Here is a 288,358-nt window from a genome sequence, read left to right as displayed (position 1 = left end):
ATTAAGACCCACGGAGCAAACCTTTATTCTTCCCCTTTTCTTCCACAGAGATGGACTCTCCTGAGACCCAGTTGATCATCTTCTTAGAGACTGGTCTCATGAGATCAAACAATCTGAGGCACCTGAAGGAGGCTAGCTGGTCAACTTACCCTTGTCTCGCTCTTCCCCTTCCTACGCTACTGCCCCCAGGCCTGGTGCCTCCTCCCTGAAATTAAGTGATACCAGCAAGCCTTGGCCTCAACCTCTGCCTTCCAGGGAGCCCAGGCTCAGACAATAGGGTTGACTTCTTATGAATTTCAAGCCTCTGTCTCAGCACCCACTTTGCAGAGATGAGCTTTTACTAGGGTGGCGAGAAGAACAATGTGTGCCATGAAGTCAGGGTGCGCCTATTAGCAAGGCAAGCCTTACCGAGTCACCCAGAAGAAAATGCAAGACGCCAGAGCTTGGTACCCCAGCAAGGAGGGAGTCTCCAGGCAACACAAATGGTTAAGCACTCAACCACTAACCCAAAGAGGGGCAGTTTAATGCCACCCAGAGGCACCTGGGAAGAAAGTCCTGGCAATCTGCTTCCGAAGGGTCACAGCCATGAAAACTCTACGGAGCACGGTTCCCCTCTGACACTCTTAGGGTTGCCATGAGTCGGAAACTAATTGACGGCAATTGGTTAGCAAGGAAGATGCAGCTCCTCAAGAGAAGGTCTGCAAAGGTGAGACCACTGCTTCCCCCAGAGCAGAGAAAGTGGGAGTGGGGCAGGAGCTGGGGAGAAAGCAGGGGACTGCCTTTAAGCTCTTCCTGGAGTGGGGCTAGAAGCAGTGCCTCCACAGCTTCCCATTCCGTTTTGTCCACAACCACCCACTCCACCCCTGGCCCTGGCCAGATACTGCAATTAACTTCAAGTGTTTCGGGGCTCATTTCAGTTTTTGATATTTTAAACATGCTTCGAAGGGGAAACTAAGCCCCTTCATCCTGTAAAATGCACATCTGGTGAAGGAAATAATGCCAGGACACAAAACTGTCCTGTGTCTGTGGCACCGAGGCGTGAGTCCCTGCCTTTCTTCCAGCTCACCACCCCTGGGGAAGTAGCGCCCTCAGTCCCAGGCAGCCTCCAACCCAGCTGGGATGTCCCTGCTGCTTTCATCCTGGGAAACATTGTGGAAAATGAGTAACACATCACTGTGTTTTCGTGAGCCTGCTTGTCACTCTTTCACCTGCCAAACTGCAGGTGAATATTCGACAGGGATCACCCTTGGCCACCTGCTCCCTATGAGCAGGCATGATCAGTGGTGACCCATGTGAAGACATTTCAGAGTGCTCCTCCTGCCCAGGACTCACCCACGGAGCAGAACCCGGAAACTGCCGAAGAGAAAGTCACCACTATTGAGCAGCTATGCACCAGAGCAGGACACCCTGCTGACATAGTGGTTAAGTGCTACAGCTGCTAACCAGAAGGTCAGCAGTTCGAATCTACCAGGAGCTCCTTGGAAACTCTACGGGGCAGTTCTACTCTGTCCTACAGGGCCGCTGTTAGTCGGAATCGACTCAATGGCAACGGGGTGGGTGGGGGAATGCACCAGAGCCCTGGTGGCACAGTGGTTAACAGCTTAGCTGCTAACCAAGATGTTGGCAGTTCCACTCCACCAGCCGCTTCTTGGAAGCCCTATGCGGGCAGGTCTACTTTGTCCTAAAGGGTCACTATGAGTCGGAATCTCTTCAGTGGCAACAGGTTTGGTTTGGGTTTGGGTATGCACCGGATTCTGCACTCAAGATGCCACATATGTTAACTCAGGGGTCAGCAAAGTTTTTTGTAAGGGCCAGATAGTAAATATTTTAGGCTCATACGTTCTCTGTTGTAACTATTTTGTCATTGTAGCACCAAAGCAGCCATGGATAGTAAATACACAAATTGGCGTGGCTGTGTTCTCATAAAACTTTATTTACAAAAGCAGAATTTGGCCAGCTGGCCATAGTGTGCTAACCATCATCAAGCACACATGAATGGTAAGCAGTGTCCTCTCCATGGAATTTCCTTCAAATATAATCATTCTTGAGAAAAATCACTCAGCAAATCCCAAACATCTTAGTATGAATTAATTCACCATTTACTCTTTTAAAAAGAGATGAGAATTCGGAAAGAAGGAGAAGCAAGTACTCAGCAGAGTATCAGGAGATGGAAGGAGAAAGCCAGAGAGAGAAGAAGGGACAAGGCGACAGAGATTTCGAGTGAGAATCAGGGGTCCGATGGGTAGAGACTAGGTTGGGAAGGTGGGGGGAGTGCTTCGAGGACACAATTCCACAAGGTCACGGTATCCCACCTTTGAAGGCCAGCTTTAGGCACTGTCGCGCTGTGGTTTGAAGCTTGGTCTCGTGAGTCAAAGTGCCTGCATACAACACGTAACTGGCCTTGCTTCAGATATTAGGCCTCAGTTTTCTCTTCTGTCAAGTGGGGATTAATAAAATTGAAGCAAGGATTAAGTGAGATAATTCATGGAAAGGGTTTGGCAAAGTGCCTGCATGATATAAGCACTCAGTCAAGGTCGACCGTTACTATTGTTGTGGTATTATCGTTATCTAGAATGAGCCCAAGCAAGAATTATATAGAGAAGTGCTCAGAATGAAAATGCTAACTAAATACATGTTCACAAATGGCTCACTTGTTGTTGTTTGCTGTTGAGTTGATTCCAACCCGAGGGACAGAGTAGAACTCCCCCATGGTGTTTCCTAGGCTGTAATCTTTACGGAGGGGGGAGAGGGCTGGTGCCAAAAGGTTGGCAGTTCAAATCTACCAGCCGATCCTTGGAAACCGCATGGGGCAGCTGTTTTCTGTCCTATAAGGTCACTACAAGTCATAATTGACTAGACAGATTTGGGGTTTTTTTGCTTTTTAATCTTTATGGGAGCAGATGGCCATCCTTACAAACTTTGTTATGCTTAAGCCCATTGTTGCAACCAATGCGTCAGTCCATCTCATTGAGTCTTCCTCTTTTTCGCTGACCCTCTACTTTACCAAGCATGATGTCCCTCTCCAGGGACTGATCTCTCCTGATAACATGTCCAAAGTATGTGAGACATAGTCCCACCATCCTTGCTTCTAAGGAGCATTCTGGCTGTACTTATTCCAAGACAGATTTGTTTGTTCTTTTGGCAGTCCATGGTATATTTAATATTCTTCTCTAACACCACAATTCAAAGGCATCAATTCTTCTTCAGTCTTCCGTATTCATCGTTCAGCTTTCACATGCATAGGAGGCGATTGAAAACACCATGGCTTGGGTCAAGTAAAACTTAGTCTTCAAGATGATTATGTCTTTGCTTTTCAACACTTAAAGGAAGTCTTTTGCAGCAGATTTGCCCATTGCACTGTGTCTTTTGATTTCTTGACTGCTGCTCCATGGGTGTAGATCGTGGATCCAAGTAAAACGAAATCCTCGATATCTTCAGTTTTTTCTCCATTTATCGTGATGTGGCTTACTGGTCCAATTGTGAGGATTTTATTATGCCAATTGGCCTAGATGTCCCCTGAAACCATAGTCCCCAAACCTCTGCCCTTGCTACACTGGCCATTGACGCGATCTGTTTATTCAGGAAACTACTTTTGGTTTAGTCCAGTTGTGCTGATCTCTCCTGTATCATTCAAACACACTTTCTTGAGGGCTTCCTGAGGCGTGGGTAGAAGTACAAGAAATAGTGCTAATGAGATAAAACACAGTGTTCAGGGTACATGAGACTGACCGCTTTTTTGTTCTCTCCATTTGCAGAAGTCTGGTGAGGCCCTGCTCACAGCTCATGACCCTAAAGGGCCAACACTGACAACATTATTTAAGGTGGGGAATCAAGTTTCCAAGCGAAAATGCAGCCAACACCAAAAAAAGAAAAAGAAACTCGTTGCCGTGGAGTTGATTCTGAGTCACAGCAACCCTATAGGACAGAGTAGATCTGCCTCACAGGTTTCCAAGGTGAATTCCAACTGCTGACGTTTTGGTGAGCAGTGGAACACTTAACCACTGCTCCACCAGGGCTCCACCATCAGGAAATAAAAATGAGAATTGGAAATCGAATATCTCCTGGGTTTGAAGTGTTCATTTATTGTGGCACCCTGCTCAGCTCATCCATCACTCCCAGGCTTTAAGGCCACATGCATGCCACACCTCCTCTTGAAGCCGGAACCCACAGCTCCAGCCTACACTGGTGTCTGGCTTCTTGTATTGCCTGCAGGACAAACAGCAGTGGCTCTTGATCCTAGATGCATACGAGAATAATCTTCAGAGCCTGCAAGAAATGCTAATGCTCAAGACCTCCCCAAGAAATTCTGATTTAGTTAGTCTGGGTAGGACCGAACATCTGAATAGTTTTTAACTTTTTATTGAAATAAAATATACACACAGAAAACAACTCCCCCCCCGCCCCCCCCCCCAAAAAAAAACTGTTGCTGTCAAGTTGATCTTCACTCCTGGTAACCCCGTGTGTTACAGAGTACAATTGCGCTTTAGGGTTTTCTTGGCCGTAACCTTTACTGAACCAGATAGCCAGGCCTTCCTTCTGCGGCACTGTTGGCTGGGTTTGCACCACCCAGGGGTCTAATGCATACATAAAAGTTTACGTAATTGTCCAGCTCGATGAATTTTCACAGAAGAAGGAATGCACCCACGCAACCAGCACCCAGGTTGTCATGGATTGAATTATGTCCCCCCCAAAAATATATGCATCAATTGGGCTGGGCCATGATTCCTGGTATTGTGTGTGATTTTCCTGTGTGTTGTAAATCCTGCCTCTATGATGTTAATGAGGGAGGATGGGCAGCAGCTGTGTTAGAGAGGCAGGACTCAATCTACAAGATTGGATTGTGTCTTGAGGTAATCTCTTGAGATATAAAAGAAAGAAGTGAGCAGAGAGATAGGAGACCTCATACCACCATGAAAGCAGTGCCAGGAGCACAGCGCATCCCTTGGACCTGGGGTCCCTGTGCAGAGAAGCTCCTAGTCCAGGGGAAGATTGATGAGAAGACCAGTGGAGAGAGAAAGCCTTCCCCTGGAGCTGACACCCCAATTTTGGACTTTTAGCCTACTTTACTGGGAAGAACTAAATTTCTCTTTGTTAAAGCCATCCACTTGTGGTATTTCTGTTATAGCAGCACTAGATGACTAAGACACAGATCAAGAAATAGAGCATGACCAACAGCCTAGAAACTCCCTCATGCATGCTTCTGGCCACTACCCCAAAGGGTAAATACTATCCTGGCTTCTAATGGCAGGGATGGCTTCTTTTCTGTCTTTATATTTGATATATGAATTGGTATTTGAGTATGACTTTTTTGTATCTAAACAACCTTTTTAAATTTTAGGGTATTTTAGGCTTGCAGAAAAGCTGCAGCTAGTAGAGAGAGCTGGCGTGCATCCTGTGCCTCGTCTCCTTGCTCTTCTGAGATGCGCTGCACGTGACTTCCTTTCATAGAGCTCCTTTCGCTCTGCGTTACAGATGAGGGATTTACCTACATTGGTGTGTGTAGTTGTGGCCTTTCATCCTCTTTGCCGTGTGGTTCTCCATTACGTGAATAATCCGTGATTGTTTATCCACACCACTGTCTACGAGCATCCGGAGGGCTTCCTGTCTGGAGCACATACAGATGGTGCTCCTACGAACATCCTAGTAGGCATCTTTAGTTTTAAAAAGCTCCCCAGGGATTCCAATGTACAGCCAGAACTGGAAACCACGGATGTCATCTAGGCCGGCTAATTCATTCCACCTTGGATAGTTGTTTTATTACTTCCTCTATCTCAATCTTTTCTCCTCCATGGGGGACATGTCATGCTCGTGCCTCCACAACACGTGGAACTGCTGCAGGCGAAGGACGTCCTCAGCAAGAGCCTGTGTCTCCATCAGTCAATCAATTGTGTTTTAATATTTCACATCCCCCTGGGTCCAGGCTTAGGGGAACCATTTCTGTGCGGCAGCATCTCCCACTGACGGAGCAGGCCATGCAGCCCCAACTTTTACCTCAGCTGGCCCAAGGTGGGCCTTCTCCTGGTCCTCATTGCCACCTCATTGCCACTCCTCAATGGTTCACCGACTGCCGTGGAGTCGATTCCAACTCATAGTTACCCTGTAGGACAGAGAAGAACTGCCCCAGAGAGTTTCCAAGGCTGTAACCTTTGCGGAAGCAGATCACCAGCTCTTTTCCCTTGCAGAGCTGCGGGTGGGTTTGAACTCCCAAAATTTTGGTTAGCAGCTGATTGCTTAACCACTATGCCACCAGGGCTCCCCAGTCCTCACGGGCTGGATCCTCAGGATGCACTGGAAATAGCAGATCCTGAGTGCAAGTCTGAGGGGCACAGGATGAAGAGTGATCACAGGTCATCTGGGTGAATATTTATTGGCCATTTGTAGTTCTTCATTTGTATATGGATTTGTATATTGACTTTACTTTTACAATAGGCTTTTTATCTTTGCCTAATTGATTTTTTGTAGGAGCTCTTTACTTGCAAGGCAATGAACCCATTTTCCTGCCATATATGTGGCGTTTATTTCCAGTGTATTTTTGCCATTGAATTTTGTGTGTGTGGCCCCTGAAGAGTCCACACCTAAGGCTTCCTTTCCTTCCCTGGTCCTTCCTAGTGCCCCCACCAAGGTCTCTCTTTTGCTTGGCATTGTGAACATCCCAACTGCATTAGTTTCCTAGGACTGCCGTAGCAAAATACCATAAACTGGGCAGTTTATAAGACCAGAAGCTTATAGTCTCACAGTCCTGTAGGCTGGGAGTCTGAGGTCAGGGTGTTGGCTGTGGGGGTTCCTGCTGATGCCATGAGGGAGAATCTGTTTCCTGCCTCTCTACCAATCTTTAACAGCTCCAAGTGTCCTTGGGCTCACACCTGCGGGTCACATGGTACCCATCCTCTCTGTCTCCTTTTTGAAGGACACCACTCAGGTTGGGTTAGGACCCACCCTACCTGAGCATGATCGCCTATAAACTTGATTGATAACACCTGCATAAGACCCTATTTCCACTAGGTCACATTCACAGGTACCAGGTGTTAGGACTTCAATATATCTTTGGTGGGTACACAAATCAGTCTATAACACCGACCCAAGCCCCGTGGGGCATCAGACCTTGATTTCTGCTGGGAAATGTGGCTCTGCCACTATCAGATTTGTTCGCATTTGCTCGGTGTTGTTGATAATGGATGTAGCCCCAGGATCTTAGTGGCCCACTAGTCTATCTCCCTTTTCTTACCCGGTTTGCAGTTTTGATGGCCTCAGAGAACAGAACCTGCACAACTTAGAGTTCGGGCACTGTCTCTGGTCCTCCTTATTTGGCCATTTCAGATTGAACATGTAAGTCTCAGGTATAATTTTTACATTCGATGTTAGACTCTTCTTGACTACGGTGCCTAAATCCAGGATGGTTCTAGTTATTCAAGTGCTTACAGATTCAGCAAACATTTACCAGGCTGAGCACTGAGTTCTCAAGGGTAAGAGCATTGTTTCTGGAGCCAGATGCTCTAGGTACGAATTCTGGTTCTACCCTTTGTAACCATGTGGTTGTGGGCTAGTTCTTTTGCTTCTCCCCACTGTAAAGGTTTGTTATGAATGTTAGACAAGAAAAATATCCTAGAACAGTGCCTAAAAGTAAATGCAATTCACCTTAGTTATTTTCACCATTATCAAGAAAACAAATGAGACATGGACCCCTTCACTGGCCCTCCTTGCTCCCACTCTTTGACTTCCTGGTTTGCATACCCGTTGCTTTTTCTTTTTCAGGAGACTTGGTGGTTCAGTGGTTAAACTGCTTGGCTGCTAACCAAGAGGCCAGAGGTTTGAACCCACAAGCTGTTCCATGGGAGAAAGATGTGGCAGTCCACTCCCATAAAGATTTACAACCTTGGAAACCACAGGGGACAGCTCTCCTCTGTCCTATAGGGTCATTATGAGTTGGAATCAACTCAATGGCAGTGGGTTTGGGTTTTTGCTTTTTTTCACAGTTTGGATCACAACTCTCTCTTCCTCAAGATCCTGCAATGGCTCCCTGCTGCAGTGAATCAGAGCTAGGAAGCCATTGCAGATTATTTCATTCTATGGTAAGAAAAACCCACAATGAAAGTATTTTGAAAACATTCATACTATGCAGGCATAGAAGTCTGGGAGCTCATCCTATAATAGCCTCCGGACTTTTTTTAGTTCTAACCCACCAGCCACTCCATAGTAGAAAGATGTGGCGGTCGGCTTCCATAAATGTTACAGCCTTAGAAGCTCTGTGGGACAGTTCTACTCCTTGCTACAGCGTCGTTATGACTCAAAATTGACTCGATGGCAAGGGGAAAAAATGGCTGCCGAGGCAGCTTGCCCAGACCAAGGGCCTTCTGCTCCAAGGTGGTGGGCCTGGGCCTTTTCCTCTCGCTCTGTGGAGTGGAACCATAGAGTTCTGGAAGAAGGGAAACAAGAGAGTGTCTGATTGATGAGGAAAATGAGACTCAGATGGTGACTTGATTGAACCATAATTTAAAAGAGTAGAACATGTCAGCAGAGTATCGGGATACAAGATAAACATACAGAAATCAGTTGGATTCCTCTACACCACCAAAAAGAACATAGAAGAAGAAATCACCAAATCAATGCCATTTACATTAGCCCCCAAGAAGATAAAATACTTAGGAATAAATCTTACCAGAGATGTAAAAGACTTATACAAAGAAAACTACAGTACACTTCTACAAGAAACCAAAAGAGACTCACGTAAGTGGAAGAACATACCTTGCTCGTGGATAGGAAGACTTAACATTATAAAAATATCTATTCTACCAAAAGCGATCTATACATTTAATGCAATTCTGATCGAAATCCCAAGGGCATTCTTTAATGAGATGGAGAAACAAATCACCAACTTCATATGGAAGGAAAAGAGGCCCTGGATAAATAAAGCATTACTGAAAAAGAAGAACAAAGTGGGAGGCCTTACTTTACCTGATTTTAGAACCTATTATATCGCCACAGTAGTCAAAACAGCCTGGTACTGGTACAACAACAGATACATAGGCCAATGGAACAGAATTGAGAATCCAGACATAAATCCACCCACATATGAGCAGCTGATATTTGACAAAGGCCCCAAAACAGTTAAATGGGGAAAAGATAGTCTTTTTAACAAATGACGCTGGCATAACTGGATATCCATCTGCAAAAATATGAAACAAGACCCATACTTCACTCCATGCACAAAAACTAACTCCAAATGGATCAAAGACCTAAATATAAAATCTAAAGCGATAAAGATCATGGAAGAAAAAATAGGGACAACATTAGGAGCCCTACTATATGGCATAAACAGTATACAAAACATTATAAAGAATGTAGAAGAAAAACTAGATAACTGGGAGCTCCTAAAAATCAGACACTTATGCTCATCCAAAGACTTCACGAAAAGAGTAAAAAGACTACCTACAGACTGGGAAAAAGTTTTTAGCTATGACATTTCTGATCAGCGCCTGATCTCTAAAATCTACATGATACTGCAAAAACTCAAATGCAAAAAGACAAATAACCCAATTCAAAAACGGGCAAAAGATATGAATAGACACTTCACTAAAGAAGACATTCAGGTAGCTAATAGATATATGAGGAAATGTTCACAATCATTAGCCATTAGAGAAATGCAGATCGAAACTACAATGAGATTTCATCTCACTCCAACAATGCTGGCATTAATCCAAAAAACACAAAATAATAAATGTTGGAGAGGCTGTGGAAAGATTGGAACACTTCTACACTGCTGGTGGGAATGTCAAATGGTACAACTTTGGAAATCGATTTGGTGCTTCCTTAAAAAGCTAGAAATAGAACTACCATACAATCCAGCAATCCCACTCCTCAGAATATATCCTAGAGAAATAAAAGCATCTACACGTACAGATATATGCACACCCATGTTTATTGCAGCACTGTTTACAATAGCAAAAACATGGAGGCAACGAAGGTGCCTATCAACAGATGAATGGATAAATAAATTATGGTATATTCACACAATGGAATACTACACATCGATAAAGAACAGTGATAAATCCGTGAAACATTTCATAACGTGGAGGAAACTGGAAGGCATTATGCTGAGTGAAATTAGTCAGTTGCAAAAGGACAAATATTGTATAAGACCACTATTATAAGAACTTGAGAAATAGTTTAAACTGAGAAGAAAACATTCTCTTGTGGTTACGAGAGGGGCATTCACTAATTAGATAAATAAGAACTACTTTAGGTGCAGCGAAAGACCGCACACAATACAGGGGAGGTCAGCACAACTGGACTAAACCAAAAGCAAAGAAGTTTCCTGAATAAACTGAATGCTTCGAAGGCCAGCGTAGCAGGGGCAGGGTTGTGGTGACCATGGTTTCAGGGGACATCTAAGTCAATTGGCATAATAAAATCTATTAAGAAAACATTCTGCATCCCACTTTGAGAGTGACGTCTGGGGTCTTAAACGCTAGCAAGCAGCCATCTAAGATGCGTCAATTGGTCTCAACCCACCTGGATCAAAGGAGAATGAAGAACACCAAGGACACAAGGCAATTACAAGCTGAAGAGGCAGAAAGGGCCATATGAACCAGAGACTACATCATCCTGAGACCAGAAGAACTAGATGGTACCTGGCTACAACCAATGACTGCCCTGACAGGGAACACAACAGAGAACCCCTGAGGGAGCAGAAGAGCAGTGGGATGCAGACCCCAAATTGTCATAAGACCAGGCTTAATGGTCTAACTGAGACTAGACGGACCCCAGTGGTCATGGCCCCCAGACCTTCTGTTGGCCCAGGACAGGAACCATTCCTGAAGCCAACTCTTCCGACATGGATTGGACTGGACAATGGGTTGGAGAGGGATGCTGGTAAGGAGTGAGCTTCTTGGATCAGGTGGACACTTGAGACTATCTTGGCATCTCCCGCCTGGAGGGAAGATGAGAGGGTAGAGGGGGCTAGAAGCTGGCGAAATTGACACCGAAAGAGAGAGTGGAGGGAGAAAGCGGGCTGTCTCATTAATTAGGGGGGGAGTAATTGGGAGTGTGTAGTAAGGTGTATATGGGATTTTGTGTGAGAGACTGACTTGATTTGTAAACTTTCGCTTAAAGCACAATAAGAATTATTAAAAAAAAAAAAAAGAGTAGAATACGATTTAAGAGTTATTGCCGAATGAGAATTTCCTGAGAGTTGTTATTTGTTTTTCTATTGGTTGATTGATTGGTAAAAAGCCTGTATTTATTACTTATCAGTGTAAGCATTTTGTTTCATAAGTTTGCCTGTCTGCAGGATGACGGGCAACGTAAGGGCTTCAGAGTCTTACCAGCCATAAACAGAAGGGTCATAAGGGTTCATCACTGCATTTACTGCTCTGTGTAAAGACAGATGCTTGGGCACTCACCTCCACCAGGCAGGTGGGACTATAAATTGGAACAGCTCTTCTGAAGGCAGCTTGGCTATGTACATCAAAACAACCCATGAAATAGGAACAGCTCTGACCTCAAATTCCTTCTAAGGAATTGTCTTGAGGGAATGGCCAGAAATGTATTTAGAACATATTGCTTATCCCCCCTCCCTGTGTCTGTCAGCTTGTCAAACTGTGGGGGCTTGCATGTTGCTGTGATGCTGGAATCTATGCCACCAGTATTCAGATACCAGCAGGGTCACCCATGGAGGACAGGTTTCAGCTGAGCTTCCAGACGAAGACAGACTTGGAAGAAGGACCCCACAGTCTATTTCTGAAAAGAATTAGTCGGTGAAAATCTTATGAATAGCAGCGGAACATTGTCTGATATAGTGCCAGAAGATGATTCCCCCAGTAGAGTCGACCTTAATGACGTGGATGGAGTCAAGTTTTAAGGACCTTCATTTGCTGATGTGGTGTGACTCATAATGAAAAGAAACAGCTGTAAACATCCATTGATAATCAAAACCTGGACTGTATAAAGTATGAATCTAGGAAATTTGGAAATCGTCAAAAATGAAATGGAATGCATGAACATTGATATCCTAGATGTTAGTGAGCTCAAATGGACTGGTACTGGCCATTTTGAATCAGACAATCATATAGTCTACTATGCCAGGGATGACAACTTGAAGAGAAATGTTGTTGCGTTCTTTGTCAAAAAGGACACTTCAAGATCTATCCTGAAGTACAACGCTGTCAGTGATAATATCCGTATGCCTACAAGGAACACCACTTAATACGAGTATTATTCAAATTAATGCACCAACCACTAAGGCCAGAGAAAAAGAAATCGAAAATTTTTATCATCTTCTTCCGTTTGAAATTGATCAAACATGCAATCAGAATACATTGATATTTACTGGTGATTGGAATGCAAAAGTTGGAAACAAAGAAGAAGGATCGGTAGTTGGAAAATATGGCCTTAGTTATAGAAATAATGCCAGAGAACAAATGATAGGATTTTTCACAACCAAGGACTTCTTCAATGCAGATACCTTTTTTCACCAACAAAAATGACAACTATACACATGGGCCTTACCAGACAGAATACACAGAAATCAAATCAACTACATGTGCAGAAAGAGATGATGGAAAAGCTCAATATCATCAGTCAGAACAAGGTCAACTATGGAGCAGACCATCAATTGCTCGTATGCAAGTTCAAGTTGAAACGGAAGAAAATCAGAGCAAGTCCGCAAGACCCAAAATATGACCTTGAGTATATCCCACCTGAATTTAGAGACCATCTCAAGAATATATTTGACACATTGAACATTAATGACTGAAGACCAGACGAGTTGTGGAATGACATCAAGGTCATGATACATGAAGAAAGCAAGAGGTCATTGAAAAGACAGGAAAGAAAGAAAAGACCAAAATGGATGTCAAAGGAGACTCTGAAACTTGATCTTGAACTTCGAGCAGCTAAAGCAAGTGGAAGAAATAATGAAGTAAAAGAACCGAACTGAAGATTTCAAAGGGCCGCTCAAGAAGATAAAGCCAAGTACTATAATGACGTGCAAAGAGCTGGAGATAGAAAACCAAAAGGGAAGAACACGCTCAGCATTTCTCAAGCTGAAAGAGCTGAAGGAAAAATTCAAGCCTCGAGTTGCAACCGTGAAGGATTCTATGGGGAAAATATTAAACAACACAGGAAGCATCAAAAGAAGATGGAAGGAACGCAGAGTCATTATACCAAAAAGAATTAATCGACGTTCAACCATTTCAGGAGGTAGCATATGATCAGGAACCTTCGATACTGAAAGAAGAAGTCCAAAGAAGAAGGCTCCAGGAATTGACAGAATATCAGTCGAGATGTTTCAACAAACAGATGCAGCTCTGGAAGTGCTCACTAGTCTATGCCAAGAAATTTGGAAGACAGCTACCTAGCCAACTGACTGGAACAGGTCCACCTTTATGCCTGTTCCCAAGAAAGATGATCCAACAAAATGTGGAAATTGTTGAACAATATTACTAATATCACACACATGCAAAATTTTGTTGAGGATCTTTCAAAAGTGGCTGCAGCAGTATAACGACAGAGAACTGACAGAAATTCAAGCAGGATTCAGAAGAGGACGTGGAACCAGTAATATCGTTGCTGATGTCAGATGGATCCTGGCTGAAAGCAGAGAATACCAGAAAGATGTTTCCCTGTGTTTTATTGACTACGAAAAGGCATTCAACTGTGTGGATCACAGCAAATTATGGATAACATTGAGAAGAATAGGAATTACTGAACAGTTAATTGTGTTCATGAGGAACCTGTACATAGATCAAGAGGCAGTTGTTCAGACAGAACAAGGGTATACTGAGTGGTTTAAAGTCAGGAAAAGTGTTCATCAGGGTTGTATCATTTCTCCTACATATTTAATCTGTATGCTGAGCAAATAATCTGAGAAGCTGGACTAATGAAGAAGAATTGGGCATCAGGATTGGAGGAAGACTCATTAACGACCCCGCATTATGCAGAAAACACAACCTTGCTTGCTGAAAATGAAGAGGACTTGTTGCACTTACTGATGAGGATCAAAGACCACAGTCTTCAGTATGGATTACACCTCAACATAAAGAAAACAAAAATCCTCACAACTGGACCAAAAGGCCACCTCACGATAAATGGAGAAAAGATTGAAGTTGTCAAGGATTTCATTTTATTTGGATCCACAATCAACACCCATGGAAGCAGCAGTCAAGAACTCAAAAGACACATTGCAGTGGGTAAATCTGCTACAAAGGACCTCTTTAAAGTGTTGAAAAGCAAAGATGTCACCATGAAGACTAAGGTGTGCCTGACCCAGGCCATGGTATTTACAATCGCAACATATGCATGTGATATCTGGACAATGAATAAGGAAGACTGAAGGAGAATTGATGCCTTTGAATTGTGGTGTTGGTGAAGAATATTGACTATACCATGGACTGCCAAAAGAATGAACAAATCTGTCTTGGAAGAAGTATAACCAGAATGCTCCTGAGAAGCAAGGATGATGAGACTGCGTCTTACATACTTTGGACACGTTGTCAGGAGGGATCAGTCTCTGGAGAAGGACATCATGCTTGGAAAAGTACAGAGTCAGTGGAAAAGAGGAAGACCCTCAATGAGATGGATTGACACGGTGGCTGCAACAATGGGCTCAAGCGTAACAATCGTGAGCATGGCGCAGGACCGGGCAATGTTTCGTTTTGTGGTACACAGGACTATTACAAGTTGGAACCTACCGACAACAACAGTATTGTTTATTTTTGTTGTTGTTAGGTGTCATCCAGTCAGTTCCAACTCGTAGCAACCCTACGTACCACAGAACAAAACACTGCAGGGTCCTGCACCATCCTCACAATCATTGCTATGCTTGAGCCCACTGTTGCAGCCACTGTGTCAATCCATCTCATTGAGGGTCTTCCTGTTTTCGCTGACCCTCTACTTTACCAAGCATAATGTCCTTCTCCAGGAATAATCCCTCCTGATAACACGTCCAAAGTATGTAAAATGAAGTCTCCTCCCTTCTAAGGAACACTCTTATATTACTTTAGGCAACCAAATGTCCTCATTCAGATTCCAAGCCAGTCTGAGGGCTGTTACTAAAGCTTTGTTTACATAAAACGGGACATTATGAGGCAGCCAATTTGAGTTAAAAAAAAAAAAATTTTTTTTTTTGGTTTTTAATTAAAACCAGATCCCTTGATGGCGCAAATGGCTTGCATTTGATTATTAACCTAAAGTTTGGCGATTTGAACCCACCCAGTGGTGCTGCGGCTTATGGGTCTCCCATCCTCAGCCCTTCCCTGACTTCCTACCCATCTTCAGTCACATCCCTGAGGCTCACAACATCCCTTACTCCCCTCTTCTCCCTTAGCTCACCCTCAGTGGGGTGAGAATTTGGTAAAGAAAGAACTGGTTATAAGAGATGAGGTGAGGGGTGCAATTGTGTTTATACATGGATTTTTTTTATAACTTCCTTAAAATTGAAACGTAATAGTTTGCATATAGGTCATGTCAAAATATTCTCCTGTCAGATCACCTGACTCAAGATGTCATGTGACACAGAAAAGGAATACACTCCTTGCTGTGGCTGAGGGATTGGCAGGGAGGCTGACTGCACTGTATAGGATTTATACCTTTTCATTTCTCTAGTGTTCGTGAATACCATTTCATCAGAACATAACTGAGAGTTCTTTAAGATCCTGTGTGCCCTAACAGGCCCCTTGTATTGAAAGCATCTGGGGTCCTAAAAAATACTGCACATCAATTATAGGAAGGCACAAGGTTAAAATCCCCATTAATTCCCATGTTCATGGGCCACAGCTTTACGAGAGATGGAAATTTGAAGGCTCTCTTAGAAGTGCTCTCTCTTTCAGCCTTGAAGGTGGAGTCTACAATTGGCTGTGAGCTGGTAAAGAACGATCAAACACGAGGTTGTGTATTCAACATCACTCCTCCACAGGAGGCTGGGGGATTGTCCCATAAGTATCAGAGAAGCAAGTCACATTTAGAAATGCAAGCTCATATTTCCTGATTCAGCATAAATATTACAGTCCTGGTAACTCAAGACACGCGGCCAGCAATTTGCAATAGTAGAGTTTATTGGCTTATTTATTTATTTTTCAGAAACTCAACTAGCAAAATACAACATGCTGCAAATTTGTTTCATTTGCTGTCTGCAGTCAGTTGCAGATGAGCCATGAGAGTGTTACTCTTTTATAGACTATCAATAGTTTTTCTATGAAAAAAGCTATTTTAATTCATCATTGATGCTTTTTTTTAAGCCCCATCGTCTAGCCACCACCCTATTGATGGCAGAGGAAAAAAGGAAAAACATCTGGGGAAATGTGAGACATGAATTCTGTGAGTACAACCACAGCTTTTGTTTTAATATGGTTCATTAAATGATCTTTCCTGATGCAAGTCAACTAATCAATGTCTCCATGACCCACCCGGGCCCTGAGAGCACCGACAGAGAAACTCCATGTGTACACCTCTGCTTTTGTCCTGAAGCCAGACAGTAGGTCTATTTGCCATAAGAATTAAGTTTTCAGGATCTGGAGTCAGACTTCAATGCTCCACTCACTACTAGTTAATACCTTGGCCAATTTTCTTAACTCTTCTGCCTAGGTGTTCTCATCTGTATAATAAGGATAACAGTTACACCTCTCTCATGAGGTAGTTTTGTGGAGTAGAAAAGATAATGCATGTAGAGACCTTAGCAATGGGTGGGCGCTCAATAAATACTATTGTGATTGCATCATAATAAGAGCAGCTTGGCTTGTTGCAGTCTGGGACTGTCTTTGTTATCTAGTGCTGCTATAACAGAAATACCACAAGCGGATGCCTTTAACAAAGAGAAATTTTTTCTCTCACAGTCTAGTAGGCTATAGGCCCAAATTCAGGGCATCAGCTCCAGGGGAAGGCTTTCTCTGTCAGCTCTGGAGGAAGGTCCATGTCATCAATCTTCCCTCGATCTAGGAGCTATTCTGCGTAGGAACCTCAGGTTCAAAGGACACACTCTGCTCCCAGCACTGCTTTCTCAGTGGTATGAGGTCCCTTTCTCTGCTCGCTCCTCTCTTGTATATCTCAAAAGAGATTGGCTTAAGACACTATCTAATCATGTAGATCTCATCAATAAAACTGCTGCCAATCCGTCTCATTAACATCATAGTGATAGGAATTGACAACGTATAGGAAAATCACATAAAATGGTGGACAATCACACGGTACTGGAACTCATGGCCCCGCTAAGTTTACAGATATTTTGGGGGGACGTAATTCAATCCATGACAGGGACATTTTCTACCCAAATACCTTCTGTGTTTCTCCATTGCCTCATTAATGATCCATGCGTGGAGAGCAATCTTCTGTTGATCTCCACATCCCCCACATTTCTTTGCCTCATTCTGCCTCGGGGCTTCACCATGTTGGTGTCTGTCAATTGATGTATGAACAACCTAGAGACATTGGTTCTTTGTACTCCCTCCTTTTCTGCTCTACTTCTATGACACTGCTCTTACGCACAGGCGGAATAGTGAGTGCCAGTGTGGTATCTTCTCAAGGAGTAAGGAAGGCCCTGAGATCCCTGGTGATTTTTTTAAGAACATATCTGATGAACTTAGGTCCAGTGGCATCAAAGCCAGAGGCATAGTTTTCTTTTCTTCAATTTAAATCTACCTCAAAACTCATATTATTCAGGCTGAAGAGATACGATCTCTCAGATTTTATACCAGGTCCTAGTATCTGGAAGGTTCACAAGGAACCCTGAAAAAGGGCAAGCCCTCAGGTCTCTACTAGCTACTTCTGTTATCATCATGGTTTAAGTTTGTATGGTCCCTTGAAGACTGACTGCCCCAAAGCAGAAAGTCTACCCCATCCTTTCCAGGTTCTCCAGTCATCTTTTTACTCTTGAAAGTCTTGTTCCTCCAAGGGCACTGCTAGGGAGCAGGGCATGGGTCCCTGCTGTTCTCTCAACTGGCCAGCTTTCAGATCCTTCTTAATGTCTGGTAACCCCTGCTCTGTCACTCTCTGCTTGTCCTTAAAGGTGTTCCCTCTTCACCACTCTTCTCCATAACATCCAGCTCCATCTCTTAGAAGAGTTCAAGGCTTTATAAAACACTAGAGGAACTTTCACTATCAAGCAGCTTCTTTCTCTGACCTACAAAAGTTCCCAAGTGTATTCACTAATTAGATGGTAGATAGGGACTACTTTAGGTGAAGTGAAAGACAACACACAATAAATACAAACGAGGTCAGTACAACTGGACTAAACCAAAAGCAAAGAAGTTTTCTGAATAAACTGAATGCTTCAAAGGCCAGTGTAGTAGGGGCAGGAGTTTGGGGACCATGGTTTCAGGGGATATGTAAGTCAATTGGCATAATAAAGTCTATTAAGAAAACATTCTGCATCCCACTTTGAAGAGTGGCATCTGGGGTGTTAAACGCTAGCAAGCAGCCATCTAAGATGCTTCAATTGGTCTCAACCCACCTAGATCAAAGGAGAATGAAGAACACCAAGGATGTAAGGTAATTATGAGCCCAAGAGACAGAAAGGGCAACATAAACCAGAGACTACATCATCCTGAGACCAGAAGAACTAGATGGTGCCTGGCACAACCGATGACTGCCCTGACAGGGAACACAGCAGAGAACCCCTGAGAGATTAGGAGAGCAGTGGGATGCAGACCCCAAATTCTCGTAAAAAACACCATACTTAATGGTCTGACTGAGACTGGAAGGACCCCGGTGGTCATGGCCCCCAGACCTTCTGTTGCCCCAGGACAGGAACCATTCCCGAAGCCAATTCCTCAGACATGGATTGGACTGGACAATGGGTTGCAGAGGGATGCTGGTGAGGCGTGAGCTTCTTGGATCAGGTGGGTACTTGAAACTATGTTGGCATCTCCTGCCTGGAGGGTAGATGAGAGGGTAGAGGGGGTTAGAAGCTGGTGAAAGGGACACCAAAAGAGAAAATGGAGGGAGAGGGCGGGCTGCCTCACTAAGGGGAGAGTAATTGGGAGTACGTAGCAAGGTGTATATAAGTTTTCGTGTGAGAGACTGACTTGATTTGTCAACTTTCACTTAAAACACGACAAAAATTAAAAAAAAAAAAATGTTCCCAAGGTAAGGGAATACAAACAGCCTTGGTCCTCATCAGAAACAAGGGAAAATTCACAACAGTCAATATCTCAACCCTTTATTCTACGGGAAACAAAAACTCTGTAATAAAGGCATAAGCAAGATACATTTATCTCAGGGCAAATGGAACCTTGTCTGATAATAGCACTCAGAAAAGACATCAGTTTCCATCAGAACTAGTCTAGAAAAGACCTCTCTCCAAACTCCTTGGTGAGGAGGAGAAAGAGAAGATGGCAGAACCCATCGCATGCCCTTCTTTTCTGGCTGCAGTTCTACTCAGAGAAGGGTAACTGCTGCTCTGGTTCAGTCTCCCCAGTATTTACACCGTCTTTATAAAACCCAAGCTACAGACACTTTCAAAAAGTGTTAGAAATAGGTGCCAGGTTTGGGTGGGCCTACTTGAACAACAGAGTCAAAATAATGGGCAAAACCAGGTAAGTCTCTCCACCTCAAAGGACCAGTTTACCCAACCCAAATTACTGCCATCCAGATGTGCAGAATATGATAATCACATGGCTTTCGGAAAGGGAACCCAGGTGTCCCAGTGAGACTTTTACACAGCATAGATGATTTAAATTTGAAAATTAACAGACACTTTTATTTATTTGTTATACTGCTCTGTTACTGAGAAAAGGAAAATTCTGGAAGTTGGCCAGCCACATTTAATCTAAAGACTTGTGCTTCACAAAAAGGACTGAAGGTAAACCTAGCTCATCTTTCCCATCACAGACATGGCCCAGCGATGCAGGAGTTTTCCAAACATAATATGTGGTTCCCAATGTTTTTCTTTTTTCGCTACTTGTTTGCTAAACAGTCCTGAATGGGACAACAGAAGAATCTTAAATAGGTGTGGTAAACAGGGAGCCAGCCAGTCTGTAGACATGTGGTGAAATAATATATAATAATATGCCGAAGTAAACAAGTAATACATGTTTATTATTTAAAAAAAAACTAGAAATTTCGTAGATAAGGCGATAGTAGAAATTAAGAATTGCCCATAACCCTATTATCCTATAATAACCACTATTAACATTTTGGTATATATTTTTTCAGACTTTTTTAATATACACACATAAGTAGAATCTATATCTAGCTAGCAGAAGAATGAGGTCATTGTACATGTTATTTTGTAGCCTATTTTTTCACTTAGGAATATATTTCCATTAAACAAATAACAGCCCTCCATTGTACTATAATTATTTTATTAATCAGTGTATGTTATCTTCAGTTTTGAGACATTGTAAAGAATACTACCCACCACTTGTCTGTCACTTTACAGAACTGTGGTGGCTTGCATGTTGCTGTGATTCTGCAAGCTAAGTCACCAATATTTCAAATACCAACAAGGTTACTCACGGTGGACAGGTTTCAGCAGTGCCTCCAGACTAACACAGACTAAGAAGAAGGGCCTCACAAACTACTTCTAAAAAAAATTGGCGAATGAAAACCTTACGAATAGTAGAGGAACATTGTCAAATACTGTGTTGAAAGATGAGTCCCTCAGGTTGAAAGGTACTCAAAATATGACTGGGAAAGAGCTACCTCCTCAAAGTGGAGTCAACCTTAATGAGACCTTCATTCATTGATATGGCAGAACTAAAAATGAGAAGAAACAGCTGCAAACACCAATTAATAATTGGAACACGGAATGTATAAAGTATGAATCTAGGAAAATTGGAAGTCATCAAAAACGAAATGGAACACATACAGTTCAATATCCCACGCATTAGTGAGCTGAGATGGATTAGTATTGGCCGTTTTGAATCAGACAATCACATGGTCTACTATGTTGGAAATGACAAATTGCTAAGAGGAATGGTGTCACGTTCATGATCAAAAGAAACATTTCAAGATCTATCCTGAAGTACAAAGCTGTCAGTGATATGCCTACAAGGAATTCCAGTAATTACGACTATTATTCAAACTTATACACCAACCACTAATGCCAAAGATAAGGAAATTAAAGATTTTTACCAACTTCTGCAGTCTGAAATTGATCAAACGTGCAATCAAAATGGATTGATAATTACTGGTAATTAGAATGTGAAAGCTGGAAACAAGGAAGAATAGGTACTTGGAAAATATAGCCTTGGTGATAAAAATTATGCCAGACATCACATGACAGAATTTTGCAAGACCAATGAACTATTCATTACAAATACCTTTTTCAACAACATAAATGGTGACTGTACACCTGAACCTCACTGGATGGAAAACATAGGAATCAAATCAACTACATCTGTGGAAAGAGATGCTGGAGAAGCTCAATATCATCAGTTAGAACAAGGCCAGGGGCTGACTGTGTAATAGGCCATCAATTGCTAATATGCAAGTTCAAGTTGATGTTGAAGAAAATAAAAACAAGTCCACGACAGCAAAAGTACAACCTTGAGTATATCCGACCTGAATTTACAGACTATATCAAGAATTGATTTGATACGACTCAACACTAATGACCAAAGACCAGACGAATTGTCAGATGACATCAAGGACATCATACATGAAGAAAGCAAAAGGTCATTGAAAAGATAGGAGAGAAAAGACCAAAATGGATGTCAGAAGAGACTTGAAAACTTGCTCCTGAACAGAGTAGCTAAAGAGAAAGGAAGAAGTGATGAAGTAAAAGAACTCAACAGAAGATGTCAAAGGGCGGCTCAAGAAGACAAACTAAAGTATCATAATGAAATGAGCAAAGGCCTGGATTTAGAAAACCAAAAGGAAAGCTCATGCTTGGCATTTCTCAAGCTGAAATACTTAAAGAAAAATTTAAGCCTAGACTTGCAATACTGAAGGATTCTATGGACAAAATATTGAACAATGAAAGAAGCATCCAAAGATGGAAGGGAGGCGGGGCCAAGATGGTGGAGTAGTCAGAAGCTTCCAGTGATCCCTTTTACAACAAAGGCTGGAAAAAACAAGTGAAATGATTATATCTATGAGAAGCTAGGAGCCCTGAGCATCAAAGGCAAAGTTAGAAAACAGACTGTTAGGCAGGGGGAAGGAGAGACATTTCAGAAGCAGGGAGGAGTTGCAGACCAGTTCACTTCAGGCAGGATTCCCTGTAGTGACTGCGGCAGAGCTGGGGGTAGTGTCCGGGACGTGGTTTCCTCAGGGAGAAACAGCGAGCCACACAGTCTGCTCATGCCCCTCCAGAACCAGAGAAGAATGGCACTCTCAGAAAAAGCTAAGTACTTGCATTTATTTTACCATGCCCCTAGCCCCCAAGTGGGCTTCAGTGACTGTTGGTTTCCCTGGGCCTGAAATAGGTCCTGCTGTGCACTCTAAGCCATTCTCCCAGCTTGGAGAAGGAATAAATTCACAATTGGCAGAAAAGATATTCTGCTAGCTCCACTAACCTGGGAAGCTCAGGAGAGAAGCGGCTCCCGTCCAGGCACAAATGGGCCGCAGGCTTTGAATATCTTTCACTCCTGCATGAGCCTGTGTGGGCCCATTTAGGGAGAATAGGCCCTTGTTGGCAGACTGCAACTGTTTCAGCTGTGCAGTGCAAAGGTGGATTTTTGATGTTTGACATTGCTTTGCCTATTAAACAGGGTCTTCACCTACCCACATCAGAGGCCTAAGGACTGGTGGCTCCATCCATATCACCTAGACACTCACAACAGGGGCCCAAGAATACATGATACCTCCCAGTCCTTACAACCAAAAGCACTGGGTGCCTGTAATCCAGCTGCAGAACCCCCCCACCTGTGTGCTCTAGGGAACAGTGACGTGCTTTCCTCAGAGACACTCGAGGGGGTGGTTGTCAGCCCCCTGCCTTGTTCAGAGCATGACCCCCTGCTGCAACCAGATACCTGTGCTTACTCCAATCACCCCTGCCCCTCGAAGGCTGTAGGACAGAGCCTGTAGTACACACTTGATGACCAGCTATCAGGACACCTGAGCTGAATCCATAAAAGAAAGATAAATGGACTCCTAGGCTCATATACCTGGTAAGAACTCTAGGCATCTGGTGACAGGACATTAGAGCTTCAAAGGTGAAAATAATCGGGCTAGCTCACTTAAGCAACCTATTTGGGCATATTAAAACAAAACAAAGCAAGAAGCTAGGATACAGGAAGAAAACATAAAATAAATTAATACAATAAATTGTAGATGGCTTGGAGAAAACACCCAATATCAAATCACATAAAGAAGCAGACCATGATCACCTCAAAAAGCTCACAGAACAAAGACTCAAGGAATCTTCCAGATGAAGGTGTCTTCCTGGAATTACCAGATCCAGAATACAAAAGGTCAATATACAGAATTCTTCAAGGCATCAGGAACGAGATTAGGAAGGAGATTAGGCAATATGCAGAACAAGTCAAGGAACACACAAATAAAGCAGTTGAAGAAGTTGAAAAGGTCATTCAAGAGCATAATGAGAAATTTAATAGGCTGCAAGAATCCATAGAGAGAAAGCCTTCAGAAATTCAGAAGATTAACATTAAATTGCAGAATTAGTCAACTCAATAGAGAGGAGTAGAATTGAGAAAGTGGAAGCCAGAGATAGTGAGATTGAAGATAAAACACTTGGCACCAATATATCTGAAGAAAAATCAGATAAAAGAATTTTAAAAAATGAAGAAACATTAAGAATCATGTGGGACTCTATCAAGAGAAATAACCTACAAGTGATTGGAGTACCAGAATAGGGAGGGATGAACAGAAAATACAGAGAGAATTGTTGAAGATTTTTTGGTAGAAAACTTCCCTGATATTGTGAAACATGAGAAGATATCGATCCAAGATGCTCATCAAACTCCACATAAGTTAGATCTCAAAAGAAAGTCACCAAGACATATTGTAGTCAAACTAGCCAAAACTAAAGATAAAGAGAGAATTTTAAGAGTGGCTAGGGATAAACAAAAAGTCACCTAAAAAGGAGAGTCGATAGGAATAAGCTCGGACTACTCGGCAGAAACCTTCCAGGCAAGAAGGCATGGGATGATTTATATAAAGCACTGAAGTGAAAAAAATTGCTAGCCAAGAATGATATATCCAGCAAAACTGTCTCTCAAATATGAAGGTGAAATTAGGACATTTCCAGATAAACAGAAGTTTAGGGAATTTGTAAAAACCGAATCAAAACTACAAGAAATACTAAAGGGAGTTCCCTGATTAGAAAATCAGTAATATCAGATATCATCCCAAGATTAGAACACAGGACACAGCAACCAGATGTCAACCCCAACAGACAAAACACAAAAATAAATCAAGACAAAAAAAAAAAAAAAAAAGCTCAAAACACGGAAACAGCAATGTCATTAGGTAAAACAAGACAATATTAAAACAATAAAGAAGGACTAAAAAATGTAGTCATAGATCTTTCATATGGAGAGGAAGTCAAGGTGATAGAAAGAAATAAAAATTAGGTTGAAACTTAGAAAAATGAGTAAATATTGAGGTCACCACAAATGAGCCTAACAATCCTACTCATCAAAATAAAATACAAGAAAAAAAAAACTCAGCGAAAACAAAATCAACAACGAATAAGACAAAAAGACAATATATAAAGATAAGCTACTCAGCACAAAAAAAATTGAGAAAAAGAAATTGTCAACAACACACAAAAAAAGACATCTAAACGACAGCAATAAATTCATACCTATCTATAATTACACTGGATATAAATGGACAAAATGCACCAATAAAAAGACAGAGAGTGGCAGAATGGATTAAAAAAAAAAATCCTACAAGAGACACACATTAGACTTGAAGACACAAACAAACTAAAACTGAAAGGATGAAAAAAAAAAATATCAAGCAAACAACCATCAAAAAAGAGCAGGAGGGGTAATATTAATTTCTGACAAAATAAACTTTAAAGTCAAATCCACCACAAAGGATAAGGAAGTACACTATATGATGATTAAAGGGACAATATACCAGGAGGATATAACCATATTAAATATTTATGCACCCAATGACAGGGCTGCAAGATACATAAAACAAACTCTAACAGCAATGAAAAGTGAGATAGACAGCTCCACAATTATAGTAGGAGACTTCAACACGCCACTTTTGGTGAAGGACAGAACATCCAGAAAGAAGCTCAATAAAGACACCGAAGATCCAAATGCCACAATCAACCAACTTGACCTCATAGACATATAGAGCACTCCATCCAACAGTAGCCAATTATTTCTTTTCCAGTACACATGGAACATTCTCTAGAATAGACCATGTATTAGGTTATAAAGCAAGACTTAACAGAATTCAAAACATCAAAATATCGCAAGCATCTTTTCTGGCCAGAAGGCCATAAAAGTAGAAATCAATAGCAGAAAAAGCAGGAAAAAGAAGTCAAACACTTGGAAGCTGAACAATACCCTGCTCAAAAACAACTGGGTTATAGAAGACATTAAGGATATCTTCTATAGCACTTCTAAAGCAGTGCTCAGAGGTCAATTTGTATCAATAAATGCACACATACAAAAAGAAGAAAGGGCCAAAATCAAAGAATTATCCCTACAACTTGAACAAATAAAAGAGCAACAGAAGAAACCCTTAGGCACCAGAAGAAAGCAAATAATAAAAATTAGAGCAGAATTAAATGAAATAGAGAATAGAAAAACAATTTAAAGAGTTAACAAGACCAAAAGCTGGTTCTTTGAAAAGATTAACAAAATCAATAAACCATTGGCCAGACTGACTAAACAAAAACTGGAGACAAAGCAAATAACCTGAATAAGAAATGAGATGGGTTGTGTCACAACAAACCCAATTGAAATTAAAAGAATCATAACAGAATACTACGAAAAATTGTACTCTAACAAATTTGAAAACCTACAGGAAATGGACAAGTTTCTAGAAACACACTACCTACCTAAACTAACACAGAGGCAGAAAAACCAAATAAACCTGTAACAAAAGAAGAGATGGAAAAGGTAATTTAAAAACTCACAACAACAACCAAAAAAGTTCCTAGCCCAGACAGCTTCACTGGAGAGTTCTACACCAATACTACTAACATTATTTCAGAGAATAGAAAAGGATGGAATACTCCCAAACTCATTCTATGAAGCCAGCATATCCCTTATACCAAAACCAGGTAAATATACCACAAAAAAAGAAAATTACAGACCTATACCCCTCATGAACTTAGATGCAAAAATCTTTAACAAAATTCTAGCCAACAGAATTCAACAACATATTAAAAAATAATCACCATGACCAAGTGGGATTCATACCAGGAATGCAGAGAGGGTTCAACATTAGAAAAACAATTAATGTAATCCATCATATAAATAAAACAAAATACAAGGACCACATGATCTAATCAATTGATGCAGAAAAGGCATTTGACAAAGTCCAACACACATGCATGATAAAAACTCTCAGCAAAATAGGAATAGAAAGAAAATTCCTTAACACAATGAAGGGCATTTATACAAAGCCAACAGCTAACATCATCCTAAATGGAGAGAATCTAAAAGCATTCCCCTTGAGAATGGCAACCAGACAAGGATGCCCTTTATCACCACTCTTATTCAACATTGTGCTGGAGGTCCTAGCCAGAGCAATTAGGCTAGACAAAGAAATAAAGGGCATCCAAATTGGTAAGGAAGAAGTAAAAGTATCCCTATTTGCAGAAGACATGATCTTATACACAGAATACCCTAAAGAAAACTACTGAAACTAATAAAGAGTTCAGCAGAGTACCAGGATACAAGACACCTTACCTTACCTTACCCACTGCCGTCGAGTCAATTCCGACTCATAGCGACCCTATAGAACAGAGTAGAACTGTCCCATAGAGTTTCCAAGGAGCACCTGGTGGATTCGAACTGCTGACCTCTCGGTTAGCAGCCGTAGCACTTAACCACTATGCCACCAGGGTTTCTGATACAAGACAAACATACGAAAATCAGTTGAATTCCTCTACAACAAAAAGAACAGAAGAGGGAATCACCAAATCAATACCATTTACAGTAGCCCCCAAGAAGATAAAATAGGAATAAATCTTACCAGAGATGTAAAAGACCTATACAAAGAAAACTACAAGACACTACTGCAAGAAACCAAAAGAGACCTATATAAGTGGAAAAACCTACCTTGCTCATGGATAGGAAGACTCAACATTGTAAAAATGTCTATTCTACCGAAAGTGATCTATAGGTGCAATACAATTCTGATCCAAATTCCAACAACATTCTTTAATGAGGTGGAGAAACAAATCACCAACTTCATATGGAAAGGAAAGAGGCCCTGAATAAGTAAAGCATTACTGAAAAACAAGAACAAAGTGGGAGATGTCACAGTACCTGATTTTAGAACATATTATACTGCTACAATAGTCAAAACAGCCTGGTACTGGTACAACAACAGATACATAGACCAGTGGAACAGAACTGAGAATCCAGACATAAAACCATCCACATATGAGCAGCTGATATTTGACAAAGGCCCAGAGTCAGTTAAATGGGGAAAAGACAGCCTCTTTATCAAATGGTGCTAACATAACTGGATAACCCTCAACCAAAAAAAATGAAACAGACCTATACCTCACACCAAGCACAAAAACTAACTCAAAATGGATCAAAGACCTAAATATAAAATTGGCAACGATAAAGATCATGGAAGAAAAAATAGGGACAATGCTAGAAGCCCTAATACAAACAGTATACAAAACGTTACTAACAATGCAGAGACACCAGAAGAGAAACCAGATAACTGGGAGCTCCTAAAAATCAAACACCTGTGCTCATCCAAGGGCTTCACCAAAAAAGTACAAAGATTACCTACAGACTGGGAAAAAGTTAGCTATGACATTTCCGATCAGCATCTGATCTCTAAAATCTACATGATACTGCAAAAACTCAACTACAAAAAGACAAATAACCCAATTAAAAAATGGGCAAAGGATATGAACCGAGACTTCACTAAAGAAGACATGCAGGCAGCTAACAGATACATGAGGAAATGCTCTCGATCATTTAGCCATTAGAGAAATACTAAACCAAACTACAAAGAGATTCCATCTCACTCCAACAAGGCTGGCATTAATCCAAGAAGCACCGTATAATAAATGTCGGAGAGGTTGTGGAGAGACTGAACACTCATACAGTGCTGGTGGGAATGAAAAATGGTACAACCACTTTGGAAATCAATTTGGTGCTTCCTTAAAAAGCTAGAAATAGAACTACCATATGATCCAGCAATCCCACTCCTTGGGATATATCCTAGTGAAATAAGAACCTTTATACAAACAAATATATACACACCTATGTGCATTGCAGCACTGTTTACAATAGTAGAAAGATGGAAGCAACCAAGGTGCCCATCAATGGATGAATGGATAAATAAATTATGGTATATTCACACAATGGAATACTAAGCATCGATAAAGAACAATGATGAATCTGTGAAATATTTCACAACATGGAGGAATCTGGAAGGCGTTATGCTGAGTGAAATTAGTCAGTTGCGAAAGGATAAATATTGTGTGAGACCACTGTTATAAGAACTCAAGAAATAGTTGAAACAGAGAAGAAAATATTGTTTGATTGTTAGGAGGGTGGGGAGGGAAGGAGAAAGAGGGGTATGCACTAAAGAACTAGTTTAGGTGAAGGGAAAGACAACACACAATACAGGAAAGGTCAGCATAACTGGACTAAACCAAAAGCAAAGAAGTTTCCTGAATAACCCAAATGCTTCAAAGGCTAGAGTAGCAGGGGTGGGAGTTGGGGGACCATGGTTTCAGGGAACATTTAGATCAATTGGCATAATAAAATCTATGAAGAAAACATTCTGCATCCCACTTTGGTGAGTGACACACTAGCAAGCAGCCATCTAAGATGCATCATTGGTCTCAACCCACGTGGAGCAAAGGAGAATGAAGAACACCAAAGATGCGAGATAATTATGAGCCCAAGAGGCAGAAAGGGCCACATATATCAGAGACTACATCAGCCTGAGACCAGAAGAACTAGATGGTGCCAGGCTACAACGGTTGACTGCCCTGACAGGAAACACAACAGAAAATCCCTAATGGAGCAGGAGAGCAGTGGGATGCAGGCCTCAAATTCTCCTAAAAAGACTGTACTTAATGGTCTGACTGAGACTAGAAGGACCCTGAAGGTCATGGTCCCCAGACCTTCTATTAGCCCAAGACAGGAACCATTCCCAAAGCCAACTCTTCAGACAGGGATTGGACTGGACTATAAGAAAGAAAATGATACTGGTGAGGAATGAACTTCTTGGCTCAAGCAGACACATGAGACTGTGTGGGCAGCTCCTGTCTAGAGGGGAGATGAGAAAGCAGAGGTGGGCAGAAGCTGACTGAATGGACAGGGGAATACAGGGGGAAGAGGAGTGTGATGTCTCAGGAGGAGAGCAACTAGGAGTATATAGCAAGGTGTATATAAATTTTTGTATGAGAGACTGACTTGATTTGTAAACTCTCACTTAAAGCACAATAAGAAATAGAAAGAAAATTAAAAAAAGAAGATGGAAGGAATACACAGAGTCACTGTACCAAAAAGGATTAGTCGATATTCAACCATTTCAGGAGGTAGCATATGACCGAGAATCAATAGTTTTGAAGGAAGGAGTCCAAGGTGCACTGAAGGCATTGGCAAAAAACAAGCCTCCAGGAATTGAAAGAATACCAAGTGAAATGTTGCAACAAACTCAGGCAGCACTGGAAGTGCTCACTCATCTATGCCAAGAATTTGGAAGACAGCTACCTGGCCAACTGACTGGAAGATATCCATATTTGTGCCCATTCCAAAGAAACGTGATCCAATAAGAATGTGGAAATTATTGAACAATATCATCAATATTATACACAAGTAAAATTTTGCTGAAGATAACTCAAAAACAATTCCAGCAGTATATTGATGGGGAGTTGTCCAAAATTCAAGCCAGATTCAGAAGAGGACATGGGACCAGGGGTATCACTGCTGATGTCAGATAGATCTTGGCTGAAATCAGAGAAACCAGAAAGATGTTCACCGGTGTTTTACTGACTATGTAAAGGCATTGGACTGTGTGGATCATAACAAGTTATGGATAACACTGCACAGAACAGGAATTCTAGAACACTTGATTGTGCTCATGCAGAACCTGTAAGTAGACCAAGAGGCAGTCGTTCAGACAGGGGTACTGTGTGGTTTAGAAACAGGAAAGGTGTGTGTTGTATCATTTCACCATACTTATTCAATTTGTATAGTAAGTAAATAATCTAAGAACCTGGGGCTGTATGAAAAAGAACAAGGCATCAGGATTAAAGGAAGGCTCATTAACAACCTTCTGTATGCAGATGACACAACTTTGCTTGATGGAAGCAAAAAGGACTTGAAGCACTTGCTGATGAAGACCTAAGTCTACAGCCTTTAGTATGAATTACACCTCAACATAAAGAAAACAAAAATCCTCACAACTGGACCAATTAGCCACATCATGATAAACGGAGAAAAGACTGAAATTGTCAAAGATTTCATTTTACTTGGATCCACAATGAACACCCATAGAAGCAGCAGTCAAGAAATCAATAGCCACGTTGCATTGGGCAAATCTTCTGCAAAAGACCTCTTTAAAGGGTTAAAAACCAAAGATGTCATTTTGAGGACTAAGGTGAGCCTGACCCAAGCCTTGGTGTTTTCAATCACTTCATACGCATCTGAAAGCTGGACAACGAATAAGGAAGACCAAGGAAGAATTGATGCCTTTGAATTATGGTGTTGGCTAAGAATATTGAATAGACCACGAACTGCCAAAAGAACAAACAAATCTGTCTTGGAAGAAGTACAGCCAGAATGTTCCTTAGAAGTATGAATGGCGAGACTTCTTCTCACATACTTTGGCTGTGTTATCAGGAGGGATCAGTCCCTGGAGAAGGACATCATGCTTGGTAAAGTTGAGGGTCAGTGAAAAAGAGGAAGACCCTCAATGAGACAGACTGACACAGTGGCTGCAACAATGGGCTCAATCATAGGGAAAGAGTGTGAGAATGGCACAGGCTTGAGCAGTGTTTCATTGTGTTGTACATGGGGTCGCTGTGAGTCAGAACCAAGTGGATGGCACCTAGAAACAACAACAAATAACACTATAATGATGTGATATGTTCTAAATGCATTTCTGGCCATTCCTTCAGAACAAATTTCTTAGAAGGAATTTGAGGTCAGAGCTGTTCCTAGTTCATGGGTTCTTTTGATGTACATAGCCAAGCTGCCTTCAGAAAAGCTGTTTCAATTTACAGTCCCACCTGCCTGGTGGAGGTGAGTGTCCAAGCATCCATCTTTACACAGGGCAGTAAATGCAGTGACTGACCCTTATGACCTTTCTGTTTATGGCTGCTAAGATTCTGAAGCCCTTACATTGTCTGTCATCCTGCGGACAAGCAAACGTATGAAACAAAATGCTTACAATGATAAATAATAAACCCAGGGTTCCACCCATCAATCAATCAACCAGTCAATCAATAGACAAGCAAATAAATAAATAACAACACTCAGGAAATTCTCATTTGGCAATAACTCTTAAATCATGTTCTACTTTTTTAAAAAATATGGTTCAATCAAATTGTCATCTGAGTGTCAGTTTCTTCATCAATTAGAGGCTCTCTTGTGTCCCTTCTTCCAGAACCCTATGGTTCCACTCCACAGAGAGAGAGGAAAAGGCCCAGGCCCACCAGCTTTGGAGCCCCTTGGTCTAGGCAAGCCTCCTCGGTAGCCATTTTTTTTCCCTTGCCATCAAGTCAATTTTGAGTCATAGCGATGCTGTAGCATGAAATAGAACTGTCCCATAGGGCTTCTAAGGCTGTAACATTTATGGAAGCCAACTGCCACATCTTTCTTCGGCAGAGTGGCTGGTGGGTTAGAATCACCAACCGTTCGGTTAGCAACTAAGCGCTTAACTGCTAAGCCACCAGAGCTCCTTCTCGCCAGCCATACTTCCCCAGTTACCGTCAGGGGCATATTCACGTCAGCTGTACTTTTTCACGAGCCAGGGCATTTCTGAATTCTATGCCAATGGGTGGTGGGTTATGCCTTTGAATATACAATCCCTTCTTGGGATAATATTCTTTTCTTTCTCCCTTGGAAAGTAGCACCTTCTCTGGGAAGACTTTTTGACTACCCCAAGAGTCACTCTCTGTTTCTGCCACATCACCATGGTTATGCCTCTTTCACAACACTTACAGCACTGAGTGCAATGATCTCCTTCGTATCTATCTCTCCCTTGACACTTTGTGCTCTCTGAATTTCCTAGTTAGAACTGTGCCATGTATATTGAAGGTGCTTAATAAGTACTTGATAAATTTATAAGTGAGTAGATAAATGAACAGGCTGCAATTCTTTTGAGTCCCTCTGGGACTTCCCCAAAAGCTGCAGCGACTCGCTCACATATACCTCAACTCACATCCTTGGCTAGTTGCTTAAGTTTTCTTGAATTTCTGTTATGTCTTTTATAAAATGTCTCTCCTTCTCACTGTATACAAGTTTCTTCCGAAATGTCACCTCCTTGTGGAGGCACGCCTAGACCACCCTGTCTAAAATGGCACTTCCTGCCACTCCCCATCCCCTCGCCTGGCTTTACTTTTCCTCCCAGCTTTCATCACTGCCGATATTCTATTATGTTGTTTGTTTATCGTCCCCGTTAATAGGTAAGTGCCAAGAAAGCGAGGTCTTTGTCTCACCCACTCCTGTATCCCCGGCCCTTAAGAGAGCAGCCAGCACGTATTAGGAATTCAATAAATATTTGTTAAATGAGTGAATGGCAATATCATCAGATAGCTAAAAGACTTAAATGAATGATACACAAAAAATGTTTAGTATGTTTCTTAGCATGTTAGAAGCACACAGTAGCTAGTGGTTCCAGTAATACCAGTAATAAACATTCCCATTACCAGAGTCATTTTGAAACCCAATAGTGAAAATATGACTCCGTGTAGTCTTGTTTTATGTTCTTTAATGAATAACCCAGCTTTCCCCAAGAAAGTATTTGAGGTGGCTTATAAAAATATGTAAAACTAGCTGCATCAACGTAACTTAAACCATTCTAGAAGAGTTTTACAGCTGTTGACAAAATTTTAATGTGTGTTTTATTTATTATTGATGTATTTCATGGCAAACACGATTTACAATCTCAGTCCCTTCACATATAAAGCACTCAGTGAGTCCAGTGATCACAGTGTGGTGACAGAGGCGGAGAGTGCCCCTGAGCACACTGCAGAGGTGTGTGCTGGTGCTGAGCTGTACTCACCTACAGCTCCCCTCCTGTGCGCTGCCCGTTTCCGTCTGCTGAAAACAGTCCTCAGAAAATACAGTAGTCATCTCAACTAGTGGTTTGAAATAAACTTTTCTGTCAGGAGACTGTTTCATATATTTATTCAGCATATTTAATGACTCTCCAAAGTCACCTGTTACAGAGCTCACAGTTGTAACACATTTCCTCTGTTTTTTCCTTTTTTTTTTTTTTTTATGTTTTTTTAGCGTGTAGATGTTTGTGTCTGGTATTCCTATATGGTTGTTGTTGTTGGTTGCTGTCAAGTCAATTCCAACTCATGGAGACCCCATGTACTGCAGAGTAGAACTTCTCCATAGGGTTTTCAAGGCTGTGACCTTTCGGAAGCAGATTGCCAGGCCTATTTTCCGAGATGCTTCTGGGTGTGTTCGAACCACCAATCTTTCAGCTAGTAGTCAAAGGCTTAACCGTTTGTGCCACCCAGGAACCAGAATTCCCCTTGCAGTCTCGTTTCCAGCCATTCTCCTTTTTCTGCCGTGGCCTCTGGCCATATATGTCATCCCAATCTCTACTTTGTTAGGATTTGTATTTCTTATAATGTTCCCATAGTTCTCACTCTTGATTCCTTGTTTTTATACTTCTTAAATCATTTGATTAAGCAAATAAATACACAAAAACTCATTAATTTTTTTATTAAATTAATAAAGGCTCAGATAAGGGTCTTTGATTAAATTAACAAATGCTCAGAAAAGTTTTTACTTCTAAGCACTTCTGGGCTCAATATTAATTATGTTGAACATTATACGTTGTTGAAATTCTAAGCTTAATTCAAAAAAGTAGCTGAATTAACTCTCAGAAATGCATGATGCTTACAAACAGTCACAATCTGAATCTTCACTACCGTAGTTTGTAAAACAAAGGCTTGCTCCTCAGATAATCACCAGCCAGTTGAACCAACGGAAACAATCAAGAGAAAATTCAATCCAGCTGAACCTTAAGGAAACATTTTACCATTAAAAATCAAGGGTAAGATTCAAGAAGAAAATAGGAAACAGAAGAAGAAATCGCTAAGAGGAGAAAATCAGGATAAGGAAGTCAAATAAAGTCAAGGGTGAAATTATTCCTGAGAAATAGGAAGCACATTTTCCTGCATAATTGCTCAAGTTGTGTCAGAGCTACAAATCTGACTCTCACGGCAAAACAAAGAGGAAAATACGTTTGCTTACGAGGCTCACAGAAATGTCTCAGTTCACTTAGGAGGCTCTCCGTGGGCACTAATGACAGGAGAACTGTGTGAGAGTGGACTACTTCTTCAGCAAGTGCCTGTGTTAAATGGCACAGAGAGTTAGCCAGGAGGCTACTTACAGCGTCCTGCAGGAGCAGGGAATGTCATTACTCACGAGGCAGTTCACAAAGGTGGCCCATCAGAGTCCGGACAGCAGGGGCCTAGGGTGCAGCTCTCAACTCAGGAGTAACTTTTAGAATTCTGGAAGAATGGATTTATTTTTTCCGTCAGTAAATATTTATTGAGTGTCCGTGTGAGTCAGGCTCTGTGCAGGGCATTGGAGACCCTTCTTTCCCAGGCTAGCAGACTCATTGAAAATACAGACCAACAGCTACAAAACATTGAGATGTGCACAATGGGGGGACACCTAAACCCGGGATTTTCAGCTCCTTGGCCTTCTCATTCCCACGGGAATTTTCCTCCACTTCATTCCAACCATCCATTCTTATTATCAGAAACTGCCTTGTTATTTGGAGACCCTAGGTAGTGCAAAAAGGTGAAAAGCTTGGCTGCTGACCAAAAGGTTGGAAGCTCAAGTCCAGCTAGAGGTGCCTCAGAAGAAAGGCCCAATGATCTACTTCTGAAAAATCAGCTGTTGAAAACGCTATGGAGCACAATTCTATTCTGACACACATGGGTCGCCATGAGTTGGAGTCGACTCAACAACTGGTTTGTGCGTGTGTGTGTTTACCAAGTTATTACTGGAATTGGCACCAACCCAAAAAATTGTTTCAGACAAACCAACCTCTGACCAACACCTCCTCTCCTAGTTCCAGCTCTGCAACACAATATTTTAGCCTCACAGATGTCTCCAAACTATCAACCATTTTCTCATTATCCACCAGGCCCTTCTTATCTTTGATTTTCCTCCTTTGCTTTGATTATATGGCCTATGTTATAATCATCTCCTTGAATATTTCCTCTCCTGCTTTAACCTCTCTCTTCTGTCATACTTGCCTAAAAGAAAGCCAAGCCTGGCTGAGTCCAGCTTATCCATACTTGTATTTGAAAAACTGAGTATTACTGGGAAACACACACACTTACACACATGGCTGACCAGCTTCACTTTCAAAGCACCATCAAAAACCTGAACAAAACACTCAACACTTCTCCCGTGTTGCCCTTGTAAGTGATTAAAACTTTTACAGTCTCCTCAAACGAGCCCTGGTGGTGCACAGGCTAAATGCTCAGTAGCTAACCAAAAGGTTGGGAGTTCAAACCCACCAGTGGCCCCACAGGAGAAAAGACCTGTGATCTGTTCCAAAAAAGGTTACAGCCTAGGAAACCCTATGGGGCAATGCTGCTCTGTCACATGGGGTTGACACGAGTTGGAATCAACTCGACAACACACAACAGTAACAATAACAATGGTCTCATCAAACCTCCTTCAAACCTGATTAAATAAACAGAAACCATCAGACCAGAATGTGTTCATCTCTGTGCCCACAAAATCCGTTGATCTCCTAGATCTATATCCATCTTTTCTGTTTCCCCTGTTTCAATGGAGGAAGCCGAGCTCCTCCAACAAAGACCATTTCCCTTCTGGAGCTCTGGAGCCCTGGTTCCCCAGCACCACCTAAAGGGCTGCCCTCTGTTTGCTGCATTATCAATTTTTTTCTCATATTGGCTCATTCTCATCAATGCACAAACATGCTACAGAATTTTCCATGGTAAAAACAAATCCCTCCTCCGATATCCCCCTCCAGCTACTATCCAATTTCTCTCCCACACGCAGTAAAAATTTTCTACTTCTTTCTTTTCAATAGTGCCAGGGGACAGCCCCAGCAAGGAAAGTGCCTCCTGGCAGATAATCCGAAGAACTGACACATAGCCCTTCCAGATGCATATGTTCAGGGAAACTTACTGACACTGGCAAGCAGCTGCTCTCCAGTGGTAGCCGGCTGGAGTATTTTCCGCAACCACCTAGCAAGGGAACCAAGCTTATGTACCATTGCAGCTGGGACCAAGGCTCATCGTTTTCTCCCACGTCCTTGGGCAGTCAGTGTTCCCAGGGACTTCATGTCCAGGCCCAGATGTTTTCCTTGTTGCTAAGGCATTCTTCTAAGGCATTCTTCTAAGGCATTCTTTGGCCTTGGCTGCTGGCCCAGTCATGCCACTCCTGGCCTCATATCTTAGCCTGAGTCCCTCCCAAATTCATCCTCAGCATGCTTCGGGGAAAAGCAAAGCTGATTCCATTAGGGAGGGGATGCATATAGCTGAATAGCATTACCCTACAAATAGTTTACTCCAATCTTACTTCTACCCACAGGCCTCCATTGAGACTGCTCCTATTAAGTCTCCCATGCTCTGTACTGCCAAATATAATGGACTGTTTTTGTACTTCATCTTAACCTCCATATACCCTTCTGACCACTCCCTCCTTGAGAACCTCCCACCTTTCTACTCTGGTAATAGCGCATTTCTCTAATTTTTCTCCTACTTCAGTAACCCTATTTGAGATTCATTTGCTGGCCCCTCATCTACCAGGCTGTACTTGTGAGCTCCATACTCTTATATTCAACTGCTCACTTGTCATACAGGTTGTTGGGTGGACAGCATGTTGCAGAGTGGCAGGAGAGATGTCAAGGGACAAGTTAGAGGCTATGGCAGACCTCTGGGCAAGAGATGGTGGTGGCAATGAGTATGGAGAAGAGTGAGTTCATTCAAGAGATGTTTAGAAAGTAGAGTTATCAGATTTAGTGATTGACAGATGTGTTAGGGGCAGGGAGAAGGAGGATTCATGGACAGCAACTACGGTGTACCGATCACTGGGATTGGGACCTGGAAGGAGAATGGGCTGCATATAATACATTCTTTAGAAGTTTCCCACAAACCTGGTTTCTTCCAACTGAGCCCTTATAAAGAACTAGGAAGGAGAGAGCTTCCCCAGTAAGAAACCTGATACGAAGGTATTGCCCATCAAGAACCATGTTCTCGGACCATCTTTCATTTCCAACGGTGCAGGGACCATGTCTGTCTTGCACGTGGCCTACAACAGATGCTTAATGAATAATTACTGAGTAACTGAAAAGAAGCTTAACTAGCAACTTCTCATGAACAATTAGGGACTGATTCAGAACCAGTGGGAATAGTAGGGACTTTCTCTTAGGCTTATTGTGAGAATTAAATACAATAATAGACATAAAAGTTTGGAAAAATGCAAGGCTGATAGTAGATATTCAAAAAAGTTATTTTTATTTATTTCTGGGAGGGGGCCACCTCTATTCTTCCATGTGGAAGGGTCAAATGACTTTTATGATATTCTTATTTAAAAGGAATACCGGGGCTCTTAAGAGAGTAAGGCTCCTGAGACTTGGCTAGAACTTCTGAGCTCCACTTCAGCATCCCAGGCACATGAAGACCTGGACTGGATGAAGCACAGTCAGCCGAGAGACTCTACCCACTTGGCAGCCCCATTTCTGTTTCTCTTCACTACCATTCCTCAGAGGAAGCCAAGTCGGCTAAGACGGTCCTGGGTAAATGTTAATGTTGCAGTTCAGCCATATTCTTTCAGAAGGGAATCCAAGGCTGCTGGTCATTTGGTAGCTCTCCAGAGGCCACAGCTTGCGGTGACATGAATGTTGGTCCTATACATGAGAAAGTAATGACTGCACAGTAACAGTCAAGAGGTAAGCACAGGAGACACAAAAAGAGAGGCTGCTCTTTGAAACTGAAGCTCTTATTCCCTGTGTTTCTAGTTGCTAAATCAGAAAATCTCAAATTAGAGGGATTCTCCAGAGCCTTGAAAATAAGTACATGAGTAAAATGAGGGAAGAAATCACAATATACAATAGAGAAAAGGGCTGAAATTAAAATATGATAACTAGATTAAAGCCCACTGCCCATCTGTCAGTTTGTTGTACTGAGGTGGCTTGTGTGTTGCTGTGATGCTGGAAGCTACACCACCAGTATTTCAAATACCAGCAGAATCACTCATGATGAACAGATTTCAGTGGACTTTCCAGACTAAGACAGACTAGGAAGAAGGGCCTGGCAGTCTACTTCTGGAAAAAATTGGCCAATGAAAACCTTATGAATAGCAGTGGAACATTTTCTGAAATAGTGCCGGAAGATAAGTCCCTCAGATTGGAAAGCACTTAAAACACGACTGTGGAAGAGCTACCTCCTCAAAGTAGAGTTGACCTTAATGACATGGATAGAGTAAAGCTTTCGGGACCTTCATTTGCTGATGTTGCAAGACTCAAAATGATAAGAAATACCTGCAAATATCCATTAATAATCGGAATGTGGAATGTAGGAAATATGAATCTAGAAAAATTGGGAGTCATCATAAATGAAAGGGAACACATATAGATCCATATCCTAAGCATTAGTGAGCTGAATTGGCTGCTTTCAATCAATCGTGTGGTCCTCTATGCCAGAAATGACAAATTGAAGAAGAATGTATTCATCTCAAAAAGAACATTTCAAGATCTATCCTGAAGTACAATGTTATCAGTGATAGGACAACATCTATATGCCTACAAGGAAGACCAGTTAATACAACTATTATTCATATTTATGCACAAAACACTAATACCAAAGATGAGGAATTTGAAGACTTTTACCAACTTCTGCAGTCTGATATTGAACAAACATGCAATCAAGACTGATTGATAATTACTGGTGATTGGAATGCAAAAGTTGGAAAGAAAGAAGAAAAATTGGTAGTTGAAAAATATGGCCTTGGTCATAGAAACAACAACAGAGATCTCATGATAGGATTTTGCAAGAGCAACGACCTATTCATTACAAATACCTTTTTTCAACAACATAAGCTGTAACTAAACACATAGACCTAGCCAGATGGAAAACACAGGGATCGAATTGACTGCATCTGTGGAAAGAGATAATGAAGAACCTCGATATCATCAGTCAAAACAAGGCCAGGGATAGACTGCAGAACAGACCATCAATTGCTCATACGCAAGTTCAAGTTGAAGCTGAAGAAAAGTAAAATAAATCCATGAGAACCAAAGTGCCAAACTGAGTATATCCCACCTGAATTTAGAGACCATATCAAGAATAGATTTGATGCATTTAACACTAATGTCCGAAGACCAGACCAGTTGTCAAGTGACATCAGGGACATCATACATCAGGAAACCAAAAGGTCATTTAAAATACAGAAAAGAAACAAAAGACCAAAATAGATGTTAGAAGAGAGTCAGAAACTTGCTCTTGAACACAGAGTAGCTAAAACAAATGGAAGAAATGATGAAGTAAAAGAGCTGAACAGAAGATTTCAAAGGGCAGCTCAAGGAGACGAAGTATTATAATGAGATGTGCAAAGACCTGGAGTTAGAAAACCAAAAGGTAAGAACATGCCCAGAATTTCTCAAGCTGAAAGAACTGAAGAAAAAATTCAAGCCTCGAGTTACAATATTAAAGAATTCTATGGGCAAAATATTGAACAACGCAAGGAGCATCAAAAGAAGATGGAGGGAATATAGAGTCATTGTACCAAAAAGAATCAATGGTACTGAAAAAAAGAAGTCCAGCTTCACTGAAGGCATTGGCAAAAAACAAGGCTACAGGAATTGATGGAATACCTATTGAGATATTTCAATAAGCATATGCAGCACTGGAGGTGCTCATTCATCTATGCCAAGAAATTTGGAAGACAGCCACTCTGCCAACCAAATGGAAGATATCCATATTTGTGCCCATTCCAAAGAAAGGTGATCCAACAGAATGCAGAATTATCAAACAATATCACGCAAGTAAGATTGTGCTGAAGATAACTCAAAAATGGTTGCAGCTCTCATAACATGGATGAATGTTGAGTAAAATAAGTCAATCACAAAAACACAAACATTGTATGAGGTCACTACTGTAAAAACTTATGAAAAGGTTTACACACAAAAAGAAACAAACTTTGATGGTGATGAGAGAGAGCAGGGGTGGGATGGGGTTGGAAAAACACTAAATAGACAACAGATAAGTGGTAACTTTGGTGAAGGGTCAGACAGTCACAATACTGGGGAAGCCAGCACAACTTGTAGAAGGCAAGGTCATGCAAGCTCCATAGATACACCCAAACTCCCTGAGGGGTGGAATTGCTGGGCTGAGGGCTGTGGGGACCATGGTCTCAGGGAACATCTAGCTTAATTGGCATAACATAGTTTATAAAGAAAATGTTCTACATTCTACTGTTGTGAGTAGTGTCTGGGGTCTTAAAAGCCTGTGAGTGGCCATCTAGGATACTCCATTGGTCTCACCCCTTTGGGAGCAAGGAAGAATGAAGAAAACTAAAGATACAAGGGAAAGATTTTTCCAAAGGACTAATGTACCACATCTACCACAGCCTCCACCAGACTGAGTCCAGTACAGCTAGATGGTGCCTGGCTACCACCACTGAATGCCCTGACAGGAATCACAATGGAAGGTCCCAGACAGAACTAGAGAAAAATGTAGAACAAAATTCTAACTCAAAAAGAAATGGCCTGACAGAGACTGGAGAAACCCTGAGAGTATGGCCCCCAGGCACTTTATCAGCTCAGTAATGAATTCACTCCCGAGGTTCACACTTGAGCCAAAGATTGGACAGGCCCATAAAACAAAACGAGACTAAAGGGGTACGCCAGCTCTGGCACAAGGACTAGAAGGCAGGAGGGGACAAGAAAGCTGGTAATAGGGAACCTAAGGTTGAAAAGGGAGAGTGTTGACATGTCATGAGGTTGTTAACCAATGTCATAAAACAATATGTTTACTAACTGTTTAATGAGAAACTAGTTCTGTAAACCTTCATCTAAAGCACAAAAAAATTAATTAAAATAAAAAGGAAAAAAATCGTTGCAGCAGTACATCGACAGGGAACTACCAGACATTCAAGGCAGATTCAGAAGAGGACATGGATCGAGGCATATCGTTGCTGATGTCAGATGGATCTTGGCTGAAAGCACAGAAACCAGAAAGCTATTTACCTGTGTTTTATTAACTCTGCAAAGGCATTCGACTGTGTGGATCATAACAAATTATGGATAGCATTGGGAAGAATGGGAATCCCAGAACACTTAATTGTGCTCATGTGGAACCTATACATAAATCAAGAGGCAGTTGTTGAAACAGAACAAGGGGATATTGTGTGGCTTAAAATCAGGAAAAGTGTGTGTCAGGGCTGTATCCTTTTACTATACTTATTCAATCTGTATGCTAAGAAAATAATCTGAGAAGATGGACTATGTGAAGAAGAACACAGAATCAGGTTTGGAGACTCATTTACAACCTGCGATATGCAGATGACACAACCTTGCTTGTTGAAAGCGAAGAGGACTTGAAGCACTTACTGTTGAAGATCAAAGTCTACAGCTTTCAGTGTGGCTTACATCTTAATATAAAGAGAACAAATATCCTCATAACTGGACAAATAAACAATGTCATAATAAACAGAGAAAAATTGAAGTTATCGAGGGTTTCATTTTACTTGGATCCACAATCAATGTCATTGAAAGCAGCAGTCAAGAAAATCTGCTGCAAAAGACCTCTTTAAAGTGTTGAAAACCGAAGATGTCACATTGAGGACTAAGATGCGCCTGACCCAAGCATGATATTTTCAACCACCTCATATGCATGTGAAAGCTGGGCAATGAATAAGGAAGACCGAAGAATTGATGGATTTGAATTATGGCATTGACAAAGAATACTGACTATGCCATGGATTGCTAGAAGAATGAACAAGTCTGTCTTGGAAGAATTAAAGCCACAGTGCTCCTTGGCAGGGAGGATGGTGAGACTTGGTCTCACGTACTTTCTTTGGACATGTTACCAGGAGGGGCCAGTATCTGGAGAAGAGAAGGACCTCATGCTTGGTAAGATAGAGGGTCGACGAAAAGAGTAAGACCCTCTGCAAGATGGATTGAAACAGTGGCTGGAACAATGGGCTCAAACATAGCATTATGATTATGAGGATGGCATAGTACTAGGTAGTGTTTCGTTCTGTTGCAGATAGGGTCACTATGAGTCAGGACCTACTTGATGGCACCTAACAATAACAACAACAGATTAAAGCCAAACTTGCCATGGCTTCTATTTTATCCCTTCTGTTTTATGATGCACACAGTCACCCAAATTTCCTGATCAGTAGAGTCTACTGAGGAAGAGACTTAGGCCAGGCCAGCCCTCAGGGGACTGCAACATGACCAAAGAGAAAGTGCCTTTCCATCAAAAGAATAACAACCAGTGTTTGCATGGAGCACTAAAGTTTGCAAAGCCCTTTAATATAGATATATAATGGGGATAGTGTTCTTGAATTATTTTCCAAGTTTTTTTTCCATTTCCTCTGGCCCTGTAGCTACCCACCCATTGAATCAATGGTGCTCATTTGCTTCATGTAAAGGGCAGACTCAGCCTAGAACAAAAGAGTCATTCCACAACTTTGAGTTTCGAATTCAATTTTCTTTTTCTATGCACAAAGGACAACAGCTCTGAAAGTCAAGATTTGTTGAGGCAGAAAAGTTTCTTCTAAAATCCAAAATTCAATGTTTACATATCAAGAGTAAATTTTGGAGGTCTGAGCATAGGAGCCTATCAAGCTCCCAGGAAGGCCAGAGCCTGCCAGAGGTAAGGTTCTTCAGCAGCTAACACTAAGATGGAGTTTGGGGTACTTGATATTTATCAGTGTTCAGCATCTGTGAAGGGAAGGGAGAAGAAGCAGGATTGGGAAGTAAGAAAAGTTGAACTGCACTGCAGGTCCAACAAAACCTTGGTCATACCATTGGAGAGCTCTGAAAACAGTAATACACACCAGAGTTGTCTGCGTTAGTTGAAATGGCTGGACTTTTGTGTCCCTGCCTTACTTATTGTCATGGATTGAACTGTGTCCCCCAGAGATATTTGTCAACTTGGCTAGGTCATGATTCCCTTTTATGATTGTCTACCATTTTATCTTCTGATGTTATTTCCCTATATGTTGTAAATCCTATCACTATAATGTAATAGGATGGATTAGAGCCAATTATACTGATAAGGTGTACAAGATTAGGTAGTGTCTTAAGCCAATCTCTTTTGAGATATAAAAGAAAGAAGCAAACAGAGAGACATGGGAACCTCATACCACCAAGGAAGAAGTGCCAGGAGCAGAGTGTGTCCTTTGGACCTAAGGTTCTTGCGCTGAGATACTCCCAGACCAAGGGAAGGTTGATGACAAGGACCTTCCTCCAGAGCCAACAGAGAAAGAAAACCTTTCCCTGGAGCTGGTGCCCTGAATTCGGACTCCTAGCCTACTGGACTATGAAAGAATAAACTTCTCTTTGCTTAAGCTATCCACTTGTATTTCTGTTATAACAGCACTAGATGACTAAGACACTTAGTAACCAGGTGCAGTCCTGGAGCACCTAGTCATGGTGTATTAAGTTAGTCATCTTCCAATAGTCAATCCTTTTGTCAATTCTCTTACTTCTCCTCCAGCTCCACACCCCACACAACAACAGAGATACGGCCTGATTGATGAGGAAGGACTTCAAGGCATATTGTATTATTTGTATACCCACTTCTCACTTATCAACATGGGTCCAAAGACCAGGTCGTTATGTAAAAATCAGCATTATGCGAAAAAGAAGGATGACCACATCAGATCACAAAACAGAGAATGACTACATCATTACATAACTGCCAGGTTACTTCATTACATAAGTGCTAAACCCCTAAGTATCAAGGCCCAGCCAAGTTGGCACAGAAACTTAACCATCACAGCCAGCATTTACTCACACCTGGCACCTTGGCATTCGTTACTGCCTGACATTGGTCGCTAATGTGCAAAATAGTCCAGAATAGTAGATTTTTTACTATTGTCATAAATGTGAAATGTTGGATAATGAATAGTCAATAAGTGAGGAGTGGGTACCTACCCCAGCATGGAGAAGAATTACAAGGCACTTGCTGACTTTCTGTAAGGCCACATTCTCATATGCTCTATCCTTATGAGCTAATGGTTCTTGAGTTCCAACTCAGGGGAGAACTTTTAAGCACAGCAAATTTTGAAGAATCCCTGATGAGTGTTTTCATCCCTATTATTTAGAGTAATGGAGGCATCAATCTCCTCACATAGGGATATCAGCCCTCACACAGCAGAGTAAGGAAAGATGATGATGCTAAAGCAGAGCATGGGCGGAGTTATTATAGTAAGTCATGAAAATACATCTGCATACTCTAGAGTGTTGGAGTCCGGGCCCTTCCGCTCCTTGTTCTCACTTGCCAGCCCCTCTCAGCACACAGCGAGGTAGAGCTGGAACAAAGCCCGGCTGGAGGCAGGGCCCCTCTCAGCACACAGCGAGGTAGAGCTGGAACAAAGCCCGGCTGGAGGCGGGGCTTTTTCTAGCCCACTCATTACACCACCCAGTAAAAGCGTGATGATCTACTTCCAAAAAATCAGCCACCGAAAACCCTATAAAACACAGTTCTACTCTGACACACATGGAGTCACCATGGGTCAAAATTGACTCAACGGCAACTGGTTTTGGGTTGCCTGGGTGGTATGAATGCACTTGGCTGCTAACCAAAAGGTTGGAGGTTCAAGTCCACCCAGAGGCACCTCAGAGGAAATGCTTGTCAATCTACTTCCAAAAAAATGAGCCCAAGAAATCCTCATGGAGCACAGTTCTACTCTGACACGTATGGGATCGCCATTAGTGAGAGTCGACTCCCCAGCAACTGACAACTGGTACTGAAACGCTCAGGGACGACATCTATTTAAACTCTGAGAATGAGGACTGAGTAAGGCCGGCACAATGAAGACAGTAACAAGCATCAAAAAGCAGGAAAAAGTCAAATTCCATCTTTCATAAATACAGTTAACGAAAAACCCCTTCTCTATGAAATTTTCTCCAGCTGACGGCTTTGCCCAATGCATTCAATTTCATTGAGAGCTAAGCACTCTCCACGTTCTGGTAATACGAGACTCACTTTCAGAGCTACAGTACAGAGGAAAGGGGGACTGAGATTTATGGTCTGGGCCTTTAACGAGACAGTTTTTTAGTATGTGGTGGTATTCCCATTCACTGAGTTTCACAGAGAATGGTGGAAGGGTATATTTAACCCAGAATTGGCTAATTCTAAAATTATTTCCACTTTGAAAATGTTACTAATTTTAAATAATATTTGGTCTGGGAAACTTGCATACTACCAAATAATTTGAACTTCCCTTTAGCATTCAGAGAAATGGAATACGCCCTCCAGTAAAAGGAAAAAAAAAAAAAAAAAAGCACAAACTTTGAGAAGACGTGAAGGCCTTCCAAGAACTGAAAAGATTTTAAATCATTTTCACCAAGTCGGACCCACATAGTGGAAGGAGGCCAGTCTGAACTAGGGTGAAAATTGGGAATGATCACCCATGCTCTAAGCCGGTGCTCGACCCTGATTTTTGCTGATAAACTCAGGCAGGACGAGTTTGTAGGAAGCGTGGATGTGTTAAATGCTATTGAGCCCTGGCTGTGGTTCAAGCTAGCAGCCCATCCGATGGCCAGAGACAAAAAATGAAGAAGCTAGTAGACTGAGCTGGAAGTTCCTTGTCATGGTGATTCTCAGACTGCTCTCTTACTCCAGCAAACTGAAGGAGGGCCACTGGTGGGACAGTAGCAACTGAGACACTGAAGGCTCTATAACACTCACTGTACCCCAGCCCTCTCATGTTGTTCTTACCTTGAGGCAATTAAACACTCACCTTATCAAGGGTTACCCACATGGCTTGGCTCTGCATGTTTAAATTGCAAAAGACAACGGCAAAATACGTGCACTTTTCCATATGTATATTATATTTCAATACAAAGTTAAAAATTAACAGCAACAGGAACAGCACTAGGCTACACCAATTGCTGTGAAGACTGAGAAAGGGAGAAGTCCCTCCCTCAATCTTCACAGCACCCAAGGCAGCTACAAAAACCTTGATTTCAGGCTTGCGTATACAGACAACAAAGGGCTTTGGATGGCCAACATTCCTAGCTCTCGTTCCATGGAGGAAGACCAAAGTATCTCTGCAAGTGGCAGATTTCACAGGGCTCCTAATAATAGCATTTCCTGTGTTTGCTCCAACAGGAGTTTGGGGAAGCCAAAGATGCCTTTAAGGCATCAGCAGGGGGACTGGGAAGCAAAATGAGCCTCTGGGTTGGAGGACACCTTAGACAAGCCCTTGGAGAATCAGGCAGATGATATTTTGGATGACAAAAGATCCTGTGTATTTTTACGGGGCCCTAATGGACATTGCCAAGGGAAATTCATTGTGGAATTCCTTATCTATTTCATTCATTCATTTGTATATTCATTCAATATTTATTAGACACCCACCACATCCCTGGCACTGTGTCGAACGCTGGAAGTGCAGTGAAAAATTAGACATGGTTTTTGTCCTCGTGGAACTTAGCTAGTCTAAGGAATCAACTTAGCAGTTAAGGATGTGCACTGTGACATTAGACAGAACTTGTCCACATCCTGACCCTGCCACTAAGGGGCTACGTAATCTTAGATTTTAGGCAATTAACTCAATCTAGCTCTTGAAAAGCAGGAATTGCAAACTCCAGTCCAGAAGTCCTCAACCCTCTTAAGATCAGACGGGAACTTCTTTAGACTACCCATTCCTGAACTGCCCCCACATATTTTGATTCAATTGGTCTAGGGAGGGGCCAAATCATCAGTAATTTTAAAAGCCCCTAGCTACTTTTCTTGAGCAGCCAGGTGAGATGTACGCCCCTATCCCTTAGGGTTGGTGGAGAATTGTACTGCATAATATACACAGACCGTCAGCTTCCGTTTCCAAGCACAATGGGGTCTATCTAATCAGCACCGCCACAAGTGTGTGAGAGAAGCCTGTTAACCTGGTGTTGGTCAGTGAACTTTCGAAGAAATGGCTGATTTCATGTGTAAGATGGGCTTAGGACATCGTTTTTACCAGGGAGAGAGAAAGCTATCAAAAGATTTTTAAAGTCATGTCAAAGAGTGTCAGAAGCCAACCTGAAGAGGTTTCACTGGTGATACATCAGAAAACCTGACCTTCAAAAAGGATAATGATTGCAATTGATTGGAACCCACTATATATATTTAAATCCATCTGCTCTTAATAATTTTTTAAAAATATAATTAGTTATGTTTGAAGGATGATAGGGAACCAGTTTGTTGTCTTGAGAGCTTGTAAATACAAGGAAAAGTTCAAGCATGTATCTTGTCTTTTCTATATAAATTGTACTACTAGGAAACCAAAGAGTAGCTGAGAAATAATTTCTTTATGAACTAATTATAATCATTTCAACTAATAAAGAAAAAAAATGAGAGAATTAAAATATCACTTTTTTGCAATCCCCGGTGAATTAATAATGGATCTAGGCAATGAGGATAAATAGCAGCTAACGTCACAAAGTGAGAGACAAGCAGCCTTCCTGATGAAGGATCACACTACCACCTATAGTCTTGCCCAAGGGACAGAACGTGAATGTGATCAAGCCTCTGCATCCAGCTGCTGGTCTGCAAAACTATAGAAAACGAGGTGCTTGTTTTTTTTGTTTTTGTTTTTTTTGCTGAATTACACTGCAAGGACACGACAAAGTAAGGGAAAAACTCTACCGACCCAAATGCAGTGGGGTCTTCAAACAGATAAATTATAAGGAAAGGAAAGGGAAGGAGGGACAACCTGTGGATGAAAAGAACCGAAAAGACGTTATTTTTAAGGTAAGACTAAACTGTAGTGTCTAGGGATGCACTCGATTAGGAATGGTGCATAAATTATTAGAGGCACACAAGTGATTACTGTGGAAGTCTGAAAAGCGACTACTTTCAGGGGGAAGGGAAGCATTGGCACTGAGCCACATGAAGGGGCTCATAGACTGGCTGACAACATTCTAATTCTTGACTTGGGGATGGCTACGAGGTTTTCAGCCTCTAAAAATAATAACATTAATAGGCAGTGCAATATAATAACAAATAAGTTATACATTTATTTTGTGTGGCTTTCTGTATCTGTGTTTTATTTTATAACAAAACAATTTTTATTTAAATTCTCTTGTAAGATGAAGAATAAATGTATAAAGCAAATCTAATTAGTCTTCTAAATTCTTTTTTCCCAATAAATCTGAATTTTATTCAATAGTTTAGACCAAGCACGTGCATGTTTTGGGGATGTAATCAAGCAGCAAATGTTGATTGAGTAGCCTACCATGCGAGGCTCTCCGGATCCGTTGGAACTGGCTTCTATCTTCAGATACTTGCTCAATTTCTTGAATTAGTGAATATCATGGATTGGAATTATTCACTGTGGGTTTGTGTTTTTATGCTATTGTTGGTATCTTCTTTGTTTATGATTTTTAGCTTTCTGGTTGACTGAACTACTACATTTTGAGGAGGACAGACTCATGAGACACTTTCATTCTGCACAAAACTGAGTGGCCTCTTGCCCTAGTCTCAGCCACCGGTGGCGCCGAAGCCACAGCCCAGAGGTTCAGGTTGCCTCCTACTGTGGGTGCCGGCAGCTGGAAGTCTGCCTGTTGAGAATCTAGTCAGCTACTGGGCAACACTGTGCTGATTCATCATCCCAACCTCACAACCACAACCACACCACACATCTGGATATCCAGTTCCTAGAAATGACAACTTCAGAGAGGTTTATAATGGGCAGCAATTCCCAGCAAAACAAGAGTGTTTGAGAATTTTTACCAACCCAAGATCACAAACATCCGGAAGCAACTTACTCCTTCCCACCAGAGAAAGCCTAATTTCTAAACCTAAAATTTAGGAAGCACATCAATTTCCATGCTCTTTCCTCAAAGCAAAGAAAGCATAAGAGTTGCGGGAGAACCATACAATTGCTTTGTGACCAAGAAGCTTCTATCTCAATCAAGGTGGACTTGTCCAGGTACTTGTACTTGGCCGAGACAATAACAATAATCATAGATATCTAACATCGAGCATGTGGCACATGCTGTTCTAAGCAAATTACATGCAGTCATTTAAGTAATTCTCGTTGTTGCATCTTTCTCTCTCCAGCCCTTGCTCCTATGTACAACCCTATGTACAACAGAACAAAACTCTGCCCAGGCCTGCCCACCCTCCCAACTGTTCCTATGTTCGAGCCCATTGTTGCAGCCACTATGTCAGTCCATCTCATTGAGGGTCTCCCTCCTTTTCACTGACGCTGTACTTTACCAAGTATTATGTCCTTCTCCAGGGACTGATCCCTCCTGGTAACACGTTCAAAGTATATGAGACGAAGTTTCACCAACCTTGCTTCTAAGGAGCATTCTGGTTGTAATTCTCATTACAACCCTATATACAGATGGCACCCTAATATCCCCACTTTACAGCTAGTGGAGAGGAGACACAGAGAGATTAAATAACCGGCCCAAGGTCAAGTAGCTAGTAAGTAGTTTGAGTCCTCTAGGATTCAAAGCAGGCGGTCTAGCTCCAGGAGCTGTGCGGTTAGCCACCACGCTCTGCCGCCGTAAGTCTTAACATCCGGGCAAGTCCAGTAAACGCTGCAGTGGGGCAAACAACCGTCTATATTCCAACACTCCTTGGCTTGTCAAATTGTGTTTTAGACAGCTCACTGTGGCGGAGCACAGAGCCAATCACCCACCAAACAGCACCTACTCTACCTACTTAGCTCACTGTGGCGGAGCACAGAGCCAACCACCCTCCGAACAGCACCTACTCTACCTACCTAACAGTTCCTGAAGCTGTAGGCTTCTCCATGCCGTTGCCACTGCGTGGCTCCAGCCACCATCACCTCTCCTCTAGGTTACTGACGTAGCCCCCTGACCGATCTTCCTGCCCTTCATCGTACCTGGCGGTGGAGGCGAAAGGCAAAAAGAGAAATACAGAAAGGTGCCAAGCTAGCGAAAGAATGTGCACACACACACACACACACACACGCACAACAGCCCAATCAGTTGCTGTTAGTAGACCCTGTCTCACGGCAGCCCCACGCGTTGCAAGGTAGAACTGCGCTCCACATGGTTTTCTAGACTGTGACCTTCTAGAAACAGATCACCAGGTCTTTCTTCTGCGGTGCTTCTGGCTGGATTCGAACTGTCATCCTTTCCGTTAGTGGTTGAGCCCTTAACTCTCCAGCAAGGGCTGGAGAGAGAAAGATGCAAGCAGCTGCAAACCCGGGTTCTCACAGATCTACAGAAAGTCAAAGCAGACATGACATGACGGCCCTCACTTTACTAACGTGCAACCTGTGTGAGCCTGCCCTCAGAGACCGTGGGCCACGGGAACTGTGTGAGCCTGCCCTCAGAGACCGTGGGCCACGGGAACTGTGTGAGCCTGCCCTCAGAGACCGTGGGCCACGGGAACTGTGTGAGCCTGCCCTCAGAGACCGTGGGCCACGGGAACTGTGTGAGCCTGCCCTCAGAGACCGTGGGCCACGGGAACTGTGTGAGCCTGCCCTCAGAGACTGTGGACCACGGGAACAGCAGATGATGAGGGCACCCTGCTCTCCACCCTGCCCCTTCCAGCCTCCTGGTGCTTGGTCTCCTGATCAGAGAAGCTTGGCTGGCTCCCGTCACCCTCCTTCCCTGCTGGCCTTGCTGAGATGTGCCCTGGGCAGGGAACTGGGAGGGAAGGAGCCTTCTCACATGATCCAGCTTAATCCTCCTTCTCCTTTCCCGAAGCGCGAGCTGCAGCACGAGCACAGCCGAAATGCGGACGCGCGGGGGTCTGAGGTGCGCAAGAAGGGCTTTGCTGCTCACCGCCCTCTGGGCCACCGCACTGCTGTCTGCCCCAGGTGCCTCCCTGCCCCGGCGACCCCCACGGGCCACAGGTAGGTGGGCACTGGGTGCTGCCTGTGCTGAAGAACAAAGAGGGAAATTCTCGCCTGACTCTTTGCTTTGCTTCCTGCTGCATCTGCTCTGCTCTGGTTTCTAGCTTTGGAAGGCTATCAGACACTTTTGATACCTCAAATAGGTTCTCCAAGATAGCTCCAAAGTAATTCACAGAGATCATGAAGCCAGCGAGTGTCCTGTTCTTATTGCTGGAGATTTCACCAGGGGAAAAAAAATCTTTATCCTAGGAATTCCTTGTACAATAGTGACTGCTTCTTGCAGGCTTGTGGACACCTTGGGCTCTGAAATGGGAAAATGAAATTGTATAGGCATTAGAAAGCTTTACTCATCAGAGACATAGTTTCTACTTGGGGAGAGGAGGGGGCTTCGAATAACCATTGAGAAGGAAAGCGCACACAAACAAAAACAGAACCTAGCTGCCATCCAGCCCATTCCGACTCAGGGCAATCCCCTGTGTTGCAGAGCAGAACTGGGCCCCGTGGTGTTTTCAAGGCTGGGACCTATTGGAAGCAGATCATTGGGCATTTCTCCCAAGATTTCTCTGGGTGGGTTCAAAATGCCAACCGTTGCGCTATCCAGGGACCCCAAAGCAGGCAAGAAGTCGTGATTTCATGATTTCTTCATTTTAGTTTTGTCTCCATCATCAGCTTGTTTCATTAAAGCACCTCTTTCCTGTTCCAAAGACGTTTTTTAAGACTATAACTACATCATATTCGGACATGCTCTGTAAATTTCCCTGGGGTTCTTAAACTTCCAGCCCACCCTTCCAGATTTCTAAGGAATCTTTCTTCGTGGGCTTGGAATGTGTGAACCGGCATCCTTCAAACTTCACCTACTTTTCCTTCCCAGGAAATACTACCCAATGTGTTATTTCTCCATCCTCGGAGTTCCCTGAAGGTTTTTTCACAAAGCAGGAACAAGCAGAGGGCGGCCTTGTCATCTACTTTCTAATTATCCTCTACATGTTCATGGCTGTGTCTATTGTCTGTGACGACTACTTCCTACCTTCCCTGGAAATCATCAGTGAAAGTAAGTGACCGGAAATCTTCCCCACGCCCTCTGCCATAGTTGCAGCACACACCGTGGTTTCTTTGAAAGAGCTCAGCAACAGTTCTGCCAGTCTCAAGTGGTCACAGAGCACTGCCTTCTGTGCTGTGTGCACTGGCCTGAGTGCAGTGTCTCTTGGTAGTTAACATGGAGCAGAGCATTTTTACATGAGCACCGCGAGGTCAATCACAAGAAACTCCCCATTTCTCTACTCTACTCCTGACAGCTTGTTGTAAGAGCTTTCCAAAGCTTCACATGTATGTACCTGGCGGAATCCCTAGTACTGGCCATTTTATACTTTAAAACAATTATTTCATTTTTGCTCTAAAGTCACTATAATTTTTTCGAGGTAATAAACAAAGGTGATTAAGGGCCACCCTCCTACTATCCCTTTCCCAGTGCCTTCCCATTAAATGAGACTAATTCATGTTTATGAACCAAACATCAAAAATAAACAAGTCCTGCATCCTACATAAATGACCTCAGGCATCAAATAACTGCAAACTCAGTTATTAAAAATTAAGCTTAGTCTCTGATTTATGAAAATACGATCAATTGTCCAATCCCCCCGGTTCAACCCCTTCAGCCATGTACACTGCCCAGGACCCTGAGCATAGACCTTTCATTGGTGCACTGGTCCCCCAAATCAGATAATAAACCAAAAAACCAAACCCATTGTCGTCAAGTCTGTTCCAACTCATAGCGACCCTGTAGAAAAGAGTAGAACTGCTCCATAGGATTTCCAAGGAGTGCCGGGTGGATTCAAACTGCCAACCTTTTGATTAGCAGCCATAGCTCTTAACCACTATGCCACCGGGGGTTTCCATTCAGATAACGGTGATGCTTTATGACAGGGAAGCAAAGGTGCCAGCATTCCTGGTCCTTGTCTCCTGCTTGGTTAATTAGTTGAGCATGCTCATTTCAGAGCCAATAATTACGGCTAGGTTTCCTATGGCATGCTCAGGGGACTTCCCAGAAACAGCACCCGCTGCCCCAACACACACACACACGCACGCGCACACGCACACACACGCACACGCACACACTAGCACTTCTTCACAGAGAAACAGCACGAGTGTAACGTTCCCTTTTCCCACTGGCCAGCCCCCACCCTCACTGAAACACCAGGCATTCTGCTCCCATTGCCTGCTGCGGAGCAGTGCCCTCAGGCTCTCAAACAGCCCCGCAGAGAGGAGGGGGCACTCAGCACATACGTGATTAATCAAAAAGTTAAAATCAGCGTAAGCTTATTACAGTCACTATTATTTCCCTTAAGTAAAGGCAAATATTTACTTTTTTAAATTGCACTTAACATTTTACTCTGATATTGGCATTTTTCTTGGAGTAAATTAACATATTTTTACTTAGATTAGAAAAATATGTTATTGAAACAAATTGCATCTTTTTCTGATTAAACTAGTAATATGCTATTTCTAAAAATAAATCAAAAATGCAAAAGAAGAAAAATGAAGATATTCTCTATATTTCCATTGTCCAGAGAACCCCCAGTTACCATTCTGATGTATTTCCTTTTGGTCTTTTAGATCTTGCTACACACACACACACACACACACACACACACACACACATTTTGAGGGTCTTTCCTTTTATTCATGTAATGTTTTATTGTGCACTTTTTTCCATGTTATTAAATACACTTCAAAAGCCTGATTTTTAAAGGTAGCGTGACAACTCATGATTCTACATATGATTCCAGCACCCGACACACAGTAAAGAACAAAAATCATGCCAGTTGCCATCAAGTCAATTGACTCCTGGTGACCCCGTGTGTCAGAGTAGAGCTCTGCTCCACAGGGTTTTCAGTGGCTGAGTTTTCCAGAAGTAGACTGCCAGGCCTTTCCTCCGAGGCACCTCTGGGTGGACTGGAACCTCCAACTTTTTGTTTAGCAGCTGAGCACTCTAACTATTTTCACCACCCAGGGATTTCTAACACATACTAGGCAGCCAATAAAAACTGACCAGGATTTTAAAAAAACTATTCATCTTATTGGACATTCTATGTTTCTTTTTTATTTGTAGTTTTTGGTTACAAATAATGTTATGACCATATTTGAAGAAATCCTTGAGCACTTCTCTGATCATTTTCTGGTAAAGATGCAGAAGTGTGCATCTTTGGAGGGTTATGACCTATGTTGGCAAAGAGCAAATTTCCACAGAGTACGGCACACCCGTTGCAGAAGACCACAGATAATATCACTTCAAATATCTTTGTTGTTTTAAAATGCTACTTCATTTTTTTAAATTCGTATTTATTTTGTTACTAGTAAAGTTGAACATTTTATATGTTCATTGGCATTTGTGGTTTTTCTTCTGTGTACTATCTATTTGTGCTTTTGTCCATATTCTATTTGGGATATTTGTCTTTTTCTTGGTGATTTTCAAGATTTATTTAAAATATAAGGATATTAACTTTTTTCTGATATAATTTCTATATCATATGTTTTTTCATGGTGGCTTGTTTGCTTTTGTATTGTGTGTGCATGTTTATCTCATCGAAGCTTACTTTTTTAAAGTAAAGTTATAAATCTTTTCCCATATGAATTGTCATATAGGAAATTGTCATATTTTCTTCCATTTATATTACACTTTCTTTTTTTTGCTTGTTTTATATTTAACTATTTCTTCCACCTAGAATTTGTTTGTTATAAGACAGAATTTTATCTTTTCCAAAATTATATATATATATACACACACACACATATGGACCCCTGGTGGCACAATGGCTAAGAGCTTGGCTACTAACCAAAAGCTTGCAGTTCAAATTCACCAGCCGCTCCTTGGAAACCCAGTGGAGTAGTTCTGCTCTGTCCGAGAGGAATGCTATGAGTCGGAATCGACTTGACAGCAATGCCTTTTTTTTTTAATATGCATATACATATGCGTGTATGTATACGCATTTACTCTCAACTCTGTTCTAATCATCTATTTGTTCATTCTTGTGTCAATATCACACTTTTAGTCAGGAAAATTAAAGCTACATAAATTATGCTTATCATATAAAACTAAGAAATTTAAAATTTAAGGTATTATATCCCCCCAGCATCTTTCTCTTCCTATAAAATACAAATATCACTTAGTTTTTGCTTTCACATTTCTAAACAATGAGTCAACAGAACAATGACTAGACTGAAAGAATAAATCCATCAAGGATTTGTTTACTAAAAAAAAAATGTGTTTGGGGGAGGTTAAAAAAAAAAAAACTTGTTGCCCTACAGAAGAAAATACTGCCTTAAAATTTAGATTACAATTTTGTAATAATCTTCATTACATCACTTTATATGTCTATGACAATGACTGCCTCCATCCCACTTGTGGAATTACTTGGAAACATAATCAGCAAACGTGCGTTTTTTAAATGTATCCCTCTTTGCCATGAACAGTAGCTATTACAGGTGTGTGACCACGCCACTGCCAAATCTTCCTCAGCCATTAAGAGCTGACCCTGACCTTGAATATTGAAAATACTGGCAAAAAAAGTGAGATAGAATTCGTGCTAGCTCAATTCATTTTTAAATGCCTATACATTAACTCTGTAATTTCCCTTATCAAAGTCTAGCGTGGTCTCATCCGAACTAAGATATCAGCAGTAAAAGACAATCCCCCTGCAATTTGTTTACATCCACAGCAACTGGGCTTCAGAAGAGTCTGTCGGTGCTTTGCATTTCCCCACGGTTCTTTGATGAACACTGAGCTGTAATAGTTTGCCCATCTTGTCAATTAATTATTAATGCAACCCTCAAAACAGTTTATTTGAGCATTCAATGGTATGATGGAGTGTTATATGGATGCATCAGTTATTTTATTATCAATCAGGACACCAGGCATAGTGGTTAATGTTATTTATAAATAGCGGTCCATTTAGCCTTCACAAAAACCCTACCAAAGGGGACTACTAGATTTTTTTTTTTTTTAATTGTGCTTTGGATGGTTTACAGAGCAAATTAACCAAACCAAAAAAAAAAAAAAAAGCAAACAAATAAACCCGTTGCCTTTTGGTTAGCAGCCGTACCTCTTAACCACTGCGCTACCAGGGTTTCCAAATTAGTTTCTCATTAAATAATATGCATACAGTTTTGTAACATTGGTTGCCAACCCCAAGACATGTCAACACTCTCCGCTTCTTGAACTTATGTTCCCCATTTCCTGTCCCCTCCTGCCTTCTAGTCCTTGCCCCAGGGCCGGTGTGCCCATTTAGTCCAGTTTTGTTTTAGGGGCCTGTCTAATCTTTAGCTGCAGGGTGAACCTCGGGAGTGACTTCAGTACTGAGTTAAAAGGGTGTCCGGGGCCATACTCTCGGGGTTTCTCCAGTCTGTGTCAGGCCAGTAAGTCCGGTCTTTTTTTGTGAGTTAGAATTTTGTTCTACATTTTTCTCCAGCTCTGTCCAGGACCCTCTATTGTGATCCCCGTCAGAGCAGTTGGTGGTGATAGCCCAGCACCATCTAGCTGTACAGGACTCAGTCTAGTGGAGGCTGTGGTAGTTGTGGTCCATTAGTCCTCTGGACTAATCTTTCCCATACGTCTTTTGTTTTTCCATTCTCCCTTGCACCAGACTGGGTAGGACCAGTGGAGTAAGGGACTACTAGAGTTGCTATATTGATAAGGAAACTGAGGCTGAGAGGGTAGGTAATTTCCCAGGACCACACAGCCAATACATGGCAGAGCCCAGGCTCTCTAATGCCAGCACCGAAGCATATTCTTAACTGCTATATAATTTTACACATTCTTGTTTGAGATTAGTGGCATTAGTATGGTTGTTTCAGAAAAACTGCCCTATTTATACAATCTTAGAAGGTATTTTCTCCCCAAAGACCCTAAAAATTTTGACCAGAAAAATACATCACACCCATTGTAACTATGGAGTATATATACTACAAAATAAAGAGAATCTACCAAGTTACTTAGAAAAAATCAGTTTAGACTGTTGGCAACCTGTAAGGGGTTTCAAATTCATGTTATAAATATTCACCCTCAATGATCAGAGTCTGACATCTAAACATAATGTCTGAGATGTACATGAGATTATAGTGCAGTACTGTGGAACTCAATCAAAACGTATGGACACAACGACGTTCTGTGGGGCACATGTCCTAGGATATCGTGGTACAACTGGCAGGCCTATGTCCTATCCTGGAAACCCTGGTGGCATGGTGGCTAAGAGCTCAGTTACTGACCAAAAGGTCAGCAGTTTGAATCTACGAGGCCCTCCTTGGAAACCTACGGGGCAGTTTTACTCTGTCCTGTAGAGTCAGTATGAGTTGGAATCAACTCGATGGCAACAGGTTTAGTTTTTTGGTTATGTCCTATCCAAAGAAATTCTGGTGGCACAATGATTAGCCACTCAGCTGCTAACCAAAAGGTTAGTGGTTCAAACCCACTAGTGGCTCCATGGGAGAAAAGACCTGGTGATCTGCCCCCACAAATATTACAGACTAGAAAGCACTATGGGGCAGTTCTGCTTTGTCCTACAGGGTTTCTCTGAGTCAGAATCAACAACGTGCCCTGTCCACTCTACACCTTCGCCCCCTCCTCAAATCACCAGCAATGGTTTATGTGATCAGCAGTAAGGTTTTTGGCAAGATGAAGACCAGAGGAAATTCACTGGAGGTGGTGGAGGGTCAGGCCTCTTGCTGGGCCCTAGCTGGGCCCCAGATCAGCTCTCAGTCAAACCAGTGCCTTTTCTCTTTCTTTCTGCAGGTATATAGATCAGTCCCCTAGAGCTGCCACCACCTGAGGTTTCCAGAAAGGGTTTTTCCCTTCTCTGTGCCCTACTAATTACTGTACAGTCACACAGCCCCTCCTCCACCTTTCCAGATGGCAGCAGAAAGCACATACCTCTATTACGCTCCCCAAGGGAACTATCATCTTAGCTATGTAAAATCAGAAGGAGAAGATGCTGCTGCTCTACCCTCTTCCTCCAGTCCTACCTTCTTTTTCTACCATTTAGGTTCTGTAGGAAAAGAGGCCAATGATGGTTCTTTGAAAACAGAACTGGAGTGAAATTAATCCATATTGTGGAGAAAAAAATCATACTGTAGCCGTCTATTTTTCCTTGAGATATGACACATGGCTTCCTGGAGAGAAACAGTATGGGAATTCTGGGGAAGGGTTAAAAGATGTGATCAGGGTGGGAGCACTGTCTGAGATCAAGATGCAGCTGAGGAAGTTAGAGGTAACAGGTAAAGATAAATCTAAGGGGTCTTCCTACTCTAGAGCCTTACTTGGATGAATCCTCTGAGGGGTGCGTGGGTGGGTGGGAGAGAGAGAAAATGGCGGAGGAGAGAGAGGGGATTCCCAATGACAAGGAAGAATGTGGAGCCTCTGTGGTCTCAGGTCATTCACGCCAGCCTGACTTATGAATATTTGTCTAAAATTCCCACACTTGGTTTATGAAGTGTCACGTTAACTTGTACTCTTATTTGGCAATGTTTCTTGGGGCTTTTTTCACCTTGTTCTGTCTCTCTGTGTTGCTACACTTGCTGAATAGTCTACAAAGAGCTGAGAAGCCTTGGTGGGTTGAGGGCTGGGGAACACTGCTGTCCTATGCTATAGGGCCACACTTCTCTAGGGAGATGGCAGGAGTGCCAGCCTGGAGCCAGACATAGCCTAGGTTCCAATCTGGGCTCTGCCATTTAGCAGCTCTGTGACCTTGGTAAATTGCTTGACTTCTCTATGACTCAGTTACCTCAGCTGTGAAACAAGGATAACAACAACAGATTTTAGTTCATAGAGCTGCTGCGCCAATTACCTGAGGAAAGACAAATGAACAGCTTACACAAGTACCTAGCACATAATAAACATTTACTAAATATTTGTTATCATATTAAAACAAACAACGTTGCCGTCGAGTTGCATCTGACTCATAGCCACCCTACAGGACAGAGTAGAACTCCCCCATAGGGTTTCCAAGGAGCAGCTGGTGGATTAGAACTGCCTACCTTTTGGTTTGCAGTTGAAAGCTTAACCACTGCACCACCGGGGCTCTGTTATCACATAAAGACACATTAAAAAGATGAGAGCCCTTTACTCTGGAAAGATGAAAGTAAAGGAGGCGAATGAGTAAAGTCAATAGAAGTAAGTTTGGGGCAAATACCAAATCTAGGGCGTATCTGCTAGAGCTTGAAAACCAAGTTCAAGACAAATAAAAGCAAGTACTACTTCACAAATAAGCTTAGAAGTCCATCCTTTCATTTGATCAAATAATCCATGAGGCAGTTTTAAACAATACCTTAAATATCTCTGGAATATTCTGTTTAAAGTTTATTTTATTTCTTTTACACTAATATCCAGACTTTTTATTCTATCTTCATCAATATTTTATTAGTTTAAAAGATGATGCTTTTAAAGACAGGAGCTTAACTCTTTACATGTTATAGTTCAAATAGGACTTCTTTTTTTTTTTAAATCTCAATAAGAAGTTCATTTTTAGAAACCCAAAAGGTCAGTAAAAAACCAAAACAAGGTACCCTTTTGATACACAATGAGGTTCTCTGAGAGTTAGTGAGCCACTGTATAGAGAAGCTTACTTTAAATTTTTCCAAGCTGTCTATACAGAAACCCCAAGAAACGCTTAAGATTTGCTGCTTGATGCAGCCCCCAAAGCCCACAAAGGCCTGCCAGGAACCTGTTTTTAATGTTCCACTTGCACACTGTTCCACTGGAAATTGGAATCCCTCCGCAACGCTGAGACCTTGCAGTTATAACGTGTCCTAAGTGAAAACGGTCTTAATAAGGTTGGTAAAACACATTTAAATAAAATATTGACTTTTTTATTTAAAAAATTATCTTCACTCACTCTGTGTTGAACTACTTTGCGTTTCAGAAATAGACAATAAAAAAGAAATGCAAGTTTTAATTCCAGGTATCTCTGCTTCTAAATTGATAAAATTGGAAGGGAACCCGATAATTCTGTACGACATGTGGGGAGCCGAAACTTTCGGGGGATTGTTTGATTGTTAATCCTCCTGAAATTGACGGAGGCCAAAGCCTTTCCAAAGAAGAACCTGAGAAGAGTGCTTCTCCCCGGCCACAGGGCCCTCCGGCTCTCCTGAAAGCATTCTTTTTCTTTCTTTTACTTTTATCTCTGACTGAAGCTGTGGCCTCTGTACTGCACGAAGTCCACAGCAGGCACATGGGTGGGAATACGGGCTAAACAGTCTGGATATTACTAACATGCTTTTGCACAAAGAAGCAAAAAAAAAAAAAACAGTAATAATAAAAAAGCTATGCTATCTTTTCACTTCATATTACCCACATGGATAACTGAAAGAACAGTTTTGGTGCCAAAAATATATAGGTTGCAATCACACCTGGGCAATACCTTTGTAGCCTTGGGCAAGTTATGGAGAAAACCCAGGTATAGCGAGGTTTGAAGATAAAGTACCTTACATGTATTTCATAGGGCAGGCGGAGGGCAAGTGGATGTCCGTTGTAATATTGTAGCTGTTACATTGAGGGTGATACTTATTTTTCAGTGGACTCAGGGCTTTAAACGCATTATGCAGGGTTTCAGAATTCACTTCTTCACGTTGTTGTTGTTAGGTGCCGTCGAGTCTATTCCGACTCATAGCGACCCTATGCACAACAGAACGAAACACTGCCCGGTCCTGCGCCATCCTTACAATCGTTGTTATGCTTGAGCTCATTGTTCCAGCCACTGTGTCAGTGCACCTCGTTGAGGGTCTTCCTCTTTTCCACCCACCCTGTACTCTGCCAAGCATGATGTCCTTCTCCAGGGACTGATCCCTCCCTGACAACCTGTCCAAAGTATGTAAGGTGCAGTCTCGTTATCTTTGCTTCTAAGGAGCATTCTGGTTGTACTTCTTCCAAGACAGATTTGTTCATTCTTTCGGCAGTCCATGGTATATTCAATGTTCTTCGCCAACACCACAATTCAAAGGCGTCAGTTCTTCTTCCATCTTCCTTATTCATTGTCCAGCTTTCACATGCATATGATGCGATTGAAAATACCATGGCTTAGGGCAGGCACACCTTAGTCCTCAAGGTGACATCTTCACTTTTCAACACTTTAAAGAGGTCTTTTGCAGCAGATTTACCCAATGCAATGCGTTTGATTTCTTGCCTGCTGCTTCCATGGCTGTTGATTGTGGATCCAAATAAAATGAAATCCTTGACAACTTCGGTCTTTTCTGCATTTATCGTGGTGTTGCTCGTTGGTCCAGTTGTGAGGATTTTTGTTTTCTTTATGTTGAGGTGTAATCCATACTGAAGGCTGTGGTCTTTGATCTTCATTAGTAAGTGCTTCAAGTCCTCTTCACTTTCAGGAAGCAAGGTTGTGTCATCTGCATAACGCAGGTTGTTAATGAGTCTTCCTCCAATCCTGATGCCCCGTTCTTCTTCATATAGTCCAGCTTCTCGGATTATTTGCTCAGACAAAACATGAGGTGTCAACTATAAGGTAATCAAACTGTTTTTATTTACTGTTTTAAACGCCCTAGAGTCTACACAGAGTCTATGCACGTAGCTGTGTGTTGCTGGGAGCCTATGCATTCCAGTGATGCTGACTTTACTCAAAATAGTTCTAGAAACACATTTAAAATTAATTTCAGAGCCAGTTTTGCAAATCATAGGAAACAGAAGGTCACATATCACGCTTTTTTTTTAGTATGACTACACACCCCAGTCACTAGAGTTGAGTCTGAGTGACTTTTTTGATTCTTTCCAAAATTCTAATCCATTCACAAGGCATGAAAAATTTGCCACTGTTGAGGGTTTTTTAAAACTGTGTCAGAGGACATCAAAGTGTGGTTGTAACTATATTAAATGTGCATTGGAAAAAGGGCTAGAACTACATTACAATGAGAGCAGTGGTTAAAATTCAGTGGTACAAGTTTGAGCGGCCTTCCCTCTCTATTTTCCCCCTCCATTTTCTAAATTTTCAATAAGGTATGTTTTTTTTAATTATAAATGGAATATATTTATTGTTAACAATTTATGGCGTTGAGTGTTAAGGCATAGAATTCAAATTCTACGTTTTGAGTACCCAGTGCCGTCAAGTAGGATTGATAAAATTACAATGTACCTTAGAGATAGTACTGTCCAACCCTTCACTTTGCAGAGGGCAAAATACGAGGCTTAAGGGCATGACTCACTTAAAATCTCCTATCAAGTTACTGGTGAGGACAGAATCCAGGCTTCAGTCTTAGTTTAATATTCTTCCTACTATATTGTATCTCCAGAAGGGGGGCTTTCACAAACTGTTATAAACTTCCCAACATGGCATTGCAGAAGAGCACAAGTTTAAGAAACAGTCAGATGAATTTTAATAATCGGCTCATTACCATGAAGTGGCACTTCATATAAACAATGTGATCACATTTAAACCTATAAAGAAAACACCTTGAACGTTTCTACCATATGCTGAAAAACACGATTATTCGTTTAGAGCAATAGTGGAGGCAGAAAGAGTAATAGAGTAATAGCTAGGGGAAAACCCAGAACAATTTATCTTTAATAATAAACTGCAACAGAAAGAAATGCGACTCAAGGGTCAAGGGAAGGCAAAGCCAATCTAATCTAAAGTTCAAAGGTATAAACCATTTTACAAAATATGCTCAGAACTTTAAGATATAACTCGTTAAACTCTCTCTGAAGCTTTACACATCCACCTGTACGGAGTCTCTGCTTTCACACTCAGTTAGAGCCCAGTAAGCAGCAACAAGTTTTATTCTTACTGCCTTTAGAGGGTGAAAGTGTTGCACAGGAAGACCCATTTTCGTGCCTTGCAACAGCCCAATACATCAACTTAGCTCCCTCTTGAAACTGGATTTTTCTAATGAAGAAAAGTCTAATGAAGACTGGTCATTCAGTCTTCAGCTGCACTAAGTTTGGACAGTGACTTCCATTTCCTCCCCGTGTTATCTAGCCCTGATTTGATTTGGGAAGAGAATTCATTATAACATCCAGTATCATTACATTTATGAATTCTTTGGAATATGTTGGAAGACTTCCAAAATACTCCTGACTCCCAGTGACTACTTCTACCCTAGGAAGGACTAGAATCTGGGTGGTATGCGTCAGTGCCCAGGCAGGGAGGAAAATAACCCCACCAGGGTCATAACTGGCCTGCCTAAGCGCCATTCTTACTTTGAGTTTCTGTGGTGAAATAGAAATAGCATTGGACTTAGAATCAATAGACTCGGGACTTAACCCCTAAATCCTGACATTTAACATTCTTCCTATCCAGGTAAGTAGCCCTGGTGGCACAATGGTTAAGCACTCAGCTGCTGACTGAAAGGTCGGCAGTTCAAACCCACCGGCCACTCCACAGGAGAAAAAACCTAGCAATCTGCTTCCGTAAAGATTACAGCCCAGGAAACCCTCTGGGGCATTTCTACTCTGTCACCCGAGGTCCCTGTGAGTCGGAATCGACCTGATGGCACTCAACTATCCATGTGACTCTGAGTTACTTAACCTCCTGAACTTGTTTCTTCATCTGTAATATGGGAATATTATCACTCTTATCTGTTTGAGATTATTAAACTGTGTATATGGAAGTGAATCATATACCACGAATGTAGGATATTTACTTCATGCCTAAAATGAAAAAAAAGCAAAATTAATCACAGTCTGCCTTATCTTGTTCTATTTTCACATTTCATGGTCAGTTGGTCTCACTACTCATCACAGAGTGGTAGTAACATAAGAAGTATAAATAGCTCTAAATGGTAGAGATGCTCGGCAATGCGAGCTACCAAGTCCTCACTTCTCTCCCTTCCTTAGTCACTGAGGTGGATGTCCATCAAGGGGCATGACCAAAGGTGGACGCTGAGGAATAGACATCCCAACTAGCCTGAGAGAGTTCTTCACAACGGAGACAGCAGGTGGCAAAACTGCTCAGACCAGAGCTGGCTGGGCCTCTGAGAATCAATGGTTCCAGAGATAAAACAGATGTCTGGGGCCATATCATCAGCGAGCACTACTGTTGATCACTTTCCTGGTGGCTCCTACATCTTCAGAAGGAGAGTCGAGGTCCTTCCTAGGGTGCACAAGTTTGACATGAGCTGGCTGCCTGTTCTGTTTGATCTCTTGGCCTCCAGCTCTCTCTCGGCACACCTTATTCCAGACCTGCTGTCCACCTCATTTCTAGAACACAGGCTAGCTTCTCACTCACTGCACCTGCAACACTCCTGCCCTTCCCTCACTTCAAGGCCTTTAGTCAAGGTGCTTTCTTAGAGAAGTCATTTCTGGTCACTCAATCTAAAATTTCAATCCTTCCTCCATGATTTTTTAACTCTCTCCTCTCTGCTTTTCCTCCTTGCTACATATCTCCAGTACTTACTTTGTTTATCTTCTTTGTCTGTTTCCCCTAACCCCACACCGTATTCCCAGCAAAAGTGTCTAGCATGGAAGGTATACGTACCCAGTTAATGTAATAAAAGGCCAGTTCAAGTCTGTTGCTGCTTCACAAATCACCCCCGAATGTAGTGAGTGGCTTAAAGCAACAATCACTTTGTTGTCTTCACAGCCTTAGTTGCCCGGGCTCACTCAGCTCAGAGGGTTCTGCTCAGAGCCTCGTGCAGTTAGTCAGGACTGCACTGGAGCCATCTGAAGGCTCAGTCACTCACATGTCTGGCACCTGGGCTGGGGAGACTCAAAATTTGGGGTCTGAAACAACAAAGGGGGATTCTCAGACATCTTTCTTTATCATCTCTTCATGAGGTCTCTCCAAGTATGGGGGTTTTAGGGTAGTTGGACTTTTTATGCAGTGGCCTTAGGGGTCTAAAGCAAATGTTCCAAGAGAAGCATGCAGGCAAGTTTTCTCTCTTTTATGTCTCAGCCTCAGAAATCAGCGTCACTTCTGCCATACTTATTATGGCAGTCACAAAGGCTCACCCAGGCTTATGAACAGGAGATAGACTCCACTTCCTTTTTAAATTGGGAGCAGTTAGGTTCTGCAATAGCATGCGGGGTAGAAATACTGTTGTAGCCATTTTTATAAAATACAATCTGCCACACCAAGACATAGGATAAGGTCGAAGGCAGATGTCCCAGCAAATAAGTAGAGAATGAGGTAAACCTGAGAGCAGACAAGAGGTTTTGGTTCCCACAAGCAAGAAGTAAAAATAAGGAAATAAGGACAAGTTACAGGGACTCAGCCAAGTGCACCGGAGCTCGAGGTCTGGGAAGACCAATTGTCAGGAATCAATAGGGTAGAAGAGATAGCAAAAAACATCAACAAAGGATTGGCATCAAGAGATTGAAAATCTGAATTCTAGTTGACTTTGACACTTTGTGACCTGTGGTAGAAAAAGCTAATCTCTATCTAGTATGCTACCTGTATCAGCTAGTTTTTAGTCTACCAATAAACCCTGGATGGAGAGTTCTGACGCCACCTAGACTCAGCCTTCCCAGAACTGACTCTATTGAAATGTCCTTCTCTTTGCATTCCCATAGTAGGCCCCCAGCTCTAAAACTGAAAGAGCCAAAAATGTTAAGGCTGTCATCAAGGCCATCACCAACGTATTAACGGATTTACATGCTCCTAATTCCAGGGGCTGTATGCTACTCTCACAGTGGTACAGTGGTTCTTACATTTCCTGCTCTAATGTTTTAAGGGCTCCACGTTTTAAATCAATGCCCTCTACTTACACAATATGAAATCTTATTTGGTTTTTAACTAGGTAATTTATTAATTTGTATTGACAAGGTTGGAATTTCAAATGCTTCGTGAACAAGCTGCTTAATTCAGCTTCATTTATTATTAAAAGACTACTATTATTCATTTCTTTTCCTCTTTTCACTTGGGTTGATTCCCAAATTACCTTTACCTTCTCAGATCCTATTGGAATGCTTCAGCAGTGCAGTTCAGAAGAAATCATACGACTGATACTCACCTACAAGCCCTACGACTAGAAAGAAACCATTTCTGGGTGCCATATAATCTATCATTCCACTAAGGTTACAACACAAGGGAGTAGCCTAACTTCTCCCAGGTTTCCTGGCTTTTTTGCCTTTTTTATGGAAGCATCAAGTAATGAATTCAGACACACTGGATTCCTTCATAATTTTAACCTGCACTTTTTTTTTTTCAGCTTAATCAGTATGAGTACGTTTTTATGTTGCATTTAGTTATAAAGACATACTCTTTACCACTTTACCAGGCATAACAATGATTGCATTTTTCTCCAGCCCTTGGATTGTCTCAGGATGTTGCAGGAGCAACCTTTATGGCAGCAGGCAGTTCAGCTCCTGAATTAGTTACTGCTTTCCTAGGTAAATATTGCTCCTTGTATTTTTTTGCTTACTTGATGTAATTTCATCTTCCTCAAGTCAACACTAATAGCTACTATACTACCCACAGGTGTATTTGTCACCAAGGGAGATATTGGCATTAGCACCATTCTCGGATCTGCAATTTATAATCTCCTTGGCATCTGTGCAGCCTGTGGCTTGCTATCTAACATGGTATGTGAGAAAACTTTATTCAGCAGAATTTACCGTCATGACAGATTATTTATAGTCTGGAAGAAAAAAACTAGGCACCAATAATGTGTTCAATCAAATTTATTAATCAGTAGGAAAATGACAATGTATTCAATTTAAAGTTAACCCACAAACAGCTCTTGGTCAAATTTATGAAAGTCAATGTAGGTTTAGAAACACAACTTTTCTTCAAAATTCCTTTACTTTTCTCTAAGCAATATGCAAAAGATAACAATATTTAGCTACAAATATACAAATAATTTTGGTATTAAACTAAGCAGTGTACTTGAAAAAAGGTGCCCTGGAGACAGTAAATTACCCACGGTTTTACAGGTCTCCACGCTGTCTTGCTGGCCCCTGTTCAGAGACTGTGCGGCATATACGGTTAGCACAGCAGCAGTCCTTGGCGTGATATTTGACAATCAAGTTTACTGGTAAGCTTCAAGTGATTGTTACTATTATGTAAAACGCAGTTACAGAGGGTCTTATGAGAATTCTGATGGTTCATTAGCTTCTGTTTTTCGCAAATGGCACTTCAGTCACTTTCTCGGTTATCTGCCACTTCTGCCCCATTTTCCAGTGGGTCTCTGAGTTAACATCCTCATCACAATTCCTGGTTGTTTTTCTTCCTACTTTACCTTTTCTTTGCAGTCTCCGTTTCCCCCTTACTAATCCCTGGAGACCACCACTCTTCCCTCTCCTAGTGGCTGCTGGCTGAGAAAGTTTCCCAATTTTTGTGGCCAGTTAAAGCCCCAGCAGCAGCTTTTCCTTCTATTGGTTACTGCTTCCTCTTTTCAGTGAGAAATGGCAATGGCCACAGACGACTGGAGAGAGAAGATGGTGGAGGAAGTACAGAACTCCCTTAGGCTTCTCCGAAGTTCCTCTGGTTCATTTACAGGGGGAACTAGAGCTCTTCCTCTAAGAAGTAACAAGGTTAGGGTTTCAATATTAAAAACCATTCACTGCCTGCAATTTCCCTGTGTCTAACTGGTACAAGAAAATGAATAAAAGGGCGAGTCAGTGGGCAGATATTCACGTTTTCAACTACTAAGCACCAGGCTTTCACTAGGTATGCATCCCTGTGCCAGGCATCATAAGGGAGAAAACACAGATCACAGAGCCACGTAAGCTGTACACTGCACAACTCCAGACAGCATCAAACAGAACACAATGTAAATAACGTGACTCTGGAGGACAACGCTGCAAAACTACATAACACCTGTCTTCAAGAAACTTAAAAGTGAATCATCCTGAAATCCAGTCTGTCCACCGCACCAAAAAAAAAAAAAAATTGGCTTGAAATAGTAGGGCTCCTCCTGGGATGCAATAATTGTCCACAAGGAACAGCGGCTGTCATAGTACCCAAGCTACGCTCCCCCCATCAGGAAAACGGAGAGCTGCGTTCTTTCCACAGTGTAAAAGCAGAGGGGGATGTAAGGTCCCACGGTGATGGTGTAAGCCTATCACAGTTCTTTAAGCAGGAAAGCAGAGTATAAGCCAGCAAGTTTTGGTATCTAACATCTAATTTTATTTGTGAGAAAATCCTTTTCTTATAAACAGAAGCCAATTTTATAGTAAATTAAAAAAAACTCTAGAGCAAACTGAAAAGCCCCAGCCAAAGCCTAACCCTTCTGGGTTTTGTTTTTTTGTTGTTGTTTTTTACAAAATTCCTGTACCAGAGAATTCCAACAGGACCATGTGCATATATAGACAGTTAAAAGGAATTAACAGGTAGGAGCCCTGGCGGCACAGAATTAGGGCTCAGCTGCTAACCAAAACGTCGGCAATTTGAATCCAACTTCCTTGGAAACTCAATGGGGGCAGTTCTACCCCGTCCTACAGGGTCACTACCAGTTGGAATCAACTTGATGGCCAGGTTTTTTTTTTTAGTTCTGTTATTACATACTTTTGGCAGTGTAGTCTGCCAGTGAACTGACGTGGACAATGCCCATCACTGCTCATTAGTCTGGACACAGGACCCAGGCAATGTTTCCGCCTGTTATATATAAGGTCCCCAGAAGTCAGAGCCAATTCCATGGCAACTAACAAGTCATTAGTTTACGGTGTTGAAAATCCTCATCTATATTATTTTCAAGGCATTCTTCTATGTTTCTCCCAATTTGGAAGGAATCTACAGATGATGACAGTAAGTTTATAATCCCAAGTCTTTCTTTGCAATATAGAAGAATAGGGTTAAGCTTTTATCAATAAATACGTTTTAAACAAGTATGGGCAAACCTGCAAAATGAAACATATCTAGAAATCTTTAACATTCATGATGCCTTTGTTAAAAAATTATTAACGTCCAAAAGCTATAACTCTAAAATGATTTTTGTTTTAAATTAAAAACACAAATCTCTCTTCTTTAATTTATAGGTATGAAGGAACTTTACTGCTTCTGCTATATGGGTTATATGTTTTGGTGCTGTGTTTTGACATTAAAATCAACCGATATATCATAAAGAAATGCAGTCCTTGCTGCACCTGTCTTGCCAAAGCTATGGAGGAAGGAGCCGAACAACAGCCACTGATGGGATGGGAGGATGAGGGCCAACCATTCATTCGTCCGCAGTCAAGAACTGACAGTGGAATATTTCAGGAAGATTCTGGCTACTCCCAGCTTTCTTTAAGTTTACATGGTCTTAGTGAGGTTTCTGAAGGTAATAACTACATCCTGCCTACTATTCACTGGCAGAATGATTAATCACCAGAAAAACTTAATCTTGTTTCAATTCTCCAAGTATTAATCGCATACTTACTTAGTAAAAGGCACCGTGAAGAGATGAAGAGGCAGCCTTTACCCTTAACGAGCTCACAATATAGAACAGGAAATATAGCTAAAAGTGTTACCTGTGATTCATAAACGGAGAAGACTGTACACACAACTTGGTAAGGATGGTTAGAACAGAAGATTATCATGGGAAAGGGAACATTCAAACTGAACCTGTGAATAGGTAATATTCTAATGGATGATGTGATGTTATGACTAGGTAAGTTAACAGCTACTGAAGTCTTTACTGTGTAAATGACAGAGACAAGGGTAAAGAATAGTCTATGGATTGAGGCCAAGGGAACAGGAGCAAAAGGTGTGTTCAGATGCCAGCGTAGCTGGAGCACAGCATGTGCACAGGAAAGAAGTACAGGAGGGTGGGCAGAAAGGGATAGGATAGAAAGAGGCGCCAATGCTGCTGGAAGAGCTGAAGGCTTGTGAGCAGGGAAATGATTAGAACCGAACTTTAGGACTATTACCGTGAAACGATGCTTAGAGAAGAGCTGAAATAAGAGCCATGGAAGCCTGCAAAAGGCTATTACAACAGCTGATGTGTTAGTAGATGCCTAGAGAGTGACTTGGCAACTGAGGGACTAGCTGGGAACAGAAGAGGGAGCAGTGACAGGTAACTCAGTCATGACTGACTGAGAAAATGGTGATACCACATGTAAAAACGTGGAATTCTGGAAAAGAGGCTGGTTTGGAGAAGAAGAAACAGTTTGGTTTTTGAACATGTTGCTCGAAGCAGCAGCATTTAGTTTACAATGTTCAGTACAAAGTCAATTTCAGCTATAGATGGAAACAAACTTCAAGATTACTTTTCATAAAGTGGTTGAACAAAACAGCTCCTAATTTTAATTAAGTGTATTAAAAAGGGACCTTCATCTACTATTTTTAAGAAATTTAACATGACTTTTCTCCCTCTTCACACAAAAAAATGATAGTTTATAACAGTCTTTGGGTATAAGAGGTATGCTTCTCTGAGTTAAATTTTATAACAAGAAACTCAAAAGAGCCAGTCCAAATGCTTATATTACAATAAAGTTATATCTAATATTACTTAATGGGCCATTGGGTGAGGCTTGGAAAACTTTTACATGAGTTATCTTACCAACCCTAGTTGTAAAATGGAAATCCTGGGGGCGTAGTGGTTAAGTGCTACGACTGCTAACCGAAGGGTCGGCAGTTTGAACCGGCCAGGCGCTCCTTGGGAACTCTATGGGGCAGTTCGACTCTGTCCTATAGGGTCGCTATGAGGCAGAATCGACTCAACAGCACTGGGTTTGGTTGTTAGTTGTATAATGTGATTATCATCACATGGATACATTATTTTATAAATGCTAAACAATTTTAAAGTGAATTCCCATTTTTATCCAATATATTATCATCATCACTATCTTCTAACTTTATAAAGCAAGTTGAATATAGGAACATACTTAATTTTTATAAGTTACAGTGCAGATTATCTACTAGTTCCTATTTTCTTAAGTGTCTAAGAATTACGTGAATTCTGAATTAAGTGAATTAATGAAATAATGAAACAGCCCCCCCCCCCCAAAAAACACTTAGAATGAAATTAGAATGGAATATGGGATATGTAACTTCATAAAAAGATCATGCTGTAATGCTTTTACATTCCCTAAGCATGCACTTGAAGCCCTGGTGGTACAGTGGTTAAAGAGACTGACTGCTAACCAAAAGGCTGGCAGTTCAAATCCACCAGTCTCGCTCCTTGGAAGCCCTATGGGGCAGCTGTACTCTCTGTTCTTTTTTTTTTTTTTTTTTTTTGAAGCATGTATCAGCTCAGGGCAGCTCAGAGGTATCATCATTCCTGGGTAGTGGAGGCAACTGGAGTAGCTGGAGATCTGGTGGTACAGTGGTTAAGAACCTAACTGCAAGGTCAGCAGTTCAAATCCACCAGCTGCTCCTTGAAAACCCTATGGGGCATTTCTACGCTGTTCTATAAGGTCACCATGAGTAGGAATCAACTCGACGGCAATGGGGGTGGAAGCCAGGTCATTCACATAAGCAAAAAGGTACTGTAGACATTCCACACTGTAGAAAACCAAGAGACGTTCAACTGGCACTTCATAAACATTATCTCTAACATGTTTAGTGAATGGCCCAAAACATTCTGATGGATTTAAGGCCCCAAACTAAGAAACACTGAGTATCACATTTTACATTTTCTGCTCTAAAATCTCTATTAGCGTCTTTCTGCCAGCAGTATCAGTAATGAAGTATTCAAATGTTTTAAACAGCTTTTTAAAAACCGATACAGCTAATTTATTTCAATATAGCTTTCTAAATGGACATTTCCAACTTAACTGGAAATTAAGGAAACTCAAAATTGTTTAATTTTTCAACAGATCCACCAAGTGTTTTCAACATGCCTGAAGCAGACTTAAAAAGAATTTTTTGGGTATTATCCCTTCCCATTATTACATTACTTTTTCTAACCACACCAGACTGTAGAAGAAAGGTTTGGAAAAACTATTTTGTGATAACGTTTTTCATGTCTGCGTTATGGATATCTGCATTTACATACATTCTGGTTTGGATGGTCACAATAACTGGTACGTATCGTAAATACAACTGCACAATTTAAAGAGAAAACGGTCTCATGTAAGAACAAGTCGCATATGTTCACTACAAGTAATCTAGAGAGGGAGCAAGTTTCTTTTTCTGCCAGACTGAATTTAAGTACCGTTTACACAAAGACTGATCAGTAATGTTAAGTTCTGTAACAGCAACCTCCTTCAGGTTTTGTGAGTTGTGTATCACAGGTCAACTACAGTCACACTATCATATGGTCCAGGGGTACAAGCCATCTTATAAACGAACCCTAACTCGCAGGGTGTCTCCCCATCACGCTAATGACTGAGTCACGTTAGCCGAGGTCCACGATAAACTCTAATACACTGGGTTACGCTCCGTAATGAAAATCACAGCAAAGAGCCAGTGTTTTTGGAAAATGAGAGGTGCTCGCTGTTTAACTGGATTATGTATTTTTTTGCTTTTTAAAATGGCAATATAAGCATACTGTGAAATAATGAAAAGGTATAAAAATACAGTTTCCTTTAGTTTTCTACTATCTTCATGATTAAGATTTAATTATCAGCTCTAGTCTCAAGAACTCCTAGTCCCAGGAGGAAAAACTGGATATGAATATAGAACAAAAAAACAAAGAATTTCTACCAAAAAGCTTAACCTGAATTAACTGACTTACATCAGGGGTCAGCAAACTGCCAAGGGCGTGCCAAAATCACCCACCTCCTGTTTGTGCTAAGACAACTTTACTGAATACACTCACACCCGTTCATTCACATAGTACCTAGGGCTGCTTTTATGCTACATTTCCGGAGCTAGAGCTGAGTACTTGCAACGGAGACTACATGGCCTGCAAAGCCTAAAATAATTACTATTTGGCCCTTTACAAAAAAATCTGCTGACCCTTTATATAAAGCTTTCCCCAGATTAATATAAGACTTAGAACAGTCTGGTAGCAGAAAATGGAATGTTCTTTTTTCTTTTTTTAATGAGGAAGATTAAAGAAAAGTCCAATTAGCTTACATATTAAACCTCTAAGACTTTCTCAGCCATAAACACATTTGATATTAGGAAAACAGGGAGAGAACAAAATCAAGTCATAGGTGATGGAACAGCCCCCTCCCACTCCCCGAGATGATAAATAGATGAGTGTTATTTATGTGCATGTGCACTCGGGCAATGCCAGTAACAAAAACCAACAACCATTATACTTCTAATATCAACACAGAAGCACGAAATAAATAGGCTACTTTCTTAATCAGGTCTTTTAAATTGTCATTTTAAGCAAAAAAAAAAAAAAAAAAGATTAAAAGTTTCTAAAGCAAGTTTCTAATTTAATATTAAAAGAGTGGTTACATGTACTCTTTTAACTTCCTCAGTCTGTTTCCCAGAATGAATGCATTTCTGAAGAATGCTGAACTGACACCAACTTTAACACAAGTATTAATAAATTGGGACTATATGTTAGAAAGACTCAAGGAGAACCCTCAGAGACAATGCTTTTCCGAACAACACTGAGACACCACCTAAGACCTTAAAAAAATGTTAGCATGGTATACCACGCTTACACATTTATAGCTTAAAGACAGCTGTAAATAATTTATCTCTGATCACCTTAAGGAAAATTTTTTAAAAAGAGAACAACGGTCAATTTCATTAGAACATAAGAAACAACAGTTGTGATGAGGCCACAGTGGACATCACAACTCCTGTAAGTGTGTATGCCTCTGAGTCAACTCCAGCCGTATCAGACAGGGGAGTTACTCACTGACAGCATTCCAGCTGTTTCATAGCCTGAGACATCTGTCACTAAAAACCTCTGCCAGCTGGGCTACACCACTGACCACCCTTCCTCAGAAATTTCGCTAGCTAAAAACTAAGCACAGCCGGTTCTGTGATCTCAATGTGCCTGGGGAGGAACACCTGAACTGTCTCCAGAGGATGGCTAGTGAATGTACAGTACTGGTAACTGGGAACATCTGTGTTTATTGCAGGGGAAGCACTAGAAATTCCAGACACGGTAATGGGCCTCACTTTATTAGCAGCAGGGACAAGCATACCAGACACCATTGCAAGTGTGTTAGTTGCAAGAAAAGGTAAGACGTTAGGTCCCTCAAGCCACAGTGGAGATTCGTAAAGCCTGGCTAGAATGCAATGAGCAAGGGTAACTTTAAAACTACTTCCTCAGTAACATACTTTGAAGAAAAAAAAACTCGAGAGGAAGGGTTTACTATTTAACAGAAGATTAATTTCACTAAATCTGATCCCCAAGTAATACTCACCTGAAACGTGCAATAAATCTAAATTAATCACGTTGAATTAAAATGAAAAGCAATAATCTACATACCTTATTGAAAAAAGGTTTAATAAATAAAAATAATTCTCAGATAAATAAATGTTAAGACTTTAAATACTAACCAAAAAAAAAATTTAAAAAATACAAATTCAGTAAGACTTTTGCACTAATACAACGATTTTCCAAAACCAACAAACAAAAACCGTATCCAGTGTATCTTCCTATGACGATTCTGAATAAAACACAGCATTAGGATGCCTATTTTTCACAGCGTGCTTTCCTTCTGCAGGTAAAGGCGATATGGCAATGGCTAACATCGTGGGATCCAACGTGTTTGATATGTTATGCCTAGGTGTCCCATGGTTTATTAACACCGCGTTTGTAAATGCATCAGCTCCTGTCGAAGTGAACAGCAGAGGACTCACTTACATAACCATCTCTCTGAACATTTCAATCATCTTTCTTTTTTTAGCAGTTCACTTCAATGGCTGGAAACTAGACAGAAAGCTGGGAGTAGTCTGCCTATTATTATACTTGGGGCTGGCTACATTATCAGTTTTGTATGAACTTGGAATTATTGGAAATAAGAAAATAAGGGGCTGCGGAGGTTGATATGATTAATAGTATGTGGAAAATGTGAATAACTGGTGGTGGGGGGGGAATCCATTTCTTCATTTAAGTCCAATAAAAAAATCCTGAACTTCAGGATCTAAAACTTACAGTAATTTTTTTCTTTTATATCACCAAAGAAATGCAACTTAAGACCAACCAAAACCACAACCTAACCTGCCTGAGCCCTTTCTTTTTAAGGACACCTACATATATATAAAACAGAAATTTTGAAAAAACCATCTATGTTTTACCTTACAGTAAGTTGATGAAAGCAGGGGAAACTTGAACAAATAAATTCCACTAAGCAGTACTGACAATAACAACAAGGAAATGGCTTATTTGATTAAAAACAGTATAACCATTCATTTAAACTGAATGACCAGACTCTCTGTCTTTAAAAACCCAAACTCGAGATTAACAAAAATCACAGTATATTTTCAACATTATACTGTTAAAAGCTGGTGGGAATTTTAAAAGTTCATTTTTACAGCTTTTGTAAGCATACAGTATACTAAAAAATGACTTTTACTAGGAGATTCAGCAAAACAGATGTAGGAATGTTCTAAGCGTGGTCCGAAATTATGCATTGCGATCTAAGCGGACATCGATCTCTCTGCCACTGATTTTTATGCCATTCATTATTCTGCAGGCTTTTTCCGCTGATTCCGGGGAGTCAAATCTGACTGTCCCACAGCCTTTTGACTTCCCATTCTCCATTTTTATTTCTGCAAACATGACATGGCCTGAAAAGAAAAATTACAGAATTACTCTTGATTTAAACAGGTTCAGTTTCACTATACGGATCTGAAATTTCTCATAGCCAACTGAAGTGTTAAGTAATACGGTAAATGACCTTAACATTAATGATTTAAGAATAACACATCATATAAGCATTATCCTCATCATTTTATATTCTGAACATAATGTAATTCATACCAAGTAAAGAATGTTAGAATGTTAAAATATGTTAGAATATGCAAAATTCAAATCAGTGTGCATTTGCTTAGAATTTAATATACATTAGTTTTTATGTTAAATTCTTAATTTTTGAAGTAAATTTTATTGCCAATTACGACAAACTAGCACAAAATGCCACCAAGTCACCATGCCAGAAAATCAACTTACAAATATAAACAATATTAAAGTATTTTTAGAATAAGCTGTTGCTGTCTGCCTCCCCAATCTCTTTCTTCCCCCACTTCACTCCTTCATGCCTGCAAACAGCAGCAACTTCGCAAAAATCAAATTTCTACCAGGCCCCAAAAGGCCCTACTATTTCTGCGTGTCAATCACAGTGCCAAAGCCATTTAGTCAATATCACAATTTTAACTCAAAGTCTTACAGTGATACCAAATATGCTATGGAAAAAAGTCATGGAAGCAAAATTATCAATTTAAATCAACCAAGGTAAAAACAGTGATGGTAGTAACATAAAAGAGAACTTCAGAGAATCTTACAGAAGGAGGAGGAAAATCAGACAATTTTTCTTTATACAGTTAAACTCATTACTGACTCTAGAGGCTGGTATCTGAAGTAAGTCACCGTCATTTATCAAAGTGCATGGTGGCCACACACCTATCATCCAAACCACAACACCTCTGAGAGTAAAAGGGGAGCTTTAAATCCCAGGCAAACTGGGATGTATGATCACCCAATCCAAGCCGGTCACAGCTTTAGGTTACAGCTTTAGGTTACGTGGCTACCACCATAATCGTTCTCTCCCAGCTAGATATACATATCAAAACAAACCAAGCTAGAGAATTTCAAACACTACACTTGCCAGGTCACTATGGACTAATTTTAGTCTGGCAAACAAATCAGAGAACCACATATATTTAGCTCTATGGAGGGAGAGAAATAAAGAGGGGGAGGGGAAACAGTAAGGGCCTGTCAAAAAATAGTGTAAGCCTTTTCTGGAAAACAGGGTCACTTTGAATCTCAATGTATAAGATTTTTTTTCTGGTTAAGCCTTTAGAATGACCTCTTGTCTACAACATCCTGAAATACTTTTCTACTTTTGTTTTTTCATCCAACCCCTAATGCTGCATTTTTTAAAAACCAACTGGTAGTCAGTGCCTCACCTACTCAATACTATCAAATGATCTAAGATAAGAAATGTAACACTGAGCAAAACCATCACCTTGTAACCCAGGCCAGGCAGTCTTCAATCGTGGTCTAGGAGTTATAAACAGACTAATTCCCAGAGAAATCATATGATAATGGTTAAAGTAGATCCAAACAAAACAATGTTTAATCCACAGCTAGGAAAAAAAAAAAAAAAAAAAAAACACCCCACAGGAATCATATTTTCTAATGAACACGCTAAAATGGAACTGGAAATTTAAAACAAAAACTTTAAAGACAGATGTACCTAATTTCCTTATCTTGAATGCTGGTATCTGGAAAAAAAGTTTCATTAAAAAAGCATACCTTGGTAAAGGGCTACTCTACAGAGATTCTGAAGGGGACTAGGGAGAATTCTCTAACCTTAAAAGGGGTTAAAGATTTCTCCTTACTCAAATTTTACCTAAACACAGTTTTTCTGAGCATAAGTATCCCATCATAGGCTTATTAGCAATAGTAAGGTTCACTCAAGCCAAGAAAATGTCTTCAAACCTTGAAAGCGAAATGTATCATCTCTTGCATAATCTATCTCCCCTAGTCTTTCAGGACAAGTTTTTCTTCAGTCTTCCTCCGTGTAGGACTCAGCACTCAGATCCCCAGATAGATTCCTGACCTCACAATGATCCTGAGGCTTTTCCAGCTCACAAGGCCCTGAGCTATGATAACCGGGCCTTTTTATAATCGTTTGGACACTCAGACTAGAGTGAAGCCATGGATACGCGTTTCATGGTTAGACTGCCCAAAAAGTGACCCGGTGGGATGGAAGCAAGAGGAGCTGTCAGACTGTGTTTCTTCCAAATCCAGTGAAAATAACAAATGAGATAATTTCTTTTCTAACAATAAATAATTTAAGGGGAAATGTGAATTTCAAATAATTTATTAAAATGAGACCTACCTTTTTGCATGCTGAGGATTTCCTCAAATGACTTAAGTATCTGTTTACCTCATATGATGCCAAGAAAATCAAAAATAAGACTGCTATTTTAGCAACAGTACAGAATAAAATTATATGCCATGAGAAAGTATCACAGAAAAATCAATGTACTGATGTTACATGTACTAGTAATAAAAATGACTTGTCCTGCAGTAAAAGTCACTTTTCCACTTTATTTAACCCAGCCTTTATTAAAGCCTTGTGGGGTATACTTTGGGAAATGCTGATGTAAATGTATAACAAAGCATTTATAAATGAATAGTTGGCTAAATTCTATTGCCTAAGTGAAACTGTAACACACCCCGAGGAGAGGAAGTAAAAGCAGGCATTTACCAGGAGAAAGCAGGATTCCGATACGAGGGACAAAGAAAGTGACATTACGAATAAATGCTTCTCATGTATTTCCTATTACATTATTCTTACTGTTAAGTTATTCTCGAGTTAAACTCCACTAGTGACGCTTGAAGCAGCGAGTGCTTTAATAAAATCTACCACAAGTCTCTGTTTTCTACACACTTAACAAGGATACTGATACAGAAATATCACAAAATAGAAATCGGTGGAACAAAATTATATTTGTTTACATGGCTTATAGCAGGAATAGCTGAGACTGGGATTTCTCTGCACATCATCATACTGAACGAGGGGCCAGAATACAGCTAAAGCACATAGACAATATGGGAGCAAGTTTGCAAGACTATGCCTAGTTGGCCTCGTGACCACGAGCTGAACTAACGTAGAGCCCAAATGAATGGGTCAGTTAATTTATTTATAATCTGGCTACTTTAGCCAAATCACCAGCTTTCTTGAAAATGCATGTCCCTGAAGAATTACATAAGGCAGGATACAAAAGACAGATCCATTTGGCTATCGGAAAGATATGAACCTTACCAGCCTGGGGTCAAAACTATTACCTTTCAGACTTATTAGAATTAGAAGACAAATTAGAAAATGGCAGTTATACTCACTTATTTCTTTTCTTGTTACATTTGGGGAAATCTGAAAACATTTTTCCCTGCATAATATAATTCTCAGTACAACATTTTCTCAGCTTTTGTAATTGCCCCTTGTAAGGACGGTCAACCACTAGAGACATTTTATAAGCAGGGAGCTTGCTGGTAGAACCATTTACTGGCAGATACCACTTGGGAGAGATGAATGGAGTACCACTAAATGGTTACTAAGATGCAAGAAAGAGAATATAGTTTGGGCTCAGAAAAATGAAAAAAAATACTGCCTTTTACTGGCAAAAGGTCTAATACTGGTTTGGGCAGGCTAAAAAGGAACTTCAATACTAACAAAAACTCTAAGATTTAAAACAAATACATAGATAAATAAAGTGCTGTGGTGAAAACCAAATAATTTCCATGGTCGCTAACAGCTGAACACTTAATTCTATACTACCCGTTGCCCTCGAGTCTGACTCATCTTTCTCCCATGGAGCTGCCTGTGGGTTTCAACTGCTGACCTTTTGGTTAGCAGCCAAGCACTTTAACCACTGTGCCACCAGGGCTCCTCAAATACATAGATACATATATTCAGTTCAAGGATAAAAATTGGGGGGAGGGGCATGACAGGGAATCACAAAAGTGCGGTATTAATACAAATCTAAAAGTGCAAAGGTTTAAGAGAATTTTAAAAAATTATCATCAAGATTTAACTACAGACTGATCAAAAAGGGTATGAGAATACAGCTAAAATAATGATAATATAACCAATTTTTTTTATATGTCTAAAATACTGCACAAATTTTTAAAATGTAGATTTGGATACTGTTCTTTTTCCTTTCAGAAAATGTCTCTCAACTTCTGAGGTGTGTCTATCAAAGCAATGCCACTCCAACCAAAGGCCCACTGAAAGGCCTCTAACCCTCAACTTTGCTACAAGCCTGATCGCAAAAGAAAATCAGTAGACATAGGTTAAGTAACAGTCAACTCAACATGGTTCTTATTTTCATTAATGTCACTTACTGGCCCCGCTTTGCTCTTTATCTTTTCTTAAAGTTTCATTTCGACTTTTTGACATCTTTTTTAAGATTTATTTTTCACTGAAATTACAATAAAGATTATCATACCTCTAGCCACTGCTGCTCGTCTGATGTGTTTCACTAAGGCCCTAGTATGTTCATTCCTCTATAGTCTATGGGACTCGTGGTCAGATGCTGGCTACTCATTCCGTTATCTTCTTACTCCTTCGAAGACTACCAATGCCCCAAAAAACTGTTCTCTTACCGAACCTGTTGCTGTTTAGTTGGTTCCGACTAATAGCAACCCTACAGGACAGAGTACAAGTGCCCCAAACAGTCTTCTAAGGAGTGGTGGCTGGTGAACGTGAACTGCCAACCTTCTTGGTTAGCAGCTGAACTCTTAACCACTTACTTTCTCCTAGTAGTGACTATTTACTAGTTGACTAGCTCTCAACAACGTTTTAATCTGAAAAAAAATTACGTTTTAGATTACTGCAAAATAAAAGGGTGTTCAACAAAAGGAGCCAGTAGAACATTCTAGATGGAGTCACAGTCTTAAGTTCTTTGAGGGCAGGGACAATATGGACTTTGCTCATCTTCGTAATTATAGTGCTTAGGAGACTGCCAAATACATAGTATTTGTAGATGTAATGAAGGAATATCTATAACTGAATAAATGAATGAAGTGTCAGAATGCCAAACACACTCATACACACTCTCAGAACATGTACAGAGACAATGAAAGGTGCCCGCATAAAAAGATGACAGTTCTTGTCCTCAAGTATCTCAGTCTAGGAATTAAGAAATCATGAGCAAATAATTACAATATAATAAAAGCTACAAGAATTAGCAAACAGTACTAAGAGAACACAGCAACTGTACTAATAATATCTCTGAGCATAGCCACAAAGGCTATTTTTGTAGGAGAACACTAAACTCATCTCCTGAACTCAAAAAATTAAAGACATATTTCAAAACCTCTTTCCATTAACTTTTTCATTATTACTGTACGCTACCCATATAGCTTACTATTGTGATGATAGTCTCTGGGATCCAATGCAATAGCAGAAAAACCCCAGCAGGAAATCTATTATTTTTTTTGTGTGTCACCCACATTCACTGTTTCTCCCATTATCACAAAAACGAAAAAAAAAAAAAAAAAAAGGTGAGAACTTTACCAATTAAGATTTTTATAGCATTTTATAGTAAAAATAATCCGAGTACATAAAAGGCTCTTTTAAAAGTAATAAACCACCCAGTCATTTGCAGATCTAATGAACATATTAAGGTTGCACAGGCTGTATCATTAGCCAGGAAAAGTAGGTACGAGTTAGAAGGTCTAGCAGAATGAAGCTGTCTAAGGTATTCCTGCAGTGGGTTCTGTGCCACCAGCTGGGTTTCCCGTGGTGTGCAGGCAATACAGGGGGTACAGGATGGGTCTGCCTATTAACCTGTGCATCACGTGGATGTCTGCATCTCAGTGGATCATGCTGACACTGCACTGCACTACACTATAAACAAGAAAATAAATATGCCATTCACTAATATTAACCATGAGAAAAACCCTTTTTAAATGCAAAGATGGCATATTAACTTTTTAAAAATCAGGTAATAAAATAAGCCCCTTCTTTATCCACAGGGGACAACCACAGGCTCTCCTCTAGGCCTTGTTATTTGGTAGAAGTGTACACAGCTCTAAGTCAGATGATAGCAAAATATTCAATGATCTCAAGTGAAATTCGACCTGGCACACTATCCAAAAATGACCATCTGGACCAGTGAAGGTCTAAACAGTGTTTAAAAATCTTAAAGCCAGTTTCTCCTCCATAATCAATATCAACGTATCTATAGTCACGGGTATACTTACCACACTGACTGAACTTCTCTTTTAGTTTCTGCCAAGTCAAGTCGAAAGGCAGCTAGAATGAAAAGAGGTATCAGTAACAGATAGACAAGGTAAAAAAATAATTTTAAGTATCCTTTACATATCTTTGCTTACATTTCTGACAAATATCTGGTTGCCTTTGGAGCCTATCCTGTCTCTCATTCCGCTTCCCACTGGGCCTGATAAAAATCCTCGCTCCATGTCGATGCTCCTTTCCAGGACGGCTCCTATTCCGGGCCCCACTCTGTCAAAGCTGGAGCTCATCCGGTCCAGGCCCATCCCTATTCCTCCAGTCACACTGTTCATGCCACCCATTCCACCACCTGCCATTTTCAGAGACGGGAGGGAGAGTTTGGGAATTTGGCATTTCGTTTCAAAAACAAAAGGAGAGGAGGGATAGAATCATTTTTGAGAAAGAAGGCAAAAAAATTCTTCATTCATGTCATAGAAAATACATAAACATAAAATTATTTTCATTCAGACAACTCAATAATTTTCCAAGGAACAGAATTTAACCTGATATATATCTGACTAGTTGAGAAATCTTAATTCTAGTCACTAGTGTATGCACTTTATAAATATAGGCCTCTATAAAATTATATTTTGATTAATAAACACATCATGTAAATTATATAAATCCTCTACCAATCACTTTTTTATCCTTATTTTTTAATCTTTATTTTTATTTCTCCATAATACCAAACTTAATACTTGCTAGAAAAAAGAAATATGGGGACAAATTCAATTGATGACAACTCCAACACATCAAATGCTGATCTCATACTCTCCAACACAGTATTCCCTTCCTAGCTTACCTTTCACCTTAGTATCTTCACTTGTTTCGCATACAATTTCTCTTCTCACATTAATATTCAAGAACCATATAAAAACATAACTTTTAAGCTCAATATTATATAGAACTTATAGAACAAATGTCATCACCCCCCTTTAACCACAGAGCTCCTAGCTCATATCTTTCATTCTTATGATTTGACTCTATTTCCTGTCCCCTTTAACTACACCAATCCTATTTAGTCTCAAAACTTAAATCTCATATATAAAACTTCTAAAAATTAACATCACCCTTCAAATGGCTTTCTATGAGTAATATAAAATGAGGGAACAGAAGTATAAACACTAAGGTGAAAGATGAAGGTAGAAAAGGTAGGCTTAACAGGAAAATGGTCAAGGCTGAGATGATGATGGGTGGAGGAATAAAATGAGGAGTCAAGGTACAACAGACGTAGAGGTCTTCAGCCAACAGGATTTTAGAATTCACTCTTAGCTCAAGCAGGCTGTTATTTCCTCTATGTGAGGTTTCATCAATTAAAAAAAGTCAATAAAACAGTGAGAACTCACAGCAACGTGGTTCAGTAAACAACAGCAGTCAAAAACAAAACCATGTAAAAAAAAAACTAAACTATGTGTTAAGGTTCGGGGGATATAAGTCCTAAAATGTGGTAGTGGAAAACTGGGGAGAAACTGGCATTCGCCAGTGTTGCAACTACTCTCGATTCTTTTATGAGAAAGGTTTAAGAGGAAATAAGCACCTCTTCCAACCTTAGCCCTCCAACTTAGGAGGTCTCTAAAAGTGTGGTATCTGGAGCAATTCACTGTGTCTACCGACAGACACAAATGTTCAGAGATAAAAAAAATAAATAAATAAGCCAGTTACAAATAGCAGTAGGAAACAAAAATGGTGCTAGAGCAAAAGCTGTTCCTGACACACGATCAGAGAAATCCTCAAACTGCTTAGTTCGAAAGGAGGCTCTTGGATTGGTCGATGGTTAATACATACTCAGGTGTTAGCTTATAAATGTCAAAGAAGAAAAAGTCCAACAATTAGTTTAGAAAACTCAGTGATCAAACACAAAGGCTTAGTTCAAGAATTATCACAGCATGTCTAAATTGTGATAAGACATTAACATATGAGAACAAAGTATTGCTACACTACAGTAACTACCCTTGCAAAGTCTTTTTGCAAACACTCAAATTATTACTGAATAAACTCTAGTAAAATTTAAACCTACTTATTCCAGATCCTACTGGACTCATGTTAGAAGATCCTATTCTTCCTGCAAACCCTCCAATCATTGCACTGCCTAAACAAGGATGGAAAGATAATATACTAATTAATTTAAACAATCGTTCTTTAAAATCCCCAAGATACTATGCTTTCAGAAGATGTAGAGTAACTGGAAAGTATAAAGTCTTCTGGAAATAGGGTTCAAATATGTAAGCTACTGAAAAAGAGAGCGCGTACATTAAAATCCCAAAATGTGTTCTTTAAGTAACTGTGTGAAACATTATAAATTTCCAATTTTTTACAAAAAAAAGAGAAAAGCAAATTTTGAATAATTTGAATAAACAGAATCTGCAAAAAGAAAAGAGGCACGCAGCCCTACCAAGTCTACCAAAGGAATCTCCAAAGCCCCGACTGATTCCAATATCACCACGTCCAAAATCTCTCTCCATGCTGCTGGTCACTGCACCACGGTATAGCTCTGAAAAGATTATAAAACAAATCAAACCTTTTCCAGTACGTCGATACACAGTAATCCATTTACGGATATATCTAAACTGAACTGAAAAACAGCAAAAGTCACACCTATAAAAAAGGTAAACTTAACCTCACACACCATATATATTACCCCGTTCCTGCCATGCCAGTCCCTAACTCTCAAGTGCTCATATGCCCTCTGAAGATATCTACAGTGCCCACTCCTAAATGGGGTTGAGGGGATCTTAATAATAGGGAAAACTAAACGAAGCAGACACATGCCACTGCATACATTTACTTACCTCCCATCCGGCCAACTCCTCCAAATCCTCCCATGCTATTCATTGCTTCCAGGCCACCAAACCCAATTCCTATGGAGTAAAGACCAGCTTTGAGATCCGACTGTCAGGTGTACAGCAGAAAGGTACATGTTCTGAGTGCTGTCTCACCAGTAAGCTTTCCATCCACCCTACCTTGCACAGTTACTTCTTGTCATCTTCCATATTCCCTTAAGTGTATACCAGGCTCAATTTCTGCCAGCAGTCTTTAGGAAGTGAACCAACAATAAACCATGACTTTTTTTTCCCCCTTGCAATTCTCCATACGATTTCTAGTTTACTAAAAAACTGCAATGGGTACACACAAAAAACAAATGCTTACACATACCTCCTCCAATTCTATTTATTCCTCCAAAACCTGGACCACCCATCCCCATACCTCAAATAAAATACATAGGATGTACTTTCAGTAAATTCTATTTTTGTAACTAAATAATGACATAATGCAGTATAGCAAAGTAGATATCAATAGATACCGTAAGTCTAGCCATAATGGCATACTAGACAAGAAGTGAGGTGCGGGAGGGATGGTTTAAAGTGCTATGCCATGGTAGCAGTCTAGTCATGAGTCTTCAAAAAGGCCTCCTTGAACTCTTATTAGTCAAGAAAGCAAAATTCGCTGGTCACTCCTACGGCATTCAGTTAAAGAATATCTAGGCCTCGGTAATTACTGTTTTTTTTTCAAGTACAGACACAGAAATGTCACTTCAGCAGAAGAAAGTAAGGACTCCTCTGAAAAGGGAAGCTAAAAAACCCAAACCAAACCCACTGCCACTGAGTCAATCCCTACTCACAGCGACCCTGTAGGATGGAAGAGAACTGGCCCCCAGCTCAGGCTTCCAAGGCTGTTACCTTTACGGAAGCAGGCTGCCACATCTTTCTCCCGTAAAGCGGCTGGTGGGTTCAAACTGATGACCTCTCGGTTAGCAGCTGAGCACTTTAGCCACTGTCCCACCAGGCCTCCTGTGGAAGCCAAGGGAGCAGTAAAAAAGTAAAGAACACAAATAGCATGTATTTAGGATGGAGGGCATCACAGCCTAAGGGTAAAAGAAAAACCGTCCATCTGTTTTGGATCCGAATGATTACTGCATTTACCCTCATAATTTAAAGTGTCACTAGAGCATCTCAACAAAAGTAGGAATCTGACAGTGTTTATTAGTTCATTAATTTACACAGGGGTTCTCAAAGTATGGTCTCAGGACTCTGAAGGGTTCAGTAGGTCAAAGCCATTTTCACAGTACTACAAAGACACTGACTGTTCACTCTCCTTCTCCAGGCATACGGGGGATTTTTCAGATTATGTGATGTGTGATACTACAACCTGAACACAGAAGCAGCTATGATACACACCTGCCTTGCATTAAGCCAAACATTTAAGGAGATGTACAAAATGGTAAAACAATGCCACTCTTTTCACTAATTTTTTTTTCTTAAAAATGATTATTTACATAAACATGTAATGCACTTCTTATTCTTTTTAATAGTTATAAATAACGCATTTTTAATTTTCAGTAAATACTGATAAATATTCCCACATAAACAAAAGCACTTCAGGACCCTCAACAATTTTTAGAAGCATAAAAGTGTACTGAGAGCAAAAAGTTTGAAAACCAAAGACAAATACTAAGCTAATCCAGATGAGCAGCCCAACGGCTACCTTAAACCTAGCTTCCTAACTAGAAACACAAATTCCAATTGCTTATGACAGGGGAGCATTTTATTCACTTCCTAATAGTGTTCACCCATGATGGATAAGGCACTATGCGGGGCACTCTCCCTTTGCTGTAAAGGACATTTCAAAACCCACGGTGCTAACGCTAAGAAAGCCACTTACGACATGGCATGACCTTCACTCACACTCTTTCCCATCAGCTACTCATTCTTTTTTCAGATTCAAGCGGCATCCTAAATATCTAACTATAAAATACAGTCTTTTAAAAAGTATTAGGGAGCCCTGGTGGTGCAGTAGTTAAATGCTACAACTGCTAACCATAAGGTCAGCAGTTCAAATTCACCAGTCAATGCTTGGAAACCCTATGGGGCACTTCTACTATGTCCTTCCTACAGGGTCGCTACGGTCATCAACTCAACAGCAACGAGTTTTTGGCTGCGCAGTGGGTAAGAGCTTGGCTGCTAACCAAAAGGTCACCAGTTTGAACCCACCAGCAGCTCTGCAGGACAAAGATGTGACAGTTTGTTTCTGTAAACATCAGAGCCTTGGAAATTCTACGGAGCAGATCTACTCTGTTCTATAGGGTCGCAAGTTGGAATCAACTCAATGGCAATGGGTGGGTTTTTAAAAAAGTATTACAGACCAGTAAATGTAAGCTTTATTATCTAGCAAATGTACCATTTAAAAAGAAACAAGAAAGCCAGAGTACTCACCACTTGGACCTAAATTTCCCATGACACCACCTAAGTTCAACTGGCTGGCACTAATAGGCTGTCCGCCTGGACCAAGTCCCATTCCAATGCCTCCAAGACCACCTAAAACAAAAGTAACAACAATATTATCAAGACCCATATGTAACTAACTACCTGGAGCTAAAATAAAAAAAGCTATATATGTTGCAGGCAGTATCTTCAAAATTTGGCAAATTTACAAGTAAGAGCACTGATTCTCATTTTCATTGAGACATCAGCACAGTAAAGCCTCACTGTAATACCACTTATTAATGAGAAGTGTTTTATAAAGCAAGTCCACCTCATATCCCACTTAAAGGCATAATGAACAGGGCTAATACCAAAAGGGATGTTAACAATATTGTATCACCTTATAGATGGCACAGGAGTCCCTGGGTGGAGCAAACAGCACTCGACTACTGGCCGAAAGGTTGATTTGAACCCATAAAACTATAAAAAACTACTCCAACAAGTGTGAAAACCTAGATGAAACAGACAAATTTCTAGAAACACACAACTTAACTAAACTAACACAAACCGAGGTCAAAATACTAAACAGATCCGTAACAAAAGAAATTGAAGAGGTAATTAAAAAAAACTCTCAAGAACAAAAAAAAAGCCCTGGGAGGGACCAAGATGACTGACTAGGTAGAGGCTTCCGCTGATCCCCCTTGCAACAAAGACTCGAAAAAAACAAGTGAGTCGATTGCAGACATGACAATCTACGAACCCTGACCATCAAACACAGAACTAAGGAGGTGACCTGAGTGACAGGGGAGCGAACAGCCGTGCACTGAAGCAGCAGCCACTTCCGGAGCCGATGTGCGGCGCCACAGCCCTGAGCCCTCAGGTTCCCTGGAGCCAGAGTGGTGGGGCTGAGCGCAGCTCACGGAGATGCAGCGAGCACGGGGCGCAGCCCTAACACACTGGAATAACCTCGGCGGGACCCAGCCAGCGCACGCAGCCTGCACACCAACGTGGCTGGCAGGAGAACGAGAAACCAGGGGAAGCAGCAACTGGTTTCAGAGCCTGGAGCACAGCGCCCCAGCCAGGAGACCTTGGCGCTAGGCTTTGGACTCAGCACGGAGGGGCTGATCACGGCTTCCTGAGACGGCGCAAGCACTGGGGTGATCTCAACCTAGCCGGCGCACACAGGCTACACCTCACTCTGGAATCTCAGATAGAAGAGTCCTCACCAAACAAGATAAGTAACTTTGTCTACCTTGCCTCGCTACTCTCTCCCATCTATCTGATCACTCCCCTCCCGGCCCAAGCGGGCTTCAGGCTTCATTAACATTGGAATTCCGTGGGCCAGGGAGTGAAGTGGTCTGCTTGGGTGGGGGGGTTCTTTTCTAACCCATTCTCCTGGCCCCAGAAAAGCAGCAATTAACCATCAGGGGGAGAAATCCTTCCCTAACTTCCCTAAACTGGAATAATAATACAGAACCAGCTGGAGCCAGGCATAAGAGATCCACAGTCTTTGGCTTTCATCCCTACAGGGAACCAGGTGGCTATTATAATGCAGAGGCAATTCTGATAGAGAGCTGACTATAACTATTTTACCTGAGCAGTGGAAAGGCAAGTTTCGGGGGTCTGATACCTCTCTACCTATTAAACATAGCCCTCACTGATCCACAGCAGGGAACTGAGGACTGAAGCTCCGCCCACACCACCTAGCCACCTGCTAAAGGGGTCTGAGGATAGTGACACCTGCCAGTCTTTAGAGGGACAAGCACTGGATGCCTAAGGTGCAGCTGCAGAGCCCACCCACCAGAGTGCTCTAGAAAATAGAGACACTCCTACCTCACTGGAATGTGGGGGAAGGCTGTCAGGATCCTGCCCTCCTCAGAGTGTGACCCCCTGCCGCTACTAGAATCTGGTGCACACAACCATCACCACTACTCTAAGTTAACAGGTGACAGCCTACACCACACACTGGGTGACCCACTATCAGGACACCTAAGCTGATTCTATTAAAAAATAGTGAAGGGACTCATAGGCTCGTATATCTGGTAACAGCACGTAAGTGACTCAAAGGCTACAACAATCGAGACAGCGCAATTTAGTAGCCCATCTAGGTGTACTGAAACAAAACAAGACTCAGTGAGAAAATAAAAAATAAATCATTATAAATCTTATAGATGGCTCGGAGACAGCAGTCAATATCAAATCACATAAAGAAGACCATGATTGCTTCTACAAAGCCCCAAAACAAAGAATTCAAAATGTTTCCCAGATGAAGATACATTCCTGGAATTGCCAAATGTAGAATATAAAAAACTAATATAAAGAATGCTTCACGACATCAGGGATAACCTCAGAAATGAAATAAGGCAATCTACAGAAAAAGCCAAGGAACACACTGACAAAGCAGTTGAAGAAATCAAAAGATGATATTCAAGAACATAGTGGAAAAATTAATAAGCTGCAAGAATCCACAGAGAGAGAGCGTTCAGAAATCCAAAAGATTAACAATAAAATCACACAATTAGACAACTCAATAGGAAGTCAGAGGAGCAGATTCGAGGAACTGGAATGCAGAGTTGGGAAGATGGAGGGTAAGGCAATTGACACCAACACAGTTGAGGCAAAATCAGATAAAAGAATTTAAAAAAGTGAAGAAACCCTTAGAATCATGTGGGACTCTATCAAGAAGAATAAATTGCATGCGATTGGAGTTCCAGAACAGGGAGGGAAAACAGAAAATACAGAGAGAATAGTTGAAGATCTGTTGGCAGAAAACTTCCCTAGCATCGTGAAAGATGAAAGGATATCTATCCAAGATGCTCATCGAACCCCATACAAGATCGATCCCAAAAGAAAATCACCAAGACATATTATCATCAAACTTGCCAAAACCAAAGATAAAGAGAAAATTTTAAAAGCAACCAGGGATAAACAAAAAGTCACCTACAAAGGTAAATCAATAAAAATAAGCCCAGACTACTCAACAGAAACCATGCAGGCGAGAAGGCAATGGGATGACATATATAGAGCACTGAAGGAGAAAAACTGCCAGCCAAAAATCATATATCCAGCAAAACTCTCAAATATGAAGGTGAAATTAACACATTTACAGATAAACACAAGCTTAGAGAATTTGGAAAAACCAAGCCAAAGCTATAAGAATTACTAAAGAAAATTCTTTGGTCAGAAAATCAGTATCAGATACCAAAACACAAGGTCAAAGAACAGAACACCCTGATATCAACTCAGATAGGGAAATCACAAAAACAAAATAAGATTAATTAAAAAAAAAAAAAATGCACAAAACGGGATCATTAATGTCATTATGTAAAAGATTACAATAATCAAAAAAGAGGGACTAAATACAGGAGGCACAGACCTTCCATATGGAGAGGAAACCACGGCAATATGGGCCATACAAGTTAGGTTTTTACTTAGAAAAGTAGGGGTAAATGTTAAGGTAGCCACAAAGAGGTCAAACAAATCCATACTTCAAAATAAAAACAAAGATAAACATAACGACTCAGCAAAAATGAATTCAACTACTATGAAAATGAGGAACACACAACTTACGAAAACTCATCACAAAAAATGTAAGTGGAAAAATGAAACTGTCAACAACACACAAAAAAAGCCACCAAAATGACAGCACTAAACTTGTATCTATATGCTGAATGTACATGGACTAAATGCACCAATAAAGAGACAGAGAGTAGCAGACTGGATAAAAAAGCATGATCCAGCTATATGCTGCCTACAGGAGACACACCTTAGACTTAGAGACACAAATAAACTAAAACTCAAAGGATGGAAAAAAATATATCAAGCAAACAACAATCAAAAAAGAGCAGGAGTGGCAATATTAATTTCTGACAAAATAGAATTTAAAGTTAAATCCACCACAAAGGATAAAGAAAAACACTACATAATGATTAAAGGGACAATTGATCAGGAAGATATAACCACATTAAATATTGATGCACCCAATGACAGGGCTGCAAGATACATAAAACAAACTTTAACAGACCTGCAAAGTGAGACAGACACCTCCACAATTATAGCAGGAGACTTCAACACACCACTTTCAGTGAAGGACAGGACTTCCAGAAAGAAGCTCAATAGAGACACCAAAGACCTAACTGCTACAATCAACCAACTCGACCTCACAGACTTATACAGAACACTCCACCCAACAGCTGCAAGGTATACTTTTTTTTCTAGTGCACATGGAACATTCTCCAGAATAGATCACATATTAGGTCATAAAACAAACCTTTGCAGAATCCAAAACATTGAAATATTACAAAGCATCTTCACAGACCATACAGCCATAAAAGTAGAAATCAACAACAGAAAAACCACGGAAAAGAAATCAAATACTTGGAAACTAAAGAACACCCTGCTCAAAAAAGGCTGTGTTATAGAAGACATTAAGGAGTGAATAAAGAAATTCATAGAATGCAACATGACTGAAAACACTTCCTATCAAAACCTTTGGGACACTGCGAAAGCAGTGCTCAGAGGCCAATTTATCTGAATAAATTCACACATACATAAAGAAGAAAGCCAAAATCAGAGAACTGTCCCTACAACTTGAACAAATAGAGAGCAACAAAAGAATCCGTTAGGCACCAGAAAAAAACAAATAATAAAAATTAGAGCAGAATTAAATGAATTAGAGAACAGAAAAACAACTGAAAGAATTAACAAAGCCAAAAGCTGGTTCTTTGAAAAAATTAACAAAATTGATAAACCACTGGCCAGACTGACTAAAGAAATACAGGCAACAAAATAACTCGAATAAGAAATGAGATGGGCCACATCACAACAGACCCAACTGAAATTAAAAGAATCATCAGATTACTATGAAAAATGTAACAAATCTGAAAACCCAGAAGAAATGAATGAATTCCTAGAAACACACTACCTACCTAAACTAACACAAACAGAAGTAGAACAATTAAATAGACCCATAACAAAAAAAAGAGATTGAGAAGGTAATCAAAAAACACCCAACAACAAAAAAAAAAGCCCTAGCACAGACGGCTTCACTGCAAAGATCTACCAAACTTTCAGAGAAGAGTTAACACCACTACTACCAGAGGTATTTCAAAGCATAGAAAAGGATGGAATACTCCCAAACGCATTCTATGAAGCCAGCATATCCCTGATACCAATACCAGCTAAAGACAGCACAAACAAAGGAAATTACAGACCTATATCCCTCATGAACATAGATGCAAAAATCCTCAACAAAATTCTAATCAATAGAATTCAACAACACATCAAAAAAATAATCCACCATGACCAAGTGGGATTTATACCAGGTATGCAAGAATACCTGAAGACTCATTAACAACCTCCATTATGCAGATGACACAACCTTGCTTGCTGAAAGTGAAGAGGACTTGATCAAAGACCACAGCCTTCAGTATGGATTGCACCTCAACATAAAGAAAACAAAAATCCTCACAACTGGACCAATGAGCACCATCATGATAAATGGAGAAAGGATTGAACTTGTCAGGATTTCATTTTACTTGGATCCACAGTCAATAGCCATGTAAGCAGCAGTCAAGAAATCAAAAGATGCACTGCACAGGGGAAATCTGCTACAAAGGACCTCTTTAAAGTGTTGAAGAGCAAAGATGTCACCTTGAAGACTAAGGTGCGCCTGACCCAAGCCGTGCTATTTTCAATCGCATCCTATGCAAGTGAAAGCTGGACAAGGAATAAGAAGACCGAAGAAGAGCTGAGGCCTTTGAATTGTGGTGCTGGCGAGGAATACTGAATATACCATGGACTGCCCGAAGAGCGAACAATCCATCTGAGAAGAAGTACAGCCAGGATGCTCCATCCTTAGTGGCAAGGATGGTGAGACTACGTCTTACATACTTTGGACATGCTGTAAGGAGGGATCCGTCCCTGGAGAAGGAAATAATGCTTGGCCGAGTACAGGGTCTGCGGAAAAGACGAACACCCTCAACAAGGTGGACTGACACAGTGGCTGCAACAATGAGCTCAGGAGTAACAACGACTGTAAGAATGGCTCAGGAACTGGCAGTGTTTCGTTCTGTTGTGCATAGGGTCGCTATTAGCCGGAACCGACTCAATGGCACCTAACAACAACAACAATATGCAAGGATAGTTCAATATTAGAAGAACAATTAATGTAATCTACCACATAAATAAAACAAAAGACAAAAACCACACGATCTTATCAATTAATGCAGAAAAGGCATTTGACAAAGTCCAACACGCATTCATGATAAAAACTCTCAGCAAAATAGGAATAGAAAGAAAATTCCTCAACATAATAAAGGGCACTTATACAAAGCCAACAGCCAACATCATCCTAAACAGAGAGAGCCTGAAAGCATTTCCCTTGAGAACGGGAACCAGACAAGGATGCCCTTTATCATCACAACAAAAAGAACATCGAAGAGGAAATCGCCAAATCAATACCATTCACAGTAGCCCCCAAGAAGATAAAATACTTAGGAATAAATCTTACCAAAGATGTAAAAGACCTATACAAAGAAAACTACAAGGTACTACTGCAAGAAACCAAAAGGGACCTACACAAGTGGAAAAACACACCGTGCTCATGGATAGGAAGACTTAACATTGTAAAAATATTCTACCAAAAGTCATCTATATATACAATGCATTTCCGATCCAAATTCCAATGACATTCTTTAATGAGATTGAGTAACAAATCACCAACTTCATAGGGAAGGGAAAGAAGCCCCAGATAAGTAAAGCATTACTGAAAAACAACAAAGTGGGAGGCCTGACTCTACCTGATTTTAGAACATATTTTACAGCCACAGTAGTCAAAACAGCCTGGTACTGGTACAACAACAGGCACATAGACCAATGGAACAGAATTGAGAATCCAGATATAAATCCATCCACATATGAGCAGCTGATATTTGAAAAAGGCCCACTGTCAATTAATTGGGGAAAAGAGAGTCTTTTTAACAAATGGTGCTGGCATAACTGGATATCCATCTGCAAAAAAATGAAACAGGACCCATATCTCACACTATGCACAAAAACTAACTCCAAATGGATCAAAGACCTAAACATAAAGTCTAAAATGATAAAGACCATGGAAGAAAAAACAGGGACAACGTTAGGAGCCCTAATACAAGGCATAAACAGAATTCAAAACATTACTAAAAATGATGAAGAGAAACCAGATAACTGGGAGCTCCTAAAAATCAAACAACTATGCTCATCTAAAGACTTCACCAAAAGAGTAAGAAGACCACTTACAGACTGGGAAAAAATTTTCAGCTACGACATCTCCAACCAGCACCTGATCTCTAAGATGTACATGATTCTGCTAAAACTCAACCACAAAAAAACAAACAGCCCAATTAAAAAATGGGCAAAGGATATGAACAGGCACTTCACTAAAGACGACATTCAGGTAGCTAACAGATACATGAGGAAATGCTCTTGATCATTAGCCATTAAAAAAAAGAAATGCAAATCAAAACTACAATGAGATTCCATCTCACTCCAACAAGGCTGGCATTAATCCAAAAAACACAAAATAATAAATGTTGGAGAGGCTGCAGAGAGACTGGAACTCTTATACACTGCTGGTGGGAATGTCAAATGGTACAACCACTTTGGAAATCTACCTGGCGTTTTCTTAAAAAGTTAGAAATAGAACTACCATACAACCCAGAAATCCCACTCCTTGGAATATACCCTAGAGAAATAAGAGCCTTTACACGAACAGATATATGCACACCCATGTTTATTGCAGCACTGTTTACAACAGCAAAAAGATGGAAGCAACCAAGGTGCCCATCAACGGATGAATAGCTAAATAAATTATGGTATATTCACACAATGGAATACTATGCATCGATAAAGAACAGTGAGGAATCTGTGAAACATTTCGTAACATGGAGGAATCTGGAAGGCATTACGCTAAGTGAAATTAGTCAGTTGCAAAAGGACAAATATTGTCTAAGACCACTATTATAAGAACTTGAGAAATAGTTTAAACTGAGAAGAACACATTCTTTTGTGGTTACGAGGCGGGGGAGGGAGGGAGGGTAGGAGAGGAGTATTCACTAATTAGATAGTAGGTAAGAACTACTTTAGGTGAAAGGAAGGACAGCACTCAATACACGGGAGGTCAGCACAACTGGACTAAACCGAAAGCAAAGAAGTTTCCTGAATAAACTGAATGCTTCGAAGGTCAGCGAAGCAGGGGCAGGGGTTTGGGGACCATGGTTTCAGGGTAATCTAAGTCAACTGGCATAATAAAATCTCTTAAGAAAACATTCCGCATCCTGCTTTGAAGAGTGCCTTCTGGGGTTTTAAACACTAGCAGCAGCCATCTAATATGCATCAATGAGTCTCAACCCACCTGGATCAAAGGAAAATCAAGAATACCAAGAACACAAGGTAATTACAAGCCCAAGAGACAGAAAGGGCCACATGAACCAGCAACTACTTCATCCTGAGACCAGAAGAGCTGGATGGTGCCCAGGCACAACCAATGACTGCCCTGACAGGGAACACAACAGAGAATCCCTGAGGGAGCAGGACAGCAGTGGGATGCAGACCCCAAATTCTCATGAAAAGACCAGACTTAATGGTCTGACTGAGGCTAGAAGGACCCCGGTGGTCATGGCCCCCAAACCTTCTGTTGGCCCAGGACAGAAGCCAACTCGTCAGACATGGACTGGACTGGACAATGGGTTAGACAGGGATGCTGATGAGGAGTGAGCTACTTGGATCAGGTGGACACTTGAGACTATGCTGGCATCTCCTGCCTGGAGGGGAGATGAGAGGGTAGAGGGAGTTAGCAGCTGGCAAAATGGGCACGAAAAGAGAGTAAAAGGAGGGAACAGGCTGTCTCACTGGGGGTAGAGTAATTGGGACTATGTAGTAAGGTATATATACGTTTTTATGTGAGAGACTGGCTTGATTTGTAAACTTTCACTCAAAGCACAATAAAAATTATTTGAAAAAAAGCCCTGGCCAGATGGCTTCACTTGACAATTCTTCCAAACATTCAGAGAAGAGCTCACACCAAACTATTTCAGAGCATAGAAAAGGAAGGGATAGTTCTGAATTCAGTCTATGAATCCAGGCTAACCCTGATACCAAAGCCAGGCAAGGACAACACAAATAAAGAACATCACAGGCCAGCACCCTTCATGAATAAAAAACGCAAAAATTTTCAACAAAATTCAACAGCATATTAAAAAAAAATACATTCATGATCAAGTGGAATTCACACCTGGTATGCAAGGATGGTTCAATTTTAGAAAATCAATCAATGTAAACCACCACATAAATAAAAGCAAAAGTAAAGAATCACATGATCATCTCAATCAATGCAGAAAAGGCATTTGATAAAGTCCAACATCCACTCCTGATAAAAACTCTGAGCACGGGGTCTTAACGCTAACAAGCAGCCATCTAAGATGCACCAATTGGTCTCAACCCACCTGGAGCAAAGGATACAAGATAAATACGAGCCCAGGAGGCAGAAAGGGCCACATAAACCAGGGACTCCTTCAGCCAAAAACCAGAACTAGATGGTGCCCGGGTACCACCAATGACTGCCCTTACAGGAAACAATAGAGAATCCCTGATGGAGCAGGAGAACAGTAAGATGCAAACTTCAAATTCTCATAAAAAAACCAGACTGAATGGTCTCACTGAGACTGGAGGGACCCCAGAGGTCATGACTCCCAGACCCTCTGTTAGCCCAAGACTGGAACCATTCCTGAAGCCAACTCTTCAGACAGGGATTAGACTAGACTATAAGAAAATGATACTGGTGAGGCGTGAGCTTCTTGGCTCAAGTAGACACATGAGACTATGTGGGCAGCTCCTGTCTAGAAGGGAGATGAGAAGGCAGAGAGGGACAGGAGCTAGCTGAACGGACACAGGGAATACAGGGTGGAGAGTAGGAGTGTGCTGTCACATTAAGGGGAGAGCAACTAGGGGTACACAGCAATGTGTGTATAAGTTTTTGCATCACAGACTGACTTGATTTGTAAACTTTCACTTAAAGCACAATTTAAAAAAAAAAAAAAAAACTCAGCAAAGTAGGAAAAGGGAAATTCCTCAACATAAAAAAAGCTATTTATACAAAACCAAAAGCTAACAGTACTCTCAACAGAGAAAGACTGAAAGCATTCCTCTTCAGAATGGGAACCAGACAAGGATGCCCTTTATCACCAGTCTTATTCAACACTGTGCTGCAAATCCTAGCAATAAGAAAAGAAAAAGAAATAAAGGGCATCTACATTGGCAAGGAAGAAGTAAAACTTTCTCTATTTGCAGATAATAATGATCCTATACATAGAAAACCCTGAAAATTCTACAAGAAAGCTATTGGAACTAATAGAAGGATTCAGTACCATAGCAGGATACAAGTTCAACACACAAAATTCAGCTGGACTCCTCTATACCCATTAAGAAAAATTCAAAAAGGAAATCAGGAAAACAATAACACTTAAAATAGCCCTCAAAAAGATAAAAAACTTAGGAATAAATCTAACCAGGGATGTGAAAGGCCTATACAAAGAAAACTACAAAACACTACTGCAAGAAACCAAGAAACCTGCATAAATGGAAAAACATACCATGTTAATGGATAGGAAGGCTCAACATTGTGAAAATGTCAATACTACCCAAAGCGATATCCCAAATTTCAAAAGCATTCCTTAACGAGATGGAAAAACCAATCACCAACTTTACATGCGAAGAAAAGAGGCCCCTGATAAGTAAAGCATTACTGAAGGAGAACAAAGGAGGAGACCTCGCACTACTAGATCTTAGAATCTACTACACAGCCACAGTAGTCAAAACAGCCTAGTAGTTGCTGGCAAAGTTGGATGTTCATCTGTAAAAAAATGAAACTGAACCTATACCTCACACCATACACCAAAACTAACTCAAAATGGGGTCAAAGACCTAAACATAAAACCTAAAACGATAAAGTTCATGGAAGAAAAAATAGGAACAACTCCAGGGGCCCTAATATATGGTATAAATAGAATACCAAACATAACTAAAAATACATAAACAGCAAATGAACTAGATGAATGGGACCTTCTAAAAATACAACACTTATGTTCATCAAAAGACTCCTCCAAAGAGTAAAATGAGAATCTATAGGCTGGGAAAAAATTTTTGGCGACAACATATCCAACAAGGGTCTAATCTCTAAAATCTATACAAAACTTCAACACTTCAACAACAAAAGGACAAACAACCCAATTAAAAAATAAGCAAAGGATATGAACAGACACTTCACCAGAGAAGACATCCGGACAACATGAAGAAACACTCACAATCATTAATCATTAGAGAAATGCAAATCCAAAATACAATGAGATACCCTCTCACCCCAACATTACTGGCACTAATCCAAAAAACACAAAATAACAAATGTTGGAGAGGTTGTGTACAAACAGGAACTCTTATATACTGCTGGTGGGAATGTAAACTGGTACAACTACTTTGGAAAACAGTATGGTGCTTCCTCAAAAAGCTAGAAACAAATACCATATGACCCAGCAATCCCACTCCTAGCTATATACCCTAAAGAAATACAATCTGTGACACGAATAGACATACGCATACCCATGTTCACTGCAGCATTATTTACAATAGCAAAAGATGGGAACAACCTAAGTGCCCATCAACAGACGAATGGATTAACAAACTGCGGAACATACACGCAATGAGATACTATGCAACAATAAACAGTAAAGACAAATCTGCAAAACATCTCACAACATGGATGAATTTGGAAGACATTATGCAGAGTGAAATAAATCACAAAAGGATACAAATATTGTATGAGACCACTATTATAAAGAAACAAGAAAATTTCTATACAAAGGAAAAAAGAACCTTAAAAAAAAAGGTTATCTGGGATGGGGGTGGAGTGATGGGGGGAGAGAGGGAAAATTATCAAATAGATAGAAGGCATGTACTACTTTTGGTGAAGGGAAGACAATACACAATATGGGGGAAGTCAGCAAAACATGACCAAGGCATGGGAAGACACTGAGAGGAACACAAGAGCAAAGGGCAGCAACAGTAATTATAATAGCATAGACAATCCTGCAACAATAAATTAACAAACACTAATTTACAAATGGATACAGGGCTAGACAGATATGACAAAAGGTGTGGGAGGGTATAAGGAGCATACCCATCTGCGGATGTATCTCTGGTGGTGGGTGTTTCTACATACATGACTGTAACTGATGCTTATATATCAATAAGGACAACAGAGTACACAAGGGCCACAGTCAGGGCAACTTATTAGACATAACCAAACACCTTGCAGGACGAAGTTCCTAGGCTCAAAGGCAAAGTACCACAGACTTAGGGGATATCTGTGTCAATTGGCACAACACAGTTCCTAAGACAAAGTTCTGCATCCTACTTTGGTGAGTAGTATGTGAGGTCTCAAAAGCTTGCAAGCAGCCATCTAAGATACAACTATCAGTATCTAACCATCCAGAGCAAAAGAGAATTAAGAAAACCAAAGACCCAAAGAAGGAATTAGTCCAAAGGATCACAACAGAGGGAACCGGACAAAGGGGAGAAAAACTGTGGAACAAAAAAATCAAAATTCACAAAATAGACTAGACTTACCGGTCTGCTAGAGACTGGTGGAACACCCGAGACTATGGCTCTAAGACACTCTTCTGAACTGAAACTGAAGCCATTACTAGAGATCACCCATCAGTCAAATCAATGACAGGCCCATAAAATCACCACCACAACCCAAGAGGAACATATTCCTTACAACAATGTGTTAAATGAGATCGAAAGGGCAACATCTGCCCAAAAACAAAGATGAAAAGGCAGGAAGTGGTAGCAATTCATAATGAACAGAAACAGGGAACCTACGACAGAAACAGAGGAAGGCAGGCACATTGTGGGGAAAGAAACCAAAGTCATGGAACACTTTGTGTACAAACTATCGTATGAGAATCTAATTTCCTATGTTAAGCTTTCACCCAATGTACAATAAAAAATGTTAAAAAAGAAGGTAGAAAATTAAAAAAAAAACTGAATTCTCAGATTGTGAAAGTCCAAGTAATAGTAACCTACACCCAGAATATTTAGTAAAACTGCATACCAAAGACAAGATCTTAAAATCAGCTACCTGGAAAACATGTTGTGGCTGCGTGCCATGAAGTGGATGCTGACTCACAGTGACCCTACGAGACAGAGCAGAACCGCCCCCTAGGCTCTCATCTTCACAGGCGCACACTGCCAGGGCTCTTCTCCCACAGAGGGGCTGGTAGATCCAAACTGCCGACTTTTCGGTTAGCAGTCGAGCGCTTAACCACTGCACCGCCAGAACTCCTTCCTAGAGATTACCTAGAAATGACAGTCTGACTGACAGCTGACGTAACAGCAATGATGGAAGCCTGAAGGTTGTGGAATATTTTCAAAGTGCTGAGAAATAATAACTATCAGATCTTTATATAACTAGTGAAACTACCTTGGCAAGATGTTTACAGACAAAGTTGAATTTACTAACAACAGAGCCCCATTAAAGGAGCTTGTAAAAGATATGCTTCAGGGGAGAAAAAAATAATGCTAGTCTGTGAAGGCTGGGAAATGAGACAAGAAAATGATAAATAATGTCTAATTTGTGCAACTGAATAAAAGCAACGATACAGAACTAGAGCACAGAAATAATAGCATACGATTCAGTCAGGTAATTGAAATTAAACTATTCAAAGGTCACTTTACTATTCAGCAATACAGTTATATTCATGTCAGACTTTAACAGAAGTATTAATATATTCAGGATAATCACTAACAGAGAAAGTGAGAGAGGAGAAAAACATTTGTAAAAAGTAGAAAAACTGAATACAAAATAACAGAATTAAGCCAAATAAAAAAATTAATGTGAATAAACTCACTCACTTTCATGGAAAAGACTGTATGATTAATTTTTTTTTAATCTAATGCCAGCTATAATGCTACTTAAAAGTGGCACATATGAAACCGTAAAAATATAGAAGAAAAATTTATCAAGCAAATTCTAAACAAAGCTGTTGTATCTATTTAATGTCATACAAAAGACTTAAATGCTGAGTATTTACTAGATACGTACAAATTCACTCTATAATAATAAAATGTGGGGCTCACTACAGAAACCCTGATGGCATAGTGGTTAAAAACTACAGCTGCTAACTAAAAAAAAAGGTTGGCAGCTCGAATTCACCAGCTGCTCCTTGGAAACTCTATGGGTAGTTCTACTCTGTCCTGCAGGGTCACTATGAGTCAGAATCAATGGGTTTTTTTTTTTTTTCTTTGTTAAGAAAATATATCAATTCTAAACTTGCACGTACTCACTAACTTAGCTTCAAGATATTTAAAATAAAAACAAGGAAAAAAACAGACAAATCACCCTTCTACTGGGAGATTTCATCATATAACTCTCTCAGTAACTAATACCACAAGCAGACAAAATAATTATTAGGAATACAAAATAATTTAAATGATTAACAAACTTAATTTAATGAACATACATAGGATACTGCACTCACTAAGCACACCCAGAATATTTATAAAAATATGCCACATAATAGGTCATAATACAAGTCCAAATTTTAACAATATCAATTCCAATCAAAAGCAGAGTAAGCCTTATAACGGAACAGAACAAGCTTATCTCCTAAAGGTCATAGAAAAGACCAAACAGCCAAATATAGCCAAACAATTTTGAAGGAAAAAAACACAGATGGAGGAGTGGTGGCAGCAGAAGCAGGAAGAGGGAGAGGTCAGAACCCACCTTTAGCGGGTATAAAGCCAGTAATTAAGACAGCGTATTAATACGTACAGGTTCATAGAAGTATCAGAATTTGTAAGACAGATCCTTGGAGGAATGTTCTACAAATAGGGCTGAAACAATTTATTATTCATGAGGAAAAATAAAAGTAGATCTCTGCCTTAAACCTTATACACAAATCAAATTAAAATGGATTAAAGATCTAACGTTGCTACTTTAAAAGTAAATAAAGGAAAACAGGTACAAAAAGCCTAACACAAAAGGAAAAGACTAATAAATTTAACATTAAAATTTAACACTTCTGCATACAAAAGATTAGTAGAACACAACTGAAAGCACGCTAGCATTCCAAATATACAGGGAACACGTAAAAACGAATGAGAAGATAATAAAAAACAAACCGCTAGAGCAAAGGAAGTGAACAGGTAATTTACAGGAAAAGTAACATAAATGGCTAATAATCATATGAAAAGCTGTTCAATCTCACCAGTAACCAGGAAAATCAAAATAGAACTTAAAATGGAATGACAGCATTTTATTCAAGAGTCCTTAAGAACGTAAACAAAAATCTCATCCATCAGTGGATGCACTATAAATTGGTACAACCACTTCTGGGAGCACTCCGGCAGTATCTTACAAAGTTTAGATGTTCAAAACCTATAAATCAAGAATTCCACGTCTAGATATACATATACAATAAACACTTGAACATATGCACAAGGAGATGTAAACAAGACAAACAAGAACGTTCATCCTGGTATTGTTTATAATAACAGAAAAAAAAACCTAAAAAAAAACAGGAAAACGGTAAAATGTGTTATTTGCTGTTAAAATAAAGGAACTACAGCTACATCTATCAACACAAATGAACCTTAAAAATATTAAACTAAAAACAGCACGATGAAGAATATGTGCAATATCATTCACACCAAGTTTTAAAGCCAGCAAAATAATCCCACATAATATTTATGCATGTATAAATGTGCACTCAAATTATAAAAATCTAAATGATACAGAAGTTGTTTCCTCTGGATAAGCTATCTGGTAAGAGGTGGCAGTAGGGGGAAGAGGGAATCTCAACTCTATCTGTAAAATTGTTTCTTTTAAAGAAAAAAAATCCAAAACAAACATGGCATATGATAGATACGTGAGTGGTTATTATTTTTTCATCTGTACATTTAAAGTATTTTATAATAATAAACTACAGAAGGCACAATAAAGTGGTAAGAACAATACCAAAAAAACCAAACCCATTGCCGTCAAGTCGATTCCGACTCACAGTGACCCTACAGGACAGAGGAGAACTGCCCCACAGGATTTCCAAGGAGCACCTGGTGGATTCAAACTGCTACCTCTTGGTTAGCAGCTGCGGTACTTAACCACTATGCCACCAGGGTTTCTAGTAAGAACAACAGATAATATTTATTGAGTGATTACATCATGCCACAGCTGTTCTAACACAAAGTAACATTCATGCCAACTCCAAGAAGCAGGCACCATTATTATCCCCACATTGCAGATGAGGCACTGAAACGTAAAATACCTTACCCTGTTGTTTTATAACTCTCTGAGAAACAATCTGATAATACTAATCAACGGACATACCTTGAAAACCTGTAAATCTACTTCAGGATATCTGCTTTTAAAAAGTCTGTGGGTGGCACAAGTGGTTAGGTGCTCGACTACTAGCCAAAGGTTAGTAGTTTGAACCTAACAACCGGCACCTCAGAAGGGAGTAACCAAAAACACCAAAGCTTTGTATACAAAAAGAGATGCATTACTCTCTTGGTTACTAGAGGAAAAAAAAAGTTAAAACATCTGAATATACATTAACAGTGAAATAGTTCAACAATTATGGAACATCCATAAAATGGAGTATTATACAGCCAATGAAACTATTTGGAAAGAATTTTCAACATGAAAATTAGCTTATACACTAATGTTAAAAAAGAATACAAAATTATTTACATGGTAGTCCACAACTTCATAAGAAAAATACACATGGTAGGAAAGAAAGGAAGAAAATACACAAAAATGTTTTATAATGGTGGTTACCAATAGGTGGAAAAGTTACAAGGGAACTTTTCCTTCTTGTATACGAACTTAGGAAATTTTTTGGTATGTATCACTTTTATGATCAGAAAAAAAATACCAAAAAGAAAAAAATGATGCATAACATTTATTTTCTCTGTCTCCCTAATCAATCATGCCAAACTACCCTCCTAACTTCAAACGAACCCCAAACGGTGAACAACTTGAGACGCAGGCACAAAAACAAATAGTTTGCTCAGCATACAGTAACAATGAAAAAGGACAGTCTACGTAATTTCTAAAAATAGCTTCTACTTACGTGGTAATTGTGGTGCCTTACTATCGTGTGAACGGTAGTCTTCATGAGGGACAGACTTGTCATCCTAATTACAAAAAAGTTTATTTTATAGTTAATATGTAACAGAAAAGAACTATAATGTGCAGGAGAGCAGGTAAGAGAGTTGAAGAAACATGGAGGCAGCACTCACCATTTTCACATGCATCGGTCTGTCAAATAAAAACTGCCCATTGAACATAGCTGCGGGTTCAGTCAAGGAAAGCCAGTTACGGTGACTGTAAAATTATACTTGAACACAAACTAATGTTTCATCATTTTATTTAGTGCCAGACTCTAATATCTTAACATCTTTAATATTTTACTTATTAGTATTAGCCTCTTCCATATACTCAGAAGAAAATCTTCAATTCTTTGCTTTATAATTTTATAAATGAAATATAATCTTTTAGTCCAACTACTGAAAAAAAAAAGGAAAATTCGCACTGCTGCATTTAAATTAATTGCATTAATGTACAATGGATTACATCATTGTTAAAACTATGTATACATTCAATTAGTTAAGGTAGGCAGGCAAAGTGAAAAAAGTTCTTACCAGGCCTGTACATTATAGTCAATTCAAGTTCTAAGAGTGCTGGAGACTAAAGTCTAACATGTATTTCTAGTCAGGCAACCTTGAATTCCGAAACCACCCCAAAATGGCATCAAGCTTCTTCAACCTCATTATATAATAGTAAAATACCAATCAGGATACAAATAGCTTGAACGGCTTCAATTGCTTGTTCAAAAGTGACCGTACCCATTCCTCTGCTCTTGCCATCTTTGTCTTCTTTAATATCTGCCCGCTTTACAGTTCCAGCTATGCTGAACACTTCCTTTAGCTTCTTCCAACCAACTTTGAAGTCAAGCTTAACATAAATTTTATAAAGTTACATACCTAATAAATCCCTCCCTTCCCCATTTATAAGGAATACAAAAGAATCTTTTCTAAACTCTCGAAACTGCTGCAAAGAACTATATATAATTCTTGTTACACAGTATATCAATGATGTTCAAATAAAAAACATTTTAAGTTGTTTAAAATCAGTTAAGCTACATCTATGTTGATGCTTTATCCTTAAATTTTTTTTTAATTCCCAAAATAGTCTCTCAACTGCTCAATCCTGTTTTGTACACCTGAAAATCATATAGCTACTTTTACTGACAGAACTTAAATTTTGAAGAGTTTCAAAAGCTTAGAACAAATGACAAACCAACTATAACACACACCTTCACAAATATCAAACCAAAATAAAGAAATCCATTTACCAGTATCACCAAAAATTCATAAAAATAATTTTAAGAACGGCTTAAATAAGTTTATAAATTCCACAGTTCTCTTCTAAAAAAAAAAAAACCCTAAATATTTACGCTCTAATCTTATGAAGAGACTTAAATTGCTTCAACTGTTTTAGTTAAAAACGGGCAAATTGTTCTATAAACCTATAATCCACTCATCTAATGAAATAAACTAATGATTAGTACTAAATATCCCAAATGGCAAAATTTTAGACTAATGCATAAACTTACATTAGCAACAAAAATTGTGGAACCAAGTCTACCAGCCTGCAAATTGCTGATAACCTCAGGAGGAATGTTTGGGTTATTGAGAATGGACGGCGGTAAATTCAGCAGCCCCGACCCCATGTCGGGCACGTGGCCTCCTGGGAAGGAGCCTCCTGTTCGCTGCAGTGCCCTCCGAGCATTTTCGCCATCAGGATCCTATAACACACAGTGAGTGTTAACTGCTACGGGATACATCAGGCCATCATGTACATAATCAAATCTACAGCAGCTATCCCCTCTGGTCCCGGCTGGCTCAAATCACTGACCCTCCTGAAGATTCAGTGAGCTTTTTTTCTCACCCAGAAAATTGAGTCCCGTAAAAACCTGTGGATGGATAAAGAATTTCGGTCTCCAGAGGTGTTGGGTAAGTACTTCTTTCCAATCACTAAAGCCACTTAAGACCTGGAAATCAGTTTAATTTTGCCCTCACACTAGTATGTAAGTATATTGGACATAAATATAACTCAAAGAGAAGCAAAGTGCTTACTGTGATTCTTTCCTTTCCAAAATTCAGCAATGGTGAATTCTCACCGCTGGAAGCCCCCAATGCAATGCCAAACTCAAACTAATTCAAAGCTTTTCAACTCTGGAGCAGACTGCTGTAAGACTGGGGTATACTGTGGTAAAGGGGAGCTACTCTAATCCTAATCTATAAATTTCATGCCTGAACAAAACCCAATTATCCACCTACTAACCTCTTTCCTTCCTCAACAATGATCATGATCTGACGTGGGAGGAAAAAATAATGGAAGGCTAAATGTTCAAAAGTGAAGACTACTACTAAACATTATAGAAAAAAAAAAAAGAACATTAGTTTTATAAACGAATTACCCTTTATGCAAAAACCCGCAATTTTAAATGTTTTTCACTCATTCCACGAGGTGAAATGCAAAAAAAAAAAAAAAACTCCCCATTGAAAAAGAAACATAAAACACATAAACATATTGACAGACTATCATCTGAACACCAATCCTACTCTGCTGGCCTCAGTTTGGGAATACTAATGAAAGGAAAGCTGGGTGACTTTAATAAATTCTCCAAGAGCTGGGAAAACAGGAGGAGGAAAAGTGAACCTAAGAATAAAGGTACTCTGGCTTCCAGTGTATTTCTTCACTTGAAGAAACATAAAGAAATATATTAAAAAAAGAAAGAAATGTTTCAAAAAGTATTATGAAACTTTTAGGTTAATAAGTATAAATGCTTCAGGTCTGAGGTTTCAAAAAATTTGTAAAAATACAAAATTCAGGTTAGTGGTTACCGACAGGGGATGGAGGAGGACACAGCAGAGGAGATGCTTCTTGAACTACTATGATCATTAGAGCTGTCTGTCCTTACCGTTAATAATGCATACTGCTATGTGTTGATTCATTTTATTTTTATGTATATATTACATAAAACACATCACCTACTCTTCTTTTCCCCCTTGCCACAGCCTGCCAGTTGCTGCCTGCTATTGCTAGTACAGGCCCTACAATAATTTTATAACCATTGCTCATGTCCACTTAATTATTAAATCAAAAAATGTAATTCTAAGATTTGTTAAGAAACATTGAAAATATACTTTTCTTTAGACTTTCATTTAACTAGTAGTTCTAAGCACTGACCCTAGCCACCCATCAGATACCCCTAGAAAAGCCTTTAGTGATGTTAATCCAAAAACGCTAACTGAATAAAGAATGCCTCATCATTTAGCTAGGCCAAACGTAACCACTTTTACTACTAAAAAAAAAAAAGTTAAAAATGGAAGTATGCTATATCAACTTATATTTTTGTTACTAGGTGCCACCAAGTTGGTGCTGACTCACAGCAGCCCTATGTACAACAGAATTAAACACTGCTCGGTCCCACACCACACTCACAATCATTACTCTGCTTGAGCTCATCACTGCAACCACTGTGCCAATCCACCTCACTGAGGGTCTTCCAGTATAACTCTATCCTGCTGCTGTGTGCCATCAAGCCAATTCCAACTCATGGCGACCCTACTATAGGACACAGGGTAGAGCTGCTCCATAGGGTTTCCTAGGCTGTAACCTTTAAGGAGTGAATCAGCAGGTCTTTCCTCCCGCCGAGTAGTAGGTCCAAACCAGCAACCTTTCAGGTAGCAGCAGAGCATTTAACCAACGGGCCACCAGGGCTCCAGTTCTATCCTAAGGTCTCTGAAATATTACCGAGGACCCATAATGTGCTAAAAGAACACAAACAACATGGCCTCTGCTTTTATCATCCAATTAACATTTTTTCCAATAATAAAAAAAAAAAAAAAGATACTGAGGATCTATAGTACTCGTTCTCTGAAGAGGAACAGGAGACATGATAAACAGCAAATTTTAAGTCTCGAAATAATTTCCCAAAAGGGTGGCTGTTCTACAAACACCACCCTTATGAGTAATTACTATACCAACACATTTCTAAAACACTGGTTCTGGCTTATGTATAAGAACCACCAAGTAAATGGGCCAGTACAGACAACATGAATGTGAACTATTTCCTTACCAGTTCTCTACTTTCCTGTCAAAAAATTTCAACAGAATAAATAAATAAAGCCCAAATAAGCATCCAGGTTCAAATAGCGTTAGAAAAATGTTTGAGGTAACTCCAATAAAGGGATTTTGGATGCTTTTATTTGTTAGTAGCATATTTTAAGTATTAGCACCTTACCCCCCCCCAAAAAAAACAAACCTGCTGCCATCGAGTCAATTCCAACTCATAGAGACCCTATAGTACAGAGTAGAACTGCCCCACTGAGTTTCCAAAAAGCACCTGGTGGATTCAAACTGCAGACCCTTTGGTTAGCAGCCACGGCACTTAACCACTACGCCATGAGCACCTTACACTCAGGAACAAAAGACTAACAGCCACCAACGTTCCCACCTTGGACAAAAATAGCAACAAACATAATCATCACTGTTAGCTAACATTATGTAGTTACAATATTTTAAGCAATGTGTAAAGTGCTTTCTATAATATTACAACAACTAGCTAACATTTATTAAGTGGTCTATACATATTTTATCTCTTTGAATCCTTGTAACAACACTACCAGGTAGGTTCTACTACTATTCCCATTTTACCGATAAGGAAACAAAGAAACTTGTTAAGTGACTTGCCCAGGTCACAAAGGTTCTCAGATGCCAGAGTGTGGGTTCTTTAACATGTATCTTATCTAATCTTCATAAAAACCATATTAGGTAAGTACCATCAGTAGTACTATTACAATTACCAAAACTCAGAAAAGTAACACAGCTAGAAAGTGAGGGAGCTGGGACTCAAATCAGGGCTCTACGGAGTCAAATACCAAGGCTGACAGTACACTGTACAACCAACGATCAGCATCTGTGTCGGTGGACACTCATAGGGTCCTCTATACCTTTTAACAGTGATTTCAGCAAGGATATGTGAGAACCAGTCCGTGAGATGCTTAATAATACAAATTAATGGAGCCCATGAAAATGACTGCTATCTAAGGTAAATTACATCTAATTATAAATATTTCATGTATCTTCTGATAATTCTGGTCCACATATTTATACTGCTATAATTTCACACACAAGGACCATTTGCAATTTAGGAGTTTCCAAGCTCCAGTTATAAATTTCGCTAATAGATTTTTTTTTAATTTAATCTGACACAATTTCTAGCTTCATTTTATGAAAAGTGATCACCAATTTTCTTCAGATCTATCAGATATTTGCATTATTAATTAATGAAGCAACATTTAATTATCAACTACTAGATTATTTACTGTATTTCTTAAAGACCATAATCTAAAAATTAAAAACATCCATCCTAAATAAAATCAGTACCTAAAGTTTTCAATTTCTGGGTCCTTTAAATTACGCATCTCTGCCTGTAACAACTTAGAGTAAACCAAACATACAGGATAACTGCTTAAGGGCAAAGAGAAAACTATTTGTAGTCACACAATTATATTACCGAGAATGAAAGCCCAAAGGAAACATGTTCTAATAGTCAGATGTTTAAATTATTTCAAATATAAGAAATCATACCTCCTTAATATTGAGTGGTCTTCCACTAAGATCATATTTGTTCATAGTTTCCAGTGCTTTCTTCACAAATTCTTCATCTTTGAATTCAACCACACTGAATGAGGGAAAAATTGATAGGAAATGCTTAAGTACTAAGATCTTTTCTTCCCAACTGGAAGTTTAAATTTGACTGAAGACACTTAAAAAAAAAAAAAAAATTCTTACCCACAACCCTATATCCAGGTAGGTTTGTCAATATATGCAAAAGAAAAAAAGTTTTAGATCAGTAGATGAAGGTAATGGTAGAGTCTAACATTTAAGTCATTAAAAGGCCATCAATAATGAGATCATTTTTAATGTTTTATACCTCCAGAACCTAACAGGCAAGTGACTATAAATTTTCTGTAAATTTACCCCAAAAAATCTATCTACTTCAGACCCTAGCATTTAACAAGCTTGGAGCACATTTTACTTTTGGGTGACTTTTCTTTGAGTTAAAACCAAAGTAATGTCCTTGCTCAAATTCAATCGGAATAGTTGAAGACTCCAATATAATCATATTTACAAAGCCACAAATATTTTCAAAAGATGTATGTTTGTGCACAGTTTTGATTATATATTCTTCAATTCTATTAAAATCAAAGTAGGAAATAGATATTAATCTCACTTTTGACAAAGTTCTCTGCTAGAGAAAACTGGGTGCGTACAATTTAACAGCATCCAGTTGTAAAAGTACGTAAGAAGATCACCTATGCTAAAGAAACAAATTTGTAGAATCTTTTTTTAAAATAATTTGTGATTATTACTGTTCAAAGTGCCGTTTGAATGTGATGACAAAGTTTTTTTATTTATTATCCACCCAACTGGTTTTAGCTATTATAATTAAACATCTTTGAGAGCTTTCTTTTTGCTAAAAAATCAAAATCTGCTGTCAGCCAACTCCTTCCCTGTCGATTTAATTATCGGTATCGTTCATACCAGTTGGTCAGAGCACTGCCTCTTGTGTGACTCTGCAGGCTACCAAATTAAGCTCTTCAGTAACAGGTTCGAGCACACATTCCGAATTACCACCTCTAAGCTACAGGCCTCTCAGAGAACTTCATCTTAGATGACATTATCAACTCAGTGACTCTAAAATGTCCTTAAAGACATCAAAACACAACAAAAAAAAAAAAATCTTATGTTAAAATCTATTGGCTAAAAAGAAGCATTACCTGAGAGCATTAGGAAAGAGTGGAACGCCCTTTATGGGCATTTAGAAAACCCATCCCTTCCAGGCAGCTAGTTTGGTTTGCATAAACGTCAGACTTGCTAGCATAAAGCCTCAAATCTTGCATAATAAATTAAAACAAAATGAAACTTAAGTTTCCAAAAACTGGTACAAGTATTATAGAAAAAGTAAACTGCTGAGGAACTTTTAAACCTCTAGCAGATCATGGCCCACAGCACTTACCCTGGATTTTCCTTCCGCATCCTTAAAGAGCTCCACGTATGTAACCTCACCAACTACATAAGACATACAAAAGGAAAATACCAAGAAACAATACATTTAAACACCAGTATCTTGCTTTACTGCACACCTGTGCACAACTCTACAGAAAAGCACCTATTATTCACCAACAATCAAAACCAGACCAGCATACCTCCTATCGATGGCTGTGTAAATTTAACTAATTTTCAGAAATGTACATCATCCACATTCTCTAAAAAAGCTAACAACTGTATTAACCTAGTTCATACTACAGATCATATTTTGGCCAGCATGATATAGTTGGTGAACAAATGCACATGTACATACAAGTGGTCCCTTAGCCTATCATATTAAAAACATCAACATTAGCACTTTTCAAATAACTTTGGTCTGCCTACACACAACAGCTGTTTTAAGGTGACTTTCTACCTGAATGTCTTCAATCATGTTTGCCATCAATAAACTAAATTTACAAGTCATGCTTCACAGCAAGCCACACACTTTCTAAATAAAGTCAATGAATAAAACCAATCAAATAGTTGTCACCTTACAACAGATACGCCAATGCACATATTTTTTATTTATTAGAAGAAAACAGCCTCAAAGCCAAGTACATAGTTTGCAGGAATATTGAAACTCAATTTTTCAAGAGATAACGAAACTAACTTTTACAAGATCAAGTATTAAAATTATTTTTCCCCAGAACCAACCATATATATAAGATGAAGGTTTTCAGTTTGTTCTGAAAACAAAACTGCAACAGCAGTAAAGCAAATTTCGTATCGAACTGCAAAGACAGCGTCATGGCAGTCAGGACAATGCAAACAAAGTGACTTCCACCGCCAGATTCCAGACTCCACCAGGTAATAACAAAACAGCTTTTGGGGAAAAAAAAAAAAATCAGACCTTATTAATCATACTGTAACACGCTAAACGTATTGCTTAACTAATGCAATAGTCCTTTAAAAATCTATAAAAACTTCAACAAGACAAAGCAATCTCTTTAGCAAAATTCTTGGTGGCATGCGTAGACTGGCTCACTACTATTCCACTAGAATGGCAAAAAGAAAAACGCTTCATTTGTCCATAGTACCTTGTAATGAGATTGTGTCAAGTGAAAGAGGAGGAAAAGATTAATTCAGGCGTCAAGAAATAAAGAAAAATAAAATTTCTTTGACTCTGCGGCTCAGAAGAATAAAAAAGTCCATCCAGCTTCCTACCCCTCCCACATGCAGACAGCCCAACGGCGGGTTATTTCAGAGACAGCTACCTTTCTCTCTCATTAAATCTTTGATAGCTTGCCATTTCACGTCATACGGGATGTTGCTGATGAAAACTCTGTTACGATTTGGACCCTTCTTTTCTCCGGTGCCTGAATTCTTGTCTTTTGAATAAGGATGGAATCTATTTGCCTTCTTATTTCCTGTAGACTTTTCTTTTAAGTCAGATTTCTCTTCTTTTACTGATTCATCATTCTCCCTACAAATTAAAAAGAAAAATTCGGTTGTGTTTCTAAGAATGGTTGTCTACATTAAATATTTTATATTTATCACTTTACGAAACACGCCACTAAGGTTTGCTGTTGTTGTTAGTTACTGTCGAATCGATTCCAACTCATGGCGACTCAATGTGTGCAGAGTAGAACTGCTTGCTCCACAGGGTTTTCAAGGCTGTGACCTCTTAGAAGCAGATAACCAGGCCTGTCTTCAGAAGTACCTCTGGGTAGGGTCGAACGGCCAACCTTTCTGCTAATACAGACCTCAGCAGAGCACCTGGAGACTCAGCCTCCTGGCCTTGAAATTACCCCAGGCTGTTTCAAGGCAAGAGTTTGTGCATATTAGCAAACTTCTTATTAATAATCCTCATTTTTCCTATGTTGCAAATAGTTACAGCATTCAAACAATCACACAGTTTCTCCCATCATACTTTTTAATAAATATTATTAGACTCTAACAAGGGGGGAAAACAAGTGATTTTATTCCTATGGATATAATGCAGCTTTAATGCAGAATTAATCTTCTGGACCTCATTCAGAACTCTATGAAAAATCTAACTTATAAAAAGCATACCCTGAAAAAGTTCCTTTATCTCTTAACAACTAATAGTCAATAGCTTCTTTCCAGAACTTAAATTACTTTCTCTTCCCCTGCTTAGAAAGCTAATTAAAACATACAGGCATATCTATATACTTTCACTCATAAATATATATAGTTATGGGGCAGTTCTACTCTGTCCTATAGGGTCGCTATGAGTTGAAATCGACTGGAGGGCAGTGGGTTTGGTTTTTTGGTTTTTATATATATGTGTGTGTGTAGACAGAGGGCAGAGTGGAGCCCTGGTGGCACTGTGGTTAAGAGGCTGGCTGCCAACCAAAAGGTCGGCAGTTTGAACCTACCAGTTGCTCCTTGGAAACCCTATGGCGCAGTTCTACTCTGTCTTATAGGGTCACTATGAGTCAGAACTGACTCAACAGCAATGGGTTTCTTTTTGATTTTCACAGGGTAGAGCAGAACTGCCTCATATGGTTTTCAAGGCTATAAATCTTTATGGAAGCACACTGCCACATCTTTCTCCCACAGAGCCACTGGTGGGCTCAAATTGTCAACCTTTTGGTTAGCAGCTGAGCACTTTAACCACTGCACTACCAGAGCTCCATATATAAACCCAAAACCAAACCCACTGCTGTTGAGTCCAGTCCGACTCATAGTGACCCTACAGGACAGAGCAGAACCTCCCCCATAGAGTTTCCAAGGGGCACCTGGCGGATTCAAACTGCCGATCTTTTGGTTAGCAGCCAAACGCTGAACCATTGCACTACCAGGGCTCCAATACACATACATATAGACATACACACACACTCACATAAGACTCTCACATTCTTTCTACCCCAATTTTGATCAATATAAAGCTTTCATGTTCGACATTTTCTATAATCTAGTAGGTAACTTTTATTAGCAGTATTACCTATACCTGGTGGAGATGAGAAGCAGTGCTTAAAATGCAACACCAATCAGAATTTTATGAATCTAATATTTAATGAGGTCCTAACTAGGAAAGAAATTAGTTCATAAGGCTATAATCACAACCCAACTGTATGATGTTATCCACTAACCATCCATAAGATATATCAAATCCTATAGATAAAAATCTGGATTTATCAAGAAAAATGTAATTTACTTTTCAAATGGAATCTTTTTTTTTTAATTAGGTTTAACAAGTTTCTTTTAAATCACTTATCATACTAGTGAATTTTAAATAATTAAAAAATTCAATTTTAAAGCAAATTTTCAGAACCAAATGTAAATCTCCGGGAACTCAAAATTTCTTAAAACTTCTGAGATTATTCTATCAACCAACCAGATTTAGTAACCCAGGCTCTAAACTATCTTCCAAGCCAAGCATTCTGGGACTCTACACATTTCAGTGTTCCACACGGATCTTCTATTGCAGCCACCTGTTACAGACTGAACTTCCTAGATACTACTCTTCCGAGCAGGAAACAGCACAGCTGAGAGAACAAATACTCATCTGTTTTGGTATCAGCAATACCTAGCATGGTGATGGCCCACAGAATGAGTTCGATATTAATTTTTTTAAGAAACCTAACAGTCAATTAGGAACTTATAGTCATCTCAGCACAGATGGTACTGCTGTCTGCCAGAAACACTGCTAAAATCAAAGAGAAGACATTAGGGTCAAACTTGCTTTGCAACTGTTTTTCATTGCCAAACACATTCCGTCAGCAGAAACGACAACGCCTGGAAGAGATCTTCCCACCATCCAACTGTCTGACCAGAGCGGCACTTCCTGAAAATGGCAGCAAGCGGCCAAACTGCCCCGAGGCCTTTCCTCTGGGCTTCGGATATAACATCTACAAGCACAAACCCTTCTTTTCAATCTCTTAAAGTAGGCTGGATGTTTGTAAAAAAAACAATTTTTTCTGTTACTTAACAAACATTCCACGAATTCGGCCTACTGAACAAAATAATTAAACCTCTATTCAGGTTGACTGACACCTATACAGTCTCTAGCTAAACACCTCTTCCCTGCCTATTTTCTTCCTGGAAGAAAACAATTGTGAAAATTACACAAAGTTCTGATACTAGCAATGTTCTTTTACTCTCGATCTGGGTGGGTGTCACAAGGAAGTTGTAAGCATTTGCGTCCAACAGTCTGACAATTCCATTAAAACCAGCAATATATTACGCAGGGTACCCTCTTTAAAATATTTACTGAAAGGATGAGAGGACAGCAACTTCTTCACGTTTTCCCCAATTGGAGCCATCTTAAAAATACTGTTCGCCTTCAGGGCATAAATTCAGATTACCTGTGGAAAGCACAACAGTTCAGTGGCTAGAGTTTTGGTCTGATTATAAAGAAACTAAGCTCTAACTACTCAATTTCTGAATCTATTTCACAACTACACTATGAAAGAGAATTTTTTAAAATATGTGAAAACCCTTGGGGAAATGATGTTGCATAATTCCAAAACACAGCCTCATACCCCGAATTCTCCAACCATTCATTAGGGAAATTTCCCCCCTACAATGTTAAATACTCTATAATAGTCACAAAAATTTTATCTACTTTTAAGGCTGAATTATGCCTATCAAAAGTATAACAAATTTCTGGTAAAAGAAATCAAAATTCAACATCAAGTGAAGAAACAGTTTTAATGTGTGATTTAAAAAATAAAATATGAGATCCAAAATTAAATCATTTCATTCCTTTACTCCTAATATGATAAAATTATCCCTCTGCTAGTGAACACTTCACCTTCTCCAACGCTTAATATTTTACACAAGTACTCAGTGTAATTCTCAATCTCCATATACTCCAAGATGTTGCTTAATTACACATGAATAATGAAGACATATAACAATTCTGCTTTTTCTCCTATTCATTCCTAAGAAAAAGAGAGCCAGTATAGTTTTTTTGGCATAAAGGAAAAGACTAGGCCTAAGAAAACAGACCTTTAATTTATCTAAAAATGTGAACATGACAACTAAATCCTCCGTATATGAGTTTGAAGACCGTAAAAGTTCACTTCCGCATTTCTTCAATACATACTTACGAGGTGTTTGTGTCAGACCTTGCAGTACAAAGATAAATAAGACATAATGGTCTCTATCCTCAATGACTACGGAATAAGTCAACAGAAGTCATTTCAATCTTGATGACAAGCAGCATTCTGTTCCCTTGCAAGCAATATATATATTAAGGCAAACTCTGGTTATTTTTATTATCAACTACAAATTTTTATCATTAAAAACATATGGTAATCAACCTAAGGTTTATGTGCTAGGTTGTAACTATTCCTATTTAGTCACAGTCCAAAAAAAAGGTTGTTTAGGATAACATACGTAATGTCACTAGTGTTTTACGGAATAGACGGTACAAGGAACCTTTAACGGTAAACAGGTCTGTTTATTCAGCTTGCGGGGAAGGAGGATGGAAGAGAAATGCATTATAAGCAAATACGGAAAGAATCTGCATTAGTATTTATTCATAACATTTCTTGTTTTCTTCACTTTATAGTTTCCTCTTCCTCAACTAGAAGTGAAGATGGTTCTTTTCCCCTCTCTCCCCCCTCTCCCATCTTACTATACCACGTGGGTCTTCGAAAGGGACTGATAGACTTTAGATCCGATAGAGAGTTAGATACTAGTTTCACCTCTACTGATACTATTACACTAATCATATCCAGGTACAGTTTGATCTACTACAAGTAGCTAATGTTTTATCAGGAGGAAGGGGGTGACATGCTTATGTTTAGATACAAATTAAAAGCACATATTTTAAAGTCTATTGTTCCACCATTTTCATTCCTATTCATGAGGCAAAATCCCTGAAATCCTTTGGCAGGCATGGTAGAAAGCACTTCACTCACTTTCCATTTCCGCAGTTGATGATGTGCGCTACCTTTCGTTTTGGAACAAACTCCACTGAGATCCTATCTCTCATACCTGTACCACCATTCTGACTAAATGCTGCCTGTCCTATAAAAACTCACTTGAGAGTAAGAGGGTCATAACCGCCTCATCTGTAACCAACCACCCCTACACCTACCACCTCATCTGTGATCAACTACCCTAACAACTACCACCTCATCTGTGACCAACTACCCTAACAACTACCACCTCATCTGTGATCAACTACCCTTACTGCTACCACCTCATCTGTGACCAACTACCCTAACAACTACCACCTCATCTGTGATCAACTACCCTAACAACTACCACCTCATCTGTGACCAACTACCCTTACAACCACCACCTCATCTGTGACCAACTACCCTTACAACTACCACCTCATCTGTGACCAACTACCCTAACTACCACCTCATCTGTGACCAACTACCCTTACTGCTACCACCTCATCTGTGACCGACTACCCTAACAACTACCGCCTCATGTGACCAACTACCCTTACTGCTACCTCATCTGTGACCAACTACCCTTACTGCTACCACCTCATCTGTGACCAACTACCCTTACTGCTACCACCTCATCTGTGACCAACTACCCTTACAACTACCACCTCATCTGTGACCAACTACCCTTACTGCTACCACCTCATCTGTGATCAACTACCACCTCATCTGTGATCAACTACCGCCTCATCTGTGATCAACTACCCTTAAAGCTACCACCTCATCTGTGATCAACCACCACCTCATCTGTGATCAACTACCACCCCATCTGTGATCGACTACCCTTACAGCTAACACCTCATCTGTGACCAACTACCTTTACAACTACCACCCCATCTGTGATCAACTACCCTTACAACTACCACCCCATCTATGATCAACTACCCTTACAACTACCACCTCATCTGTGACCAACTACCCTTACAACTACCACCTCATCTGTGATCAACTACCCTTACAACTACCACCTCATCTGTGATCAACTACCCTTACAACTACCACCTCATCTGTGATCAACTACCCTTACAGCTACCACCTCATCTGTGATCAACTACCCTGGTACAGGTATTACGACAGTATTTCAAACAAGAAAAGTTAGAACACCACTTTCCTTCTCTATTTTAAGTGTGAGCGTTTAAGTTTACTCTTTCTACTCTGAGACATAACTGAGAGAAAAAAAAAAGGTTCCACTAAATTACTAGTGTACCCTCAACTTTGGGTTAAAAGGGCTCCGTATATGAAAATAAATGCTTGACTCCATATTCCTCCACATGACAAGAACAAAGGAAAGCAATTTTCATAACACTTCCTTCTAACAAGAAATTACTATGGATTCGAGTCAACTAAATTCTTTATAGGTACTGATGACAGCTGCAACCTTAAAAGTAGTTTTTTTTTTTTTTCCAATCTGAAAAGGGATTTTATTTTACCATTATACCAAGATTAAGAACACACCGTCACACGCTGAGCTTCTGAAAACAGCCTGCACAGCTGGCAAACATTACAGGCAGGTGGGGACGACAGAACAACTCACAATGCACATTTTCCTTTTAAAAACACCTTTAGCCAACTCAAGGGTAACCCAACGGATTCAATGTAACAGCGCATTATTAAACTTCCTTTCATATATGCCGACTCAGCGATGAAAAGAGATCTTAGAGACGACAACAAAACACTGAACTTATAAAGCCAGAAGGCGGCCGGGGAGACGGGGATCTTCCCGGCGGTAAGAGGGAACGTGCGATGAGGTCACCCCGGATACTCCCTGGTGATGAACACCAGCTCCTGGCCTTAAAGGGGGCCGCCTGCCTGCAAACCGCGACCGCCGCCGGGCTGTGCGCAAAGGTTCCGCGGCTGAGGGGAAGAGGGCGAGCCGCGGCCCCGGGCGGGAAATCCGGGAGGCCGGCCCGCCGAGCGCAGGCCGCCCGCAGCCGGGCCGGGGCGCGGGGAACGGCCTGGGAGCGGCCGGCTGCACCTGCTCCGCCCGGGCCCGCCGCCCGCCGCCCGCCGCCCGCCGCCCGCCGCCCGCCGCCCGCCGCCCGCAGGGACCGAGGCGCGAGTCCCCCCTCCAGGCCCAGCCCGGCCCCGGGCCCCTGGGCCGACTCCCCGCCGCCCCCGCCCGGTCCCCCGGGAAAAGGACAGTACATTTTAACGCCATTGGAGCTGCTGCTGTGGGGCTGCTGTTTCTCCGGCTCCGGCGGGTGCAGTTCTCGCCGCGCCTCGCCCGCCGTCTCCGCGGCCTGCTGCTGCGGGCTGTCGTCGCCAGCAGCCCCTGGCACCTCGGCCTTGTCGGCGTCCGCCATCCCACCGCCGCCGCGTCCGCCTCCACCGCCTGCGCTGAGGGCTCCGAGCGCGACAATGGCGGCGGCCAGGGAAGCGGTAACGGATCCCGATTTGAAAAGGCCCCGAGCGCTCAGGCGCCCGGATCTCGCGAGAACCAGTCAGGCCTGGGCGACCGGCAGATGGGGCGAGCGGTGCGAGGGCGGGAAGAGGCGTGGGGGAGGGGCGGGGAGGGCTGCCGGTGAGGGCCGCCGTTGGTGCGCGCCGCGCGGCTCTAATCCCGGGGGGTTGTCCTGCGCGGAATCCCCCGTGGGGCCGCGTCCGACCACCAGCCGGACTGCCGCTGGGCATCCGAGGGGGCCTTCGCCTGCAGATGTCTGTTCTAGGGTTAGAGCCTTCGGAGCTCCGAAACCCAGACCGTTCAACGCATTCCAGGCAGGGGCAGTGAAGTTCCGGAAGTGCACCGCTCTGCCTCTTTAGGACGTCTGCAAATCTTCAGACTTCCCTTTGAAATCCAGACAATTGTGCAAATAAATCACTCGCTACTTCTGATTCAAACGCGTAGGCACCCTGTAGACATTCAATAAATAGATATTGGTGACTGGTCGGATTTACCAGTGAATGGCTTTCAATTTCTTTGAGACCAGGTTGTTCACAAGGGTGAAGCTTTCCATTGAACTTTGCTGTCAGAACTTAGCTGTAAGAAGAGTGAAGTTTTTTAATTCTCTGGGCAGCCATCAATGGCGGAAATCTATAATTTTCATAAGAAATCTTCTAGTTTGGCTAATAACGGACGTTTTGGGTTTTGATTACGTGTTTATTAGATGCTGGGGGAAATTATATTAGAAACAGTTAAAGGATCTCTAATTACGGAGTTTTAAAATAATAGCCATAGATTTTTCCCTAAGTATGAGAAAGAAACCCATTAATCAACTCCTAACTCTTGAGTACCGTAATAATATCTCACACCGAAATAACCTTTTTCAGCTAGAGTTCAAAGACCTCAAATGTTTCCTTTCACAAGGAAGCACACATGCATGGTTTATGTGCTTTGCTGAGTATCGCACACATCAGTGGCAAAATTTTAGTTAGAAACGAATACTCAAGTAATAAATACACCATTTCCTCAATTTCCCCCTGATCTTCGGCATTTTGTACAGACTCCTGCTCTCTACCATAAAATACGTAAAAACATAAAGCAACCATCAAACACACAGCAGCGCAATTTCAGTCATGAAGAGACTGTACGGTAAAATGCTGCTGTTAGAATGCTGCCTACATTCCGTCATAGATACAACAGATGTTTTCGTAGTTGCTGCATGAATCGTTCCACCTCATTCAGTCCTGGGAGTAACAAAGGTTATTTGATTTTGAAACTGAAAACCTCCATTAGAACCCCAGCTGTGTCACTTTCTGCCTGTAACTCCTCTGAGAGGTCACTTAACTTCTCACTCCTCCACAATAAATAAAGGTAACAATACCTACTTTGAAGGATTAAAACCAAATACCAAACGGAACCTGTTGCCATGGATTTGATTCCAATTCCTAGTGAACCTTTAGACAGAGCAGAACTGCCTCATAGGGTTTCCAAGGAGCTGCTGGTGGATTCAAACTGCCAACCTTTTTGAGTAACAGCCATTGCTCTTAATCACTGCGAAGCATTAAGGTGAGGATTAAATGAAAGCACTTTATGTAGGGCAAAGTGCTACAGGAATGTAAAATAATATTACAATTCCCTAGCTGTCCAAGCTGGGCAGCGTTTTAGTCAAAGAGAAGGAAGGTGATCTGCCCATAGTACTGAATTATAAGTACTTTAAAAACATTCATCGCTCTGTTATTCTTCTACTATACTTGAATTTAACGATGAAAACTTAACCCACAGCCCGTAGTACATTACACTTTGCAAAATCCTTCAACAGATCAATATTTAGTAAGAGGCCTTTATGCTTAAAACAAGTGCATGAGGAATACAAAAAGGAGTACGGTCCTGATGGGACAGGGCTTTTTATAAAAAGCACTATTGAGTGCTATAACAGAGATAAAAGCCAAGTATAATTGAAACCATATTTATAAAAACAGGAGATGGGCCCACATATCATAGTGTGCCGATTTAATTTTTTTTAATCTTGCATTAAAATATTATTTATCTTGGTTGCTGAGATTTTGGCACTCCTTTCAATTTTATGCCTGAGACCAATGCCTCTCTCCTCTTACCCTGTTCTAGCCCTGATGTGGGGAGAGAGGGAGCCCAGAGCAGGTGTAGTACTTCCACAGTCACCATGGATTCAGGTGTAGTACCTCCACAGTCAGCATGGATTCAGATTCCTCCTGTCGATCTTTTGGCATCTTAATGTGAGCTGCCATCCTCAAGGTCAAGCTATGGCCCAGTTTGGCTGCTGGAGATCTAGCCATCGTGTCTCCATCATAGGCCAGAAGAAGTAAGAAAAGAGGATCTTACCCAGAAGTCTCATGAAACAATTCCACTCATGGGCCTGAACTGAGTCACATGACACACCCAAGCTGTAGGGGAGATTGGCAAATAGTTTTTCAGCTGGATGCATCAAAAGGGTTCTGTCATCTGGTAAGAAGAGAATGGATGTTGAGTGGCAACTAGGATGTGATCATCCTTTTCCTTCATCTTTAAGAATTAAAAGGCGAAGGCCAACACTATGAAATAAAAAGTATAGTTTGATTTTTTTCAATTTGTTTAACTTTATTTAAATTAAACACCTAGCTTTGGTGACACCAACTTTCCAAACTTTTGATAGTTGAGGCTTAAAAATGAATTTCAAACTTTTAAAAATACCATAGGTTATATTTGAAATCCATATGTATTTTTCTCTTTTTTTCCTGAGAAATTCATTCTATGATGAAAAAATGGATGTTGGTTATTGTCACTAGAAAGAAAAGTATAATCTTATTCCGACAATCAACTAATGCCAAGTACTTAGTATTTTCAGTCTTCCTTTCTGTCTGTCTCTCCATGTCTCTCTCTCTCTTTCCCTCACCCTTTCCTATTGCTCTGCTCAATTCAGGAGTCCATTTTTTTAGCTTTCCAAAAATACATCCTGTAGAAAGATCTCCACCAGCAAAACGAAGTTTAGAATTAATGCAATTATCTGAAAATTTCAGGCAAAAACACCACTTTCACCTCAATTGTTCAAATAATTCAGATAATACCATGGGTTGTGCTTGAATTCCTTACATAATTGTTTCATCTTTCAACCTTAAAAATGTTTTTGCCCAATAACAGATTTTTTTTTTTTGTAAGCCATCTTCAGGACAGAATTTTTTTTCCTTTGTAAAATAAAGACTTCCGCCTGGCTACCACCACTGACTGCTCAGACAGAGATCACAATACAGGGTCCCGGTCAAAGCTGGAGAAAAATGTACAACAAAATTCTAACTCAAAAAGAAAGACCAGCCTTGCTGGCCTGACAGAGACTAAAAAAATCCTGACAGTACAGCCACTGGACACCCTCTCAGCTCAGTAACGAGGTCAATCCTGAGGTTCACCATTCGCCCAAAGATTGAACAGGCCCATGGAACAAAAAAAAGACTAAAGGGACACACCAGCCCTGGGGTAGGGACTGGAAGGCAGGAGGGATGAGGAAAGCTGGCAATAGGGTACCCAGGGTTGAGAAGGGTTGACATGTCATGGGGTTTCTAACCAATGTCATAGAACAATGCGCATACTAACTGATGAGAAACTAGTTTAATATAAAAAAAACTTCTATAATTCCCAAATTTTTATTTCAGTCTCAATTTTCTATCCACATTCTAATTTCTTAACATAAATCACCTTTCTTTTTCTTCAATCTCACCCCAGTAATTGCATTAAAAGGCTGATCAGAAAAACAGATTTCCTAGATTTCTGCCCTTCCTATAGGCATAGCTATTCCTCCCGGTCTATAACAAGCTCCATGAATTGGGCCAACTCTGTCTAAGGCCAAAGGCACTGTCTTAGTCATCTAGTGCTGCTACAGCAGAAATACCACAAGCAGATGCTTTAACAAAGAAAGATGTATTTCTTCACAGTAGAGTAGGCTAGAAGTCCAAATTCAAGTCATCAGCTCTAAGGGAAGACACCTCTGTCGGCCTTCTCATCAGTCTTCCCCCAGATTAGGAACTTCTCCACACAGGGATCCCAGGTCCAAAGGATGCACTCTGCTCCTGGCACTGTTTTCTTGGTGGTATGTGGTCCCCAACTCTCTGCTTGGTTCCCTTTCCTTTTTATCCGTTGAGAGATAAAAGGTGGTGAAGGCCACACCCCAGGGAAACTCCCTTTACATTGGATCAGGGATGTGACCTTAGTAAGGGTGTTACAATCCCATCCTAATCCTCTTTAACATAAACCCACAGTCACAAAATGAAGGCGAACCACACGATATTGGGGAATCATGGCCTAGCCAAATTGATACACATGGTTTTGGGGGAATATAATTCAATTCATGACAGGTGCCATATGGTAATACTTCTAACTATCCTCAATTTGGTATCTGTAAAGATGGCATGGTGGAGGCGTTGTCTGACCTCCTCTAACTTCACAAGGAGAAAGGAGAATCAAGATCAGCAGACTAAGGCTGATTCCTATAAGGGAGAGGTCAGACATGCCTCTTCTCTCCGTCATCTTTACCAATTCTGACACCAGCCATCCCTACCACAGCGCTTTCTACTTTCCTGCTAAGTTCAATAGTTCATTGCAGTGGCCACGTAGAACTCACAGACAATACTCATGATTATGGGGTTTATTAGGGAAATAACAGGTTACAGTTCAGGTTCAGGAACACTCAGGATACAGGAACACTTAGGGTAGCCTCTTCTGAGCTGTGCCTGCAGGCACACCTTTCTCTGGCCCTCGGCTTCTGCCCTGCTCAGGCAATTGTTATAAAGTTCTTTTAGATCTATTGATAAGTGTCCTGAGGCACCCCTCTCTGCCAGTCAGCCTGGGCCGGAAGGCACTCAGCTCTAGCTCCATGGGTCAGCAACCTAGCTCCACCAGGTACCCAGAGCCACCCTACTCCAGCAACAAGCATCCTGCCTGCAAGCACTCAGCTTTTTCATTCCGTTAGCTGAGCCGTCTCCTGCTGGTCTCCAAGTTCGCTGCTGCAGTTTCTCTGCCATTGCTGCTCACAGTCTTCAGTGTTAACAGCTCTCTCTGTCTCTCTGTCTCTCGATGACCTGGTTCCAGGAGCTTCTTAGCACAGGGATCCCAGGTCCAAAAGATCCGCTCCACTCCTGTTTCTTCTTCCCTAGTGGTGGTGAGATCCTCTTTTCCAACCTCTTCGATGGCTCAGTTTAAACCCAGTGGAATGGCAAAACTGTCCAATTCCTTCATTAAGGTTCCATATGCCTTCTTTGCATAGTCCCACTCAACCATTGTGTGTGAGTCTATGACTAGAAGGGCCGTATTAAATAATTCACTGCACCGAAGGCCACCCCCGGCTCTTCTAGCCATTGGCCCTTTCATACTTGGAGGATTAACTTCCCCCTACAAATAGTTTTACCAGTCCAAAGCAGTTGTAACAATTAGTCCTTCAGTAGGGCAAAAGAGTCTTAAGGGTGAGGTTACTCTGGTACCAGCCATTCAGGTCTGCTGCAGGTGTCCATCTGCTCTAGTCAAGTTCTCCGAAAGTTATCTCTTCTTTACCCTTTCTGGTCTCTGATAAAATTTAACTGAGAGAAGACTGTTCTCTTGCTGTGACACTTTTGAGGTCAGAACCTTTAAGGGACTTTAAGTTTGGTCACTGTACTCTGCTCCAGCAGTGCCTCCCCCTAAATCCACTCTTTTATGCTTACAGTTTCTACAATTACAGTTTTTACTATCACAATTAACCCTGTTAACAATCATTACTCACAGATGACTCATATAATCCTATCACCATCTTTCCCCACCCTCTATTCCCCAGGCCTATCAGGAAAAGAGGAATATGTTCAGTGGGGGATCTCCCTTGTCCCCTTCATTTTGAGCATAACACACCCACAAAATCATGTAAGCCAGCAACTTCATGCCTTTATCTCCCCTTGTTTTAGATAGCCAGTGTTTTAAATTGCCCATCCCTGTCAAGCCAGTACCCTGAGGAGACAAGCATATTCTTTGGTCTTGAAGAATCTCCTTTTCTGGTTGGAACTTTGAGCATCTGCATCCATAAGCAAAGTCCAGTCCAGAGCAAGCCATCATATTGCAGCAATCTACACCAGTTCACAATGTCAAACATCTTTCACTTTATTTGGTCAGGTTTTGGTCCATTCGTCCCTACCTATCCAAGCTAGGTCACAGTGAGTATCAGCTGTAGGCTTAGGAGTCCACACACCCCTCCCAGCACTTCAGACCAGCCAGCCCTTCCTCTCTGTCTCCTTTTCTCTCTCTCTCATTCCTAGCCTCGGTGGGCAAGGTCAATGGATATCAATGGAACATGTCCTAACTCAGCCCATGTATTTATTGCTGCACTTGCCCCACTTCCACTCATGAATGGACCCAAGTGGTCACCATAAGTGAGCAGACCAAGATGTCTACTTACTGGCTCCCTTTAACTCCCTCTCCTGGAAGGGTATTCTGATGGGCACTGACTTTTCCTGCCTCAAGGCACCCAAAAGCAAACCACTTGCTGGAAATTCAAAAAGCAAAACAATCTTTTTATTTTTTTTTTCTGCAGGTCCTCCCTTCAGATGCAGACCTTTTCCTCTCCCAGCAATTCTGGGTGGGTGGGGCTCAGATTTTCTACCTAAGCCCCCACTCTATACAAGGGGCTACTGGCTTGAAATAAAAGGCCTGTGTTTTTTCAGGCCAAATCCTAGTTCTCTTTTCAGCATAGCCAATCAAGTATTGGCTGACGACATTGTGCCATGCTCTCTGTAATTTATAACATCCAATATTCATTTCTATCATACGTGTAGGTCTGCTTTACAGCACTAGGTAGGAGAAACATTCAAAATCCATAGTATATTCAGCTAAACACATAACCCTTTTTAGAATTATTGCAGTTTTATCTTCTTCACCCCTTGACTACCTTCCCATTCCTATGCATATGGCCACAGGTCTCTGGCTGGGTAGAACTAGTAGACGCTGGCCCCTATCCATCATCCCTTTAACTAGCCTGGCACTTGCTGCCAGCCACTCCAGATGTGGTTTTTCTCCCCTCAGCTGCAGCATAACTTTTGTGTGTGTGTGCTTTAGGTGAAAGTTCACAGCTTCAGTTAACCTCTCATTCAAAAGGTCATACACACAATGTTTGGTGACATTGGCTGCAATCCCCAAATATGACAGCACATTCCCCCTTTCTACCTTGGTTTCCCTGTGTCCATTCCTCCAGTTCCTGTCCCTTCCTGCCTTCTCACCCTGCCTTTGGGGGTCTACCATACCTGATCGAACCAAGATGCACCTGTTTAATCTTTGTCTGAAAAATGGACTTTGGGAATGGTTTCAGTTCTGGGTTAGCTGAGCATCTGGGAACCATAGTTTCGGAGGTTCCTCTAGTCTCTGTCTAACCATTAAGTCTGTGAATTTGAATTCTGTTCTGCATTTTTCTCTTACTCTGTCTGGGGCTTTCTGTTGTGTTTCCTGTCAGGGTGGTCATTGGTGGTAGCTGGACACTAGTTCTTCTGGTCTCAGGCTGGTACAATCTTTAGTTCATGTGATCTTTTAGTCCTTTGGGCTAGTATTTTCCTTGTATCTTTGGTTTTCTTCATTCTTTGCTCCAGGCAGGACATAGCTTAGATGGCTGCTCATGCGCTTTTAAGGCCCCAGGTGCTACTCATCAAAGTGGGATGTAAAACATTTTCTTTATAAACTGTGTTATGCCAATTGACCTAGATGTCCCTAGAGATTATGGTCCTCAGGCCGCAGCCCCAGCTACTCGGTCCCTCTAAGCTTTTGAATGTGTCTAGCAAACTTCAATGCTTTTTCTTTGGTCCCATTGTGCTGCCTCCCCCTGTATTGTGTGTTGTCCTTCCCTTCACCAAAGTTGATACTTGTCTACTATCTAGTTAGTGATTTCCCCTTCCCTCCTCCCCACCTAACAAACTATGGATAACACTGCGAAGAATGGAAATTCCAGAACAACTAATTGTGCTCATGAGGAACCTTTACATAGATCAAGAGGCAGTTGTTCGGACAGAACAAGGGGATACTGATTGGCTTAAAGTCAGGAAAGGTGTGCATCAGGGTTGTATTCTTCCATCACACGTATTTAATCTGTATGCTGAACAAATAATATGAGAAGCTGGACTATATGAAGAAGAACGGGGCATCAGGATTGGAGGAAGACTCATTAACAACCTGTGTTATGCAGATGACACAACCTTGCTTCCTCAAAGTGAAGAGGACTTGGAGCACTTGCTAATGAAGATCAAAAACCACAGCCTTCAGTATGGATTGCACCTCAACATAAAGAAAACAAAAATCCTCACAACTAGACCAATGAGCAACATCGTGATAAATGGAGAAAAGATTGAAGTTGTCAAGGATTTCATTTTACTTGGATCCACAATCAACAGCCATGGAAGCAGCAGTCAAGAAATCAAAAGACTCATTGCATTGGGCAAATCTGCTGCAAAGGACCTCTTCAAAGTGTTGAAGAGCAAAGATGTCACCCTGAAGACTAAGGTGCACCTGACCCAAGCCATGGTATTTTCAATCACATCATATGCATGTGAAAGCTGGACAATGAATAAGGAAGACCGAAGAAGAGTTGATGCCTTTGAATTGTGGTGTTGGCGAAGAATATTGAATATACCATGGACTGCCAAAAGAATGAACAATCTGTCTCAGAAGAAGGGTGGCCAGAGTGCTCCTTAGAGGCAAGGATAGCAAGACTGCGTCTTACATACTTTGGACATGTTGTCAGGAGGGATCAGTCCCTAGAGAAGGACATCATGCTTGGCAGAGTACAGGGTCAGCAGAAAAGAGGAAGACCCTCAATGAGGTGGATTGACACAGTGGCTGCAACAATGAGCTCAAGTATGACAACAATTGTAAGGATGGCGCAGGACCGGGCAGTGTTTCGTTCTGTTGTGCATAGGGTCGGTATGAGTCGGAACCAACTCAACGGCACCTAACAACAACAACAACCCCCCCACCTTCATAACCATCAAAGAACGCTTTTTTCTCTGTATAAACCTTTTCTTGAATTCTTATAATAGTGAACTCATACAATGTCCTTTTGTGTTTGACTTATTTCACTTAGCATAATGCCCTCCAGATTAGTCCATGTCATAAGATGTTCTGAGGATTTATCATCGTTCTTTATCATTGCATATTCCATTGTGTGTATGTACCATAATTTGTTTATCCATTCATCTGTTGATAGACATTTAGGTTGCTTCTATCTTTTCGCTTTTGTGAATAGTGCTGCAATGAACATGGGTGTGCCTATGTCTATTCATGTGATGGCCTTTTTCTCTAGGGTATATGGTATTTCTATTTGTAGATTTTTAAGGAAGTGCCATATCCTTTTCCAAATTGGTTGTACCATTTTACTTTCCCACCAGCAGTGCATAAGAGTTCCAATCTCCCCACAACCTCTCCAATATTTGTTATTTTGTTTTTTGCATTAGTGCCAATATTGTTGGGGTAAGATGGTATCTAATTGTAGCTTTGATTTGCACTTCTCTAATGGCTAACGGGAAACGCTGGTGGCATAGTGGTTAAGTGCTATGGCTGCTAACCAAAGGGTCGGCAGTTCAAATCCGCCAAGCACTCCTTGGCAACTCTATGGGGCAGTTCTACTCTGTCCTATAGGTTAGCTATGAGTCAGAATCGATTCGATGGCACTGGGTTTGGTTTTGGTTTTAATAGCTAATTATTGTTAACATTTCCTCATGTGTTTATTAGCAGCCCGAATGTCATCTTTAGTGAAGTGTCTGTTCATACCCTTTGCCTATTTTTTAAATTGGATCGTTTGTATTTTTGTTTTTGAGGTGTTGCTGTATCTCGTGGATTTAAGAGGTTAGACCCTTAGCAGATATGTCATAGCCAAAAATTTTTTCCCAGTCCGTGCGTTCTCTTTTTACTCTTTTGGTGAAGTCTTTTGGTGAGCACAAGTGTTTGATTTTTAGGAACTCCCAGTTATCTAGTTTCTCTTCTGGTGTTTGTGCATTGTTATGTATGGTTTGTATGCTATTTACGCCATGGATCCGTGTTTTAGGGCCCCTAGCATTGTCCCTATTTTTTCTTCCATGATCTTTATCATTTTAGATTCTATATTTAGGTCTTTGATACATTTTGAGTTAGTTTTTGTGTATGGTGTGAGTTATGGGTCCTGTTCCATTTTTTACAGATGGATATCCAGTTATGCCAACACCATTTGATAAAGAGACTACCCTTTCCCCATTTAATAGACCCTTGGCCTTTGTTCAATATCAGCTGCCCATAGCTAGATAGATTTACGCCTGGGTTCTCAATTATATACCACTGGTCTAAGTGTCTGCTGTTGTGCTAATACCAGGCTATTTTGACTACTATGGCAGTATAACAGGTTCTAAAATTAGGTAGTGTGAGGCCTCCCACTTTGCTCTTCTTCTTCTTCAGTATTACTTTACTTATCTGAAGTCTCTTCTCTGCTCATATAAAGTTGGCCATTTGTTCCTCCATCGTGTTAAAAAATGCTGTTGGAATTTGGATTGGGGCTGCATCGTATCTGTAGATCGCTTTGGGTAGAATCAACATTTTCACAATGTTGAATCTTCCTATCTATGAGCATGGTATGTTTTTCCACTTATGCAGGTCTCTTTTGGTTTCTTGCAGGAGTGTTTTGCAGTTTTCTTTGTATAGGTCTTTTATGTCCCTGGTCAGATTTATTCCTAAGTACTTGTTATGAATTGAACTGTGTCCCCTCAGATGTGTATCAATTTGCCTAGGTCATGATTCTCAGTATTGTGTGATTGTCTACTGTTTTGTTTTCTGATGTGATTTTCCTATGTGTTGTAAATCCTACCTCTGTGATGTGAATGAGGTGGGATTAGTGGCAGTTATGTTAATGAGTTAATGTTAATTTAGTGCTCAATTTACAGCACTAAATTTTGTCTTAAGCCAATCACTTTTAAGATATAAAAGAGAGAACCAAGTGGATAGATATGCGGACCTCATACCACCAAGAAAGAAGCAGCAAGTGCTTTGGACCCAGGGTCCCTGTGCTGAGAAGCTCCTTGACCAGGGAAGATTGATGACAAGGACCTTTCTCCAGAGCCAACAGAAAGGGAAAGCCGTCCCCTGGAGCTGGTGCCCTGAATTCAGACTTCTAGCCTCCTAGACTGTGAGAGAATACATTTCTCTTTGTTAAAGCCATCCACTGGTGGGACTTCTATCATAGCAGCACTAGATAACTAAGACAGTACTTTATCTTCTTGGAGGCTATTGTAAATGGTATTGATTTGGTGACTTCCTTTTTGAAGTTCTCTTTGCAGGTGTAGAGGAAGCCTACCGATTTTTGTATGTTAATCTTGTTTCCTGCCACTTTCCTGAAATCTTCTATAAGTTCCAGCAGCTTTCTTGTGGATTCTTTGAGATTTTCTGCATATAAGACCATATCATCTGCAAATACAGGTAGTTTTACCTCTTCCTTACCAATTTGGGTGCCCTTTATTTCTTTTTCTTGCATTATTGCTTTGGCTAGGACCTCCAGCATGATGTTGAATAAGAGTGGTGATAAAGGGCATCCTCACTTGGTACCCGTTCTCAAGGGCAATGCTTTCATTCTCTCTTCTTTTAGAAGTTTAGAATGATGTTAGCTTTGTGTAAATGGACTTTATTATGTCAAGGAATTTCCCTTCTGTTCCTATTTTGCTGCGAGTTTTATCAGGAATGGGTGTTGGGCTTTGCCAAGTGTCTTTTCTGTGTCAATTGATAAGATCATGCAATTCTTTTCTTTTGTTTTATTTATGTGGTGTATTACGTTAATTGATTTTCTAATGTTGAACCATCTTGCATTCCTGGTATGAATCCCACTTGGTCATAATTTTTTTTTTTTTTTTTTTTTTGGTGTTTTCTCTACTGGCTAGAATTTTGTTGAGGGTTTTCATGTCTATGTTCATGAGGGATATTGGTCTGTAATATTCCTTTTTTGTGATGTCTTTACCTACCTTTGGTGTCAGGGTTATGCTGGCTTCATAGAATGAGTTCAGGAATATTCCTTCTTTTTCTATGCTCTCAAATAGATTTAGTAGTACTGGTGTTAACTCTTTTCTGAAAATTTGGTAGAATTCTCCAGTGAAGTCATCAGGTCAGAGCTTTTTGTTGTTGTTGTTGGGAGTTTTTTGCATGATTTCCTCAATCTCTTATTTTGATATGTTTATTTAGTCTTCCCACATTGATGGCACAGTGGTTAAAAGTTTGGCTGCTAACCAAAAGGTCGGCAGTTCAAATTTACCAGCCATGCCTTGGAAATCCTATGGGGGCAGTTCTACTCTGTCCTATAGGGTGGCAATGAGTTGGAATTGACTTGATGGCAAGGGGCTTGGTTGAGTGTGTGTGTGTGTGTGTGTATTAGTTTAGATAGGTAGTGTGTTTCTAGAAATTTGTCATCTAGGTTTTCAAATTTGTTGGAATACAATTTTTCATCGTATTCTGTTATGATCCTTTTTATTTCAGTTCGGTCTGTTGTGATATCACCCATTTTATTTTTTATTCAGGTTATTTGCTTCCTGTTCTGTTTTTCTTTTGTCACTTTGCCCAGTGGTTTGTTGATTTTGTTGATCTTTTCAAAGAACCAACTCTATTTCATTTATTTCTGCTCTAACGTTTATTATTTCCTTTCTAGTAGTGCCTGAGAGATTCTTTTGCTGCTCTCTATTTGTTCAAGTTGTAGGGTTAATTCTTTGATTTTGGCCCTTGCTTCTTTTTTGATGTGTGTGTTTATTGCTATAAATTGACCTCTAAGCACTGCTTTTGCTGTGTCCCAAAGGTTTTGGTAAGATGTGTTTTCATTCTCATTTGATTCTATGAATTTCTTTATCCCATTCTTGATTTCTTCTATAACCCAGTGGTTTTTAAGCAAGGCGTTGTTCAGTTTCCTTGCAGTTTTTTTCCTTGCTATTTCTGTTATTAATTTCTACTTTTATGGCATTATGATCAGAAAAGATGGTTTGTATTATTTCGATGCCTTGGATTCTGTTAAGTTTGCTTTGTGGCCTAAAATGTGGTCTATTCTGGAGAATGTTCTATGTGCATTGGAAAAGAATGTATACTTGACTGCTGTTGGGTGGAGTGTTCTGTATATGTCTATGAGGTCAAGTTGATTGCTCTTCTGTATCTTTTTTGAGTTTCTTTATAGATATTCCGTCCTTCACCTAAAGTGGTATGTTGAAGTCTCCTACTATTATTGTGAAGCTATTTCTCTTTCCAATGTTGTTAGTTTGTTTACGTATTTGGGAGCCCTGTCACTGGGTGCATGTATATTTATTATGGCTATGTCCTCCTGGTGTATTGACCCTTTAATCATTATATAGCGTCCTTTCTTATCTTTTTTGGTGGATTTTACTTTCAAGTCTGTTTTGTCAGATATTAATATTGCCACTCCTGTTCTATTTGTTTGTTCTTTGCCTGATTTTTTTTTCATCCTTTGAGTTTTAGTTTGTTTACTTCTTTGTGTCTAAGGTGCGTCTCTTGTAGACAGCATATAGATCGATTGTGTTTTTTTAATCCGTTCTGCCACTCTCTGCACATTTAGGTCATTTACACTCAGTGTAATTATTGATCGGTATGAGTTTACTGCTGTCATTTTGATTTTGTATGTGTGTGTTGACAATTTTTTTGTTCTGCTTATTTTTCTGTGCTGAGTTCTTTTTCTAAATTTTTTTTATTGTACTTTAGATGAAGGTTTACAGACCAAACTAGTTTCTCATTAAACAATTAATACACATATTGTTTTGTGACATTGGTTGCCAACCCCATGACATGTCAACACTCTTCTCTTCTTGACCTTGGGTTCCCCATTATCAACTGTCATGTCCTCTCCTGCCTTCTCATCCTTGCCCCTGCGCTGGTGTGCCCATTTAGTCTCATTTTGTTTTATGGGCCTGTCTAATCTTTGGCTGAGGGGTGAACCTCAGGATGTGCTGAGTTCTTTTTGTTTATGTATTTTCTTTTCATGTTTTCAGTATTATTGATTTTGTATTTGCTGTGTATGTTTTTCTTCTTTTTTATTTAGATGGGTAGGTTTGTTAGCTTCCCTTGTGATTACCTTGAAATTTGCCTTTATTTTTCTAAGTTTAAACCAATCTATTATTTCTTGATATCGCCTTAACTTCTTCTCCATATGGAAGTTCATGACTACACTGTTTATTCCATCTTTTTTGTTTTGACGTTATCATCTTTTACATATTGACGTCTCTGGTTCCCTATTTTCAGCCTTTTAGCTTTGATTTGTTTTTGTGAATTTCCCTATCTGGGTTGATAACTGGTTGATCTGTCCTGTGTCCTAGTCTTGAATTGTTTCCTGGTGTTGTTGGTTCTCTAACTGGAGGACTTCTTTTAATATTGTAATTTTGGTCTGTTTTTTACGTATTCTCTTAATTTCTGTTTATTTGGAAAGGACCTAATTTTCCCATTGTATTTGAGAGACAATTTTACTGGATACATAATTCTTGGCTAGCATTTTTTTTTCCTTCAAGGCTTAATATATGTCATCCCATTGCCTTCTTGCCTGCATGGCTTTTGCTGCATAGTCAGAGATTAGTCTCATTGGTTCTCCTTTGTAGGTGACTTTTTGTTTATCCCTAGTTGCTCTCGAGATTCTGTCTTTGTCTTTGGTAAGTTCGTTTATGATATTTGTTGATAACTTTCTTTTGGGATCTACCCTGTATGGGGTTCATCGAGCTTCTTGGATAGATATCATCTTGTCTTTCATGATATTAGGGAAGTTTTATACCAGCTAATCTTCAACAATTCTCTCTGTGTTTTCTGTTATTCCTCTGTTCTTGTACTTCAATCACTCGTAGGTTTTTCCTCTTGATAGTGTCCCACATAATTCTTAGACTTTATTCATTTTTTTTCATTCTTTTTTCTAATTTTCCCCTCAAATTGTTATCAAGGAATTTATCTTCTATCTCACTAATTCTGACTTCCATTGTCTCAATTCTACTCTTTTGACCTTCTTTGGTTTGTGTAATTGTGGAATTTTATTGTTAATCTTTTGGATTTCTAGTTGCTGTCTCTGTATGGTTTCTAGCAACCTGTTTATTCTGTTGTTCTGTTCTTGTATTTGTTTTCCTGAATTCTTCTATTACTTTGTCTGTGTGTTCCTTGGCTTGGTCTGAGTTTTTCCTGATCTTCTTCCTGGTGTTTTGGAGAGCTCTGTATATTAGTCTTTTGAATTCTTTCTCAGGTAGTTCCACTGCCTTATCTTCCTCTGGGATGTTTTCTGTTTCTTTATTTTGGTCGCTTGCCAGAACCACCTTGATCTGCTTCTTTATATGATTTGATATTGACTGTTGTCTCCAAGGCACCAATAAGTTATTATATTCATGTATTTATTGTATTTTTGTTTACTGCATCCTGTATTTTTGTTTCATTTGTTTTGATAAGCCCAGGTAAGCTGGGTGTGTGAGCTACTTTGGTTGTTGGCATCTTTGAAGCTCTCATGTCCTGTCTCTAGGTGGTCAGAGGAGCTACTAGGTATATGAGCCCAGGAGTCTGTTCACCTTTCTTGCAGAGGTGTGGCTATTCAAGGCACAGGTGTCCAAGTTTGTCAGTCAATGAATATGTGGTGCAAGCTCTTACCTACAGTCCTAGGTGTGAAGGGCTGCATGGGGGTGTTTGGAGCAGGCACAGGTCTCTGACTACAGTTGGGGGCTATGTGCAGGGCAGGGCAGAGGGCTGATGGCTCCCCCAGGTACCTGAAAGGAGAGCATGCCCCTGTCCCCTGGAGCTCATAGCAGGTGGGGTTAATGTAGCTAGTCCTCGGGCATATGGTGCTACTGACTGGAGGGGCTGAGAGGTACCACTAATTCTCAGACCTCTGTCATAGACGGCTAGAAGGAGTGGGTGGTACAGTCAGCCCTCAGGCTCCAGGTGTGGGTGGTGAGTGAGGTCCCTGCTTGGGGATGGGGGATTGTTAAATGTCATGAATCTGCAGCTACCCTTTGGCTGCTGGCGGTAAAAATGGGCTTTCAGGTGTATACCTCATATTTTATGCTAATGAGGGCATGCATTGAATTGGCCCACAAGGGGCTAGTTTGGGGGTGAAGCATGCTACAAGTCTGTGAACCCTTTATACCAATGGCTGGGCAAAGGGACAGGGCCTCCAAACAGACCCTGAGTTCCCAGCTTAAGGGGTGCTGCATTGTTGAATGCCATGGGACTGGTGTCAGAGTGAAGGGCCCTGGGTTCCTGGCTGAGAGGTGTGGTGTTTTTGAGTGCTATGGAGCAGAGCGGGGTCGGGGGTGGGTGAGGGGAATGAAGCATTTCTCTGTTGTGAAGCTCTGGAGGGGAAGGAGTTATTTTGCCCCCAGGTATCATAGGTTAGAAGTTTGCACTTAACTTTCACAGGTCTGGTACCTCTCCTGCTCAGTTCTGGAGGTGTGTGCAGATTCGCTGCTGCTTGGCTGCACCTGATGTGGTGGGCCTAGGCTTCAGATATCGCTGCTTGCCTCAGCCCATGTGCACTGCGAAGACTCAGCTAGCAGGGCACCAGTGTTCCCATGATCTGAACTTTCCCATTTCCACTGCCTTTGAATTGTCTCTCCCTCCACCTGCCACTCAGGCTGATTCTTCAACTTTGATGATTAGGGTTCCTAGATTTTTGTATATATTTGATTCACTTGTTTTTTTCAGGCATTTGTTGTAAGAGGAATGATAGAAAGTGTCTGACTATTCCACCATCTTGGTCCCACCTCCCTGCAGCATAACATTTCTTACTCTCCTTTCAGCTATTACAGGTAACAACAACCAAAGTAACCATCTAAGAATCAAAAGTTTCACCCTTCAGCCCCTTCATTCTTTCTCTTATAAAGTCCCATTCTTCCACAAGTGTGGAGCCATTGCAATAAATTCCACTCCTGATCCCACCTGTAAAAATGGCATGGGGAAGGCATCGTCTCACCTCTTGTACTTCACAAGGAGGAGTGAGAATCAACATCGACAGCCCAAGGTTGATTCCTATGAGGCAGAGGTCAGACACACCTCTTCTCTCTGCCATCTTTACCAATTCTGACACCAACCGAACCTCCCACAGCACTCTCTACTTCTCCACTGAGTTCAATAATTCATTGCAGTGGCCACACAGAACTCACAGACAATACTTATGATCATGGGGTTTATTAGGGACATAACAGGTTACAATTCAGGTTCAGGGACGCTTAGGATACAGTTCTTCACTCAGGACAACCTTTTCTTGGCCATGCCCACAGGCATACCTCTCTCTGGCCCCCTGGCCTCTGACCTGCTCTGGCAAGTGTTACAAAGCTCTTTTAACACTGTCGATAAGTGCCCTGAGCCACCACGCTCTTCCAGTAAGCTTCCTGCCTGAAGGTGTTCAGCTCTAGCCCCATGGGTCGGCAAACGTACCTCACCAAGTGTCTGGAGACACCCTACTTCACCAGCAAGCTTCCTGACCAAGGGCACTCAGCTTTCTCACTCTGTTTGCTAAGCCATCTCCTGCCGGCCTCTTAGTTCTGCTGCCACCGCTTCTCTGCCACTGCTTCTCGCCATCTTCAGTGTTACAGCTCTCTCTGTCTCTGTCTGTCTCTCTTGATCTCCTGGTTCCAAGAACTTCTCAGCACAAAGATCCCGGGTCCAAAAGGTACACTCCATTCCTGGCTCTTCTTTCTGGGTGGTGGTGAGATCCTCTTTTCTCACCTCTATAACGGCTCAGTTTAAGCCTAGCAGGATGGCAAACTGACAAATCCCTTTGTTAGGGTTTCATATTCCTTATTTGCGTAGTCCCACTCAGCCATTGTGTGTGAGTCACAAAGACTATGGCTAGAAGGGCCATATTAAATAATTTATTGCATGACTGTATCCAAATCCAAGGAGTATTAATTAAAATGATTGCTTTATACCATTTATTTTCATCTTTTTCTTTTCTTCTGGTGCCTGAGGGTTTCTTTTGTTGCTCTCTTTCTATTTGTTCAAGTTGTAGGGATAATTCTTTGATTTCAGCTCTGTCTTCTTTTTGGATGTGTGCATTTATTGATATAAATTGACCTCCCTCTGAGCACTGCTTTTGCTGTGTCCCAAAGGTTCTGATAGGAAGTGTTTTCATTTTCATTCAATTCTATGAATTTCTTTATTCCATCCTTAATGTCTTCTGTAATCCAGTCTTTTTTGAGCAGGGTATTATGGCACGCTTGTGGGGATGGGACCATGGAAAGAAGGTATATGGAACTGTAATAAGGGGTTTAGTCAGTTTTGTCATCCCACTAGGCTTAAAATGAGCCATCCCCAGAAGCGGAAAGGGAGGATCTCACCACCACCAACAAAGAAGAGCCAGGAATGGAGCGTGTCTTTTGGAGCTGGGATACCTTCATCGAGAATCTCCTGGCACCAGAAGACAGAGAGAGAGCTGTAACCTTGAAGATGGTGAGAAGAAATGGCAGAGAAATGGCAGCAGCAAAGGCAGCAGAAGCAGAAGACTGCATGGTGGGCTTCCCAGCCCACTGAGCAAGAAAGCTGAGGGCCTTTGGGGAGAAGCCTTGCTGGCAGAGTAGGGTGCCTCCAAGCACTTTTTTTTTTTTTATTGTTCAGTTTCTAAGTGTTTTATTTCTTTTCCCTGCTTTTTCTGTTATTGATTTCTACTTTTATGGCCTTATGGTCAGAGAAGATGCTTTGTAATAGTTCGATGTTTTGGATTCTGCTAAGGCTTGCTTTATGACCTAATATGCGGTCAATTCTAGAGAATGTTCCATGCACACTAGAAAAGGAAGTATACTTGGTTGCTGTTGGGTGGAGTGTTCTGTATATGTCTATGAGGTCAAGCTGGTTGATTGTGGCATTTAGATCTTCTGTGTCTTTATTGAGCTTCTTTCTTCATGTCCTGTCCTTCACCGAAAGTGGTGCATTGAAGTCTTCCAGTATTATTGTGGAGCTGTATGTCTCACTTTTCAATGCTGATAGAGTTTGTTTTATGTATCTTGCAGCCCTGTCATTGGGTGCATAAATATTTAATATGGTTATATCTTCTTGGCATATTGTGTCTTTAATCATTATATTATAGTGTCCTCCTTATCCTTTATGATGGATTTAACTTTGAAGTCTATGTTTTCAGAAAGTAATATTGCCACTCCTGCTCTTTTTTGATTGTTGTTTGCTTGATATATTTTTTCCCATCTTTTGAGATTTACTTTGTTTGTGTCTCTGAGTCTAAGAGATGTCTCTTGTAGGCAACATATAGACGGATCGTGTTTTTCAATCCATTCTACCACTCTCTGTCACTTTATTGGTGCATTTAGTCCTTTACATTCAGCATAATTATGGATAGGTATGAATTTAGTGCTATCATTTTGATGTCTTTTTTTGTGTGCTGTTGACAGTTTCTTTTTCCCACTTAGTTTTATGTGCTGAGTAGATTATCTTTATAAATTGTCCTTTCCTCATATTCATGTTGTTGATTTTGTTTCTGCTCAGTCTCTATTTTTTTCTTGTATTTTATTTTGATGAGTAGGATAGTTTGTCTCCTTTGTGGTTACCTTATTATTTACCCCTATTTTTCTAAATTTAAACCTAACTTTTATTTCTTTGTATCGCCTTATCCTCCTCTCCATATGAAAGATCTATGATTATATTTCTTAGACCCTCTTTATTGTTTTAATGTTCTCTTCTTTTATATAATAACATCGCTGTTACCCTGTTCTGAGCTTTTTTTTTTTTCCTTAATCTTGCTTTGTTTTTTTTATTTCCCTGTCTGGGTTGACTTCTGATTGCTCTGCCCAGTGTTCTAGTCTTGGGTTGATACCTGATATTATTCAGTTTCTAACCAAAGAACTCCCTTTCATATTTCTTGTAGTTTTGGTTTGGTTTTTACAAATTCCCTAAACTGCTGTTTATCTGGAAATGTCTTGATTTCACCTTCATATTTAAGAGACAGTTTTGCTGGATATATGATTCTTGCCTGGCAATTTTTTTCCTTGAATTTTTTAAATGTATCATCCCATTGTCTTCTTGCCTGCCTGGTTTCTGCTGAATAGTCCAAGCTTATTCTTATTAATTCTCCTTTGTAGGTGACTTTTTGTTTATCCCTAGCTGCTCTTAAAATTCTCTCTTTATCTTTAGTTTTGGCAAGTTTGGTTATAATATGTCTTGGTGACTTTCTTTAAAAATCTACCTTATGAGGAGTTTGGTGAGCATCTTGAATAGATATCTTCTCATTTTTCACGATATTGGGGAAGTTTTCTGCCAACAAATCTTCAGCAATTCTCTCTGTATTTTCGGTTATCCCTCCCTGATCTGGTACTCCAATCGCTCGTAGGTTATTTCTCTTGATAGAGTCCCACATGATTCTTAAGATTTCTTCATTTTAAAAAATTCCTTTATCTGATTTTTCTTCAAATATGTTAGTGCCAAATGATTTATTTTCAAGTTCAGAAATTCTAGCTTCTACTTGCTCAATTCTGCTCCTCTGACTTTCTATTGAGTTGTCTAATTCTGTAATTTTATTGTTAATCTTCCGAATTTCTGAAAGCTGTCTGTCTATGGATTTTTCCAGCTTATTAAATTTTTCATTATATTCCTGAATAATCTTTCTAATTGCTTCAATTGCTTTATCTGTGTGTTCTTTGGCTTGTTCTGAGTGTTGCCTCATTTCCTTCTGATGTCTTGAACGGTTCTGCGTATTAGTCTTTTGTATTCTGCCTCTGGTTATTCCAGGAATGCACTTTCATCTAGAAGATCCCTGGATTCTTTGTTTTGAGAGTTTGTTGAGGTGATAATCGTCTGTTTCTTTATGTGACTTGATATTGACTGTTGTCTCTGAGCCATCTGTAAGTTATTGTGTTAGTTTATGCTTGCTTACTGTGTCATAGCTTCTTGCTTTGCTTTGTTTTGATATGCCCAGATGGGTTGCTTGAGTGAGCTAGCTTGATCATTTTTGCCTTTGGAGCTCTGACATCCTGTCCCCAGAAAGCTGGAACTGTTATCAGGTATATCAGTCTAGGAGTCCATTCAGTTTTCTTGTATGAATTCAGCCCAGGTGTCCAGGTAGCTGAACATTAAGTGTGTGGTACAGGCTCTGTCCTACAGTCTTAGAGGGACAGGTGTGATTGGCGTATATACCGGTATCTGATTGCAGCAGGGGGTCACGCTCTGAACATGGCAGGGGCTGAGAACCAACCCCCAAGTGTCTCTGAGGAAAATGCATCTCTGTTCCCTAGAGCGCACAGGTGGGTGGGTTCTGCAGAGGGACCATGGGCACCTAAAGTTTTTGGTTGTAAGGACTGGGAGGTACCAGTTATCCTTGGACCCCTGTCGCCTGTGGCTGGGTGACCTGAGTGGAGCTACCAGTCCTTAGGTCCCTGATGTGGGTAGGTGAGGACCTTATTTAATAGGCAAAGCAATGTCAAACATCAAACATCCAACTCTCCACCGCACAGCTGAAATGGTTGGAGTCTGCCAATAAGGGCCTATTCTCCCGAAATAGGCCCACACAGGTCCATGCAGAAGGGGAAGCTGCTCAAAGTCCATGGACCGTTTATGCCTGGACAGGAGCCACTTCTGTCCTGATCTCCCCTGGTCAGTGGAGCTGGCAAATTATGTTCTCCCCCAATTGCAATTTTTTTTCCTTCTCCAAGGCCGGGAGGATGGCTCTAGGTGCTCAGCAGGGCCTATCTCTGGCCCAGGGAATTCCGCCACTGAAGCTGACTTGGGGGTGGGAAGGCGCGTTAAAATATACGCAAGTACTTAGCTTTTGCTAAGAGCACCGTTCTTCTCTGGTTCTGGAGGTGTGAGTAGGCTATGTGGCTGGCTGCTTCTCCCTGAGGAAATTGCAGCCAAATGCTAGTATCAGCCCACCACCACCACTCCAGGAATGGTGCCTGAGGGCTCCCTGTGATTCAGGTCTGGTAACTCCTCTCCACTTCTGAACGGCCTCTTCCTCTCCCTGCCCCTCAGTTTGTTTTCTAAGCTTGCCTTTGAAGCTCAGGGCTCCCAGTGTGTCACAAATATACTTATTTCTCTTGTATTTTGGGGTCTTTGTTTTAAAGAGGGCTCGCTGGAAGTGTCTGTCTATTCCACCATCTTGGCTCCACCTCCTCTCAGTTATTGTTTTTAACTTAAGATGGTGGAACAGCAGATTGAATTAGAATCTCTGATGACTCAGTAAGGTCACATTAACTTCCTGAAATCCCTATTCCCAGACTTGTTTTCAAGAGGAAGAAATACATTTCTGTACTAATTAAGTTGCTGCTAATTGGTGGGTTCCTATTATGCACAGCTGGATTTAATCCTGATGACTATTATTTTTAATTGAAATGACTGATTTACTCCAGTATTTTCTTCTACACTGTGGCCATATAAACATGACTTGAAAAGTATTTTTCTGAAGACATCATTTACATTGGTTTTTTGTTTGTTCCTTTACTTTATCCTACAGAACACTATCCATCTGATATCCATTTTCTCCTTCCTTGCTGACAGAATCACACTTTTGTTTAGTGCAGCAATGTGCCCAGCTAAAATCCTGGGAATGACCATAGGACACAACTCATTGTGACTTGTAAGGAGAGATATGCTAGGAATTCTGGGAGGATCTTTGCTTTCCTAATAAGTTCTTTGATTTCCTTCCTTCCTATGAGACTAGAGAAGTCCTTTGCTTTGCTTCTTTCCTGAGAGGCTAGAGGGTAGATAATCTGTCTTCAAACCACCGTGAGGCAGTAGGCATGAGTAGAAAACCACAAGCTAAGGATAACAGAGCAGAAAGATAGAAGACTGAAACACTGATGACCTCACAGAGCCACTGTATAAGCCCTGGGCCACTTTCATCCAAACTTCTTGTTTTAGGAGAAAAATAACTTCCATTACCTCTTTAGGCATTACCATTGAGTTATTGTTACAACAGTTTCATGAAAAGGAACACAATCCAACATGATACTCTTTTGCTTTATTTGGTGGCGTCGCTAGGGTTGGTGTCACCTGGTGTGATAAGTCATAGTTTTGCCTCCTCATGGACCTCCTCCTGGATCAGACCATAGGGAATCCCCCGTAATGTCCTTTGTACTGATATCACTCATGAATCCTAATTCCCACACATCACTCCTTCTTTTCCTTTAGTTACTGCTTCACTCTCAAAAAGTTACTGGTACAGTTTCAGAAATACTGATTACCAAAATATTACAGCTTAAACACCAGACAATTCGAAAAAATCAGTGACTGTATAAACACTGGAAGCAATGAAAACAACAGTGCCTGCTTGTAGCCTGTGCAGACGAAACCGTGTGATTCAGAGCGTCATTGTAATTGAGTAATAATGGCGGCCTGACTGGGGCACGTTAGAAGATTGAAAAAGTAAAGTAGCATAGAGTTTTAGCCTTATAGGTATATTGATACATGTAAGCTGAGCTTACAAAAATGTTTTTGTTGTTGTAACTACAGGGAAATTATTTAAAAATGATAAATTTTTGCTAAAACACTGCACATTTTATAGACAATCACTTTGGTATCACCCCCTCTAACAGTGTTACCCGGTGTGGTCCATATCCCCCACACCACCCTGGTGATGCCACTGGCTTTATTACACCTTTTTCAACAAAAACCACACCATTTCTGATGTCTGCTCTCCAGTCTAGTTTGTTATAAGCAGCGGTTTTTTTCAGTAGCATACAACTGTGGCACATTGTTTCATAGCATGTTCTAGAATGGTAGACTATTTAGACACAAGTGATTTCATGTTATTATATTTCCATTCACAAACTAATTGTTTGAACACACTAAAACATACATATAAAAACCTGCGAAGGTGTAGTTCCATGATTTTCATTTCTAACTTTATTCAGCATTCAGTCAGAAGAAAATATAAAGCTTTTAATTCAGTTGAACACTGTAGACATTTCAAGTAGGAAAGGATTTAATGCACACAGACTTAGGGTTTACACAACCATTAGCAGGGCTGGGGGGGCGTGAAGGCCTAGGAGCTACTGCTAAAGTTAAAAAAAATTAGGAAGAACAAGAATCACAGGAAATCACCACCAATGACCTCCATGGCCTGTAGTGGCAAGTTAAATTTCAAGACTTTCTTACTCCCAGAAGCTTCAGGCCAGCTGCCATTTTCTGATATCCAAAACATCACCTGCAGTTATTGCTGAGATTAATGATAATTCCTCTTCCTCTTCCCAAATTGTATGTCAGCACCTCTCACTGGTACAATTTAAGTTAGAACACCGCTGGCAACAGAGTCTGAGAACTATCTCCTATCAGGGAGAGCTCGATGCTTGTAAGAGTCAGGATGATGACAAGTAGCAATAGGAAATATTTGGTTCCATTTTTAAGCCATTTGAAATGCTTTCTGAGGTCCCCAAATACAAAGAAGAAAATTAATTTCTATATTCATTGATTCATTGATTCATTTTATCTGCTAGATTTAGAAATGCATGCACCTCTACATGAGATAAAGTATGTACAAATCCTTGTAACTAATTGCATTCTCTTGACTGCATTAACGAATTTCTAGTGTCAATTTCCTTAGATATCCTTCATCTTCCTCAGGAGAATGCACGGTCTTAATGTCAGAATAGACATTCTGACAGTCCCAATGCCAGTAAGGTGAGCTTTTACAAGTCTGGAATTCTGCACCTGGGTACTTAGTATTTCTGGCAACTCCTGTCAAAAAACGTTCCTGAAAAACCAGATCTTATTCTTCCCAACTATGTTTTCCTTGCTTTGGGCATCATTAAAAGTCCTGGGAACAGTTATAGAAGGACTACTACTGTGAATATAGTATAAAATATAGTATATCATGTAAAAATGCTGAGCATTAATCTGTCCTCGAGACATTAGGTTTATACTGTCTCCTTAAAAGCGTCATTGAAGTACACTTTGCAGCAATAGCCATTAGCACCAACCTGTTTTATGCTGACTTTTAGGTAGTATTGGATAAAGCCCCTCCTCGGCCTTTCCAATGATCTTTAAGTTGCCTAGAGTGACTTTGTATTTTACTAGGTAGACATTCATTCAGTTTAGTTTTGCGTCGAATATGAGAAGTATGAATTTTATTTGGCTAGCATAGTCTCAGAAAGCTGATATCAAGTTTTAGAAATCTGATATCAAGAAATCTGTTAGCAAATCTATCTCAGGCATTTTTTTTTTTTTTTAACATCATATGCTTTCTAGGAAAAAACAAATTCATGTTTTACAAAATGAGGCACTAAAAATAACTAGCAAGCTTTGCAGAGAAAAACAGTGATGAGGAAAAACCCAGTGTAAACCTCATGCAACTTCTCAATCAGACCACTACAAAAACATTTACAAGCTCAGTGAAAACACTAACCAACCCAAACCAAATCCATTGCTGTTGAGTCAATTCTGACTCACAGCAACCCTATACGGACAGAGTAGAACTGCCCCATAGAGTTTCTGAGGAGCACCTGGTGGATTCAAACAGCTCTTAACCACCCTGCCACCAGGGTTTCCATGAAAACACTAGCACAGTTAAAAATATATATTACAAGATACATAGAACTTCACAAAATAATTTTTAATTAAGAAATAATGATGGAAAAAGCATAAGGGAAGTTAGAGTTATGAAAAAAGGGTAAATATACAAAGATCAAGAAGAACTGTGTGATACACACTTTCAAGACAGAACACGTGGGCAAGTTGAGCCAAGAGGAGGAACCAGAACGAATGGGCATCCTGTACAAGACTGCTTTCCTCCACAGCTTACTCGTTCAGCTGTGGTGATGGATCTGGAGTTCAGCTGCTTTTACTTGGTAATCAAACACTAACGTACTAGGAAAAACTGTGTATGAATCAACTGACCTGCACATTCTGCTGGCATCCCTATTTGCCAATTACACATGAACTGATTCACATCACAGAAACCTACATTCTAGCATAATGAACTGTTTTTGTTCCTCTGTTTCAGTAAAATAAAAAAAACGAAAACAAAACCTGTTGTGGTCAAGTGGATTCTGACTCACAGTGACCCTATAGGACAAAGTAGAACTACCCCATAGGGTTTCCAAGGAGCAACTACTGGATCCCAAATGCCAACGTTTTGGTTAGCAGCAAAGCTCTTAAGCACTGTGCCACCAGGGCTCCTCTGTTTCTTTAGCCCTAGCAACATAATTTAAGTCAATTAACATGTAGTGTGTTGTGGTTATTGCTCACACATTCATGAAGGCTGTGCCAAGGCACCCTATCATACTCATTAGATTCAACAGGAAATAGAGTAGAGGGCTTGGATATACTTTAGATGAAACAATAAGGCTTATGAGCAGTAAAATTAAAACCAATAAAATTAAACTTCATTTAAATGGATCATTCTGAACTGAAACAATTAGTGCATTTTTCTTTGTAGAAAAGTATCAACAAAACAAAAACATCTCACTTACAAACGGGCCATTGTCTACACTGAAGTGTTATCATGCTCAGTTCACTGAGTCAACTTGTAATTTCTTCACTGTTGACACAATGCTGCAGTCATTCTTAAATCAACTCTGATCAGCTTATTGCTGTACTCCAATCCTATCTCAGCACATTCAGCACTGCCTACTTCCTAGAGATCAGATGGTAAAATGACCTAGAAGAACGCTAAGGAAATAAAACAGAAAACTACTACGGTGGTCAGAGCATACAGTACGTTAAGCCAGTCAATAGAGTCTTAGTCATCTAGTGCTGCCACGACAGAGGTACCACAGTGGACGGCTTTAGCAAACAGAAATATATTTTCTCACGGTTTAGGCCAGAAGTCCAAATTTAGGGAGCCACCTCTAGGGCAAGGCTTTATCTTTCTGTCAGCCTTGAGGGATGGCCCCTGTCTCTTTTGAGCTTCTACTCCTAGGTGATCTTCATGTGGCCTGGCAACTATCTTCCCCCATCTCTGCTTCCTTGTTTACTCTTTTATATCTCAAAGGAGCTTGACTCAAAATACCCCTTGCTAATCCTGACCATTAACATAACAAGGACTACCCATTCCCAAATGAAACTATATCCACAGACATAACCCAAACCGAGAGAGGTTAGGATTTATGACACATATTTTTGGGGGACACAATTCAATCCGTAACAAATACTTAGCTACAAAACTGAGAATGAGACCAGGTATCATTCATTTAAAGCAGAAGTTTTTAAGAGGACTCTGTGGATTACTTTGAAATTCCAGAGATGGACTTCCAGGGATCTACGAATGCCCCAAGTTGTTAGCAAAATTATCTACACAGATGTATTTTTAGGGAGAGGCATATATTTCTTACCGGAACTTCAAAATCATTATTAACTCTCAAAAGACTAAAACCATACATGTAGGGTGAAAAAAAGCATTGGTAGTAAAAAAGGACTCTCAAAATAGTTAGGGGTGCATTTTTTTTTTAATAAAAAGATAATTTTTGAGTATAGCTAATTTGTTATCCTCTGAAGCCAAATAAGCATTGAATTAGTTTCAAAAATAATCATATCAAAAGTAATTTGTATTTGTCTTGCAAAGTCTTGTATTTGAATATTATGGCACCCAATGTTTGAATAAATGGCAACATTTTAAATAAAAAGGCACAGCTAAACCAAAACGTTTTAGTTTAGCAAGAATAGTCAAGGTTCGGCCAAAGGAGATATAGATTTGCCTGAAAAGTTGAAGGTAACATATTGGCCTAATAAATTTAAGAAGTGGTCCTGCTACACAAAACTTGAGAGCAAGAAATCAACAGGAACAAGGGTGGGAAGAACAGGTAGAAAGCAAAAATTTCTTCAGAAAAGAATCCTGGGCTGACTTGTTTGAGGAAATTCTTGCTTTCAGCTCATTTGTGATACCTTCATTCTAGAGTGTATTCATGAAAATAGGGCTGTCCTGCTCTCCAAATTCCAGTTTAAAAAACCTTAAAAATCAAACTCATTGCGGCCAAATCGATTCCAACTCCCAATGACCCTTTAAGACAGAGTAGAACTGCCCCATAGGGTTTCCAAGAAGTAACTGGTGGATTCGAACTGCCAACCTTCTGGTTAGCAGCTAAGTTCTTTTTTTTTTTTAATTTTTTTTAAAATAATTTTTATTGAGCTTTAAGTGAACGTTTACAAATCAAGTCAGTCTGTCACATATAAGCTTATATACACCTTACTCCATACTCCCACTTAATCTCCCCCTAATGATTCAGCCCTTCCAGTCTCCTTTCGTGACAATTTTGCCAGTTTCTAACCCTCTCTACCCTCCCATTTCCCTCCAGACAGGAGATGCCAACACAGTCTGAAGTGTCCACCTGATTTAATTAGCTCACTCTTAATCAGCATCTCTCTCCAACCCATTGTCCAGTCCCTTCCATGTCTGATGAGTTGTCTTCGGGAATGGTTCCTGTCCTGTGCCAACAGAGGGTTTGGGGACCATGACCGCCAGGATTCCTCTAGTCTCAGTCAGACCATTAAGTCTGGTCTTTTTTGAGAATTTGGGGTCTGCATCCCACTGATCTTCTGCTCCCTCAGGGGTTCTCTGTTGTGCTCCCTGTCAGGGCAGTCATCGGTTGTGGCCAGGCACCATCTAGTTCTTCTGGTCTCAGGATGATGTAAGTCTCTGGTTCATGTGGCTCTTCCTGTCTCTTGGGCTCAGCAGCCAAGTTCTTCATCACTAAGCCACCAGGACTCCAATATAGTGTCCCTTATATGATTATATGACTAGGGAAACCCTGGTGGCAGAGTGGTTAAGTGCTAACCAAAAGGTTGGCAGTTTGAATCCACCAGGTGCTCCTTAGAAACTCTGTGGGGCAGTTCTACTTGGTCCTATAGGGTCGCCTATGAGTTAGTTAACTTGAGGGCAATGGGTTTGGGTTTTGGTTTATATGACTAGGACTTTTTGTTGTATCAGAGAGCAAAAGTGTTAATTATCTACCTCGTTAGAATAAATGGTAACTATTCAGAAACCCTGGTGGCGTAGTGGTTAAGTGCTATAGCTGCTAATCAAGAGGTCGGCAGTTCAAATCCTCCAGGCGCTCCTTGGCAACCCTATGGGGCAGTTCTACTCTGTCCTACAGGGTCGCTATGAGTCGAAATCGACTCGATGGCAGTGGGTGTGGTTTGGTTATTGGAATTTGGAGAGCCCTGGTGGGTATGAGGAAACCCTGGCGGCCTAGCGGTTAAGAGCTACGGCTGCTAACGATAAGGTTGGCAGTTCGAATCCTCCAGGTGCTCCTGGGAAACTCTATGAGGCAGTTCACTCTGTTGTATAGGGTTGCTATGAGTCAGAATCAACTCGATGGCAGTGGGCTTGGTTTTGGTTTTTGGTGGCTATGAGTTGAAATTGAGTGGTTGGCAACAAGTTTGCTTTTTGTTGTTGTTGTTTATTTAGGGTACAGAAGATAAAACAGGAAAACTAAGTGTTTGGAATTTAAGGTGATCTATAATTATGTAAAATGAAAATTTCATTCACTAAATTAACATTTTAACACTTAACACTTAGGCATACTAAATCAGATTTTTATCCCCATAGCTAATTAGATGCTTTTTTCCTGTATTTTAGCATCGTATTAAAAATAACTTAAAAATAACCATGCATACTCACCCAATCATCAACACTTTTTTGCCTAAAAAAGTAGAAAATTTTATTTATTTGTTTTCTCCAGTTCTGATTTTATGAGGAAACTTACACAAAGAAATTCACTAACACAGATAAGTAAAAGAAAATAATATATCATTACCTAAGAAAACAAAACTGTGGTAGTCAAAGCAATTGCGAAAGAACACAGATATAAAGGCGTTAAGGTCTTAAATAGTTATTAATTTTGGCTGTTAATTTGATACTGAGATCCCTAGTAAGTAAAACAAGAAAGTAAATATGATCAGTTACATGACTTACACTGTGTCTAAGGAGAGAAAACATCACTAATTTTGGGATGGTTTAAGAGGGACTCACAAGCTTAATTCTTGAAACTGTATTGAAAGAAGAGTCTACGGAGGGATGTCGTGTAAGGGACAGTAAGTGATGTGTTGCACAAGTCCTTCATGGTATTGCTGTAGTAGACACAAAGCAGGTTGTATAAGCTGGGGATTATTTCATACAGGATATTTTATATAAGCTGGGAGCATAATGTCAAAGCATAATAAAGGCAGTTCTGCTTGGGAGAGGTGTAAACGATGTCATGTATTTACCAATTTGGATTGCTCTGGAAATAAATCATAGACTATCCAGGAATATAGGTTAACTATACATGCTGAAGAACATTCATATATTTCATATCTATCACAAAAAAGTTTTTAAATAAATTTGGGCAGTAGACATTGCCAAGGACCTGAGGTGCAAGTATTATTCTGGGTTTTACCTATTTTGAAATTCTTCACCACTTCCTTGGCAATGGAGAATAAAATATACACAGTATATTAATCTCTGTGCTTCTACAGAACTTGTAGAACTTGCCATGTTGTTTTGCAATGTAGCTCCTCAAGGGCAGAGATCAAATCTCACTTATCTTCGTGTTCCAGCATCCAGCAAAGGAAGGGGAACATATAGATTTTTAACCCATTGTGCTTTCCTGAATGAGCCACTTTGCAGATTTTTTTGAGCGTCTCCACCTGTCATACAGCTTGAGAAAGGCCACAGCCATGCACAACTAACACCGAGGGACCTAATTTATAGCCAAAGCTTTCCTTTGGCTTCAGGTCAAAAGCATTAACTGGAAGCACTCTATCAAACGATGTAGGCAATGAGTTAAAAAAAAAAAATCAGAAAACCATCTACAGCAGCCTTCAGTCTCTGAGCATGTGTGTATAAGGGCAACACCAGGTCAGCATCCATACAAGTCAGTTATGAAAAAATGGCCCTATCCCGCCTGCTAAACTGAGGGAGAGTTAGACTGGTAACATCCAGATTTTAAAAATCAATGTCATCAGCACTTATCGTGGAGCCATATTTAAAGCCGTAAAATGACAAGCTAAGATCTCCAAACATTCAGTCCTTGGAGTGGCACCCATATACATCAGCAGTAGAGTCATGTAACTTAGTTCTGCTCCCTTGAGCGGGGCTTGCAAAGAGAATGCGTGATTGCAGATTGTACTATGGACCACTTATACAGACAATGTAAAAAATAAAAGTCAATTAATTAAATTCATAATAGTTTGTTAACACTGAACAAATAAAATGTTCATGATTAACTTCCAAAATGGTTTGAACAGATTATTCTTGCAAAAGGCTAGAAAGATACATGGAATATTGGATGAAAAAAAAGAAAGAACTCCTTTCCCATACTCTATAAGTGACTCCATTACCAGAATACAGTATCTCTAGCATCATGCCATTTGAAGTGTGGTCCCCAGTCTAGCAGCCTCTGGTGTCACCTGGGAGATTGTTAAAAATGCAGAATCTGAGTCCAAATCCCATACCTACTGAATCAGAATCTGCATTTTAGCAAGATTCAAAGGGAATTCATACGCACATTAAATTTCAAGAAACACTGCTCCAGTAGAATGCTTACAAAGGATGTGGTTCTTAGCAAGCTTTAAAAAGTCAATAAACCCATTTTCTACAAGGGTGCTAAATTCATCCAGTGGTGAAGGAAGAGTCTCTTTAATAAATGGTACTGGGAAAATTGGATATCCACATGCAAGAAAAGTAAACCAGGATCCAACCCTCCTATCATACAAAAAAAAAATTAAAATTAATCAAAGACCTTAATTAGGAAACAAAACCATAAAATTCATACCAGAAAATGTAGGGACAAGACTGTGAGAACTACATGTTATGATGGGCTATACGACAACAAAAGCATGAACAGCAAAAGACAAAATAGATAAATGGTACCTCATAAAAATTAAATATTTCTGTTTATCAAAACCTATCAAAAAAGTGAAAAAATAGGCTACGGAGTGGGAGAATTTTTTTTTTGGAAAACCATGTATCCAATAAAGGTCTAACACTGAAAATTGTAAAAGCATAGCAACAAAAAAAGACAACCCAATCAAAAAAGGGCAAAGGACTTGAACAAACATTTCACCAATGAGAATATTCAAGTAGCCAACAAGCACATGAAAAAGTGCTCAAAGTCACTAGCTATTAAGGAAATGCAAATCAAAACCACAATGAGATAGCACCTGACCCCCATAAAAATAGCAATGATATATTTAAAACACAGGATGTGTTTCCTAGGCTGTGAGTAAACAGGAACCCTCATCTACAGCTGGTGAGAACGTAAAATGGTGCAGCCCCTATGGAGAACAGCTTGGCGGTTCCTCAAAATGTTGCACGTAGAACTACCATATGATCCAGCAATCCCACTCTTAGGTAGACCTGAAAGCAGTGACAGGAATAGAGATGTGTGCACCAGTGTTCATCACAGCAGAGTTCACGGTAGCCAAAAGGTGGAAACAACTGAAATGTCCATCATGTGGTGAACGGATAAGCAAAATATGGTGTATATATACAATGGATATTACTCAGCCGTAAAGAAGAATGAAATCCTGATGCATGCCACAAGGATGAAGCTTGAAGAGGCTATGCTGAGCAAAATACGTCAGCCACAGAAAGACAAACTCTCTGTTATCACATATGTGAAATAAGCAAATATATAGAAACCAAAAGTAATTAGTGGTTACCAGTGGCGGGAGGGGGAAAGAGCGGGTTTTTGCATCAAGTGCATTGCACGTATGTTGATGGTGGTGGGGTCATTTGAAACAAGTGCAAAAACAGCTGCACAACTTGAATAATGAAATCATTGTCAGAGAAGTGTACATGTAGGAAGTGATGAAAGATTGTATTTGTTCTGTGCATATTACCAAAACTAAAAAATAAAATAAAATAAAAGAATAAAACCAAGACACTTCCTCCACTCTTTTCCAAGGTGACCAGGTAGTTCGCCTATATTTTAAGATGTTTAATGTTTTTTAAATAAAAAGTAGTAACTGTTATTTGAGTGTTGCTGTTTTATGAACTCCCAGTTATGTCTTTCACATTTTTTGTAAGGCCATGAACTTTTCTAAAATAACCAGAAGGACTGTATTCACTTCATTACTGAACTACAACCATATCTGGTTACATTTACATTACGTGTTTTCAGCATTTTTAAAAAACATGAACCCCAAACCCACTGCCAAAGAGTTGATTCCGACTCATAGCGACCCTATAGGACAGAGTAAAACTGCCCCACAGAGTTTCCAAGGAGCGCCTCGTGGATTCATACTGCCAACCTTTTGGTTAGCAGCCATAGCTCGTAACCGCTAGGCCACCAGAATTTCCGCATCTACATTTTCCTCAACCGTTGAACAGTTCAAAAGTGCATAAGGTGAGATTAAGTTTGGAGGGAATCTACAAGTGTTTTTAACTTGTGGGATCTGGATATAGTATCAAAACATCAATAGAATTAGACCTTATAACTGAATGCGGAAAAAAGACTAGACTCTCAAGTAGGGATGAGAGGAGACGCTTTTGTTGTTGTTTTTGTTTTGTTTTCAAAGCCGTTTAGATTTGGAATCTACGTATTCTAAGAGTGACTGTAAAACGCACCTCGCAGCTACAAACGGGCTTTATCCCAGCATCCTGGCTGCGATTTCAGCGTCTTTTAGCGCTCATTGTCGCTACGCGGGATTTCAGGACCATGGACAGCGCCCAGGCGCCTCCTCCTAAGGAGAGGATTGGGTTTGCGAAGGAGAAAACGGGGAAAGAAGTCCAAACGACGCGTCCAGTCTCCAGTTCAATCAACCATCTTTCACTCCCTCTCCCCAGTACGTTTTTCCCTTACAGGATGAGAAGAAACACGTAAGAATTTAGCGCCCGCTCTTCCACTGAGACTGTTGTCACCGAGCACTGCAAAATGCCCGCGGCATCGCTAAGGCCGCAGCAAGGAGAGGAAAACAAGGGCTTCTGCAATGAATTAACCCTCATGGCATAGGGTCGCTGTGAGTCGGAACCGACTTGACGGCACTGGGTTTGGTTTGGGTTTGGCCTTGGCCTTAGGAAGGAGACCCTGGTGGCGTAGTGGTTAATTACTACGGCTGCTAACCAAAAGGTTGGCAGTTCAAATCCCCTAGGCGCTCCTTGGAAACTCTATGAGCTGGGATTGACTCGACAGCGCTGGGTTTGGTTTGGTTTTGGGCTTAGGAAGCCAAGGTGGTGATGAACTCCGGTTGCTAACCTTCGGGCGAGATATGCGCGAAAACGGGCGCCTACCTTGCTTCCTTGGTTTTTAGCAGAACTAAATTTTTTAAGGGATATATAGAGCCTGTAGCTGCTGTGCCGATTCCCTTCCCCCTTTCAGTTCCCACCTCCTCTCTGTCTCACATACACGGTCAGACACTCACATTCACACGCACACACTCACAAATATTTACACACTGCACACTTTCCTTTAAATACCCACGCGCGCGCGTGCAGCCCGCAGCGCCCACGGCCCGTCTCTCAGTGACACAGGCGTGTACACCCCGAGGCCAGAAAAGCGCCAGCCTCGGTGCCGCGCCTCCACGCAGCTTCCCGGGACACGGCTGTGCACTGCTGCGGAGCCGATCAGCGAAGGCAGACAAACCTGCCAACACTTAGGTCTACTCGTTGGATTTCATCTCCATGGCAACAAGCATGGAAGGTGAGACCTCGCTGCCTGCGAAGTAACTTTCTCCGCCTTCCCTCCGCATTAACTGACAGGGTTCCTGTGCAGGTCCGGGCGAAAAGCAGTCCTCTTTCTCCAAATTCTGAAGCAAGAGGGCGGGCGACGAGGGGAGGGCGAGCCTCGCCGGTCTGGTCAGTTCAAATTGTAAAGGGGAAAGAGCCCCAAGCCTCCCGCTGCTGCTGCTGCTGCTGCTGCTGCTAGGACGAGGATGTGGTTTTGGGGGGGGGGGGGCAGCTTGCTGATGCTTCTCCCCTATTTTGTAGGAGGTTTCCATGCTCCCTCAGCTTAATACGGAGAAAGCAAACTGGAGACAGACAGGGCAGAACCATGATCATGGTCTCGTTTCTTCAGTGAGATATTTGGAATCATTTTCAGACCCTGCTTCCCAGGGCTTTGAAAGCAGTGAGTGTCAGAGTCCATGATGAGCCATCCGCATGTTATCTTAGGAGGGAAATTCTCTTAAGACCGAGATCTGAAGCTTTCAGGGGTGGATTCTGCAGATCCCGAGGTTTTGAATCTCTGGAAAGCCCTGAAATTTATGCGCTTCCTCACGATGAAGACATCTGGGTTCGTACTTAAAGGCTTTCATTTGATTCCAACATATTCCATTTCCGATGAGTAACCAGCTCTGTGAAGTGTGGTCCTCATAACGTTTCATTTCCCTCTTACCTTTTAGTAGGGCTTGATAGCCTTGATGTTTGGCATGGGGCATGTATGTGGATGTGTGAGAGGTCTCAATATTTTTAAGCTTGGGTTTTCTAGTATTGTCTCATTTTATGCAATTACGAATGTCTTATCATTAGCATTAGAGATTATTCTATCTAATGACCTATATTAAAATACTCTTTGTCCAGAACACCATATTCTACTCTGATAGTTGCTATTTCAGATATACTGTTTGGAATACCATTATTAGATAAACAAGAAAAAAAAAAAAAAACCTGTTGATTAAAATGACCAGCAGGTTCCTTTTTTTTTTTTTTAGTAGACTCATACTTTTCAATATTGGCTTCTGCAGTTGTACATTGTTGCATGCAAATTAAATAATTATGCTTCTGAAAATAAATTTTTATATCTTCTAATCAGTAACATATTTCACATCGCCCACAACATTCATGCATATGAAAGGCTACATATCAGGTATGAAAAATGCTGTTATTTTTGCTTAACAACTCACAATGGTGTAATATGATTTGTATGATTGGCCATAGAAAAAATTTTTTTCACTTATTGGTTGCTAACTATGAAGCAATTGATGAGATTCAGGCCTTTTGCCATCTGTAGGTCTATGCTTGGTCCAATCCTATGACTCATCAAAATTTAGAAATCCCAGTGCCAGACAATTGCCATGAAGGAAATGATGTGTTTTCAATTCAATCACTCATTTCTGAAGAACTTAAACACTTATGCCAGTGAATATGGCTTGAGACAGTATTTTGTCATTTTTTGTAGTATTATAAAAGTTTATTTAAATACTTGTAATGGTTTACAGAACATGATATTTAAACTGTGTGATATTGATAACTTTACCCATTTTTTGTGATTTAGCATGTTTAAAATAACTTTACTACTACCAAATTATCAAATCTTATATTCTACTCTTTAAAAAATTTTTTTCTGTTTATTTTTTCCACAACTTTTTTTTTTCTCCTATGGGTTATTTATTTATGGCTTTGTAACCACATGATTTAAATTTCTTTCACTTTTTATTTCCCAGTAAACAGGAGAATAAGATCAAGTTTCCCCCCAGGATACACATTAAAATGCCTGTCATGTAGAACTTGCTGATTTTTCCCATCTCTTTCTGGGATTAGAAAAAAATGAAAATTTATATTTTTTCCGAAGTTTTGAGTAATTCTGGATACTTTATTAATGGTAAAGGAATCAGTGTTGCAACAAAAGACTTCTATGTGTTGTTAATATTTTTATATTCATAACATGCTCATGTCAATAAAAAGAAAAGGGATAAAGGCCAGCACACTTAGCAGTATATTCTCCAAACACTTTAGACCTGATCTTGAAATGAGATAAGTTATTCATTCCACAGAGCAAATGAAATAGAAAATTTCGGCAAATATTAAAAAAATTTTAGTCCTGAAAATGCTGATGTTTCAACAGCTAAATTGTTGTTGTTGTTAGGTGCCATCCAGTTCTTTCAGACTCAGAGCGACACTATGCACAAAAGAGCGAAACACTGCCTGGTTCTGCGCAATCCTCACAATTGTTATGCTTGAGCTCATTGTTGCAGCCACTGTGTCAATCCACCTCCTTGAGGGTCTTCCTCTTTTCCGCCGACCCTGTACTTTGCCAAGCATGATGTCCTTCTCCAGGGACTGATTCCTCCTGACACCATGTCCAAAGTACATAAGACACAGTCTTACCAACCTTGCTTCTTAAGGACCATTCTGGTTGTACTTCTTCCAAGACAGATTCGTTTGTTCTTTTGGCAGTCCATGGTATATTCAATATTCTTTGCCAACACCATGATTCAAAGGCATCAGTCCTTCATCTTCCTTATTCATTGTCCAGCTTTCACATGCATATGGTGCAATTGAAAATACCGTGGCTTGGGTCAAGTGCACCTTAGTCTTCAAGGTGACATCTTTCTTTTTCAACACTTTAAAGAGGTCTTTTGTGGCAGATTTGCCCAATGCAATGTGTTTTTTGATTTCTTGACTGTTGCTTCCATGGGTGTTAGTTGTGGATCCAAGTAAAATGAAATCCTTGACAACTTTGATCTTTTCTCTGTTTATCATGATGTTGTTTATTGGTCTGATTGTGAGGATTTTTGTTTTCTTTATGGTGAGGTGTAATACATACTGAAGGCTGTGGTCTTTGACCTTCATTAGTAAGTGCTTCAAGCCCTCTTCACTTTCAGCAAGCAAGGTTGTGTCATCTGCATAACGCAGGTTGTGAATGAGTCTTCCTCCAATCCTGATGCCCTGTTCTTCTTCATATAATCCGGCTTCTAGAATTATTTTCTCAGCATACAATTTGAATAGGTATGGTGAAAGGATACAACTCTGACGCACACGTTTCCTGACTTTAAACCGATCAGTATCCCCTTGTTCTGTCCGAAAAGCTGCCTCTTGATCTATGTAAAGTTGCCTCATGGGCACAATTAAGTGTTCTGGAATGCCCATTCTTTGCAGTGTTATCCATAATTTGTTATGATCCACACAGTCGAATTCCTATACATAGTCAATAAAACACAGGTAAACATCCTTCTGGTATTCTCTACTTTCGGCCAGGATCTATCTGACATCAGGAATGATATCCCTGGTTCCACATCCACTTCTGAATCCAGCCTGATTTTCTGGCAGTTCCCTGTAGATATACTGCTACAGCTACTTTTGAATGATCTTCAGCAAAATTTTGCTTCCGTGTGATATTAACAATATTGTTCAATAATTTCCGCATTTGGTTGGATCACCTTTCTTGGGAATAGGCATAAATATGGCTTAAATTATCAAGAGCCTCTATCTGCTGGACAAGTTTCAGGCAATTGCTGAGTTTTTTTTTTTTTTTTACTTTTATTAGCTTATGTAGACACAGCGTACGGTTATATCTAGGCTCTTTGCCAACCTTTGAATTCTACATTTTCAGTTGTTCCCCTTGACCTGCATTTTGTTCTCATCTTTAAAGAAAAATTTTAAGATAGATAGAAATGTCTAAGTTCTTCCTTTTAAGATACTAATAAACATCCATTCTTTCGCAACCCAAATTTTCATTAGAAATGGAAATTTCATAGTTTTTTGAATTTCAAGGGAATTTACAGAGCAATGGTAAACAGTACGTCTGCTAACCAAAGGTCGGCAGTTCGGATCCACCAGCAGCCCCTTGGAAACCCTATGAGGGCAGTTCTACTCTTTCCTGTAGGGTTGTTATGAGTGGGAATTGGTTTGGTTTTGGTATTCTTTTAAATATCAGAAATAATTTGACTAATGCTGTCAAGTCAATTCCGACTCATAAGGACCCTAAAGGACAGAGTAGAACTGCCCCATAGGGTTTCCAAGGAGCACCTGGTAGATTTGAACTGCCAACCTTTTGGTCAGCTGCCGTAACTTTTAACCACTATGCCACGAGGGTTTCTGACCTAACCATATTAATTTTAAATTTCGTGCAAATAAAACTTCTTCCTGTCAAGTTTCCTTTACCACCTGTGACTCTGTTTTCTCATCACTCATCCACTCCCAAAGCTCCTTCCATTTACTCTCCCTCCTGAACACTCAACTGAAATTAATGAGATGATGAAAATACTCTGGATGCCAAATCCAAGGCCCTGTTCTTCAGTGCTTAGTTCCCATCTCCACGGCAGAATTTGGCAATGTTTACCAGTGACTCCTTCTAGAAACCCTAGCCCCCACATGCCTGTCAGTTTGTCGTACTGTGGGGGCTTGCGTGTTGCTGTGATGCTGGAAGCTATGCCACCAGTATTCAGATAGCAGCAGGGTCACCCATGGAGGACAGGTTTCAGCTGAGCTTCCAGATTAAGACAGACTAGGAAGAAGGACCTGGCAGTCTACTTCCGAAAAGCATTAGCCAGTGAAAACCTTATAAATAGCAGCAGAACATTGTCTGATATAGTGATGGAAGATGAGCCCCCCAGGTTGGAAGGCACTCAAAAAATGACTGGGGAAGAGCTGCCTCCTCAAAGTAGAGTCGACCTTAATGACGTGGCAAAGTACAGGGTCAGCGGAAAAGAGGAAGACCCTCAACGAGGTGGATTGACACAGTGGCTGCAACAATGAGCTCAAGCATAACGACGACTGTAAGGATGGCGCAGGACCGGCCAGCATTTCCTTCTGCTGTGCATAGGGTCGCTATGAGTCGGAACCGACTTGACGGCACCTAACAACAACAACAAAAACTCTAGCCTCCTTTGGCCCTGGTGAATTTCCTACCTCAGTTTTGCTTAAAACCCTGATCACTCCTCATAAAATTCCTGTAGCAAATCGGGCTTTCTCCTTATGGAAGAAGAATTCCTTGAGGATAATTGCTAGGCCTCTTCCATCTTTTCAGGTAACATCAAATAGTGGCTTAATGGAATGACAACAAAATTGCCATCTGGATCAAGCTAGAACAAGTCGGTCTGGCTTCCTGCAAGACAAAATCGGTTGCCATTGAGTCGATTCTAACTCATGGCAACCTCACGTGTGTCAGAGCAGAACTGTGCTCCAGAACATTTTCAATGGCTGGTTTTGCAGAAGTAGATCACCAAGCCTTTCTGCCAAAGTGCCTCTGGGTGAACTTGAACCCCCAACATCTAGGTTAGCAGTCGAGCACATTAACTGTTTGCACCACCAGGTACTCCCTCCTACAAAATAGCACTTCAGATACTTGAATGCAGCTATCGTCTTATTCGGTCTTTGATTTCTTGCGAAACTCAGCAGCCCTTTCCTTCTCTTAAGTTTTGATCTGCAGATGCCTGTATGCACCAGACTCCCTCCAGCCTGGGGACATTCTTCTGCACAAAATTTATGTGACATTAATGCCCTTAAAGTATGCTCCCAACAAGCAGTTTTTATGCTGGACAAAAGCACCTGCATTAAAACTGTGTGCTGAGTGTCCACTCTGTGCCAGGCATGAGCACAAATTCAGCAAGCCCAGAACTAAGCCCTTCATTTGCTTTCTAAATCCACACTTTGCTCAGGTTTTCTTTATTTTGGGTATTGAAAGCACTCTCTTTACGCTTATCCAGGCTTAATAGTGTAAAATCAGTTTTAATGTCTTTCTCTTTGTGGAACCCTCCATTTCATCTTGCCAAATTCTATCCCTCCTATCTTTATGCACATCTCTTCCACATACCACTCTCTTCCACACATCTGCTTCCTAGCCCAGGTGCTCATTGCTTCTCACATGGACTATTTCTTTCCCACAATAATCCTGTCTCCAAATTGATGTCTACTTATGTCTCATTATCAAGCCTCTCACCTTTGGGATATTACACTGGAGACCAGTCCTCAGGATTACAGAACCAGATACTTACCAGGGTAGTTCAGGGAACTATGAATCTAAATAAAAACACTGTTATTCGGGCATATCTCTCCATCTTCCCCACAAGGATATCATGGGAGACTTTGTCAAATGCATTGACAAAATCACTAAACCATGTCTGTGATATTTCCCTGATTCTTGATGTTAGCAGTAAACTTACAAAAAGGAAGTGAATTTGACATTACTTCTTACTAAATTCATGTTGACTTTCAATGATTTCTTAAGTACTGAAAAATTATTAAATAATTAATTATGAATTTGCAATAGATAAATTGCAAGTTACCAAGATACAGTTTGCACACTCCTGCTTACTCCTTTTGAAAGCTGAGGTACTTGTCCGTTTCCATAATTCTGGCAGCAACCTCATGGTCAATAAACTCTCAAAGGTCTTGAAATTGTACGTGCCAAGTTAGAAATCATATGAGTCTGGGAATTTTAACTCATTTAATGTGGCTCAATATTATTCTGTTATATTCTTGTCCTGGTACCTTGTTTGTTTGTTCTATCATTTCTAAAGACCATCCTACTTTGGTTAAAAAGGCAGACATAGATTACATAGTTCTGCCATTTCTTAGTCATCTGACAACATGTAACCATCTTGTACAAATAGAGGACTTAATCCTTTACTGATCAAATTTTTGATCTGAGCATATAATGTATGAAATCTCCTCACCTCAGAGCCTTTGCAATGGCTGGTTCCTCCACCTGCAGTGCTCCTCCTCCGGATATTTTCAGGGCTTCACTCCTTGACATTATTCAGCTCTCTGCTCACATGTTGTCTCCCTAGACAGGGCTTTGCTGACTTTTTATCTATAGTAGTGACCCTTAATGACCATCATTCTCTTTGCTCTTAACTTGTTTTGCATTCTCTCAAAGCATTTTTGACTACCTGACATAATATATAGATACAGATGATATAGCTACAGCTATAAAAAAAAAAAAAAAATTTTTTTATAGATGTATAGATATTGACAGATATTTTAAAAATAATTTGGTCTGTCTCCTCTACTACTATATCACCCTCATTATGGGAGGTGCACATGGTTTTCTGGTTCACCACTGTACCCCAGCACCTAGAACAGTGTCTTAGTCATCTAGTGCTGCCATAGCAGAAATATCACAAGTGGATGGCTTTAACAAAGAGAAATTTATTTTCTCACAGCCTAGTAGGTTACAAGTCCCAATTCAGGGCGTCACCTCCAGAGGAAGGCTTTCTCTCTCTGTCAGCTCTGGAGGAAGGTCCTTGTCCTCAGTCTTCCCCTGGTTGAGGAGCTTCTCAGGCTCCGGGACCCCGGGTCCAAAGGACTCATTCTGCTCCTGGTGCTTTCTTGGTGGTATGACGTCCCCAACTCTCTGCTTGCTTCCCTTTCCTTTTATCTCTTGAGAGATAAAAGCTGGTGCAGGCCACACCCCAGGGAAAATCTCTTCACATTGGATCAGAGAGGTGACCTGAGTAAGGGTGGTGGTACAATCCCGCCCCAGTCCTCTCAACATAAAATTACAGTCACAAAATGGAGGACAACCACGTGGTGCTGGGGATTGTGGCCTAACCAAGTGGACACGTATTTTTGGGAGGATACAATTCAATCCCTGATAAACAGACACTAAGTGAGCATTTTCTCAACGAGTAAGTTAATTAAGATGTTATTATTATCTTCATTATTGTATATTACCTTTAGCTCACTTAGCTCTTTAAATTTTTTGGTCACTTCTCAGTGTTTACCCCATTTCTTCTATATTTATGCCAATAACAGAGAACCACAGAGTGCTGATAAATTATTCTTAAAGCCATGAAATGGCCATTTATCTTGTCCTCCAAGGTGAGTGTGAAAGAACGGTGACTTTACTCATTTACTTGCAGTGATTCTACATATCCATTCATTGTTTATATCCCTACCTGATCCCCAAAGTCTTTGAAGTATCTTAGAACACTCCTCTTAGCTAAGGGTCACCGAAACAGCCAAGTAATGAAGAGGGAAAGGGCAGAAGAAGAAGAGATATTTATACCAGAAATCTTCATCTAAGTCACTTCAGCTGAATGCAGAATTTAACTCTCTACTTCTTGGTCCTCAAAGCCACAATAATATGATGGCTATTTATTTTCCTTAGTCAATAGTCAATAAAAAGAACCTCACAGGATTGTCAGGAAAGATCCTCTTTCTTTACCTTTGAATACTACAATCACATGAGTCTTTCTGGGAATAGTTATTAAGCATTTGATAAGGAATAACAGAAACTCTGAAAACCCAAATGAGCTGCTGCATCTTTATACTTATCTTCGAGGCCAAATTTTGAAATCAAACAAAAGGGTTCTTGTTTATTTCATTTGAACTAAATGTGTTTTCATGCTTTCTGGATGTTAAAAAATAAGATTTTTTTTAAAAAACAGAACTTTATTCATCAAAACAATATTCTTTAACAAACTTAGTTTAATTCAATTAAAATATTTATTAAGCTCTTAAAATGTGCCAGGAACTGTGGTAACCACTTGAGAAGTAGTTATTTCTCCATTAAAGATGGAGCTCATTAATTCATAGATCCTCAGAGTCTAACAGCTAAGAATTATCTGGTATATGTTCAATAAATTGTAATATTACATATAAGGGGTTGTTATCTCTAATTAGGAAAACACACTTTTTAAATTTAATAGTAGCAAATGGGTCAAGTGTTCTACTGATACATCTAAAAAATGCCTCTTAATTTTTGTTGTTGTTGGTGGTGGTGGTGGTGAGTTTTAGTAAGAATAAGAGTCTAGAGGCTTAATCACTGGCCAAGAGCTAACAGATGTAGCCACTCCAGTGACCAGCTATGACCTTATCTGTGCCTGTGTATATATTGTGATTTTAAAAAACACCCAAATAAATTTAGATAATATCATAACTGTATTATAAAGAGTTTAGGCTGTTTCTACATGACGGCAAAATAAACCAGCTGAAACATGAACAGATCGTTAAAACTGCCCAGGTGTTTTAAATTTTATGACACCAATTGTTGCAGATTGGTTCCCCTAGAAAGCAGAGAGGGTATGGATATTTTTTAAAAGGGCTTTACTTGAAAACGCAAGAAATTTAGAGAGGTAGTCAGAAAAAAAATTCTGATCAAGTCCCAGGGCCATAGACAGTCAGCCCAGCTTCCTATGGCTTTTACGGAACAAGTAGTACAACAATAGCCCATGTTCGGAAAGATAACTCTGAGCTACTTAAGTGATCCTTAAAAAAATAAATAACATTCATGGTACCGTACTTACTGTTGTTGTTGGGTGTTGTCGAGACGATTTTGCCTCATAGCAACCCCATGAGACAGAGTAGAACTGCCCCATATGGTTTTCTTGACTGTAATCTTTATGGAAGCAGATCAAAAAGTCTTTCTCTCCCAGATCACTAGGTGCGTTCGAATTGCCAACCTTTCGGTTAGCAGCCAAGCGCTTAACTACTCACCACCAGGGTTCTATCTCATACTTCCTAGGTGAGAAAAATAGAAGAATTATTTGATGGAAAGATGTTCAACGGTGGTGGTTGAAACAATACTCATTTTTCCCTTCTTTTTAAACAGAAAAATCAAATAACCGGTGTACTCCAGAATTTTTTTGACTATTCCAGCCACTTAAGGCTTGAAGATAGAGCCCTTTTGTAATGCAAACCCTTATAAAATAAAATCTTGGTTTGGTTAATTAGTTGGTGTATCAGTTAGTGAATAGTTTTGAAAGCTACAAGGCTTATTCTTATTAATTACCCTTTTTCCAATTCTTACCTACTATCCTTTGTTCTGTCTTGGTTGTTTTCTGAAAATTAAGATGAAAAAATCTCAAGACTCAGTCATTTTAATAGACATAATTCTTGAAATTATCAGAAGAAACAACAACAAAGACAATGCTAACCATCTATCATTCTCCGTTATTAAATGACAAGCTCTTTGTTGACAGTCCCCTCAAGAAAGGTGGTTAGGCGTTAGTAAGCATTTGATTTCACTATATGGTAGTTAGCCTGTGAAGACACCAACAAGGGGGAATTTTTTTCCTAGTCAACAAGTGCTTTTTGAACACTTCCATTGTGGCTTCAATACAGCAGCTGTTTAGGATGGGGAATCTGGTTGGAGGGGGGACTGCTGGAATTAGAATGTGCTTAGAAAACACATCGTTTACCTTGGAATTTATGTTTATTATGTCAGATGTCCTGATAGCTCACGGAAACAGTGAGGGAATAGCTAACAACCCACTGTTCTTGATGCTTTTTAGGTGCCAGCTGCTATGTTGGGCACTGCTCGTATTAACGTAATTTTAAGAACGTAGTTTCCCTCGTTAAGACATTGCTATTTAGTTTCTCAGAAGAGAAAATAGAAGCACACACGTATAAAAGCGAAGAAGGTGAAAAAGGTAGAGAAGATGGTACATTTTAAAAGGATCAAGGCCTCTATCAAACAAAATGGCTCTGGGGACAGAATCTGAAACACGAACTTTAGACAGCTTGCCCAGCTCACACTCTCTGATTATGTGGCACAAATGGTTAAGCACTCAGCTACTAGCTGAAAGGTTGGTAATTTGAACCCATCCAGAGGCACCTCGGAAGGAAGATGGGCCTAGCAATCTGCTTCCACCAGGTGACAGCCTTGAAAACCCTGTGTAACAGTTCTACTCTGCACACTTGGGGTTGCCGTGAGTTGGAACCAACTCGACAGCAACTAACAACAACACACGTGCAAAAATGGAATGAAAATTCAGGTCCAAGAAGCAGTGGCTTAACCATCCGGCAGTGAATCCGAGCTCTTCAGACTGTCTGAATATTCACCTTCACACTTGGCTTTATTTTTAGACTCTGGGGGCACAGTGCTCACAAAGTAATTCTGTAGTCCCTACAGTAGAAGGAGCATCTCCAATGCTGATTGACTCTGATCCATACCTAAGGATGTTTTCAAATGTCTTTTGTGATTTAAGTCAGATTTTATAAAATAACTACCTGCCAATACCACACATGAGTAAAACTAAACCGAGTCCGATTTTGTGCCTAGGCCAGGCGGCGACCGCAGAAGGAATCCTGGAGAGCCACAGTGATAATGGGACGCTGAACAATGAGCAGCACCTACTGCGGAAACTCTTCGGCTAAGATGAGTGTCAACGAAGGGTCTGCTTTCTCATTGACTCTGGAGCAAAAAACTGGCTTTGCTTTTGTGGGGATCTTGTGTGTCTTCTTGGGGCTCCTTATTATCAGATGCTTCAAAATCCTGTTAGACCCATACAGCAGCATGCCTTCCTCTACGTGGGAAGAGAAAGGTGAAGAGTTTGACAAAGGAACGTTTGAATACACACTTGCATGAGATTTCCAGCTTTCTTGTTTTCCTGGTTATAGTTACCACGAGTGTGCTGGAGAGAGGCTCATTTCGCTTGCTGAATTCAATAAACGTCTGTGGTTAATTTATTCACCATGCTGTGTAAATGATAACCCACTGTGGGGGTCCTCACTTCCCACTGTCCCCTAACCACTAGCACACAGGGATCCCTTCAGCCAGATGTGCCCTGTTTAGGTTTAATGTTGTAGGCTGTAAAGCTCTGCTACCTTTCTTATGCTAACGAACTGTGTGGGGTGGGGTTGGGGGGGGGCTTCCACAATGCCAGGCACCCATGTTTCCAACTTGGGCCCCTTTAAGTTTAACAAGCAGGTGTCTTAAGCATAAGGGGCCCTCAGCTCCAAGAAAAAACAGAATATGATTTTCCTAATAATGGCCCATAGGCCAAAAAGATTTATAAGCAAGAGCAAAACAAAACAAACTCTCCAAAACGTGATACTCAGAGCCAAACAAGCCACAGGCCCTAAAGATTCCCCAAATTTTACAAAGCTCTGACCCTTCTAGATCTTCTCATTTTAAAATCTCTTCCAGTAGAATCCCTTAGTTCGGTGTCCAAACCACACCTGATTCATACTGATACACCTCTCTTCTTTTATATATAGTATTAAAAAGTGACTTTCAAGCATGACCTTATTGAAAAAGCACTTTACTGAACATAAGAAGTCTAGTCTCAGCTCTGCCACCATTAGAGCTCTGCGCACTGGGGCAAATTGCCTAAACCCTACAGACTTCAGTGAGGGGGCTAACTGGGGGGTTTTAACATCTGTTTCAATTCTGGAGTTCTATGGACTCTACAAACATGGACCAGGAAACCTGGGGAGCTGAGATGAGTGAGGATTTAAGATACCTTGAAAGTATTCTCAGATTAGGAGTCTAAACTCAAACATGTGAATTCTAAAGTTAACTCAGCCAAAAACCGGCTTTATAACCTAGTCGGTCACGTAAGGGTAACTTATTTTCCACATATGCGAAACAAGGATAAGGAAACCTAACCTGCATAACTTGCAGGGATGTTGGGAGACCACGTGAGATATAATGAATGTGAAAACAATTGCAAATCACAATTTAAACATACCTTGCTATCTATTATTTGTTATCCTCATCAGCAGTAGTAACTGAGGGTCTCAAGCTCGAAGAAGCAATGTGACTTAGTGGAAGTCATTCCACCCTTCCAGTCTTCGTTTTCTTTCTTTGAGAAATGAAAAATTGAATCGCATGATTCTGAAGTTCTTCCCAACCACGAAACTGTGACTCTCACTGAATGGAGGAATATAACAGCACGTAAAGAAAGACAAAAACATTTGTGACGCTTGAGAACACAAAACTACAAACCCAGCCAAAAGGATAAAAATACCTAATATTTCCTGAGAATTCGGCACTAAATTAGGTGCTTTTCTTTGATTATATGATTTGGCACTCTTATCAATCCTTTGAGTCTGGGACTGCTATCTCCATTTTATTATTATCTCCATTCCACAGGTGAGGAACTAAAGCTGACAGAGATGAAGTAGCTTCCTAAGGTCACCAAGCTAGAGGGAGGTTGCATTAGGAACTGAAGGTGGCAGTCAAACACCACCAGTCCTTGCTCATAAACACCTCCTGTTCTTCCAGGCATTGTCCCCTGCGTTTCTACATATCTTATAAATATAGTGACTTCTCATGTCCATGGCATACCCAGACTAGCCTCTTGGTGAGACTACCTGGTGCCATCCACCTTCTGATAGATTCAGAATACAACCGTGTTGGCTGTGAATCTTTTGGACCCAGCCCATAACTGAGGAGGCTGTTGGTGGCCCAATAGGTCCAGGAAGGTAGCCAGCCAGTGACTTGGCCCAAGATCACCTCTCGGAGCCAGGTTCAGCTGGACTCACTGACAGTTGTACTTGCCAGGATGCTAGGCATTGCCTTTGTGATCCAGGCTTTAAAGAGCTCTCTAGAATTCACATCCCAATACCAGATGTGCCATTTGTCTCCCAGGCAAGATGCCCACCAAGACCCTCAATTTGGGTGACTAGAACATAATAAGGCTAGCTCTAGACTTCAAAAAGAAGAAAGATCCCCAGAACTCAAAGGTGAGAAAACTTTATGAGATATGATTATTTTTCCGGGAAGTTCAATTCCCACAAGCCTTTCAGATATCATCGATTCTGCTGCATATTATTTCCAGTCCCGCTAAAGAGAAACTCTATGAACCAAAAGTGTCTTCATCCATGGCCTTTGTCTAAGACCTATTGTGTGCATTGGACTCTGTGGGGAGAGATGGGCAAGGAGGAGTCGGCATCTATGTTAATTAGAGCTACAAACAGGATATGAAAGGCTGATTACTATATGGGTGCGGCATGGAAACTCGTGAAATAGGCATCCTTCTAAATGTTCAATCCCACAACTGGTCAGCCCCTAGCTGTCCCCTCCGCAAAAGCCCTGTCAGGGAGGACAAGAAGAAAGACAGAGGACTGTACCTCCCTGAAAGACTGCTCCCGTTTCCTTATCACCTGTCAGAAAGGCCTGACCCAGTTTCACCTACCAAAGCTAGTGTTACAGATGGCATAATTTATCCATATCCCCCAAACCATCCCCCATCTGCTTCAGGGGTGTCTGAGTCCCCTTAATAGAGAACAAACGCTTTCATCTCACAGGTAGAGAAAAAGGGCTTAGCATGAAAGTATCTGGTTGATGTAAGACCAGGGCTAGAACTAATTCACTACGACGTGGTCAGTCAATTGTCAGTCAGCAAGGAAAGAGGAATTGCCTGATCCCAGAGGCATCACAGTTTGGAAGAGAAAAAAGGTAAACATGTACGTGGGCTCCTGAAAGGGAGAGGAGGACTGGGGGATGGGGCTTGAAGGAAGGGAGGCTAAGCCTAAAATCCAAACCCGTTTCCATGGAGGCAATTCTGACCTTTTGGTTAGCAGCCAACGTTTAACCACTGTACCACCAGGGCCCCGGAAAGTAGATTACAGATGGTCAAAATAACTGCAAGTCAGTTCACAGTTCTTGTCCTGGTCTGGTAAGTAAGAATTGTTTTGTGTTCCGGCCCCATCCTAGTTGTCCTCTGGCCTAAACAGCCAGCTCCACCCAGATGAATCTGAAATGACTAATTCCTATGCCTAACTGTCTTCCACTGGGGAATCAGAACCCTTTGTTAAACCAACAAGTGGCTTTTACTCATAGCCTTTAAGAGCAAAGTGAGTTACAGGTAAAACAAATAAAAAGCCAGTTGCCACCAAGTTGATCCTGACTCATAGCGACTCCATGTGTTGCAGAGTAGAACTGTACTCCGTAGGGTTTTCAAGGCTGTGATCTTTCAGAAACAGATCACCAGACCTTTCTTCTGAGGCACGTCTGGGTGGGTTCAAACCACAAATTTTTCTGTTAGTAGTTGAGCACTTAACCGTTTGCACAAGCAATCCTGTCTCTCCTTCTGATACAGCCTCGTGACGTCAGCCTAACTATGAAGTCTACCTCACTGAGATCATCTAAGGGGTTTTACTTTAGGGACCTCCGGATCCCTCTCTACAATCCAGTAATCTGTTCACCAACCTATCTTTCCTGCTATTTTAACAGGCGTAGTACCTGTCCAACCTCTAATGATGCACCCCAGAATTTTGGACGTGACTAAGTAAAAGTCACCCTTAAAACTTCGCTGAAATGGTAAAAGCAGATGTCGTGTACAAACCAGTGCTGTTCTAAACCCCATTCTCTCATCTAATCCTCACAACACAAAGAGCCCTGGCGGTACAATGGTTAAGCACTTGTTGCCAACCTAAAGGTTAGTGGTTCAGACTCACTCAGTGGCCCCACGGGAGAAAAGCCTGGTGATCTGCTTCCGCAAAGATGACAGCCGAGAAAACCCTAAGGGGAAATTCTACCCTGTCATGTGTGGTGGCTAAGAGTTGGCATCGACTGGACGGCACCCACAACAATCCTCACAACGCTGTATAACAAGCAAGTGCCATCGTTATCCCCACCTGCACTTTACAGATGAGGAAATTAAGGCACAGGGAGATTGAGTAGCTTTGCCTGGATTCACACAGGAAAGAAATGGTAAGTCTGGGATGTGATCCAGGTTTCTGACTCCAGAGCCTCGCTCTCAACCACTGTGTTATTGTTGTGCTGCTCTGACAGCTAGAAAACACTTGGGTCATCTCTCACAAGACATGAGGAGGACTCGTTCAATCATACTGACTAAAAACCAGTGACAGAACCTGCAGGGAAAATTGTGGATGCTCTCTTGTAGATTTGAGCAAAGTGTTTCCGTCAACGACACTCAAAAACCCAGTTTGATAGAAATGTTTTGCCAGGTGGTGATAAAAGGTCATTTAGAAGTGCCACTGGAAAATTCACCAGAGCAGGACCCCTGCTTGAAACGATTCTCCCACTAGGTAGAGATATTTTCAGTAACTCATTGATCCCATGTGCAACCTGTCCACTCGCCATGCAGAGGACAGTCAAGGTATTATCTACCGTAAGCGAGATGAAATAATTTCAAATATAATTTTCTGGTTACAAAGTATAAAAATGATCTCTGGAAGACTGTGTTTTGGTGCACACGCTGAGCAATAGGGAGCGTAAGCACTAGGACTTCTCTGAAAGATGATAGGATTCAATTTATCTAGCCCCAAACAACTGAAGCAATGTTCATATTTTATTGGATGACTGCTGTTGAGCAATCCAATTCACCTTATGAATTAAAGAAATTTTCTTTCACTTCCTGCCTGAGAGGATTAATGGTTTACTAACAGTTACTGATTGATGTGGCGCTTAAGGTTCCTTAGGGCTAATGACTGGGCGGGGCTTACAGTATTATGCCAAGCCAATCTCTGCACGGCCACCTCTTTCAAGAAAGGTTCTAACCAATAACAAGAAGCCTAATGCTCTGAGCTGAGAGCTAAGAGCCCCATATATGCCTGAGTGATGCTGAAGCAGGCCACGCTTCCTCAGAAGAAGGCTCCTGGGTGGTAAGTTAAACATCTCCTGGCATGGGAAAATCCCATTTAATATGATGCCATAAAGTAGGTTCTGAGGAGCGGGGTAAAAAAGAGGGTGCCAACATCTGTGAAGAGAAATGGAATGCTCTGTAAAAACTAAAAAGATAAGTAATAGCTTTACTTATAATTTCCCAGGGGAAGATTATTTAAGGGTTGAAGCTGATTTTTTTTTTTTTCCTCAAAGAAACCATTTTAATAACTGCATGAGGGAGACAAGTTTTTGTTTGTAGTTATCTCATCTTTCTAGAACAATCTTTGAGAAGCCAAATTTTCAGGTATCAGTAAAGAAATAGTCTTCTGAGGAAAGACTGCCCTAAGAAGGCCTCACACCACAGAATTGAGAAAATGATTGTGTAGTCTCTTCATCACACAGTCGAATATCAGTCACTCAACGAAGATGGAGAATGTTTCATTAAAGGGAGTCTGTAGAGCATGGTTATCCTGTGTACATTTAGCAGACAGCTTTATCAGGGCTATGATTTACACCCTGGAGCCCTGGTGGTACAGTGGTTAAGAGCTAGGCTGCTAACCAAAAGGTCAGCAGTTCCAACCCACCAGCCACTCCTTGGAAACCCTGTGGGGCAGTTCTACTTTGTCCTATAGAGTCTCTAGGAGTCAGAATGGACTCAATGGCAATGGGTTTTATGATTTATGTCCTCACCTAAAATGCTCATATGTATTTTAAAGCCCCTTTATAGCATTTGCAAAACAAATTTAAGAGTATGAGCAGTTGAAAGCCTGGGAACATGTACAAGAATTTACAGAGGCATCATCTTGACAGGAGTGCTTTTTAAAATGTAATTTTTTTCACTTGTTGCATAGGTAACAAAATGTTTCTGGAACAAATTTATTATCTGAATATGTATAGATTTTCATAAACTAACAATGCAAAATTTTGAGAAGCTTTCAAAATGCCTTTTTTTTTTTCATTTTATTCATCAGTGTAATATACATCCCTCCCGATCATATACTTTGTAGTTTCAGCATTTAGCTGGCAACGAACTGTGTTTCACTCTGAGAGTGTCTTCTTATCAGCCCTTACCGTGCTGGGTCGGTAGACTTATACCTTTCCTTAAGCCATGTTGAATCCAGCGGCGCTGAGGCTAAGCAAGTAGGACAAACACAAGTAACGTTTTAATGACTCCGTGGGAAACTCTGCTTGTCAAAACAGCTCCCCAGTTATTTATTATGGGATTTAATTGTTCAGGTAACTAAATTACCTGGACAAGGAATTTTTTTTTTTTAGTAATTCATTTTTTCAAATTTATTTTTGGGCATGTAATTTTTAGTGGAATGAATTAAAAATTTTTATGTCTTGTGAAAGAATTTTTTTTTCCACCACCCCTTAAATATATTTGTATTACTTAGAATAAATTTAATTTTCTTTTCTAAATCACAGCCTTGAAGAGCGTTCCGAAGACTGTTTACAAGAGAACACATCCAGGATCTATTTACTGAGTTTTCTAGAACAAAAGCCAGGAGCTCCCTAATGTAACCACATTAATGTTTGTTTAGAGGAAGAAATATACAGATTTCCCTTAACCACCGTGAAGTAGATAGCTTAGTCCAAAAAAGTCCATTTTGGAAGATGTCGCTTAACAACTCTTCCCATGTGTTCCTGGATTCAGTCCCCAGTAATACCACTCGCTTTCAGGTTAATGTCATAACTGAGAGCCACGAGAGCTGTGTGGCTGCAGATGACAACACTGACCCGCCACACTATGAAGAAACCTCTTTTGGGGGTGAAGCCCCAAACAGACTCAGAATCAGCGTTAGGCCGGGGAATCAGGAGCGCTATGACAATTTCCTCCAAAATGGGGCAACTGCTAAAACAGACGCCAGTTTTCATGCGTATGACTCTCACCCAAATACCTACTACCTGCAAACCTTTGGCCACAACACTTTGGATGCTGTGCCCAAGATCGAGTACTATCGCAACACCGGCAGCATCAGTGGGCCCAAGGTCAACCGGCCCAGCCTGCTGGAGATACATGAGCAACTTGCAAAGGTAAGCCTCATGGGCAGGTGAACATCCTCCCTCACTAGTCCAGGTGATTTCCTCCTCTTCAATAATTCTCCGAATGTGAAAGTTCAAAGGGAGGGGTCTATTTCAAACCATCCATCTGACTTACACAACTATCCCCAGTTACCAACAGACAGAACATACACAAAAGTGTTTCACCAATGTTGACTGACTGCAGATAGAGAACTAAAGAACCAGCTCGGAAAGTGTGGCAGTGTGTCACATTCCCTTTACAATTATAGTCTACTCAATCTATTGTTGGCTAAGCCTGTCAAACTGAACACTAGGCTGGGTCTACCTTAGTATTAAAGTCTCCAGAGTCCCTGAGTGGTACAAATGGTTAACGTGCTCAGCTGCTAACCAAAAGGTTGGAGGTTCGAGTCCACTCAGAGGCGCCTGGGAAGATAGACTTGACTTTCTTCTGAAAAACCAGCCACGGAAAACCCTGTGGAGCACTGTCCTATTATGACATTTATGGGGTCGCCACGAGTTGGAATCGACCCGCTGGCAACTCCACTTGTAAAAACATAAAATCACTTGTGCTTGCTGCCGCTGGTGGTGTAGTGGCAGCCTTTGACATGTAGGAGTATTTTTACATTCTTTAAAGAGAGCACGGAGGTTTAGAAGATTCAGCATTTTATTCCTTCCTCTTCAAAACTTTGCCTGAGGCTCCTGAATGCACTGAAGTATACAAAAGTAACTAAATTAAATTTAAGGAGAGGTGCAGCAGAACCCGCTAAACTTTTCATTATTCAGGGAATAGAACCAGGATTCTCAAATCTGCTAGAAGCATGAGGCAGCGTTTTTTTCTAGCAAATCGTTTAGAAGCTTAGTAGACTCCTTCTTCCGTAACTCGCTCTAATGTACGTTGATGCACTTCAGCTTTTTCCTCTTCTGGAACAGCCTGTGGAGCGCATACTGTCTTTTACTGGACCGTAATTACTCACTACAAAAAATAATTAGCTGTCACATAACCAAATATAGTTTACTGTTGCCTGAGTTTGGAGATGAGGAGAAAAATTGATTAGAAGAATTCTTTTCATGTTCATTCATTCATTGAACATTTTTTTATTAAATAATTACTCACCCCAGGGATTCTTGGAATACTGTTTTTGGGAAAGATACTGATAAAGGTGAAAAGCTCCCTTTAGTTTCTGCTCATCCTTCTTCTTTCCACAGGGAACCTCATTTCCAAAAATCATTCCCCCTCACTGCTCAGGGTCCTTAACTCTGGGGTCCTGCCACCAGAGACTGCCTTCAATGCGGAAGAGCCCATACTCTCAACTCTGTTCTCTTATTCCTTCTCCCCATGAAACCTCACGAGTTGGCTGTTGAGTCCCAGTTGACTCACGGAGACTCCAGGTGTGTCAGAGTAGGACTGTGCTCCATAGGCATTTCAATGGCTGAATTTTCAGCCTTTCTTCCAAGTCACCTCTGGGTGGACTCAAACCTCCAACCTTTTGGTTAGCATCTGAGTGCTTAACTGTTTAGCCACCCAGGGACTCCCACCAAACCTATGTACCATATCAGCAGCTCTCTACTAAATGACTAGTTTATATATATGTATATATATATGATTTAGATTTTATCTGGCGTATCCGGTGCTTTAATCAAAAGAAGTTAACAATGTGGCCAGTTCAAACAAAATGACAAGCCCTCATGACTGGATTTTTTTTTTTTTTTTTTGAGAGAAGCATTTTAAATCTCTTGAAATCAGACTTATGTGTCACTTTCCTGTTCTATGCAAAAAAAGAAGGATAAGATAAAGAAAAGGGAAAAGAGGGAAAAGACAATAGAGAGAAAAAGGCACAAGGAGTTTCCACGGCGTCGAAGGGGTAAGAGGTAAAATTTAGAGCATTATAAAAAGATTTCAGTTTATTCTGAAGAAGCGAAATGAACTAAATCCTCCAAAAGAAGATCCGAAATTGTATCCCACCACACTCTACCACATTATAGTTTTTAAAACTTCTTCTGTCATTAAAGTCACAATCAAAATTTAAACTTAGAACTTAAAAGAAAATAAAATTTTAGATCCGTGAAAAAAAGGAAATGATATAAATTCACATCCTTATTAGGACTGATTTTCCAGAGAGAGAAAAAAAAGTAGCTTATTTATACTTTCTGAAATAATTTCACATGCAAATCTTTAAATAAAGGGAGAAAAGCTCTGAGGAAACAAAGAATGGCTGTAAAACAGGAACTCTACTGCTGCATTTGACAGGTTTGACATCTGTCGGCAATATCATATGATTGTGGAAACAATAGATTGAGACTAAGGACTTAACTCTGATTTTAGCAAACTTTTCTCAGATACAAAGCCATGACAAATTAAATAAATTAAAAATTAGGTTTAGGCTCAATGCCCTGGATAATCACTCTGAACTAGTATAGTAACAAGTTATTCTTTTTTGTGAATTTGTTTAGGATACTTCACCTTGGTTAAATCTTACATAGGTATCTGCATGACCAAATTGGAAGTAGAACTCAAATACAATCATGCAATCTGCAGTGGACACATTCCTGTATCCAGGACCATTCTAGTGTTGCTGAAGTGTACGAACCAGCCTGCCTCATCATGCCTTCTACTTTTTCGTTATCCTCGGATTGCTGGCATTAACAGTCTTGGCCTCCCACAACTCATCTCTTCCTTAGGTGCTCTTGAATTTGATTTGGCTATTTCCCCTGCCTTTTCCTACCCCACATAAAAGCTAAAGACCTGCAGTATAATGTCACTCTGCTGCCATCTCCTTGTGGCCCTGGACATCTGATAGTAGCGCCTCAAGTCACAACAAGGAGTGATCAATAGAACAAATGATATAAAAGTGCCTGGTAATAATAGTCAGGCATTTCACCAACTTTGCATACAAAAATATAAACAATGGTGTTAAATCATTTACAAGTGGAAAGTCATTGACATAGTAAGAGTTAGGCAATCTTATTTGTACCCACAACTCATAGCGACCCTAGAGGACAGAGTAGAACTATCCCCAAAGTTTCCAAGGAGTGGCTGGTGGGTTCGAGCTGCAGACCTTTTGGTTAGCAGCTGAACGCTTAACCACCGTGCCACCAGGGTTCCACCAAAGTTACAGTGCTTTTAAAATCCACATAGCAATGGTGTATTCATACTGAATGCCAGGACATATTTACTCAGAAACTAGCTGGGTTTCGTGCAAATCTTGGCTATATAATACACAAGTCGGGGAAGAAAAAAAAATCCACGATAAATTGTCATAATAGGTAAAATAAAAATAGACTTGAAGGACATTGTTTGAAGTCTGTACCTTAAGAGAAACTCTAGAGTGATACACACTGGCAGAATTTGTGATCACAATGATTTGAGATTGTAGTCGAAGAACTCTGTTTCATTGTCTATGTAGGAAAGAGCTAAACACCTATACTAAAAAAAAAAAAAAATGGCTAAGAATGCTGGAGTTCTGAAAACTCCAGTTAAAAGCGGAAATAAATGGCGCTGTCGCTTACTTGCTCTGTAACATTATACAAGCTACAGAGCTTCTACTACTTTGCAGGGTGTCCGTGACTATCAGAGGTTATGAGACACATTGCCTGCACTGGGTTGAACCTCAGTAAATAACTGTGGGTGATGATGATACAATGATGATGGTGGTAATTTTTACACTAGCTTTTTATGTGAAAAGTAAGGCTTATACTGGTAAAATAGTCAAAAAATACTAAAAAATACATAATGAAATGTCTCTTTTCTAGCTTAAATCTTTAGTTCTCCTCCCCAGGCAGTCAAAACTGACAGTTTCTTGTAAATCATTCCAGAAATTTTCTCTGCTTATGTAAACATACTCATGTACCTGTAAATATCTATATTCCTGTCTAAACTTCTGTCTGTGTTCTACTTTCCAACACATATCAGGGCATATTTTACACATTGTTCTGCACATTGCTGTTTTTACCAAACAATATACCTTGGAGATCTTTCCCTGTAACAAACACTTTCAGTCACTGTTAGACATCTGGTAAAAGATTGATCTAGTATTTTTACTTTGTGAAGAGAATTCTGCTTTAAGTATCCAGACTTAATTCTAGCCTCCATTTTTCCAAACACAGTTCCTAACTACAGAGCTAACCAAAGTGGAACTTACTGTCAGCCTTGCTAACCAGCACTCTAGTTAGTGTTTCAGAAAAATACAGATATAAAGGATTCAGAAAAATATATAGCCTATCAAAGCCAGTGTTCTGACGTCACAAATAAACAGGCCATGAAAAGTATCAGATATTATAAGAATGGAGATGGAAGTGTTGTTCTTAAGGAAGCCAGCCATATAATAACTGATCCAAATGAAAAAACCATGACTTCACATTGGGGTCATTAGGCTGTTAACAACTAAAAATAATAAATAGCAGTAACTTAGTAATAAATTTTTCATCTGGCACTGTGCTCACACTTGACATACATTCTCATCCAGTCCTTACAACAACCCTCCAAGGTAAAAAAAAAAAAAAGGTAAGTGCTATTATTACTGCTATTTTATAGACGATGAGGGTTTTATAGAATCGTACGGCTCTCTTAGAGGAGAATACGGAGACTTAGAGAAGCCGGTGAGCAACCCAAATTCACACGGCTGATTAAGTTGAACCCTGCCTGTGTGCTTCCAGAGTCCACGCTCTTTCTCACTACGTTCCTTCCTCAGCATCCTCCTCGTGGCCCTTTGCCTTGGCTCGTTCAACAGCTATGGAGAATGGTGGAGCTGGAGCCCAAAGAGGGAAATCAGACCTCAGGCATGCTGGGCTGAGCAGGAGGTCCTGGTTTTCGTTCCTTATTTCTGGGATTGTGCCAAGAGATTCCTATAGAGTCACAGGTCACAACTATTTTCATTGATGTCATCAAAAGTATTTATTTACAAGAAGTACTGTATAAAGTGAGTTAAAGAAGTTTGATCTACCCCTCTTGAATTTTATTATATAAGTCAAATGGCATTGTTACGGATAGACGCAAAGGATGGGGCAGTCAAGTTAACCAGGTCCCTGTGTGGTGCAAATGGCTTGTGCTCAACTATTCATGAAACATTGGCAGTTTGAACCCACCCAGCTGTACCTCAGAAGAAAGGCCTGGCGATTTGCTTCTGTAGAGATTACAGTCAAGAAAACCCCACAGAACTCAGTTCTACCCTGTAACACAGGGATTGCCATGAGTCATGTTTTGTTAGTCAAGCTAGCAAACATTAAACCACATAAATCACGTGTTAAATACTTATATTAGGTAAAAGAACCAATGAAAACATACAAATATTTTCACTAGACAGTAATGTTTTTTAAAGAGTTTCAAAGTTCAAATTTGGAGCTTCAGCATTCAAGTTGGGGATGTCTAAATGGAGAATAATCACTAAGCTAACTATAGCCAAATAAAGTATACATTAAAATTGAGGTAATAAATGCCTTAAAGGCCAGGGGTGACTGGGAAAAAACCCCTAAAATGTTCGCTGGATTAAACTGTGCAGTTTAGAGCCCCCCGTGGGGCTCGCGCTGTTCGTCTGTTGAAACGAGACTGACGCTCGCTGGAGTTTCTCAGCACCCAAGGCGGCTCCCATGGGGCTCACGCTGTCAGTCTGTGGAAACGAGAGAGAAAACGGTTACCTCCCCGTCATAGATAGTCCACCGGTGGATGAGGAGCGGAGCGGGGCTCTCCTCAAAGGCATACTTGGAAAATATTAAGAATCTTTCATTTTTCATACGCTGGGCTATCGCACATAGCCAGCCTTTAGCCTAAGCTATCAAAAACACAGGACAATTTGTGTGTTTTTTCAGATACGGTAAAAGTATTGTGATTATAAATTATAACTATTGATAGTGATTTATAGTAACTTAAGAGAAACTCTCGTTTTCACCATTTAACATGCTCCCCTTTATCACAAAGGGGTAAGGATTTACGTAACAGTAGCAATCAATAAGATGTGAAAACATGGTTAAATTACATTTTTCGTTCCGAAATGAATCTCAGAAATCATCTGGTCTTTACTGGGTTTGGTTTTACAATAATCCAGCAGTGGGGTGCAAGTGACGTAAGATAGTCATATATTAATGGTTGTTGAAGATGAGTGATGGGTGCGTGGGCTTTGTTATATTTTTCTCTCTACTTTTGTGTATGTTTGAATATTTCAATAATTAGAAAGCTTAAAATAATGGGGGAGAGGAGAATCATAGAAGCCTAACTATTAATGGAACTCTTTCTCAATGATGGTCTAAGAATTCTGTGATTCTAAAATTAAAGCCTTAAAAGCTGAGAGTAAGTAGCAAATATTTTCTAGTTAGAACCTAAAGAATATATTTATTTTCCTCAGCTTCGATGATACCTAGAAAGGTATTTGTAATTTTTCTGAAGTCTGAAACTCATATTACATATTAAATAGAATAATTTAATTTTTCATCATTTGTTTTTCAATCTAGACGATCCCATTAGGAATTTGCCCCTTAGACTGCGTGTGATTGATGCTTCATGGGTTCATCAATATTGGAGGGAGGAAAGCGTTTGTCAAATGGCCTCTCTTTCTCTAAAAAAACACACACACGCACTTTATTTCACCTTCTTGGAATACTTAATGCACAGGTAGAACTCTTGGTAAATAAATAATCATTCCCTAAAGCCACACAATTTAAAATGCATTTATGGAAGGTTACGGGTCATCATTTATGCTAATGGAGTAGGAACAAACAAATGAATTCAAAGTATGAAGGAAAAGCTGGTTTCAGGCAGCAGTTGTAAAATTTTTAGTCTTTGAGACTTTAGTCTCAAGAACATGCACCAGCCAAAAGTCTGCAAACACTGGTTATAGGTCACAGCCATCAAGTCCCGTCATACCCCAACCCCGAGTCAGGTTTAGTACTTGAAGATAAGTTGAACTTATAATTAGACTGAAATCAAGTTTTGCTTTGCCGTGTCAGAAGAGGAAGATGGCAAACAGAAAAATGGCTTTGCCTTTAGAGTGAGATTTTCAGAAACTCATTGGATTTGTCCTCGTTGGCAGTATCTAAGAAAGGTTAAGCAACTTGCTGGAGGACACACCCTGAATTAATCACATAGCCGAACCAGATTCGAGGTCTCCTAGTTTGTACAGGGTGGTGATTTCTCTGCTCCTGCCTGAGGGTGAGCTATGGAAATGGACCATGCACCTATAAATTTACAATCAGACCTTTACAACCAACAAAAGAAGCACGCACTGGAGGGTCTTTTCCTCTAAGGTATAAATACATTAAAAATTTTTAGCTCTGGCTGGCTGAAGGGGCGACTGAAGCATCCCCCTTTCTGTGTGGTCTGCTTGGAAGAAACAAAGAGAAATGAAGTGCCCACCAAGAAAGAGAGAGAAAAGAAATGGGGCAAAGTGGATAAGAAACTCGGTCATCTGCTCCTAAATGATAGCGATCGGGTTTCTCAAACCCACTTTGTGGATTCAGCAGCCGTTTGTGAAGGTCCTGCTACAAAGCAGGCCCTCGGTTGGCACCGAGAAGTAACCTGTGCCACAGCCTGCCCCCAGTTAGTCATACAATGACTCTAACCTCACTGTACTGTACTAGTTATCCCTGACATACTGGTAATCCTGAACAAAGTCTTACAGAAGAACCCAAAAAACCAAACTCATTGCCATCAAGTTCACTCCGATTCATAGCGACCCCATAGGAGAAGAAAGTTTGGGAGAATCCTTGCTTACATAGAGAAGGAGAATACCCTGGAAGAAGACTATGAGAAATCAAAGCCATCTGGAGTAAATAGCCCAAATAGGGTCAGCTTACAATGGGTATGGAAACCCTGGTGGTGTAGTGGCTAAGTGCTATGACTGTTAACCAAAGGGTCGGCAGTTCAAATCCACCAGGCGCCTCTTGGAAGCTCTATGGTGCAGTTCTACTGTGTCCTGTAGGGTCGCTATGCATTGGAATCAACTTGACGGCAACAGGTTTTTTTTACAGTGGGTATGCTAATAGTACACCAGAGCCTAAAAGATGAGAGCCCTTGCTTTTTTATGCTAATAGTACACCAGAGCCTAAAAGATGAGAGCCCTTGCTTATGGCAAGGATAATGGTAAAGAACTTCAGTCATCCCAGGAAAAAAAAAAGAAAAGAAAGCTGTATTATAAATACTGATTATTTCACACATACACTTGTCTGAGACTTCTTAACTGTTGTTTTTAGGTGCTGCCGAGTCAGTTCCAACTCATAGTGACCCTTTAGGACAGGGGAGAACTGCCCCATTGAGTTTCCAGGGAGCACCTGGTGGATTTGAACCGCCAACCTTTTGGTGAGCAGCCAAGCTCTTAACCACTATGCCACCAGGACTCCCTTCTTAGCTCGTAGTACCAAAAATATCATTCTAGACTTAAACCAATTTAAACCCGTTAAATAAGAAAGTTATTCTATGCTAATGGTGGATAAGTGTTGAACCTAAGAGACTTCCCCAATGGTTTCAAAATTCTTACTGGAAAAGATTGCTTTTGGGGAGCGCGATGGGGTGCAGTCCACCCATTAATGAATCAGGTAGGTACCAAAAAAAGTACCAGATAGGTTTAATTACATAGGTGCATCTGAAATTACACGAAGTCGTATCTAGAACAGAAATTAGAAAGTTGTGCTTAACTTGAGGGAACTGGAGCTAATCCCTCCCCCACTGAACTCTGACCATCTTAATAAAAAGGAAGGACTTTTAAAAAATTAAGTCCCAGAAAAAAACTAATAAGGGTCTTAAAAATTCTTAACCCTTGTTTATACTGCCTACTTCTTATGTCTTTTTAGTAGTTAGTCATGAGATTGTTATCTTCTGTATAACACCCCCGGGTGGTGTAAACAGGCAGGTACTAGGCTACTAAAGGAAAGGTTGGCAGTTTGAACCCACCCAGAGGTGCTGCTAAAGAAAGGCCTGGAGATCTGATTCCACAAGGTGCCTATTAAAAAAAAAAAAAAACCTGTTGCTGTCGAGTGGATTCCGACCCATAGAGACCCTAAAGACAGAATAGAGCTGCCCCGTAGGGTTTCCAAGGAGTGGCTGATGAATTTGAACCGCCGACCTTTTGATTAGCAGCGGTTATCACTTAACCACTGCTCCACCAGTGCTCCACCAAAAGGCACAGCCATGAAAACCCTATGGAGTGCAGTTCTACTCTGAAACACATAGGGGCACCCTGAGTCGGAGTGGACTCTTGGACAACGGGTGCTGGCGGTGTGCAGACCTGGTGCAATCGACAACTGTAAAGCGCAGGCACGCCAACTCTGAAACTTCCCCTAGAGTAGGAATGGGCTCCTTACCATCACGCAACGCCCTTAAACATTTTCAGAGCATTTTAAAACTGTCTCTTAGAAAACACCTCTGTGTCTTCTTTCATTATATCCTCTCGATGATTCTAGGTGAGTAGAGAAGTTTTAGATGAATAAAACGAGGCACAGAGAGGTTAGTGGAGGGGCCAGGTACCTTGCATCAGTGAGGAAGGTTAGCTTTCTGGCCCTTCTAACATGCCATTTAAAAGGCCCTAGCTCATTCTTGCCAGGCTCTCCGCCCTTCTTTGCATCTCTTTGTCTCTCTTGTGTTCTTTTTGTGTTATAAATTTATCTAAATCTGACGGCGAAACCCTCTCACCAGTGGAAGAACCGCCCAGGGTTTTGTCTTCTGGCCCCAGGTCTCTCCCACCATCCCTCATGCTTTTAAACCAAAAACCAGTTGCCATGGAATCGACTCCGAGTCATGGCGGCCTCATGTGTGTCAGAGTAAAACTGTGCTCCCTAAGGTTTTCAATGGCTAATTAGTCGGAAGTAGATTGCCAGGCCTTTTTTCCAAGTTGCTTCCGTGTAGACTTGAACCTCCCACCTTTTTGATTACCATCGAGCACATCAACAATTTGCAGCACCCAGGGATTCCTCTTGCAGTCTTAGTGGTGCCTAAAATCACTCACAAATGGTCAGTTCCCAAGGCCAAGATTATTCTTTTGCTAAAATGACTGGAATATGTTCATTTTTTCTTTCTTCTAAAGTTCTATGTCAATTGTGTTGACTTGCCTTTTAAAGTTTTGTGGAACCACTTGTTTACTGACCAAACACTGTGTTTTTGCTGTCTGTAAAAATACAGAATGTGGCTGTGACTCCAGGTTCAGCTGACAGGGTTGCTAATGGCGACGGGATGCCTGGAGATGAGCAGACTGAAAACAAGGAAGAAGAGGACACAGGCGGTGCTGTGAAGTTTGGCTGGGTGAAAGGCGTGCTGGTGAGAAAGCTCCTGTGTTTACCAGTAAAGACCACCCAGTGCTTGTCCTGGTGGGCTAAGTGCTGCCCAGGCTGGACAGCACAGAGTTAAGGGACCGCTGGGTTTCACCCTGTTGTTGCTTGGCTTCAACAGCTCTTTCCTCCACAGGTAAGATGCATGCTGAATATCTGGGGCGTCATGCTCTTCATTCGCCTTTCCTGGATTGTTGGAGAAGCTGGAATTGGTAAGCATTTTTCCCTCCTAAACAACTTTCCATGTAAACTCTAAGCTCGATCAGCAGCATTAACGCTCAATGTGAGGAGACAGTCACAGAGCTGACGTACGCCCGGGCTCCTTTTACTCTAAGGTGAAGAACTAAATGCTGCAAGACTGGAATTTTCCAGCTTGTCAAGTGGGTGAATGCTCACACAATTTCTTCTGTCTCTGACTAGAGTTTAAGAGTACAGGTATATGAAGACACATTCGTTTTTAGATAATGTTGTCCGTATTTTGGGACAGATTGACGTTTGTCCTTCATTTATCACAGAATATCCCCCTTATAATTATTGCCCAAACTTACTAAACCAAAATAACTTGTAGAAAAACTGGTGAAAATCTGACCTAAGAAAAATGCCCAATTATTGAATGTTTTCCAAAGAAAGTTATTTTGTAACTTTTAGGTCTAAGCAGTAAGAATATGAAGGTTGATATAATATTGCCAGATGTAGCTTAAAACGATAGATTGAACAACTAATGCTAATTTTTCTAAGTGGGAAATAGAAGATGATGAAATTATCAAGTGATTCTTCAATGTTTTTAAATATTATATCCCATTTAAGGTATTATTTCTCCTAGCAGATCTCTTTTTTTTTATTAGAGTGCTTTAGTAAGCTTTATATGAAAAAGTTATTTAATTTTATCAAAGTTTCTTGTTGAATGAGCTAGAGATAAATCATGTTTTACTTTACATATGAGCATGTATCTGGAAAATACATTATAGATTCAAATTTGGGGAAGACTTATGAATCATTAGTGAGAAGAATACAGACACTACCATGCACGTTCAGGCACTGCTCCAGAATATACCTCAATTCACATTTGGAAGGTACTTGGTCATTATTTACTGCTTTCGCTCCTCAGAACACATAGAGCCATCAGAAGACTTAATTCAAGAAAGAAAGGGCTGAACTGTGAATCAAAAAGCTGGAACCAGCTCCCATAGTTTTTTCATGTTTCACATTTGGGGACTGCCGGGATCCTGACAAAGGGCTGCTCACAGGTTTTATGATGCATATCAAATGAATGCTAATAGCTGCAGGGTCCAAGATAAGTGTATGCTGTTCCATGGAAAATCAGCATCTTAATATCATCGAGGTTTTGCTCCAGGGTTTCATGCAAAATTAGGTTTTTAAAGGCAGTTTAGTAACTTATTGAGATCATCAAGAAACATTATTTTGTTTGGAGGTGTGAGAGAAGCCAAGGGCAAGAGTAATTCTTTTTAGTGTAACTTATTTTACAGCCATACGTTTGGGCAATAATCTGAACTTTAATCAGATCTTACACTACTCTTCACAGTCAACCCAGTGTCGTATTTATTGCAAAACTGTAAAATATGAAGAACCTGATACTCTCTCTGCTAAACTGTCGATTACACTTTTAGGTGTTGATGCTGTTTTAATAAGGACTTTTTACTGAGAGTAATGGTCTGCCTCGATGGGTGTCCACCGGGTTTTCTTTTGAATGGGGGCTTTTTTTTTTTTTTTTTTTTAATCTTCGTAAGAAAGGCTTTAGTGAGTAATAGAATCTAATTATCACCCCTGCCTCAGTTATACCGGCCTTTGCTGTGAACCTAAAGCTAAATGAGTTGACTACATCATCATCTGGGTCTCATTTGGCTTCCCTTTTTTGGGAAAGGAAAGAAACAGATACAAGTATTTTCATCTTGCTTTGGGAAAGAAACCTAAATACGTTTTCAAGCCCAGATCCTGGAAATAAAGCCAGAAGGAAGCTGAGCCAGGAGTAGCAGTAACGACAGCCAGCCTGGGACTGTGAGTTTTGGCTGCTTTGTTCCTAAAACAAAAGGTAGAATGAGCTGATGATGCCATGCAGTTCTTCTTTGTCTTGGAGAACTTGGGCTGGGGCAAGATGGTTTCCAGTGAACTTAACCTTCAGAAGGGAACAGGGATGTGAAGAGCAGGGGAAGCCGTGTGACCTATACACCAAGCTACTTAGGTTCCGTGAGTTTCAAGTTTTATATAAAACTTAGGGCTCCGGATTCATTCTTTCCCAAACCAGTTGTTTGAAGATAAAGCTAAAGGACCTTGCTGAGCAGGCTGGCACAAGTTGAGATAGGCTGAAGGTAGCTCGATAATCTTCAGACAATGGTGTGCATAAGAATTACCTGGGGAAGTTAGGGTAGAAAACTGCAGAATTCCCGAATCTACTTTTAAAGACCAAAACTCAGTAGGACCAGCATTTTAAAAAAACACTCCAGGCATTTTCCGAAGCAGGTGGTTCAAGACCCACACTTTGAGAACACCATGAACTGAATGTTTTCTAAGCTGCCTCTCAATCCTGGAATTCTGTATTGGATTGTGAGAGAGAAGCAAATCCCTCACTGTTTAAAAGTAGAGAACTTTGTTCTAGCATTTCACGTGGTTTACAGAAATACATCTGATGCAGAAGGATAGATTAAAAATTGTTGGGAAAAGAGGCAAAAGGAAACAGGGTAAGAAAATAACAGAGTAGGCTTAATGCCATGAGATGCAAACTCTATGGTTCTGTACCGTTCCTAGGGGTGAGCTAAACGTTCAATACAAAGTTCCTCAAAGAAAAGCCAAGAGCAAAATAATGTGCAAATGATAAAAATAAACCACCTTTAGTGGCACAAAGGAGTGATACAGAGGCAATGCTCCCCACAGGATCCCTCCATAAGATACCGAGAATTTAGGGCAACTGTGTGTGTGTGTTTTTGGTTTGTGTCATACAACACTTAGCTTTTAAGAGGCTGGAGAAGCTGAAGCAAGCTTACAGCTGGTGGCCCACAGTCAGCCTTATCCCCAGTGCACCCTGCTAAGTTGGTACATAGCTGGGAGCATCGAAAGAGCCAGTCTTCAGTACCTCAATCCCACTTCTATCCTTACCTCCCTCCCCTCCCCTTTCCTCAGGCCATGGCTGAAGAGGTCATGGCCGCTCTTCTAATAATCCTTGGCATAAGAGAGCTGCCAAGAGCAATTGTTGAGCATCTACTTCGTGTAGGACCTGGGTGGTGCAAACAGCTAAGTGCTCGACTACTAGCCATAAGGCTGGAGGTTCGAATCCACATGGAGGCACCTCAGGAGACAGGCCAGGAGATCTGCTTCTGAAAAGTCACAGACTTGAGAACCCTGTGGAGCGGTTGTATTCTGCACACGTGTTGTCACGAGTCAGGATAGACTCGACAGCAGCTAACGACAACTTCCTTTGGAGTCGTATACCAAACAGGCCCAGGCCAGAGCATTCTGGGACAGAGCCAGGGTAGGTTCAATGGCCGGGACTCCAGAGCCTTCTCCCTGAGTTCTGGGTTGGCCTCTGTTGAAGAGGGTACCCTCCTGGCTGCGTATTTCCTAAAGCTGAAAGCAGCCTTGTCTTCCTCTGAATTCTGACCTTCACCACTTTCTCCCTTTTATGAAGGCCCCTAGCTGCCACAAAAGGAGCCCTAGTGATGCAGTGGTTAAGTGCTCGTCTGCTAACAAAAGGTCAGCAGTTTGAACCCACCAGCTTCTCTGCAGGAGAAAGATGTGGTAGTCTTCTTCTGTAAAGATTTATAGCCTTGGAAACCCTGTGGGGCAGTACAACTCTGTTCTATAGAGTTGCTCTGAGTTGGAATTGACTCAATGGCAATGGCTTTGGTAGATGGCACAAATGGCTTGTGCTCAACTGTTAACCTAAAGGTTGGAGCTCAAACCTACCCAGTGCTACTGAAGAAGAAAGGGCTGGTGAACTGCTTCTGTTAAGATTATAACCAGGAAAACCCTATGTTACAGTTATTCTCTGTAACATACGGGGTTGCCACCAGTCAAAATTGACTCAGTGACAACTAACAACAACCTCTCATTTTAATTATTGACCTTCTGAGCCGTAAAATCCTTGAGGGCAGCTGTTTTTATTTCATTTTATTTGTTCCTTGTGTTTCCCACACTGCCACACACAGAGCCTGATTCAGTGAAACTTGTGAGAGCCGGTAACTCAATGGGCCTGCCTTGTTTTTCCGGGTCTCCCAAATTTCTGCCTTTACCTACCTACTACCCACTGCCATCCAGTCGGTTCCAACTCACAGCAACCCTGTAGGCCAGAGTAGAACTCCCCCATAGGGTTTCCAAGGAGTGCCTGGTGGATTCTAACTGCAGACCTTTTGGTTAGTAGCCAAACACTTAACCACTACGCCATCAGGGTGCAATCTTACCACTTTTCTATTCCTTGTTTTAGTGGAAAATAATTGAGTTTTCCTTCTCCGATAGGTTTCCACCTTACACACGTTCCAGCTTTCACAGGTTTTACTATATATATAACAAAAACCAAACTAGTTGCCATCGAGTTGATTCCTACCCTATAGGATCCTATAGGACATAGTGGAACTGCCCCATAGGTTGTCCAAGGAGTGGCTGGTGGATTTGAACTGCTCACCTTTTGGTAGGCTTTTAATAAACAATAGCTATTTTGAGAAGGAACCATGGTGGTGCAGTGGCTGCTAACCAAAAGATCTGTGGTTCAAACCCACCAGCTGCTCCATGGGAAAAAGATGGGGCTGTCTGCTTCTGTAAGGATCGTTGTCGTTACGTGCCATGGAGTCGTTTCTGACTCATAGCGACCGTTTGTACAACAGAAAGAAACATCGCCCAGTCCTGCGCCATCCTCACAATCATTGCTGTTTTTGAGCCCATTGTTGCAGCCACTGCGTCAGTCCATCTCATTGAGGGTCTTCTTCTTTTTCACTGACCCTCCACTTTAGCAAGCATGATGGCCTTCTCCAGGGACTGATCCCTTCTGATAACATACCCAAAGTACGTGAAACGAAGTCTTGCCATCTTGGCTTCTAAGGAGCATTCTGGCTGCACTTCTTCCAAGACAGATTTGTTTGTTCTTCTAGAAAATTGCAGCCTTGGAAACCCTGTGGGGCAATTCTACTCTGTCCTATAGGGTCACTATGAGTTGGAATCAACTCAACGGCAATGGCTTTTTTTTTTTTTTTAGCTATTTTGACGCTTGTAGAATGACCAAAAAACATTACTACTGATTTTTCACTGTGTTCTGTGCACTATGCTAGCCACCGTACACAGGCATTCATTGGCATTTTTAGCTTTGAAAATAAGCATCTTGTCAGAGTTCATGGCCAACAAGTTACTGGCTCTAATAATGTGATTCAATTTGATTCTCTCCACTTTACCCATCTGCCAGAGGAACAATTTGCTACATCGTATGTAATTTTTCAACCGTACACAATCAAATGTGCATAAAAAGATAGCTACCTGAAAGGATAAACATTTAATTTGTAGTTATTTAGCAGCTTGTAATTACATAGACCAATGATTGATTAGGTTTATAGGCGTCTAGAGATTCATAAAAAATGGTGTTCACATTCATTTTGACCAGCCCTAGTTTCCTGTTGTGTGAGCTTAGCGCTGTGTATCTCAGCCCCTTGAGCTATTACCTAGACTTGCTGGCTTTTATGTGAATGGCCTAGTGTATTGTTCCACAGTTTAATTGCCTTTATTTTTTCCTCTCTCAACTGAGGTCTTGGTGTGATTATCATCGGCTTAGCCGTGACAGTGACTGGTATCACTGGTTTATCCACCTCTGCTATTGCCACAAATGGATATGTCAGAGGAGGTAATTAAACTTGTGACCCGCATGATCATTCGTAAGGTAAAGGCAACGCAAGCTCAATAGCTCACCACTGACCCTTCCGGAGTGTTTTCAAAGGTAATCCAAGTTGGTTCCTTTTTTTTCCCCAGGCAAGAGAGATGCAAGAAAAATGGGGAAGGATTTCACCTTTGTCAAACCCCTAGCTTTCTCCTTCAGGTTCCTCTGGAGCAAGCGAAAAGGTCAAACGTCATGTTTTCTCCCTTCAGAGCTGGAGCAGCTTCTCTCCCAGGACACCAATGTTAAGTCAGCCTTTCCTTTCCAGGGCTGCATTTTAGATCATGTTTGCATCGTGAAACTGTCCTTCACCATTATGAGTTCTCCGACTTGATCTTTATGCCAGGCATACCACTTTCTCCTTAGCAGAAAGGAACCCCGTTGGGGCCCAAGGCTTGGACGTGAAAACTAAAATTGAAGTCAGTGTAATTTGCAGCAATAGGGAATACAAGGAAGAGAAGTAAAATATAACTTTTTCTATCTTTCATTACTAACAGGTCTTGGAGTTCTCATAATTCTTCTTTCCACCATGGTAACTTCTATTACTGGGCTGTCAACTTCTGCAATAGCAACTAACGGGTTTGTCCGTGGAGGTAAAGTCTCTAAGATATCTAATGCCCTCATCATCTGCTATGGGTAGGCAAAACCTTTTTATATACTCATTTTTGATGGGAACAAGGAAGTAGCCTGATGTTCCTGAAGCCTGGCTAAGGGCTTGGACGAGCCGGATGCAGAATGAAGCGTAAGGTACCGTGAGTATAGTACAGGTCCACTCCAGTCAACTCTAGTCTCCTTTCTAATGGACTTCTCTGGTGCATTTCAGGTCCCGGTTTCCAGATACTGGAATTCCTTAGGTTAATGTTTTATTTTTAAGGCTACTCTGCACACGTCTTGCTGGTATTCCTTGGAAATGATTTCAGGACATCACTTCAGTTTTAAAGTTTAGTGCATTTCAGGTGCTTCCTAGACCTTCACAGAATGGAGTCCTTGAGAACATTACAGGTTTTGCATGGGGAGGCTGATCCTTCCATGACGAGATCTGGCCTGACATTTCTCACGTAGAAGTGACTCTCTCAGCACTGAGACCAAATGCCTTTCTTGGGGGATTTTGCAGGTCTCGGAGTCATCATCATTGGCTTGAGTGTGGTGGTGACAACACTAACAGGTATTTCCATGTCCGCTATTTGCACAAATGGAGTAGTGAGAGGAGGTAAGCCAGTTCATTTCCTTATGACTGAAAGGTTTTGGTTATGTAATAATGGCTACAGTTGGTTTAATATTGGAAGTAAAATCTGAATAAGGCTAATTAGTCCCCAAAGTTTAAAAAAAAAAAAAAAGGCAAAGAAAACCCAAAATTTTAAAAGCAGGGCAAAATTATTCTCGACCAAAATTAAGAGATCCCCAGAACAGACTTCTTTGACCCATTTCCTGTGATTAAACATGCCCATAAAGTGGACTGTGACCAGGCATCTATGAGGAAGGATAGACTATTTCGGTAAAATATATGGTTTCTTCATGCCTTGGATCAGCCCGCTGGCTCCCTCCTAGTTCCCCTCAGCCTGTCTTCTCCAGCGCCCAGCCTACACGCAGACGATTCCCCACTCAGTAAACCACTCCTGTGTCCATACCCCCTCAGGGGGTTCACCCCAAACTCAGTGTTTCCAGTGGCCAACATGAGTAGGAAGATGGTTAAAAAAGAAAATAAATACAAACAAAGAGTTACTTTCAGGTCATCCAGGAATAGGCAGGCCTAAGCAGAAAATGAAGTGGGTAAAGGTTATTATTATTCTTCTAACTTCTTTCTTCACATTTTTTTCCATTTGGCTTCTTGAGGACTGCTACTCTATACCTTATCCAGGTCTCCCTACTTGGAGCTTAGTACACACCATCCCCCACCGACAGCTCCTCCCCCAGCCCCTGCCCTGCCTCTCATGTTGACCAAATCTAAGTCACTGGCAGTAATCTGATTAAGGTAGTCTGTTTAAAAGAAATCTTGGGAATTTTCCCTATCCAGATAATTTGGGGCGTTTTGGGGAGAACTCTGACTCCTTAACCAAAGGAGTTCGTCTGGTATAGAAATTCCTTCTAGTAAAAGATCGTTTTTTTTTTTAGGTATGTTTGTTCCATGCCATTTCCTTGCCAACTCTGTCTACCTCTAAGACTAGCTCAATATACAAAAAATGAAAAACCAAACCCACTGCCGTCGGTCTGTGATAATCAAGGAGCCCTGTTGGTGCAATGCCAGCTACTAATCAAAAAGCTCATGGTTTGAACCCACCAGCTGCCTACAGGAGAAAAGACCTGGCAATCTGCTCTGTAAAGATTACAGCCTAGAAAACCCTACGAGGACGTTCTACTCTATTACATGGTGTCACTATGAGTCCAAATTAACTCTACTGCATCTAACAACAACACTGTGATAATCAGGCCTCTCAATGTCTAGTTGGTTTTTTTTTCCTTCAGTAGCTCACGTGTACCCTCTAGCTCAGTCTGTTCTGTTTCTTATGTGCACAGGGGTACGCAGCCATAGATAAGATTACTGTCTCAGTGTCCAAAGGAGAAGCATGTCCTCCCTGCCTTCTTCTCACTTGTCACCCCACTACACATATGAGTATTTGGCAATAATCATACCTTCTTGAGCTAAAAATACAGAAAACCATGTCTTATTTATGGACTGGATAAGGACATAGCACTATACAGTTACATTATTTTGTATAGAGAATACATACCGTAAACATATATATGTTCAAGAGAAAGGAAGGAAGTCAGAACAATGATAAACTTCACTTGATTTTCTGCCTAGGCCTTGGAAATTTTACGTATAAAATGTTTCTTTAGTTGCATGATTGATTTGAACTCTCTGACTATTACTTTGAAAAAACAAAAGATTGTTCTGTAAAGCCGGTTGTGTTCTCATTTGTATACATGAAGGTTTCAGTGGTGGGTCTTACTAAGTCAGAATACCCCTATTGTAGATTACACACAGAGCACAGGAAAGGCTAGGCTATTCATTGAGGTAACACAGAATCCCTAAGGTTATTAGGAAGTTGTAATATTTTATTATAATTATTACTATCTCAAAGGTTCTCAGGATTTTAATATTATTTAATCAGTAAAACTAAATCCCTCAGCAGTTTCTCAACGTAAAGCATGTTCATTTCTTCTTTCAGGTGGGGCCTACTATCTTATTTCCAGAAGCTTAGGGCCCGAGTTCGGTGGGTCTATAGGCTTGATCTTTGCGTTTGCCAATGCAGTGGCCGTGGCTATGTACGTGGTGGGATTTGCTGAGACGGTGGTAGATCTCCTTAAGGTAATTAAAAGCTTTTCTTTTCTGCAGCCAAGCAGTATAATTCGGTTCAGTTTACTTTTTCAGGCACTAGGGGATATCGTTATGGCAAGAGGAGAGGAAATGGATTTATCCCGCAGAATGTAGACAAATGTAGCAGAAGCAGCTTAGGGCTTAGCGTCAGAAGATTTGGATTTGAGCCTGGCTTGCACGTTTACCAGCTGAGAGACTTTGGGCCACTCCGTCTACCTATCTGAACCCTGTTTTCTGAGTCTATAATATTGAGATTATAATATTGTTCTCTCTTTTTTATACAGGTATAGTACATATCAAATGGAATAATATACATGAAATATTTTAAAATGCAAAGCATCAGATAAAAATTGGGGATTATTTATTATCACCAGTAATAATACTGTTATGATTACAGATTTCTAAAGAGAAAGAAAGTCCAGGCATTAGAGTAACTCACTGCAGCAGACCAGGTGTTTCTAGTTTAGATGCCCAGTCTAGGATATGTAAGTAGGTTAACCGACTGGTATATGAACTAACCTCAGTTCTCCTACCATGGTAATGACAGCATTCACTCAGTTCAGTTAGTAAAAAGTGCCTCTATTTGAGAACTAGGTGAATAAATGGTGTTCATAACGTATGTTATCTTCAAGAGATGCATTACCTGGTTTTTGTAGTTTGTTCTTTAATCGAATAGCACTTATTTTCAAATACATCGGAATCCACTCATTTTTATTCCTCTAGGTTTTCCCTGACACACAATATAACCAGTTACTCTTCTGGAACAAAACATAGGATGTATGTATACACATGCTTTTACTTAGTGTGACAATAGCTTCAAAAGCTGTGACTAGAATGAATCGCTAAAATTTCCAGTGCCTAACCTTGGCACTGGGTACTGGGGTTTTAACCTTGGCTATCAAAGGCCTATTATCATAGAAAAAAATAATGCTGGATACCTTGTCTCCTCAAATTCATCATCATTTCATTTTTCTGTTACCCAGTGTGGCTGCTCGGCATCACTGCAGAGTATACCTTCCTGTCGTTAAACGCTGCGGTAAGACATACATGCAAACACCGTGTCTCTAACCTTTATAGTGATTTTTTTTTTAACCCCCCAGGAGAGTGATTCAATGATGGTGGATCCTGTCAATGACATCCGGATAATAGGCGCCATCACAGTGGTGATTCTTTTAGGAATTTCAGTAGCTGGAATGGAATGGGAAGCAAAGGTGAATTTCTCAAAATATTATCAACAACTGCTCGTCAGGCCCTGAACAAATTACAGTGGAGGGAGAGAAATAGAAGGAACCGATATTCAAAAAGAATTACTGTTATTACTTGCTGTGGTAAAAGGGGTGCAGTAGTGCTAGGTGGATCCCAAGCCCTCCAACACGAGCTCCCAGCGGTCGTGACCCACAGCTCACGTGCTACATGGCCACACCTGTGCTTTGTCCTTCTTTGTGCAGTCCTCCCAGTGATGCAGCACCAAGGTTGCTGCCATCTTCACAAAAGACCACTTCCACAGTGCATGCTGGAAGCCCACCTCTCTATCAGCCCCCTGGCATCCCCTTTCAAACTGGCTGTGGGGGCTGAAGCCCAAAAGAAATGGCAAGTGTGTTGGGAGAGACCAACTCTGTTAGTCTCCCTGTGAAATCCAGTACTTCAGGAATAAACACGAGGACACGTAGGCCCTGGAGCTACAGACCATCTGGGTTAGCTAGCCGTGGTAAAACAGATAGCACCATTCTGCATGATGGGGAGAGTGACTTTTGCTCCCCTTGTAACTCCGTACAGTGACTGGTACAATCGAAAACGTTCTACATGCCCGGAGACACAGTAACTAGGTCCCAGGTGGTCACTCAAAACCGGAAGAAGGCCAACGCCTCCCCCACATAAGACCGTAGGCAGCATTCCTACATGGCCGTCCATTTGTGGATTGTGCACTCAAACACTAAAGACTTAAGTGCCTGCCATGTGCTGAGCATTCTGCTAGGCACTGGGGAGTCAGCTGTGACCCACACGGACGCAGCCCCTGGCCTCGCCCAGCATATGCTCTGGAGGGAAGATGAGTAATAAACAGGTAGATAAGCAAATATACAACGGCAAATTGTGGTAAGTGTTAAAGAAATAGATAAGGCACTGGTGCAGAAAATAACCTGGGGGGAGGCGGGGAGGCTTGCTTAGACTAGTCGCTTAGGGAGCAGTATGCTTCAATAGCAGTAGAGTGTGGCATTTGAAGCTCCGGCTTTGCAGGAAGACTTCCTGGACTTGACTATGGTTTATGTCTGTGTGACTTTGCATAAACACAACCCCTCTGTGCCTTGGTTTTCTTATCTTTAAAATGGGGGTAATAATATTACCTACTTCATAGGGTTGTTGGTGGTATTTACTTAAATACTGTAGGTAACATTTTAAATCTGCATCTGTTAGCTGTTAATATTTAGAGGTCAAGAAAGGCATCTCTGAGGAGGTAGCAAAGACTTAAAGAACGAGAAGAAGAGCTGTGCAAAGAGTAGGGAGAAGTGCATCCCAGGCAAAGGGAACGGCAAAGGGAGTGCCAAACCAGTAAACACCTGGGCATGTTGGAGGGACTGAAGGAAGGCCATTAGGCTGGTCACACAGCAGGCTGCTTGTGCTGGGCCACAGTAGCCTAACACGGGCACTGGGCATCCTGGGAATTCTATGAATCATTCTGTGTTCTTGTACCCCTTCCTGCAGCTGACACTTGAGAAAAGGGAGAACCCATAGGTGCTCTGCCTAAAAAGGAACTCAACTTTATCAGTGTTAAAACTTTGGACCTTATTTACATTCTTGGGGTCCCTGTGGTAGTTATTTGCCTACTACTTGAAATATTCTTAAAATGTCACCTTTAATTGCCTAAGCCCATGCTCCCATTGAAAATGTGGTGCCTCCACCTCGATAGAATGAGGCTTATTGAAATGCTGTTCTGTAGAGATGCTCGTATTACCTACTCTGGATACCAGAATCTCAACTGGAATAATGAGAGGTTTTCGCGAGTGGACATGTGTAATCTTTATGATTAAACAATAAATTCTTACATAAACCTAATCTGGTGTCTTTTTACTTTGCCTTTCCAGGCTCAAGTGATTCTTCTGATCATTCTTCTCATCGCTATTGCAAATTTCTTCATTGGAACCGTCATTCCATCCAACAATGAGAAGAGGTCCAGAGGCTTCTTTAATTACCAAGGTAACGGTGGCAAATTGGTTGCCTTACAGTGAATGGTTCCATTGCCCTTCATCCCCATCCCCATCCCCTCTACCCCAAAGTGGTCCAGGGAAGAGTGGGCTTGGATTCAGGAGACCCAGGGCTCAGTCTCAACCTTGCTGCTTGCCAACTCAACCTAACATGTTTGGATCTCAGAATTTTCCTGTTAAAGTGTGAGTGATAATAACACCTTCCTGAGGAGATTTTGAGCACGGAGTGAGATCATGAACACGGGAGCACCTTGTAAACCTTAAAGTGCTGGACAAACTGTTGTTGCTGTCAATAGCAGAAACAGCTCACACAGGGAAGGGAACACAGCCCAGGCCGTTTGTTCAGCCACCACAGAGCGCTACAGCCGGCACAGTCGTTTGTTCTTCCCGCTAGGCTTTGTGCCTTGTCTTCCTATCGCCTGACCTAGTTAAGCACCACTCTCAAGTTTTCAAGCATAAAAGACTGGAAGTTAAAACAGCACATTGTGGTAACTTCGGTGAGAGTGAAATTTGACTGCTCTCTTCTGTTTCACCCCGCCCTCCGCCCAGTCTTTCCCATCCTTCCTCTCTAGCTTTTTCAAGAATCCACTTGCTGAGTTTATTTTTAATAATTCCTTCATAATTTACTCATGTGTCAATATTTGTTTTTTTTTTTTTTATGTCATATCACCTCTTCTTGATTCTTCTTTTTGAAGGTTGTCTTTGCATGTAATATCCTTCTGCTTTCTATTCTTCTCCCTCCTTTCAATGCTTATAAATTTTTCTGATCTTTTAAGCTTTCTTTCCTTATTTTGCATCTCAGATTCTTTGGTTCATATTTTTCTTCCTTCCTTTTCTGTTTTTCTTCTAGGTTGTTTCCTTTCGCCTAAGTAATATGGTGGCAACTATCAGTTCTCATACTAACCTGTGGGATATAATTATTTTATGACCAAAGCTCCTCACTATAATATTCTCCCATTCATGAGAATTTGGTATAACGATCTAAGATTCAATCTCTGGGGGCAAGGTTTGTGGGGAGGCTAGTAACATAAGCAGCAAAATTTTAAGGTACTTCTAACCCACAAATTTCTTCTACAATTAAAAAAAAAAATAGAAAAGCAGTGTGTTGACGCTTTAAAGTACTTATGTACGTGAGCAGGTAGTTGTGTGGGCGGTGAGCAACTGAAGGGGGCATATGTGTGGTAGATTTGTGAGCATGCCAGCATGGTCATCTCCTTCTCTTTCTTTCATTTTTAGATTCAGAGAAGTCAGGCAGCCTGGATCCCCACTGGCACAAAGATTATTGATTTTTTTCAGAGCCGTGACCCGGAGATCTAAAACCTAATGACATATCTTTTGACAGTTGGCAAATATTTACACAATGTTCACCAGAAGTACACCAATACCTTCAAGCTCATTCCGTTCAGAATATAGGAACCTATTTACATTAGGGGCTTCAGAAGTGAAAGTTTGTCTCTTGTGAAGAAAGTTTACATGATAATCTTCTCATTATTTGTATTACAGCATCAATATTTGCAGAAAATTTTGGGCCAAGCTTCACAAAGGGAGAAGGCTTCTTCTCTGTCTTTGCCATTTTTTTCCCAGCAGCTACTGGGATTCTTGCTGGTGCCAACATCTCAGGAGATTTGGAGGTGCGTTGTTTTCTCCGCTTTGTTGTCCTGATGGTGGGGTTGCTGAGCAGCTCAAGTTGGTATAGAGACTGACAGTGATCGAGTTTCTCTGCTAATTTCAAAACTATAAGTTTTTTGCAAGGTTTCCTGGTTGTTTACAAGTTCTCACTTTTAACACAGATTTGCGAAATCCTAGTGGCATAGTGGTTAAGAGCTATAGCTGCTAACCAAAAGGTCAGCAGTTCGAATCCACCAGGTGCTCCTTGGAAACCATATGGGGCAGTTCTACTCTGTCCTATAGGGTTGCTATGAGTCGGAATCGACTCGACAGCTATGGGCTTTTTTTCTTTTTATTCCAGGCAGTTCTTCCAGAAATGTTATTCAGTGATGTCAGAAGAGCAAAGTGCATTGCCCGTGTGTTGTATTTCCAACAAAATGAATACAGTTCAGTGAAAAAAAAACCAATATCTCCCTTTCTCTTTTAAATACATAATTAAAGAAAGCATGGAACATTCTGGGAAAAACAAACTACCCTCATGTCATTAAGTTCATAGATAAATCAACTCATTTAAGATATTTATGAAGAACTCTATTTGTATTACTCTATGCTAAGAACTGTAAGGACCATCGTATTAGATAAGACCCTGCTTATGTCTGAAGAAGTAAGAGAAGGCTTTCAGAAAAGGGTACACTCAGTCCAGATTTCAAGGGATGAATGGGAATTTATCAATAGGGCAAAGAGAAGGGGACATTCAGAACAGAAGGAATAGGGTGTAAAAAGACCCAGAGAAAGATACTGCTAATGGGGATTGCATTAGGTGGGGAGTGTGGGATGCCAGTAAGATCTTTTCATCAATGTATTAATGAATGGATTTATAAAAGATGTTCTTATATGTCATAGGCAGCCTGGGAGTAATGAAAACAAAGGACAGAAGATGGCCTACCGTGATTTTCAGGGTACATGTGATCACAGTATTGTTGTAAAAAGTTACCATCTTTCCATTTAATTTGAGCACATACACTACTTTACGCTTTTAAATAGAACTTGGCAGTCCTTTAAAGGACCGATAATGGAGTTTGGACATAATCCCCAAAACAGGTAGAGACACTGAGTAACAGGAGTAGATGTGTGTTTTAGAGAGAGGCTTCTAGCAGCCTGTGAAGGATGTCCTGGAGGGTAGAGGATGATAGGTAGGGAGACTGGAGGTCAGGGACAGAATATCATAATAGCCCAGACAAGATGACACGGACCTGAAATAAGGCCATGGCAGGAGAAATGGATCAAAGTGGTCAGCTAGGAGTTAGGAGAAGAAAGGGAAAGGTTTTTTTTTTATGACTTGTAGTAAGAAAACGTGCACACGCACACACGTTTCCCCAAACAATTCTTTATTACAAGTGATATCTTCTGTTATTTTCACATTAGCTCCATTCTATTGTGTGCTTTGAATGCTGGTTGCAATCTACTAAGTTGATTTCATGTGGCAGTAGATGAGGAAAACGAATTCGAATTTAGCAATCGAGACTAAGGTGGCAGAGGGACATCAGTGTGGAGCTGTGTAGTGGGTAGCTAGATTTGAGTCTGGAGTTCTGGAAGGGGGCTGGAAGTCATGAGCTTGGGCAACTCATCCAGGTATGTGCAAGAGGGAACAAAGAAGACCAAGGCAGCTCCAGAGGAACACAGACATTCAAAGTATCAATGGTAGAAAAAGAGTCCCTGAAGTAGCAAGAGAAAGAGCTGCTTAAGAGATAGAGGAAACCAAGAGTGAGTGGGGTCCTGAGAGTCAGGAAAGGAGGATGCTTTGAGAAGTAATAATTAACAAGGGCAAAAGCCGTAGTGGTAGAGCATGTGAAGGACTGAGAAGTGACCATATGTTGGAAAATGGCACAGCACTTGCAGTACTTAGAGGCAGTATTTCTCTTTGAGGATGAAACTAGAGATAGTCAAAACATAATGGACTCAGTTCAACTTAGCAAACACTTATTGTTTACCCACTGTAGGGTTATACAAGATGCTGACCCATGCTCACAGCCTCAAAATCTTTCCCAAGTTAGCACTTCAGACTGCCAGCAACAGTCAACAAGAGTTGGCATAAGAGGATGTTGCAAATTCCTCATCCTCATCCTTCTATTTGCTAGTAACACGCATATTTCAAGTCTGTAAATCTGAGCCTGGAGAAGATTTGAGAACTATTCAAATCAGTCAAGAGAATTAAGGTGTGATTTTGGTGACGCAAGTCTAGGATATGGTTAACATGCCCAAAACACAGCCATCTAGTAGATTGCTTGTAACCTGTCTTAAGAAAAAATACAATATTTAATGAAGAAAGGTGAAGGGGAGTTAGATTTAGGATTTCTGTTTGGAGATGGGAACTGAGACTGAGAGTGAAAACTAACAATAAGAATTTGTTAAAGTCCGGAGCCCCGTCTGGGGAGAATGTAGCCAGACCAGACAATGTGAATAAATGGTCATACCTTAATATATTGACATTCCAACTTATAAGGCTCAAGTTAGGTTCATGGAAGTTGTACTGAAGTAATTTTACAGTTTGTAAAACATAGTTCTAAAAATAATTAAGTTTTTGTGTTTCAGGTACAAGACTGCTTTCCATCTTCATGTCTTTTACCCATCAATATATTTCCTTTCTTCCCATTTAAATCAATTCTTCCCATTCCACTCTGGTCCAAAGAAATCCTGAATCAATACAAGCGGTTTTGAAATACAGCACTAACTTGGGGATGGAGTGGGGCCCATCTCATCTGATCACCTTCTCCCCTCCATCTACTGCTCCTTTGCACAGGCCTGCCTCACAGTTGTTTGGAGCTGATGGTTTGAAAGGAAGAGGCTGAGTAGATGTTCATGGGAACAAACCCTGTCGGCAGGTCTTTCTGGAAGAGAGGAGAGGAATTAATGATCGCAGAGTGGCATTCTAGGGACGGGCTTACTCCCACATAGGGTAGTTCCACTTGGTTTGATTATCACTTTCAGCCATTGGAGTGAGTCGACATTTACCATGAGTTACCTCATTGGTAGACTTGATTGGCAGATTTAAGCTTAAAAAATGCTCAACTTTTGTTTGACTGCATTGATTGCTTATTTGTATTGCTGAGGCTCATGTCCTCTGGTGAGGGGTCTAAAATCTATTGCCATCAAGTGGATTCTGACTTAATGAGACCCTCTAGGACAGAGCAGAACTGCCCCATAGGGTTTCCAAGGCTGTAATCGTCACAGAGGAAGAATGCCACATCTTTCTCCCGTGGAGCAGCTGGTGGGTTTGAACCACTGGCCTTTCTGTTAGCAGCTGAATGCTTAACCCTGCACCTCCGGGGCTCCTTGAGTGGACTAAGGCCTAGTGAAATTGTGGGTCTCTCAATTCAATATTTATTGATTCCCAGTATAAGCCAGGCACTGTCCTGTGTAAGCAATGAATGCATTAAAATCTCTACTTAATAATCTCTCTTAAATTGAACAGAATTCTTGAGAATAGTTAGGCTCTTTGGGAATTATGATATGATTTATCCCTCAAATGGGATATAAAATAGTATATATGATGCAAACTCAACTCAGTGGATGTATATACATTTACAAGCAAGAGAAAAAAGACATTTTCTAAAACAGGCTTGAATCTGCCCCTTTATGCCTGTGTTTGAAAATTAAGTATCTTCTGCTGCAGTCAGTCTTGAGCTGGTTTCCAAACGGGGACCCTGAGGGGTGGGAGAATTTAGTGGATCAGCCTTTTCGTTCCGTCAAAAGTGATTTTTTTGAAGGCAACTTAATAGAAAACAAATACAACCAACATGAATACTGTCAGCATTCCACACGTTTGTGTATTTCCCCTAAGACTCCAACATTTGGTACATCTGCATGAAAGTCTTAGGGGCTAAGGGAAGGTGAGGGCTTTAGTAAGTAAACTAAGCAGAGTACTCGTCTATTATGTATTCCTCCTGGACAGTTAGAGGTCTCTCCCACTCAGTGCAAAGTGGTACGGAAATCTTTCTTCATGTTAAACACCTTGCTTTGCCTGGGAAGGGCTCCAGCTCCCCACTTTTCCATTTGCCTGCCTGACCTTTTCTTTAGAACTAGTCTCAGGATGGGTGGCCCACACGGGAAAAGGCAGAAATAACTCCAAGTGATCTGCTTCCTGCTCCAACCTCTCTTTGCCTATCTCCACATTGTTTTTCCAAAGGATCCCCAAGATGCCATCCCCAGAGGAACCATGCTGGCTATTTTCATCACCACCGTGGCCTACATAGGAGTTGCCATTTGTGTAGGTAAGTTGCACTCCTGTGGTGTCGGAATGTCAGAACTGTGGGAGGTCCAGAGGCTCTTACTGTCCCGTGGGCTTTCAATGGAGCAGGAGTAGAAGTCTTTTTTTTAAGGCAACTTTTTAAGTTCTCTTTTTGGTACCTTTATTTATGGTCTGGATACTCTAGAGGTTTGAATGCAACTAAGCTGAAATGCAGGTCTCTGGGTCAGGGTTAAAAACCAGCTGCTGCGGAGTCAGCTCCAGGGCATGGCCACCCCGTGTGTGGCAGAGTAGGACTGTGCTTCCCAGGGTCTTCAGTGGCTGGTTTTCATGGCCACCCCGTGTGTGGCAGAGTAGGACTGTGCTTCCCAGGGTCTTCAGTGGCTGGTTTTCATGGCCACCCCGTGTGTGGCAGAGTAGGACTGTGCTTCCCAGGGTCTTCAGTGGCTGGTTTTCATGGCCACCCCGTGTGTGGCAGAGTAGGACTGTGCTTCCCAGGGTCTTCAGTGGCTGGTTTTTCAGAAGTAGATCACCAGGCCTTCTTCTGAGGCATCTTTGGGTAGACTTGACGTCTGGCCTTTTGGTTAGCAGCCTGGTGCATTATTAACCATTTATACTACCCAGAAACTCCTAGTTAGAGCTAGGGTAGAGCTAACCAGATTGCCATTCTACCTGTCTTAGTTATCTAGTGCTGCTGTAACAGAAATACCACACGTGAATGGCTTTAACAAAGAGAAGTTTATTCTGTCAAAGTCTAGGAGGCTAGAAGTCCGAATTCAGGGTGCCGGCTCCAGGGGGAGGCTTTCTCTCTGTGGGCTGTGGGAAAGGTCCTTGTCATCACTCTTCCCTTGGGTCTAAGAGCTTCTCAGCTTAGGGACCCTGGTCCAAAGGACAGGTGCTGCTCCTGGCTCTTTCTTTCTTAGTGTTATGGTCTCTGCTTGCTTCTAGCTTTTATATCTCAAAAGAGATTGACTCACAATACAGCCTAACCTATAGATTGAGTCCTGCCTCCTTAACATAACTGCCTCTAATCCTGACATCATAGAGGCTATGATTTACAATACATAGGATAATCACGTCAGACCACAAAATGGTGGACAGTCATACAATACTGGGAATCATGGCCTGGCCAAGTTTACCCAAATTTTGGGGGGACAGAATTCAATCCATAACAGTACCTGAACACAAAGGGGTCCCATTTGCTACACCAGGTGATAATCCCACGGCTAAGAAAGCTACCCTGGTGGCACGGTTAAAGCACTCGTCTGCTAACTGAAAGGTTGGCAGCTTGAACCCACCAGCTACTCTGTGGGAGAAAGATGTAGCAGTCTATTTCCATAAAAGTCACAGACTTGGAAACCCTATGGAGCTGTTCTACTCTGTCCTAAAGGGTCACCGTAAGTCAAAATCAACTTGACAGCAAGGGGGGTTGGTTTTTGGAAGAAAGCTACTATGTCCAGCACCCATTTCCCTTGCCTTTGGAGACGTGAGGAACAGAGCAAGAGAGAAGACAAAACGGGAAAAACAAAACAAGCAGCTTTAGGAAAGTCAGAAAGATGTTGCGTTGACGACAGTGCTCTCCTTGCACTGCTGTCCCTGATATGGAAGCGTCGCTGTCACTGATTGGCAGGAAATCAGAACAACACCCAGCTGCCAGCAGTGTGGGTGGCCAGCCCACATTGCTTAGTGAGCAGAAAATAAGTTCCTGAAGCGGATCTTGGTGCCACACCTCCTCCTGGCTGGGGGCCACCTCATGCCATCGCAGGAGAGGAAGAAATGCCTTTCCCAGCATTCTTCAGAGAAGGAAAGTCCCTTCAGCACACAGTAAAGAACGGAGCCCAGGCTGGACAGCTGTGGAGCTGGGTGTCCATTTATCGAGGGGGCAGCTAAGCCATCCTCTGCTTCCTGAAAGTTAGGAAAGAGTGTGGATCTTGACTTGGTTTCTGGAGGAAAAAAGCAGAAAAATTAACTGAGATTCATGCTTCTCTTGCTGCCTCTGATTTGAGAAAATTGGATAAAGTTGTTAACCGTATTGTGGCATTTCCACGTTAATTACATGTAAAGAAATTTTGTGCCAATGCTATAGGAAACTGACACTTTTAAAAATGACATTGAAAATACCTAAAGTTAAATTTCCCAAATGATTTTCTTTCTCACATAAAATAAAAATGAGGGAACAGGCAAAGTTATAAACCTGGTTTTCCAGATCCTGTCAGCTTTGCCACCAAAGGTGGAAAATCTGCATTTCTATTCTTTCCCAGGGGAGGAAAGGAGCAGTCGTGGGCCAGTGGGGCCCTCAGGCAGATGCTGGCTGGAGGCCTGGCTTCTGGGAATCTGGGAGACCTATGAGGCAGAGGTTAAAAGGCACAATTCAGACACGTCAGCTGGACACGAATGAGGCAAAAAAAGTAAAATCTGGAATGGGCAGCTTTACCATTTGGTAACAAACAATATGTGATTTCAAGAGTTTAATATTAAGCAGAGTTTGGCAGGCCACCTCTCAGGGCTGTAAGAGGCAGGATTCCTACACTGGTTATTTTAGATGGCTCTTTCAGCTTGAAGAGTCTGTGATTGTCAGGGTTTTCCCAGATGCAAAGAGTGTGAATTTCATGGCTAACAGTAAGGCTTCCGTGAGTTACCATCGCGGTGACTTGTCTTAGAGTTATTACCAACGAATGAGAAGCCGCCCCGCCTGAGGGTGAAAAGCAAAGTGAATGGTTTGTTGTTTGCCGTTTAGTTTGTAAAGTATTTATTCTTCAAGCAATTTAGAAAAGTTAATATGTACTTTACACATATATCCATATACTTTCATAATCCTATCAGATACGTAATGGCAGAGATTACAGTTATAAAAACTTGTACAGAAAGTCAGGGGCCAAAATATACATCAAGACTTTTAAAAATGTTTATAATTCCATTTCTGGGAATCTAAGAGAAACATTTTGAAATACAGAGGAAAAATGGTATGCATAATGATGTTGTTCATCATAGAATGTTAATAATAGAAATGTACAAAAGTAATGGAATATAGTGAAATAAACTGAGGTAAATATTTGATAAAATATTATTTGACCATTAACATTACCTGTTTGGAAACCCTGGTGGCATAGTGGTTAAGAGCTACAGCTGCTAACCAAAAAGTTGGCAGTTCGAATCCACCAGGCACTACTTGGAAACCGTATGGGGCAGTTCTACTCTGTCCTATAGGGACCCTATGAGTTGGAGCCGGCCAACAGCAACAGGTCTGGTTTTTGGTTTGGTATGAAATCTGAATTTTTCTTTCTTTTTTAAAAATTTTTAAAATTGTACTTCAGATGAAGATTTACAGAACAAGCTAGTTTCTCATTAAACAGTTAGTACACGTATTGTTATACGACATTAGTTAACAACTCCATGACATGTCAGCACTCTCCCTTCTCAACCTTGGGTTCCCTATTATCGGCTTTCCTGTTCCCTCCTGCCTTCTAGTCCTTGCTGCCGGACTGGTGTGCCCCTTTAGTCCGGTTTTGTTTTATGGGCCTGTCCAATCTTCGGCTAAAGGGTGAACCTCAGGAGTGACTTCATTACTGAGCTGAAAGGGTTTCCAGGGGCCATACTCTCAGGGTTTCTCCAGTCTCTGTCAGGCCAGCAAGTCTGGTCTTTCTTTTTGAGTTAGAATTTTGTTCTACATTTTTCTCCAGCTCTGTCTGGGACCCTCTATTGTGGTCCTTGTCAGAATAGTCAGTGGTGGTAGCCGGGCACCATTTAGTTGTACTGGGCTCAGTCTGGTGGAGGCCATGGTAGATGTGGTCCATTAGTCCTTTGGACTAATTTTTCCCTTGTGTCTTTAGTTTTCTTTATTCTTCCTTGCTGCAGAAGGGGCGAGCCCAGTGGAGTATTCTGGATGGCCATTCACAGGCTTTTAAGACCCCAGATGCTACTCATCAAAGTAGAATGTAGAACATTTTCTTTATAAACTATGTTATGCTAACTGAGCTAGATGTTCCCTGAGAAGATCCCCACAGCCCTCAGCCCAGTAATTCGGTCCCTCAGGGAGTTTGGATGTGTCTATGGAGCTTCCATGACCTTGCCTTGTACAAGTTGTGCTGGCTTCCCCAGTGTTGTGTACTGTCTTACCCTTCTCCAAAGTTACCACTTATCTATTTAGTGTTTTTCCATCCCCACCCCTCCCCTCCCTTGTAACAATCAAAGATTGTTCCTTTTTGTGTGTAAACCATTTCATGAGTTTTTACAGTAATGGTCTCATACAATATTTGTCCTTTTGTGATTGACTTATTTCACTCAGCATAATGCCCTCCAGATGCATCCGTGTTAGATGCTTCACAGATTCATCTTCGTTCTTTATTCTTGCATAATACTCCATTGTGTGTGTGTACTACAGTTTGTTTATCCATTCATCTGTTCGTGGGCACCTTGGTTGTTTCCATCTTTTTGCTGTTGTGAACAGTGCTGCAGTGAACATGGGTGTGCATATGTCTATTCGTGTAACAACTCATTTCTCTCGGATGTATTCCTAGAAGGGGGATTGCTGAATCGTATGGTATTCTATTTCTAGCTTTCTAAGGAAGCGCCATATCATCTTCCAAAATGGTTGTATCATTTTGCATTCCCACCAGTAGTGCATAAGAGTTCTTTTCTCCCCGCAGCCTCTCCAACATTTGTTATTTCCTGTTTTTTTGATTAGTGCCAGTAATGCTGGGGTGAGATGGTATCTCATTGTGGGTTTTTTTTTTTTTTTGTGCTTTAAGTGAAAGTTTACAAATCAAGTCAGTCTCTCATGCAAAAATTTATATGCACCTTGCTATATACTCCTTGGAAACCCTGGTGGCGTAGTGGTTAAGTGCTACAGCTGCTAACCAAAGGGTTGGCAGTTCAAATCCGCCAGGCGCTCCTTGGAAACTCTATGGGGCAGTTCTACTCTGTCCTCTAGGGTTGCTGAGTCGGAATCGACTTGATGGCACTGGGGTTTTTTATATACTCCTAGTTGCTCTCCACCTAATGAGACAGCACACTCCTCCTCTCCATTCGACCAGCTTCTGACCCCCCCTACCCTCTTACCACCCCTCCAGACAGTCTCATTGTGGTTTTGATTTGCATTTCTCTGGTGGCTAGTGATTGCAAGCATTTTCTCATGTGTCTGTTGGCCACTTGAATGTCTTCTTTGGCAAAGTGTCTGTTCATTTTCTTTGCCCATTTTTTAATTGAATTATTTGTCTTTTTGTTGTAGAGGTCTTGGGTTTTCTTGTAGATTCTGGAAATTAGACCTTTGTCTGATTTGTAATAGCCAAAACGTTTTTCCCAGTCTGTAGGTTCTCTTTTCACTCTTTTGGTGAAGTCTTTTGATGAGCAAAATTGTCTAATTTTTAGATGATTCCACTTATCTAGCTTATCCTCTGGAGGCTGTGTATTGTTAGTTATGGTTTGCACCCTGTTAATGCTGTGTATTAGGGTCTCTAGCATTGATCCTATTTTTTCTTCTGTGAACTTCATAGTTTTTGGCTTTATATTTAGGTCTTTGATCCATTTTGAATTAGTTTTCATATATGGTGTGAGGTATGGGTCCTGCTTCATTTTTTTGCAGATGGATATCCAGTTTTGCTAGCACCATTTGTTAAAAAGACTGTCTTTTCCTCATTTGATGGACTTCGGGCCCTTGTAGAAGATCAGGTGGCCATAGGTGGATGGATTTACACCTGGGTTCTCAGTTCTGTTCCATTGGTCAATGTACCTGTTGTTGTACCAGTACCAGGCTGTTTTGACTACTGTAGTTGTATAGTAGGTTCTGAGACCAGAAATTTTAATATTTTATCCCAAAACATTTCTCTTATTATTTAAACTGCTAAAATTGTATATAAAGTATAACTTTGCTTGAAAAATTATGCAAGTAACATCAGTAGTTGAAAACAAGGGCTCAGTTCTCTTCATTTCTAGAATTCCATAATGCCATACCTTGGTTTCCTCAGAGGTTAGAAAATAAATCCTTCCACTTGAAAAACACCCAGTCAGTATCACTAAGACAGAAATGTGAATTGAAAACACATTAAGGGCAAGGCACTGTCATAGGCAATTTGAGAGAGAAGGAAAAGGGCAGACTCCTAACCCTCATGTCTCTTACAGAGGCAGGCACAGCAGGGAGGTTTGCCACCCAAGGCAGTGGGAGTCCCAGCCTTTGATAGGCAGGAACACCAGAGGATGGTAACCTAGCTACCATAGCGTTCCAGGAAGCCCTGGCAATGAAAGGTGAATAAGAGATGAGCCTATTCATTGTCCAAGTAAGCTAAGTATGTTGTCAGAGGAAAACTCTAAGAGAGCTGAACCATTTTAAAGAAACAACAAACCATGGTTGTTTCTGCAGGAGCCTGTGTGGTCCGAGACGCCACTGGAAGTATGAACGACACCATCATCTCTGAAATGAACTGCAATGGTTCAGCAGCCTGTGGCTTGGGCTATGACTTTTCGAGATGTCGGCATGAACCATGTCAGTATGGACTGATGAACAATTTCCAGGTTCGGATTTTTAAAAATTTATTACTGTTGTTTTCATTTTTAGAATGTCATGTATAATAAAATTTCTAACTATGTGACTGACTGACTATTGATCCATTTGAATCCAGAAGTTGTGTGGGAGGGAAAGGATTCATCAGGAGTCATGTGATAGCAAATACTGCGGTCACGTTTCACGCGGTGGGAGAGGTTACCACAGATACTCTGTGTCTTCCAATCAATGGTGCAAGATTTCCTGGTGGAGACAAGGAGGAACTTCAATTAGTCAGCACTTGAAATACATTTCGCGCGTTAGGAAAAGCCTCTGACATGGCACTGAGGTGCCTGAAAAGCAGTGCCAAGGGGGAAATTGTGAGTGGTGGAGGGGAAGGTGAACGAGGGGGACAGAGCAAGGGAAGTTGGGAAAACCGTAAGATTTGGACCATATTAATTTTTCTGAATAATCGGGCTGCAGAAGGAGAAGCAAATTTGTCACAAAGGCTCCATTCATCTATTTTAACAGCCAACAGAGAAATTAACTCAGCCTAAGCCATTATTCCAAAATATGCCTTAAGTTTGTAGAATCTCATCATGTCTTGGATCTAAAATGATGTTTAATGAGCACAGAACAAGCAAAGGTTTGAAAAGCTTCTGTTGCAGGAGGAAGGAGAGAGTCTTTCCAAAGATGGTGAACAGCAGAGCCACTCCCCAGGCCTTTTTAAAAACACTCCCTGCTGGATAGGATTTCCCATCATCAAAGAGCCCCACGACCACAACAGCGGGGGGGGGGGGGGGGGATGTGGTCAAAACCCTGGAAATTATTTCCTCCTTTATTCTTTGCAGTATCTTCAATATAATATGTGTCGTGGTGAGTCTTTATTATTTTTATAAACAACAAATAAGCCCATTTCCATTTTGAAAAAGCAAATTTTGAGAACTTGAGAATGAAGCAGTAAAAAAATCTGGTTTAGAGGCAATTATCTTAAAAAGCAGATTCCAGATTCCGAATCACAGAAAGTGGAAAGGGAAGTATTTGCATAGGAATTTGGCTTTTTTTTTCCCCCACTAGAAGGGCCTGCTTACTTCAACCTCTCTTCCTCAAGGTCATGAGCATGGTGTCTGGGTTTGGCCCCCTCATCACTGCTGGGATCTTTTCTGCAACGCTCTCCTCGGCCCTGGCCTCCCTCGTCAGCGCACCCAAGGTGTTCCAGGTGAGACAGGCCCAAAAGCACGTGATTTCCCTTTTGCTGTTGCCAGCAAACGTGGATCAAACTGAAATATTCATTCTCACCAGCAATCATTTTCCGAAACAGTTTAATGTTTGCATCTGGCTCAAGTGCTATGTCTGCCAAATATCAAGATCGATTCAAATAATATAGAGAATGATAAACTGCTGTGTTAACTTGTGCCTCGTGTTACGTATCACTTAATCTTTCCCTGAATCTTCTTGTGTGACTCATGCTGGGAAACTGACGGTGTGGAGCTATCAGTGATGGGCTTCTCCTCCTCTTTTCCATCAGGCTCTGTGCAAGGACAACATCTACAAAGCCTTGCAGTTCTTTGCAAAGGGATACGGGAAAAACAACGAGCCCCTGAGAGGATATTTTCTCACCTTTGTTATTGCCATGGCGTTCATTCTTATTGGTTTGTAGTTTTCTTGTTCTCACTGAAAGTCAAAGAATACTGATTACTCACAGGCCTTCCCGTTTAGCTTGAGAAATTATTCATTTTACGTCTAATAGCCCATTTGGGGCCATTGGAGTCTGTCTAAGAAGGAAATGGGAAATTCTAGTGTGTAGAAAGCCTTTGAGGAACTTGAGGTAGATGTTGGATTTTAATGTCTTCCTTGAATCTGGGTATTAGAAATCCATCCGACCAAATGCGGATGGATCCTTCCTCCAGCCTGCCCGATATCGTCTAATACCAAAGTTTCCCCCAGCTGTTACATCTCCAGGGCTGGCAGCTAGCAGGAGAATTGAAATGGCTATGTTAGTGTTTCTCAGAAATGTGGTCCACTGACCACCTAACCAGAATCACCTGGGTGTTGGTTAAAGTGCAAATTTTTCAGGCCAGATCCCCGAGTTACTGGGTCAGAACCTCTGGGAACAAGGAATCTGCATTTTTGCAAGCTCCTTAAGAGATCTGTAGACACACCAGTGTTTGAGAACCACTTGACTAGACCACAATCTTGGCTCCCTCTCCTCAAACAGATAGAAACAGCTACGCAATCATGGATAGACACGTTCATCAACTTCAGTCTACGGGTTTCTCACTCCTCCCTAAGGCACCATCTCTTCTGGTGAGCGTACCAGAGGGAAGGAAGCAAAAGGCAGGAGAGTGATCCCTATCCTGAGCCTTCCCCAGCACACTGGGGCCGAATGATGAGGGCTCGACGTCACAGCACAATCTCAGGCCCTTCATTTACCCGCTGAGGAGGAAGGAGCTGTGATTCAGTCATCAAATTTGTACAAGGCTGAAGAGGGAAAAATATTTCTGTTTGTTAGATTTTTTTTTTTTTAAATCTGAAACAAAAAGTGGTTACATACAGAGGTGCCTCAATTATGTAATTTAACTTTTAAGACCACAAATCGTTGCCCTGGGCTGCATTTTAGTGATCAGATAGCTAGTTTAAAAAAAAAAAAATTATAAAAATTAAGTAATATCTTTAAAAATTCCTCTTTGAGAACAACATGGAATAGTTTCAGAGCACAAGCTTTCAGGCAGCTACTTTTGCCAAGGATCTCTGGATGGTGCCAACACTTAACACACTCAGCTGCTCACTCAGAGGCTGGTGGTTTGAATCCACCCGGGGCGCCTCAGGAGAAAGTCCTGTTGATATACTTCTGAAAAACCAGCCGTTGACAACCTTGTGGAGCACAGTTCTACTCCGACACACATGGGGTGGCCACGAGTCAGAGCTGGCTGGACGGCTTCGGGCTGATTTTTGCCCAGGTCTTTGTTGGCATCCATGTTCTAAAATCCCACCCGGTTGCTCCCGGCATCTGCATCAGTGAAGCTGATTGATCCCTGACCTTCACCTAAGTGGGATGTCTCTGTATTATTTCTTATATCACACAGTAAGCAATCCAGCTGGGATTAAAGCACACTGCATAATTAGCCATGGCAGTAAAAGTATTTTGGGCAAGCCATGATAGGTAGAGCTCTTTAGAGCTGTGGAAAAGTATAGATGGCTAGCAAGAGTCCTGAAAGGCAGAGAGAGCACGTTGGGTATATGCAGAGACGTTTCCAGCTGGAATTTTCTGGCATACTGATATTTGACTAACACGTCACCTGGTGGAGCCTTTTGCTGGGGTACATAGCAGGTGATCGTCCGAGGATTTGGTGCCTCCAGACTGGCTACAGCGACTTTATCACCTGCCTAGCCCCAAACCCTCTTTCCTCTTGACGCAGATTTTCTGTAGGTAGAGGTCTTGACTGTTTCCTGACTGGTAGATTTTCTTACTCCTTACTTTATGAAACTCTGGCTAAGAATATATCATAAAATTAATGCAACAGCAAAGAAAACTCAGTAACTTCTTAGGCTTTGTCAGACGCTAGCTATGTTTTCAATTTCCAAGTAGAGGCAGGCTTCCAGGCCGCAGCAGCTGTTCAGCCCCTGGTCTCATCGCTCATACCTCCACGCTCCATTTTGCTTCTCTTACAGCGGAACTAAACACCATTGCGCCCATCATCTCCAACTTCTTCCTGGCCTCATATGCACTTATTAATTTCTCCTGCTTCCATGCCTCCTATGCCAAGTCTCCAGGTAAGCCTAAACAAATAGCTTGTCTCGGTAAAGTGAGGTAAGTCCACGGAGAGTGCAAAATCTGTGTTTATGTATTTCTTTATATCCCGATGGGCAGCGTGATCCACTTGATTTTGGTGAGTTGGGAGATGGCTTCTGAAATAGAAAAAGAGTCGTTTGAGCAGTGGCCCTTTGACCAACCGTGAAGTCAGTTTTCTCCTGCAGCAATAAATTATTCATTGCAGGAGAAACCACACTTATTTCTGCAGTAGAAAAACACCACTATTTATTTCCAGGGTGAAAGTGACCACAGAAGTGGAATAAATGTATATATTTGAAACTTCCTTACTATCAATTTGTTTCCTGCCCATGGAGTCAAAGAGAAGGATGAGTAGTTCCCATAATTACCGGCTGAGTGCAGTAAATGCGGATTCATGGTGGGCACTGTAGGGTTGCTGCCGCCGACTCTGTTCACTCCTCGGGCTGTGGTTCAGAGTGACTCCAAACTGCACACCCAAGAACCTTTCCCTGCCAAGTCACCCTGCACTTCTTCTGTTCTTCATTAGCATGTGGAATGTCTTCTGCCTTTTTACCAGAATCGAGACTTACCATTACTGACCTTCAGAAAATTCTTCACCATGATGATGGTTATCTAGGATGCAGCCACATTTCCAGACTTTGGGGGCCAGCCACAATCTCAAGCCTCTTGTGGAAAACGTGCTGCCAATGAAAGAAAATACAGAGGGAAGGGGAACCGTTATCCACCAAGGACAGTGAAAAAAACCCACTGCCACAGAGTGAACTTCGACTCATAGTGACCATATAGGACAGAGTAGAACGGCCCCATAGGGTTTCCAAGCAGTGGCTGTTTGATTCGAACTGCCAACCTCTTGGTTAGCAGCCGAGTTCTTAGCCGTTGCACCAAAGACCACTAGGGTATGGGAGAAAATTGAGGACTAATTTATTGTAGTTAAATTTTTCCTTGGATATGTTTTACTTTTTGTTTCTGTTTTGTTCTTCTAATAGAAAGCTCTATTCAAAGAATATAAAAGAAAAAAAAATCTTAGAAATATGTGCCTCCAATGCGTGTGATGGCTGGTTTTGAATAACAAGAAACATAGAGGGGCCAAGGGAAGGAGTAAAAAGGAAGTAGGGAAGAAAAGAGGGAGAGAGAAAGAGAAGGAGGAAAACTAGAAAAGCACCTAGAGGGAGACAGGAATATACAAACCAGGGAATGAAGGCCTCTCAGAGAGAGAAAGCCAGACACAGAAAATCAAGGATATTTCCAGTAACGTTCTTGAAGTGCTATTTCCATCTTGTGGTCATTTAGGAAATTGCTCCTGAAGATTTTTAAAGTTCTGTTGTCTTTTGGCAACTGAATTTAGAACAGACTTCACCCACAGACCAAATGTGCCCTCCAGGTCAGAGCTTTCCCACCCTGACCATACTTCTTCTTTGCAGGGAACTAACAAAACACAGACACCCATGCGTGTATGAACCATGAGAAGTATTTTCATTGTGAAATGCAGGGCATAGTGATGCATTGGGTTTAAGACGCCATTGCTAGAAAAATTTCTCCCTCTTTTCCCATGTATTATTATTTCTGAAAGGACAAGCTCCATCTTCATAGGGCAATGGAAGAACTACCCAAAATTCAAGCCCTGTTTTCTCCATGGGAACAATAAGCCCGTTCATTGTCTTAACCTTCTCTTTGGTGAACCACCAAGGAGTTCCTTCCTCCTTCCCATCTGCTGGATTCCACCTTCCTCATCCCTCCTGCCTCCTTTTAACTCCTGATGGCATAGAAACCAGACGCTTAAGGTCTGGCGTTTGGGAAGACAACCAGGGGTCACGCAGGAGATGTGGAAGGCTCATGAGCAGCACTTTTTCCACCTGCTTGACATTTTCTAAATGTCCCTTCCTAAAAGAAATCAGGGACTCAAGATCCCAGGAAAGTACTAATAGGGTTAGGAACTTGACCTAAAAGTTCTGATTCTCTATACCAGGAAAAAAAAAAAGAACCACGTTGCTTGCTTTGCAATAGTGTGAAGTGTTATGATAGCAGTAGTTTGGAAGAGTTTCAAGTGTACATAAATACATTTTTTTAACTTCCAGGATGGAGACCTGCGTATGGAATTTACAACATGTGGGTGTCCCTTTTCGGAGCTGTTTTGTGCTGTGCAGTCATGTTTGTCATCAACTGGTGGGCAGCTGTCATCACCTATGTCATTGAGTTCTTCCTCTATGTCTATGTGACTTATAAGAAGCCAGGTGAGTTAAGAAGGGTGTGTAGTGTGGGTTTTCCAAAGCACTCTCTAACTCCCCATTACTCAACAAATATTTACTGAGCAGCTTCTATGTGTGCTGTATTAATATATAATGCAATATAATAATAGCCATAGGCAACCTTGTTGAGCACCTACTGTATGCCATGAATTCATTTAGTCATTACAATAATGCTGTAAATTAAGTATCATTAGTCCCATTTTACAGATGAAAAAACTAGGGTTCAAAGAGCTGACCACGTGCCAAGGTAACAGGATGTAATGGAGCTGGTATTTTAACGAGAGTGTACACGGCGTCAAACCCCAGAAGCTTTTCATTATGTCCCCTTCTTCCTTTAACGTTCTGGTGAGTAAGATATAGTCCCTGTTCTCAAGGAGCTCACAAACTCACACACAACAATTAATTACTCTAATAGTGACACTGACCAAATCCTGAGAAAAGGGGAGGAAGTGGTTAAATTTGATTAGAATTTCCTGAGAAAACATGCCTAGTTCATGGGTTGTGTATGAGTAAATAAGCAATATTTTTAGTTTTTTTTTTAAAAGATGACTAGGGGTTAATGGGACAGAGTCAGTGAAGGATATTCTAGGCAGAAGGAAAGCGTGTGTGAGGTCAAGGAGGCACGTGAATACATGGCATTGTGACATACTTGAGAAATTTCAAAGTCTTTAGCCTGGATTCTTGGGTACTAGGGAGAAGAGACAAAGGTGAGCCTGGGAGGATAGTTTGGGGCCAGGTTAAGAACCTTAAATGTCATACCAAAGAATCTGGAAGGGCCTTGGTAGCGTAACTGGTTTGTGCTCGACTGCTAACCTAAAGATTGGCAGTTCAAAGCCACCCAGCAGTACCACAGAAGAAAAGCCCTGGCAATCTGGTTCTGTTAAGATTATAGCCCAGAAAACCCTACAGAGCAGTCCTACTCTGTAACGCATGAGGTCAGCATGAGTCAGAGTTGACTCAAAGGCAACTAAGAACAACAACAACAAAGAATCTGGGTATTATTGACAACGAAAAGCTGCCTGTCATAAACTATTAAACGGGAGAAACGTAACTGGACCTGAGCTTCGGATGTTACTCCGGAGCCGGCGAGATACACGGACTAAGTCAGGGAGAGGCTACAGACCACGGTGCCCTGCCGAGAGGCCCAGTCTCCCCCTTCCGCAGGGAGAGGCTACGGACCACGATGCCCTGCCGAGAGGCCCGGTCTCCCCCTTCCGCAGGGAGAGGCTACGGACCACGGTGCCCCGCCGAGAGGCCCGGTCTCCCCCTTACGCAGGGAGAGGCTACGGACCACGGTGCCCTGCCGAGAGGCCCGGTCTCCCCCTTACGCAGGGAGAGGCTACGGACCACGGTGCCCTGCCGAGAGGCCCGGTCTCCCCCTTACGCAGGGAGAGGCTACGGACCACGGTGCCCTGCCGAGAGGCCCGGTCTCCCCCTTACGCAGGGAGAGGCTACGGACCACGGTGCCCGGCCGAGAGGCCCGGTCTCCCCCTTACGCAGGGAGAGGCTACGGACCACGGTGCCCCGCCGAGAGGCCCGGTCTCCCCCTTCCGCAGGGAGAGGCTACGGACCACGGTGCCCTGCCGAGAGGCCCGGTCTCCCCCTTAGGCTCACCCGTACCCTTACTCCTTGAGGCTCAGGTCCTTTCACCTATAAAGCAAAGATATTAAGATCTATTTGTAGCATTTTGTTTATGTTTTTCTTTATTTTTTTTAATGTATTTTTAGAATCATATGTAATTTACATGGGGTCTCTGGGTCGTACAAATGGCTAACGTGTTCGGATGCTAACCAAAAGTTTGGAGGCTCGAGTCCATCCAGAGGAGCCATGGAAGAAAGGCCTGGGGCCTACTGCTGAAAAATAAGCCCCTGAAAACCCTATGGAGCACTGTTCTACTCCGACACACATTGGGTTGCTATTTACATACAGTAAAACGTATACAAACTTACGCAGGCTTGTAACCACCTCCACAGTCAAGACACAGAACATTTCCGTCTTCTCCAGGAGTTCCCTTGCACCCTCTGTAATCAGCCTCTTGCTCCTAGCCCCAGTCCCTGTCAGTCATTTTCTGATTTCTGTCCCTGTAGGTTTGCCTTTGCTGGAATATCATACATATAGAATCAGACAGTACGTAGCTTTGTGAATGCCTTCTTTCACTTAGCGTGATGCTTTTGAGATTCACCCGTGTTATTGCTTGTACAAGTAGTTCTTTTTTTATTTCTGAGTAGTGTTCCATTGTATGAATATATCAAAAAAATTTAATATAGTCACCAGTTGATGGGCATTTGGGTTGCTCCCAGTTTTTGGTGATTATGTATAAAGCTGCTATAGACATTCACATACAGGACTTATGTTTTCTGTCTGAATGCATAGTAATTGTATATATAACTTTATATAAAACAGCCAATTTTTTCCCAGAGTAGCAGGGCCATTCTGCATTTCTACAAGCCACAGACGAGAGTCCAAGTTGCCCCACATGCTTGACTCGAGTTGGTATTAGCATTTGTTTGTTTGCTTTTAGACGTATTAATAGAGGTACAACGCCTTCTCATTGTGGTTTTAATTAATGACTAATGACGTTGAGCATCTTATTTGTCATTCGTATATCTTCCTTGGTGAAAAAAAAAAAAAAACCCACTGCTGTCAAGTCGATTCTGACTCATAGCGACCCTATAGGACAGAGTAGAACTGCCCCATAGAGTTTCCAAGGAGCGCCTGGTGGATTCGAACTGCCAACCCTTTGGTTAGCAGCCATAGCACACGGTGAAGCATCTGTTAAAATTGCCCATTTTTTAATTCAGTTGTTTGTTTTCTTATTATTGTGTTGCGAGAGTTCTTTATGTATTCTGAATATGAATCCTTTAGCATATATGTGCTTTGCGAATATTTTCTCCCAAGCTGTGGCTTCTTTTTCCATTTTCTTTACAGTTTATTTTGAAGAGCAGAAATTTAAAAAAAAATTTTATTGTGCTTCACGTGAAAGTTTACAAATCAAGTCAGTCTCTCATACAAAAATTTATATACACCTTGCAGTGTACTCCCAGGTGCTCTCCCCCTAATGAGACAGCACACTCCTTCCTTCCACTCTCTATTTTCGTATCCATTCAGCCAGTTTCTGACCTCCCCTGCTCTCTCATCTCCCCTCCAGACAGGAGATGCCAACATAGTCTCATGTGTCTACTTCATCCAAGAGATCGCTCCTCACCAGTATCATTTTCTATCCCATAGTCCAGTCCAATCCCTGTCTGAAGAGTTGGCTTTGGGAATGGTTACTTTCTTGGGCTAACAGAAGGTCTGGGGACCATGACCTCTGGGGTCCTTCCAGTCTCAGTCAGACCATTAAGTCTGGTCTTTTTACTAGAATTTGGGGCCTGCATCCCACTACTCTCGTGCTCTCTCAGGGATTCTCTGTTGTGTTTCCTGTCAGGGCAGTCTTCGGTTGTGGCCGGACACAATCTAGCTCTTCTGGTCTCAGGCTGATGTAGTCTCTGGTTTATGTGGCCCTTTCTGTCTCTTGGGCTCATAATTACCTTGTGTCTTTGGTAGTTTTCATTCTCCTTTTCCTCAGGTGGATTGAGACCAATTGTTGCATCTTAAATGGCTGCTTGCTAGCATTTAAGACCCCAGATGCCACTCTCCAAAGTGGGATGCAGAATGTTTTCTTAAGAGATTTTATTATGCAATTGACTTAGATGTCCCCTGAAACCATGGTCCCCAGACCCCTGCCCCTGCTACGCTGGCCTTCGAAGTGTTGTTTATTCAGGAAACTTATTTGCTTTTGGTTTAGTCCAGTTGTGCAGACCTTTCCTATATTGTGTGTTGTCTTTCCCTTCAGCTAAAATAGTTCTTATCTACTATCTAATTAGCGAAGGCCCCTCTCGCTCTGTCCCTCCCTCCTCACTCTTGTAACCATCAAATAATATTTTCTTCTCTGTTTAAACTGTTTCTCAAGTTCTTATAATAGTGGTCTTATACAGTATTTGTCCTTTTGCAACTGACTAATTTCACTCAGCATAATGCCTTCCAGATTCCTCCATGTTATGAAATGTTTCATGGATTCATCATTGTTCTTTACCAATGTGCAGTGTTCCATTGTGTGAATATACCATAATTTATTTGTCCATTCATCTGTCGATGGGCAACTTAGTTGCTTCCATCTTTTTGCTATTGTAAACAGTGCTGCAATGAACATGGGTGTGCATGTATCTGTTCATGTAAAGGCTCTTACTTCTCTAGGATATATTCCAAGGAGTGGGATTGCTGGATCCTATGGTAGTTCTATTTCTAGTTTTTTAAGGAAGTGCCAAATCGATTTTCAAAGTGGTTGTACCATTTTACATTGCCACCAGCATTGTATGAGTGTTCCAGTCTCTCCGCAACCTCTCCAACATCTATTATTTTGTGCTTTGTGGATTAATGCCAGCCTCGTTGGAGTGAGATGGAATCTCATTGTAGTTTTGATTTGCATTTCTCTAATGGCTAATAATCGTGAGCATTTCTTCATGTATCTGTTAGTTACCTGAATGTCTTCTTTAGTGAAGTGCCTGTTCATATCCTTTGCCCCTTTTTTAATTGAGTTATTTGTCTTTTTGTAGTTGAGTTTTTGCAGTGTCATATAGATTTTAGAGATCAGATGCTGATCAGAAATGTCATAGTTAAAAACTTTTTCCCAGTCTGTAGGTAATCTTTTTACTCTTTTGGTGAAGTCTTTGATGAGCATAGGTGTTTGATTTTTAGCGGCTAAGGAAACGCTAGTGGCGTAGTAGTTAAGAGCTACAGCTGCTAACCAAAGGGTTGGCAGTTCGAATCCACCAGGGGCTCCTTGGAAACTCTCTGGGGGCAGTTCTACTCTGTCCTATAGGGTCGCTATGAGTTGGAATCGACTCGATGGCACTGGGTTTGCTTTGGTTTTGGCTGCAGTTATCTAGTTTCTTTTCTGCATTGTTAGTAATGTTTTGTATACTATTTATGCCATGTATTAGGGCTTCTAACATTGTCCCTATTTTTTCTTCCATGATCTTTATTGTTTTAGATTTTATATTTAGGCCTTTGATCCAGTTTGAGTTAGTTTTCGTACATGGTGTGAGGTATGGGTCTTGTTTCATTTTTTTGGAGATGGATATCCAGTTATACCAGCACCATTTGTTAAAAAGACTGTCTTTTCCCCATCTAACTGACTTTGGGCCTTTGTCAAATATCAACTGCTCATATGTGGATGGATTTATTTCTGGATTCTCAATTCTGTTCCATTGGTCTATGTGTCTGTTGTTGTACCAGTACCAGGCTGTTTTGACTACTGTGGTGGAAAAATAAGGTAAAGTGAGGCCTCCCTTCTTTTTCAGTAATGCTTTACTTATCCGGGGCCTCTTTCCCTTCCATATGAAGTTGGTGATTTGTTTCTCCATCTCATTAAAAAATATCATTGGAATTTGGATCAGAATTGCATTGTATCTATAGATTGCTTTTGGCAGAATGGACATTTTTATGATTTTAAGTCTTCCTATCCATGAGCAAGGCATGTTTTTCCACTTATGTAGGTCTCAGGAGCAGAAATTTTTTATTTTGATGAAGTCAAATTTATGAATCTTTTTTCCTTTACGATTCGGCTTTTTGTGTCTGATCTAAGACATCTTTCTCTAACCCAAGGTCACAAAGATTTTCTCCTGTATCTTCTAGAAGCTTGAATGATTTAGGCTTTTCATTTAGGTTTATGATCAATTTTGAATTATTTTTTAATATGGTGTGAGTTATGCCTCAAGGTTCATTTTTTATACATAGATGTTCAACTGACTATTAGGGCTTATACAAAAATAAAGTGACCTACAGTATACTAAGTGCCTGGTACATAGTTGACACTTAATCAGTATTAACCTTCTTTATTTCCAGAAATTATCCTCTTCCAGTACAAAGCCAGGGAGAATAGGCTCTGCCTGCTCCCCAGGGTGGATCTGTACGTTCCTACTAGGGACTTCCTCTCATAAAACTTAGAGGACTAGAGGACTCATTTTAATTTGTAAATTTGTGGGAAAAAAAAAAAAAAAGGCAAGGGATGGTGGTGTTTACCTCCTTTAATATGAAGATTAACTCCTAAAAGTTCAAACTAAAATGCTTCCTAAAGAACCTCGACATTCTTCCAGGGCACTCTGAGATATTTTCCCTCAGTTTTACTATTCAAAATACAAAGATTATTGTGTACTTCCGTGTACACAGAAATACCTCCTTTCTTTTCAGTTTAAGAATTTGTGAAGAGTTTTGAATTTATTCATGGGCTGACCCATTTCCCAATTCTGTCTTCCTCCTATATGATCTTCAGACAGCCTCTCCCATCAAGCGAGGTTTCTGGGGTTGAGTAGCTGGAAGGAAGTCTCCCTTGTAAGGAATCACAACGTCCGTAGAAGGACGCAATGCTCTTTCCAGGAAATACTACATTGTATCTTCTCTAATTTGGGTGCTCACCCACCACTGACGCAGCCAGGGAAATCACAGAATAGTTTGTAAAAATTATTCACAGTGTCCAGAGGAAAGGTCAATGTTTTTTACGGCAATGTCCTCTTTCATCCACAGATGTGAACTGGGGCTCCTCCACACAGGCTCTTTCCTATGTGAGCGCTTTAGACAATGCTCTGGAACTAACCACCGTGGAAGACCATGTGAAAAACTTCAGGTAAAGTTGGTTTCTCAGACAGCCTGGTGATGCTCACATTAGAGGTAGCTTTCCTTTATGGGAGAGAAATGTACTAGAATAGTGATAAGCTTTACGGATGTATTCTAAAGATCAGTAGTCACACAAATCTGCCACATTTTTATGATGGCACTTTCTGTTTCTTCCCTTCCAGTCTGAGCTATGCCAGCCTACAACTCTACGCTAGCCCCTCGTAGTGCCAGGTGTCACCTCCCACACAAGGAAAGAAAGGTGTCCTGGTGACATGATTTCAGAGAGATGTCCCCAAACCCCCACACGCTAAAGACTGGATCTCTCTCCATTCAGCTTAGGGCGTTGTAGCTTACTGAATTCTCTTAGCAGGGGTAACACTTGAAGCTCTCCATAAGTTCCATCCTATTGGAATGGAGTCTCAAAAGACAAGTTTGCAAGGATGGTGAAGAAAAATAGTATGAAAATACTGGTTAGAAAGGGACAGGTTGGGGTGGGAATTTAGGATAGTGTAGTGTCTGGAGGGTCAGCGAAAAAAAAAAAGGAAAACCCTCGATGAGATGGATTGACACATAGCCTCAACAATGGACTCAAACATACCAATAATCATGAAGATGGCACAGGACGGAGCATTGTTTTGTCCTGCTCTACATAAGGTTGCCATGAGTTAGAACTGACTCAACAGCAACTAACAACAATAAGCGTTCAGAGGAAAACAGTCAGAGGAACCGAAGACGGATTTTTTTCTTACTTCACACTTTCACTGTCTCAGAGAATACAAAGATGGCAAGATAAACAAGCAAGATGACTCAAAAATTGTGGTGGGAAACCTAAGAAATTTTAGGAGAGCAGTTGTCCCATTTCACAAAGCCTTCTGTCCCTGCCATTTACATTTGGGGTAGTTCTGGGCTCAGAGACTTCTTGCAATGGTCAATTCTCACACCTTCTTTTTTCCATTTCCAGGCCCCAGTGCATTGTCTTAACAGGGGCACCCATGACAAGACCTGCTCTCTTGGACATAACTCACGCCTTTACCAAGAACAGTGGCCTTTGCATCTGCTGTGAAGTCTTTGTGGTAAGAGCCCTTCACCCAAGGAAGGAGCTATGTTCTCCCCGCTCACCTTGTGTTGTTTTCACCGAGCAAAGCAGGTGCGTGCATTGAGAGGAGAATGGCAAGGCAGTTTGGAAAAGAGGACTTCCCCTTGATTCACAGGGCAAGGATTAGCAAGGGCCCATGATCCTCAATTTAAACGGGTGGATGAAATGTGTTTCAGATTTCACAGGAGACCAACTAAAAGTGATAAATATTTCCAAAGATGGCCTTTCAGTCAAGAAAAAGAGAACTGGCTCAGAAATAAAATGAAGGCATTTGGGGTGATAACTGTCCACAGAAATATAAAAGGATGGAATGAGCAGGATAGAGAGCTATTATATAGATTAACTGATGAGGAGAGAACCAGACATAATGGCCTTAAATGACAGCGTATGGAATTTAGATTAAATATTTGGTTAAACTTGACGACACTACAGATATCTAGGGAATTAAACCAAGTTTTCCATGCTGTTGATAAACATTCAAAGCTGAATAAGTTCTTTTTTGCTCAGAAAGTAGGTGTGTGGTTGCCTAAGAGTAACTTACTGGTGGTTTTCCTGGGAGGTATTCAAAGTAGGTGCTGAAAATTTAACCCTAATTATTGACCAATCTGTAAAGTAGGGAGAAAGCATTAAAATTATAATAAAGTAATTAAGTCTCACCAGCCTACCTCTACGTCTTTTCAGCACACATACACACCACATACACACATCCCACTTACACTCCCCAGCTACTTCAAACTTACCTAGTCTTCAAAACATTTTTCTATAGTTTTATTACATCATGCTCATAAAACCCCAGTGAAGAAGGAACAAAAAGAAAAGCCCTGTACTAATTTTACAGAATAAGAATGTGAGGTTCAGAAAATTACATTATTGCACGCGGGCATGAGACAAGACAGCGGCAGAGTCAGGATTTCAGTCCAGATCACTTGACAGGCTCTGCATTACATTGCGAGAAGTCCTTAGCAGACCCATGGCCTTGGGAACACTGTTAGAATCAGATCTCGTTAGCTGCCAGTTGCCCCCAACTCATGGCAGCTCCAGGCATAACTGAACAAATAGCGTCCCAGTCCTGTGCCATCCCTATGATTAGTTATGGATCACTGTGCCATCCCTATGATTAGTTATGGATCAGGTTGTTGTGACTCACAGGGTTTTCATTCACTGATTTTTTAAAGTAGATTGCCAGGCCTTTTCTTCCTACTTTGTCTTAGTCTGGAAGCTCTGCTGAAACCCATTCAGCATCATAGCAACACGCATGAGCATTGGCCGGGAATCGAACCCGGGTCTCTTCCATGGAAGGCAAGAATTCTACCACTGAACCATCAGTGCCCCCGCAAGAATCAGGCACTGCTAGCTAAACTCTTCCAGTACCTGCCATGGAATAGGACTGTGAGGAATCTGTATGACCCTTGGGCCAGTCATCTGAGCCATGATGTGGGGGTTAATTTGCAACATGTCATCATGACCAGCACTTATCCAGCCATCTACGCTCAACAGTGCTCCAAATTCTGTCTGAAACCAGTTGGTCCTATTTTTTTCTCTCAGTGCTTATATTATGGTAACAAACAATATAACTAAATGTAATTATCCACTATAGGTAGAGGAAATCCCACTGACTGCATAAAATTGACAGGCTAAGTAATAACCAACTGTGACTCCAGAAGATTTTTTAAAAAATCTCATCAAGCACCTTGCTCCCACATTATCAACTTTGGTGCACTAGATTTCATTTTGGCCAATACAATATAGGCCAATATAGGAGGCGGTTCAGATGGAATAAGCAGTTCGGGGTGCTTTTCTTCTCCAGCAATTTAGAGAAAACTTAGTTTAGCGGGCAATAAAAAATCGTTAGGGCAGGAGAAGTCAACTGGAGTATAAATAGTCATACACTGGCAAGGGAGAAAGGATCTTTCTATAGAGGCTAGAGACACTGTGTTTAATTAACCCTTTGCTGCTTTAATGATAATAAAAGGGTATGATTCTGGAATATCATTTCATTTGAAGTAAGCACCTAAGCCTGTGCCTCCAATGGCCCTGGTGGTTTGGCACGTACACTGGACCACATTACGCATTACTGTGTTGGTCTCTCTGAGTAGGGCCCAAGAGTCTTGCTCCCAGGTGCCCACATTCTCTTGGGAACAGAAAAGGGTTCCTGCATCAGCTAATGACTTTCCAGTTAGTTACTTTCTGTGAGCTCCTGGGGCTACAGATGCTGTCAGCATTTTTAGGCTCCAGGCTCAGTCATCAATCATCTTTGCAAAGAAACAGATGGAAGGGGTTTGGGGGGAGCCAACACACCATTAGAAAATTGTTTCTAAAAAGAACAGTGGTTGATGGTTAGGCCAAGCCTGTGGAAAAATGTTAAGTAGTAACGATGATGTTAAGAGAATATCAGTTTAGCTTTTAACTCTAGAAAGCTGGTGCTTTTGAGACAAATGGTCAAGTTCTGAAACACTGTTTTGCCCGAATAGCTGTGAGTCCCTTGTTGTTGTTGTTAGGTGCCATGACGTTAGTTCCGACTCATAGTGACCTTATATACAACAGAATGAAACAGTGCCCAGTCCTGCACCATCCTCACAATTGTTGCTACGTTTGAGCCCACTGAGCAACTACTGCGTCAATCCATCTCCTCGAGGGTCTTCTTTTTTGCTGACCCTCTACCCTACCAAGCATGATGCCCTTTTCCAGGGACTGATCCCTCCTGATAACATGCCCAAAGTAAGTGAGATGTAGCCTCACCATCCTTGCTTCTAAGGAGCATTCTGGCTGTACTTCTTCTAAGACAGACTTGTTCCTTCTAGCAGTCCATGATATATTCAATATTCTTCATCAACACCATAATCCAAAGGCATCAATTCTTGGGTCTTCCTTATTCATTATCCAGTTTTCACATGCATACAAGGTGATTGAAAATATAATGGCTTGGGTCAGGCTTTTCAACAGTTTAAATAGGTTTTTTGCAGCAAATTCACCCAATGCAATGCCATCGTTTGATTTCTTGACTGCTGCTTCCATGGTCATTGATTGTAGATCCAAGTAAAATGAAATTCTTGACACCTTCAGTCTTTTCTCCATTTATCATGATGCTGCTTATTGGTCCAGTTGTGAGGATTTTTGTTTTCTTTATGTTGAGCTGTGATCCATACTGAAGGCTGTGGTCTTTGATATTCATCAGTAAGTGCTTCAAGTCTTCTTTGCTTTCAGCAAGCAAGGTAGTGTCATCTGCATATCACAGGGTATTAAAGAGTCTTCCTCCAATCCTGCTAGCAAGTGCTTCATATAGTCCAGCTTCGCAGATTATTTGCTCAGCATACAGATTTATAAGTATAGTGAAAGGATACAACCCTAACACACACCATTCCTGATTTTAAACCACACAGTGTCCCCTTTTTCTATTCAAACGACTGCCTCTTGGTCTATGTACAGATGCCACATGAACAAAATTAAGTGTTCTGGAATTTCCATTGTTTGTAATGTTATCCATAATTTGTTATGATCCACACAGTCGAATACTTTTGCATAGTCAATAAAACACAGGTAAACATCATCATGGTTTCTCTGCTTTCAGCCAAGATCCATCTGACATCAGCAATGATATCCTTTGTTCCATGTCTTCTTCTGAATCCAGCTTGAATTTCTGGTAGTTCCCTGTCAAAATACTGCTATAACTGCTTTTGAATTATCTTCAGCAAAATTTTATTTGCATGTAATATTAATGATATTGTTTGATAATTTCCACATTCTGTTGGGTCACTTTTCTTTGCAGTGAACACAAATGTGGATCTCTTCCAGTCAGTTGGCCAGGCGGCTGTCTTCCAAATTCCTTGCCTTAGTTAAGCGAGTACCCCCAGCGTTGAAACATCTCAGTTGGTATTCCACCAATTCCTGGAGCCTTCTTTCACACTAATGCCTTCAGTGCAGCTGGGTTCTTGGGCATATGCTACCTCCTGAAATGGGTGAAAGTCGACAGTACTTTTGGTATAGTGACTCTGTGTATTCCTTCTATCTGCTTTTAATGCTTCCTGCAACATTTAGTATTTTGCCCATAGAATTCTTCGAAATTGGAACTCCAGGCTTGAATTTTTTCTTCAGTACTTTCAGCTTGAGAAATGCCAAGTGTGTTCTTCCCTTTTGGTTTTCTAACTCCATATCTTTGCACATTTCATTTTAATACTTTGTCTTCTTGAGCTGCCCTTTGAAATCGTCTGTTCAGCTCTTTTACTTCATCATTTCTTCCATTTGCTTTAGCTACTCTACATTCAAGAGCAAGTTTCAGAGTCTCTTCTGACATCTATTTTGGTCTTTTCTTTCCTTCCTGTCTTTTTAATGAGCTTTTGCTTTCTTCATTTATGGTATCCTTCATGTCACCCCACAACTTATCTGGTCTTCGGTCATTAGTGTTCAATGTGTCAAATCTGTTCTTGAGATGGTCTCTAAATTCAGGTGGGATATACTCAAGGTCATACTTTGGCTCTTGTGGACTTGTTTTAATTTTCTTCAGCTTCAACTTGAGCTTGCATATGAACAATTGATAGTCTGTTCTGCAGTTGGCCTCTGGCCTTGTTCTGACTGATGATATTGAGCTTCTACATAGTCTCTTTCTACAGATGTAGTCGATTTGATTCCTATGTTTTCCAGCAGGTGAGGTCCATGCGTATAGTTGCCATTTATGTTGTTGAAAAAAGATATTTACAGTGAATAAGTCATTGGTCTTGCAAAATTCTTTCATGTGATCTCCAGAGTCCTTTCTATCACCAAGGCCTTATTTTTAAACTACTGATCCTTCTTTGTTATCAGCTTTTGCTTTCCAATCATCAGTAATTATCAGTGCATGTTGATTGCATGTTTGATCAATTTCAGACTACAGAAGTTGGTAAAAATGTTTAATTTTCTCACCTTTGGCATTATCAGTTGGCACGTAAATTTGGTCTTTCTTGTAGGCCTATGTATGTTATTCTGTCACTGACAGCATTATACTTCAGGGTAGATCTTGAAATGTTCTTTTTGATGATGAATATAACACCATTCCTCTTTAATTTGTCATTCCTGGCATAGTAGACCATATCATTGTCTGATTCAAAATGGCCAGTACCAGTCCATTTCAGCTCACTAATGCCGGGATATCAATCTTTATGTGTTCCACTTCATTTTTGATGACTTACAATTTTCCTAGATTCATAGTTTGTGCATTCCACGTTCCAATTATTAATGGATGTGTGCAGCTGTTTCTTCTCATTTTGAGTCACACCACATCAGCAAATGAAGGTCCTGAAAACTTTCCTCCCTACATGTCATTAAGGTCAACTCTACTTTGAGGAGGCAGCTCTTTCCCAGTTCTATCTTGAGTGCCTTCCACCCTGAGGGGCTCATCTTCCAGCACTATATCAGACAGTGTTCTGCTGCTATTTATAAGGTTTTCACTGCCCGATTTTCTTCAGAAGTAGACTGCCAGGTCCTTCTTCCTGGTCTCTCTTAGTCTGGAAGCTCCTCTGAAACTAGTTTTCCATGGGTGACCCTGCCGGTATTTGAAATACCAGTGGCATAGATTCTAGCATCGCAGCAATATCCAAGCCATCACAGTACGACAAACTCACAGACACGTGGTAGGTGAGTCCCTTAGGACATAATTTAGTCTCGCTATGCCTCAATTTGCTCAGTTATAAAATAGGAATAAAAATAGACCCATATTAAGTGAAGGGTTGTAAGCTGTAATCTTCACCAATTCTACCCTGTATGCCATGACATAAATAAGCCACTACTTTTCTTTGTCAATCAGTTTCCTCACTTACGTCATTCAAAGTAGATAGATCATAAAACAAATCATTGCAGATAACTTAGTTTCGATTTCATTCTCTGAGTACACGCATTCAGTTCTAAAAATCTCCTGGTGGCAGCTCACACTTGTCTTTCCCATGTGAGAGGGCATCATACTTCAGCGGTTACTCACTCACATACTTCTCAATTTTCCATCGAAGGGTAGATTATATATTTATTTATTTATTAAAACAAATTAAAAACAGATGCACATTTCAAGATGGCAAGCTGATCCAATTGGTCTGGAACTTAGGGTGCAAAACAGGTAAATCCATTATTGTAAAAAACTGTACCACTTACCCCTTTTCTAAATTTTCCTTGTCTTAAAATCATAAAAGACTTCCAAGTCCAAAATGGCATCTTTTTGAAGTACAATGTGCTGTGCTGGTGGCTGAAATCTAAACATTATTTTTAGATTGCTTCTATGTTTTTATCTTGAAAAATTAAGAGACACGTTAGGTCAAATCATATGAAATTTACATTTTTGTAGGTCAAAACTGTTGAATACTAGCAATTTTACATGGTTCAGCATTATATGACACCCATATTCTACCCCTTCTAATTAACAACTATTAACATTATTGTCATAGATATTTCTGCTGATTTTTTAAAAAATTTATTGTGGTAAAATATATATAACCAAAAATTTGCCATTTTAACCATTTCCACTTATTTTTAATGAAATGAAGCATTACAGACCCAAGCCCACCCCAGCGCCAAGGCGCTTTTCCTCCCCAGAGGCAGTTGTCCTGAGTTGTATGGGTATCTTTCAAGTCATTTCACATATATGTACCAAGATGCAGATCTATTTTTAGTACTGTATTACCTACTCTTCAGTTTTTCTTTAATCCTTCATTGGCCTCTCCTTTCATTGTAAAGAAGGAAAAAATCACTTTTGACCACCTTCCTCATACAGATCTCCTTTTAACAAAATTTTATCCTTACTGTTTTCCTTTCTCTTTTTTCTGGAAAAATATGAAATTTATAAAATATCTTAATAAAACCTAAATCTTTCTTTAAATTCAACGAAGTTCTCAAGAAAACTCAGAGAAGACAACAAACTCCTAACTCTGTTGCCATAATGGCAGACTAGTCAAGCACAGATAACTCTGGAAAAAGTAAAATTCTCATTTTTCTTCTGTCTTCAACGACTTCTTAATGCAACTTCTGTATCCACCCAGAAGAAAATGCCTTCTTTTTAGATGCATCTATTCTCCTCTTGTCAGTGAGCCTCTGTCATGACACTAATAAAATAGTGTTATGGCCAAACACAGAACAAATGAAATGAAATGAAATGGGTGCTAGGAAGCATGGTGAGATGAGATATGGACCAAGTCAGAAAGGAAAAAATTCTCTTTCCCTCAGTTCCAACCAGAGTGGCAAATGACAGCATAGACAGAGAAATAAGACTCTCAGAGTTGGAAGGAACACTGTGCTTGGCCCAAGTTCCTCTAGTTGATTCTAAAGGTGTTGGATCTCCTTTGTCAACTTTCTTGGTCATAATATTCATTTATGTGAAGGTGCCTCTCATTCAGCTTCTACTCCAGACAAAAGAATTATAAATTCTTTGCCCCTTTCTCAATCAATGTCAAAGTTATAATATATACAAGATTTTTAAAGCTTCATTGTCTATTCAAATCCTGAATTAATTTATGTACTCATATTTTGGATCTTAAGTGAAACTAACTGCTATAATATTTTAATTGGGTGGTAAAACCCACTTTTGCAACTATGACATATTTAGAGGTTGAATAATTATATTCCAGTGTGTCTTCCCTCTTTGTTAGCTTGCTTCTTCCTTAATACATTTGTATTGCAGCCTTGCCTCATGTTAATATGTGTGCTACGAGGATATCATAATCACTTTTAGCAAAGAGAGATTCTGCAAAATATTTTTATGACTTCTCAATATGGCAAATTTAAGCATTAAAGTAAATCTCTCTGTCACAGTGAATGTTGAATCTGGATTTTTATAATACTAATCGACATACATTAGACTGTATTTATTTAAATACATGCCAGCTTCCCCGGGGGTTCGCAGTCATTGTAGTGCAGCTCAGTATACTGATGGTCCAGCATCATCCCTGACTCCTGGCTATTCTTCTACCTCCTGGCTGTTGTCACCATTGAGCTTCCCTCAGTAAAATATTCCTACATTCTTTTTCAGTTGAGGGAGGGAGGCAAGAAAGGCCAAAGGAAGGACTAGTGGTTTAGTATGCATTCTGTCTGGAAACCTGAGCTAAATTTGACACAGAATGGCATACTTTCTGTAGACTAGCCCTTGGGTTTAATAGCTACCCTCTCTACATCCCTACTTCACTCACCTTCATTGAAGGTTCTGTAACTTTAATGTAAGGCATTCAAACTATTTTGAAATAAACAGGAAAAAAATAAGTATATAAAAAGTCAAATCCAATTTAAATAAAATATTAAAATAGATAGGACGCCAGAGATCATCTAGACTGGCACTGTATAACAGAAACATAATGTGTGCCATGTATGTAATTGTAAATCTTCTAGTAGCCACACTGTTAAAAATAAAAAGAAACAGGTAAAATTAATTTTAATAATAATAACAAATAAATAAATAATAAATAAATTTTAATAATAATAATAAGGTGCGCCTGACCCAAGCCATGGTATTTTCAATCACATCATATGCATGTGAAAGCTGGACGGTGAATAAGGAAGACCAAAGAAGAATTGATGACTTTGAATTGTGGTGCTGGCAAAGAATATTGAATATACCGTGGACTGCAAAAAGAACAAACAAATCTGTCTTGGATGAAGTACAACCAGAATGCTCCTTAGAAGCAAGGATGGTGAGACTGCATCTTACATACTTTGGACATGTTGTCAGGAAGGATCAGTCCCTGGAGAAGGACATCATGCTTGGCAGAGTACAGGGTCAGCGGAAAAGAGGAACACCCTCAACGAGGTAGACTGACACAGTGGCTGCAACAATGAGCTCAAGCATAACAACAATTGTGAGGATGGCTCAGGACCGGGCAGTGTTTCATTCTGTTGTGCATAGGATCGCTATGAGTTGGAACCAACTCAATGGCACCTAACAACAACAACAATTTTAATAATATACTTTATTTAACCCAGTACATCCAAAATATTGTCATTTCAATATGTAATGAGTATAACATACTAATGAGATAGTTCACGTTTTTTTTTTCCATACTAAGGCTCTGAAATTTGGCCCAGCCATGTTTCAAGTCCTCCATAGCCACGTGTGCCCAAGGACTGCCATTCCAGGCAGTGCTGATTTAGACCATTTCCTTATTTATTTTTAGTTTTAAACATTTTCATCACTTCAAAACAGACACATCATGCCCATTTATACTCATTCCCTATTTCCAGCCTCTGGTTTAAACAAAAGCCAACCCCTTGACGTGAAGTCGATTCCAACTCATAGCTACCCTGTAGGACAGAGTAGAACTGCCACATAGAATTTCCTTTTTTTTTTTTTTTTAATTAATTTTTATTGTGCTTTAAGGGAAAGTTTACAAATCAGGTCAGTCTCTCATACAAAAATTTATAGACACCTTGCTATACAATCCTAATTGCTCTCCCTCTAATGAGATACCACAGTTCTTCCTTCTACTCTCTCTCCTCGTGTCCATGAAGGTAGCTTCTGTTCCCCTCTGCCCTCTCATCTTCCCTTCAGACAGGAGATGCCAACATAGTCTCATGTGTCTACTTGATCCAAGAAGCTAGTTCTTCACCAGTATCACTTTCCATCCCATATTCCAGTCCAATACCTGTCTGAAGAGTTGGCTTCCGGAATGGTTCCTATCTTGGGCTAACAGAAGGTCTGGAGACCATGGCCACCCAGGTCCTTCTAGTCCCACTCTGACCATTAAGTCTGGTCTTTTTATGAGAATTTGGGGTCTGCATCCCACTGCTCTCTTCCTCCCTCAGAGGATCTCTGTTGTGTTCCCTGTCAGGGCAGTCATCGGTTCTGGCTGGGCACCGTCTAGTTCTTCTGATCTCAAGCTGTAGTCTCTGGTTTATGTCGTCCTTTCTGTCTCTTGGGCTCATAATTACCTTGTGTCTTTGGTGTTCTTCATTCTTCCTTGCTCCAGGTAGGTTGAGACCAATTGATGCATCTTAGATGGCCACTTGCTAGTGGCTAAGACCCCAGACACCACTCTCCAAAGTGGGATGCAGAATGTTTTCTTCATAGATTTTACTATGCCAATTGACTTAGATGTCCCCTGAAACCATGGTCCTCAAACCCCTTCCCCTGCTACACTGGGCTTCAAAGTGTTCAGTTTATTCCAGAAACTTCTTTGCTTTTGGTTTAGTTCAGTTGTGTTGACCTCTCCTGTATTGCGTATTGTCTTTCCTTTCACCTAAAATAAAACTTACCTACCATCTAATTAGTGAATACCCATCTCCCTCCCTCGCTCACCCCTCTTGTAACCATCGAAGAATATTTTCTTCTCAGTTTAAACTATTTCTCCAGTTCTTATAATAGTGGTCTTTTATACAATATTTGTCCTCTTGCAACTGACTAATTTCACTCAGCATAATGTCTTCCAGATTTCTCCATGTTATGACCATTTCCTTGTTTTTATAGATGTAGAACCTGCATCCAAAGAGGACAGGTGGCATACCCAGAGTACCAGCTAGTCAGTGTGGGAGCGAGGTCTAGGTTCAACATTCTGGTTCCCAGTGTAGTGCTCTTTCAGCTCCATCAGAGAACAAGTGGTAGAATTAGCTCTCTGGTTTCAGCAAGACTCTGAGCACTCCTTTAAGAGAATAAAAATCAACTTTGGGTGACCACCTACTATATTCTAGACATTGTACTAGGCACTTTATCCATTACTACTTGGAACAATCTTGTGGGAAATTTTATCCCTATTTTCAGAATAAGCTATCAAAGCTGAGAGATAATTACCCAAGAAGTAGCCAAGCTTAGTTTGGAAGCCAGTTCTCTCTGGCCACATAGCATGGGCTCTTTTTCATACAGCCCAAAGCCCCTTCTCTCCAATTCAAAACCATCTAAGGCTGTGAATCCAAGTGTGATCCAAGGACCAGAAGCATCCATGTCACCTGGAAGCATGCTAGAAATGCCAACCCTGCACCAGGACTACTGACTCAGAATTTGCATTTTATCAAGATCCCAGATGACTCAGATGAAATCTTAGGCATCTTAATGAAATACCGAATCTCTCTGTGAATTAAATGAATTTCCCAGGAGAAGAGCAGCTACATACCCTGTCAGACACATAGCAAATCATTAAAAAATAAATAAGTAAATAAAAACTTTGTGGATTGAGTTGAAACATGAGAAGAAAAGTGCTAGCTTGGACCTTTAAGGAATGAGAAACAAGAATAGAATTTTTAGATAAAAATAAATATCCAGAACTCAGATCTTGAAATTATGAAATGCCTCATCTACAACCACAACCCTGCCCCCTTCTCTCTCACTCTCCTCTGTTCTTCTGATGGCACCAAATACAGTGAGTGAGAGGGAAATGCTAATTCATTTTATTGCAAATGTGTCAACATTACACGGAAAAGTGGTGCAAATGTAGTCTTGCCACACAAAAAAGCCATGAATCAGCCTAATAGAATTGTCAGGATGTAGTTCATGGCAAGATTTGCAGCTCACTGTGTATGGCTCCAGAAAGCTCTGCCCATTTCTTGAAATTGGGTTCTAGCTGAGATTACCTCGGTGTGCCTAAAAGTGGCTCCGCCATTGAGTCAACGGTTGATTGTGATTCATCCTGAGCCTCTCCAGTCACATTTTCAGTATTTCCTCAGGTGCCATGATGCCCTCAGTGTTTCTTTGCATTCAGAATGAGGCAGTTAATTAGGTAGCTGTTAATAACTCCAGACATTTGGGGTGGAAAGTGAATAATGTGAGCAGCCTAGATTCTCTCCAAAAGGCTGATCTGCGTGAAGCCTGTTTAGTGAGGTGCTTGTCCCTCTTTCTTATTTCTTAGCTCACTGGGGCGCTGCCGGCTATTTTTGTCCTTAGAAAACAACAGCGGGGTGATGTATGACTGCAGGGCTTCTAACCAGTACTTCATGGTGCCGTACAGGGGCCGCGCAAGCTGTGCGTTAAGGAGATGAACAGTGGCATGGTGAAAAAGCAGGCCTGGCTCATAAAGAACAAACTCAAGGCCTTTTATGCTGCAGTGGCGGCAGACTGTTTCCGAGATGGTGTCCGGAGTCTTCTTCAGGTAAGGTTGACACTGGGCGAATGAGCACAAAGGCAAAAGACAATTAGCACTGCATGCTGATGAAACTCTGGATGTGAAGGACCCAGTCAGGCAGCCTACAGCAGAGACCAGGACAGATGGTTAAGGAATTCATTTCAGTTTCCTGGGGCAGGCAAAGCCCAGGCAGAAGCAGAGAGGTTCCACTAAGAGGAACTACAAATGCTACACTGCAAATGGAAAGTGAGGTTGCCTTTGGCAAGCAGCATACATTCTGTACCCATATTTATTGAAATGCAAATTTGTTCTGATGGTTGACAACGTTCAGGGTCCCATTAAAACTTCAAATTGTTTTTGCATCTCATAGTGCACATAGATAGCAACGTTCAAGTCAGGCGTTCTTTTCCTTTTTTCTATTGCAAATGGTGTGAGGGCAGCTACTAGACTCAACTAACCAAATGCAGGATGATCTGGGAGTAAAATCTCCTTATCCTCCCAAATCATTTCCAGACTGGTGAATAAAAGCCCACAGTTTTCCCGCTTTTCCCCCTTTTGCTTTCCTTTCTTCTTCCCTTCCTCATCCCTTCTCTAGTTAAGCACGTAAAACCTGTCCCTAGTTCTGATCTTCACAATTTAGAGTGCCAGAGATTCCCTAAAACAATCCAAGAGACCCTCGAAAATTCTAGGCCTTGGCTTTCTAATCATTTTGGCTTTGATATGGTTTTAAAAAAACCCCAATTCTAAGTATACCAAGTGGTGCAATGAGCTTGGCTTTCAGAGTTGCCGTATTCAGGACTGTCAGAATTCAGTATTGCATCCAGGTAACTCTGATACTTATGCAAGCAGGAAAGAAAAATAGCGATAATATTTTGGAGATTAAGAGTATTTGATGCATTCTTGTGTCTAATATCCCTGAAGAACACTGCAAAGTAGCTGCACACGCAGAGAAGCCATTTCTGAAAGACCTATTACCCCAATGAGACTCTTTTCATCTGTTATTAATTTGCTGCACATAGAAATAGGTATCTTGCAAGATACTGAGTTTCTCTTAGTGGTGAGTTATGTTTCTTTTGAGTAGCTCTTTGTTTAAATATGTTGGGAAGGTAGCAAGCCTCTGGGAGGCACACACAGCTAAGCACTTGACTACTAACCCAAAGGCTGGTAGTTTGAACCCACCCAGAGCTGCCTTGAAAGAAAGCCCTGGTCCTCTGTTTCTGCAAGGTCGCAGCCTGGAAAATTCTCCGAAACAGTTCTATTCTGCACACACGAGGTTGCCATGAGTTGGCACCAACGTGACAGCAACTGATTTTTTTTTTTTTTAGTGAGTTATATTTCTTTTCAGTAGCTCAAATATTGGAAAAGTTACACATTTAATGTAAATTGTCACAGAAGATTTGTAAAATAATTGAATTTTCAGCTAGGCATCAGAAGACAGATATAGCATAGGAGCAGGGTGAGAAAAGACATAGGTATGGAAAGAATTCTTGCATTAATCAAGAAGACATGATGAAAAACCTGACCATATGTAAAGCTTGTCCACATGAATTTCTTCAAATAAAAGTGATGAGTACAGAAAGGTTGTGACAAAAAGAACAGAATGCTACTGAAGGGAAGCACTGCCAATTATACAATTTTGGATGAAGCCTTCTTTGCATCTGAGAAGTTACCGTAGGAATAGCCACACCCCCAAACTGTAATCCCAGGAAAGACTACACCCAGGCTACCATGCCTCTGATGAGGGCCAAATGCTGGCTCTAAGGAGCTGTTCTGCTGCCTGGATATTTTTTATTTCCAGGACCATCTGTCAGTCCTATCTCCTTCCACATACTACTGTCCTTTCTAAAATGTCCAGGTCTGTTCATTTGTTTCCCTGTTCCCATCACCCAGAACAACCTTCCTTTGCTCCCACTCTTCCCCATATTTTTGCATGTCAAAATCTAACCATCTCCAAGACCGAGCACAAATGCCACACCTCCCTGGTAGTGGTCCATAAGTGCTCAGCTAGAATTCAAGTTTCCCCCTTTGTACTTCCATATGGGTTCATACTGCATTCGTACTTGTATTATAGTTACTTGGGTGTATCTTATCTTCCCAATCTTACTCTAAATTCCTTAAGGCCTAGGTACACATCTCACTTCTCTCCCAGAGCACCTAACATTGTATCATGCAGTTAATAGGTGCTCGATAACATTGCCAAATTTAATTTCATGGAAGCCATATCCTGTCATCTAATGGAGAGAACAAAACTTCTGATACAGAAGGTGGCTGTTAATGATACTGTCATGCCAGAGGATTAAGTTCTGGAACCATAACTCAGTTAGTCTCCAATGCGTAATACACATAGAGATTTCGGTGATCCGCATATATAAGCTTTTTCCAAACATGGATTGTATTGCTAATGACATTATGATATAACAGGTGAAAATGAGCTTTGAACCAGTAAGTGACAACACACATACCAACAGCTAAGCCAGCCCTCACTTGATTTTAAATTATTGAACCATTTTAGTGAGTGTGTCAGAAGAAATGCAAATGACTGCTAATTTAGAAAAGCTACGTTTCTGTCATCTAAAATCCATCTATGGCTGAGATGATTTAGAACTAATCTTCCTATTTTATGCTTGGGTACAGGCATGAAGGACATGCACTAAAGTGTAATCTAATCTCCAGAATCTTCAGAACATTACTTCAGGCCTCTTTTGGACATTATTTTTCATTTGTAGTGATGTTTTCAGGGTATGGTAAGGATTGCCCATGTTTTTATGTCCTCTGTTTAGGCTTCAGGCTTGGGAAGAATGAAACCAAACACTCTGGTGATTGGATATAAAAAAAACTGGAGGGAAGCTCCCCTGACAGAGATTGAGAACTACGTGGGAATCATACAGTAAGTGGTGGCTTTCAAGATGGATTCTTGTTTAAAAACCACTAACCAGGGCAGCACATAACTGACATGTTTTGCCAGGTTAAATTGCCTGAGAAGGCCACGTGCCTCTGTTACTCTGAATTCTTTACCACAGTGAGTAGAACACTGCCAGTGATGGACTTGCTGGAATCAGAGTGTTAGAGAGACACGGTGGGGGGAATATCAAGATCAAAGGAAAAAGTAGAAAAAACAGTGAAGCCTATTTATAAGATTAAAAGCAAGCACAGTTAGACAAGAGAAGACTTTTAAAAAATAATACCTGGAGTCTTGGGTAGACTGGTGAAGCCACCTAAGGCATTGTCTTCTTCTGGACCTTGGATGAAGTGTCACTATCCCAGAGTCTCAGAGCTCCCTCTTCTGATAGGGGAACCACACACGCCAGGTACCTCTGCTGTGTGGCAGAATGGTTTATGAACACAATGTTAGTTTTAAAATGGTATGTGACGTCTACTACCTAAATATTTGAAAAGTCTTGGAGAAGAGGCAATACCAATAGTCCTTAAAGGGCTAGCAGGCACGGGGCTCATATACTTAGCATGAACTGTTCCCCTAAATTCTCACAGGAGGGCTTTGAGGTAAGTATTGTTTTTGTTCCCATTTAACAAGAAGAAAAGCAGACAATAAAATTTAAGTAGTTTGCTGAAAAATCACAGAGTTAGTAAGAGGTAGGGCTGGGATTCCAATCTAGGGTCATCAGAATTCAAAGCTCATACTCCAACTTAGTGCTATGCTGCCCCCAAAGCATGTATATACCCAAAGTATCACAGGCCCAGTTCCTTCTTTTGAATCAGAGAATATAAACTCTACACATACAGAGAGAAGCAGGACTTCCTCAGGGATCCCTACAGGTGATCCAGTCTTTCTTCCACACTTGAAAATAACTAACCAAACTCCTCTCAAGAGGGGCCATGTTGAGGCGGGGCCAAGATGGCAGAATAGCCAGATGCTTCTGGCAATCTCTCTTATAACAAAAACCCGAATAATCAAGTGAAACGATTGTATTTATGACAACCTAGGAGCCCTGAGCATCAAAGACAAAGTTAGAAAATGGACTGAGCATTAGGGGAGAGAGAGGCAGTTAATAAGTGGAGAGGAGTGCCGGACCTGAATCTCTGGGATCCCCCAGACATCATTCCTGGGAGCAGGTGTGGCAGGCCAATAGTAGTGTTCGGTTGCAGTTTCCTCAGGGAGAAGTAGCCAGCTGCACGGCCTACTCACACCTCTGAAACCAGACAAAGGTGCTCTTGGCAAAAGCTAAGTACTTACGTGTATTTTACCGCGCCCCCAGCCCCCAAACTGGCTTCAGTGGCTCTTGATTTCCCTGGGCCAGAGATAGGTCCTGTTGAGCACCCTGAGCAATGCTCCCGGACTTGGACAAGGAATAAATTCACATCAGAGGTAAAAGATAATTTGCCAGCTCTACTAACCAGGGAAGCTCAAGACAGAAGTAGCTCCTGTCCAGGCACAAATGGTCTGTGGACTTTGAATACATTTCTCCCCTGCATGGACCTGTGCGGGCCTATTTCAGGAGAATAGGCCCTTGTTGGCAGACTGCAACTGTTTAAGCCGTGTGGTGGAGAGGTGGGTGTTTGATGTTTGACACCACCTTGCCTGTTGAACAGGGTCCTCACCTGCCCATATCAGGGGCCTAAGGACTGGTGGCTGGACCCAGCCACCCGCGACAGGGGTCCAAGGATAACTGGCACCTCCCAGCCCTTACAACCAAAAGCATTGGGTGCCCGTGGTCCATCTGTAGAACCCACCCACCTGTACGCTCTAGCGAAGAGGGATACGCTTTCCTCAGACACCCTCAGGGGATGGTTCTCAGCCCGCTGCCTTGTTCAGAGTGTGACCCCCTGCTGCAATCAGATACCAATACTTACACCAAACACCCGTGCCCCTCTAAGACTGTACAACAGAGACTGTATCACACACTTGATGACCAGGTACCTGGACACCTGAGCTGAATTCACACAAGAAAAGTGAATGAGCTCAAAAGCTTATATAACTGATAACAGCTCTAGCCATCTGGTAACAGGATATCAGAGCTCCGAAGGTGAAAATAATCAACCTAGCTCACTCAAGCAACCCATGTGGGCAAATCAAAACAAAACAAAGCAAGAAACTAGGATACAGTAAGCAAACGTAAAATAAACTAATAAAATAACTTATAGATGGCTCGGAGACAACAGTCAGTATCGAACCACATAAAGAATCAAACCATGATCACTTCAACAAGCTCTCAACACAGAGAATCAAAGGATCTTCTGGATGAAAGTGCCTTCCTGGAAATACCAGAGGCAGAATACAAAAGATTAATATACAGAACCCTTCAAGACATCAGAAAGGAGATTAGGCAATATGGAGAACAAGCCAAGGAATACACAGATAAAACAGTTGAAGAGATTTAAAAAGTTATTCAAGAACATAAGGAGAAATTGAATAAGCTGCAAAAATCCATAAAGAGAAAGCAATCAGAAATTTAGGAGATTAACACTAAAATTACAGAATTAGACAACTCGATAGAAGGTCAGAAGAGCAGAATTGAGCAAGTGGAAGGTAGAATTTCTGAACTTGAAGATGAATCACTTGGCACTAATATATTTGAAGAAAAATCAGATAAAAGAATTAAAAAAAAAAAAATGAAGACACCTTAAGAGTCACGTGGGACTCTATCAAGAGAAATAACCTACGAGTGATTGGAGTACCAGAACAGGGAGGGATAACAGAAAATACAGAGAAAATTGTTGAAGATTTGTTGGCAGAAAACTTCCCTGATATCATGAAAGATGAGAAGATATCTCGATGAGAAGATATCTATCCAAGATGCTCATTGTACTCCACATAAGATAGATATTAAGGGAAAGTCACCGAGTCATATTATAATCAAACTTGCCAAAACCAAAGATGAAGACAGAATTTTAAGAGCAGTTAGGAATAAACAAAAAGTCACCTACAAAGGAGAGCTAAAAAGAATAAGCCTGGACTACTCGTCAGAAACCATGCAGGCAAGAAGGCAATGGGATGACTTACATAAAACGTTGAAGAAAAAAATTGCTAGCCAAGAATCATATATCCAGCAAAACTTTCTCTTAAACATGAAGGTGAAATTAGGACACTTCCAGATAAACAAAAGTTTAGGGAATTTGTAAAAACCAAACCAAAACTACAAGAAATACGAAAGGGAGTTCTTTGGTTAAAAAATCAACCCAAGACCAGAACACTGGACAGAGCAATCAGATGTTAACCAAGACAGGGAAACCACAAAAATGAATAAAGATTAAAAAACACTCAAAATAGGGAAATAGTGATGTCATTATGTAAAAGAAGACAACATTAAAATAATAAAGAGGGAATAAGAAATGTAGTCAAAGATCTTTCATATGGAGAGGAAGACAAGGCAATATAAAGAAATAAGAGTTAGGTTCAAACTTAGAAAAATAGGGGTAAATATTAAGGTAACCACAAAGGAGACTAACTATCCAACTCATCAAAATAAAATACGAGAAAAAAATAGTAAAATTTACAGCAGAACTAAATGAAAAAACAAACAGAAAAACAATTGAAAGAGTTAACAAGATCAAAAGCTGGTTCTTTGAAAAAATTAACAAAATTGATAAACCACTGGCCAAACAGACAAAAGAAAAACAGGAGAGGAAGCAAATAACCCAAATAAGAAATGAGATAGGTGATATTACAACAGACCCAACTGAAATTAAACGAATCATATCAGATTACTATGAAAAATTGTACTCTAACAAATTAAAAAAATAGACGAAATGAATTCCTAGAAACACACTACCTACCTAAACTAACACAAACAGAGGTAGAACAACTAAATAGACCCATAACAAAAGAAGAGATTGAAAAGGTAATCAAAAAACTCCCAACTAAAAAAAGGCCTGCCCTGGACGGCTTCACTGCAGAGTTCTATCAAACTTTCAGAGAAGAGTTAACACCACCACTGCTAACGGTATTTCAGAACATAGAAAAGGACAGAATTCTCCCAAATTCATTCTATGAAGCCAGCATATCCCTGATAACAAAACTAGTTAAACACTCCACACAAAAAAGAAAATTACAGACCTATATCCCTCATGCACTTAGATGCAAAAATCCTCAACAAAATTCTAGCCAATACAATTCAACAACATATCAAGAAAATAATTCACCATGACCAAGTGGGATTCATACCAGGCATGCAGGGATGGTTCAACATTAGAAAAACAAGTAATGTAATCCATCATATAAATAAAACAAAAGACAAGAATCACATGATTTTATAAATTGATGCAGAAAAGGCATTTGACAAAGTTCAACACCCATTCATGATAAAAACTTTCAGAAAAGTAGGAATAGAAAGAAAATTTGTGAACATAATAAAGGGCATTTATACAAAGCCAACAGCCAACATCATCCTAAATGGAGAGAGCCTGAAAGCATTCCCCCTGAGATCAGGAACCAGACAAGGATGCCCTTTATCACCACTTTTACTCAACACTCTGCTGGAGGTCCTAGCCAGAGCAATTAGGCTAGATAAAGAAATAAAGGGCATCCAGATTGGCAAGGAAGAAGTAAAATTATCTCTATTTGCAGACAACATGATCTTATACACAGAAAACCATAAGGAATCCTCAAGAAAACTACTGAAACTATTAGAAGAGTTCAGCAGATTTTCAAGATACAAGATAAACATACAAAAATCAGTGGGATTCCTCTTCACCAACAAAAAGAACATGGAAGAGGAAATCACCAAATCACTATCATTTACAGTAGCTCCCAAGAAGGTAAAATACTTCGGAATAAATCTTACCAGAGATGTAAAAGACCTATACAAAAAAAAACCTACAAGAGACTACTGCAAGAAACCAAAAGAGACCTACCTAAGTGGAAATACATACCTTGCTCATGGATAGGAAGACTTAACACTGTAAAACTGTCTAGTCGACCAAAAGCCATCTATAGATACAATGCAATTCTGATCCAAATTCCACCAACATTTTTTAAAGAGATGGAGAAACAAATCACCAACTTCATACGCAAGGGAAAGAGGCCCTGGATAAGTAAAAAAAAAAAAATTGCTAAAAAAGAACAAAGTGGAAGGCCTCACTTTACCTGATTTTAGAACCTATTATGCATACCGCCACAGTAGTTAAAACAGCCTGGTATTGGTACAACAACAGATACATAGACCAATGGAACAGAATTGAGAATCCAGACATAAATTCATCCACATACGAGCAGCTGATATTTGACAAAGGCCCAAAGTCAGTTAAATGGGGAAAAGAGAGTCTCTTTAACAACTGGTGCTGGCATAACTGGATATCCATCTGCAAAAAAAACGAAACAAGACCCATACCTGACATGGTGCACAAAAACTAATTCAAAATGGATCAAAGACCTAAATATAAAATCTATAACGATAAAGATCATGGAAGAAAAAATAGGGACAACATTAGAAGCCCTAATACATGGCATAAACAGTACACAAAACATTACTAACAGTGCAGAAGAGAAACAGCTAACTGGGAGTTCCTAAAAATCAAACACCTATGTTCATCCAAAGACTTCACCAAAAGAGTAAAAAGATTACCTACAGATTGGGAAAAAGTTTTTAGCTATAACATTTCCGATCAGCGCCTGATCTCTAAAATCTACATGATATTGCAAAAACTCAACTACAAAAAGACAAATAACCCAATTAAAAAGTGGGCAAAGGATATGAACAGAGACTTCACTAAAGAAGTAGCTAACAGATATATGAGGAAATGCTCATGATCGTTAGGCATTAGAGAAATGCAGATCAAAACTACAATGAGATTCCATCTCACTCCAACAAGGCTGGCATTAATCCAAAAAACACAAAATAATAAATGTTGCAGAGGTTGTGGAGAGATTGGAACACTTATACACTGTTGGTGGGAATGTAAAATCGTGCAACCACTTTGGAAATTGATTTGGCACTTCCTTAAAAAGCTAGAAATAGAACTACCATGCGATCCAGCAATCCCACTCCTTGGAATATATCTTAGAGAAATAACCTTTACATGAACAGATATATGCACACTCATGTTCATTGCAACACTGTTTACAATAGCAAAAAGATGGAAGCAACCAAGGTGCCCGTCAACGGATGAATGGATAAAAAAATTATGGTATATTCACACAATGGAATATTAAGCATTGATAAAGAACAATGATGAATCCATGAAACATTTCATAACATGAAGGAATCTGGAAGGCATTATGCTGAGTGAAATTAGTCAGTTGCAAAAGGACAAATATTGTATATAAGACCACTATTAAAAGAACTCGAGAAATAGTTTAAACAGATAAGAGAATATTCTTTGATGGTTATGAGGGGGGTAGGGAGGGAGGGAGGAAGAGTGTTTTCACTAATTAGATAGTAGATAAGAACTATTTTAGGTGAAGGGAAAGACAACATACAACATAGGACAGGTCAGCACACCTAGACTAAAACAAAAGCAAAGAAGCGTCCTGAATAAACTGAACACTTCGAAGGCCAGCATAGCAGGGGCAGGGGTTTGGGGACCATGGTTTCAGGGGACATCTAAGTCAACTGGCATAATAAAATCTGTTAAGAAAACATTCTGCATCCTACTTTGAAGAGTGACGTCTGGGGTCTTAAATGCTAGCAAGCAGCCATCTCAGATGTATCAATTGGTCTCAACCCACCTGGATCAAAGGAGAATGAAGAACACAAAAGACACAAGGTAATTATCAGCCCAAGACGCAGAAAGAGCCACATAAACCAGGGACTACATTAGCCTGAGACCAGAAGAACTAGATGGTGCCCGGCTACACCCAATGACTGCCCTGACAGGGAACACAACAGAGAACCCCTGAGGGAGCAGAAGAGCAGTGGGATGCAGACCCCAAATTCTCATAAAAAGACCAGACTTACTGGTCTGACTGAGACTAGAAGGACCCCGGAGGTCATGATCCCCAGACCGCCTGTTAGCCCAAGACAGGAACCATCCCCAAAGCCAACTCTTCAGACAGGGATTGGACTGGAGAATGGGATAGAAAATGATACTGGGAAAGAATGAGCTCCTTGGATCAAGTAGACATATGAGACTATGTTGGCACTTCCCGTCTGAAGGGGAGATGAGAGGCTAGAGGGGATCAGACGCAGGCCAAATGGACACAAAAAGATTGTGGAGGGAAGGAGTGTGCTGTCTCACAAGGGGGAGAGCAACTAGGAGTATATAGAAAGGTGTTTATAAATTTTTGATGAGAGGGCGACTTGATTTGTAAACTTTCCCTTAAAGCACTACAAAACCTTAAAAAAAAAAAAGTAGGGGGGCATGTTAACTGTACCCAATAGCCACTTCTGCACATGGAAGGTTCCCTCTGTCTGGACCTGGCTTTGCCTGGACTCTACACCACAGGGCATGCCTAGGCAGGCCAGCTGCACCGACGAGTCTGTCCCAGGAAGCAACCCTGCCCCTTCAAAACAAGCATACGCTTAGTGCTGCTTGTGCCAGTCTGTTTCCTCCGCCCTCTGCTGAAATAAGTGTCACATTTATCATTAATCTGGGGAGATTTATGGAGCATCATTAACAGAAGAATTCTAACGTTAGCTCTACTGAAGGAGCCATAAGAAAACAGTTTTCGTCTTCTGAAATTAGACACATTACCCACCAACCATGAATTTACCTAACAGTACTGCTAACGCGGGGGGCCTAAGCATCAACTGCGTTCTTCGGAATAGTGCTCTGCAAACGTGTAAGGCCTGGATGCCGCGTGGGCACTCTGGCTCCCACTGGTGCTCTCTGTGTGCTAAGTTAAGGCGAAACCAGGTGATCAGGGTCAGAGTCTTGCCAGGCTCGGCCAGCATCGTTTGGGTGCACTTAGAGCCACAGCCAGTCGCTGACCAGACACCCTTAGAAATAGATGAGCTCTGCCTTCTGTTATCTGGATTCTTCAATAACATTTCACTCTCACTGCTAGGAACAAAAGAGGTAGAGGGAGAAAAAAAAAAAGCAAATAAGGAAAACAAAAGTGTAAATCTTCAATCAAATCACAAATGGTTTGATACAAAATTACCCTGGAGAGTCTTCTAGCCTCGCCATCATCATAAACATACTAGAAATTCAAATGGACCAAAATAATCAAACAGTCACACTGAACTGAGGAGGCCTCTGGCTTTTATAACAAAATAAAGGATGGTTTTCTTGGAAATAAATTTTGTTGGTAAGGTTGTACTAGTCTAAAATTTAGCTGGCTTGGTGAAGTTAAATGACTACTATCTTAGATACAGGGTTAATAGAGAAGCAGGACATACATACACCTTGTACTTCCCTTTCTGTTTTTTTTGTTCTTTTATGACTGAAAGTAAAACACAGTATTATTGTTAATGTGGGATATTATTACAGTAGCGTAGTATTTATTATTTTTCTTTGACTAAATGATTTTAAAGGTCTGTAATATTTTTATGGAAACCCTGGTGGCATATTGGTTAAGTGCTATGGCTGCTAACCAAAGGGTTGGCAGTTCGAATCCTCCAGGCGCTCCTTGGAAACTCTATGGGGCAGTTCTACTCTGTCCTATAGGGTCACTATGAGTCGGAATCGACTCGACGGCACTGGGTTTGGTTTTTTTTGTTTGTTTAATATTTTTATCTATGGTTTAACTTTTTATTTATTTTTTCTTCTACTATTTTTTAATTGTAGTAAAATATATATAATAGAAAAAAGTTGCCATTTGAACCATTTTTAAGTGTACAATTCAGTGATATTATTTACACTCAACATGTTGTGCTACCTTCGCCACTATTTTCAAAAAATTTCCATCACCTCAAACAAACTCAGTGCCCCTTAAAGAAGGTGCAGTTTAATTGTAATTGGAATACATATTAGTTTTCTGTGGCTGCCATAACAAATTACCTCAAACTGAGTTATTTAAAACAATACAAATTTATTGTCTTTTAGTTTGGTAGGTTAGAAGTCTGACAAGGTTCTCGTAGGGTAGAATCAAGGTATGGGCAAGGCTGCACTTCCTTCTGAAGGGTCTAGGGGAAAGTTCCTTTCCTCATCTTTTCCACCTTCTAGCGGTGCCTGGAGCCCTGGTGGCACAGTGGTAAGCACTCAGCTGCTAACCAAAAGGTTGGCAGTTCAAACCCATCGGGCACTCCATGGAAGAAAGATGTGGCAGTCTGCTTCCATAGAGAACAAAAATACAACCTTGAAAACCCTATGGGGCAGTTAGTTCTACTCTGTCCTATAGGGTCCTCTGGATTGGAATCAACTTGATGGCGACTGGTTTGGTTTTTTTTTTTTTAGAGGCTTCCTAGCACTATCCCTTGGTGTTGCAGACATTTTGTTCTCCATTACTAACCTAAAGGTTGGTGGTTCGAATCCACCCACAGAAAAAAGGACTCTTAGGAAGTAATCTTATTTCTGTAAGGTTACGGTCATTGAAAACACCACGAAGCACAGTTCTACTCTGCAGCTCGTGAGGTCACCAGGAGTTGGAGTCCGTCGACTCCACAGCCACAGGTTTGGCTTTGGTAGAGGCTGCCTGCGCTCCTTGTCCATGGCCCCACCTCAGTCTTCAAAGCCAACGGCGATGGCTTGAGTCCTTCTCACTTCGCATCACTGTGACCTCATCTTTTGCCTCCCAATTTCACATTTAAGGACCATTGTGATTACATTGAGCCCCACTAGATAATCCAAACTAATCTCCACATCTCAAGGCCTTTAATCACAGAGTCACTTAATCGCACGGGCAAAGTCCCTGTTGCCCTGTAACACAGCACATCCGTGGGCTTCGGTAAACAGGACGTGGATGCCTTTGGGGAGCCATCATCTGGCTTAACACAGGATCCAAAGGTTTTTTGGGAGGCTACAATGTCTGCTTTTTGTAATCAAAGACAATCAAGGGTTTGCTTCTCAAGAATTTACTTTCTGCCAACTTTTGCTAGGACGAATCGGTTTTGCTAAATGAAGATCATTTGTGGTTTGAATTTTGAGTGGATATTCATATTGCTCTGACCTTATTTATATCATTATCTAAAAATCTAGGTTTACATTGTCCATTCAAAACTCGCTTGCATAAGGTGGGACAGTCACAGACTGCAGAGTGTCTAGGGGAGGGTGACCCAATGGAAAGGGGCCCTAGGTTTCAAGTCTTAGAAGATTGAACAAAACACTCCTGAGGAGAAAATTCTAAACGTATTCAAAGCATCAATTGCTTCAGCTCCCTATTGAGGACCAGAGAAAACATATTCTACAGGAACAGAGATAAAAGAAAGAGAGCCTTTCTTTCCCTTTCTAGATAATGTGATTCCACTGGGTGGGTGTAGAGAAGACACAAGGGCCATCTCCAGCTACATAAAATTGCTATGAAAAAACCGTTGCCTTAAATGGCCTGTCCAGAGTCAATGGTGAAATTTCCTTAGAAGAACAGAGGAGATTTTTATCCAGGAACTTGACATTATCAGCATTGTAGAAAGAGTCCTCCTCCATAGGTAGGAGGCGTGTCTGACAATTCCAGAGGGTCTTTGCAGCTTGAAAATTCTCTCTTCTAAATAGGTCAGTGATTATTTCGTTTATTGTATAAAAGAATCCATTGTTTTAAAAGAATGTGAAGATCTCTTAGTCAGAAGTCTAGTTGATGGTATTATTTTAATAATAGGCTCCAGAGCAAATGATTTAATTCCCACTACCCAGGATATGGAGCCCTGGTGGTGCAGTGGTTAAGAGCTTGGCTGCTATCCAAAACATTGGCAGTTCCAATCCACCAGCCCTCTCTTTGGAAACCCTACGGGGCAGTTCTACCCTGTCCTATAGTGTCACTAGGAGTCAGATTCAACTTGATGGCAATGGATTTGGTTGCTCTTGTTTTTTGTTTGTTACCTAGGATACAGCAGCACAGTCAAGCTCTCTACTACTGGCCGAAAGGTTAGCAGTTTCAACCCACCCAAAGGAGCCTTGGAAAACAGGCCTAGCGATCTGCTTTCATGGTCACAGCCATGCAAACCCTGTGGAGCACAGTTCTCCTGTGCAACACACGGGGTCACCACGAGTCAGGGTCACAGCCATGCAAACCCTGTGGAGCACAGTCCTACTGGGCAACACACGGGGTCACCACGAGTCGGAATCAACCAGATGGCAACGGGTTTTGTTTTGGCTTGGCCTTCGGTTACCTAGGATACATTTTAAAAAGGCGCAATGAGAGAACAAACAAACAGAAAAGGCACCAGCTCTTGGCTGTGTTCTAAAGCGTGAATGTTAATAGTTTAATTTTATATCAAAACCCTAGAAGCAAGTTTTATATTAGTTCAGAACTTGGGGATTAAAAAAAAAAAAAGAGCCATTTAAATCACTAGTCATTTTGCTTTTCTTTCAGCGATGCGTTTGATTTTGAGATTGGCGTGGTCATAGTCAGAATCAGCCAAGGGTTTGACATCTCTCAGGTTCTTCAGGTGCAAGGTATGTACTTCCTTTACTCAACCAACAGCTAGTGACTGAGCACCTACCCTGTGCCTGGCACTGTCCCAGGTGCTGGGTATACAGCAGGGAGCTACAGACAAACCCCAGCCACCGAGCGTCCATCCCAGCGCCGGCCCCGGTGTGCGCACCACCTCCCCCGCCCCAGTGCTTTCCCCACAACCAACACAAGTGGCCTTTGCCCTGCTAACCAGAAATACAGAGTAACTCAAGGTAGTCATCAATTATTTTTCTTACCACAAGAACACAAAGCCAGCATCACTGAAAATAAACACCTTCGGTAAAACAGCCTGATTGCTGCAAGATATTTCAGAAAATGAAGATTAATTCTTTCTTCGGAAAAACCTGCATTTTGTTTTTTAAAGTCTATGATCTGGTTTGTAGCTGACGTGGAAATGAGCCTGAAAGTCTCATGCTGTGAATCACTAATCTAAGCAGGAGGCAGAAACGCTAATTCAGATTAGTGACTCTGCTTCTTCCTGGCACAGGGTTTGGTGTACTTGTTTAGTCTTAGAATTTAAACATATTCTGTGTCTAGAAACAATGGCCACATCTAAAAAGTCACTGAAGATTAGCGCAGGACACCAAGCCATGACTTCTGTCTCCATCAGAACTTTACAACAGGGCCAAAGAAATGCTAGTTCCACCAAAGGCACAACACTGAGATTTATTTCTGTGTTGGTTTCATTATTTCAACAGATATTTTTGGGGTGCCTACTATGTACCAGCGAGCTCTGGTGGTGCAATGGTTAAGAGCCTAGCTGCTAACCAAAAGGTCAGAGGTTTGAACCCACAAGCAGCTCTGCAGGAGAAAAGACCCGATGATCTGCTCCCATAAAGATTACAGCCTAGGAAACCCTATGGGGCAGGTCTACTCTGTCCTGTAGGGTTTCTATGAGTTGGAATCGACTCTGTAGCACACAACAACTGTGTATCAAAGGAGCCCTGATGACACAATGGTTAAAAGCTGGGCTGCTAACCAAAAGGTTGATGGTTAGAACCCATTCAGCAGTTTCATGGGAAAAAGAACTGGCAATCTGCTTCCATAAGGATTAAAAAAAAAAAAATTAAATTTACAGCCTAGAATACCCCATGAGGCAATTCTACTCTGTCACATGGGGTTGCTTTGAGTTGAAAATTGACTCAATGGCACCTAACGACAACAGGCACCTAACGACAACAGGCACCTAACAACAGCAGGTACTGGGTAGACTATGCTTAAAGTGTCTGCGCCCTCAAGGGACTCAGAGCCTAGTAATGAAAATGGATCTTTCATTAGCATGATAATAGGTACAGGTAGAGTATTATGGGAAAGAGAGTAGAGGAACTTAACTCCAAGAGGGCTTCCTAGCAGAAATTACCCTTGAATTGAGATTTAGTAGATTAGTAGGGGTTGACCAGGCTTTTACATTTCCTAGGTCTGCCATAACAAATTACCACACACTGGGTAGCTGAAAACAACAGAAATTTATTCTCTCGCAGTTCTGGGGGCCAGGAGTCTGAATTCAGGGTGTCAGTAGGTCTATCGCCTTTCTGATGGCTCTAGAGGAAGATCTTCCCTGTCTTTTCCAACTTCTAGTAGAACCAGGCATTCCTTGGTTTGTGGCAGTATAACTCGTTACTGCTCCAGTCTTTATGTGGCCGTCTTCCCTCTGTGTCTGTCTGTGTCTCTTCTTTTTTAATAAGGACACAGGTCATACTGGATTAGGACCACCATACTCCAGTATGACCTAATGCTAATTTAACGAATTTAATCTGCAAAGACTCTATTTCCAAATATGGTCACATTCCAGGGTAGTAGGGACTAGGACTGCAACGTATTTTTTGGGAGACACAATTCAACTGTAACACTAAGCAATGTTAGAGAAGAGAAAAATGAGGTGGGAGTGTGGGGAATGGCATTCCTGGCAAAGAGGATAGCATTAACAAAGGCGTGAAGACATGGAAGCATGGAGGAAGGGATATATAGGCAACTGAAAGCAGGTTAGTGTCATTGAAATGCAATGTAGGAAGCAGAGAATAGAAAAATATAAGATTGCCCACGTAAAGGGGGAGCCAGATTAAAATCATCTCGTCTGCCGTATTAAATAGCTTGGACCATATTCTGTAGACAATGAGGAACTTTTGAAGGGATTGAAGTGCAGGAGTATGTGGTCAGATTTGGGGTTTCAGATCACGTACTCTTTCAGTTCTATTGGGGATTGTCTCAAAAAGGACTAGAATGGAAACACGGAAAGAAGTCAAAAGATTTTTATAATAATCAAAGCAAGAGAAGGTGCCAGCTTGAACTGGGGCTATCTCAGTAGGAATGAAGAGAAAAGGACAGAATTTGGAGGTACTTAGGAGGTACAAAGGGCAGCATTTGGGGGCCGATCGGATGAGTGGCATAAGGGAGAGGGAGGGGTGAAGAAAGGCTGGCTGATTAGATGAATGTTAGAGCCACCAATGGAAATGGGAAATGCAAGAGAAAGAGTAGGTTTAATGAGGAGAAGCCTGGCTCAATTAAAAAAAAAAAACTCTGTTGGGAAATCCTACTGGAGATGACCAACAGGTGGTTAGATAGTTGAGTCTTAGTCTTAAAGGAGAAGTCTGAGCTGTAGATGTATATTTAGAAGACATGGCAATTAAGGTGAAAATTGAAACCCTGTCACTTGATAAAATAGCCTAAAGAATACGTGTAGTCGAGAGTCCAGGGCACAGGAGAAGAGCCTCAAAGAAGAGGCAGCAAAGGAGCTGTCAGAAAGGTAAGGAAACCAGGAGTCTATAGTGTCATGGAATCCACGAGAGCAGAGTGCTCAAAACAGGGACAATAACCAACAGCCGAAAATTCCAGTAAAATAATGAATGAAATGTTCCTTAGTATTGATCATTGACATCACACAAATGATCTTAGTGAGAGCAATTTCTGTTAGAACAGTGTTGACAGAATCCAGATTGCAGTGGGTTGAGGAGAGAATATGAGCCAACGGAGCAGAGAATATGGATGTCACCAACCATTCTGAGGAGTTTGGATCCTACAGAGAGGAACGAGACTGAGAAGATTTACTACAGGGACACCTATAGACTTTAGAATGGGAGACACAGATATGCTTCCAGTCTGAGGAAATGAGCCCAACCAAATGGGAGAGTTTGAAGATGCAGGCAAAGAAACGGGTGGCCCATGGAGTAAGATCCTTGAGGAACAAGCAGTAATCAGGGGAAGGGCGTGAATAGCCTGAAAGAGATGAAAAGCACTTCATCTTCTAAAACCGATGCAAAGGAGCTGAATATCAGTGATGCTGTACCTGGATTTGTAACAGTAGGGTAGTAAGTTGAGGAAGATCATGCAAAATAGCCTCGGTTCTCACCTTGAATTTGGGGCAATGGGTTCTTCCTAAAAGGCATGGTTTCATTGAGGATGAGAAGGCTAATGAGAGTTTAACATGGGCATGATGGGGAATGAAAAGTCAAAAGCTGATCAGCATACAACAGTGAGAACCCACTTACAGTTGTCCAGTTTTCTCCAGGAGCATTTGGTCACCAGTAAGAGTAGAAGGGGGTTAGTGCTTTGCTGGGGAATTCAAGAGAAAGAAAAAGTATATAAAAGATTTGAGAGTGCTGGTGCCGGGGGGATCCGGATTCCATTTGACCCTTTCATGATTGTATCCACCATAACAGAGGGAATATGAGCAAATTAGGTTAATTTTTTGATGCAACCATTCTGGTGGATTTTGGAGGAGGTGGAAAAAAGAAGAAACTAGAGATCAAGCATTTGTACAGGACAGAGAGCCCCTATTGGATTATGTATACTCTATGATTACATATGAAAAAATAAAACTGGGGGTAAACACCACCCTACCCAAAATTGTTGCATAAAGGGTATCTTAGGTGTCTCTGGCTTCCCTTTTCTAGGCCCTTTTTCTCTTTTATGTATATTTTACATTTCCAGATCAGGCACACTAATTTCCACTCAGTATTCATGATTCATTTTTATATTTCTTCCTAATAGAACTTAATCGATTAGTCACAAAACCTAACATTCTTAAGCACTTCATGTGATGACTATGATGTGCCAAGTATTACGCTTCATGTTCACATACATTATGCCATTTTTCTTCCCAACTACCCTATGAGGAAAGCACCATTATTGTTCCCATTTTTCAGCTGATAAAATTGAGGCTTACCCAAGACTCACAAGGCTATTTAGTAATTGGTAGAGCTGGAATTCAAACCTGTGTATCTTGGTTTTGTTTGTCTGTTTTTTACTGTGCTTTAGGTGAAAGTTTACAGAGCATATTAGTTTCTCATTAAACAGTTAATACACAAATTGTTTTGTGACATTGGTTGCCAACCCCACAATGTGTCAAAACGCTCCCCTTCTCCACTCCGGGTTCCTTGTTTCCATTCATCCAGTTTTCAGCCTTCTTGTCTTTGCCCATTAGTCTCATATACATGGTTGAGCTGCGAAGTATGTTCCTCACGTGTGTTATTGTTGGCCCTATAGACTGCCTAATCTTTGACTGAAGTAGTGACTTAAGTGCTGAGTTAAAGGGGTATCTGGAGGCCATACTCTCAGGGTTTCTCCAGTCTCTGGACCAGCAAGACCGGTCTTTTTTGTGTGAATTTGAGTTTTTTCTACATTTTTCTCCTGCTCTGAAGTAATCTTTCCCTTGTGTCTTTGGCTTTTTTCATTCTCCTTTGCTCCAGCCGGGATGGGACCAGTAGATACATCTTAGATGGCTGCTTTCAGGCATTTAAGACCCCAGACGCAACTCACCACAGTTAGAGGTAGAACATTTTCTTTATAGACTGTGTTATGCCAGTTGAGCTAGATGGCCCCGTAGTCCATGGTCCGCAGCCCTCAGCCCAGTAGCTCAGTCTCTCAGGGAGCTTGGATGTGTCTGTGAAGCCTCTATGACTTTGCCCTGGTCAAGTTGTGCTGACTTCCCCAGTATTGTGTACTGTCTTACCCTTTACACAAGTTACCACGTATCTAATATCTAGTTACTATTTTTCCCTTCCCACCCCTCCCCTCCCTCGTAACCATGAAAGATCGTTTCTTTTTATGTGGAAACATTTTCACCAGTTTTTAAAATTGTGGTCTCATACAGTATTTGTCCTCTTGCGATTAACTTATGTCACTCAGCATAATGCCCTCCAGATTCATCCATGTTGTGAGAGTTTTACAGACCCATTATCATTCTTTATCCCTGTGTAGTATTCCATCACGTGCATGTGCCGTGGTTTGTTTATCCACTCATCTGTTGATGAGCACTTAGGTTGTTTCCATCTTTTTGCTATTGTGAATAATGCTGCAATGAACATGGGTGTGCATATGACTATTCATGTGATGGCTCTTATTTCTCTAGGATATATTCCTAGGCGTGAGATTTCTGGAGAGTATGAAATTTCTATGTCTAGCTTTTTAAGGAAGTGCCATATCTTTTTCCAACATGATCGTACCATTTTGCGTTCCCACCAGCATCATGTAAGAATTCCAATCTCTTTGAAACCTCTCCAACATTTAGTATTTTCTGTTTTTTTTTTTTTTAATTCCTGCCAGTAACGTTGAGGTGAGGTGGTATCTCATTGTAGTTTTGATTTGCATTTCTCTAATGGCTAGAGATGGAGAGTATTTCCTTATGTGTCTGTTAGCCAAATGAATGTCTTCTTTGGTGAAGTGCGTGTTTGTATCCTTTGTCCATTTTTTGATTGGATTATTTGTCTTTTTTATTGTAGAGCTGTTGGACTTTTCTATAGATTTTAGAGATTAGGCCTTTGTTGGATATGTCATAGCCAAAAATTTTTTCCCAGCCTGTAGGTTCTCTTTTTACTCTTTGGTGAAGTTTTCTGATGAGCGTGTTTAATTTTTAGAAGATCCCATTTATCTAGCTTATCTCCCAGTGTATGTATATTGTTAATTATGGTTTGTATGCTGTTTAAGCCATGTATTAGGGCCCCTAATGTTGACCCTGGAACCCTGGTGGTGTAGTGGTTAAGAGCTCAGCTGCTAACCAAAAGGTCAGCAGTTGGAGTTCACCAGCCACTCCTTGGAACCCTTATGTCCTATAGTGTCGCTATGAGTTGGAATAGACTAGATGGCAATGGGTTTGGGTTTTTTTGGTTTAACATTGACCCTATATTTTTCTTCCATGATTTTTACAGTTTGGGGTTTTATATTTAGATCTTTGATCCATTTTGAATTAGTTTTTGTGTATGATGTGAGGTGTGGGTCCTGTTTTATTTTTTTTACGGATGGACACCCAGTTTTGCCATCACTGCTTATTAAAAAGACTGTCTTTTCCCCATTTAATGGACTTTGGGCCTTTATCAAAGATCAGGTGGCCGTAGGTAGATGGAGTTACATCTGGGCTCTCCATTCTGTTCCACCGGTCAATGTGTCTGCCATTATACCAGTACCGGGCTGTTTTGACTACTGTAGCTGTACGGTAGTTTCTAAGGTCAGGTAGTGTGAGGCCTCCTACTTTGTTCTTCTTCTTCAATAATACTTTACTTATCCAGGCCTCTTTCCTTTCCATATAAAGTTAATGATTAGTTTTTTAAATCTATATCTCTTTGAAGCCAGAACCTACTATTCTACCTCTAGTCTACCTTTTTTAAAAAAGAGAACTAGACAGGGCAATGACTTACGTAGTGGTGGCAGTGGTGAAATGTCAGCACGGGATGGGGCAAAGCTATTTCCCTGTATTCCTTAAAATGCCCAGTGTAGGTGCTGCCTGTCTGTGGTAGATGTCCCCTCTGAGGGCAATTACAAGGTGCTGACATTAGGAGACCTGCTCTGCTGCTCACTTGCTGGGTTTACCTTAGTTCTCCAGCCATTGCGCTGCAGTGTTTACATCTGAAATATTAGAATACAAAACACAATTTGTATGTAGATTACACATTTGCTTTGTGTGTTATGTTGATCTCTTCAAGCTGAAAGATGCGATGTAGCTGAAAAATATTACCCCCACCCATCATTACTCCATCTGCCAAAATGTACCATCAATTTAGTCCTACAAAGCAATACAGCAATCAAATTCTGTAGTAGTTCTCAAAGAATCCTGGCAGTGAACTGCATCCCCTTTTAATTTCCCAGGAGACATATCCTATTTAAATCAACTTTGATGTTTGAAGTATTTCTGCTTCCTAGCCAAGAAACAGGAAATACGGTGACATGCTAATAAAATAATTAGAAGTACCAACTATCTGGGGTAAACAAACAAAAAAATGCTGCACAAGTACATAAAGAACATGTGGGGAAAAAAAGGACAACAGCCTAATGATAGAAATTAACTTCATGCTGCATTTCCATGCATCGTTTTGAAGTTTATGTAATTGATGACACAAACCTCATATGAGATTTTGAATTGAAAGAAATAAGCTTGTGTTTCATTATATTACACTGTAGTACAGGGCTTAATAAGGGCCTGATAAATCTTAAGTACTGCATTATACTATGTTAATGATCATCTTCATAGCTTTTCCTACACAGATACCACAGTGTCATCCCAGATTATAATTTAAAAGAAATATTGGCAATTCAGGGTGCCCATATACGGTAGTTAATAAAGCAGTGACTAGAAATCAGCTTTATAGGTGATTTCCCAGCTAATGACAATTATTTCTATACTCTGCCACAGGCTTATGTGAGGAGGATAACTTTTCAGATAAATAAGATCGATGCCCATAACATTATAACTTATGTACTGCAGCAACTCATTCAATAACGTTGGCTGATAGTTTCTCTTAATAAATTAATTTATCGACCAACAACACAAAAAAATGCTGTATTTCATATTGTTCACTCCCCAGGGGTATTTAGCAGGTTTGCCCACTGCAACAAAGAGTCCAGATTATACTGGTAGGAAATAAAGTGATGAAATGTGATTTGCAATCTATTGTGATCAAGTATCACGTGTGAGTACCATGTGATTTACGGCCATCTCAGAGTACGGGGTCACAGCTGTATGTGATGGAGTAGCTCAGCAAGATAAAGACAGATGGCAGTGTGAGTAAATAATTACTTGATTGGAAGGCAACCCCTGCAGGATTGCTTCCTGCCTTCAGTTCAACTAGACTTCATCTGGGGCACAGCACATTGATTCATATGAGCAGTTACAGCTTTGAGTTGATCGACCAAGGAAAGAATCATAATTTAATAATTAATATAGAGAAAGGATACTGTGAAATGGAAGGGCATGCAATTCCCCAGCAGGTTTCCCTTCCTCTGTCAGGTAACTGGCTACTCTGTATCCTTGAGAGTCAACACCGATTGTCATTTGTGGACTCCTGCCTGTTTCGTTTTCTTTCTTTTTTTTCCATTGTTCTTTAGGTAGAAGTTTATAGCTCAAGTTATTTTCTCATTCAAAAATTTATACACACATTGTTTTGTGACATGGATTGCAATCCCCGCAACATGACAGCATGCTCCCCCTTTCCACATTGGGTTCCCTGTGTCCGTTCATCTGATTTTCAATTTCCGTCCCTTCCTGCCTTCTCATCCTGCTTTTGGACAGGAGCTGCCCATTTGGTCTCATATATTTGATTGAACTAAGCACATTCCTCACGTGTGCTTTTTTTTTTTTTTTTTTTTTATAGTCCTGTCTAGTCTTTATCTGAAAACTGGGCTTGGGAATGGTTTCAGTTCTGGGTTAGCAGAGCATCTGGGGGCCATAGTCTCAGGGGTTCCTCCAGTCTCTGTCAGACAGTACATCTGGTCTCCTGCCTATTTCTAAAAGACACCTTTAGAAAAAAGACTGGAAATAGAACATTCAAGACAATCTTAACAACTAAACTGAATTTCAAAATATAGTCACTCCAACTGATTACGTGCAGCCAGTTTATAGAGCACTCGAAAATATAGCAACTACTGTTTAGAAGGTTTTGGCATTTCCATCAAGATATGGCCCAGGATTCACTCTTTGTTCTTACTATGAGAATTGTTTGGAGGTTAGATATGAAGAAATGTGTTAGAAACCAACTGATAGAACCCACAGGTCTAAGTTTTTTTCTTCCACCATCAGAACCTCTTGGATTCTCTTAAAACCTTCGAAAGAGAGAAGAGCAGGCTTTTACACTCTTGATCTTACTCTTGGCTCTTCACTCTCGCTCTCTCAGACAATGTGGTTTAATAAACCATGATATGCTAAGAAATCATCTAATATGCTAAGAAATCGTCTGATATGGAAGATTTCAATTTCCTGTGAAACAGTTCCTGGATGGCCTAAAAGTTGGCAGGGCAAATCTACCTAGAGGAAGAAAGGCCAGGAGTTCTGCTTCTGAAAGATTACAGCCAAGAAAACTCTATGGAGCACTTCAACTCTGTAACACATGAGGTCGCCATGAGTCGGAGTCAACTCTACAGCGATAAGCTTGGGTTTTTTGTTTTTGTTTTGTTTTTAAGTTTGATTGTGCCTTAAGTGAAAGTTTACAAATCAAGTCAGTCTGTCACACAAAAACTTACATACACCTTGCTACATACTCCCAGTTGCTCTCCCCCTAATGAGACAGCCCACTCTCTCCCTCCACTCTCTTCACGTGTCCATTTCGTCAGCTTCTAACCCCCTCTACCCTCTCATCTCCCCTCCAGGGAGGAGATGCCAACATAGTCTCAAGTGTCCACCTGATCCAAGAAGCTCACTCCTTACCAGCATCCCTCTCCAGCCCATTGTCCAGTCCAGTCCCTTTTTGAAGAGTTGGCTTTGGGAATGGTTCCTGTCCTGGGCCAACAGAAGGTCTGGGAGCCATGACCACTGGGATCCTTCTAGTCTCAGTCAGGCCATTAAGTCTGGTTTTTTTAATAAGAATTTGGGGTCTGCATCACACTGCTCTCCTGCTCCCTCAGGGGGTTCTCTGCTGTGTTCCCTGTCAGGGCAGCCATCTGTTGTAGCCAGGCGCCATCTAGCTCTTCTGGTCTCAGGCTGATGTAGTCTCTGGTTTATATGGCCCTTTCTTTCTCTTGGGCTCGTGATTACCTTGTGTCCTGGTGTTTTTCATTCTCCTTTGATCCAGGTGGGTTGAGACCAATTGATGCATCTTAGATGGCTGCTTGCTAGCATTTAAGACCCCAGACGCTTCTCTCCAATGTGGGAAGCAAAGTGTTTTCTTAATAGATTTTATTATGCCAATTGACTTAGGTCTCCCCTGAAACCATGGTCCCCAAACCACCCCCCCGCCCCCGCTATGCTGGCCTTCAACGCATTCAGTTTATTCCGGAAACTTCTTTGCTTTTGGTTTAGTCCAGTTGTGCCGACCGCACCTGTATTGTGTGTTGTCTTTCCCTTCACCTAAAGTAGTTCCTATCTACTATCTAGTTAGTGAATACCCCTCTCCCACCCTCCCTCCCTCCCGTTTCTCATAACCATCAAAGAATATTTTCTTCTCTAAACTATTTCTCAAGTTCTTATAATAGTGGTCTTATACAGTATTTGTCCTTTTGCAACTGACTAATTTCACTCAGCATAATGCCTTCCAGGTTGCTCCATGTTGTGAAATGTTTCACAGATCCATCAATGCTCTTTATCGATGCATAGTATTCCATTGTGTGAATATATCATAATTTATTTATCCATTCATCTGTTGTTGGGCACCTTGGTTGCTTCCATGTTTTTTGCTATTGTAAACAGTGCTGCAATGAACATGGGTGTGCATATATCTGTTCGTGTAAAGGTTCTTATTTCTCTGAGCCATCTATAAGTTATTGTATTAGTTTATGTTTGCTTACTGTGTTGTAGCTTCTTGCTTTGTTTTGTTTTGATATGCCCAAATGGGCTACTTGAGTGAGCTAGCTTGATTATTTTCACCTTTGGAGCTCTGACATCCTTGTCCCCAGATGGCTAGAGCTGTTATCAGGTATATCAGTCTAGGAGTCCATTCACTTTTCTTGTATGAATTCAGCTCAGGTGTCCAGGTAGCTGATCATCAAGTTTGTGGTACAGGCTCTGTCCTACAGTCTTAGAGGGGCAAGGGTGATTGGTGTAGGTACCGGTATCTGGTTGCAGCAGGGGGTTACACTCTGAATAAGGCAGGGGGTTGAGAACCAACCCCCAAGTGTCTCTGAGGAAAGGGTGTCCCTGTTCCCTAGAGCATGCAGGTGGATGCGTTCTGCAGTCAGACCATGGGCTGTTGGTTGTAAGGACTGGGAGGTACCAGTAATCCTTGGACCCCTGTCATGTGTGGCTGGGTGACCTGAGGGGAGCTACCAGTCCTTAGGCCCCTGATGTGGGTAGGCGAGGACCCCGTTTAATAGGCAAAGCAATGTCAAACATCAAACAACCATCTCTCTACCACACAGCTGAAACGGTTGGAGTCTGCCACCAAGGGCCTATTCTCCTGAAACAGACCGACACAGGTCCATGCAGATGGAAAAGGTGCTCAAAGTCCACAGACCGTTTATGCCTGGACAGGAGCCGCTTCTGTCCTGAGCTCCCCCAGTTACTGGAGCTGGCAAATTATCTTTTCCCCCAAATGCAAATTTTTTCCTTCTCCAAGGCCGGAAGGATGGCTCTAGGTACTCAACAGGGCCTATCTCAGGCCAGGGAAATCAGCTGCTGAAGCCGGCTTGGGGGTGTGGGGGCACGGTATATGCGAGTACTTAACTTTTGCCAAGAGCCCCGATCTTCTCTCGTTCCGGAGGTATGAGTAGCCTGTGTTGCTGGCTGCTTCTCCCTGAGGAAACTGTGGCCTAATGCTAGTACCAGTCCACCGCCGCTCTGGGAATGGTGCCTAAGGGCTCCCCACGATTCAGGTCCGGTAACTCTTCTCCTTTTCTGAACGGTCTCTTCCTCCCCCTGCCCCTCGGTTCATTTTCTAAGCTTGCCTTTGATGCTCAGGGCTCCTAGCTTGTCATAAATATACTCGATGCACTTGTTTTTTCATGTCTTTGTTGTAGAAAGGGCTCGCCGGAAGTGTCTGTCTATTCCGCCATCTTGGTTCCACCTCTTTTGTTTTCAAGCTTGGGTTTTTTGTTTTCTTGTTTTTAGCACTGCCTGAGGCACAGGTGGTGGCCCTATCTAGGAAGAGGACCCTTCTTCTCCCCTTGCCTCTCACTCTTCTGATGAATCCCATCTGTCCTGCCTTCTGTCTCGGATAGCCTGGTTTCTACCACCGGTACTGGCTGCCCCACTTTATAACTGTGTGTGCATGCAACATTGACTTAACTCCTTTCAAGCATTGTCTGCTGCACCTACCCCTCCACACACACTTCTCCCTTCCCCTTCCCAGCAACCTTCGCTTGGCTTCTCCTTTGTAAAGAGTATACTTTTACAAGTACTGACCTGTATGGAACAGAACTGACCTTTTATTTATTTCAACAAGCTATAATTGAGTGTCTATTATGCACAAATATTGTGCCAGGCACAAGCAGAGAGGGATGGTATGACTAAGAATGTGGGTGAAGCTGTGTGAAGTTAGGTACATGCTTTGGAATTAGACAGGCTTGGGTTCAAATCCCACCTTTGATACTTTTTGGCTCTGTGACCTTGGTCAAATTACTTATCCTGTCTGTGTTTCACTTTTCACATTGTCAGATGTGAATAATTTCACATCTTCCTCACAGAGTTGTCCTTTTGGATTAAAAGATATGATTGCTGCAAAATGTTTGACACTGCACTGAGCACAAAGTAAACAATAAATGGCCATAATTAAATACGGTATAAGGCCTGCCCTTCATAAACTTGTAGTCAAGTGGGCGTAAAGTAAACATGTATCTTAAAACTCTGTTCTGTGTTGATATTTATGGTTATTGGAATTTACTCAAGGTATAAGCAGAACTGCTGTCAAGTTGATTCCAACTCATAGTGACCCTAGATGAGATTAATTCTGACTGAGGGATTTCAGACTGGGTATTCTTTTAACAGGCAGTCAGGGCATGTTGCTGAAGAAGGGCGGTAAAGAGAAATGAATACCCAAATTGAAAGCCGAAGACTTGGATCACTAACTATACAGCCTTGGGAAAATCACTTGAAATTCCCCAGCCCAAATTTCCTTATTGGTAAAATACAGAGAATAATATCATATCTGCCTGCGGCCGGCATTGCTGCTGGAATCAGAGGAGATACTACATAGTAGTGGGCATAGTAGGGATGGGATGAATAATTTCTGTTGTCAGCCTAATGGGAATCAGTTCATGCCTATCCATTCACACCTCCTTGCCTTGTTCCCCTTGTGGCTAATGGTACACTTTAAAAACATAATTTATTGAGGTGAAGTCCAGGTAAGATAAATTAGCCATATTAAAGTAAACAATTCAGAGGCATCAAGTATAACTGACACCTCTATCTAGTTCCAAAATATCTCTATCACTCCAAAGGCAAGCCCTTCACCCGGTAAGGAGTTTCCCCCATTCCATCTCCCTCCAGCCCCAGGCAACCAGCAATGCATTCTGTCTCTATAGATTTATCTATTCTGGATATTTCATGTAAATAGACTCATACAATATGTGACCTTTTGTGTCTGGCTTCTTTCATTTAGCATAATGTTTTGGAGGATAAACTGTGTCATACCTTCTATTAGTACTTTATTCCTTTTTATGGCTGAATAGTATTCCATTGTGTGGATTTGCCACAACTTGTTTATCCATTCATCTGTTGATGGACATCCAGGCTGTTTCCACCTTTTGGCTACTGTCTTAGTTATCTAGTGCTGCTATAACAGAAATACTGCAAGAGGATGGCTTTAACAAACAGAAATGTGTTCTCTCACAGTTTAGAAGGCTAGAAGTCCAAATTCAGAGTGCCAGCTCCAGGAGAAAGCTTTATCTCTCTCCCAGCTCTGGGGGGAAGGTCCTTGTCAACAATCTTCCCCTAGTCTAGGAGCTTCTCAGCGCAGGGACCCCGGGTCCAAAGGACACACTCTGCTCCTGGCTCCTCCTGCTTGGTGGTAATGAGGTCCCTCTCCTCTCTGCTCTATTCTCTCTTTTATATCTCAAAAGAGATTGATTCAAAATACAACCTAATCCTGTAGACTGAGTCCTGCCTCATTAGCATAACTGCATCTAATCCTGCCTCCTTAACATCATAGAGGTAGGATTTACAATACATAGGATTATCAGATCACCAAATGGAGGACAACCACACAATCATGGCCTAGCCAAGCTGACACACATTTTTGGCAGACACAATTCAATCCGCAACAGCTGCTGTGTAGATAGTGCTGCTGTGAATATGTGTGTGCTTGTACTGTTTGAGGACCTGTTTTCTGTTCTTTGGGTATATTCCTAGTAGAAGAATTGCAGTACCATCAAGGGTACGCTTTTGCAAGTCAGCTGGCTCAGCCTCCTCTTGAAAGAAATGTTTTAACAGAGTCTACTCCTGATTTCCCATGCAAACAGTGTCAAATGGTACACCAGATAGATGATTCAGAAGAGATAATCAAAACATCACTTCTGCTTAGTGCTGAAATGAAGGAAGGAGGGAGCACACAGAAGGAGGCCTTAGATCACCTACGAAGTGAATAATTAAGAATTAACTCTAACAAGAACCTGCAAAATCCCTGCGCAAGTGGTGACCGCACCACTCTGTGGCTCTGAAAAGCCCAGGCGGAAACCAAGAAGATTTTAGCCTTTGGAGTAGATGTTTTCTGACAGCCCCCATCCTTCTCATTTTTGAAGGAACTGCTGGACCTGAATTTTTCAAGCAAAACCTGGTTTTGTCTCCCAGGCCTGGGAATTTGCGGTTTCCTCGGCCACGGGTGGACTGTGTAGATTCTTCGTGCAGGTTATTGGAGTAGCTCCCGGTTTGCTCAGCCAGCTGACTGTTACAAAGAAGGGCTATATTTGTCCTCTTTTGTCCAGCTAAAGGACAGAAAGCATGGCAATCTGTGGCTAATCACAGGGCATGCTAGAGCCTGCCAGAAAAGGAAAAGAGAAAGAATTCCCTCCCCAGGGCAGTTCCTACAGTTGCCCCGAAAGCGTCTAGATGACTGCAGAAAGCAGATTACCCCACAGCTGGCGCCTATGATACCCCAGAAGGGTGGATAATAACAGGGGGCCTTGAGGACAAATTCGAGCACCTGCTCAGTGGCAGCCCCCACGTACCTATATCTTTAGGGGCCTCCCTTTCAAATTACATGTTTCAGTGGCCATATTTGCCTGAGAGTTTTTAGGTTCATTTGAAGATGAAGAGGGGGAGGTTAATAAAACAACTTTGAAATAATAGTAATAAGCCAAAAGAAGAAGGTCTTCATAGTAGGAAGCTTACAGGATTTGGAGTCAAGCAGACTTCTTTGCATTTGAACTCTCTTACTTGCTGGGTAGGGGCAATTGTGGGTCAATGGTAGAATTCTCAGCTTCCATGCAGGAGACCAGGGTTCAATTCCAAGCCAACACATCTCATGCAGATCCCCTACCCATCTGTCGGCAAAGGCTTGTGTGTTGCTATAATGCTGAACAGCTTTCAGCAAAACCGCTAGACTGAGACAGACTAGGAACAAAGGCCTCGTGGTCTACTTCCAAAAAACCAGTGAAAACCCTATGGATCATGACAGTTCAATCCCATTGTGTCTAGGGTCGCCATGAGTCAGGGACAACTTGACAGCAGCTAACAACACTTGCTGGGTGACATCAGACACGTTACTTAACCTTGCTGAGCCTAAGTTTCTTCATTAACAAAATGAGGATAATAACAGTAATTATCTCCAAGTTGTTTGGGAAGGCATAAAATGCAGCCTAGTCCCTGGTACCGAGTGTGTAGCCCGTAGTAACTGCTGAAACAGCTCCCAGGGTCCTCCAGGTGCTCACTTTGCGTGGCAGGCCACAGCCCGCTTCCAGAGCTGTGTAAATACAGTGCCTGTACAGGGACCTGTTTTGACCTTTAAGGAGCTGCAAAGCACCCTGCAGAAACTATCCTGTGTTCTCTTTCCAAAGATGGGAAGGTGGAAAAGGGGAAGGGTTATAATTTTCCATTTCACAGACAGGAAGGTTGAGGCCTAGAAAAAGTAGTTGACTCGCCTCATGTCACATCAAACCAGCAGCAGAGTTGGAATCGGTCACGACCTCCAGGGCAGTGCAGCCGTGCTCACCTTTCCAGAGCCAGTGGTAAGCAGCTCCTGCCTGAGCTTTAACACCGCCAGTCTAGTTTCTCAGATTTCCTACAGCTGTTGGTCTTGAGAGTCTTTGAAGCTTTAGAGAAATCACATGGGTGATCTGACCTTAAATTTTGTGCCACTGGTGAGAGATGAATTGCTAGGACCTGGAAAGGGGCCAGACAACTCTCCGTAGCTGGATAACGCTCGGTCTGGGGTGCTACTTTCCTGACAGGTTTAGTTAGTACGTACTTGATAAATCTAGAGTTTGTGTAGCCTCACTTCACAGACAGATAAGGCAACAGGCTCCGACGGCTGACATGCACAAGTCTTACCAGTGCGTTGTAGCACTGAAGCTAGTTTTCTACCCTCTTCCTAGTAACAACTCATTTTCCGAGGCTCTGTTCTTGGAAGGCAAAGGATGACGGAGTCTGACAGGAGTGCCACCTTGCCCGCCCAGTGTGGGCAGGAAGGCCGTGGGCACAGTCATGTGACTCATTTAAGTCTTGTTAGCACCGCATCCAAAGTGGGTTGGAAGTTCCTGGGTGGAACAAACGGTTTGCACTCGACTACTAACCGAAATGTTGGTGGTTCAAATGAACCCACTTAGCAGTGCCACGAAACAAAGACCTGGTGATCTGCTTCCGCGAAGACTACAGGCAAGGAAACCTAACGGAGCACTTCCAGTCTGTAACACACGGGGTCGCTGTGAGTCAGAATCGAGTCGGTGGCAAGGGGTGTGGTTTTTGGTTTAACGTGGGTTGAGGTCAGAAAGGAATTCAATGCATTCTATAGCAGTTAGGAGTTTTTCATCACCATTAGAACCCAGGAAAAATAAGAGGCAGCCAGAAGCAACATAAAAGTTTGGAGAGAGGGTCTAACCTGGACAGGAGACCTTGCACAGCTTGACTCTTGTTCCAAACCCCAGTGTTGTGAGACCTGTTTTAACACGTTCACCTCTGGCAGACACACGGACCCCTCGGCACTTATTTTTTTAGTTTTGGGCACCCCCCAGGCCCACTTTGCTGCTTATTAGAAGGAATCAGTGCTGGATATGTTTCTCTGTAATTTGTATTCAGAACCGGTAGAGTTTATCACAAGGCTGGTTTATTACAAGGTTTGGTTATCTTCTTTTAATTCTTGCTCTCTCGTTTTATATTTCAATTTAGCAGGCATTGCTGAGTACTTGGTATAAACCCACTGCACTTGTATAATTTTGTCATTTCCAGTCGTGAAACAGCTGACCCAGTAGGTTACGTCGGTAAATCAGTGGCTTACAGTGTGAAGATCTTATGTACAGTAATCTGTTTTTTGTTTGGTTTTGTTTTGTGCTGACAGTGAATAAAGATGACGTGCAATAGCCTCCCTTATCCTCACAAATAAAGACGCAGTGATTTCATGTATTCTAACTTAACACATTGCTGTTTTCTGAGCTACTTGTTACCTTGAGAGTATCATTGACTGAAATACATTACTTTTTCATGATCATTTATAAAATTCATATCATTTGTAGTATTTTATTGTACATATATAAACTATTTTTAATAGTGAAACAGTTTATAAGATTGTTCCTAGAAAACTTGTTGCTCAAGTTAAGGAAGTGTTTTTTTTGTTGTTGTTTTTTTCCCCTTATCAGAAGAATTAGAGAGATTAGAACAGGAGAGACTGGCCCTGGAAGCCACTATCAAGGATAATGAATGTGAAGAAGGAAGCGGAGGCCTCCGGGGCTTGTTTAAAAAAGCTGGCAAGCTGAACATCACTAAACCAGCTCCGAAGAAAAGTAAGTGCTTTTCAGTCTTTACAGGAAAGATTACAGGGTGAGCAACTCCTTGAGCATCTTTGGGATCATAAGCTAACTTACCACTGAGTTTACGTTAACGTGGTAGGATGTTTTGGAAAAGGATAGCGAGAATGGGGCACAGCAGGACAAACGTGTGCAATCTCACTGAAGTGTAAATATTGAAGTTGTGCTGGCGAACGTTTCGGTGTGTATATTTTCAAAACCACACACACACTGAAGTTAACACATACGATATTGGTAAAATTGAGTGCAGCAAGGGACCAGAAGGCATTTGTTTTGAGAAGATGGGATGGGTAGAAAGTAGAAGCCGTTGTCCTTAATCGGCATCATTGTTTTGACTTCACCATCTGACTGTTAAAACTTCATCATAAAATAAGAATTTTGGTTTGGAAGTCATACAGTGCTTAAGTAGACTGAGTGCCATAAAATAAGAAATTCCTTAGTTAAGAGCAAAAGAGGATAGAAATTTAAAAGCCAATATCCAAACTGCTCAATCCTCTCGCCACCAGACACTTTAGGGGCCCGAATGTAGACCGGCCCCGGTCCGGGGGCCCGAATGTAGACCGGCCCAGGTCCGGGGGCCCGAATGTAGACCGGCCCAGGTCCGGGGGCCCGAATGTAGACCGGCCCAGGTCCGGGGGCCCGAATGTAGACCGGCCCAGGTCCGGGGGCCCGAACGCCGGCCGGCCCAGGTCCGGGGGCCCGAATGTAGACCGGCACCGGTCCGGGGGCCCGAATGTAAACCGGCACCGGTCCGGGGGCCCGAATGTAGACCGGCACAGGCCCGGGGGCCCGAATGTAGACCGGCCCAGGTCCGGGGGCCCGAATGTAGACCGGCACCGGTCCGGGGGCCCGAATGTAGACCGGCCCAGGTCCGGGGGCCCGAATGTAGACCGGCCCCGGTCCGGGGGCCCGAATGTAGACCGGCCCCGGTCCGGGGGCCCGAATGTAGACCGGCCCCGGTCCGGGGGCCCGAATGTAGACCGGCCCCGGTCCGGGGGCCCGAATGTAGACCGGCCCCGGTGCGGGGGCCCGAATGTAGACCGGCCCAGGTCCGGGGGCCCGAATGTAGACCGGCACCGGTCCGGGGGCCCGAATGTAGACCGGCCCAGGTCCGGGGGCCCGAATGTAGACCGGCCCAGGTCCGGGGGCCCGAATGTAGACCGGCCCAGGTCCGGGGGCCCGAATGTAGACCGGCCCAGGTCCGGGGGCCCGAATGTAGACCGGCCCAGGTCCGGGGGCCCGAATGTAGACCGGCCCAGGTCCGGGGGCCCGAATGTAGACCGGCCCAGGTCCGGGGGCCCGAACGCCGGCCGGCCCAGGTCCGGGGGCCCGAATGTAGACCGGCACCGGTCCGGGGGCCCGAATGTAGACCGGCCCCGGTCCGGGGGCCCGAATGTAGACCGGCACCGGTCCGGGGGCCCGAATGTAGACCGGCCCAGGTCCGGGGGCCCGAATGTAGACCGGCCCAGGTCCGGGGGCCCGAACGCCGGCCGGCCCAGGTCCGGGGGCCCGAATGTAGACCGGCACCGGTCCGGGGGCCCGAATGTAGACCGGCCCCGGTCCGGGGGCCCGAATGTAGACCGGCCCCGGTCCGGGGGCCCGAATGTAGACCGGCCCAGGTCCGGGGGCCCGAATGTAGACCGGCCCCGGTCCGGGGGCCCGAATGTAGACCGGCCCAGGTCCGGGGGCCCGAATGTAGACCGGCACCGGTCCGGGGGCCCGAATGTAGACCGGCACCGGTCCGGGGGCCCGAATGTAGACCGGCCCCGGTCCGGGGGCCCGAATGTAGACCGGCCCCGGTCCGGGGGCCCGAATGTAGACCGGCCCCGGTCCGGGGGCCCGAACGCCGGCCGGCCCAGGTCCGGGGGCCCGAATGTAGACCGGCACCGGTCCGGGGGCCCGAATGTAGACCGGCACCGGTCCGGGGGCCCGAATGTAGACCGGCCCAGGTCCGGGGGCCCGAATGTAGACCGGCCCAGGTCCGGGGGCCCGAATGTAGACCGGCACCGGTCCGGGGGCCCGAATGTAGACCGGCCCCGGTCCGGGGGCCCGAATGTAGACCGGCCCCGGTCCGGGGGCCCGAATGTAGACCGGCACCGGTCCGGGGGCCCGAATGTAGACCGGCACCGGTCCGGGGGCCCGAATGTAGACCGGCCCCGGTCCGGGGGCCCGAATGTAGACCGGCCCCGGTCCGGGGGCCCGAATGTAGACCGGCCCCGGTCCGGGGGCCCGAATGTAGACCGGCCCCGGTGCGGGGGCCCGAATGTAGACCGGCCCAGGTCCGGGGGCCCGAATGTAGACCGGCACCGGTCCGGGGGCCCGAATGTAGACCGGCACCGGTCCGGGGGCCCGAATGTAGACCGGCCCAGGTCCGGGGGCCCGAATGTAGACCGGCCCAGGTCCGGGGGCCCGAATGTAGACCGGCACCGGTCCGGGGGCCCGAATGTAGACTGGCACCGGTCCGGGGGCCCGAATGTAGACCGGCACCGGTCCGGGGGCCCGAACGCCGGCCGGCCCAGGTCCGGGGGCCCGAATGTAGACCGGCCCCGGTCCGGGGGCCCGAATGTAGACCGGCCCAGGTCCGGGGGCCCGAATGTAGACCGGCCCAGGTCCGGGGGCCCGAATGTAGACCGGCCCAGGTCCGGGGGCCCGAATGTAGACCGGCCCCGGTCCGGGGGCCCGAATGTAGACCGGCCCCGGTCCGGGGGCCCGAACGCCGGCCGGCCCAGGTCCGGGGGCCCGAATGTAGACCGGCCCCGGTCCGGGGGCCCGAATGTAGACCGGCCCCGGTCCGGGGGCCCGAATGTAGACCGGCCCAGGTCCGGGGGCCCGAATGTAGACCGGCACCGGTCCGGGGGCCCGAATGTAGACCGGCCCCGGTCCGGGGGCCCGAATGTAGACCGGCCCCGGTCCGGGGGCCCGAATGTAGACCGGCACCGGTCCGGGGGCCCGAATGTAGACCGGCCCCGGTCCGGGGGCCCGAATGTAGACCGGCCCCGGTGCGGGGGCCCGAATGTAGACCGGCCCAGGTCCGGGGGCCCGAATGTAGACCGGCACCGGTCCGGGGGCCCGAATGTAGACCGGCCCAGGTCCGGGGGCCCGAATGTAGACCGGCACCGGTCCGGGGGCCCGAATGTAGACCGGCCCAGGTCCGGGGGCCCGAATGTAGACCGGCCCCGGTCCGGGGGCCCGAATGTAGACCGGCCCCGGTCCGGGGGCCCGAATGTAGACCGGCCCAGGTCCGGGGGCCCGAATGTAGACCGGCCCAGGTCCGGGGGCCCGAACGCCGGCCGGCCCAGGTCCGGGGGCCCGAATGTAGACCGGCACCGGTCCGGGGGCCCGAATGTAGACCGGCACCGGTCCGGGGGCCCGAATGTAGACCGGCCCCGGTCCGGGGGCCCGAATGTAGACCGGCCCAGGTCCGGGGGCCCGAACACCGGCCGGCCCAGGTCCGGGGGCCCGAATGTAGACCGGCACCGGTCCGGGGACCCGAATGTAAACCGGCACCGGTCCGGGGGCCCGAATGTAGACCGGCCCAGGTCCGGGGGCCCGAATGTAGACCGGCCCAGGTCCGGGGGCCCGAACGCCGGCCGGCCCAGGTCCGGGGGCCCGAATGTAGACCGGCCCCGGTCCGGGGGCCCGAATGTAGACCGGCCCCGGTCCGGGGGCCCGAATGTAGACCGGCCCAGGTCCGGGGGCCCGAATGTAGACCGGCCCAGGTCCGGGGGCCCGAATGTAGACCGGCCCAGGTCCGGGGGCCCGAATGTAGACCGGCCCAGGTCCGGGGGCCCGAATGTAGACCGGCACCGGTCCGGGGGCCCGAATGTAGACCGGCCCCGGTCCGGGGGCCCGAATGTAGACCGGCCCAGGTCCGGGGGCCCGAATGTAGACCGGCCCAGGTCCGGGGGCCCGAATGTAGACCGGCCCAGGTCCGGGGGCCCGAATGTAGACCGGCCCAGGTCCGGGGGCCCGAATGTAGACCGGCCCAGGTCCGGGGGCCCGAATGTAGACCGGCCCAGGTCCGGGGGCCCGAATGTAGACCGGCCCAGGTCCGGGGGCCCGAATGTAGACCGGCACCGGTCCGGGGGCCCGAATGTAGACCGGCACCGGTCCGGGGGCCCGAATGTAGACCGGCCCAGGTCCGGGGGCCCGAATGTAGACCGGCCCAGGTCCGGGGGCCCGAATGTAGACCGGCCCAGGTCCGGGGGCCCGAACGCCGGCCGGCCCAGGTCCGGGGGCCCGAATGTAGACCGGCCCAGGTCCGGGGGCCCGAACGCCGGCCGGCACGGGCAGACGAGAGATCTAGCTAGAAGCTCCGTTTCAGCAGAGCGCCCTTCGCATCCACCAGAATGCTGGCGCAGGACCTCGTGGCCGGTCTCGTAAATTTCAGCTGAGTGACACGTATCTCTGAACGTCTGGTATACATCCTCGCGACAAGGACCAAGGGATGGGAGAGCTTTACTTATGCATTTGTATAGTTTCATAAACGGTTGGTTCAGTCAAACATCTGATTCTTTGAAAATTGCTTTCTTTCCAGAAACACTGCATGTTTGATTTGAGTTTCTGAGGTGCACAGCGACCTCTGCTGGTAGAAGATGGGAATGCTAACATGCGTTTCTTTCATGCCCGAGTGTCGCTTACTTCCTGAAGTCATAGGGGGAAGATCACTTTCCTGTGAGGGTCTCCTGTCAGGATCCAAACTGGTCTAGGTTGACAGAGGCCATGTAAAATGCTCAGCACTCTGAAAAGGCTAGGTCCTACATTGTAAGAGCTTTGGGTGTCCCCTTATTCCTCCCTACAGTAGCCCCAGGAGGAAATCTCACCTGTACTATAGTATTTTATATACACATTTACAGAAAATTGTGGGGCATTCCAACATTGCCCTCCTCTTTTACTAGAGGTACTTTCAGGTACCCGGAATATCCCATGGGCTGTGGGAGAGCCTCCTACTCACTGTTCACCTGGAAATGAAATGTTCTAGGAATCTAAAGTTGGAGGTACATTACGATGATCACGCTGTGAAAATTAAAATAAGGTTGTTCAGGATGCTAATACTGTTGTCTTTTCTTTACAAGGATTTGTTTTCTTCCTGAGAAGAGTTAACTGTCCATTGCATCTGCCCTATTCAGTGGTACAGTCTGAAAACGCTATGGGAAGCTCAGAAGGCAGAGCTCAGCTCTGTTCTCTACCTGGTGGGAGAGGGCATTCAAGTCCTTTTCTCTGAAAGCAGGACTTGTTATTTATTCTAGAAGCCTGTTTCTGCATCACAGTACTTGCTTTGGCAAATATGCTCTTCTCTGAGCATCAGTGTGTTCAGAAAGCGATACAGATGCTCAATGTTCAGAGTCTGCAGTTGTAAACACAGCTCTAAAGTAGGATTGGTCACTGCTCTGGGTTTTCACTGGTTGACAACTCTTTTGAGTTCTCGATCAGGACCAACTCTGATTCCAGGCACTCCTAAAAAGTCCTCTGCGGATCTGATTTGCACGTAAGTGAGGGCAGAGTCCAGTCTATTTTGTAAATAACTTTGCTTTCTCCCTCAGTGGTCCTAGGGCTATAGAAACAATATAATTGCTCCAGAACTGACTGACACAAAACAGGGAAACAGAGAAAGACAGAACAAACTGTTTTTTAGAACTCCTAGATCAGAGAGGACACTCTGAAGAGGCTGTCAGCTCTCCTGTAACCTCTAAGCTGAACTGTCTCTTTGAAAGGAGCAATGAAGTCGCAACTTTCAAAGAGGTGGAAATGAGAAACAATGTGTAGTGTGGCAAAGAAACACCTACTGGCAGGTAGGAACAGAGGTTTGCGCAGACATGGTCTTAGTCCCATGGTACACTCTCATTGCATGTATGTTACAGTGGAATTGCTTTAAAGAAATTTTTTTGTTAGTATTTTATATGCACCCTTAATTATAACTCAAGTAAGAGGTATTTTGTCTTTCCATATTTCCTGGCTTTTTTCCATCTCATTTGCAGAGATTCAAAGAGGTCAAGTGGCTTTACCTTAGCTTCACAAGATTCCTGGAAAAGAAAACAGAGGAGGAAGGCAGGCTGACCATGGAGCCAAAAGGTCGTGGAGAGCCAAGACGTTCATGGTCCTTGCCAACCCTTATAATGCAGACATTCATGGAATTCACACCAAAATTATACTCAAATGAGTGAATTCTCTAATGAAGGAATACTTCTGATCCCATTGCTTACCTCTAGAGGCAGTCACCGCATGCTCTACTTTCACGTAAACCTGAAAGTATTATTAAATCCATTTATATATGAAATTTGGAAAAACTGGGACAGTATCAGATAATTTGGCATTGTTACACACCTGAATAATAATTCCAACTGTGGGACCGATTACTAAGTATCTGAAAATAATCTACAGCTTTATAATGAAAACTGTGGTCATAAAGCCAGTCTCAGATGTTTATTAAGCCATTGAAGGTGATCTAAATTATTGTGGGATTCGAACTTTATCTCTCCTTTTCAGATAATAAAAAAAAAAAATTTTTTTTTGAATAGAGGTCATAATTTGTCTATAGGTATGAAAACCACTTATAAATTCCTGACCCTTCCTCTGTTGTCGTCAATGGATTTCTGGGAAAGTGGTTTTGTTTCTGCCCTCGAGAGACAAAGAGATGCATCACCTTCTCTTTCATTTCAGGCGGCAGCATTAACACCATTCAGTCGGTGCATGTCGGGGAGTTCAACCAGAAGCTGGTAGAAGCCAGCACCCAATTTAAAAAGAAGCAAGGAAAAGGCACAATTGATGTTTGGTGGTTATTTGATGACGGAGGTAAAAAAAAATTCCAGAATATACACTAGGGAGCAGATTTTCTATGCTAATAAATTAAACAAACTGCATGGGAAGGTATCTGAAAATTCTACCAGGTAAAGAATCACATTTCTGTATTCTGCAAAGATTCTAAATTTTTTAGGAACGACGAGTGTGGGCATGCATTAAGATGTAGGACTATCATATCCTTTCAGTTAGACAGACTCGTCCTTTCTGTCATCATTTACTTTTTATTCCAGGGTTGACACTCCTTATCCCCTATATCTTGACCATCAGAAAAAAATGGAAAGACTGTAAATTAAGAATCTATGTTGGAGGGAAGGTCAACCGCATCGAAGAAGAAAAAATTGCGTAAGCAGTTTATCACTATGTTAGATGGTTTAAGATGCTTGTTATGGTAATGGTCCTTTTTAACATTTTTTCAAGTAACTCTGAAGCACAACAGATTTAAAGACAAAGCCACCATAATAGATCTTCTGTTTACTTAGTTTTCTGGTCAATAAATTATCTGTGTAATTTTTCTGATGATTGTATTCAACTTCTCTTATTCCCTGCACAAATGCTTTCAAAAGAAATTTTGCATGAATCCTCATCTCCTGTCTTGAACGAGGGTATCATTGTTTTGTATAATGTTTATTTTGTTCTGACTAGTAAGTATATCCAAGAAAGGAAGAGCCTGAAGGAATTTGTTCCCAATAGTTTTCTTCCGGGAGATCCAAACTTGTTAACTCGAGGCAGCCACTCTACACAGCACACTTAAAGGGAGCTAAACTGAGAGGCTGAGAGACTAATCTTGGGTCCTTCTCCCAACCCCACCACCACCTAGCTCCAAAAACCAAAACTAAACCCACTGCTGTTGAATGGATTCAGACTCATAGTGACCCTATAGGACAGAGTAGAACTGCCCTGTAGGGTTTCCAAAGAGCAGCCAGTGGATTTGAACTGCTAACTTCTTGGTTAGCAGCCGAGCGCTTAACCACTATGCCACCAGGTGCTCCAGGACTTTATAAGAGTCACTAAACATACCTGAGTCTCCAGGTTCTCATTTGTACTTTGAAAAAATTAAAATGGATGACTATAGAGATCCCTTTTAATTAAAAAAAAAAAAAAAAAATCCCATGGTGTAAGTCTTCCTCTTTCTCGTTAAATTTAGCCATGGAGAGCTGATGTGTAGTTGTGGGAATACCAAGTGCCCCGTGCTTGTGGTACATTCAGAGATCTCTGGTGGAAATCTGCAGGATGACTTTCAGCACCTCTGGGTCCCGCAGGGCACGTTTAAACCTGAGCCCTTCTCCATATGTCACAAAACAACGACTGGCTGTCATTGAGCAATTTCTCCTCCCTCTTAGGAGGATGTGAGTGCGTTGATCATTCTGTGGCTATGGGGATGTATCTATATATAAATGGGGATGTATCTATACATATATATTCATATTATATTTTTATTTGTGTTCTCTTGAAGTAATATAATATTCACATATATTAATATTATATATGTTCAAGTTCTCCTAAAGAAAGGTATATTAAAATGAAAATGAGCATGATGGCTACAATAATTCATATTTTCTTAAAACCTCCAGGATTGTGTAGAGACAACTGATAAAATTGAAAATGGTTTGTGGATTAGATAATTGTATGCCATCAATGTTAAACTTTCTGATTTAAAAAAAAAAAAAAGTTCTCTGGTTGTATAAGCGAACGTCCCTGTTCTTTGGAAATACTCACTGAAACATTTAGAGGCAAAAGGGCGTGCTATCTACAACATCCTCTAAAAAGGCAGCTAGAGAGGCAGAGAGAGAGACGCAGGGAGAGTGATAAATGGGGCACATAGCAACAATTGCGAAGTCAGAGTTCTTGGTGGTATTCCTGCAATTTTTTTGCAACTTTGAAATTATATAAAAATTATTCATTTTCTGGAAAAAACCTCCAATATACAACCACATATAATTACATAATTATTCGTTTGCCAGTAGTTTCTCAGTAATGCTATAAAAATGATCAACAATAGTCAAGAACTGCTAAAATTTGCTCTTTCTTTCAAATGAGACAAAAATATGGACAGCTTTGAATTAGTCTCCTTGAAATGTGAATGCGTAGCTGGTTTGCTACTTCTCGTGTCTGCACCTACATGAGTTTCATTTGTCTTCCTTGGAATAGCTTGGTCCACATTTAATGTGTCCATCAAGCACTGTCATGAAAATCAAACACTACTCAGTTAGCTTGTCTGAAAGCTAAGTCAAAATTAGACCTGATTGCCTTTGATATCTTAACTCAAACACCCAAATTCTTTGACTGAAAATAGTTAAATATGCAATGATGAAGTGCTTCTCTCTTATATTTTCAGAATGGCTTCTCTTCTGAGCAAATTTAGAATAAAATTTGCAGAAATCCATATCATTGGTGACATCAACGTTAAGCCGAACAAAGAGAGGTATGAAACATTTAACAAGAGCCTGTGTTCAACCATGGGACTCTCTCATTCTCATCTGTGCTGATTATCAAAGAATAAAAATGTGACGTGTTTGCTCCAGTGACTTCCTGGAAGAATATTATAAAAGGGGCTTTAAATAAACAGGACACAGAGCCACGGAGTGCATTCCAATGGGAAGAAAGAGTTTACAGTGAAACTGTGAAAACACAGGGTACTGAGCATTTCAGAGTTTCCCTGCGTGCTCTTTGTTTCTGTGGTGGCAAGGGTCGTGGGAATCCCAAGGTCGCACTGCCCCTCGGGAGCTGCCTGTGCAAGTTCCTGTTATTCAAAGTGCATTCCAGGTGGGAGCTCTGATGGAGAAGATGTGGAGACGGCTTGTGTCTTCTCGGCACAATGACAGTGCCCACCCTCCACGGTCACTTTAACTTTCAGGCACTAATTGCGCCAAATCCATTAGAACTCATGACGACCCCATCTATGTCAGAGTAGAACTGGGCGTCACAGGATTCTCACAGCTGTGACTTTTCGGAAGTAGATCACCAGGCCCTTCTTCCAAGCTGCCTCTGGGTGGGTTTGAACTGCCAATCTTGGTGGTCAAGCACTTAACCACTTGTGCCTTCCAGAGCTGAGCGCCGGTGAACTCTTGGGAGGCTTCTTAGACTGTTTGAAGCTGGCACAGAAATGCATTGGCTCCAAAATAAAAAAGCAAACTGCAAAATTTACATAATAATTATTTAAATGTCTTAAAAACCAAACACCACTTTAGTCCCCGTTAATTGCTAAATTTATGAAGTCCATGATATTTGGAAACAATTTGTAGGGTTAGATTATCACTGGTGTCCCCAAGGGTACAAGAAGATTGTCTGAAAACCCAGCTGATTGTAAATTAAATGAACTACTTCGAGTTAAAGCTTTTCAGAAGCATAATTATAAGACGTTTTCAACTGTTTACAGCCCAAAATCCAATTTACTGTTTCACCTGGATTCAGTTCAGTGCGTTAGATTTGGTGTGGAGTGGGGCCTCCAAGGCGAAGGGGCCGACGTGAAGGTCTCAGAATGTCCCACTGCCTCGCTGTCCTCTCAGGCCTCTTCCCATTTCTGTTGGCTACCATTTTTCCTTCTTCGGCAATTCTGAGGGTTTATAATTCCAACCCTTACTCTTCTCCAGCTTTCTTGCCTCTTCCCTTCCTTCAATTTATTGTTATCCTGTATGTGATTAATAGCTGACTAAAAATTATTCGGATTTAAAATGCATCCTCACTGACAATAGAGCAAACTTGAAATTCATGTTCTTGGAGGACTCATGTCCGTGGTCAGTTAAAATGGTTTTTGCAAAACTACTTAACTGTAATAAGAAAGTTGTAAGCCAGAGGGTTGTCCTGAGTTATAACTTTGTGGTGTCTCCTTACATCCTACATGCCTCTAATGCCTCGCGTTCCTGTATTTTTACAATTACAAAGACTTAGGAAGTATTAAGAAGACCTTTATCATTCTCTTTGGTAAATGGAATTAACACTCTGACATGAACTGAGTTTTCATGCAATAATCTCAGGGAGTCATCCACTTTTCATTTAAAAAATTTTAATTCCCTAAGTCACTGGTCTTTCGCCATTTGCAGTGATATGATCAAAGGGGCTCATCTTATGGCTCTAATTGGTGAAAATGCAATTGTCTGTTATAACACAGCAGGTCCAGTGATTTCCTGGCATGTGCCACCGAGCAATGAGGCAGAGATGGCCAGTGCTCAGCAAGTGTAGGGCCTACCCATCACCCATCACTGTCTAGTCGATTCTGACTCATAGCAACCCTGTAGGACAGAGCAAAACTTCCCCCTGGGGTTTCCAAGGCCATAATCTTTACAAAAGCAGACTGCCACATCTTTCTCCTGTGGCTGGTGGGTTCGAACTGGCAACCTTTCAGTTAGCAGTCGAGTGCTTAACCACTGTGTCCCAGGGCTCCTTAAACGTAGGGCCATTTTCTGTTGTCTAGAGATTGGTCACTGTGTCCCCTACTGACTCAATTTTCTGCAAGCCTTGGCTCAGTGCTGGTCACAAATCAGTCACTTACTTCTTGTATCCAAATACTTCTTGCTGCTATTTGCCTTATCAGTAGCTAAGAACTGCCTGGGCTTGCCGACTTCCTTGTTCCTACATTCCTTTGCTCTTGATCTATCAGTCTGGTTTCTTTACCAAGCCCTATTTCCTTTCCTTTCCTTCACACCAATCTCTGCTCGGCTGCCACAATCACTGTCCCTGCATACCCGTCCTCTGTCTCCTGTCCCTGAGGATGCTGGTGGACCTCTTCCACTAACCACACCTCTTCATTCTTTGAGAGCCCATCATGGCCTGGACACGTCATCTACCCTGACCCTCGTGCCCTTGCTTTCTCTTCTCAGGGAGCGAAACTCTATGGATAGCATTAAGAAACAAAGGGCCTGGGAATTCTTGCTTTTGACCTGGTGTCTAAGTTTTATTTTTAGATGGCATTTTAAATTGCCGCTTCTCACGTATTCTTATCATCCTGTGATGAAGAGATCTACTTTCCTTCCTAAGGAAAAAAACGAATTCGCTATCGAGATTGTGGAGATTTTTCCCTCTGATATTTCAAGATCTTGAAGAAGATGCAAAATAATAATAATAAAACATCTACTCTTAATGAAGTTAAGAATCCTTGCACTAGTGTGAAGACATGAGGCCACCAAGGAGAGGGATGCTAGAAGGCCATCCTCCTTCCTTCAGCCTTACTTCTGCTGTTACTGTCATTACAACTGATACCCTGTTACTTTGTAAGACAGTCACATACCTGATGTTGGTGATAGCTGTTCCAATCCATGAAGGTAACTTTCTTTTAGAACAAACAAGGAATGGCCTCTTCAGTAAATATCACAGATAGCCACTGGTAGCACACCCTGCACTTTGTGACAATTAGGAAAAGGCCACTCCTGGGGCAGTCCAGCTAGATTAAGAGCTCTTCCTCCAGGCTGATGCAGCCCTGGGCCCAGGTACCAGGACACAAGGTTTAGAGAGTGGAGCACTGGCCGTTTCAGCCTCCAGGTGGGCCTTCTTGGCTGAGCAGCCCTCATCTGCCATTAACAACTGTCTCCTGATCACTTTTGTTTCTTGGTCACTCAATCACCAGGTGCTACACAACACAAAATAGTTGGTCAATGATTTCCATGTTTGAGGACAATATTAAACGCCCTCAAATTGCCTTTAGTAAACCTTTCAACTACCTACAAAGCATCTGTCAGCTTTGATGGGGACAGTTTTTCATAGAAACATTATCTACAGATATGGCAAGGGAAGGGTGAAGGAGTACAAAAGCAAAGTTAATAAGAAAATAACTGAGCCAGGAGGAACTGAAATGCTCTTGTGGTTATATTTCATTTTTTATCGTATAGACTGAATTAAAAGTCATAGGCCAGAAAAGACAAAAATCTATATGGAAATCAAAGAGAAACTGGAAGCAATTAACTAGATACTTTACTTTGAAGATGATAGAGTAGTCATAAAAACTATTGTATTATTTTGAGAGAAGAACTCAAATGAACTTACGGGAAAAAATGTATGTAATTCAAAATTTTTTTAAACTTTGTTTTTAAGAAGAATAAGGTTGAGAAAAGCAGGCAGATATTAGTTCATTTTAAAAATGAATTAATTCTCACATATTCAATAGCAGGTAATACTTGGTTTACTGTAGGATCAATTAAAAATTATTTATTAGAAAAACCAGATTTATGGAAAATTGAAATAGAAATTCTGCACTACCTTTGGATCGCTTAGTGAGGAAAATGGGAAAGCAATGGCCAGGTCAGGGATGAGCCTTAGGGTGAAGAATAAAGATGAACATAGACAAAGAGTAGTTAGAGCAAAGAGAAAAAAAATGGGCAAATACAGCCTCATTATAACCCACTGTGCCACTTTGCGTGTTTCAATTGCAAGTAAAAGAAAGCCTAATTCATATTGACTTATCATTGTTCTGCGCCATCGAGTTGATTCTGAGTCATAGAAGCCCTATAGGACAGGGTAGAACTACAGTGTAGGGTCTCCTAGAATGTAATCTTTATGGGAGCAGATCACCAGGTATTTTTTCCCACGGAGCCACTGGTGGGTTTGAAACACCAACCTTTCAGTTAGCAGACAAGCGCTTAACCAGGGCTTCTACAATAGTGACTTACGTAGTGGAAATCATTGACAAACATACCAAAAAATCCAAGCGTAGTTTGACTTTCAGGCAAAGCTTGATCTGGAAGCTTTATTTTGTAGTCAAGGACTAATTCTTTTTTGGTCTTTCTACTCTGTCTTCCATTGTAAAAGTATCAACCAAGGGTGATTTAGCTTATGGAAACAAGATGACTGCCAATAGCAACCAGGACTACATACTTAAGCATTTATGTTCAGTGGGAGAGAAAGTGTATCTCTTACCCATCTCTGAACTCAGGTCCTGGGCTTCATTCGAGTCGCACCAGCCTAAGCCACTGTGCCATTCACTGTGACCAGAGCAATGCTGGGTGCCTATTGGTTCCAGCCTACTTGGCAGGGCCAGATTAAGGCATGCGAGGGCCCAAACACTGGTAATGTGTGGTGCCCCCTCCTCTGCTTGCTCACCCATTCAAACCATAGAACAGATGTCAACGAAGGTGTTGAAGTGGTAGGCGCCTCGTAGCTTAAACAACCTTGCTTTTGGGCACTCTCATGACCCTGCATGAACTTTATTTCTGGCTGGCACATTTTCACGCACTGGAGGTGGTATCAGTTTTAGTGCCCTGCCAGTACCCTTTCACTATGGCACTTGCTTTTCCTTGTGTCCTATCTCCTTGGCATCTATGGATCTTTGCTTTGGACAACTGTTTTTTGATGCCCTAAGCACTTGCTTACCTTGCTTATTGGGTAATCTGTCCCTGCTACCTGGGTTATGTGCCCATCCATTCACTCTGGCAGAGGGAATGGGATTGTGCTGAGTGGCTAAAGTTGGAATGGAGTCTGTCCCACCCACACTTCGATAGGGAAATCCTAGTATGGATGCCAGAGAGACGACCATCAACCTGAGTTCCACCTTCTTTTCTTTAGGAAACCAGTTTTGTGCTGTGCTTTCTAACAAGGACAAGGCTGAAATGTGAAGAAAACTCATCCTGATCAAAATAAGTGTATGTAGCTTCAACAGAGAACTTCTTGATTCTTAACCTCAGTCCTTGTGGCTGTTAAGATAGTATCTGTTTTCTTTTACAGAGCACAGCACACTTTTCAGAACACTGTAGCCCAAGTTGGTACACTGTTTCTCCTGCCAGTTCCAAGCGGCCATTGTTACCCTCCTTCTACAGGCGAGGTTATCTAGGCTAACAGGGACAATGAAGGACCTGGAGCAAGAGAACAGGCTCTCCTATCCAAAGCTTCCTCCTTTCCTTTGCACTGACTACTGTCAAAGACCTTGGGAGGTACGATAGTGTTGGAAGGACTGGCAAATCAGAAGATTAGTGTCCCTGAAAGCATAATAGGGCCTATCTGTCGTATTCCTTCCCTGCCTTTGCCTACACTTCTAAATAAGTCAGTGCATAGAAATCCAGTGCATTAAATGTCTCCTCAGTCCCTGAACAAAGTTACGCTGGCAGGTCAATCCTGCACCTTTGTAATCTGCACATTTAGCTGTGAATCTTAAATCAGACTAACTGATAATTGAACTCATTGCTTCATATTTTAATTTCTTAACTAAACAGCACACCAATTCAAATTATTGCTCATTTCTAAGTTATTGAATTATAAGTAAGTTACATTATATAAAACCAAAGAACATTGTTCAACGGAGATCATCTTGAAGTGGCGTACTGGAGACAACTATCGTCATTAATTATAACTCTGCTTTGTATTGACATTTTAAAAATAAATCTGAGGTTCTTATGAAAGATAAGAATGAGATTTCTCAGCCATTTAAAAAATGTTCTACAGCTCTTAAAAACTGCTCTTGGTTTTATCATCTACCAATAATTTCTTTTTTTGCTGCTCTAAAGTGGCCTTAGATTTTTAATCATAAAAATGTTATTGATTGTTGGTCTTCCCCCTGAAGTGCACCTGAACAGTAGCCATTTGAAAATTTCAGGACATGCCAGACACCAGAAGGACAAGGGCAGCATCACTTGCAGCAAACATACAAATTGTTCTATAACCTTTAAGCAAGAGAGGCCTTTGCTATTCTCCTCACAACCTCCTGCCATGAGTGGGAGCTGCTATGTGGCCTAAAGGTGAAGGCAGCCCTACCCAACTCCCAAAGAACCTAGTTGGTCTCCTACATTAATGCATGAATGTCTCCCACAGAGTTGTACAGTAAGCAGATGGAAACTCATTTATGGTCTCAAGTGTCCACAACCGTCTTTTACTACGCTATGCAGAAAATAGCTTTGCAGTGTAATTGCTATCTCTGTGTTTGTGTGTTTAAATTCAGGATCTAATACCTAGGAGGCTCACAAAGCCTCAAACACATGAAGGCCTTTCCTTGGGCAGGGAGGCTGCACCGTAGCCAAGGTTTTACTCACAGCAAGTTCCAGGCAAAGGTAGTTAGTTCTTAAAAGATTTGCATGACATTCAGCTCTGATTTGCAGCCAGTAGAACCAGTCATACCTGGAGTATGGGTGAAATAATGAGTTGGTTTCCCACTGTGAGGCCTCTGTTATAATTCCAATTTCAGCTGGAAAGTCTTTGAAGAGATGATTGAACCCTATCGTCTCCATGAAAGCTGCAAAGATTTGACAACTGCTGAGAAATTAAAAAGAGAAACTCCATGGAAAATTACAGATGCAGCCCTGGAAGGGGTCAAGGAAAAGGTAAGGACTTGGCTGCCTTCATTTTTGCTTTGCTGTCTGACAAGCTGAAAAAGGAAACTGGTTAATTTAAAGGCTGAGAAGTCATGAATCTATTATATAGAATTTCAATATTCAGGACCCAGGGTTTCTGCATTTCTTACCTGCTTTCCAATCATATTACTGGATACAGACAAATGGATTCAGAAAACTGTTTTCATTGTTTATGTAAAGTCAATTTTTTTTTTAAGTTAAACAACAGATTTTAGGTACGTATTGTGGTGTCTCCCTTCAAATTTAATTTTAAAGAACAGGAGACAGACCTTGCAGTCTAGAAAAATTTAAGTCAACGTCTGTGCAGAGTAGACAAATGAAGGTAGACAGACTCACAATTGAAGACAATAACAAAGAAGTTTACCCTGATGAAGATCGCTATGGAAAACTAACCACAGGATCTGAGAAAAGACATACTGTGGTTGGATCAGTGAATGTGAAAGATGGATCGGACACAGGCTGTAGGGTAGATAGGGTAGTTTTTCTATAGCGCCTAGGAAGGTGGGAGTTCCCCATCTGGCCCAAGCTCAGTGAAGTTAGTGATAAAAAGAAGTTAGTGATAGGATTGTGAAAAGAGCAAGGACTCAAGGGTTAGGTAGAAGAATTGACATCTGCATTGGACATTCAAAGAAAAGACCTATAAACTGCAAAATCTACATAAACGACCTTACGAGTTGAAAACTTGGAATAAATTAAAGCAAGCCATGCTAAAAGCCTTTTAGATTTAGCGGAAGTCTTACTGAACTGGGAATCACAAACTCTGTCTGTAACAATCTGCCCAATTCTCATGAAGACTTTTCATATGATTGAGCAAATCACTCAATTTTTCTGAGTCTGGGTTTCTGAACCAGTGAAATATAGTAATAAATAGTTCTCTCATCACTGCAAAGTAGTTACTTTTGCAAGTGAGTCTTCAGGTGGCTTCTTAGTTGAAACCAGTCCCCTGTCCTGAAAAAATATTCAGAGAGCTTAAAGAAAGCTAGACTAAGAATATAAATCTTAAGGATACCAAATTAGCATGAAACCTGTCCCCCAAAACTGGCCATTCCAACCTTCTTTTTACTCTTATCCATGTTGTTTGCTTGCTCTTTTCCCCTAAAATTTAATAAGACCTTATAGTACCATAGTACCTGGTGGCATAGTGGTTAAAGTGTTCAGCTGCTAACTGAAAAGTTGGTGGTTTGAACCCACCAGCGCTCCATGGGAGAAGGATGTGGCAGTCTGCCTCCATAAAGACGACAGCCCTGGAAACACTGTGGGGCACTGTGGGACAGTTATACTCTGTCCTATAGGGACACAATGAGTTGGAATCAACTTGACAGCAGTGGATTTTGGTACAGCACAATGACAATCTGATCCTGCTCTTTACATTTCTAAGATTTCTCATGAGTTTTTAAAACACTTTAAGTTTCCAAACATGATGAAATAATTGTAATTTTTTTTTAAAATGAGGTTTTTTGTTCATCCATAATTTGAGGGCAGAATATAAATTCTCATCCATACATTCTGCTAGAGCTGTCTCCGATAAAATCTGAATGTTGTCCACAGAGTTACCGCCAAGTTCGACTGAATGAGCTCTTACAGGAGCAGTCAAGAGCTGCTAACCTCATTGTCCTGTAAGTATCACTGCAGACATTTAAGAATGTTAGAGGCGAGTCTTAAGGCAGATGAGTTAATCAGCTCAAAAGCTCATGACTATTCAGATGGAAAGTTAAAAAGATTTTGAGCATGTGAGATTTTAGAAAGTGGAGGAAATAAATGCCACCCGGAGACCTTGACAACTGGGGCCCATCGACATTAGAGGCCTCGTTTGGACCTTCCATTAGTCATGCCCCACCCACAGGGTCAGGGGGATAGGCCCACCTAGAACCCACACTCCTCTTCCAGACTATGCTCCAGGCACCTGGGACCCTGGAGTTCTCTGTTTAGCCAGCCCCAAGTCTGCCACTGGGCCTCTCCCCTGGTAGGCTCTCTTGAGGCTCTAGTGTCCACCCACATCTTCAGGAGGTCCCTAGAAGGCCGGGACAGGCCAGGGTAGGAGAAAAAGGGCAGTGGGTTTTTCCGTTTTCACTCTTTGCCCTCTGGCCCCAACAATGTTAGGGGCGCACCTGCTGAAAATATCAATGTACATCTACGTGAAGGTTGGTAGCTAAACTTGAAAATCTTAAACTTTCACATTTGTATCTCATGAACTCATTCCTATGTGTTTTCAAGCAACATCTAGTCTGGAGGACTCTCCTAAGATGCTTTAGAATAGTATCCTGAATTGGGTGGTAGTGTTCAAATAGCTGGTTTCTGAGGTTTCTCCCAAATATAAGAACCTTTTAACTATTTGGAAAGTTGATTTCCACAAAAAAAAGCAGGGTGGCGGGGGTGGGGGGAAATGGGTAGGAAAGATTAGTTGATCAAATTCTCTGCTTAAAGGAGAATTAAAATTTGTAGTTTTATTTTGTCTATCTTCCACAATACCTAAGCCTATTTTTCTAGATTATAGATATTTATATTATCTGAGAAATACATCAGCTTAATATCTATTGTTGTTTTTGGTGTGTGCCGTCAAGTCAATTCCAACTCATAGTGACCCTATAGGACAAAGGAGAACTGCCCCACAGGGTTTCCAAGGAGTGACCCAGAGATTCAAACTGCAGACCTTTTGGTTAGCAGCCTGAGTTCTTAACCACTTCTCTACCAGGGCTCCGATATCTATACTCAAGATAATTTTAAGGCTGTCATTTTTTGCTAGGGCCTGGGGGTAACAAAGTTTCAGGCCACTAGCTATTAAATAGCTTAGAAGCACTAGTGAGGTTGCTGCCTGTAGTAATTTTCAGTTTTGTTGTTTTTCTCCAACGCCGTCAGGAGTCTTCCGGTGGCAAGAAAAGGATCTGTATCGGATTTGTTGTACATGGCTTGGTTGGAAATCCTCACGAAGAACCTCCCTCCTGTCTTACTAGTTAGAGGAAATCACAAAAACGTCCTGACATTTTATTCTTAAAGATGAAAGATTAAAATACATTTTAACTTTATGTGCAAATAATTAAGAAACAGGCTTCAGAACTTTATGTTGTAAATCTGACCGATGGGTATTCAAACTTCTGGAGACTATGCTGCCAGGTTCTACACAAACTTTGTTACTTTTTTTTTTAATTAGTTAATGGGAGCTTTTTTCTTCTCCTTCCGTCAGTTTAGGGGAGTTTCAAAGCCAGTGCTATCCCCGCCCTCCCCCGCCGCTGCCAAAAAAAACCACTTTTATCATTGATGTTGAGAAACAAATAAGAAATTAAGCAAACCCATGCTGGTTTATATTCATGAAAACCACCACCTTGACTGTAAGCATCTCCAGGCAAATTTAGGCTTTTGTTTCTACAGCGTTTTGCTTCCAGAGCCTGACTAGGCCTCAGCCCACAGCAGGTTCTCAGTAATGCCTACTGACAGGCTGGTGTGGTAACCATGGGAGGTTATCAAAGGTAAAGACCAACTTGGTAGGAAATGTGATTATTCTTTGGGTTAGGCTCCTGAGAGGCTTTTATCTACAAGGAAGACTTGAAAACTTTACGAAGTGCTTCAGTCTACAAAATGTTTAAAGCAGTTACCTAAGTAAGGATTTTTAATGTAACACAGATGATATACTTAGAGCAATTGGAGTGATCATTAGTAATGAATTAAATTCTTTGCTGCTGACTGAAAAGTACATTAGTTGGGTTAGAAGAAAACATACATTGTGATGAAATGAAATGTATTCTGTTCTTAATATATAAACTTCAGTTATCTTCTCTACTAATTCTTTTGAAATTTTCATCATAGTATTACTTCACATATTTTTTTTTCTAATTAAGTGGTTAGCATGAATGAAGTCTTTATAGAGGTCTCACTGAAATGCAAGTACCGTAAATTTTCAAACCATTATAAAGAAATGTATCCTGAATCACACACTTGCTTTATAGAGTGATTAAAAAAAGAAGAATTAAAATGAGAAGGAGGAAACTTGCAGAATTTGGAATACACAGGTATTGATTTTTCTTGTTTGTATTAGTACACCTGTAATACTTAATCACATTGAGAAAACAAAAATTGTCCTAATGAATGGCTTGATTTTTTTTCCGTGATATGTTTTGACTGCTTATTCTAACTGATAAAATATATGGAAAAAAATGAACCTAAAACAAAAGTGTTCAAATTTGTTTGCTCTGCCTTAGGTCGTATTTTCAGTTTTCAGTCACCAAGGTCAATGCACTAAGTGTAACGGTGTGTCAGATGTGAGCCTGAGATTTCCAACCAGCCACCTTGGCTGAGGGCTGTTTAACGCCGAGCTTCCAGATCAGGACTGCCAAGTCGCAGCCTCTCAGTTCAGAAAGATGCTAGGGATGGAAGGAGAAACAACTGCAAAGCAGAACAGCAGGACATCACTAATCCAAACCCAGGGCCATTTTACAGAACGCATTTCTCCACTGAGTCTTATGTTCTCGAAATCCAAATAGCTGGGCAGGGTCCTAGAGATCAGGGCAAGTGAGACCAAGCTTCGCCTGGGCCTGACACTTCTCTGAAGCATTTGAGAAGAGTCCCTGGGAAGGTGAGAAATAGCATGATTTTTGTAACCGGAAATCCTGACTTTCACTTCTTTGAGGGGCTGTCAGGCTGGGTTTCCTGGGAACAGATTCTCAGATGGAGTTTTAGCATGTCGCATGTTTGTGAAGGAGCGTCCTTGAGATCAGCCCCTGTGGAAAGGAGGGAGGGTGCAGGATTGGGCCAAGGAAGAAGTTGAGCTGAGACGAAGGCCAAGGGCAGCCTCGGCCAACCTGTCAGTGAGCCCTGGAGGTACATGTGCCTTCAGAGTAATCCCAGGTTGGGCAGAGATGGCCTTCATACTCCAGCACTGATGAGCCATTGGAATTGGCTGCCCAGAAGGGTGTGGACCTGGGTGAGGAGGTTCTCTGTAGCTCAGGTAGTCCCTGAAGGGCCTGAGAGCTGAAGGCTGTCGCGAAACACCACTCCCAGCAGATGAGGCAACAAGTTTGTCATTAAATAGCATTGGGCGCCACGTCATCATGTCCATCCTGACTTTTTTTTACTACCCTTAAGGTACTGGTAAGAAAAAAAAAATTAGACTGGCTTGAATTCAAACAATCTTGGTTTCACCGTTTATTGTGTGACCTTAAAGTAGGTATTTAATTTTCTGAGTTTCCTCATCTATAAAATGTGTGTGACTTTAGTATCAGCCTCATGGGTTTAGTGAGAGGGTTGAATTAGTTATTGAATCTAAAGCATTTAGCATAGTGCACAGCACAAGGTAAGCAAAAGAGAAACTACACGTAGAAGCCTCTCTGAATGGAAGCCATCTTTGCTTTTTAAAACCCCGCTGACGAGGCTCTCTACCGACGCCAATGAAAACACTGAGCTGCTGTAGAATGAGGTGTGATTTTGTCATGGATTAGCTTTCAGAAGAGGCTTAATGACAGGATTCAAAATTAACCCAAAGGAACATTTCTCTGGCGGGGGGAAAGCATACTGTGAAGTTTTTCATACCTCAATATTTAATTTAGTCTTATTTAATGCTTTTGTAAATAACCTGGAAATGGAGGTGAATGGTGGAAGTTGCGGCTGGACATTCAAACGACACCTAAGGTCTTCTGGTGAGTGAAGACCTCTGAGACACGATGGGATGATCTTTTGAGACTACTATGAGTGGACGAGAAAGAGGCTGGTGCAGTTTGCGATGGCCAGGTGTAGCACCCCACCTCCAGTACCTTTGATTCTGGGCTAGGTAGACACCTTAAAATGTACCAACCTCTTTCCCTTCAGCAATCTTCACCAGACTCCATGGCATTACCTCATCACCACAGCCTTTGTTGTCATCACCAAGAATTGTCCCACCTCTGAAATCTTAAACATAACCTGCCGCTCTCTGACCATAGCCCTATCCTTTCCATTTTCTGCTACCTCAATCTATTCTCAATACAGCTGTTTCTGACCTAAAATCTTGAGTCCCTACTGCCACCCGGCCCTTTTCTCTCAGTCCATGTCCCCCTTTTTTTACCCTGGAACTCAAGGGACATCACTTCAGTCACTGTCTTGCCAGTAGCCTCAGGGTTCCACCCCGTCCTTAACTCTGCTCAACTCTATTAACCCAGCCATCCATCATCTTCATGTCTACACTCAGGTTTCTGAGCAGGAAGGAGAAAGTGTCACAATCATGTGTATTGGCGTCCAACTTTCTTTGACCCCTCATTTTGTGCACATTTCTCGTCAGCATCCCCACCCAACCCCCACAATGACTTTTCCAAATTCTTTACCACTCTTTCAGTTAATGACCCTGCCCCATCCCTGCAAGCATATCCATGTACACAGAGACATAAAACCTTCTTACATAAATAGGACCATACTGTGAGTACTGTCCTACGAGTTCTTCCCTTAATATTCAATATTAGACATCATTCAGTGGAAGCTTTTTCAAGTATTTGTAGATTCTTTGGCACTACCATGAACCTACAATATCAGAACCTCTGGAGTGGGACCCAGAACTCTGTATGTTAACGATGATCAGTCAGATTTTGTAACTACACCTACTCCTCATTTATCAACTGTCTCACTACCGGACATTTTGCATTTACAACAATAGTAAAAAATCCACTCTCCAGCTATTTTGCATGTTAGTGACATACATCTGACTGTAATGAACAGGAGGTGCAAGGCGAGAGTAACACTGGCTGTGACAGTTAAGGCTGTGTCAACTTGGCTGGGCCCTGATTCTCAGTGGTTCATCAGTTACGTAATGATGTAATTTG

The 288,358-nt window shown here is 41.4% G+C and overlaps 4 protein-coding genes and 1 non-coding gene across 7 annotated transcripts; 3 read left to right on the top strand and 2 right to left on the bottom strand.

Annotated features, from left to right (window-relative positions):
- Positions 1–50,691: 50,691 nt before the first annotated feature.
- SLC24A5 (solute carrier family 24 member 5) lies at positions 50,692–75,065 on the top strand. Its single transcript, XM_064291958.1, has 10 exons — positions 50,692–51,305; positions 52,085–52,356; positions 53,479–53,615; positions 66,561–66,627; positions 66,716–66,819; positions 67,171–67,271; positions 69,214–69,497; positions 71,977–72,183; positions 74,152–74,253; positions 74,743–75,065. The coding sequence occupies exons 1-10, from the start codon at positions 50,692–50,694 to the stop codon at positions 75,063–75,065; spliced, it is 2,211 nt and encodes a 736-aa protein (XP_064148028.1).
- MYEF2 (myelin expression factor 2) lies at positions 70,297–119,642 on the bottom strand. Its single transcript, XM_064292007.1, has 17 exons — positions 119,469–119,642; positions 112,662–112,870; positions 111,374–111,426; positions 110,146–110,153; positions 109,942–110,035; positions 105,896–106,087; positions 105,081–105,234; positions 104,520–104,569; positions 104,351–104,414; positions 87,198–87,299; positions 85,665–85,775; positions 84,777–84,845; positions 84,380–84,478; positions 84,005–84,076; positions 82,089–82,297; positions 81,957–82,008; positions 70,297–75,808 (listed from the first exon to the last, which is right to left on the bottom strand). The coding sequence occupies exons 1-17, from the start codon at positions 119,624–119,626 to the stop codon at positions 75,645–75,647; spliced, it is 1,860 nt and encodes a 619-aa protein (XP_064148077.1). The 5' UTR covers positions 119,627–119,642; the 3' UTR covers positions 70,297–75,644.
- A 45,586-nt stretch (positions 119,643–165,228) lies between these two features.
- On the top strand, positions 165,229–165,554 carry CTXN2 (cortexin 2). Its single transcript, XM_003420149.2, has one exon. It carries the CDS (start codon positions 165,309–165,311, stop codon positions 165,552–165,554), a length of 246 nt encoding a protein of 81 aa, XP_003420197.1. The 5' UTR covers positions 165,229–165,308.
- Positions 165,555–172,160: 6,606 nt separating this feature from the next.
- Positions 172,161–284,571, top strand: SLC12A1 (solute carrier family 12 member 1). 3 transcript variants are annotated; one of them, XM_003420148.3, is made up of 26 exons: positions 172,161–172,580; positions 182,668–182,802; positions 182,950–183,025; positions 189,794–189,889; positions 191,850–191,989; positions 193,099–193,209; positions 195,079–195,190; positions 196,702–196,829; positions 200,993–201,077; positions 207,408–207,559; positions 208,639–208,746; positions 209,056–209,179; positions 211,200–211,301; positions 213,396–213,551; positions 220,131–220,230; positions 221,182–221,293; positions 233,193–233,333; positions 236,087–236,193; positions 247,606–247,688; positions 265,345–265,488; positions 272,173–272,304; positions 272,544–272,655; positions 274,649–274,735; positions 281,414–281,549; positions 283,128–283,195; positions 284,436–284,571. In XM_003420148.3, exons 1-26 carry the CDS (start codon positions 172,161–172,163, stop codon positions 284,569–284,571), a joined length of 3,303 nt encoding a protein of 1,100 aa, XP_003420196.1. The 3 variants fall into 3 exon arrangements, with proteins under 3 accessions (XP_003420196.1, XP_003420195.1, XP_064148076.1); XM_003420147.3 differs by lacking the exon at positions 189,794–189,889 and adding an exon at positions 189,177–189,272; XM_064292006.1 differs by lacking the exon at positions 189,794–189,889 and adding an exon at positions 188,554–188,649.
- On the bottom strand, positions 222,575–222,645 carry TRNAG-UCC (transfer RNA glycine (anticodon UCC)). The gene has a single exon. It is a non-coding gene; the product is annotated as a tRNA-Gly (tRNA).
- Positions 284,572–288,358: the final 3,787 nt, after the last annotated feature.

Source organism: Loxodonta africana, chromosome 10, assembly GCF_030014295.1.
Source record: "Loxodonta africana isolate mLoxAfr1 chromosome 10, mLoxAfr1.hap2, whole genome shotgun sequence".
Classification (NCBI taxonomy): domain Eukaryota; kingdom Metazoa; phylum Chordata; class Mammalia; order Proboscidea; family Elephantidae; genus Loxodonta; species Loxodonta africana.
This window is presented reverse-complemented; position numbering and strand designations above follow the sequence as displayed.

Coding starts and splice junctions, on each gene's coding strand:
- SLC24A5 (XM_064291958.1), top strand. CDS start 50,692: ATGACGGCCCTCACTTTACTAACGTGCAACCTGTGTGAGCCTGCCCTC. Junction 51,306..52,084: donor GCGACCCCCACGGGCCACAG/GTAGGTGGGCAC, acceptor TTAAACTTCCAG/CCCACCCTTCCAGATTTCTA. Junction 66,628..66,715: donor ATTAGTTACTGCTTTCCTAG/GTAAATATTGCT, acceptor TACTACCCACAG/GTGTATTTGTCACCAAGGGA.
- MYEF2 (XM_064292007.1), bottom strand. CDS start 119,626: ATGGCGGACGCCGACAAGGCCGAGGTGCCAGGGGCTGCTGGCGACGAC. Junction 105,235..105,895: donor CCACAATTTTTGTTGCTAAT/GTAAGTTTATGC, acceptor ATTTATGTTAAG/CTTGACTTCAAAGTTGGTTG. Junction 82,298..84,004: donor TCCAGTAGGATCTGGAATAA/GTAGGTTTAAAT, acceptor TGAAAATGGCAG/GTGGTGGAATGGGTGGCATG.
- CTXN2 (XM_003420149.2), top strand. CDS start 165,309: ATGAGCAGCACCTACTGCGGAAACTCTTCGGCTAAGATGAGTGTCAAC.
- SLC12A1 (XM_003420148.3), top strand. CDS start 172,161: ATGTCGCTTAACAACTCTTCCCATGTGTTCCTGGATTCAGTCCCCAGT. Junction 182,803..182,949: donor GCTGGGTGAAAGGCGTGCTG/GTGAGAAAGCTC, acceptor TTTCCTCCACAG/GTAAGATGCATGCTGAATAT. Junction 189,890..191,849: donor AAATGGAGTAGTGAGAGGAG/GTAAGCCAGTTC, acceptor TTCTTCTTTCAG/GTGGGGCCTACTATCTTATT.